The sequence below is a fragment of the Corvus moneduloides genome, chromosome 1, assembly GCF_009650955.1.
Source record: "Corvus moneduloides isolate bCorMon1 chromosome 1, bCorMon1.pri, whole genome shotgun sequence".
NCBI classification, from domain to species: Eukaryota; Metazoa; Chordata; class Aves; order Passeriformes; family Corvidae; genus Corvus; species Corvus moneduloides.
In genome coordinates this window covers 44,104,118-44,392,475 of record NC_045476.1, presented here as the reverse complement: position 1 = coordinate 44,392,475, position 288,358 = coordinate 44,104,118, and the positions used below count along the sequence as shown (strand labels likewise).

Below are 288,358 nucleotides of genomic sequence, written 5' to 3'. Positions count from 1 at the left end.
ATGGACCAGATGAGGACTTTTGCTCCAAATGGGAAAGGAGAAAACCTCAGTCCCTAGAGATGCTCCCAGAGATAGTCCTAACAATGAAGATGATGAAGACCCTTTGCTCCCAGGGAAGGAGAAGAGCCTCTGTTTTTGTTTCTGAATGTCTCAACCTTAAAATTGTACCCCAAAAAACTTCAAGAGTGGACCCTTGAAAGCAGTTGCGGGAAAAGCCGCAAGTCGGGGGAAGGGACTCACACGCAGGCAGAGACTCCTCTTCCTAAATGGACTGAACAATATTTGGAAGTGGGTGGCTGTCTCGTTGTGATAATATTTTCATAGCATGAGCAAGAAGAAACTTCTCTTTCTAAATGGACTAAACAAGGTTATTATGGAAGTGGTAAACAGACTGAACATCTTAAGGGTTGTCTTTTTTCATTGTCAGTGGGAGAAGGGAGGAAGGTGGGGGGAGGAGGAGAGTTCTGAAGGTGGTATAATTTTTTTTTTTTTCTCCCTCTTTTAGGTCTGTTAATAAACTTCTTTATATTCTTTCAAGTTTGGTGCCTGCTTTGCATTTCTCCTAATTCTTATCTCACAGCAGATAAACAGTAATGAGTATTTTAGACCAAACCACTACAGATCTCCAGAACAAACCCTGTGCTATAGTCCCACAAGTGTACATAAATTACCCTTTTAATCTGTATGTGCTTTACTTATACACCATCAAGCAAAACATCAATTTGGCCATTATTATAAGTATCCTATATATATTTATATATATATATATTATTACTAGCAGGCTGACAGAGAAGGCTATATAGCATATCTGAAGCAGCAGCCTGCCTTCCCTGAAGGTCCATCTCACCATGCACTGGCTTGCCTCCCCAAAAAAGCCTTTACAGTACGTCATGGTGCTGGTGATGAAGGCTGTTCTCACTGAAGCTGCAGAGCTTAAACAGCACACCTGATCTCCTGAAGGACACGTACCCAAGGCAATCTTGCAGGATGGGATTAGGGGGTGTGACAGGACATGCTGCCCCACCAGCCATGACAGTCTTGTGTGGACTCTGGGTAGGGTCAGCTCCATTGTCTTCCCAACCTGCTCCTGAAACCATGGGGAGGTCTAAGAGGATAAGGGATGCTTGCTCACATCTTAGCCACGACTGGCCCTAGACCCTTTCAGGCTCAGTCTAGCAGATTGAGCAAAGCCTGCAGGGGAGGTGCAGTGGCAGCAGCACGGCAGCAGTGCTCCTTGAGAGACAAGGAAGCAGCAGAGGCAAGAGCCAGGGTGCAGGAGGAGGGACTTGGGGCACAACACACTGTCATACCACACCATGGGGCTTGCCCACAAAGAGCCAGTTAGGAGCCTATGAGGAAGGTCATCTGCATAATCTACAGTCCCAGAGGTGTTTTTCCTGAGGAGACCTATCTTCAGTTTTAAATACCATTAGATTTGTAATAAAACAGATATTGCTAAAAGGACTTCTGCCACATCTATCTCCTTAAGCAGGGTCACACAGTCTATTATATCCTACTGTATTTTCCAGGATGCAAAATTAAGTTAATTAAAGAAAGATGAATGTTAGCCTCTTTACTCACATTTAAAATTGTCTCTTTGACAGAGCTCCCGCTATTGATACCCAATGTCAATAACAGAATTAGGACATGAATATAAAAACATCATCTTTGCAAATGCATGTCAGCTTTGCTTCTCTTCTTGTTTTCTTGTATTAATGACAAACATGCTGCAGATGCTGTTTCAGAGCTGAACACTCAAACGCTATTGTTATTTCCCCATGAAAGCAAGGGTATAGGCAATTTATGATTATTCATGTATTTTTATTAGATAAAGAGGACTGTTTATATTAAATTGGTTGATCTACATTTTTGTTTTTAATGTCACCATAATGCTACTATTCCTAAATGTTTTACAAGCTGTTTACAGAAAGCAAAGTACAAGCCCATAAAACCTAGCATTTAGCTTGGTGAAATTCAGAGGAAACTATCCATGCAATCTAGTTGTAGTGAACTGAAAACAAAAACTGAGGGCAAAGCAGTCAACATAAACGTATGTGAAAGATCTTAATAGATGTACTCATATTTACTTGATTCAAATTATTCAACCAAATATTATCAGTTTACTTACATTAAATATATTTAGAGGTTTACACTGGGTGTATATTGATCTCTGGTCTTCACAAAAACCAGAAAATACAGGAAAACAAGAGCACTATGCAGTGGGAGTATATGGATGTATATTATCTCTTCCTGGTATGAGAAGAAAAAAGGAATCTAGGAAGCGGGCCAAAATACACGTCCATCATAAATACTCTGCTAACATGCTTTCAATTATGCACTCCCAAAGGGATCAGAAGGTCCTAATTACAAGAATGAAAAACAAACCTGAGCAAAATACCAATGAGGGCGTCAGCTCAGCCTCTGTTTCTGAGAGATGCTGACCCTCATGCTCAGGGGAACAGCAGATACTCAGCACAGCTCACTGCTGGGCCTTCAATGAACAGGATTTCTTTTCCTGGTATTTTTCTGGGCTTCAGAAAATTTAACAGGTTTTGGATTCATCTTACTGGTTTACACAAGAATGCCCATGGAAATTCCCTGTCTCAGACTACCAGCAGTGCTGTATTTGGAAATAATGAGGGCATCTCCTACCCATTTGAGTGGCCAAGCAAGGCTTCATGGTGAATTGTTACTTCAAATAATAGTCTGCAGAGGTCCCAGGCAATAAAAATAAGGAAAAGGGGCCTTACAAGGACACTTTTTTTGCACCACCTGGTCTAAACCAAGCACAGATAAGATGCCCCAAACTGTTGCCCATTTTCTACAGCACCATCATTTCCAGGCTGCACTGGCAAAGGCAGCATGAGCACAAGGGTCAGAGTAGTCACCACCAAAATCACCAAGGGTCAACTGGAAGTCTCTCTAAGAGCCAAGTTGCTCCTACAATACTCAGCCACAAAATTAATAGGTTTGAAACTTAGTTCCCACCTCACCATGACCATATCTGACTAAAAAAATGGGTTTCAGCACAGTCATAAGGTCTGAAAGAAGTGCACACTGACATCTTATATTTTCAGTGACACTTAAGAGTAGATATTGGCATCCCCAAATTAATCTGTCCTAAGTCAATAATCATCAGCTGCAGTTATCCAGTTCCCCAGTTCTGTTTTATACTTATTTGTAAGCAACCCATGTCGCTGTTACAATTTCTAGTTCATTCCACTCTCTTCCCCCCTCCTCCCACTTTTTTATTTTAGATCTGCAGATGTTTTCACAGACAGGGAAAATTTTATTCTATTCTTCCTCTAGATGACCTTCCACAATTCTAGCTTATCAGATGGTGTGCACACTTACATACCAAAAGAAAACATGCAAATGTAGATCTTGTTTTAAATACTAATTAAACGCATTACAGTAACTCTGTAAATTTTGTGGTCTAACTTGCATGATTTCAAAGCAACTTTAAGCTGGTACCTGACTACTTCCACAAAACTACCAGCATAATGCATTCTTCACTTACTAACCACTGACTCACAGTGGGATTGCAAGTGGTAGGAAAGGACAATGGGAACATTTACTCCTTGTTGAACAAACTTTTCCATAAATTAAAATCTATTCTTGTTCATATAATAGAAACAAGTTTAATTAAAGGAAATGGATTGGAGGAAAGAATCTTTAAGTTAATAAGAGACTCCAGCCTAATGAAGGAAAATCCAGCCTGAAAGGTTAATTTGAAATTTCTTCAGTCAAGATGGATATCCACAAAGTTTGACCATGACTTTAGGGAGTCAGCTTGTGTTGGTCATTAACAAACACTATATTAGCAAGAAACACAATATCAGAATAAAAACTAAAATTAGAGATAAGATTTATTATTACCATTTAAAACTTGTCATGTTTTTGATTAGGGCACTGATCTTTGGGTAGAGATGTTGAGCAACAAGTCTCAGCAGCAAAAAATGCAGCCTAAAGATAGTGGTGGTGACAATGGAGTGGCATAAGGTGCAGTCCCTTGCAAGCAGTAAATTACCTCAGAAGCAGGATTCTTTATTCCTATCCAAAGAAAACCTTCTGACACAAAAACTCTCTAGACACCAAACTTTGATTGCAATTACCTATGACAATCAATATTGCTTAGATTTTGTCAGCTTATCACAAAAGGGAAGCTCAGTCTCACTCACTGTAGCAGCAGCAAGGCAGAAAATCACCAGTTTCCACATGCCCCTGGACCCTGCAGAAAGAGCAGAGGAGCAGGAGGAAAGGAACATGTCTCCAGGCAAGAGAAGGGAGAGCAAAAACCACTGCAGAAAACAGGGAAAATTATGAAATCCAGCTCTGACATGCCCAAAGCACAGCTGGTAAGATTTTGTAGTAAGTAGTAAGTAACAAAAATATATTTTCCTTACTGTCTTCTTGTATCAGAGTGTGCTGTCTGGGAATAATAGCAAAAGCTCATGCTTACTTGCTCATGCTTACTTGCTCATGCTTACATACTTTCTGTCTCCACTTTTCTATTGTCCAGTCGTTTAAGAACAGAAATAGTACAATTTCACAACCATTAAGCCAGTTACATCCCCACTGCATGAAAGAATAGGATTTGGTTCTAATTAATTAATTATTATAATAAATTATAAAATAGTTTGAATTATTGATTATCCAGATACAAATACTCCAGATGCAAAAAGTAGCTGACAACAGTGAAGACTTGCTTACACAGAAAGGAGTTATAAGTATATTTATATTATAATTTATTCTACTTATTATTTATTTTATTATTTCTTCTATTATATAGAATAATTACTTACAGACCACAGACCTTCATTTTGGAATAAAACTGAGAAGGCCATGCCTGAAGTTACCTAGAAGTCCAGTCAGAACTCTGAACTCGATCACTCTCTTCTTCTCAATTAGTTCTATAGTGAACACAAGGTTGTATAGTTAAACTGTAACTCAAGGAAGGCAGGAAAAAGTGGCAAAATTGTTCCTTAAGGAATTACCATGGCCTTTTTTTTGTTGTGTTTTTGTATTTAGGATAGCATTAATCTAACTATACATAACTCTCATAATAAGCATTTCATCAACTAATCCCATCACCCAACACTTTTTCTGTCCCCTTTCCAGAAGGCTGGGTTCCTCTTTTCTCTTATCTGACAAGCAGCTTTGTACACTCGATTAAATTTAGTGTCAATGGAGCCTGGTTCAAATTCCCCACGCTTAATTCAGTCACCTTCAAACAGTTACATGATGGTTCATTGCACCTAAAAATCAGTACAAAGTCTGCAGCAGGAAATTGTCATGACTCTTCAGTTTACAGATTTCCAGAAGCCCATTGCTCAATACGTTGGCGTTTGCTCCAGGGCCATTTAATTTACTCCCCAGTGGAATGCTTCTTCTGAGAACCAGCACTCCAGATCTGAGCTCCAGAGGTCACAGCTGAGAGAAGGTCATTCTGCCCCCTGACAGGGACCATGACAGGGTTTCTGCTGTGTGCACTCTTTCCTCAGACTGGGCACACATTTGGAAGTAGAAGCAGCCATCTTTCTTTTTCTGAGACACTACCCCTGGCAAAACAGGCTGAAGAAGTGCATTGCTATCCCCAGGGATAATGGTAGAGAAACCCCCAGAGGAGAGATTGTGTCCCAACTCAGGTTCCAGGTGGAACAAGAACAAGTAGGCATGCAACTAGCTATAAATAAATTTGGGATGAAAGTTAGAAGGTGGGTCTTTAGCCAGTAGAGCGTCTAACATTCTAGAGAGAGTAGGGGGCACACAAGACTCAATCTCTTTCTGATTGTGTGGCAGAACTGATAATGGGACAGGAGTTTCTTTCAAGAATTCAAAAAATCTTTTCTAATCTTCCATTGATTTGATGAAAATCAAGAAGTTATTTATCCTTTGGACAATTCTAAGTCCCTCATCCTAGGCTATAAGGTTTTACTTTGAAACAAGAGATTGTTATATAAAAAACACCACTCGTTATTTTAGAGGTGGGCAAAGAACAGCAAGGAGAAAAGAGCACTCCACCTTTCCAAGGATACCTTTTAAGTTGTGAATGCTGTAATTTGTAAAAGGTTCCAGTTCCAGAAATAAATTTCCTGCCTTATGCAAGCAAGTTCTTGCCAACTAACCCCCATAATACTGTCCTGGAGATTCATTTAATTTAGCTCTGGGTAGCCACCTGATCTTTTGCAAATGACAGTATGGCTCTTCATATTAATCTAATGACATCTAGTTTAAAAAAACATCCATGTCAGGAACGCCTGATGCATAAGCAAGTGAAATTTGGGTATGGTAGACAGTGTAGATTAGAATAGACTCAGACCAATCACAACATTGACCACAAATGCAGAGAAATATTCCTGACATTCATTAGAATCAAATAGCCTTTAATTTTAACAAAAGTCCTTGGTCATATTGAATATTAATGTCCATGGCTAGAACTGGCAAGCCAGAGACAGTCACCATTTCTCTTTGGGCTGCTTATATTGGATTCATTAGCAATTTATTATCAATTTAAAGGCAAAATTCAATTCCATCTGTGATCTGCAACACATGTAAGACTTGATGTACCCGATGAATTGCAGATAAGCAAGAACTAGATCTGCCATAATAGAGGTTAAAGGCCTCTGAAAGCTGCAACAATCTTATGATATTATGCAATTTAGATAATAATTATAATCATCAAAGGTAGAGTTTAAATAACTCCTCAGAGAAAACAGTCACATAAACTTGGAACCATGTTAAGTTTTTAAATCTCAAATACCACATTATAGGAGTCTTTTAGGGACTTCTAACCACTTCAGACATGACTCATTTAGAATTTTTGGGCTTCAATTTGATATTATCCAGCTCCTATTTCTTCCTAAACATGAACCACTTAAGTGGAAGCATTGGGCCGTGCTGGGATACCTGAACAATGTTAAACATTGTTTAGGGCCAGAGAAACCAGCAAGGCAATCAGACAAGAAAGGCAACCCATGATGCAAGTAGCAGGGGATCCGCCTGGCCCATTATAGGCAGAACTGTAGGTTAAGTCTTAGGCATTTCCCTGCTTTGCTTACACACAGAGGGGTTTAATAGCACAAAGGCAATCCATTCACCCTCCTCCTTTGCACAACAAACATTATGTGAAAGACTTGTGACAAATAGCTTTCCTAGCAGGCTGTCCCTGTAAGATTGCAGAAGATGGTGTGGCACCACACTGTCTAGAATTAGGTAGAGATAGTCCCTCTTACTAAATAATAGCAGACTCTGACTTATTATCTGATCCCATCTATTATTACATGCTTTGATGCCTAGAGTAGGCATCTGAAAATCATTTGAGGAGAGTAACAGTAGGGGATAGGAATAAATTAATCAGACATACCACTGTTAATCCACCTTCTTAGAAAATCCCCGTGTAAGCACTTATTTCTCACCATTATATTACAATTTAAAACAACTAAATACAATGGACAAGCTTTTCACACATAGTCAGAGACACAATACCACGTGCAATGTAACAGGGAAAAGGAAATGCAAAATACTAACTCAAGCTCATGATCCACAGTTAAATTTGTGTGCAATAAAAGGAAATGTCATGTGTGATCGTGGTTTCTCTATGTGTGTACATACACTGATTTCTGAACTTTGCAAAGCATTAGTGATTCCTTTAAACTAAACTGGGAACTAAAGCTGGAGTTGTATAAAGGTCACTGAAGTGTAAAGATGCTTACCACTCTAGAGCTTGACCCTATGCAAAAATAAGGAGTGAAAAGCCAAATTCAACTGAATTAATTACAAAAAACATTTAATGTACTATTTTTCTCTTTGGAAATTACTGTTACATTATCAGCCACTGAACAAATACTTTATGCAGAGTTTCGTGAAATTAATGTTAAAGAAACAACACAACGTACTTTACATACACTGGAAACAAGAAACATAAAAATTTGACAGCGAAGGAATCACAAAGTTACCAGTGGCAGGACCAGAAAGCAGGTGCTATCCCCTCCACAACTCCTGTCTCTCTTCCTCCCTCTTCCACTACCCCCACTGAACTTTTATTCATACATTAGTCTTTCAAATATCCTCACATAGAAGTCAGATATTAAGCAAGACATAAATAAGGGTTTCGTGTTTAAGCATCAGTTTCAAGAGAAAGTCTCAAGGTGATGCTTCACATCCTACTAGCAGTGTATTTCAAGTGGAAAGGAAATATTGCTCCAAATGGAGAGGATGGACTGTCATGGAAGATGGGAAGAAATTTGTGTTTAATACCACAGGTGTGAATACAACTAATAGAAAAGTTCAAAGCTGTGAGAGACCTTAGAAGTAAGGAGAGGGGGAAAAAAAAGAAAAAAAAGAAAACCTTAAATAAAACACAGTTATATTCTACCCTCTGAATGACAGAGGAGAAAAATAATTTTAGCAGCTGCAGTTTTGAATGCAATGGAAGTGAGCAGAAAGGAGTAGAATGCTGTCATTGAGAGGGTAGATGAGAGTTTATTTGTGTTAGACTGAATCAAACCCTGAAGTCTTTTTTCTTCCATTCCCAGAGAACCACATTCAGTCAAAAGTGTTCTTCAATCCAGCACTGTTATCTGAGTTATATCTCAGTTATATTACCAGTGATTGGCCACTCGTTAAACCTTTTCTGTGAGATGTAAGCAAAAAGATGCAAGGATAGTAATCATTTTAAATATAAATGAGGTACAAAAGCTAATGTAAGACTTGCAAATGATTAAAAGCTGAAAAGGAAAAACTAAAAATAATAAAAAAATAATGAACAGAAAAACTCGAGCCCATCTGGGAATTATTTAAAATTAGAACAAGTGATTATAAAAGCATCCAGAGAGTAAGTATATGCCACCACTTTCAAAAACAAAAACAAAGCAGTAATGGACCTATTGAAGGTGTGACAGACAGAGAAAAACTGTCAAGTAATAATGGATTTTCAGACTGTGTTATGTAAACAAAAAATGTTCTACTTTAATTTTTCTCTTTGAAGAGAAATGTGGCTTCTTTTTTTTTTTTTTTAAAGTAGAATCACCATACTTGCTTGATTCATAGTGTTCTAGTGTCCTCCAATGGATACTTTTGAAAATACTTGCTCTGTACAAGGGTATTAGAATTACAGTTGTGCCTCACTTAGTTGTTTTGGTATGGCATTTATTCCAAGATATTAAGAAGAGGAGACCATATAAGATCTTACAGACTCCTCATCTTTCTTCCTATATTTAAACAGACATTGGCACTGCTGGATATTTCGTCTTCAAAAGAGGAAAGAAGTGTGATCTTCTGTCAAGTTTTAGCAATGCCACCTGACAAGTCACTGAGTCCAATGACCTTAGTCATTCATTCTTCTCATGAACACACAAAAGGATCAAAGCAGTAGAATAATGAGAGTGTAGGCAGCCCTCAGCAGCTATGTATAGAACAAAGATCCCAAAGCAAGATATAGCAGTCTCTGGAGATGTATGGCACAGCTGACAGTGAATCTCTGGAGCCAGTTTCTCCAGCTGGTAATTCTGAATAAAACATCACTAAAGAAACATTCAATACTTTTCATAGCTAAGTGAGAAAAAAACTCGACTCAGCACTCATTTACATTGATTTAGTTGATGACATGCTGCTGTTATTTGGAGAAGTAGCAAAAATGGGGGTGGTTTCATTTCTTTTAGTTTTTCAAAAATCTAGATTATAAAACCAACTCCTCCAGTTTATAATCTGGAAGAATGATGTTCTAAACAGTTTCTCTGGGTACATGGTTTTCCTTCAGTCATTTAAGGCTTCTTTAGGTGGCAAAGTTAATGCATAGTCAGTTGGCACAGCAAGTTTCTCTCCCTGGCTCAGTTGACAGCTCCCACAAGTCATGGATTTCCTCTACTCCTGGTCAATGATCCTTATAATAGTCAGTGTCTTCTACCAGTGGCAGCTGTGTTAGCCCTGCCTGTCCCACTCCCTAATCCAGTCCTTGCATCAGACATCTTCTCCTGGCTACGTTCACCTTTTCCAAATACTTTCAAGCATCATCTTTCTTAGGGTAAGCTTAAAAGCCATGGATACATGGAATGAAATAAGTGTACCTTAGTCCCTACCTACGTGGAAAAAAAAGATTCTTTGTGCAACATGGATTATCCTACTTCTAACAAAAACAAAGGTACTGGGCACACCTAATATGCACTAGGAATATAGAGTCATAGAATACTTTGGGTTGAAAGGGACCTTTAGAAATTGCCTTGTCCAAATCCCCTGCCATGGGCAGAGACACCTTCTACTAGATCACATTGCTCAAAGCCCCATCCAACCAAAGCACTTCTAAGGATGTGGCATTCACAGCTTCTCTGGGCAACCTTTTTCAGTGTCTGTCTCTCTTATAAGCCCCCTTTAAGTATTGAAAGGCCACAATAAAATCTCCCTGGAGCCTTCTCCTCTCCAGGCTGAAGAGCCCTCACTCTCTCAGTCTGTCTGCACAGGAGGTGCTCCAGCCCTCTGATCATTTTTGTGGCCCTCAGCCCAAGAGGTCCACGTCCTTCTTATGCTGGGGACCCCAGAGCTGATGCAGTGCTCCAGGCGGGGTCTCAGAGAGCAGAGCAGTGGGGGATAACCTCACCTCCCTCACCCTGCTGGTCACACTGCTTTTGAGGCAGTCCATGACACAGTTGGCATTCTGGGATACAAACACACACAGTCACCACATATCCAACGAGTGTTTGTGAATCCGCCAATATTCCCAAGTCCTTCTCCTCACATCTGCTCCCAGTCCATTCACCCCTCTCTACTGTACTGGTATTGGGGATTGCCCCAGTCTACCTGCAGGACGTGGCTTTGTTGAATTTCTTGATGTTCATACTGGCTCGCTTCTCAAGTCTGTCAAGGTCCCTCCGGAAGGTGCCACTTCCCTCAGATATACCAAAATGTGTAAAAAAGCAATTGGCATGGAGTAGATGGTACACTATAAATTCACAACCTAGTTTATTTTGTGCCAGTCTACCTGTCAGACACAGCTTTCAAAATCCAAATTCAGCCAAAGCAAGTCAAATGTCATCATCCCACCCGCTCTTGTCTCCAGGGATTTGTGGTCCTCCAAACTGAAGATAACCCTTAATTTCCTTTAGACAACATCATTATATGCATCCTTATGTGGGTCCTAAGCAGAGAAAAAAGTGAGAAAAAGCTAAAGAACTTCAACTGTTGCATATTGCTGGCAGCAAGCATGTGACTGAGGATCTGTGCCAAACTTAGAGGAGTTAAGGGCTTTAACTTATACCCTGAGGTCCTGTGTTCTTTTACACTTCTCAGCTTCCTCCTACAACACAGAATCTCTTGTATTTTTCTCTCTCTCACACCATCTTTCCAGAAATTTTCTTGAAATATGATAAGAATATCCTTAACACTAACAACCTTAGTGTAGACTACAGCTCAGTAGTATGATCAGTGCCCAACAGTCTAGCAGACTTCTAATAGCTTAACATGAAAACACAGCTGCCATTGTAGAAAATCAAGGCTCAACTAAATACACAGAAATTTTAAAGAGCAGAAACCATTTAAAGTTGAAGACCACAGCAACACTCTTAACTCAGCACTTTGAGCAGTCATGGCTGTTTCATCACCATTTGATGGATTTCAAACACTAAGTGATACAAAATTCTGTATATCCTATTGACTGATACATTCAGTCACCATCTTTTGAGCCTTCTCCATAAATATCATGTTGCTATTATACATAAAAAGGAAGACTTATTATGCTTCTTTACTGTAAATTTAGTAACTGCAGATCTTTCGCTACTTCTCTGTGTGCTTTGAAGTTCTCTTTCACGCAAAGCTATGCAGCATCCTTTAATTCTTTCAAGTACAAAGCTTAGTAGTATACTTCAAAGACCCCTTATACAAAGAGATGTCTGACACATTCTCAAATTCCCTGAAACAAAGATTTGTACTCCTGTGTCCAGCTCCTTTAAATGAGAGTGTCCAATACTTTCACATTCCATTAAAAAACTGGGGGAAGGGTTATATGCTATAACATCTGCTACTCTGACAGAAAACTTTATAGTTTCAAGATTATTTAAACAGTTCTTTACTGCAGTTTGAATTCCCTCCTGTCTTTCACATCATTTTTTTTTTCTCTGAGAAAAATCAATTTCTGAATTCGTGGGATTTGAGTTTTTTGTTTATTATGGGGAGGGGATTTTGTTTGATGAGTTTTTTATGATCTGTTAGTAAACACAAAGTCAGATAGAAACACTGTTACAAATTTAGATGGTTTTGGAGGTATTGCCTAAAGAACCTAACTCCCAAAACTGTTGACTTTTCAAACTCTCTGGTGTTAGGATTTTCATAAGCCCACAGTCACATAAAAACTTTTACAGAAGAGAGCAAAATCCCATTTTGGGGGCACAGAGCCCTATTAAAGTGAGAGTAGGTTCCTACTGGAAAAGTATCTGCCCCAGTTCCCTCACTTGCTTTTACAGGTCTCTTCTTAGAGGTAGCAATTAGCAGCCCTCCAAACTTCCAACACTGTATCTTTTAAGTCCTATTTTAAAAACCTTCCTCCACAGAGGATAGAAGGAAGCCCCCACTATTCCCCCAGTTCTATTTTCAGGTGGTGCAGAGAAGGGGGTTATGCTCAGAGAATCTTTTCTCCTTTTCCCTTTTTGCAAAGCTGCAGGAACATAAGGGTTGGTCAGCACAGCCCAAACAAGAGCATCACTCAGGGCTCAGGGCTTGCTGCTCCCATTACTGCTCAACACTGAAATCCTGGTGGCTTGAAACCACTGGGAAAGCTCATACCTGACCTTACCAACTCATCCCATCCAAGTCAAACAACAGAGAACCATTCTGGTTTCATCATTTTCTCACAGAATTTTCCAACCAGCTTTAGGGGTGGCCTTGGCAAGAAGCCCTGGGCCCTGTGAGGTTAACAGAAGGCACCAGAAGTGACTGCCAGACCCAGTAAAGGACAGAGTACCAGATCGTAGGACTTCCAGACTGGCAGAAATGTTAATGTAGATCCATTCCTGCTGAATAGCCTGTGGATCTCAATTAAAGGGCAGAAAGGAAGGAGAGAAATGGCAGCACCAGAGGAAGAGACAACTAAAACCAATATACTGTGACCTGTGATAGTTCACTAAGTCCTCCAGAGTCAAAAGACAATCTTCCCTCTAACTCATAAGCTCGAATGTAGGCAGCTTTACTGAAAAAATATTTTTAAAACTTTGCCTAGTGATGCTCTGTTTAAATGAATGGGTTTAGTTTTTTATATTTAGAGGAAGCAACAGTTCTAGATCAATAGTTCCCAACCAGGACTGAATGTCTATGTACAGCTTCATCAGAGAATTTACAACAAAACAATTCTCCAAAATTTTCAACACACCATAACCTCAGCTAAGTTCTACCTCTGTATATATTTATCTAAAGAGCACACACACATGCATACATAGAAAAATATTTTTATTCACTACAGCTGGAAAAGAGAAACATATGTAGAGCCTTCACTCCAAATTTTCTGAAATTTTCTACGGCTGCGTTAAACATCCAAGACTTAGTCTGAAGTGAACGATTTCTATGTGCCAAGCAGGTAGAGTTCTTTGCAATTGCAGAAAATTGCCACCTTGAAAAAATCTATCAAAGATGTTCAGCACTATTCTAATCTTACTCCCACTCAGTGGCAAAAGGGTGTCACTGAAGTTGAAAAGAGCAAAATTAAGATAAATGCCACACTTTTTTGAATCAACTCTCTGATGATTTCTGTCAGTGACTAGAAAGCTGTGCCTTTGAAGATTTAAAAAAACACAACAAACCTCTAGAGACCTCTCCCGCTCACAGTACATTTTTCTGTATAGCTGCAGATTATTCAACATAATAGAATCATTCCCAGATGAGCTATCACTATCTTTTTCTTTCCTGTTGCCACTAGACCTGCAAGTACATTAAGAAAGACTTGGCATAAACTGATTACTTTAAAATTCATTCCATGACCCTGCATCAGCAATAGCTGATTGCTCCAGGTCGTGAAAGAATGGCAGATTTACAGGCTGTCTGTAGTAACTGCCTGTTTTACCCACATCAGTTTAGACAGATATATAGAATAAGTAGTTTAAATATGCTCAACGCAAAAAACATGACTCATCTTTGTAGAAGACTTAGTATCACAGAGAAGAGCTCATTGTGCAGTTTAAAAGATTATGTATCAAGAGTCTGGGATGTGCAAGGAGTACATTAAGACTGCAAAAGAGACGTCCCTCGAGAAGCTTTGCAATTGACTGGTGTAGAGATACAAAATGCTTTGGAAGGAAAGTTATCTTCTCTTTCAGTTACCAGAAAGGATGCAAATCTGTGCTTAAAGATTGGCACTTTGTACTTATGTAATGTAATGTCATGCAAACAAGCAGCTGCATTATGCTTGGATGGTGTGCAGAGAGAGAGCCAAAGGGCTCCACATGCACTGGTCTAACCATAAATGTTCATTCTTTAACACATATTCTGTACCTTAGCTAACTAGCATTACATCAAGGTCTTAGAAAAAATTAAGTATTTCTTATCCTTGAAACTGTACTTCTTTCCTTCAGAAAGCATTTTTTCTCATATCAGCTCACAGTGTAGTTGCAAAATAAAAAAAAAAGAGTACTTGGGCTTTCAGGACAAATACATACAAATTCTTGATAGGCAAATCTCAATGTTTTAATAAAAATTAGTTGTGTCAATAAGCAGGAACTTTGGTCAAGAATAAAATTCTTATCAGGAGCAAAATTGTAAAAGCACAACATAATATTTTTCTCTACATTTGTTCAGTGGACAAATTTTACCTCAGTAAAGGTAAGTATAAAAATTCCATTGCACAACCTACTCTAAATCACATTCAGGAGGGTATTAGAAGTGCAGCAGTGAGCTGGATCAGAACAAACTGCTGAAGATTTAGAACAAGCTTACTGTTTACAACCTGAGTCGCCAGGTGACACAAGTTATAAAATTATCCCTGTGATAAACCACCAGTACTACAGAGCACACAATATTAGAGAGGGGATATATGGACCACTTGTTATAAAAGTTGTAGACACAGAAATACTAAAAATTATTTTCTACTGGAAATCTGATGGAGAAGCATATAACAGAAGTATTCCATATGCTAAAGGAGAGCATTGCAGTCGTTTTGAGCCAGTGAGGGGAAGCTCACATGCAATCATCTCGTTCCCTGGAATGGCTCTGCCAAACAGTGAGCAATCAAACAACACAACGTATTGTTGCTCTGTAAAAATCTGTTCATCTGTTATATTTATCAAGCATTGGTTTTGTCACACCTGTTTCTTCCTCAGAAAAAATAGCTGCTTGTAACATTAGCTAAAGCCTCCTGTCCTAGTAAGAGTCAGGCTATCCCCAGAACTCAGCTTTTCAGTGTAGGGGGTAATTTGTTGAGGGCAGGATCTGGGAGCTGTGGCACAGCTTGCAGCCATAGGCCTGTCTGCAGTCACTTACTCCACTATGAACATGCTTGGCATGCTTTCTGTTTTGTATAATCAGCATAAAAAGTGTTTTATGGGTGGGCACAGCAAACTTCAAACCACGTATATTCTTCAAGATTGTGATTCTGCAAAATGATGAGCATTTCAATCCCAGCGCTATGAAGTATGTGTGTAATTTCAGGAATGAAAAGAGTACCACTGACTGTTAAGTGTGTGGAGAGACACCTGGAACAGCATCTCTACCTTACGTGCCTGTGAAATGCTTGGCGTATGGTAAGTAATCGGTGTGGGCAACAATCGATGCACACAAGAGTTTTTTGTGATTCTAATTATATCCAAGTGCATTCAGCATCTTCCAGGACTAAACCCTCAGAGGTAGCAAGTGGAAAAGACAGGAGAGGGGGAGATTTTGACAGAGTATCAAAGGAATACAAAGCTGGATTTCTGGAAACTGGAATCACAAAAAGACTAAAGCTGACTGAACAAGGGCTTACTGGAAGTGTTTGAAGAGCACAGTCATAATAGCTGTAATACAGCATTGTTAACTCCTAATTTTGGCATGTCTCTCAGCCTACACAATGTTTTTCTTGAAAACTCTTATTCCAAAAAAGACACAGGAGACTAGGTTTTGAAAAAAGATTTAGTCGAAGAAAACTCTCTAAGCAGGTTCTTGATAATGGCAGGAAGGAGGTAGGGGGACTTTGAAAACTTTCCCATTTTGTGAGCTCTCTGTTGGATCTGTGGGGCTTTTCTCATTTCTCTGCTAGTTCAAACCAAAGTGCTACGGTGGCTTCCACCTTGCAAATCGTCCTGGTGCAGTTCCAGCTGAGCTTTGAGTCAGACTGCTCAGAGGATTGCAGTCCTAAATGGCACTTCAAAGGGGCAGCTGAAACTCAACCACATGCTGGAAAAGTGCAAATACCTTCCCTCAGCTCAAAGAAAGGCTGCATATATTTGAAGTGGAAAAGTACAAGTTTAACGCAAAGCCACTTAAAAATTAGTAAAGAAAGTACGTTTTATTTATGTTTAAAAAGTCTTCTGCATTACTTTTCAGAATATCTTCTAAGTATATATAAACACTAGAAGGAGACAGAGGACACTACCTTGAAAGGTAGCTTTCCTAAGGTATTTCATTAAAACAGGATTTACTTCTGGGAGCAAAGCAAGATCTTGTTCCCAGACAAAGAGAAAAATTGCAGACTGAGAAGTTATTTTAAAACCTTTTCTCCCCACAATGCTCCACATGTATTGTATTAGTACTCCACACACTACATCTACTTTAATACATATTTCAGCCTGCAGGGAAGTTAAAGAATACTGCAGCTAGTGGATATTATCATTCCTACTTCTCACCAGTGATCATAAATATTCTAATCATGCATTGTCTCATCTAGCCTAGGAGATATCAGGGTAGCTCCTCAAATACATATCTGCTGCCTTACAGATATGGAAGCTATATTCTTCTCATTCTTCTACTGTACACTTTATGCAAGTCTGTTAGGGAATGTACATTTAAAACACTTCTAAATTTCTGGATTTCCCCCCTGTGTCCTCAGGCACATGAATGTGTGGATTAAGGCATCAGAAAAAAAAAAAGTTTTTGAAAAGGTCTTAAATGTTCCTACCCACAAGATCTAGAGACCACTGGTCACATCCGAAGAGACTCGGACAAATTATTTAAGATCCATATTTAGAGACCTAAATTTTAAAATGTTTTTCAAATGTTTTGCTTTGCTGTGGGATGTCCTAGACTGGGGATGGAGAGTAGGGGACACAAAGGTGTTGCTAGGTGAAATGAAAAAGGGGGCAAGTCCTAATGACACTTACTTATATTTCTTCAGTTTCTACAGTCAACATTCTGAAGAATAAAAGAAAGGCTGAATAGGAAATTGAGGGGGAAAAAAGTAGATTTTACACTTGAAGAGTGATCATATAAATTTACAATAATTCAGGTTTTCTAGACTGCAAAGAAGGTAACACCTAATTTTCAGAATGTGAAGAAGTGGAGTAAAACAGAAAATGAAAAAGATCCAACTTCAAGGGAACAAAGACATGATGCTGTATTTCCAAGATCAGTGGGAAACTAGAAAGTAGTACCATGGACACACAGCACCTGCTGGAAGGAATTTTCACTGAAGTCCTCTCAAACTCCCTAAAACTGCTGGAGTTCAAGATTTGCAGTAGGCACAGTGCAGTGGCAGGTATGCCAGGCCCTCTGGCTGCACTGCAGCCCTTCTTCAGCACGACTTGTCTCCTAGAGAACGGAGGCCTGAGGGAAAACTCCAGATTTGGTACAGTAAGAAAGCCTTGAATTCACGCTCCTCTCTGAGGATCACAAAAAGCCTTTATAAACATTAATTAAAAAAAAAAAAGTCTTTGCAAATCCTTCCAGAAGCAGAAGGATGGCTTTTAACAGCCATGAGTTCAGTGGCTGTTGCACACAGCTGCAGTTCTGTACAGCACACAGAAAGGAAGCGTAACTGAAGTGTAAAGAAGTTATTGACCCTGTAGTGGGGATTTCAGTAGAGATTTAGCTTCTTGAGATGGATTGTGTCTGCAAACTGAAGTATTAACACCTTTATTCTTCCAAAAAATGCAATACCAGCTATACTGATCCCAAGAGACCAGTGCCTTTCTCCATAAACCCCCTCTGCAGGTCATTAGCACACTACTATTTATCACAAAGCTGTTTCATTAATGACTTGTTCAAGAGGGTCTGCACAACTCTGCTCATTGAAAGATCCCTCAAGAATTATCACAGCTGAAGACTTGCAGCATGGAACTGAAGACCTTCTTTAATCTCAGCATCATTATGGGCTGCTTAAGTGATCAAAGTAAACAGAAAAGGGGTTTATGAAGTTCTTACATTTTTATGGGAGAGCTATATTGAAAAAGCTTTCTTTCTTTTAATTAGATTAATCTTCCAAGAAACAGAAGCACAAGGCACTTTCCTAGCCAAAATCTCCTCTCTCCTATTCACCATGCAATTCTGCCAATGCAAATTCCTGACTAGTGAAGTGGAGCCCTCTATCCGCTCAGCTGCACAATTTAATCACTTCCAGTTTCTGTAAGGGAATCCTGAGACAAGCTTCCTAACACCTCAAATCTATGGAATTAGGACTACCTTACATGTCTTGGACACACATTACTTTGTGTATTGCTGCAACTTAATACAAAGAGCATGTATTTTAATTGAAAGAAGGTGTGCATTTTACAAAGTTTTTTATTATTTCACTGGAACCCAGCAACGAAGTTGGCATACAATTTATTTTTAAAGTGTACAGCAGTTTACAATTTCTGGTACTTCACACTCATGTTCTACCCTTAGCGATTCAAAATTAGATAATTTATGACCCATAACTGCTAATTTAGAACCAGTTCCGGGCTATGTTGCTGCATTTACCATCCCTTTAACCAAATTAACTTACTCGATGTATTTGCTAATATTGCAGCAAATAAGAAAAAAAGAAGGCAAGAGTACAAATGTAGATTTTGCAGGATTAACATTCTAAAGCTTAGTTCCAATCCAAATGTTTGAACCGTATTTAATTTATTACAAGTGAATTTTGCTTATTCACATGCATGGCCAGAAAGATGTAGTAGCTCACACAAGAATCTTGGATTTCTAGAAGTGTTTCCTACTGCCACTCTTCCAGCTGAACCTGCAGCAGCAGCAGCTACCCTTGCAGCCATCAAGTGTGTCACATTTCTCAATTGTTTCAGACAGTAATGTCATGAGCTCTTTTTTTCTGTGCCTTAAATCTCAGCAAGGTGAGACATCCCTGTCAAACAAGTTGAGAAATTTAACATGCTTTAGAGGCAAATGTAAAAATGAAACTCTTTGTATAATTAAGACTGGATGCAATTAGTCATTTACCTTAACCTTTCCAACAAAAGATTTAAAATAACACTAAGTCTTTCAGGGTTATTTAAAAAGTTAAAACTTAGATATTTTTTCATCGATATGACCCAGGAGGAAAATAAAACTATTACAGAATACACATTGATCATCAACTTCAGAAGAATGAGATTTGTAGTTTTAGCGTATCATGCAGCAAAAACCTGCTGAGTACCTTAAAATAAACTGGTAAGCAGCAGCAATGGCTACTTTAAACTACCTTTTCCTCCTGCAAGACATACCAGACTGCTGTTTCCCTCAGGAACTAGCTGCAGGAAACAATAGCGGCCAGAGAACCCCAAAGCTCTTCAGGCTTCTGCTATGCCAGCACACAGTACCACAACTGAGACCACCAATGGGAGTAATAAAAAGGAAAATGCAGAAGTTCAGCACCACCACAGACTCTGAGGTGCTTCCTCCTTTCCCCACAAGCTTATGTGTACCTACAACACAGGACAGGTGCTACAGCTGTGCCAGTTTCACACTTAATCCCATCAACAGCACAGGTACCACAGTGAGAATAAAGGATTATACTTCCTGGGAAGGAGAGAAGGAGTAATAGGCTGACAATAATTCATCAGTAAAGAGAAGTCTGATAACAGAAGGAATTCATCTGAAAAGAGGCCATGAGTCATGATTTTATTACTGTGAAAGGAGTGAAATCCTGTTTTCAACCAGAAATATTCAGCACAAGACTGCATTTTCAGAAGATGAGGTCCTTGTACTGCTTTTTCACTCCCATCCCTGCCTCTAACTCAGCACCTTGCTGTGGCCAGCTGTGTCCTCTGAGAGCTGCCAGGTGAGCACCTCCCACAGGCACTTCCTCACACACCTCAGGCAGAGTCTCACAGATCACCTGAAACTGGCGCTTCAAACTGAGGGACAACATGTTTAATGAGCCAGCAGGCTCTGAAAACCTGACTTTAAGAAATGAGTGGCATGGGGGGCCTCTAGCCTCTCTTCCACTCCCTCCTGCAGGTGTACATCTCATTTTTCTTATTTTTCTAGTTCATCAGAACTGATGTTTTAAGTTTACATGCACTATCCAGCCCATATAAAACAGCATGGCCATGGGGAGCAAAACCAGGGACATGCTACCCAGCCAGTACATATCAGTACGGCACAGGAAGGACTTTCACGTCTTTTTTTTTTTTTTTTTTTTCCTCTTAATTAGTCCTACAGGTTGTAGCAGGAGGAGGAGTTGTGAAAACACATCTAAAAAAACAAAGAAAAGCAATAGCCAGGGTTTGCATCAGTTTAAGTAGGTTTGAGATCTTCATGATACCAGTGAGAAAGAGTACGGGGACGACTACAGAACAAATTATGCTCTTACGCATCTGCTACAGAGTTAACAGCAACCTTATCCACACACCCAGGGGCAGACATGAGGCCAAGGTAATCCCAAGAGTTACTTTTCCAGACCAGCTACGCCGGGGAATGAGCTCTCCAGGCTAGTGGTAATTCCTAACATGATACTTGAGCTCCTCCATGTGGCAAGCAGTAGCTCTAATCTTTCCCGTGTGTAACAAAGAACGTCTTTATTCTTCACAGCGTTTTTCCTCTCATTATTCTTTCTTACATAAAATTAAATAATACCAAAGATACAATATTACACTATGGGACAAGAGGATAATGAAAGGAGAACAAAGGCAGCACTACTCTTGTAATTTCTATTAGTCACGAACGGGTACTTTCATAACACGATGTAGTTAATTTGCATGCTCACCAAAAAACCTGTTCGAAGTTCAGATATAGATCAGCTGTTTTAAACACTCAGCTTCGGACAAAATCATACGTTAATTCAAATAGCCTCTTGGTTAAAGTAGTGCCCTTCCCGTGGTGAAATATCTAGCAAAATGGATTTTATTATATTGAAAATTCACAACTTCTTCTCTGTCAAGCTAGAAAAAACAAGACATAGTTCAGGCTTATTCCTTGAAAAATTGATAAAGAGGTTTTTATATTTAACGGCAGCCAAGGTAGAATCTATCTGCCTTTTTTAAGGAGTATCTGGAAATTAAAGATGGCATTTGTTTAAAAGAAAAAGGCTTATGATTCCAAGTACATCAGTACAAGAAAGCTACAAAGGACATTTATTTTTCCCAACCATTTAACATTTCAAGTTGTTTTGCGTGCTGCAGAATATTGTTCAGTCAGGTTTAATTCTGTGCTGAAGGCCAGTGTCCTCTCCTATTCCTGTGCCTACACAGCACTGCCATTTACTCACACATGACTTAGCTCACACGCTCATTTTTGCATTGACACTCTGCACAAGCACTGGTGAAACTGCTCACTTTTCAGTTCATCTGGGTTTTGTATACACAGTCACTACTCATGTCATAAATTAAGTTCTTTAATGTGTATTCTCAATAAATATTTCAGTTGATTATGGGTAGAGCTGAGACCTTGGTTTGAAGAAGTTTTTTTTTTAATGGAAAGCTTAGTTTCTGCATGGTTTTATTTGCTTGGTAGTGAATTGTTGGGGTTTTTTTTCCCCACACTATCATGAGAAAATCAGCAAGCAGAGGACACACATCTGAGCTGTTTCAGTGGCAACTAGGCCACAGGAAAGAAAGGAGAGGTGGCAGAAAAACTTTCCTGAAATAACTGCATGGAACGTAGAATCTTTCCCAGGGTTTCAGGGATATCCCATTTCCAGCGTGCCTCATTTGGCCCATTGGTTCCTCATTTGGCACACAGACTTTGTGAAAATCTTAGTGGACAGCAAGGAAGACGAAGAGAACTAAACTCACCTCATCCCCCTAAAAAGCAAGAACTTAGAAAACCTTGTCCCAAAAAAGCCAAAACAAAAAAACCAAAACAAAAAAAAAAAAAAAAATCAAACAAACCCACAAACAACAACAACAAAACAAAACAAAAAGAACCGCAGAAATAAATTCTCACTCTTTGTGTATTCAAAAAAGCATGCATTCACCCCAAAGGTTTTGGCTCTTTGAACTTCATGCTTTTTTCAGACAATTGTCCAATTATCCACAAATTTTCTCAAGTCTGAAACTGCACAAACTAGAAATAAGTTGCTTTGGCTCTCAGGAAAATGAAGAAAAGCTCACAGAGATTTCTGTTCTTAGTAACTTTAATCTTCACTTCTCTGCAACTCACGAGCAGTCGCACATTCCCCTAAAACCACATCTAAGGATAAATAATGGTTTCAAATCGGCTCTTCGGCTGCCCTTGCTTTATCAACTCTCACAGACAGAGGGAGCAAACTGCTAATCAGAAAGGACTCCTTTGGAGAAGAAACTCCTCTAAGAGGAATAGTCCGGGGAGGAAAAGGATGGCAACAGACCTGCTCATGACTGTTCTGTACAGGCTATTTTCTTTAGCCTAAGACCCACGCGGAAATTCAGAGGCAGAGTGTGTTTCCATGTTCAAGCACCATCAGTGAATTGCTTTTGTTTGAGGCATGGGAATGGTCTTGCCCCATTTTTGATAAAAATGTGAGGCAGGAAATGGGAAAAGCAGGGAGAGTTAAAATAACAACAAAAACAAAACAGAAAAAAGGAGCATTCATGTATCATTTAAGCATCATTTAAGCTAATTCCCACATACAGCCATGTGGCTAATTAACATAAATTCTGTGGCATTTGCTGTTTAAAAAAATATCCAATAATTAACTTTCCTTTTAAGTCCATTTAACACAAATTTTGAGTACGTTTATTTGTACTATGCATTAGAAATCCTATGTTTATGTTCTTGAAGTTCTCATTTTACACAGAACCGGAGCAATGAGAACTCCCACATGCCATCCCATTCCCAAGTGATACCCTGGAGGGACTCTTAGCTCACCAAGTCCTTCTCCTGCAGGAACAACAATGTCTGTGGTGGGCACCAGCTCACAAAGCATTAAGCTGAATCCTTGTGCCTGTTCAGAGAGACCACAAAGCACCTAATAAAAAGTAAAAAGCTTTTCTTGTCACTACAAACCCCACCAGAATTTGAGCTGATGTTGTTTTGTTGTCAGTGTGGTCATGGCATATTTCCCATATGAATCACTGTGCGCAGCCTCCCCTCCTATCACGCACGCACGCGGAGGCGCACACTGCATTCCTCACACTCTGGGCCAACCTTGCTCTGCAAGAGCCCTCAGCATCTCCTCCCTTACACTCCGCACCATCCTCTATTGTCCCCAGGCTCCCTTGTAAAGCTCAGTTTTTAAAAGCTAGTGTACTGCAGTAGTACTCACAGCTTGTGAAACCAGTTAACAAGCAGATAAAGAAGGCAACCGGGATCAAGCTTTCTGAAGGTGTGAGGGTGGGCTCACATGAGATCAAGTTTGTTCAAGAAAAGAAGGTGGGGGAAAAGGCTTCACTTTGGGGAAATCTGAAAATTATTCAATCAAGACCTAGGAGAAAGAAAAGAGGAAACACTGATTCGGAAAGGGAAAGTTTAGGAGTTTAGGGAACAGTATTTACAATGGTCACAGCGATCACAGACATTACATTCCACAGAATTCCCACAAACGAATTCTATCTATCGCCTGCAAAGATTGCACAATGCATTATCTGCCCTCTGTAGCTATTACAGCCCAATTCAAGGCCCCTCCTCTCCAGACTGCTTCCCAATATTTTAGGCTCATTAGCATTAAAGAGCACCCATCTCCTTATTGTACTGAGTGTAAAGCATCCACTGTAGGCTAACCACCTATCTCCAGGAGTAGTCATCCATAGCCTAACAGCTGACATCAGCCTTTAAACAAGAATGTGGAAGTTCACAGTTATTTTATTCTGTTGGCAGAGGAGGGAGGAGGAGAGAAAGTAATTAAGTGCATGAATGCCTAAGAGATCATTTCTCTTCCAATTTATCTGAAGAACACAGGAGGTTTTAATCTTGATTTGAGGAATTCCAATTCATCCAAGCTTCCAGATTAGCCCAACTATCATGTATTTCTCACCACAATTACATGATCACACACCAATATTTGGGTACTCTGGCTCCCTTTCCCCCCAGCCTCACCTCTTACTTTTTTATCCTTCAATACCATTGCCTTTCCCCAGGTCCATCTATGAAAGTCAAGGGATTTACACCCCTTGAAATACAGCAATAGATCATGCACTGAATTTAGCTTGTAAAACTATTCACTGTAACAATAGAGTGGAAATTAATGGCCAGATCCTCAGCTGCAACCATCAGCTTAGCTCCATTAAAATCCACCCTGTGGCCTGACCCCTGAGCACTGACCTAACTCTCTGCTGGCTGACACAGTTTTCATGGGCTTTGCAGAAAGCAGGAAATAGCTGGGGTGTGGGAAAGCCCCAGACATTCCTCCTCCTACCCAGTCCAAGCTCCTGCAGAGCCCTTGTGAGGGCTGCACGTCTGGCTGCCTGCCTGCCCTGAGGCCCCTGAACTTGGGGTGCTCCTCCCAGACAGACATCACCATGATGCAGCCAGCCTGGAAGATCTTGCTTTGGAAACTCTTTCCTGCCCACAGTTGTACAAGCAGCCTCAGTTTGGGAGAGTAGCTAAAGAAATAACTTTTAGGGAAAGAGGAGCTTCATTCTGATTCCACAAAAAAAATTTTTTTAGTATGTTTTCAACCAGACTTTAGGGTGAGGAGAAAAAGCATGAGGTAAGGCTCCCAGAAAAAGTCGAATTAAAGGAAAAAGGAACACCAATGCCTCAGTCCTGAAGCAGACAAATTGGAAAGTTTCCCTTTCCCTCTTGAAAAAGTCAGTTCTTGCTACCATGTATGTTTTTGTGGAAATACTGAAGTCTATGTACACTATATAATCCTGTAGAAATTTGTTTAAAAATAAAAAGTCTTTAACCTCCAGTACTTTTTATGTATTTTAAATGAGGAAATTATGCTATTTAAAATAACAATGGGATGCTTAGTGTATTACTGATGTCTTGGAACAAGACTAGTTCATTCCATGTTCTCACTGTACAAGCGTTGCATTTTACCTTTCCATCAGAAAGAATAGTACCCACTGTGCAATAATTTCCCTATTTCTATTACTTTTCTTGATGTTCTACCTCTGGCTTAATTTGGACCTTAATACTGAGAAGCAAGGAAGAAAAAAAATTTGTGAACATTCCAGTCTTCCTAATAAAAAAAGCACCAAAATCCTTGAATCAAAGTGTTACTTTATATGCCACCAATTTCCCAGAAGCCCTATTTCTCAATCAGAATTTGAATAATCTTTCCAATTTGTATTCCCCAAAACTCAAATTTAATGAGTTAGTAGGTATAGAAGGAGAAATAACAGCTGCAGCTTATCCCGCTGTGCTATTCAGTAATGACAATGTTATACCACATTAGCAATTGTGACATTAATAAAAAGAAGCCCATAGGATTAGCCAGAGACAGCTGACTTTAGTCAAATGTAGGTCATGCTTTGTTTGCTCAGAGCTGGGTAATAAATTTCCAGGTAAGTGCTCTCATGTGTCATACATATATGCCAGGAGCATAATTTCAGCTATACTAAATGATCCACATTCTTAAATTTCTGTAAGCCGTTTTTGAATTATTGTTAAGCGTTTAATTCCACAGCAGCATCTTACAGGCTACTTAGAGTTATTAACTCATATGACATTATGGCATGTTTTCTTTCTAGTGGCAGTTAATAGCATCTTGATCTGGTTTCCCTTTCACCTTAAAGTAACTGCAACTCTGAATTGTGAGTATTTAACAAAAGATACTTAGCAAGGAATCAAACTGACTACTGCAGAATGCAGCTCTAGCTAAAGGGGAAAACAGTATTTGGAATCAATCCAAGCAGCAGCAAGATATCTTCCACCACAGAAGGGAGGCTTTAAAAAAAAATTTAAAGGAAATAAAAGCATAGCCTTCAATTAATAGTACAAAAGACCCTATCTCGATCTCTGCTACTTTGGCAAGCCCTCAAAATTTGGACTGAAAGCAGACTTTTAAACATATTCATATTTAATCTCAGCACAAGATGTGCATATTGTACACCGAAACTTTAAAGGCCAAATCCTGTGTTCAGTAACACCCTGGCAGACTTCAGTGGGAAAGGGTGAGAGCAGTACAGCAGAAGCTGACCTTGAGGTTGTAATCTCACTTTCACTTTCGTTTTTTTATATATTTTGGTAATAACGAGAGGCACCAAACAAGATCAGGACCTTTTTGTACAAGGCATCATCCTGAGATGCAGAACAGAGAAGAGAATTCTAGTTAAGAGCTCAAATCATACCTTTTTGCAGCGGGGAGACTGATTCACAGGAAGGCTAAATGACAGATCCAGATTCGACCCAAGTCTCTCATCTAGGGGTTGCTATGGCTTCATTCAGCCACTCCTCTTGTCCCTAATTTTAGGGGCACCAAGCTGTCTCCTCACAGCCCTGGTGTCATAAGGACTGGCTCAGTTGTGTCTCAAGTGTTCTGGTACAAGTTCCATGTGAGGAGGTCCATGGCTGTACCTTAGTGCCCATATCAAGGCAGTGCCCTGTCACCTTATTTACAATTAATTAGTCCAATCGTTTCTGAGCAACAGTAGTTAATGTCTTGACTCTCTTCTATTTTTACCCATGTCTTTGCTAGAAATGTATTTACACATCAGCCAGTCTTTGGGGGTTTCTGAAGCATGTCAAGGGGAAGAGCTGACATAGCTATAATTCAGTTGATCCTCGTTTGGTTGTTTTAATGGCATAGAGTCTTGAAATAGAAAATAAAGACCAGGTAAGTAGTTTTTTCTTTAGTAATTTAGAAATCTTGAGATCAAAAGGATTTGTGTGTGTGTGTGTGTAGGGAACTAAAATGAGAAGGCTTTTCAATCTTTTGGTACAATCCATCAAGTACCAATTTCTTCAAAGCAATGATATTTTACTGATCTCTTTTTTGAAGGCTGCAGTTGCATCTTTATTACCCTTCATTGTTATCTGTGAAGCAAAATGCCATAGCTACATTTGAGGTGAAAGAAATTGCTTTTGTGAGAGGCAATGATTTCCAGCAGATCCTGAACACCTTTGTGCCTGACTTCAAGGAAGTAAAGGTGGTCAGCATTCTGTGACAAGTCTTGCCAAGACTGTGCATTACAATGTATTAAGAATATAGGATGTTTGAGGAGAAGGAAGGATGGAATTCGGAAGGAATTCAGAAGGAATTCGGAAGGAATTCGGAAGGAATTCGGAAGGAATTCGGAAGGAATTCGGAAGGAAGGAATTCGGAAGGAAGGAAGGAAGGAAGGAAGGAAGGAAGGAAGGAAGGAAGGAAGGAAGGAAGGAAGGAAGGAAGGAAGGAAGGAAGAGAAAGAAAGAAAGAAAGAAAGAAAGAAAGAAAGAAAGAAAGAAAGAAAGAAAGAAAGAAAGAAAGAAAGAAAGAAAGAAAGAAAGAAAGAAAGAAAGAAAGAAAGAAAGAAAGAAAGAAAGAAAGAAAGAAAGAAAGAAAGAAAGAAAAAGAAAGAAAGAAAAAGAAAGAGAGAGAGAAAGAAAGAAAGAAAAAGAAAGAGAGAGAGAAAGAAAGAAAGAAGAAAGAAAGAAAGAAAGAAAGAAAGAAAGAAAGAAAGAAAGAAAGAAGAAAGAAAGAAAGAAAGAAAGAAAGAAAGAAAGAAAGAAAGAAAGAAAGAAAGAAAGAAAGAAAGAAAGAAAGAAAGAAAGAAGAAAGAAAGAAAAAGAAAAAGAAAAAGAAAGAAAGAAAAAGAAAGAGAGAGAGAAAGGACAGGAGCAAATTTGTCTAAGGGTCAGAACCATGCAACTCCAATAAATATTGCATACATGTATCATCCCAGAGCAGCACTGGCCAGCCTGCTTTTTATTGATGATTTCTACCTGCTCTGCAGAAGGACAGAGAATCCAGCTGAACAGCACTCAGCCCTTCATACTTATTAGGCAGATGAAGCTCCCTCACATGCATAAAAATGCACACACCACACACAGAAACATCCTTTCTTACAGAAAATGGTCTTAGCAAAATGAAAACATGTAAAGAAAATATTTTGTCTGAAATTGTCTATATTTTTCCTCAAAATACAAATGAAACATTTTCAGTGGGATAAGAAGAAAAATAAACAGATCATGTTTGAATAAGTGGGGGGAGGTTGGGTTTTATTTTTCTTTTATTTTTCTTCTTCTTCCTTTTTTTTTTTTTTTTTTTTTGCAAAGAGGAAAACAAAGAAGACCTTTTGGTGGGAAAAATCAATCCCTTCACTGATGGGCTGGCTGTCTCCCTGTCTGCACAGGCTGATGGTCCTTTGTTCCCAGCTCTGTTCCCCAGCCTTCCAGCTGAGCTGGTGCCTCAGAGGATGCCTCCTGGCTCCCTCCCACTGAGCACAGCCCAGAAAGGCAGCTCACTGCCCACCCTTCTCACCCACATTGTGACTAACATCTAAAACCCCTCTTCCTACAGGATGCAATGCTAGCAGAAACAGGACTTTCCAAAAACTCAAATTCTCTTCCTTTCCCTGCCTTAAAAATATCAAAGCGAATATTTGGTTATTAATTCACGGCTTTTTTTTCCTCCCTCCTAGAGCCAATCAACAACACAGCACAAGAGCATGGTCAGGGTGGCAGGCAAGAGATGATTCTTCCTCACCAAATGATTTGCAGTGGCAATCTTTGTTTAGGATAAAAGCTTGAGGCTTGTAGGTGCAGCAAGGCCAAAGGAAGGAAGCTATTTCATGCAAGCAGAGCATGTAGCTCATCCGAGCTGCGGGGTAATAGGGACATTCAACATAGCTAATAGGATGTTCAACAAGGAGGAAGCTGGCTGTAGGGCCCTGTCCCTACCACAGCCCACAGCAGCTCCAAGTTGTCTTTCTCCCTAGCACAGCCTCAGTGGCACTGGACTCAGTGCAGTCTCCTCAGGGCTGTGCACTCATTTTTGTCTCTAATCTCTTATCCATCCTTCCAAGTCTGTCCCACACACACTGGCGTGGGAGGCCACAGGGCTGGGGCACACTGCTGCAGCTCAGGCCACCTCACAGGGCACCCAGGGCCATCCCACACAGTGTCCAGCATTACCATCAGCCAGAGGCATTCACCCCCTGCAAACCTCCTGCCACGTAATTACACCATTCCTTTCCAAGACCAAAATTATGTTTGTGCTAGCACAGTTGTATGGCTGAAAGCCCTCTCAGACATCTTGATGGAAACAATGGTCAGCAGAGCCAAATTCTCTGTAAGAACACCCAAAGGTACATTAAACAGCCCAGAAAAGGCACAGAGAGGCACTAAAAACATTTTTAAATAATCCGGCCTCCCTCTGCTGCTCTGTTGACAGGTACAAACAGGTTAGAGGCAGGAGGTGCAGTACAGCAGCTTGTCCTCTGTAGCTGTGGACAGTGTGTAACCCTTGCTTTGCTTGTCTCAAACCAAAAGCTGTCACAGAAGTTCATACAAATACCATCAGGATTTTTCTAAGGCATGCATTCATATCTCCACAGATAACAGTAGGATTTTGCTTTTATAAGAAAAGGAAAAAGAAGGGAGAAACTCCTGCTAAGTATTTCAACCTGGGCATTCAGGTGGCTTGGGAATCCCTCTTCAATTTGTGATACACACTTTGGCATTTATGTTCAAAGTCCTACAAATACCAAGAATAAAAAGAGCAGACAGAGGACAGCACCAGACAAAATCATCCCCCACCTCTAAACCAAATACCATCTGTAAAATAACTTTCTATACAAGTGAGAAGAAATACAACAACCATTTATTAGTTACAAGGATGAGATCTGTCTGTGTCAACTACATATTTGATCAATACCTAGCCATCAAAAGACATAAACTCTCCTCTCCTTTCCTCAAAATAATGAGAAATGGCTGAAGATACTACAAGTAAACTATTTTCAATCACGTTTCCAGATAATTAGATCACCCTGTTACTTTTAAAACCACTTCTGCATCACTGGAAGGACAGATATCTGAGGAGAAAATGGAAAACAGAGGATAAATAAAACTTCCAGATAATTACAGAGAAGATCCTTTAGGCTTTATCACCAGGACTTATTCATTTACAACCTGCAGGGCCATCCCTAAAAAAGTGAAAAAAAAAAAGTCCTTCACTAGAAAAACAAGTTCCAGGGAAGCACCTGAGAGCCAAACTCAGTCCTAAGAGCACAAGACTCAAAGAAAAGCCCACAAATTGCACATATTTGTTGAAAGTAACAAATTAAAGGCTGCAAATAAACCCAAACTAAGAAAAATTGGAAATCAGATATTGTACCCATTATCATCAAGTGGTATCGAATATGACTAATGTGCTTATGTTACTATTAAAAGCTTGTGATAGGCATTAAAAAAACTATGCAAAAAAATGCACTAAGCAATTCTTAGACAAGAACCATGGAACCAGTTTGGGGGTGAGAAAGGGTAACACTAAATTTCAGGGGAAAGAAACAAAAAAAATGTTCTCAGTCAGATACCAACAGACATTTTCTCAAAAACTAGAGGTTCAGAAGAAAAAGTAACTATTATCTCTACTGTCTGCCCAAATCTTGCTTGTGAAATAACCCTTATATTCACACCAACACACAAGTCTTGGGAGGTTGATGAAGGAAAGGAAAAACACAGCTACTATCCTGCAAAGCAGAGAAGAGGAAGGATGTCCTATTCCAAGAATATACAAGTCCCTTTATTATGAGGCAGAGAATATAATGAAAAAAAAGTCCCTCTTCACCTTTACAAGATGCACAGTCTCCACTTCGACTGCTGCTCTCCTGAGTCTGCTACATCACACCAACAGGCACACTTTCCATACATGTCCTTTACGGGATTCAGTTGCGGAAACAAGGGAAGAAACAAAACTCTGCTTTGAGGAGTGCGTACCTGCAGGCTTGCCAGTGGCAGGTGAGGCCCAGTACCGTGTTGGATTGGCATCATTCCCAGTCACCCATGTTTGAAGGTACTCAAATCAATTTTCACTCTGGAATCCTGCTGAGGACAAGCAGAGTACCAAGGCTCAGCAGAACCGGTCTCAGGGATAAAGCCAGTAGGAATTTTAAGAGGATGGGAGAACTGTCCTGTATAAGCCAGGCAAATTTGTGACACACTGATTTCTAGGGATTTGTCAGCATGCCTAACAAAAGCTGGTAATTTGTTGGCCGGTTGGAAAAGTGGAGTAGGAAGCTTTAAGCTATGGAAGTGTAAATGGTCACTGCAAACACACACAACAAAAAAAAAGACTGTCCCTTTTCCCTGGTTTTGTAGTAATTTGGGTAACCTTTCTAAAATTCCTAGGGACCTAAATACAATTATATGCCTTGGGGATGAATTTGGACACCAGTTACCAGATAATACCTGGTATGGCTTCCAGTTTAGCACAGACCTTGAATGTCAGATGTAGGAGAGGAAAGTCATTCTTCTGGGAGTACTGCAGCAATAATTTACAGTTCCCTACAAAAATTAGAAAGTATAATTCAGGGAGACCCCTCGATCATTAAAATCTTATGTACGGTGATTGTAGTTGGTTGAGTACAAAATTGTTGGGAAATGATGAGGGGGAAGAAGACTCACATTGCTCATCTCTGGCACACACAGATATTTTTTATACCTTCAGTATAAACCAGCAGAACTTCTGCTGTAAGATGGCTCTAAATATGTGCTGCTGTGCTGTTATCCTGCAATACCAGCTCCTCCAGCACAATGCCTGGAACCGTTTCTACACAAAGTGTCACCACAGCTGCTGCTGCATATTTGGCTTGAAGTTCCACCTCTAGGGAAACCCATGCCAAACTATTTATAATAATGGGCTGCAATTTATGTGAAATGACTTTGTACCCTTCCTACATGAGAAAGATTCAGCATACCAGTCTATTCATTAATGCCTCATTAGTTTAAAGGGTCCTTTATAAAGCAATAATACGGGTACTTTGCTTCTCTATGGTGTCTTTCCGCAAAGAATGTCAAAATGTTTTCCAAACCTAACCAAATATTTAACAGCCTCCAAAATCAGTGCAGAAGATGGGAAAAGATTATTATATACCTAGTATACTTTCACATCACTGATAAAAGGAGGCATTTATTTACTAGTCAAAAGCCTCTGAGTTCTAACCACGGCTCTCCATCCTGGCTTTTACCCTGCACTGCTCCTGGAAAGAAGAGAGAGAAAGGCATGGCACAGGCAGAGCTGTACACAAAGTCAGGAAGAAAAGCTCACTCTGTCAGGGGAATCAAGCTCACCAGTGTAAAAACAGTGTGGAATTCTCTACCTCGTATGTGGGTTGTGCCACTAGGGTTTCTTATTTGTGTACTTGATGGATGGCTTGAAAAATATCTCAGGAAAGTTTCAATAAAATCTCAAAAAAATACACAAGTTCAAGTCTATAAGGCACTTAAGCAAGAGATTAGCTTCCAGCATAGGAGTAATTGAAAACAATGCAACATAACCTGTTTTGCCAAGTCAGGGAGAAAAGCAATTTATAAAAAAGCTTTTAATGTCTGGTGGGGGACAGTAAAGGCTGACACATAGATACACAATTCTTCCACAAAGTTCACTGTTCACTGCATTATCTACCTGAAAGTGGCCAAATTTAGACTCTCTCTCTCAGCTATGAACTCTGTTCTCAGATAGAGGTCATCCCCAGCTCCACAGTTTTGAATGCTGATGCAGTTTGAGTGTTGCCAATTTTCCTGAAAGCTTAGAACAAATTGCTCTCTGTGCTGCCCATCTCTTTCAGTTTTTCCTCCAAGGAATACTGGAGGCTGGTAATAGAAACTTCTGGATGGAAACAAGCTGGGAGTATAGCAAACCTCCACTCTTCTCCCCAAAGGTAGCCCCATTACTTACACTGCTTATTTTTATTCATGCTAAAATAAAGTGGACCACTAAGTAACCTAGTTTCTGTGAGCCAGACAGCCCTGCTGAGCAAACTTACAGCTATCTAATTCAAATCATATATTTTCTCAAAGCCTGCCAGTGACCTCCTACAGAAGCTACAGAATATCTTGGTTCATCTTTGTCTCAAACTGACAATAACTCAAGCTGAGCAGATGATCATTTTTCTGTTCAGGAGACTTCCTATGACATTCCTTCAGCCACATATCTAAGATACTTCCTGCTCTTTCATTCAATATATCTTGATTTCTCTCTTTCTGAAGGTGACATTTACATCCTTAACATCTTTGGCACCTTCTGGGATGAGATAAGCAATCGTCTATGTTTATTTGCTGTAGTGTACCTAATTAGCTGGCAGACAAAACCCAAAGTAACCAAAACCAAAAAAGCAACCCTACCTCTACCGCAGCTGTCTCCTTCCTGTGTAATTTATCTCTTACACACGCCCAAAACTCACCCCACTTAGGGTGAATGATTGAAATGATTCATCCAGTGCTTAAGATGAAGGTATGAGGAGACCTGGGCCATCTGTAAAGATCACCAGGAATCTGCTGCAAGCCTCCATCTTGACAATACACATGTTCCTGACAGCTTAGATAATTGAACACTCTGCATACAGGCATCTTCCCTAGAGGGTATGCTACAGAAAGGAAAAATACAGCCCCAGACTGTAAACCCTGCCAAGTACAAAGCACTCCACTCATCCATTACTCCACCTTGTCCAATTCTCTACTGCCTCCTCACAGGCAGAGGAGAGAGAAAAATCCTAGGAGGAATATTAAATCCACAGCTTTACTCTGAATCATCATCCCAGGACTTCTTTCCCTAAATAGGTAGATATCTATGGGTTTTGCTAATTATGTTGTTCCCAGCCAACAAATATGTGGCACATTCCCTGTGACCGTCACTGACCACAGGACACTCTGTCGCTCAGCAGTTCCATGAAGGCAATGAGGAATTTGATCTTCTCTGTAATGAAGTCTCCAAATAATCCCAGCCCCCCAACAGCAGAACACAGTCGAAAGGACTGTGCTCACAATACAAAAATACTGTTCATTTTTCCACTTAGCAAACTGTACTGTTAGTAGCATTTTTGCAAAATCGTCCGTAAGTCATTCTCAGCTCCCAACTCACTAAAGTTTATAAAACACATGTTAAGTACCATTTATTTTGCTGGAAGCAATCCCATATTTTCAGCTAGGGATATTGCCAAATGCAGGTCGTCAGAAGTTTTGAGTAAAGCACTACGGTCAAAAGTAATAGGTCAGTATTTTCTTAAATATATTTTTTTCCTTGGACTCATTTTCAATCTGTAGTCCAGAACCACAAGGACTACAAAACTGGGTTTAAAGTTGAAGATTTGAACCTCAGTTACCACAACTAAAGCCTTAAGTTCAACACAAAACAGATGAGAGATGGCAAGGCTGAGTTAGATAGGCACATGCTTAAGTGATTTGTTTTGTTTCCTTCTTGAAGGGAAGGGGTTTGGAGGAGAGGAGGTCAGAACTTTAACCTCCAACCCTTTCACCTTTGAATCCTTACTCAAAAGCTTCCAAGAAGTAAAAAAGACTTTGCAGCATGTCTGGGCATTTAACAAATCCATGCTCTGGTTAATCAAATAGAGAAGCCCTAGGGCTGTACTAATTCCTAGACCCAATGAGGCCCCTCAGAATAGAAGGAAACTGTGAGCATAATAGGCAGTAGAGCTGCTTGAGTTCATTTACATGACATATCCCTGGCTCCTAAGCTATTCTAATGCTTCTGACTGAATACATGGAAGGAGGTTTCCCCACCCAAAACACTGATCTGGTCCACTCAGGGCACAGCTGACTACAGTGACCCCTACATTTGCTGCACTGCAAAGTACACTGTCTATTATGGAATGAGTGAGGATTCAGGAATTTACATATAAATATGAATTATATTTATTAAGCATGCTGATAGATGTACCAGGTCTGACACTGCCTGTACAAAAATCAGAGATTCAGTACAAAAACATACAGAGTAGAAAAAAGCTAAACTGCTAATTACAGAAGAATAGACACTTCACAAATGTTTTCTTGCAGTCAGATTTTCTTACTGCTCTCTCAATGGAATGATTTGCTATTATTTCATACCAAACTCAGTTGTAATTAGCCAGCCATCATGTTTTACATCAAGATCTCTTCGGTAGCTGGGTAGTTCCATGCAAGACATCCAGAATTTAGAAAGCAATTTAAGGATCAAATGATTCAGTGTAATGTTTCTGCAACCTGCAATTTAAAGGGCTAGAAGTCTTTCTGCAGCCACCAATGCTTTCAGAGTCACGAGTCTGCTTTTACTCTGTTATTTCACTTGGTAAGAGACTGTAGACATTTAAGGGGATGGCTGATCCTAAAACAGAAGCTCAATATTTAAAAACTGTTCAGCATACATAGAATTGTGGTTTGCAGAATAAAAAATGAGCGGGGAAGCTTTACTTGATTTTGACTATTGACAATTTCACATATATAAAAAAGAAATTTCTCCAGTTACTGCCAGGCAATCTGCACTGGAGAATGTAGTAATATTTTAAAAAAATTACACAACTAAGATTTACAGACTTTGCAAGAGAGATGAAGTTTCAAGTCTGAAATTTTCTGTAATTTTATTTATCTAAAAAAGATCCTTTCTTGCCTCATAATAAAGAAAAAAAAAATCACTAACTTATTTTCTTCTCTTCAGAAATGTAAGTAGCCAGGAACTCAGAAACTGAACTGAGAAACATAAGGCACCGATTGGACTCATTCTTGTAGGATGGTTCAGTTAAATATTACACTATGTACATAGATTATCTTCTTATCTTTTAGCAAATAGCTTGCTAGTCAGTCTTGACTCTCCCTAATCCCTCTCAGTCTCAGATTTGCTGTATATTTCCAGTTAATTTTCAGCCCATTGTTTATTGCCAATATCTAGGATTTGATAATCATTGCATATAAATATCTGGAAAAAGAACTGTAACACTGCAATAATTAGAAGTAACTTGCAGTTAATTTTTAAGGCAACGTTTTTGTCACACTTGATGAAGTTTCTTTCATAATCTGCAATATAATGAACCCTTGAACAAAAGCAAACCAGATCTATGCTTTAATTTGCTTAGAAGAAAATTAGGTTTAGTGGGGGAACAGCCTACTTGTAAAAACAGCTTAATTCAGATGTTCAGTTATTTAGCTAACAGAAGGAAAGGCTGAGTAGTTGAGAGTTTGGTAACAATAAGTGATGACATCATTAAGTTGTTCAACTCCCACCTTACAGCTACTGAAATTTATTGCAGGCTGTGGCTGCTTGATCAATACATGCATGAAAAGCAGCCTTTGGCTTTTCAACCTCTTCTGAGGTGTTTGAAACTTGCATGAAAAACCAACAGGATAGCTATGATTAATTTCTGTCTTGCAACCCAGGCAAGCAAAATTACATTGTCTGCAAGGTATCTCCTCTAAGTGAAGGGAGAGACCCTAACAGCACCAAACCTACATGGTGTTCTAGCATCACTTATTAAATAAACCCACTGCCACCACCACCACCAAAAAACTACAATTACATAATATGAGGGAAGATGAAAAAGCTTATAAAACCAAGTCTTTTTCATCTCAATATCAGTTTCCTCAGATTTCAGACATTCAAAACCTTCCTGAGGTCATATTTCCATGGTGACTTAGAAGATACTTAAGAGCTAAGGCACCCAAGTCATTAATTTCTCCATCATCATCTGATTATTTCTAATTTCCCACCTCTAACTTGAAGCTTTCTGGATGTTCTGATTTTTAGAGCAGAAGTTTCTTAATTAAATTTATTGCAATAAAACCAGATAAATCATGTCATTTGGATGACAGATTAATTCTCAAAATGGGCAAGGTTGTAGCACACTGTGGGTGGGACACACAGCCACACAGGGAACTGCCATATTTATCCCTTTACCTAGACACCTTCCAAAACCATTCATGAAGACCTAATTAGAAATAAATAAAAACCCAAAACCAAATAAATTCTGGAAATTGATCAAGATCCCTTGAGAATATTGTGATTGTACTAATCATTTGGAATATCTTCCAGTACATTAAATACTTTGGGGTTTTTTTTTAACATTTTATATATTTTCAACATGAGAATAAACATATCTTGACTTTAAAAAATATGACAAGTGTTTGGAATCCCAAAGAAATGATAAAGCAGAGACTCCATGTAAAGGGGAAAATAAATGAGCTAATTGCTGGCTTTAGCTCCACCCAGCAATTCCAGCAAGAAATATCAGAAAAAAGAATAAAATTTCTTGAACAATTATCTGTTTTCCTTCTTTCTAAATGAATAAAAGAATGAACCAGCTCAGAAAGGTTTTTTCCTAATCCCTATATAAATAGCAATTGTTTTTTTCTCCTTCTTCAGACAGTATCCACTGCTCACAGGGCTGAGATTTGCCTTCAGCCAGCAGCTGAACTGGTTCTGGGCCATTTCCCAGCAGTGCAGGTTGCTATGTCACACCCATCAATTATCACATTTCCTGGCTTGGGCTGCCGAGTGCTTCAGTAACACCATGATAGAGCACACACGTGCTTCTGTATGCAAATTGCAAACTTACACTTGCATCCTGAATGGCTTTTTTTGGATAAAGGGGGAAAAATTATTAGGGGAAAAGTAAATCATTCTGGATTGCTTTCATAACATGCAGCATCAAAGATACTTTCACAAAATGGCACCTATCACTACAGATTCTAGGTACCCTGAAATTCAAAGATCTGATATGCAGGAGACAAAATTCTAACATTGAAACACTATTTATCACACCTTTATTCTGTGATACAAACAGTATTTGGCAGGGTTGTTTCTTCTTTTAAATATGTCAAGACCCAACACCCCTGTTGTGCCCGTACTTGGTATCTTGCCAAGCCATAAGGGGCACCTGAGCCACTCTGGAATGGAAAGCTCCAAACACAGAGTTTTTGGGTGGTTACAGGCCCTCACTGTGTGATGAGAGCTGAAAATGCTACCTCAGTGGCTAGTAACATACAGCTGGAGTAAGGGATGGAGTGAGGCTGTATGCAAATAAATAAAACTCACAAGTAGCTTGAGGATTTCTCTTGGATTAAAACACACGTGTACGCACACGAAGACTAACACTGTCTCAACTGTGTCCTCTCACAACGCCTGGAGAACCTCAGCCCCTTCCTGGCATGGCAGTATGTCAAGCAGAAAAGGCCTTGGCTCTGTGAAAGCCCTGCTCAGCAATATCAAAAACATCCCTTATTTTTAACAATGTTTTCAGCACAAATCTGAGACATAGCCCCATAGTCACTGTGAAAAAAACTAAATCTATCCCAGCCACTTGCCTTACTGTCATTCCCAGACATGAGTTACTTTGATTTTATCCAGATCAGTTTGTGATGCTCTCACTGCCAAGTGGTCGTGCTTTTGTGTCACAGGGAAGAGACCAGTCTGCCAGCCTTCATCCCACCTTCAATCAGAAAAGGGAAGGGTGAAACCAAACTCAGTCACCCACCAAAGGGGTAAAAGAACTGGCTGTGAATGCCCTTGGGGGTTTTGGTTTTATTTTTGTTTTCCTTTCAAGGGAAAGCTGATACAGCTGTGCTTTTTTTTGCCCTCATATATGAAGCTTGTGCAAAAAGGAGAGTTGCTTTAGAGTCAAGCTTCTCACCTCACATGAGAAATGACAGGTGACAGGAATAGGGAAGGACTGAGCTGCTGTTTTAAGTTTGCAGGGCAAAGTTTTGGTAGTGGGGAGTTACTGGCTACAGAGATAGCTTCTGTGAGAAGCGTCTCACCACTTCCAGCGGAGCCAATGCCAGATGGCTCCAGGATGGATGTGCCTCTGACCAAGGCTGAGCCAATCAGAGATGGCAGTAGCACCTCTGTGATAACAGATTTAAGAAGGAAATAAAGTTACATTGCAAAGGTAATTGCAGCCAGAGAAGAGCAGAGTGAGAATATGTGCGGGGAACAGCTACACAGACACCAAGATCAGTGGAGAAGGAGGGGTGGGAGGTGCTCCAGGTGCCAGAACTGACATTCCCATGCAGCCTGTGGTACAGACCATGGTGATGCAGCTGTGTCCCTACAGCCCACTGAGGTCAGTGGGAGTGCAGAGATCCCCTGCAGCCTGAGGGGGAGACCCATGCCAGAGAAGGTGGATGCCTGAGGAGGCTGTGACCCTATGGGAAGCCTGTGCCAGAGCAGGCTCCTGGTGGGGACCCGCAGACCCATGGAGAGAAAAGCCCACGTTGGAACAGATTTCCTGGTAGGACTTGTGCCCCTGTCGGTGACCGAGCAGCCTGTCCTTGAAGGACTGCTGCTGGTGGAAGAGTGACTCATGTTTGCAGCTCTTTTGTGGAGAACTGCTGCCTGTGGGATGAACTCACACTGGAGATGTTAATGGAGAATTGTCTTCTGTGGGAGAGACCCCATGGTGCAGCAGGGGAAAGACTCCTCTCCCTGAGCAGTGGCAGGAACAACATGTGAAGAACTGACCATAACCCTCATTCCGCATCTCCCTGAGCTGCTGTGGGGGGAAGAGGTAGAGCCTAGTTAGATAGTTAGCTAGGTAGAGGGTGGGGGGAAGTAGTTTTTAAGGTTTGTTTTACTTCTCATTATCCTGCTCCAGTTTTGATGGTAATAAGTTCAATTAATTTCCCCAAATTCAGTCTAATTTGCCCATGATGGTAATCAGTGAATGATCTCTCCCTGCTCTTATCTCAGCTCATGAGCCTTTCATTATATTTTCTCTACCCTGTCCGCTTGAGGAGGGGAGTGATAGAGAGGCTTTGTGGGCATCTGGCATCCAGACAAGGTCCAGCCACCAGAGCTGCAGTAGATATTTGGAAGGGGAAGAGGTGTATTTTTTTAAGAAGGGGAAGTTAGGGTCTCCTTCCTGTTTTCCACATCTCACTGAGGCATAAAGAAAAAGGTAGAAGTCACACAAATGAAAAAATTTTGAGTATGTGTCTTTCCCAATGGGAAATAAGAGAAGTAAGCAAAACATGAGTAACAGAAGCCTGAGCTCTGACGCTTTGGTGAAATCACTTCTATTCTGGAGGGGACTATGTTCCCAAAGTATACTGCTGTTGGCCTTTTCCATAGTTTTGCTGATTTTGTAACCTTCTACTGAAGGCTTCAGCCAGCTATCTTGAGTAATACAATTTAAAACAGACAAGATCTATTCTCGTAAAACTTTACTAGAATGAAATTACACACTATTGAGCTCCTTTATCAGAAAACTTATTTTAAAATAAAGTATAGCTTTTCTTAGATTGAGTTAGGAAAAAAATGAGTTATTTTTAATATGCTGATCAATTTGTATGGAGACTATGAGTGTCTTCTCATGCTTCTGAGAAGACCTCCCCTGAATACAGGAATGTGGTGTAAAAATGGGTGAATACATTATCTTTCAAATGCTATACAGAATAATAATCTACAGAAACACTTATACATTATAATGATGTGCTATATAGAGTCCTTGGGTAGGTAGGAAGATACGGTGAGGAGCTATAGATAGGAACGTTATTTTCAGTGTAAGATCTTCATTTCATTTCATTCATCTTCTCTCTGATGTGATTTTGATCAACTCTCACAATCTTGATTTGTTGGAGGTTTTTATATCATATATCCTTACCAAAGTTGTATTTTATTTTTTTTTAATTAAGATGATATTTACTATTCAAGCAGTCTGTAAACTTCCCAGATCAAATTAATCAACTGAGCAGCTTCTGGAATTTTAAATATGGTCCCTATGGCAATAAATAGGTTTCACTGTTGATTTTGATTTACAAGAAATAAAGCAGATACTTATTTCATTCTACAAATTGATCATGACAGCCAAACTCATACTCAGTATGGTATTTTGGCACTGTCCTATGACTCTCCTGAATGAAAAACTTATCACGTATTATGTACCTTCTAAGATGTTAATGTCTTTGCTATATAGTGTTGCATTGAAATATAATGTTGTGCAGACCTGGGCACAAAACAGCTTGGATTAAATGTCTGGGAAATTAAATCTCTTTGGATGACTGTCAGGACTAGCCTGCCTCCATTATCCCAAGACACAAGCTGGAACATTACCATTTTTACACATAGTTAAATACCCAGACTCTGATTTCATTAATCATTAAGTTAGGGTTGCAAATGTACCAGGGAGAGGGCATTCCCTGTCTTCAAATGAAATCCTATTTCCTAAAATACTATAGATGTATTGCATAACATAAATTTCTGACATTTTAGCAATAATAACAGCACTTGAATCAAAGGTGTTTTCCCCTCAGTTCCCCTTTAGCCTGCATACATTTTTATTTCTGCAACTCCTACTCCTCTAACAGAATTACAGAAGCTTTCATAGATCAAATTATAACAAGAAAAAAAAAAGCTTTGTTTTTGAGCACTTCACCCCACTTCAGTCACAGGTAGCTCCCAAAATGCAGATCTTTATCCCCATCAAATGCCAAAGAAAAGGTCGTATTTCCTTATAAGCCACAGAGGAAATAAAAAAACCCCCAGTATCTGCAGAATAATAAGCGGGATCAGCTTCCAAAAGATGATGCCAGGGGATTAGAACCTCCTGCCTTGCAAAATGGATCCATTTTCATAATAATGGAGACCCCACCTGTCTGGAGCAAAGACCATGATCACACCACAACCCTTCTGTAAAGTGACTGAGCACAAGTGGTCTACTCAGCAATACTCGCTCTTCCTTCAGCACAAACCTGAGCGCTGAAATTTTCCAGCTGAGTCATTTTCAGGCTCATATTTATAACATACACTGTGATTCATTCCCAATTTGTCTCATCTTGGATTTCATGCCAGAACCAACTGGAAGAGATATGCCCTTCCACTCTTCCAGGATGAATTGCAAAGGGCTGGAAAGAATTTTGGTGTTCTATGTAAGCACCATGCTAATACACAGTGCTGATACTGTGCCACTGTGGTGACATTGTAATATTTTCCATGATTAGCACATGAAATAACTTGTACACTATTTCAGGCAAAATTTTAAATCACATGTTTATTTTCATTTGCATCCTTTATAGAATAAAAAAAAAAAGTGGAAGCAAGTTGTCTCCACAAAATTAGGTCATCACAAGTATAGGTCCTTTATAAGTAGAATCAGGTACTTCAGTGTTTAAATTCAAGGGAAAAATAGTTACAGATAACTGGTGTCATCTGTCAGGGTATTTTCTGAGATCTCATTCCTTGTAGCCAAACTAACATCCAGACTTGGGAAGTGAACTGTTAACTATACACCAGTTTTGGTCTAAGTTTATTATAGTAAAACCATTTCCTGTAAAGGAAAGTTGTATAAAACCCAACTCTGTACTTTGATTAAGGTAATTTCTTGTGATTTTCAGGAAACTAGATCCTGAAATTACACTAAGATGCCAATCATAACAAAAATAATTTCCTTTTAAAGACAGATTTAGATGATACACACTGTTATCCCGGTCTGTCCCTGCCATTATTAAGCAGAACATGACACTTTTGTCCAAACTGGATGAAGAAACAGATATCATTGATAATCCCTATATGCAGGCATGGAGTTACGGTTTAAGATGGGTCTGGATACTGAGACATACCATATTATTTTCCCACTGAGAGTCTCTCACTCTTCTTTCCTTGGCATTTAGCCTCCTTGTTCAAGAGGAATTACTGATACATAAAATTGACTAACATATTGCAAATAAATTCTACTTAAGCAATGTCACTATTTAGAAAAGCAAGGCAAACAGGATTTGGTCCTAGATGTGAGTACAATTTTCATCCTGGATTGTGCCTATCTTAACAGGGTAAGGCTTTTGTATGCAGTCACTAAAAAGACCTCAGACAGAGCAGTGGGGTATGAAAATGTCATTTTGCTATCACTGGATGAACACACTAATAGCATTCTCCCTTGCCCCTCTCTTTTTCCAGTTTACTGGATGTCCTCTCCCACTAAGTATAGATTTTTTCATCCAGTTATCTCCACCTCCTTTTGAACATTTCCTTCTGCATCACCTAGCTCAGCTAATTGTTTCATGACTTTCCTTCTAATCTAATTCTTTCTCATCTGTTATTCTTTTCTAAATCCTGGCACAATATAATCTTTTTCTCAGATTAATTTCCGTGCTGTTACTTGAGGCTATCCCCATCCTCCAGCATCACAGAACAGGCCCTGTTCAGGCAGCTTGGCAGTAGAACACTAGAATTCCAGGAGTTCATTCATGTTAACAGCAAAATTAAATAAAGGTGTTTAAAAAAGTAATTAATTCATTAATTTTGAAAAATAAATTTTAAAAAAAAGCAGGTTTCAGATAAAACTTCCCTCACCAAATGCCATTAAAAGCATTGCATTCTAACACCAGATATTTTTGTGACATAAACGTGACTGTCAGTCCCTTGGTTGATATGTAAAGTAATTATATCAAACCTGCCAGGGTAAATCATTTTTATTCATAGAGAGTAGTACTCAATCAAGTTTTCTGCTTAAAGATGATGCAGAAACATTTTGTAAAACATCTTGTAGCAGCCTACATTGAGCAAGTCAGTGATGGATCCCTGATTTTGAGCTAAATCATGCAGTCCCACTGAAGTCTCTCTTGGCCTGGACTGAGAGATGCTGGGTTTGTTGCAGATAAAAATATATCCCTTTAAAATAAACAAACATTTGAAGTAGTTGAATCTTACTAGTTTTAAAACGTCTGAGCTTTGTATAACCCCAGGGTCTCTCTGTTCTCATCTCCATAAACAATACAAGTCATTATTAAGAACATGAATAATGTGGTGTGCTATCATATTAGGATATAATTAAAAACGAGACAGCAAAGCCTCAAAGCTGTGCTGAACATAACACACATATTGCAGTCTTCTGCATTTGTTCTGAATTAAAATCCTACTTCTTACTTGAAACCTCTTGTCTGTGTTCCTCACACAGCATCTAGTGCCTATTTGAAAAACATTCACTTTTGGCAGAACAGCTGTACCATCAGCTCGGGATTGGGGGGTGGGGGGAGCCAAACAGCCTGCTTCCCCAAGCACCCTTCCTCTCTGGCTGTTGGAGAGGGCTTAGGGAGCCACGGGAGCAGGAAAACTTCACTCCTCACAGAGCATCCCATCATGTGGCCAGGCTGACAGCTCACCAAAACACCCAGCCCCAGCAGTCTCTCCCCTGGAGGCAGCATATCCACCCCCTCTTGTCCCGAGGTACCAGCTTCCAGACCACAGCAGTCCCATAGGGGCCTCTCCCACAGCAAAAGGACTGAATCTGCAGCTGTGACCATAGCCAGGACTTCCTCAGGACCATTAGGACTTGTATAAAACCAAATCAAGGCACCCACATATTCTTCAATCGAGCACTCCATTCTCAGAGACAGCTTTCTCTCACTAATCTATTTACCTAATCTCAAATATTATGTTAAAAGCCAAGAATATGTTGGCAGGTGACCTAATTTTACCCAGCTATCAGCTGACTCAGAGACAGGAGTAATGACAGGCAAGCACAGCCTGCTGTGGGAGCCAGTGCTTTGTGAGAGCTTCTCTTTCCCCCTTTCCCTGCTGCTGCAGCTGGCTAGGACCACAGAGAAAAGCAAACAGAGAGCTCTCAACCTCACTAAAGCCTCTGCAAGTGGCCAGTATGCTCTGCCTGCTGATTTTAACTCACAATTCCACACCTTGAAGAGTAACCAAGCTATCTGCTTTAAGCACTGTCCATAATGCCAACCTAAACCTCTTCAACTCCGCAACCTCTTCAGACTTGTCAGACTATGAAGAAATCACCAGAACTTCGTGGCCTGGAAAAATGGAGGCCCTCAAAGACAAGAAGGAGGTCTAAGAAGTCTTCAGAGAAGAACCTGATAGCTGCCTTTCTTCAGCCAGGAGTCAGAAGAGTTCAGAGGCTTTGGGAATGACCAATAAAACTATCAGTTGTAGTCATTCCAGAAATATGTCTGGAAAAGGTCTTCCCAGGCTTGCCCAGGATCATTTTTGAAGCCAGCTATGGACTCATACCAGACCTGAAACACTGGAAACCTGCTGGGCAAGGATGGCAGCTATAAACAGTGTAGGTGCTTTGGTGTCTAGCTTTGTTTTTGTGGTTTTGTCTGAAGAGGCTTGTGAGCTGGTGTAGTTCCAGCTGAAGTGGCTCAGCACACAAGCGTTTAACCAGTCTAAAGGCTAACCTAGCGAGATACAATGACCTATTGGTCCCTTGGGCAGGATTAAGAGCTGTTTAAAGTGAAATATTGTTGGGGGAGAGATATGAGTAATACTGGGAACCCCCAACAGAGGGACTTCTAATGCCTTTGCTTGTGTTCATGGAGTCTTCTCTTTTTTTGTCCAGGCAGTGAAGCTCTAGCTCTTGATTGCCCCAAATACAGCTAGAAGATCAGACTTCAGTCAGGAGCTTTGAGCAACTCCATGAGGAATATCGACAGTAACAAAGCCTCCCCCCACACACTGTGACCTCTGTCAATGAGACGGGGTTTGGTAGGGGGAAGTGGTTGGGTCGTTTTGGGGAGTGGGTTTTGTTCTTTTTCAGTCATCAAAGCTTTAGAATTCTCAGGAACAAAATACAAGGTAAAGTGATGAATTTGTTTTGTCTCCTGACACAGTGTTCTTAGCATGACCTGCAGCTCTGTCAGATTTCAGATCTGGCAAACTGTCAACCTGTGCCATGGCCATTTGGATTCTTGCCAACTCTGAAGAACCTGTAAGATCTAGCTAAGGAATTCTTAGTCCCTACCTTATGAAGCAGAGATGCCATGGCCACGGCACTATATTCTCACCCAAGGGTCCACTAGAGACAAGCCAATTGCCCATTGAAGCAGAGAGCAAGGCCTGCTTTTAGATATGGCTTTTCAGATGAGGGTAGAGCCAGGTTGTGACAGAGCAGTAAAAACTGACAAGATAAGCTCTTGACAAAGCTTTCTCCGAAGTCTAGAGTGCTGCCATGGAGACCATCCTTGAAAGCAGGCTCAGTGCATCTTTTGCAGAGCTTTCAAGTTTTACCACTGGCAAGAAAAGTGATCTTTAAATTTTGTCCTGTTGCCTGATCTTTTGCTCTATACCTTGCTCCTGCCTCAGCAGGGCAACAACTTACTATCTGTATTGGTTCAGCTAATTATTCTATTAATGATTCAGCTAATACAGTTTAATACAGGAAGTGTAGATGTCATATCATTAAACAATTACTTATGTATTCTAGACCTTTACCATAATCCATCTTGAGATGTGTTAATTTATTTCTCCCCTGGTGTTTATAAGGTATGACATCCTGCAAGCAACTAATTCTGGATCTCCGTTCTCTTGGAGATTTAATCAGCATTTGAGACTTACATCTGGTATTATGCCAGGATAACTAGAAAGCAAGAACAAGCAAGCTTTCCAGCATTTGGCAGTTCCTTTAAAACAAGCAGAATTTTAGAAGTTGATGTGAAACCTATAAAAACCTTTCAAAAACTAGCAGATTTTTCTCACATTAAAAAAAAATTAAAAAATAAACCTCTTGCTTATACAAGCTTGATTGAAATAGTGCTTAAAAGTTCTTTTAAAGATCTACATTATTATATTCTAGTTTTTTCTCAAATAAAAGGAAAGCTAAGTGAATCTAATTGCTCTTAGTAGCACAATGTAACTGTGGGTCAGTGTGTCCCAGACAGCTCAAAATACAGACCCAGAGAAAACATAACCAGAGATTCCCTTGGCTGAGAAAAAGAGCTTTTCATCTTACATCTCCAGGTAACCAAGGCCATGCAAGTGTTGTGGATGATGTGGTAGAGAGAGTGAGTTCTTTATTCATGTTTTCTTATCTCTTTTATTAGTCACCTTAATTAACACAAAGTTGAATAGCACCATAAACTGAAATCTATATATGACTCAATTCAATTATTTATGAGACAATTGCTAATTAAATAATGTAATTCATTTAGCAATAGTCACATGTATGGAGAGGTTGCTACCACTTTACAATGAAGGGTTCTTTTAAATTTGAGGGACAAAACAAATTAAAGTGAAAAACAAGAAGAAACATCAAGGAAGAGACATGACTTAGAGAGACACAAATGTTGCAAGTGAAGCCAAGCAACAGCGAGTGCAGATTTTGTATTATTCTCTGGTTGAGCTTCTACTAACAGGACTGGCCTTCACACTCCAGCCTTAAATCATTAGATCCTTTACCTGGCGGTAGAGAAGAATTCATTTGAGTATAAAAGCTCACAGAGCCATTCTGCTCCTTTGAACCTTCACACAAAAATTGTTAATTAACAGGCCTCCTACCTAGATCCTCCCATATCTGTACCTGCAGCTCCAAGTTTGATTTAGCTACATGACCTACCCAGTTATATGTCTTGGTTCACTTTGTCCCCCTTGGGAATAAAGCGAAATAGGGCAAAGGTAGCAAGAAAACCTCAAGGGGCCAACCACCACGCTGAAAGCATTTATATATACATATATATATATACATATATATATATATATATATGTATTGGGGGGGAGTGTGTCTGTATGTCATACAAAAAGAGACCAAAGGACTCAAGTATGGAAGATGTGAGGAAAGGCTGGAAGGCTACTAACATTTTTGAAACTTTAGGCATTAGAGAGGCCACAAGAGGAAGAGGGAGAATGGATGGTGAGTGCTGGGTTAGGGATAATGGCAGTGGCAGGGACATGGGTCTCTGGAGGCTAGGAGGAGGAGAAAATCATGGTGGTAGATCATGTGCAGGATTCAAAGTTGTCTTAATGGAGATAGTGGAGAGAGAGGGAGGGTACTGAACCATCAAAGAGGAAGCAAAACAGATCTGGAAACAGGCACAGGAGGAGAGAGAAGACAGTTAAAAGTTGTGATTGAGGTGGGGGCTGTGGTAAGAGTGAGTGGTTGGTTGAACAACAAAATTTTTTGAAAAATAGTAGAAGTGGAGCCCTAGGAGAGCCCTCTGCAACTGGGAGAGCATCACCCCACCTGCAAGGGAGCAGAGATGTAACTCAAAGCTTCCCAGTGCACTCTTCTGTTCTGTAGTGTAAGCTTTCCTATGAAATAGAAGGCATTTGATCTCCACATAAAAGCTTCACCTAAGTCTGATAGTTACAGTTCTGGATAATTATGCCTCAGACAGCTGGCCAAGAAAAAATAAGTGGATTTGGCATAAGCAGGAGAACAAAAGAGGGTCTGTAAGTGTGCTCTACTTGCTTATCCATTCCAGGCAATTTACTAAGGAACAGGACTTCACTGGATCTTTTCAAGATCCACCTTAAGGGAGTAAGCAATCAAAATATCAGAGGTACAATCAGGCTATCATAAAACTGCAACATAAAAATTGTAGACACAGATAAAAATCACATGAAGTGCTATTTTACTGTGCGTTGTAACTGGTCAGATGCACTAGGGCATGACAGTAGATGACAGTAATCAAGGCTCACTGAAAGCAATTACAGTTACAGGATAAGAAAATATGCAAAGCACATTTAAACCTGAACCAAATTCAGCATGAAGCAGAAAGCCTTCACCAGTTATCCTATGCAAAGAACAGAATAAATAAGTCAGCACCCAGGAGCACAGAAACTTTTCATTTTGTTTCCAAAAAAACCTCAGCAGAAGCCAACCGTTTTCCAAAACAGGAATTTAATGCTAATTACTGGTGTGAAAGTGAGACTACAAAGTAGGTGCTTTATTCCTATAAGCAATCTAATATGCCACCAGACTCTTTTTTCAAACGGGATTTACCTGGCTCAGTGTGAAACAACACATACATTTCATTACTCGCTGTGCTTTATTTGCATATCAACACAGCCATGAACCAGACTACAGTGTTGGCCCACCTCTTTCCAGCACCTGCCCAAACCTCTGCAGCCAACCCTTCTGCATCCTATCACTTGCTAAAACACCAAATGCACAAGCACACCAGTCAGAGGGGAGCTGACAGAGCGACATGTATTTGTTTTCTTTGTTACTTAGCACAACGCAAACACCCAACACACACAATTGTTGTGTTTGCAAGTCCTCTCTTCCCACCCAACTCTGGCTCAGATGTGTCTGTCCCAAACAGTCATCCCTAGATAATACATCAAACATAACCCTTTTTTCTTTAAGGGGCAGAAAACTGCTTTCCTGGCTCCAAGGCATTTCTTTGAAATAGGAACTGGAGCTGATCTATTCCTTCATAGTCACAAAAGTCTTTCCTGACCTTAAAATTCACCAAGGATTTATTTGGATGGGTATTTTAAGGCATAATACTAGCTTATAATAGCTATCTTGATCTAACAAACACCTTCTAAAGGCTTGGACAAAAGCAAAACCAAATTTTACTTTTTACTGAAATGGCTTGTTTGAAATTTTGATTTCTCTCTATGGTTTCAGAAGGTTATTATCCTCACTTTGTTTTAATTAGAGCTTCAGATCAGCACTATTTATGCTGAGCAAGCCAGGTCTGGTCCAGCTGGGCCACATTTAGCACACAGGTTGTTCCCATCGTAGGGGGGAAGGCAGCATTGCTCTGCTTGCTGGGCTGGCAGCAGGGATCAGGGACCTGCTACAGCCTGAGAAAGAGAAGGCAGTGGCAGCTCCTCACCTGCTCATGCTCTTCACTGCTCAGCCTCATCTGCAGCAGCAGCTGCAGCTTTGGGCTAGAGCCCTACTCTCTGTGTTCCTCAGATGATGGTTGCTGCAGCTGTAAACCCCAGAGGTGCAGAGCAGGGAGAATTAGCAGCAGTGGAATAGCAACCCCACAGCAGATCAGATGATAGGATGGATCTGTATGCTGTTCTGCCAAGAATGAGACAAAAATCAGCCATCCTACAAGGGAGGTATTGCAAATCCATCTGAAGGCCCTGCGGCACTTCTCCTTCCCTCCCTGGCTTGCAAACTTATAGGGACTGGAACACTTCATGCCTTCATCCTGTACTCCTGCATCAGCCCACGAGCATTCCCTGAAATCACCATCCTGCCTGCAGCAACAAAGTGCTGAGACCATCTGGGACACTTATAACCCCCGTTACACTAAACTTTAGGCTAAAAACTGTTTACAACTGTGTCTCTGCCCTCCAAAAATACTGAATACACCAAACAACTCCAGAATCCATCACTGGAAGTAGCAGCCTGACTGCTCTCCAGCAGCGTAAATCTTCTTCACCTTAATCCTGCCCTGCAAGTGTTCACGCCTGTGAAAATTGCGTGTTGTGTAGATTACACAAATTTGCCTGAGGGGTGGCCTGTCTCAAGTACAGCAAGACTATCTAAGTGTTAGTGCTAAATCTTCTGTAGCACACTTTGTTCTACCCTTTTTTTTTTTTTTTAAGTGACTTGAATCCTTTGACAATTTAAAAAGGACACAGAAAGCATAACCTTATGAGCATCTTCAGTCAGACTGCTGCAATTTAATAATATGTTAAATAATAATAATGTGGAGAAGCAGTCTCAGTTTTTCTAGGTTCCTTTTTATCATGTTCTGCAGTCTTCCCACTGCAGGTTGTGAGCTCTTTGGCTCTCACAGGGTAATCATGAACAGGTTGAGTTGGCATTTGGATAGGAAATCCACAGGGAGGCCATAGTAGTCATTTAGATTATTCAATTACGGAAAGAACACTTCTCTCTTTGTATCTGTAAGAATTTTTCCACATACCTTGAGAGACAACCCTGCTTCTCAGATAAAGATTATCAAGAAGCTGTAGGCCAATGTTTTCAGTTTTTTGGCTCCACTTTTTTTTCCTGTGGAAGTGTACAGCTCTCTATAATGAATAGAAACCTAAAGACATAAGGCTTGCTAAGTCAGCTTCATAGTTATTTTAGCATTCCATAAAAACAAAGGTATTTCTGGACTCAAAGTTTCCCCCAAAAAATCATCATTTCAAGCCACTTGTGTTTCTCAGCCTTCTTTTCAATTTTGGCTCCTTATTCAAATCCAGCTGCTGAAGACCATGTCTTAAAAACATAAGCTTCGAGAGCTGTCAATAAAATCCTGGGTTCTTTTCCCTCTTCCCACATGTGTTATGGGATAGGATAATATTGTTAAGTCCAATTAAACCACTGCCATTTATTTCCCAAAGTAGCTCCCCAGCATAGGCTGTCTTTCAACCATCAGGACTGCCCACCTTTTCTGAGAGTTCCGAATCCAAAGCAACAGAAGGAGGAAAAATGCAGTCTCAAATGGCTCCCCTGTTCAAGGTTTCTGTTCACATGATGGAAACCTGCAGAGACAGAAGGTAGGTAAAAATATTGGGCTGCTTCTACTCTCTTTGCCAGGGTTACCTGGCTACCAGAATGGGCCTTTGAACAAGTCATAACTCCGCCAATTGGTTTCCTCATTGCTTGAGAATGTAGCTCTAGTTTACACCAGCTTCCTATAGCAAGCCAGAAGGTAGAAATAAACTCTAATGCAAAGGTATATTGGTCATAGTCTTTTCTAAAGCCAAAACTCCTACACCAGTAACCAAGATAAAGGAATAAAGTAGCTGCCATCATGGAAGTCAAGAATCTTCCAGGTAGATTGCCTATTTTAGGGTTGCTTTATTCTAAAAGAGCAGAGCAAAATCAGACCCAGCAGAATAGAGAATGAGAACCTGTTCATTTCAAATATTGTTAATATGGAATATTCAGGAAAGAAATGATGCAAAATGCAAAGGAGTTATTTGCCTGGGCTCGGTACAATGCTGAATAAAAATAAAATTCTTACACTCATTCATCACTGAAATGAACAATCACTGTCAATTAGTACTTGCATTAAATATTTAGTGAAATTATTTTACAGTACTCTCAATCTTCAGTATTACTACTAATGTTATTTTGTTTAATGTATACATCATCTCATTCAAATTCTGCCACTTCTGTTTAAGTGCTTTTTTATGAGTTATTGATGCTCCATTGTTTTGCATGTACTTCATTCTTCACCATCAGTGACAAGATTTTTAATCTTTATACAGAAGAAACCAGGCTCAAGCAAGAATGACCTGTCAAGAATTCTTATGGCTTTGTGGTTAGCTCTCTCCTGAGTGCAATTTAATCGATGTGGTGCTGCCTGACAGCATACAAGATTCAGTAACATAATAAAATCTGGATGTTAACCATTTGAGACCATCAAAGAGAGAGGTATAGATGATTGGGGATTTGCAATAGCACAAAACCCAAGTCATCTGGGACATCCAGGTTTCTTCTTTAACAAGTGGTTTGAAGTGTGTTTTATTTAGATGGGGCAACTGCATGTTTGCATTTTATTGCTGCTTGATTTTTCGTATTAGTGTTATACAGACTATGGACACCAACGCCAAAGATGTCCAAGTGCAGTTCTGTCACTGGGCCTTATCTTTATGTGAAGATCAGTTTAAGCTACATTTTCTGGCGGTCTTTGACCTCACTATTGAGCAAACTTGGCACTTGCTGCAATGTACATTTACCTGGTATGAAGTGCACTAGTGCCACCAAACCATATATAACCTAGAAGACAGCACTTGGACACCATTCCAATACATATTTCAGGATAGACACTGTAGGAGGGAGACTCAGGAGGACTATTAATGTGGAGCCATGATATGAAGAGAGGTGGGCTACTGTAGTGATGAGGGATAGGTGACTAAGGTCTAGGTAAGAAACCTTCTGCAGTGCTTATGGACTAATCTTCCAGACTTTTATTCTGCTCCAGTGGATAAGCACTCATCCCAGGGTCTATCCCTGAAAGCTACATGTCTCCTCTCCCATCAGTCTGCTCCACCTGGCGACAGGTCTACGCTTTCCCTAATATGCTGCTGCTGACCTTGCTAAGTCAGCTGGAACACTTCAGATGTTTAAATCCATTTTAAATGAGTCCAGTAGCTCTCCTTTATCCACCACATTAGATTTAAATTGTCTGCTCTCACCTTTAGTGCCCCGCATAACTGCACGCTTTCTGTGTATAGAGGTTTGTTCTCTCCACTTACCAGTGACATCAGTCTTGATGTCCCACTTACCTACCTCTCCAGCAAGCTTTTCCATCTCATGATGCCTGATTTGTGAGATGCAATGCTGATTCTGGTTCACTGAATTTGAACTTTTCATTCAAATCCCTCCCTTTGAGTTCATTTTTGTGGTGCCTACAATTACTGGCTCACTGATCATAATTATTTTAAATAAACCATTTAGTTAAGCAATCGAGGTGTTTACAAGCCCCAACAGCTTAACAGCTTGATCTTACTGCTGTAATGTGTGAGGTAGTTCCTCACTCCATCTCCTCCTGCTGTTTATTACTCTCTTTTTAATCTAAAGTTAGATAGTAAATTCTTCAGGGAAGTGATTATATTTTTCTTTTGTTCAGTGCAATGCCTGCCATGTTTTAGGGCACAATGAAATGTAACACAGAATGTGCACAAACTGATACCTGTAATCCAACGTAGACTCAAACCCACTAATACAATTAAGAAAAAGTAAGTCTTAAAACCCAAATGTCACAGTGTGTTTCCAGTGACCAATAAAAACAGCAGAAATCCTTAATAGGATAACCATCCTAGGTGAAAGGCTTCATTTACAAGTCTCCTTAAAGAAGCAATGCCACACTTCAGGAAAATGGGAAAAACATTCAAGCAAATAGTTCTACAGAGGTGCTTAAAACTCAGTAGACTGAATGAATGAGAATGGCCTATTTCAGTCTATGTAAGCAGGCAAGAATGTCTGTCTAGAAACAGTTTTCCAGGACATAGCTGTCACATGCTTCAGATGAATGTTGTGCTTGCTTCTAGTACAGCTGAAGTCTATGACTTAATCTTATCTGTTTAAGATCCAAGATTCCAGTTTTAGATTTTTGGCAGCAAGCATATGCTCCCCCTGTGGCAACTGCATAATAACATAATAGAGTTTAAAAAATCCAGATCCTTTAAGGCTCAATTACCTCATGAAACTATTTTAAAATTCAGGGTGAACAAAACTGCAGTATTTCAGTTTACAAGCATCATTTTAGTTTACAGCTGTTTTAAAGGACCCATTCTAATGTTTTATGTCTTCCACCACCTGCAGAACTGAATGAAACTACTTATTCTATTTTGCAGAGGGCTATCAGAACCAGAAAAGCAGACCTGAGTGAGAAAGAATAAGGTATTTTAAAATAAAGATAAGATCCAGTATAGCTGACTTTATTACCACTCTGTAACACTGTAGATAGTTTAAAAATCTTGCAAGGCCAGAATAAAAACAACCTACAGGCAAGCAAGAATCTTTAAAATGGTCTATTACCTAAACTAGTATTTATATTAATACTTATAATCCTGATACAACCAAATCAGCTTTTTAATAATTTTAATTGCTGTTTTGAACACTGCAGGTTTACAAAAGGATGTGTCTCTTTAACCTGTGGAATTAATTCATCTGCATTCTAAATTCTTTGGGTAGGAACTCTCCTTTCAGTGATTATTAATACCAGCTGGAGGCTCCACTGTAATATAAAATAAAGAAAAAAAAATGGGATATATTATAAAGAATAAGCCAGACCTTGAAAGAGCACTAGCTGGGGCCAGGAAAGACATCCTCCTCCCCGAAATAGCAAAGGCTAAAGAGAAAAGCTATGAATCACAAAAACTAAAAAAGAAGTGAAGCAGGTAAAAGAACAAGGTGAGGGCTGCAGGAGGGGAATAGTGGAGAGTGAAGAGAGGAAAGATGATGGAGTTGAAAGGAATCAGTCTCTTTGGTTTGAGGTTAACCAAAGGGTTAACCAAAGGAATTATGCTACCACTGGAGGAAAGGGAGTTGAAGGTTTAAATAAACGTCCTGGTCCAGGACACCAAGCAGAAACCCCAGGCAGTGCCAGCTTTTCTGCAGAAGAGTTGAAGGATTCAGTGAGCTCTGCCCAGATGCAGGAGAGAATTAGGACTGGAAAGAGTGAGTCTCCCTCCTCACCTTTCTCTTTGTGAGCAGTTAAGGGATGCTAAAAGGTACTGCATGCTAGCTTTGCTCTGACAGCGCAGCAGGTACAGGTGTTGCCCTTCACACCAGAAAGTTCGTGCTGCTATACTAATGTTTATTAACTGCAGCTCATACCAGAGGGGCCAATTCTATTACAAAGTGGGCAGGCAAGTGTCCATGTCCTTTTGTCCTCTGCAAAGATGGCCCCAAGGTAGTACGTGTGGTTTCACACCAGTGTACCTATTTACTAGGAACCAATATGAGGCCATATACACACTTCATTCGGAACAGCTGTCTGGCTGCAAGGCTTTCAGCAGAGCTGGGAAAATGATGGGCAGGGGGGAGGGAAATTCTCTATGAATTATGGAGCTGGTCAAACGCCAGAAAAACTGGTCTGTCAAATAAATGATTTGAGGAAAACCAGCCACATTCACTGAACAGTGAAGAGTTTCTTCACATTAGAGCATATCCATCTACATTTTCAAGCTGATTCTGAACCAGACATAATTTCCATTCCTTCATGTCTCTTCATGGCAGGCACTGATAATCTTTTCATAAATAGTTTTAGACCAAGAATTATTATGTGAAGAAATGTATGAATAACTTTGAATTACAAGTAAGGTAAAGAGTTTCACAGTCTGTCCATGAACTATGTACTAGTGAGGAAAAGCAGCTATCTTCATTGAATAAATAATTTGTTCAAAATTATTTGCTTAGTCCAGACTTACAGACTTACTAATTTGGCCTGGATTCAAGCCAGTCATTAAGTGAAAAACTGTTTCCTGAAACTCATCCAACAAGAAAGGTCAATTTTCACAAACCTTATATGTATTTAGTCACTCTAGGTAAAACATGATTTTTTTGTAACTAGTTCATCAGCACCACAGGTCTGAGCAGTTATGTCTGCCTGCATCTGCAGACAATCCGGATCATTAACTTTGGGAAACGTGAGGCACACCATGAATGTCAATAGTGTGTGAACAAAGTGCTCTGGGGATCCTGTCAACAGCCCCTCGAGAGGAGCATGGATATGACAAGCACAGTGGCAGGTCCCAGCCAGTCGCTCTAGAGAGTGTAAGGACTGGAAGGCTTATCTACAAGCTTCCCTCCTTTCAGGTGCTCTTCTCCAGGGAAAAGCCTGCTGCTACAGCAGGGAACTGTGAAAGTAGCCTCTTGCTACTCCTGCTGCACAAAAGTGAAGAGGGTCCCCCTTGCCCCTCTTCATATACCATGGCAAGGCCATGGTATAGCTGTCCACAGCGTGGATGCTATTTTGTAAGCGAAGTTCACTTCTTTTGGCAGCTATGGCAGCTTAGGTAATTCTTGCTTCTTGTTGCTTTAGCAGCGTCTCGCTTGGGTTATGCAAAGGTCTGTCTAGCTGTATAGAGAATCATATCATGGACTAACCAGAAGCTAATATGACCTTGTAAATAAAAGTTATTTTTAACCAAGATGAGAGGGAATGGGGCAAAAGAGCTTCCAGTAACCAATAGCTCACTGCCTGGCTTCTGGAGTTAGCAAGAAATCAGTGTCTACATCCTTCCTCGGTGCCCACAGAAACATACTTGGGTGTGCTATGATAGAGCTATCCTCAAAAGCACAAAGACAGGGGTAGAGGCCCTTCAGTTTCTCATTATCCACCTCCTCAACTCACTCCTGAACCATTTATCTATGCTGGAGATACAGTTCATTGGCTGGGTTTTGTATAACCGTGTTTGACTGGATTTTCTTTTTATTTGTTTATTGTTCTCCATTCATTTATATGTTTGCTCAACAATTTAAGGAGGTTACTTAAAGTATGTTTTTATTTACGTATGAACTGTAAAGTATTCAGGACAACTATGCTGAAATAATTTGAGACAAAGTGATAAGAAGATCAAGCATGTGGTTGACAGCTGGGGAAAAGGAACAATGTTAGAGGTACATTTTAGCAAAAACAGTATTAATGTATCATATCTTTATTGTACACTGCAAACACTTAAACACTTGATTAAACCTACTTCTATTTAAACCAAGGAAGCTACACCCACGCAGAAAGCAAAAGGATGCACATGAACGTGGTGGATTAGGTCTAAGCTGATGTGTAGTAGCACATAACACTTTAATAGATTTACCCAAACAAGAGCTATGAGTGGAAAAATAATATTAACATCAGAATAACAAACACTGCACTAATTAACTCCAGTTTTAGATTATCCCTAGATATATCTCATAAAGAGACAGTGGGATTTCCCAAGTCTCAGAAACACAAAATGGCCTCTGCAGCATTTAAAAAGGAGATTACACTCTTCAGCTTTTTTGTTTGTTTTTTTTTAAAGGTTGTACAACTAGCAAAGAGACCTGCTAATAATTATGCAAATTATTTTACTCAGTATGAACTTCTTTGTTTAATATGTACCATGCTGTTACGCCTATGATAATGCTTAACATTAAGGTGTTGAAGCAATAGGGGAAAATCTTATTCTTAATGAATTTGAACACTGCCATTCATCATACTTTTTAAAAAGAAAAACAATTAAGGACAACTTTCCCTAGACCAGGTTGCTCAAACTGCCATCCAGCCTGGCCTTGAACTCTTCCAGGGATGGGGCATCCACAACTTCTCTGGGCACCCAGCTCCAGTGCCTCACCACCCTCACAGTACAGAATTTCTTCATACTATCCAATCTAAATCTACCTTATATGCATTTTCCCTAAATGAGCTACCATCCAGATGTCATCAAAAGAAGTTTGTGTGAAGCACTTGTTACCCTTACCACCAGCAGGAAGCCTACAGCTCAATTCCTCATCACCTGCTCCTCATATACCAATCACAAATGTGGCCCAGGAGGCTGAAGGGTAGGACAGCAGATGAAGGCAATAGTGTATAAAGCAGTTACAGGGTAAAAACAAAGAAACAGAAGAGAATAGAAAGATTTGCCAGTCTCAACTCCAGTATAACTTCACTATGCACCAGGTGTTCCTGCTAGTGCCAGAGAGCACAACCAATTAACATGATATTTCTAAGACCATTGCACTGTTTCTGCAAACCATCACTTGTAGGATGCAGGTATACAGACACCTTTTCTCCAAGACTCATCTCCCCTACAGGTGTGAGTCATTTCTGCACCAGGCAGTTTCATTCCAGGTGTAATAGTAGCATAGGACTATTCTCTGCCAGGTTTCTTTCCATAGCCTATAACTACGTTACCAGCTATTGACTTATGTCATCTCTGAGCTATGTCATAAATTCATAGGCAGGAAATAAAAACCACTCAACTGAAAGCAATCCTTTGTGTGACTCTATCTTTTTCCTGTAAGAAATATGTGCATTTTTAAAACAATCGGAATAAAGGTATCACAGTCCCTCAGCTTGGTATGTAGTTTTCAAGAGCATGGAAGAAGCATTATTACAAAACTTCTAGGTCTTTCCGGAAGAAATAGGAGACATCTGAAGGTAGGAAAGGTGAAAACCTCTGAACCAGCCAGTTGAAAACCCACAGTGAACCCTGAGGACTCAAAAAATACTCTGAACTCCTGGCTGGAATGAGCTCCAAATTTTCATAGATGTTTTATGTGAATCATTGTGTTGGAATAGCAGCCTCCTCAAATCGAAGTCATGGATACTGACTGAACACCAGCAAAGGTAAATTTTTGCAAACCCCGAGATAGGATTATGTCAATGAAACCCTGACCTCTTTCCAGCACTACTCTCAGTCATGTAAAACAGCCTTATAGTGAGGATTCACCCTAAATCACCTCAGCAATTTGGGGTTAACTTGAACAGATGCAAACCAGAGCTAAGTGAAAGACACTGCAAAAGAAGAAACAGATTTTTGCCTACAAACTTTGATTTAACTTTAAACCCAAATCCTTCCAAACAAGCCTAAGGCAGTGGCAGTAGTGATGCAACTTGCTACCCCCAAGCATTCAGAAATGGTGAGGCAAAAATCACTACTGGGGCTTGAAAAGCCTGACACTGAGGGGCGAGTACTTTTACTAAGGATTTTGAAACTACAGGATTCACTTTTTCAAAATTTTCTTCATGGTTTATATAAACCTAAGATTCTCCCCATGGTCTCAGAATATCTGGATATGATGATTTCAGGAGAGCACTCCACATCACTAAAAATATTAATACCACAGACTGCGGCTTGGCTCTGCAGTGCTACAGCAGAAATCTTCTTTTGGGGCTGCAGGGAACACAATTCAGGAACAGACCAGCATGGCAGGAATTCCTGTAGGCGGGAGAGGAAGAAGTGATGAGAATTGGAACTCCTCTTAACACCTCCTAGAAAAGCACACACATCATTTTATCATTGCCTGTGGGACAAAGGATGGTGATGCTGCTGCGTGTCCTCACTTTGTGCATTTTCCATCAATTTGTGGTTCTGGCTTGAAAAGATTCAATGTGTCAAACATGGATAAACTGAGTGCCCTGTAAAGTTTAGATGGCAACAATAACAATATTTCTTTTCTGACTTACAACTCAAACAGATATCACTAGACTAAGGCGACTAGAAGGCTGAGGCAGTTGAGATAAAGATGGGCTGGGTACAAGATAATAGGGGTAACTGAAATGGATATTAAGAGGATTACATGTCCAAATGCAGTGTTGATGTGCTGATTCACATTTGGTCATATTTTCTGTCCCAGTCCTCATGACTGATTCCTACTGTGGGTCAGCATCTACAACAAGAGTCCCTGGAAAGATGTTTGGCAACAGCCACTGTCTGATTTTTTTTCTGCTTTCAAAATAAAAGTTTCTGACAAAATCATTGGCCTGCTCTTCAGCTTCTATTAGCATTTTAAAATATACTTCCTCAATACAGCTTCCCTTGGCTATTGCAAGTTAAAATGATATGGCACTTGGTCAGTGTAAGAAACTCTCTCAAATCTAGATATTTCAGTCCATAAAACTCCAATGGAGTTGGCTCAGACACACTCATTCCTGTAGGAAATGCCACGTGCCTAAAGAGCAGTTTTCTCTCAAAGTTGAGAGAGATGGGAGGGAAAAAAATCAAGAAGTGGGTGCTGCACACTGTTTTCCCACTGACCTATGATGTATTTTAATTTTCTGCTTCTTTCCATATATTTTCTCCTTCCCTCCAGCCCTAGAGAGCATGACAAAGTAAGAGTCAGGGCACAGCTTTTGGGCAAGGGGATTTCTGGTGTAGATTAGAAGACCTAGACAAACTGCTGAGCACAGTGCCTTCCACAGGTCAGGTGAATGCCCTTACCACCTAAGAGAAGCCCACAGGAGAACAAACCTCTGTGTTATGTCCTAAAATAACCCAGAGTGGTGCTTTCCAGTGGGTTTTAGGACAAGGCAATCAGTCCTATTATTATTTTACTGCCATAAGGGAGCTCTCTTCAAATGCATGATGATAGAGCAGTAATCTACAACGCACATCCTTATCATCATTTGTGAGTCATATAAAATTCCTCCATTATCATACACCATAAAAAGATTAAGCCACATGCACATTTTAAAAGGTAATTATTACATTTAAAGAAATGAAACCACATTATGAATTGTATCAGTACATTATTGAGCACAAGAGGCAGCACCAAATTATTTTTTTCTACTAAAGTAGTAATAATTCCTACATTTTTAGTAAATAAAAGCTTAAAGCCAAACACAGCTGCTCAAAACAATTAAAGAAACCTGTGTCTGCACTGCAGAATCAAAGCAGTAGGAGAGGTGGCAGCTAGCCACAGAAAAGGGCAGATGAGATAGGGAAAGCAGTAACAAGGGAGGCATGAAATAGGAGATAGGCTAGGAGATAGCAAAGATTTACAAATGAGTTACTTGTTGCCATTCATTACCATCTATATCTGCATCAGGGAAAAATGAAGTTTAGAAGATTCATAGTTTCGAAAATGTCAGTATGTTATGATAATATCAAAACTGAACATCAAAATCTCTGGTTTGACTTACACACGCATTACTTACGGGATCTGGTTACATCTAAATAAACGTGCATTTGGAAACAGTCATTCATGTGGTTGGGTGCTTTCTCAAAGGCATATGCACAGTCTGTTATTAATCTTTGGAAATCAACTTTGTTCCTTACAAACCCAAATTTATGTACTACTTTTTATATTTCCAAGTTCTTATATAATAAAATGCATCCTTTCAATCAAAGCAATGCAAGCTGACATGTACTTTTCCTTTGCGAAGCAGATGTTTTAATTGTTAGATAAGCTCCTAATAGTTTGCTTTCTTTTAAAGGAAAGTGAAAGTATATGAATGACCTCCCCCTCCCCCACGGCTTTCAGAGCAGCTACTTTTCTTGAAGATTAGGAGTCTCTTGGACTCCAGCCCTAGCTTCTCTTGTATCTGCAAACTGCAGTCTGAATTAGTTTTCTCCTTTAACAAAAACTCCTGCTGTGTTGAGAATCTCTTAATTACTTTTCAAGCTTCTCCTGTTATTGTGAAACTCTGAAAATCTGATTACTGTGCTAATAAAGTGAGTGAATACTACTTCTTTTCTATTTCATCCAAAGACTTCAAAATGCAAAGATACACAAAGTCACATAGAAAGATTGCATTAATATAAACATATGACTGGTGTCAAATGAGAACCTTATGTCAGGAAAATGTAACTGTGGGAACTATTCAGTCCACATCTGATAATGAGAAGTACTAAGGAACAAAATTCGACATTTTAGGCATTCAGAATTCTTTATCAAGGTAGTTTATAAGACAGGATTTTTGTTCCCTCTGAGAGCTAAGAAAAAACTGCATTTAGAATCATAGAACCATTAAGGTTGGAAAAGACCTACAGGATCATCAAGTCCAACCTTTGACTGAACTCCACTCTGCCAACTAAACCTTAACACTAAGAGCCATGTCCAGTCATTCCTTGAACACTTTAGGGAATGGTGACTCCACCAACGCCCTGGACAGCTCATTCCAAAGCTTAACCATCCTTTCAGTGGAAAAATCAGGAAAAATCAGGAAAAATTCTTCCTGATATCCAAACCAAACCTCCCCCGGCACAGCTTGAGGTCATTTCGTCTTGTCCAGTCACTGGCAGCCTGGGAGAAGAGACCAATCTCCATCTCACTACACCCTCCTTTCAGGTAGTTGTAGAGAGTAATAAGGTCACCCTGAGCCTCCTTTTTTCCAGGCTAAACTCCAGCTCTCTCAGCTGCTCCCCATATGACTTGTGCTCCAGAGCCTTCACCAGCTCTGTTGCCTTTCTCTGGACCCACTCCAGCACTTCAATGTCTTTCTTGTAATGAGGGGCCCAAAACTGGACACAGGATTTGAGGTGTGCCCTCACCAGTGCCAAGTACAGGGGGACAATCACTGCCCTGGTCCTGCTGGCCACACCATTGCTGATACAGGCCAGGATGCCATTGGCCTTCTTGGGCACCTGGACACACGCTGGCTCATGCTCAGCTGCTGTTGACCAGCACCCCCAGGTCCTTTTCCACCAGGCAGATTTCCAGCCACTCTGCCCCAAGGCTATAGCACTGCAGGGTGTTGTGATGCAGCACTTTGCCTTGTTGAACCTTTCACAACTGGCCTCAGCCCATCAACCCAGACTGTCCAGATCCCTCTGCAGAGGCTTCCTACCCTCCAGCAGATCAACACTCCTGCCCAGCTTAGTGTCATCAGTAAACTTATTGAAGGTGCACTCAATCCCTTCATCCAAATCATCAATAAAGATAGTGCTGGCCTTAATCAATTTCCCACAACCTTTAGCAAAAAAACCCAGATAACCAAAGCCAACAACAGAGTGGAAAACCTCAAGTCCAAGAACCCCAAACCACTGTGAACCTTTACAGCTGATAGCGGTGCTTCAAAGGCTACCAGAAAAAAATATTCTGAATATAGAGTCAGAGTTGCTTCAGTGGAAACTGCTGTCTTTTTATTAGCAAATACAGATTTAAAAATCTGCCCAGCCAAAATTATATAGTACAAGGCCAAAAAGGAAAACAGAGCTCTACAGCAGGGAATTGCAAATCTGTTATGGTTTAGCAGATGGTCATTTCTTCTGTATTAGATGTCTTTATCCTGGCCTAAACTCTATCCCCTACAAATGGCAAAGAAATTCACAAATCTCCAAACCACAGCTGAGGTAGCCTGACTTGAACAGAGTAGGCCAGGATAGAAGTGTTTCCTCTTTTTTAAGATACTGATGTGTCTGGAGGAGAATTAAAGAAATCTCCTGCAGGAACAGCCCCAGATGACGAGACCCTTCATCACCTCTTTGGTTTTGTCTGTAATGGAGCTTCTTCTCCATTACTTTCTTTTTAAACTCTGTCTCCTCAAGTTGATTTGGGATGTACATTCCATCAACATTTCTTGCGTCCTTAGTAATTTATCCTTTGAGATGGGTAGCTGGACATACAAGAAGACTTATGCTAGCCAATATTGGAAATCATAGGGGAGACAATAGAGAGCCTCACCTTAAAAATACTTGTGCTTAATCATCATAAAAAGCATAACAGTGAAAGGGTGGTGTGCCAGACTTTGCAACTGATGATGCTGACATAAAACTAGAGAAATGTGGCTGAATTCTATGGGGTTTTTACTTTATTTTTAGAGAAAGTAAAGGGGTGGTGCTTCAATAAGGATAGGGTGCTGGCCTCTGTGCTATCTGTCAAAGCAGGCTGCTCCACACTTCCTGCAGAAATTTAGCTGGAGCTTAAGCCATTGCCTTGTTGGAGGCAGCTGATCAGCTGCATCCTGCCTCCAGGCTGAGCTCCTGCAGGCAGTCTTTTAGAAACCAGACGTCTGCCTTCAAAAACAGCACTCAATGTTTTTCAAAATAAAGGAACGGAGGCAAAGCATATCACTCTCTTCAAGCATCGGACATCTGCATATTTATGGTACTTGAACTCTCACACCCGTCCCATGAGTTTCATGCCAGCATTCAGCCACTGATCCTCTGGTCCTGAGAGATATCTAGGTGCATGGGCTGCTACATGCAAATTATTACTGCTTGGAAAAGCAGTGGCTTCCTGAGCCTCCCCATGGAGAGCTGGGCAGATTTTCACTGGCATTATACTGCCTTTGGCTTTGGCTTCTTGCACTTCTGTACTGACCAAGGAGCCTTCTTCCCTACCTGTGAGCCCCAGGTACGAGGAACCATTGTCACACAGTAACACATCACAGCCCTCTCTCCCACCACATGGCACCTGCAGGCACTTTTACATGAAGTCACTTGTGGTATGGCTCGGCAGTCCTTGGCACACAAACCAAGTCAGAAAGGGGCTCCCGGTTATTGTTGCTTAGTTCTGAAGACCAAGTGGAAAACACGTGTAAACACTAATGTTTTGTTAAATTTTATCTGTCTGCTAGAGCTAATGTGCCAGAAGCTGGGGGCGAGGGAGGGAGAGGAGGAAGAGTAGAACAAAGGCTGGCTGCTTGCTGGCTGTTTGTCCTCAGGAGACTTATTTCCTGACGTCAGCCAGCAGCGAGTTCCTGACGTCACCCACCAGCACGGGCAGAGCCGAGCATTCCTCTTTTGCTTCTTTTGCTGCTGTTCAGAGTGACAGTTCACTGCTGATTATGCTGCTGTAACAAATGGGAGGCTGGACACTTTTGTATTTTCTTCTCCTGTAAACTCAGAGTAAATTAGATTTGGTGCTCCGCCAAGAACAAAATACAGTCTACTATTGTAAAAATTGTTATGGGCCAGATCTTCAAATCTTTACTACTGGTAAAGAGTGTTTGTCCAAATGTTGAGTTAGATAAGATATCTGATTTGACCCAGTATCTTTTACGTCTCTGCCTTTAACTCTCTTCCTCCCAGAACACACAAGTGAATACAGTCTTCAGAACAGAAAAAAATGATCTGCTTAAATAAGCAGTTCAGGATTCCCAGCTGTAACTATACCTGGTCTGGCTGATCGAAGATCTTTGTTTTGGAACAGTGCAATTAAAGTTTATAATATACAAATAAGAGCTCTGATGATCCCAACATGATTTGCATGGGTGGAATGAAATAAATCCAATGTACCCAGGAGGAGAAGGAAGGTGTAAATAATGTAGTATCTAGGAGCCACAATAATAACTGCCTTACAGAAAGTTGGAAATTACTTCTGATTTCCTTGCTGCTTTTTCTAATGCTTGTAATTTTTTTTGTCTCCAAAGCCTCTCAGAGTCTGAATAAAAGAATACTTATGACATTTGTTAAAATTTTAAAGTGGATCTGTCCACAACTCTTACATGTTGGCTTTCTCTAAACTGTTCATTTCTAGCCAAAAGTCTTCTCTTATGCACTTCACAAGGGGGGCAGAGCAGACAGCTTAATCTAATCCCAAAAGTGCAAATGTCAGACTAATTTATTTTTTGATGACTCCCACAAATGATTTTAAATAATTCCAAAATAGCTTATAGATGCACATTATATGTCCAGACATTAAAATCCAACAAGAAGAATCCAGTAAACAAAAGTTTATTATAATTGATTTGCCTATCTCTGTCTCACAAAATTTTCCCAGCATTGTCTGGATGCAATGATGCCTGCTGTCATGAATATGAATTACATGGTTTAGTATCTCTTCTTTGCTGTGAAAAAAATGATTAAAATAGAATTTTAAATGGAATCATTTTATAAAAGGTTACAAGTTATTAGAGAAAATGTACTTTTACAGTAAAATTATTTTTAAATGACAGGATATGGGATGGAGAGGCATTCTAGAAGGGCCAGAGACCAGTGGAGGAATTCCATTGTTTTCATGTGAAAAACCTGGTGCTTTAGTAATAGTCTTTTTTGATAATGAGATTTGTCTTAATTAATAGTCTGTTTAACATGTGCATTCCATTATCAGGAATTATTGTGCTTCAGAGACCTCTCAGTGTAAGTGAAGACACAGTGGAGGATGGTGTAAAGATGTTTGATGTAGAGGAAGCCACACTGGTTCCACAGCTGTGAGGAACAGATTCATGTTATCATGGTGCTGTGAATGGCAACTTCTGCCAAGGAGTGCTTTAGCTTGGAGATTGAGTCTCTGCACCAATGGGATCACCCATGCCAGGCAAACACTACCCACCATAAGAAATGGACAAATGCATTTTTCACCAGGGCAGAAAATAATGTGGAATCACATGCAGAGTAATATAGATGACTAAATCTAAAAATGGCCAGGTTGAACTGGTAGAGTAAAAAGTTGTTTAACCTTTGTTTGTATATAAGGGATCGAAAATAAGAAATATTACCTTCTTTTTCATATCCTTTCTACTCTTACTGCTTCCACAACTCAGCTCACAAAATAGTCAGACTAGACACTCGTTTGCATCTATTTCTGCTGTCATAATAAATTCTCAAAAGGTTTGAGGTAAGATAGCAATAAAAAAGCTAAGGCTTAACCTGCATGAGGGAACAAATATGGGTAACTGATGCCCACTGGGAGCAAAGCTGAGTGCTTCACTCTAGCAGAGGAGATGCCAAAATCATTCTGCTATTTTCTTTACTGAGAGTACCATACCTATGATGACATGTACCTCACAGATCTACACTAGTGTAATTGATTATTATATTTGCTAGCCTTCCAGGTGTTGAGATGCATATTATTTTCCTAGGCCCAGATCCCTCCTTTAACAATGTTTAGGAATGTGTCCTTGGAGCCACTTTGTACTACTGTTCAAAGGTATGAACTGTCCCTGAAGTGATCATGCTAATTTCCTTCAGCAAGTGGATGTAGAAGAGTGCTCAGCCTACTGAAGGTAATGTCAATCCCATCTGAGTTTACTGAGTTTATGTGTTAAACCACTTTGTGACTGCAGAGTATTGCATATAAAAAGACTGAGAGTCTTCTGGGTGATCACCATCTGGGACTGCTGATCTGAGACAAGGGTGTGAAAGCATGCAGCCTGTGTGAATTGTCTGTATCCTCCCAGTTGCTGCTGCTCTGCGTCATTCTTTGAAGTATTCCCTAAGCAATGGCATACTACCCAGCCAAATCAAGCATGGTTAAGTCTTTCTAAAATATCACATTTCCAAAACCGGTCTATTTCAGGTTGAAATGCTGCGCTCTGCGTCATTCTTTGAAGTATTCCCTAAGCAATGGCATACTACCCAGCCAAATCAAGCATGGTTAAGTCTTTCTAAAATATCACATTTCCAAAACCGGTCTATTTCAGGTTGAAATAAGTTACGGCCATTGTTAGTATACATGATTCTTAAACCTAAAAACGTTTCTTTTACAGAGCAGAGAGAATCCCTCCTTGAAAGTGTGTTGAAGGAGTAGTGATAAATCAATTAGCAATAAGATACTTGGGGCTAGCTTGTTCAAACAATTCTCCTCTTGATCTATGCTTACTCAATCTCACTGAAATTTAGTTAAAGAATATTCCAAGACATTGATTCTTGAAATATGGTTGGCATTCATGTTTAAGTCAGACTGGCTTCATTCTGCATGTAAACTGACTTTAAGAAATCATTTTTTTTATGGTTGAAAGTTAAGGGAAACTCTCAGTATTTCAGTGACTCCCTCCATACTAAGACTGACTTAACAAAGCATTCCATTTTGTCACTTAAACAGCACCTTTGACCAAAGCATTTGTGCTAAACTGTAAAATGACAGCCTGGGTCAGGGCAGAACTACAGGTATTGTTCGGGGAGCAGTAGAAGAAAGGACCCAAAGAGACAAGTGTCCCTGTTAATGTCATTGCTCTAACACTGCTGACCTGACTGGTTTGCTGATCAGTACACTGAAGGAAGTAGAGTCTCCTAGAAGCTGAGGCCCTTCTTTTCTTGGGCAGAAAGTACTGAAAAGCTAAGGAGGTTACTTTAGTTTTGGCCCTCAGATCCACACAGCTCAGATCTAATGTATAGCTTATGCCTGGCCCATTACCCATATAATCCCCAAATTATAATTAGTTAAAGAAGATTCTCTTCTGACAGTACTATTCCTATTTTAACCAAACTCTCTCCCTTTCAGTACTTCTAATATTTTTGGGAGTTGCTGCTAATCTGGAAATATTTCCGATCTTCTGAAAGCAGTCATTAATGAGACTGCTGCTACTGTACATTGAATTCCACCCAGAGTTTTCCAGGTACGTTAAAAGTATGAAACAAGGCCACATAAGATGTTCAAACTAAAAGGAAGACCACCTAGTAAAAATGCTGTATTTCAAGAGGTTAGGGAGCACTGCATTACCAGATTAATATATGTCCCAATATAGAGACGGCTGCAATTTCAATGATTGCCTCAGATTTTTAGCAATTCTGATTTAGTGTAGATGGCATCTTAGCAGATTTCATGCAGGGAGCATAAATAGCTGCTTTTACTTAAAACTGCATAGACCGTACCCTCATGATAACAACATCTACAGTTATGCAGGAAATAATACTAGATATGTATCTTGACAGGCTTGTCTTTAAAGGTGGCTCAGATACTCAATATCTAGAAGGGAACAGCTCTCTGATTAACAGCCTCCAATTTTGTCATCAACCAACAGTCTGTGTGTTACAGCTTGTGAAGTGAGGGACTAAAACACATGCTCACACATCTGGAAGGAAAAAAATTCACAACAGATTGGATTGGGGGAGAGAAGATTATCCAGAGACAAAGTCAAGAAAAAGAACGTGTGTAAAGAGACACAAATAGAGTGGTTGGAAAAGGAAAGGGAGGAAGGAAGGGAGAAAATAGAAGCTGTTCAGGTATGAAAGGCTTAGGTGAAGAAAAAACAGGGAAAAAGTAGAAGGTAAGTGACAAAAAAGGCAAAAAGCAAACACAAAAGCAGAGAAAGGACAATGGGAGGCTTACTCAAACAGAATTAAATGTGAGATACTCACCACAGATTTTTCTCCCTAGTTCACCTCTTCACTTGCTGTAGGGGCCTTTTTTTTTTGCTTTGGTTTTGTGGATTTTTAAAGCTTAAAATACTCAGCTCCATCTTCATTATCTCAAGGTAGTTAATGAAAGGGGACTTCATTCCAGATGCCAAAACCTGTTTGCTACTAAATAAATTAATGAATAAGGCCATAAGCTGACAGATAAGTCAAATTTATAATACATTATCATCTGTTCCCTGAAGGGATAGAAGGGATAAAATAGTTTATTCACAGAAAGACACATTTTGCCTTGGATCACAACCCTTTAAGGCAACATTATGTGGAAAACAGGCGTTATACAGAGTTGTCCTAACAGTCACAGTGGCTGCAGAAGGCCAGCAATGAAAGTAATCCCTGTCTTCAGACAATGAAGTATGAAGCATCACAAGAAGGAATCGGGAAGTGAGATGGGCTGTGGTTTTTCACTTTCACACAGATCCTAAGGTGTATGTGAAGAGCCCTCTGAGGCAGACAGAAGGCCACTTGGTACTTTGTGTACATGGAAAATCTGAAAAAGACTGTAAGCAAAAGAAGAGGAAGGTTTTGCTGAGGCACATACCCTCCCAGGGTGCTTTTGGTACCATGACTCTTTGCACGAGTATGTGGCCTTAGAATATAAACTGTGACAGAAGTGAGGTTTGGAAAAAAAGCTTTCAAAAACTACTGTATTTATATGAAAAAACTGGTAATAAAAAGAAAATAGAAACAGAAAAACTTAGGTATCCACTATGGACAAAGATGACAGACTGACACATGGAACCTGCCAGGTACTCATGCAAAAGGGAAATACCTGGCAAACGAAACATTGTTGACTGACTACTGTTTTGAAGTAAATATTTCAATAATATTTTTTTTGCAGTAAAGTTGGTTGGTTGATTTCTTCTGCGTCTCTGAGATACAAGGGCTAGATGTGGATCTAAACTGAGACCCCTTGGGATAGCACATCAAGCCTTAAATCTTTGCTACAAGTAGTGGGTAATGTGAGTCCCAATTTTGATCCCACCTAAAAGAATGCTAGGTAGAGGTCTACAGCTTGCAATAAATAGTGACAAACTAAACTGAAGGTGTTGAAGTGTTGGCTGCTCTTCTCCCAGGAATCTTTACAGAGGTTACCAGGCTTCTCCCTCAGGTTGCTCCTAACAGCAGGGAGCTGAACAGCTCATGAATCAGCTCTAAACCACCACAGACTACAGCTTGGCTTGTTAAGGCAAACCAACACTGATTTTGGTGCATGCTGAACTGCAAGGTTCAGAAGCTGATTCACAAGCCATTTGGTCACCCCTGCTACAGGGTAAATGCCTATGGAAGACAGCAGAGATGGGGGCTTTTTTTTTTTGCTTCAGCCACTGCACTTTCACATTAGCTATGTGCCAATACATATATGGGAAGTTCACAGTAGAGAAGACCACAAAACAAACAGCTTAAAGGAAAGTTCCAGCTTAGCCTGAAACTTTGATAATAATCATTTGTAGTTTGCTTAGGATCTCTGTCTTCTCATATCGTTGTTAAAACTGTACATTATTGTTGCTACCAAGAATACAGCTGCAACCTGAGATCTCAGATGCCTATTTCCTTCTGTTCCTGGAGTGAAAAATGGTATTTAATTCACATTTACAGCTATGCTGTGGAAAATTAAAGCTCTTGCAGCATTCACTGATGCTTCCAAGAATTATATTAATATTTGGCATCTTGACCTGAAGGATTCATAAATCTATACAAATATCAGAGAGAGAGGGGGCTGAGTTCTTAACATCCATGTAACTAGGATATACTTTTGTGAAAGAGAAACTGAGGAAATGTTGCTCAGTTTGTGTAGTTACACAAATTTGCTTAGCTCTTCTTACTTTATATTCTACGTTTTACCGGAAAAGACCATTCTTACTCCACAACACTTATAACAAAATCTGATGCCTCATAAAACTACACCAGTTTAGATTTTCATTGTAAGTTTAAAACTTAGTTCATTTTTAGAAAAAGCCTTGCTATGACATTCATTAACTGTTGAATTAATCTAGATACAGTTTTGAGCAAACTTGTCTATAGATATGGTTTGGTGATCAAACTACATGAAGTAAATGAAACCAGATCATCCAAGCTTTGACGCTTCTAAGTCAGTTTTGGTTTGCATTTTGAGTTCCAGACCAAAGCCACAGTTGAGGGAAAGAACCGTTATGAATCAGAATAAAGAAAATGCTCCTGGGAGGTTCTACCTAAAGAAACCCACAGACTTTTCTGCAGTTCTCTATTTTGCCTATAAAATTAAAGAATGCTTGAATCCTTCCTTCAGAAATAAAGATATAGTCTCCTGTCAGAGAGCTTGCCCTTGTTAGAGTTTCAAAATACAGACACATTTTAAGGAGCACATTCCCTACAGTACCTTCAGGACTGTTTTATTAAAATACAAACACAGCATAATGTATGGCAACATTAAAAAAGGTTTTATAGTGGCAATTAGGATTTTATCCAAAGTCCATTAATGCCAATGGGATCTTTCCATTTATTTCCAAGGAGTTTGCAGTAGGTTTGCATGAAAAAAGAAGTACACTCGTTTCTAAGTATATCCTATTCCACCCAGGTGAGAGGAAACCTGTGTCTGTTTCACATGCCTCCCTTATCTTCTGGGCTCTTACCAATGTTTTTTTAATTACCAGTAACGGGCAGACCATTATATTTAAATTGCCATCCAATTTCTGGCCCATTGTTTCAGATCTGTGGGCTCTGCGAGCAGATGCCGAGGCAGCTGTGCAGCTCACAGCTTCCATGGCATTTCACCTCAAGAGAGATGCAGTACAGCAAGCCACTTAGCTGGCATCCCCTGCCACCGGCAACTTTGGTCCGGTAACACAGCGCAGTCTAAGCTGGCAGCATGCAGGAGGGAAAAGCTATTGTTGAAACTCCTCCAAAACCAAATTATATCCCCCATTGTCTCAAAGGAATAATAAATCCTGGCTGGCTGATTGTGGAATATAATAATAATCTAGCTGAATTAGTGGGCATTCCTGGGAGTGGCTGATTTCTGCTTTTTCCCAACAGCACTTTTTTTCAAGATAATAATTCTTCTCTGGAAAACAGGATTTATGTATATATAACTATGTGGAAAGTAAATTTAAGAAATTTAGAAATATTATACTCACTGTGTGAGCATAATCAAAATAAAACACTATTTAGCAAAAAATACATGGCTGTTGAAAGTGGTTTTACTGACAGAGTGTCAGGGTTCTGAGGGCATTTGCCAGCCCTAATCTCCTTGTCCAGACTCCCCTGGAGATTCCCCCACCCTGCCCAGGGCTCCATGTTAGACCTGCCAGGACTGTCAGCCTCATCCCAAAGGAGGTTCCCAACGTCCAGGGCAGAGCATCGTGCACTGTATTGCAAGGAATTTCAAACAAAAATATCTTCACTGAGACTGACCGTTCACTCATCATGTCAGGTCTGTTTGTCCCACTTGGTCTGAACTGGATGCTTGAAAACCTTACTACTTCATCAGCACACAGTTGCAGGATGTGTTTGAATCGGTAACTCACAATTTGTTATTTCAATGTATTTTTCCAGTTAGTGGTGGATTGTGGTGTTTTTCAGTTTAAGTAAGTCATACCTTTGATCTCATGAGTAAAAACCCAAAGTCTTGATGTCATCAAGTAATTTAACACCTATTTGCGATCCTGACAATCATGATTCACAAGCTAAGGATCCTGAAGTCTTGCCTGCAGAGGTTATCCTAGCAGAGCATAGGCAGAAGCACCTCTTCAAAATGTGTAGCGGTTAGACCTTTGACTGAGGATGCCAGGGACACAGACACAAGCCATCTGTGTTCCTGGAGGGACTCTCTATCTCACACTGCTATCTTGAAAACACGCAGTGGTGTGGGAAGGGGACAGGGGACTTCCTAATCTCTCTTGCTAATGCTGTTCCATTTTGAATAGGATCATTAAATATTAAAAGAGTGAAAGATCAAAAGATAGAGAATGACTTTTAGCCTGTTTGTTAGGCATCTCACGTTTTCAGTTCCAACCCAGTGAAGATGTAGGTATATTTTAGAGAGAAGAGATGCAATGAGAGAGAACAAATAAGCACCAAAATGCTGTAGTGGTTAGGACACACTTCTGAGAGTTATAAGCTGTGGGGCAGCTTCTTTTGCTTAATCTTCTTTTGAAAATCTTTCAGGCAGCAGACAGAATTAAATTTCTACTTCCTGCATTATCAGTGATGCCTCTGTCAGCAGAAGACTGGACAGGAAAAGGCCTTCTGCTAGATCCAGGATATCATGAACTCATCGGAGATACTGGCACTATGTTCTAACCAACTGAGCTAATCTACCTGGAGTTAAAGCCCCAGTCAGAGGTGTGTACCCATATTTGTGGAAGACTCTGTGCCGATGTCATCTCTCTCCCTGCCACTTCCTAATGACTAGGTTAAGTGGATAACTACTCAGCCAAATATTTGTGGACCTCCACTGTCTAAATACCTAGCTCTGCTGCTGTATCTCCCTTGAAATACATGGCCTTCCCTGAGAATTTTGTACTTCACTAGCCTCTACAGCATCAATAGTTAGAAATTGCAACAGATACCAAATTGCCTTTGTGGGCCTAGTCCTCAGCTATGCCATGAGCTTCAGAGCCAAAAATTTGCCAAACACAGGAAATGGAGACAAAGAAATGCTTCAAAGACAAACCGTGTGCTGGATTCTCTAATTACATTCCACTTTTCCAAATTAACTGTAAAATGCAAGAAGAATCCACTTTGCAGAGGTAGAAATGTCTATGTAAGGTGCAAAGCTGGTCCAAATAAGGGTCCACTTGGATTAAAGTACAGTCATTAGTACAGCTACAGAGGGTCTTAACTGAGTTATAAGGTTAAGCAAAATTCTTTCAAGCACCCATTATGATAAGATGAAGACGTCCAAGAGTCCACTTTTGTACAGCTCAGGGCTTTGAACTGTGGTAAGGATACTCAGGAAAAAAGTCTGCTTACTTTGGAAGTAGATATGTGTTCCTGTGTTGTGCTTTCCAGCTTTCTAAAATAAATGTTTGCCTCACCTGTGTCCTCCCACTGCCTCTCCACGACTTTGCAGCCTTGGGAACAGCTCTAGTGTGATTAAGAGAGTGTGTCCCTACCTGAAGTTGCTGCACTCACTGCTTGCTTCATTTTGTGCAGTTGAGGAAGATGGAGCACTTGCAGTTTGATTCCTGCTCCCTGAAGTTCTACAGATGTAGCTTAGGGAAGAGCAGAGAGAAGTTTGCCAGGTTCTGCCTAGATGTACAGGCAAGAGATTCCATTTATTCCCTGCAATAGTTACCACCAAGGATGAGACAAAAGACGTTTGATTTTTTTCTTCCTTTGTTTGTCCTTGGATTTAGCCACTGGCAGCTGCTGTATTGGCACTAGTTGTGTATAAGGTTCCATAAAGCAGAAGGAATAATTTAGGCTTATCAAACTGCAGACATTCCCCTTCGTCCCTTCCAACTACAGCCCAATCAGGCTCTTTGGCTAGGATCTTCAGGAAACAACTGCAAAATATGACAAGTCTGACTTACTACTGCAGGGGACTTCCTCTTCACTGGGGGAATCCCCGGCAGAGAACATGCGGGTATTTTCCACTGCGTTCGAGGCAGACAGTCTGCTTGAGACTGATTGTGGTCCACTGGGTTCCTCAAATATATTTGGTCACTCCTATTGAAGGGACTGAACAAGCCTGCATATGGAGTTTGGTTTGCTGTGGTCGATGCAGAGCCTGCTCCCTAGACATGCATTAATCATGCATTAAGCACAGAGAACATTAGCCCACATTCTTCTGGAACCTTAACTTTATTAAAAGGGAACATGAGAGCCCACGGCTTCTTTTTCTGTGTAAAGATGTAACTTTCTCAATAGAATCACACGAAATCCTCAAAATTTTACCCATCTTTAATCAGAAAACCAAGCTCTGATCCTGTGAATTAAGATGTTATGAAACCAACAGAAAATAATAGGAATGCGGAGGTGCTGAAGAGAGTGTGGAAATAACACCTAAAACACCCCAATTTTCTTTTCTAACCTATCTTCACTTTTCAACATTCTCTCCCACATATGGTGATGAATTAAGACAGGCAATGCAGGGAATTCTTCCAGTTACAGGTCAATGCATTACAATAGCTCTGAAAATAAAGATTTTTCCCTTCACTACGTACAATATGAAATTTTTAAAGCAGCGGCTTACTCTAGGATTCAGTTGTCAACAATTTCTGTCTAGAAACTATCAGAGAATTATCCTGTGCAATTATGTTATAGTTAGGCTCTAAACCAGCACATAGAAACAAACCTCTGTATCCGGACATTACACAGTTAATTTATTCCTATCTTAAACAAAAATACAAGCTTTCATTTAGGACACGGAAGCAAGTTATTACCTCCTTCTAACCCACTCCTAATACGTTTTATCTTTATTCTTTACAATCCTGGATAGCAAAGCAGCTGAGAGTCACCAGGATTTCTGATGCCACATGGTTATTGTCCCAGTTGTTTGTTCTGGTTCCAGCTGAATGACAGTGAGAGCTGTTCTGCTTCTGAGCAAAGGGGAGGAGGAGCTGCAAATTCTTAGATTTTTAGGCTAGAATGAAAGAGACCTTAAAAGCTGTTTGCCACACAACTTACAACTCCTTTTGTATTTAATGGCCTGAAAATATTAGAGTGAATAAATGCTAATGATTTGGGGGTTTGCAGTATTGTAGAGCAAATAAAGAAGTCGGGCTAGCAATAACTTGCCTCTGTGTTCACACAATCATTTTACATCAGAATGCCATGAAAATACTTCAAACAGATTTCTGTCAAGGCATTGTTTGAATAATAGGCTTACCTAGTGTTCAGGATTCAATCAATGTTTTCCTTGATATAGGATGTCATTTTGTAAGTGATGAGGACATACACAATTAACTGAAAACTCTAATTAAATTTCTGCTGCAGATATCTTCCTTGCTGTACCACTTTATTTTACATGCTGATAGAAGAGAAACAAAATGAAGAATCCTGATCTCTGAATCACTCAGATACTGCATTTTCAGACACAGCTGGCACTTCAGAGATCAGGGTACCTATGAATTTCAGTTTACATTTGCCAACATACAGAGAGGGATTCATCCAAGTGGCAACAAAAGCAAAGCAAGATTGTAGAAAAAAAATAAATTAGATGCAGTGTGAGAATAAACTATCTACAAATAGGAGAAAGAGAACTATAAGAGAGGGAAAAAATAGAGAACAGGCCAGATCCTCTGGATGGTCCTTACAGCTTTGTGCCATCGCAGTAGCATAAGGAAAAACAGCTATGGGAGAAGAATCCTGGAACAGCATAAAGCTACTGCAGAAACTCGTTACTCTGTCCCCACCTCAGCTCAGGATGGAGGATCAGACTGGGAAAGAGAGGGCCTGCTGCTGAGAGCTGCCTGCTCTCCAAACAGTCCCATGGGGCCCAACTCCCAGCAGGGAGAGATGGGGGGAACAACACAGGCTGTGACAGCTCCTGTGGAGCTGGAAAGTGGATTCAGGTAAAGAATGAATAAAGGCATCTTTGTCCCCATTCCTCCAAGCTTCTGTGGCTAATAGTTCAGATGGATGAAACAAACTGGCTCATTAGGACTTGGTTGGAACAGATTGATATAACAATCAGGCACACCACGGACAAATGAATATTGCCATCTCGCTTTTAAATATAAAATATTAAAGTTTTGAAAGAGAGAGATGCTCTCATAAGAGAGATAGTTATGTCTTCATTTATACCACGGTTGAGATGATTTCTCATCTTTCCTCTACCTCAGAAAACCAAACCCTTTCTACCAGTTATAACTTGACAATGGTGTTCATTCAATGACTTTAACAGTGATATAAAAATGACATGTCCTTTTAAATGGGAATGAACAGTAGTGGATAAATAGAAATGCAGAAAAAAACATCAAAGTGCATTTTCCAATTTCTTATTTTGACATGGAACAGTATTTCCCTGGTTTTTAACTAAACAGAAATGGACAAAACTCGCCATAATTGAGTACAGCTCTCAGTACAGCTAAAAAAGTAAAAAAACCCTGAAAAATCTAAATAGATTTATTACTTCTTTAAATTAAACACTTCTAAATGGAAACTTTGCTCAGGTTTCTCCAACTTCATAGATTTTGACTGACATATATGTCCTTATAAGACACTTTAAATCAAGAGCCCTTAACAGAAGTGTCCTTAACTGTAACAGTTTTAAAGCGTGACTGCCTGTGCCAGGTGAGATGAACTCCAGTGGGTCTCTGCAAGGAGGCTCCTAGCCTCTGTGAGAGTAAAGAATTCGAGTTGCTTTGGATATGTCTGGTGGTGTAAATAGTGTCAGCTTGTAGAAACCACATAAAACTAAGCATGGGGGGAAAGAAAAAAAGAGAAAAGAGTGTAACTTGTATGCCTTAGCACTCCAGCATGGGTGAAATCGAACACTGGAGTATTGCCACTCACTTCAAAAGGGCCAGGATTTCAACCTATATAATCCAAACTTAGAAAAGCCTTCCCAAGAATTTTGAGCAACATTATGCAACCTTTAACATCTGAGGGCCAAACACGTTATTTTAAAAGGTCAAAAGGATAAAAATGGGAGCAGCTGACTACCCTGCCCTACTCTCTTTATACTGCATAGGTAGGGCTCATTCAAAACCTCTGCTTTTAAAACAGGGCACACCTCAGTGTGTATGTTCTATTCATAAGGCAGTACAAACTGTCTGCCTGGTTTAGTTGTCCTTAATTTAAGCCTTAGCATTTAGGGCTCTGGGCCAGAGGTTACACACCAAAAGAAAAAAATCAGGGCCTGACTCGTGATGACTCAAGCCTCTCACTCGGTGCTGAAACATTTCAGCACTCCCTTGATTATTTTGGCACTGGGAATTTATGACCCAGATTCTGGGACACTCTATGGCCCCATCCTGCCCCTGTCTCAATTAGGCTATTCACTCAGCTTCTCTCTCTGTGCTTCCTGCAAACCCTAGCAGGAAAGATCTGTAATGAAGCACCATGAACTCTCACCACAGAGAAGTCCTGAGATGGGCTGAGGAGTTGACATAGATGCACGCACGCCTCCTTTAAGGCATCTTTATGCAGTCAGAGCAACACCAAGGAAATATGGTTAGAAGAATCATTTAGAATCGAATTTTATTACCTCCTGGATGGTTTTCAGGAGGTCTGTTTTTGAATGACTGAAAGGAGAAAGCATGATTTAAGCGATTTTAGAGAGGGGAACCATGATGCCAAGAATGTACAATACACCTTTCAGCACAATGAGAAACATTACTTGCAGGAGGTTTGCATTTTTTGAAGGACTTTCACACATCATATTCTATTAATTACCTTGTCATTAGTCCCTTGGAGAAGTCAATGTATGCTAGCAGATAGAAATCCACCTAGCTGATATTAGGAGCTTTTCTCCCATCATAAGCAGGAAAATATCTTGTAAATGCACATGGAACAGGAAGAACTAGCTGACTGTGGTATTTTTAGGTTTAGGTGAAAATGCCACTGGGATAATTTAGCAAAGAAATAGGAAGAGGAAATAAACCAAGTTATTTAAAAACAATTCCTCAACAAAGAAAAATATTAGTTTTATGTACAGGGAAACTGCAAAAAGCACTTATGTTACCGGGATATAATATAATAGCAGGTGTCAATAATGTTTCTAATCCTTATATATCTCAGTGATCCTTCAAGTTCTCAACTTCTGCATGTTTGATGGCACTGACTCCACCTACACCTCAACCATAAGTCAGAAAAAATACAATACTTCACAGCTTAAGCAGGGAGAAACTTTTCCTCCTACATGTGGAATGGTGAGAACACATTTGATTTTTTAAATTCCCTGTAGTTGTTAAAAGAGAGAAAACATTGTAACTTGCCATTACCCCTTTACCCTTGGCTGGTATATTTCACTGTTAGAGGAAGAAAGGTTTGAGGTGATAGAAGTTTACATAACACAGCTAAGCATATTATGTAAAGATTAAAGCAGCAGGGTCGGCACAGGGACAGAAGCATCTCACTCGGCCAGCCCAGCCGGGGTTACCTGACAGCCAGTTCTTCTGGAGGTTTGTTTTGTTCCAGGTTAATATTCCCACCAAACAACTAACATTTAAGTGCGGCTCTGCCTTGGCCTCTCCCATTCCTGACTGCGATGCTTTCCACAGAGGCAATGCCTGCCTGCGTGGGAGGTGAGGTTCATTTACCTGGCCACAGTCAGGCGACAGCGCCTATCTCCAGCTGGGATGCTGCACGTCACCCGGTGCCGCCAGTGCCCGGGGGCGGTTTGTGCCACCCAGCCGTGCTAATGCCACGCAGTGGTCGAAACTACCACGGTAACACAAAGTTCGGCCACCAAGTGCCAAGGGCCTGGGCCCTCCCTGCACGCCGGCGGAGGCACCGCGTGCCCTCGCACCGCCCCTCCCCAGGTACCGCGTCCCTCCCCGCCCGGGGCATCGGCCGCGTCCCCTCCGGCTGCTCCCTCCGACTCCGCGGAGACAAAGGCACTGAGGAGCTGCGGGCGGCGGGCCGGCAGGACCGGGGGGGGGGGGGGGGGGGGGGGGCGGCGCAGAGGAGGGGGCGACTGGCGAGGGGAACAAAGGAGCCGAAAAAGACGAGAAGAGCCAAGAAAGTTGATACCAGCCTCCGCGGTCCCCTGCCCTGTCCCGGCCCGCCCCTCCCGCCCCCCAGACTTTCGCGTGGGGGCCCGCGGCAACGGCAGGGAGAAAGGCCGGGCACCCTCACCTCCATCCCACCCGAATCCCCGGACGAGCGTCCCCACTCGCCCCATCCCCTCCCGCTTCCTCCTTCTTCCTCTGCCCCGCTGACCCCGCCCAGCCCCCCCCAGAGTGCTTCCCTTTAACGCGCGCTCCCGCCGCCGCCTCTCGCCCCTCCCCCCTGCCCGGCGGCGCGCAGCCTCCGCCAGCCCCCGCGGGCACGCGCCCGCCCGCGCCCCCCATCCCGTCACTTCCCCCCCCGCTCCGAGATCGCGCGCGCGCGCCCCCGCCCTTCCCGCCCCTCCCTCGGCGGCCGCGAGCGCCCGGCATAATTGGCTGGCGGGCGCGCGCGCGCGCGGCGCCGGGCGGACGGGTGGGGGCGCGCGCGCGCGCGGAGGCGGCGGTGGGGGTGCGCGCGCGCGCGCGGCAGCGGCTTCACTTCTCTCCGGGCAGCGGGGGCAGGAGCGGCGGCGGTGGGAGAAGCAGCAGCGGCCGCCGCTCGCTGCTGCTCGGGAGAGACGGGAAAGGGGAGAGGAAGGCGAGAGCGAGGAGCGCGGGGGAGCGGGCTCATGACTCAGTGAGTGGCTGCAGCCCCTTTCCAGCCCCGCGCCCGGCCGGAATCGGGGCGACCGCGACGGATTGTCCCGCAGCCTGTGCCCGGCACCAGCGAGAGAAACCTGCGCTCGCCTGCAGGTAGCAGCGGCTTTCTCCCCGTCTCTCCCGGGGTACACCTACCTCTGCCCCGGCTGAGCTCCCCGTCTGCTTCCCCTCCCCCCCGCAGGGCTCCTACCCCCGCGTCGCTCGCCATCCCTCCCCCACAGCAGCACCCTCTCCCCCACATTTGTCTGCGACCCTCGGTCTCTACCTTTATCCTTCATCTTCCCTCCCCTCTCCGCATCTCCCTGGTGCTGCCTGGTACCCCCTTCCCCCCCTTGTCATCCTCGGCCGTGTCCTTTCTTAGTAACCGTCCCGGCCGCCCCCCCCCGCCGCCCCCGGCCACCTCGGCATCTCTGCCGGCGCTCCCCGCTCCCCCAGGCTCCATCCAGCCTCCCTTGCTCCTCAGCACCCCCACACCCTTTCAGCAACTCTTCCGTGTCCATTTGTCCTGCTCGCCCTGCTGCGGGCGGGAGCAGCGACCACCCCCGCTCCCCACCGCCCCTCTGGTCCTGCTCCGCATGGTCCCCGTGGCACTCGCTACGCCCCTGGGTCGCTCGGGCGCCGGGGTACCCCCTGCCCCCCACCACGGTCGAGCCTCCCGGGATGCGCTATCCCCACATCCCCCGCCGCAGCGGTGGGCACCTCGGGCTGGAGCCCCTCGGGAAAGGGACTACACACCCCTCCCTCCCCCCCTCACCCCGGAGCGCCCCGAGGAGCCCCGCAGCCCATCCCTCTCCCTTCCCTCATGTGCCCCCGACGTCTTCCTCTCGCAGTCTCCTCCTCCTCCTCCTCCTCTTCTCCTCGGTTGTCTCCTACTTCTCACCCTGGCCGGGCCGCCGCCCGCCCAGCCATGGGAGAGTGGGATGTATGTGGTTCTGGGGATGCTCATGGCCCCCACCCGTTCCCCTACGGCGGGGGCTTCCCTACGGGAGAGTCGCGCGTGTGCCCACTCAGGGCCGTGGGAGTCCGGGCCTCCGTCCTGTCCCGTCCCATCCCTCCGGGTGACCCTCTCAGTGGCGGACCCTCCCCGGCCACAACCTGGATTCTTTCTGCCTCCGTCCTGCGGTGTTGTGGTCTTTTTGCCCTTTATGGTTTCTAATGAAGATGAAGTAAGGCGGCTGCTGCCGTTGCTGCTCGTAGTGGACTCTGCAGAAAGATTCAATTTATCTTGGCTTATAGGAAATTACGACCGCTTTAGAAAGACATCATCACTAGCTCTGCCGCCCTTGGGACCCATCTGCACGTTGCCAGGATCTTGCTGTCCCCGACTGGTGGAATTTTTTATTTTTATTTTTTTTGATGGGGTGTGATGTGTGATCATGACTGGTGGTTTGGGTATTTTTGTCTTTTTTGTTGTTGTTGTTGGTTTGTTTATTTTTGTTGTTGTTGTTTCGGGTTTGTTTTTATTTTGAGGAGGAAGGGGAAGGTGCCAGTGGATATATCTGACAAAAGCAAAATATTTTGGACACTTCACTTCGAATTGATAGTCGTAGTTACACTTGTGATCTGTCTCTGTACTGATGCATCTCACGTTAAGGGAGAGACTTTTACGTCCACTTTCAGTTCTTCCTCTGTCCCCTCTGCTCATTTTTCTCTGCACAACAGCAGGGAGGTTAGCAACCCTCGTCTGAATGTAGAATAGCCTGGCAGCCGGGAACCTGGACATCGTGTGTCTTCCCTCTTGCCCTGTGTGACAGTTGCAAACACCTTATGGCTCTTCAGATTCAAGGAGTATCTTGTATTTCTGTCTGTGTTAGTGGCAGCAAACTGTTTTCTTCACAGTGTCATCCCCTCAGTTGATTTTTTTCCCCCATTGTCTTATTTGTCCATATGTTTGTGTGTCTTTTAAGTTTGACCCCTTTTGAAGTGTCTAATTTCAGGCCCCTTAAAACACACTTCTACTGAAATATTGAGCATCCCTTGAACAAAACTTCCTGAAATTGCAGATATTGTGAGGAGAGGGAATAGAAAGAATTGCCTGGATGTCAGAAGGGGGAACAGGGAGAGAAGGAGAAAGGAAAAAAAACCAAAAACAACCTCCCCCCCTTCCCAGAAGCTAGCCAGACATCAAATGACAGATTTAAGCATTTTCCTCTTGTAAATGCTGGCATTACATGTTACAGTAATTATATGCTCTGGGCTACTGTTACAGTGTTTTTCTGCTGGATAGTATCTGAACTTATGAAGTGAATACAGTTGTTTTTTGGATAATAGTAATATTTATAACCAAGATTATTCATAGCAGATGTCCTATGCATATAAGCATTGTTAAATATGCTTTTTGCTTTCTGGTCTGCAATGTTAAAGCCTATGTACATTGTGAAAAGAGAATTTTTCTCTTCAAAATGAGATGTATTAAGCAAAGTTCAGAAGTAAAATCTAGGGCAAATAAAGACAAACAAAAGTGTTATAAAAAGAGATGAAGTTGTATTTTAACTTTATGTAGACTCAAGGAAAGTGGGTACTTATTACCAAAATTCCATTATAGTTGCATATTTTGACTTGTCAAAATGTAATACTTTTGTTGTTTATTACCTCTAAGTGTTCTGCAGCTTTTACCTTGAAATCTGACAACCAGGATTTAAATATCTGAACATCAGCCTATGTAAATTTACAAACTATGTTAAATATATTGTTGTAGCTGTACTATAGGAGAAATTGTTTGCTAGGAATGGACAATTTTTGTATTTTAATTTTAGGGCAGAAACTGTTACCTTAATGAGCAGGCTAGGTGTTGTGTATTTACTTATATTTATATATGAAAATATTATTTTCTGTTATAAAATAAAAAATGCAGCTTAAGCTAGTTAAGGGAAACCTTAGTCACATATCTACCACTTGGTATTGCTTGCTATGTCTTTTAATGTCTAAACATTTTGAAGGGATGCCATACTTCCAGAATTCTTTTTCAGTATAGCTCACACATTAGACAAAAAACACATAGTTCCTCCTAAAGTTAGTTAAATGTGTCAATGAGGCCCAAAGAGATTATTTCTTCTACTTCATAGTGTGTACTATTTGATAGAATTAGATCTTGGTAAAGGTTTTTCAGTATAGGACTAAATTTACTTCTATTCTGCAGCTAGAACACTTATGCCTTTTTAAAAAGCATCCTTTTCAACATAACCCTGTTGGCATTGATATTAATTTACTTTACCTTTGCTGTCTCTTTCCATAAATATGTACAGGGAGATGAACTTTGTTTAATCCACAGAACAAGCATGGTTGAATCTGAGCCTGAAATCTCATTATTCTCCCTTGAGCGAGTCTTAAAACATATAATAGTCAAGGTGAATAGTTTTGTTCTTAATTGTGATAATGTCTGTACATAGGTAGGAGGAAAAGCGAGTCGAAGTTCGCAGCAATTTGAATCTCTTTGTGTAAGAAAGAGCAGATTCTTGATTCAGACAGACTTGATCAGAAAACCACCCAGATATATGGGGATTGCGTGGGTGTAAGCAAGTAACGTTTGGGCCTGTGTGCTTTTTATTAAAAATCTCTAGAGAAGGATATATATATAACATAGGTATATAAGCTACAGATTCAGAGTTAAAGGGAAGACCTGGCTTTCAGCTTGGTTTTGTTTTGCTTTGGTTTTGTTGGTTTGGGTTTTTTGTTTGTTTTTGGGTTTTTGTTTTTTTTTTTTTTGAATCATTCAGTGACACTACATATGCTAATTCAGTAAGAGTTTTTCATGGACATCTGCCCTTCATTAGAATAGTTTGAGAGTTTGAGAAGTCATGACAGCTGTAACAGTGGGCTTGTAATTCCTCATCTGTCGGCATACTGTTATACTATTTAAAATGAAGTAAGAAATTAAAATAGCTAACTAGTATCAGAAGTGTGTGAATAAAGCGCTTGACTAACTTGACTTCTGAAATATACTGAGATTTCTTGCTGCTCATGTTCTCTAACAGCTTTGCTGCCTCATGTTGCTTGGATGATATTTGTCAGGAAAAAACTTCCTTATATACTCTACCAACGTGCTTACCGTTTTAGTAAATACAAACAGTCCTGTGTTAGAGCTTTTTAGTTCTGTGTTTCCATCAAGCATGCCAAGATGTGGATTTTGTAATGTGGAAACCCACACTGTAGACTTGAAATGAACCCACAGATTTATTTCATATGGGATAACAGAGAGTCCTAAGATAGTAATAACTCTCAGTTTTCAACAAGCTGTGGTAGATTTGAACTGGTGGCATAGTTGATGGGACAGCTAACTCATGGTATTGCTGCGTGGTTGAGAAACATAATTCCCAGTGAATGGCTTTACCCTTGCAGGATTACATTTCCCACATAACTTCAGTAACTTCTGGGTTTCATATATATATATATATATATATATATGAGGGGTTTGGTGGAGCAAGTTGGTTTGTTTGTTTATTTCGGTTTTTTGTTTATAGGTTGGTTGGGTTTTTCTGGGGGGTGAGTTGGGGGTGGTGTAGGGTTTAAAATTGCCAGCTCTTGAATCATTGTTAAGATGCTTCTGGCAAAAATCTTCAGTATGAGGATTACTGAACTGCTGTGACACAAGCATTATTTTATTAAGACAAAGACATATATCCCATGTGTCTTTTCCTTAAAGCATGTAAGTAATACAATTGGGCAGATTGTTCTTGAAAAGCTAACTTTAGTTGTTTGTCTTCATTCAGTGCAGCATCTGCCATGTCTACAGAGGGGCAGAGAGTGGATGATAGTCCAAGCACTAGTGGAGGCAGTTCTGATGGAGATCAGCGTGAAGGTGTTCAGCAGGAACAAGAAAGGGAGCAAGTTCAACCCAAGAAAAAAGAGGGAAAAATATCAAGCAAAACAGCTGCTAAATTGTCAACTAGTGCTAAAAGGTACGTGTTCTTCCTGGTTGTTTATTTTCCTTTCTCTTCTTTCAGCTGAGCATCAGATGTGTGTATTGACTCAGTATATTAATTTTCTGATTGTTTTATTATAACACTACTGTATCATTGTAATAGCCTTTTGAAACTGGTCACAATAATGACACCTGTCTACTTTTTCCTTTCTTTGTTAGTTTGCCTCTTTCACATGGTTTCAATAGTTGCTTGCATGATAAAAGCTGACATTTTTTTATTGCTAATAAAACTCAGACAGTTTTGTAGCCTTATAAAATATATCTCTGTATGTGTATGTATGACTGATGTTGAAACTTGTCAGTGTAACTTACAGTTAATTAGCCATAAACATTTCAGACAGTTCAGTAACTCAGCATGTTAGGACTACTGTAATACCTATTGCTGTGAAGTACTGCCTTTTCTTTTCCCAGATGGTCAGGTCAGAAATACTTGAGTGAACAACAAATGCATGTTGGTTTCATTACTTTAAACTGTGATCTGTTTTAATACCCATTTCTTTTCCTTCCCTTTTCTGTTTGAGATGAAAGTTTGGTTTGTAGAATAGCTATTTAAATTATTCTATGCTATCATGTCCATCTCCAGATAACGATTGTCTTGCTTGGACCAGACAGAAGGAATTTACAGCTTAGTGTTGCTTTGCTAGTACATGTAGGGCTGTTAGTCTGGGCAAATGGGATTAGAGCAATTGAAGTTAAAAAGCACTCATAAAATAATCTGACAAGAGACCAACTCTGCAGACTGTCCTGATGCAGAATTCCCAGATCTCGTTTCTTTACTAATCCAAGGCTATGTAAACTACAAGACAAAAGACTGGAGTTGTACCACTGTGGTGCTGTGGTAAAGGAGAAGCATTGAGCCCCTACTGCCATAATTTATAACGTATGCATGTAGTCAGAGTCTGTAAATAACAATATATAAACGTGTGTGTACATCTCTTCAGGATTCAAGTCTGTTTTGTCTTAATGTGTCCCTTACCAATTACATCCTTTCCTGAACTAAAGTATCTTTTGTGTTTCCAGTGAGGTACTGTCATGCTTTTCTTCTGCTATAGATACCTTCCTTATAGCTAGCTTTTCTTCAGTTCTAATTCCCTGGAGAAATACTTTCTGGATACCCATTTCCTACTATGACACTATTAGGAGATTACCTGATCATACCACTTACAGAATGGCCAGCAAAACTTGCTGGTGTTTCCTTTCATGAGAAGAAGGGAAAAAAAATCCACCCAGCTTTCACTACAAACCATGATGTTATTCATGTAGTTAATCCTCACAGCCGTTATGGTTTCTGGTCTTCTCTTTTGTCTGCTTCTTGCTATTATTATTTTTTAAATATTAGGAATACTGGATTATTCATGACTTTTAAGGTCATAAAAAACAGTTTCCAGCATCTTTAGAAAACAGTCTGTGTATTCTGAACTTTGTACAATGCCTAGTGTAATGATGCTACAATTCTGACAAGGGCCTGTGGACACTATCCTATTAAAAAATTAATAATGATATGTCAGAAATTGGTCTGTTAATCGTAGCTTTGTATCTTCAAAGCTTAGAGCTTTTATCAACAAGCATTTTACAGCGATAAAATTACTTAAACCTTTTAAAGTTTAATCATATCTGCTTATGGTTCTGCTGAAACTAATTATGCCATCAGTTGCTGACATCAGTACATTTGCCAGTTAGACTCTAAAGCTAGTTTCACATGTGTAGTAATATTGATTATACATTTTAGAAATATACATTTGATTATACAATTTAAAAGCTGACATGACTTACAGTAGTTCTGTAGATATGTGTACAGTATTTTTGAAAAGAAACGTATTTTAGGAGTGCTGGTTGTCATAACACTTTCTGGAAGGACTACAGAAACAGTTTTTCTAGTAATGGGTTTTTTTATTAGTATCATTGTTTTGGGGGGGTTTTTTTGGGGGGGGGCAGGTTTGGTTTTTTGTTTGTGAGTATTCTATAGTTCATCATTGTGTTAAAATTGGGATTGTACCTTCTCTAATCTGGCCAGGTTTTCATATTAAAGGTTTTGTTTCTTTGCTTTTTTATTAAATCAGTAGTGTCTCAGGAAAGGTAAATCAGAAATTAAAGTAGAGTCTAAAAAGGAGAGGAGTGGCATAAAGGAAAGAAAAATGTCTTAGAGTCCTCAATAAGTGATAAGTATTACAGAAACTGTCCATATAAAATATATTCATAGTAATATTTTAGTTCAATAGAAATGAGAAATAGTGCAGGATTAATAAGGCTTTACTCTGGTACCTTCATTATAGTGAAAGGAATCAATTCTGCTAAAACCAGTAGAACGCTCAAACAGCAGAGTGTAGTGCAGTTGTGGCTGTGGTCAGGATTCCTTAATTCCTGTTAAAAGCATCAAACACCAGCAAGTTCACTGGAGCTAAACTCACAGACTACAGACTTGATTCTAGCCTGAGTTTGGAAATCAGATTTTCTCACTTGGAAATCTTTTTCATTCATATGGAATTGCAGTCACAGTATTTTTGGATTGCATTTATGATACCTACTGGATATGAATGAAGGCTCATGCATTTCTATTTGGAAAACTCCTGGTTTGCTTTTTATTAGTATATTTATGTAGTCAGTTAGATTTAAAGAATATTCAGTAGCATGAGGTTTTATATAAATCAAGATTTGGCAGAGTGCAGACTTTTGCTTGTGTAATAGTAAACTGCTCCTGTGTCTTATGTATGACTGTTCATGCAGCTTAACTGCTTTCCAAAGTGATCTGATTACAGAGGCTATATGAAACCACTTAAAGTTCTATTTGAGTAAGACTTTTGGTATTAAGATATGGAGTTTCTTCTGTTAGCATTGCTGTGGATGGCATCAAGAAGGCAGAATGCCATCACATGCTGTCCTTCTCTGTTAATACTTTAGGGCTAGCTGCTATACAGGTGTAATAGCTTACAGCATATGTCGTGCAGTGTACCAGTCCTTCAATTTTCCTCACCCAGAGGGCATCACCTTAAATAGCAACCTTTCTTACCCAACATGTCAAGATTGAGAAACTCACTGCATATCACAATTACAGTTCAGACATGGAATTGAATTGCTGTCCTTGAAAACAGCAGGCATCTTGTTACCTCTTAAGTAGCAAATCTTAGCATGACCTTTGGATTGAGAGAAGTGTAACCATTCTTGGCTGACATAGTAGCTCAACAAATAAATGTATTGTTTTGCTTGGCTCCCGAAGTTGCTGGTTGAAAAATCTGTCAACCTTAATGTCCAATCCTGACATTTTTTAATAAATATCTGTGCCTACAATGAATTGTGAACTGTACAACTTTAGCTGTAATCTTTTTATTGTTCAAAGAAGTTGCAGCCTTAAGGAGGAGCAAATAAGTGATAGATTAAATTGGTTCAAAATTCAACAAAGTAAAACTGAACATTTTTCCCTTCCCCCTCTCTCCCCCCCCTACCTTTTTTTTTTTTCCTGAGAGGTTTATCACAGCACTATTTTTAAGGAATCTGGAAATGATATTTAGCATGTTGAATATGACGGCAAAATATGGAGTGCTTTTTCTTAAAAGAAATATCCTTGTCTTTTATCCATCTTTTAGTGAGTAGACGAGAATATTCTTTTCCTCCAGTATGAATCTAACTATCTTTAGATCAATTTCCTGCTCAGTCACAATTTATTTAGCATTGAAATACATACCAGTGACTGCGTTTTTAAGTATTTTCTAAGTAGTATGTTCTTCAGTATAGGCTATTGATTCATCTGGCTTTTATGGGTAGAGAGACATGTAGTTTAGAAAAGTGGATGTGGTAAAAATAGCTTATTGTCATATAGTCCTTTATTTTATTTCTTTTCCTATTGATAATGTTGGGAAATCCTCTAAGTTGTTCACGTCTCTCTTAGCTTTAGAGAACTTTTAACTGTTTCATGAAGGAAACAACACTCAGTGCCTTTAGGCTTGGTACAGTAGTAAATATGTACCTGTGAGAATTAATAATATTTGAAATCCACGATGTACTTTCATGTTTCTGAATTTACGAGTAGATTAACCTTTGCACTGTTACTGGAAGGCAACTATGTTTGTTCTTTTCTCTTGGTAAAATGGAGTGATTTCTTTTTAATATAGATGTGTATGTGTGTGTATATATGAGAGAGAAGAGTCAAATGACTTCTCTAAGACCAAACAAAAATTATTAGATCTGACATTGCAAATTAAATGTCTTATGTGTGCAGCCCAGGGCTTTGATTACTAGCAAGGGCCTCACCCCCTGCCATCACCCCATCTCCCAATATGTAGTAAACCGTAATGTCATTACTTTAAATATATACTGGATATATATAATGATTTGAATTTCAAGGGCTTTTCCTCTTTGACATAGCTAAACATGACTGTTATTGAGGCAGAAAATCCTAAGAAACAGATGCCAGAAAGGACCCTGAAAAAAGTGTTTTGTTGCCAGAGGCCGCATATTCTTGCGGTGAATCCTCTGTGGTCAGCGAAGGAAATGAGGCACATCCTCTCCTGTGGCAGATTCTGAGGGCAACTCCATGGGGATATGAAACAAGTGCCAGAGCACGTGCAGACAAAGGGCAGCTTGCACAGTGGAGGTCTCTATCAGTGCAAGGCTCTCTGGGATGCTGTCCGATGATTTAATTGTAACTTTGAATGCTGTGACATGTGAACAATCTATTGCATGTCAGCTGTTCTACAGAAACTGTTTATGAATGAGCTCTCAGCATGAATGCAAGGTAAATTAAGGTTTCAACAAAAGAAATGTAAGGTGTATAAATTAATTTTAGTTTGGGACACCACAGAGTAGGAGAATAAACATGGACAGCTTGCTGAGGAGCAATTGATGGACAGTATTGCATTAATATGTTTATCTTGTTTGTATAAAAATAATAATGAATGAAATGTCTCTTTATCTTAGATGTTTGCAAGAACAATGATGTCTTTTGAACATCAATAGACAGTGCCATCTGATCAATTTTTATGTTTTGAAGCAGAAAGGCAGTTTGTCCTTGTCTGCTCAATCACAGAATAGATTGATAAAGGGCCATTTTAGTGCTCTTGGCATTACAAGTTTTGGGTTGAGCTAGAACAGATGGAGAAAATGAGAGACCCTTTTGTTTTCAAAATGTAAGGAACGTGGGTTAGGATTTAGGAGGAAGAGTGTAAAGTTTTTGATCTAGGACTGAAGTTGTTGAAGTTGTCAATCCATTCTTGACGTGCCTCATACTTACTCTAATGCCATGAAATATTAGCTGCTTTTACTACTATATGTAAAGCAAAGGAATGATGTCTGACTCTATAATAAAGTGCAGTGCCATCATTCTGTAACTTCACAAAAGGCTGAAAAAGCAAAACAGCTCATAAATCACAAAATTGAAGTTTCCATGCAATCTAGGTTTTCTGTAGTTTGAATTTGTGATAGTATAAATTTCAAAATCATGGCAGAAGTTTTTAATATACTGAAGAAATATTTTAAGCATTCCCACAGTTATAATATCTCCCTTCTAAAAGTTGTGATTTGTTGGGATTGTTTAAATGGGCTGTTTAAAAATATTTTTGTTGTGCTTAAACTTCACTAATTTAAAAATGGGGTGACTTTCAGTGTTACTACGATGATTTTGTGCTTGATTAAGCAGACTGTGCCTATATTTTTATAAGAAAGGTATGATACTTATTGGAGGAATTCTATGTGCTGGCGATACAAACATCTCAATTAGTAGAAAAAGCAAGTAAAGATCAAATTGCTCCCCCTCCACAGAAGTAACTGTGTGTGTTTGTGTGTATGTAGGGTACACACCAGCTCTGTATGTAGGCTATATACACCCAGCTGTGGCAGAGATCAGGTATTCAAGGACTTGACTTGGAAGCATCAGCCTGGGAGTGTCCAGAAATCCTTAACAACAAAATTGCTCTCCCTGGAGTTAAAACTCTGGCAGGATGCCTGTAATGTCTCTGTGGGTGACCTAGAGGATATGGCAGAGTGTACTCTAAAGTTTTCAGATGACACCAAGTTGGGTGGGAGCAGTTGGTACATGCAGGTGCATTTTATATTATATATGCCACCTGAATGGTTATTTTGATGAGCCATTTGCTTTGCCTGTATTTATATGCATAGAAGCTAGAAGGAAATCTAAGCATCTGGAAGAGTATTTTTATCTTTTCAATGATCTCATCAGGTCTTAATAAATGATTATTACCTCTGCCTACAAATCTTGCCCACATATGTCCTAATTATTTCAGAATGTGAATGATAAAGGCTTGAGTTTCTGGTTCAGGCCAGTTCTTCTACTGCTGTTGGTTCATTTATTCATTATAGCTGTAAAATCAATTCATAATGGCATAAGGGGAATTTTGATAGTGGCTATGAGACTCCTTAACATGTAAGATTGTGTTTGGATTGTAACATTATATAAAGAATTAAACCGCTCATTTTTATGTTATATATGCCAATATACCTGAATGCTTGTTTTGGTAAGCCATTTTCTTAACCTATATTTATATGCAAAATCGATAGCAATCATTTTTAACAAGATATGTGTAGGTCAGGCCTGAACCTTTGGCTTGTGGCTTGAGCACCTATCTCAGGGTTTTGAGTAGTATTATTGTGTTATTATTTCTTTTTTAGTTTAGGGAATAATAGGAGTAGCAGTCTGCTCTGTGCATGAAATCTTGTGAAGGAGGAGGCACAAAAAGAATGCTGAGGATATATTGAATTGTTTTTCTTTTCCTTCCTCCTTCTAAATGTTCATGTTTTTGAGCTGAAGTAGCCTATAAAAAAAAGCCTTGGACATAGTTTATAGGGAGGGTGGCATTCGCAGTCCTGCTTATGGCATCATACTCTGGCAAGTCTTCGGGAACTGTAAACTCCTACAAGTTCCTTTGGGAACTCTGTATCCTATTCTGCATACTTAATTTCTTCAGAGGTCAAGATACTGGCTCTCATGCAGATGCTGGTGTAAGGGAAAAGAACCCCCATTGCCAGCTGTGGCAGAGATCAGGTATTGAAGGACTTGGCTGGGAAGCTTCAGCCTGGGAATATCCAGAAATCCTTAACAACGAAGTTGCTGTCCCTGGGGGAAGCGCTCTGGCAGGATGCCTGTAATGTCTTTATTGGTGACCTGGAGGATATGGCAGAGTGCACTGAGAAGTTTTCAGATGACAAGCAGTTTGTACACGCAGGGCCAAGGCTACGGCTCAGAGGGATCTGGCCAGGCTGCAGGGGAGGGTTGACAGAGAACTCATGAAATTCACAAGGGACAAATGAACGCCATGTACATGGAGAGGACTTACCCCTTGTACGGATACATACTGGGGACCATCTCTTCTCAGAAGGACGTGGGGGCCTTGGCAGACAGCAAGCTCAGTGTGAGGCAGCAACAAAGGCTGGGCTGCCTCCTGGGAGGTATTAACAGAAGCATAGTCCATAGACAGATGAAAGAGATTTACCTGTCTTTACTCAGCTCTCATTAGACTGTATCTGGGATAACATTTACAGTTTTGTCCCCTCAGTGAAAAGAAGGCAGATACCAGAGCAAGTCCAGCAGCAGGTCCCTAGGCTGACCAGGGAGCTGGAGCACTTCCCTTTGGGGGAACCTGATTATCAGCCCGCCAATATGTTGGAGGTTGTGAGGCCCTGGGTGGGCTTATTCTGGGCAACTTTCCTTTGAGCTGGGGGGTTTTGCCCTGCCAGTACAATATACATTAAGAAGATAAATATTTGGGAGGGTAAGAACTATAAGACATATAGTTGGAGGGAAAATAGAGGAGGAGGGTATATGAGACATTTAGTAATTGTGTAAGTGAGCAAAGGAGCTGAGAATCCTGACCTATGGAAAATGTGTGATTTTCTAGGTGGCTGCTCAAGGCATTTCTTCCATATTGGAGGTTCATTTCTCAGAAAAGGTTTGATTTTTACTTCTACATGTTCTTGCACAGTTTCATGAAACGTTATAGCATCGGGTTTCAATCAGAAGTTCTAAGAATTATATTTTGTTACTATTGATTGCTGTAGAAATGTTCATAAAGTTGAAAGAAACAGATTAAAAAAGAAGTCCTAATAATATCTTTTTTTTTTTTCTCTTAAGAATTCAGAAAGAACTTGCAGAAATTACATTAGACCCTCCTCCAAACTGTAGGTAAGTTCACCTGGATTTTATTCGTTTGGAATATGGAAATGAAATGTATGGAGCTGTGGAAATTGCATAGGGGACTGGGGTAAATTTTAGCTATTCCTTTGTGCTGATTATTTAGTAATTTTGGAGTGAGAGCTGATAGATAATATGTTGCCTACATATAAGGAATTGATATGACACTTTCTGGTAACCAAAGTAGTGTCATAAATGGATGAACTCTATGATGCATTAATCAATACAGGACAAATATCAAATCACCCTTCATTTGAGATATTAAATCAATAGTATTTTGTTTGGTTCTGTAAAATGTAATCTTACTGGCAGTTGCTTGGTGTATTTGATTCCTTTCTCTTCCAAGTTGTTAACACCCTGTGAATATAATGAACAAAGGAAAGTGTTATAGACACAAACAGTAATTTTCTGACTGTTTGTGGCAATCAATTGCCATATTCAGTGGACACTTCCTGAATTAGAGTGTATCCTCATATAGACTTTCTGATAATGGTTATGTGCTTGTTTGATTTGGTTTAGGTTTTTTGTTTTGTTGTGGAGGTTTTTTTTTGGTTTGGTTTTTGGGGTTTTTTTTGAAGGGTTTTTTTGTCAGATATGTTTACTTCTGGTGTGTTTAAAATTGGCTTTGAAATGAATGATGAGGTAGACCTTGAAGCCCTCACTGTCTAGTGGCTGGGGCTGTATACAGTTTTCAGATTGCTGTCTTGGGCTTCTTATCTGTCAGCTTGATGTACAGTCAGTGTTGGAGATGGGCCAGGGCTGCACATTGCTGTTTAAAGGAGTCCCTGCCACTGCACCTCTCGTGGTGAGAGGTTGGGCTCGGTGCAGAATAGCTTCCACCTAGTCCTGCCAACCCATTTCAACTGATGTGGTTAGTCGGTTTCATTCTGTTAATGCACTAAGAAGAAAGATTGATAGAAATGGCTGATTGCATGCAGCTTGTGTAATGAATCCCAGTATGTTTCAGTATCGAATTAACTAAGCAACTGGTAGTAAAAATGACAGTCAGCTTTATTGTTTTGGTCTCTTGACAAAAGTGTGTGTAAGAAAATATTCCAACAAGATTTGATGTGGTTGTGCTGGATCTCAAGATGTAAGTCAAGTGCCTATGTACCAAAGTGCTGCTTAGTGAAGTAGCCTCACAATAATAGCATTTGAAGAGTATTTCAGTCAATTAGGACAAACAGTTTTTTGCTAGATAAAACATTTTAATAGCTAAGCTGTTCTGTCATGCTTACGACTGTGTGTGTCTTCAGTCACATCAAAGCTGTTTTATGTGGCAGATTTTACTTCGGTGTTGATGACTGATGCCTATTAGTGGATTGATATGCTGAGATGAATATGAAACTTCAGTCTGTTGTAGAAGAATGCTTAAATCTTTGAACTGAGAGTAAAAGGCTTACAGGTTTTTACAGTGGTGTCATTTTTTCTAGTTTTCTGAGGCCTTCTCTTTATGACAAAGCAGTTGTTTCAGTATACAAGATACTATTATATTTGATTTTTTTTTTTTTTGCCAGCAGGTGTAAAGTAAGCATTGGCTGTCTTGGTAGAAAGCCCTTTGGTGACTTGCAATTTAAAAAAAAAAAAAACAAGTGAACTGGAGGTTTCCTGGGTTTGTTGAATTACTTACACTAATGATAAAATAGCAGTAAAGTACACTCCATGATGCTGTTTTGCAAAATCACAAAATTACATCTAACTTCATGTGTCTGCTGCTTTAACACAGTTCTTAAGATGCAGAATTACTTCATGTTGTGATCTTGATAGACAACCATTAGTAACTTTACTATTAGCAAATATGTTTTTATAGTCAATACAGAATCACTTCATTTAGTTTTATGCTTCGTTGACATAGTCTAAGCAGTGTTTTCATCTTTCATTTTTCTGAAGTTCATTTTTGAACTTCATCTGTTTTCTGTTATGTTAAACATTACAAAATAAATACATCAGCCAGGCATGATTCTTCAGAATAATGAGGAAAGCTGAGCTATTGTACGGTATATCTTACCCTAAAGGATCGATACATCCTTTCCTGGTTTTAGTGAAATTTAGGTCATCATTAAAAGACATGTTAGCTTTTTCTAGTAAAAAGCCCAACCATATTTCACAAAGATAATTTCATTCCAGATGTAGGCTACTTGAAATGGTTGTGATTCCATCTTGCCTTCACAGTGTGTACTCTTTCATATAAAAGATAAATCGTGACTGGGCAATAGGGATGTGATAATTCTGAAAACTAAATGTCATAGAAGGTGTGAAGAAAGTATTATTCAAGAATACAGCTATCTTAAGCAGCTACTTAGGAAGTTCTGGTAGGAAGGCTATTGAGCTGAATTGGAACTTAGGTGGAATATTGCAAGAGGATTTGCAAGACTTTTCATTAACTACAGCCAGCCAAAGCTTCAGGTTTCTCCTGTTCATGAAAAAAGCCCCAAATGGAACAGGATGTGTAGCACAGTAGCATCCTGCAATCGCATGGTAGGCTACAAGCTCCAAGGCAGCTGCAGCTTCCACTGCTGCAGCAGCTGTGATCTTAACGTTTCCCTTGCCTCAACCCTGTGAAGGGAATAGACTGTATAATCTTTGTGTTTGTCTGGAAGACAAAAAAAGTCTTGCTCACAAATGTGCCTTGGCAGATTATCACTGCTGGGACTTGCAGCGTCTTTCCAAAACTCTGGAAAGCTGTGGGTTTCAGAGTTCTTACAAAATCTGTCACTTTGGCTTTAAAAGAAGATTTAATACTATAAGAAATTAGAGTTGCCTGCCTCCCTAGGTGTTCCTTTTCTGTAGTTTGGGTACTGGGCGATGGAGAGAGTCCTTTTGGCTCCACAAACTTAAGCTCCTTCCTCAGGACTGAAAATGTATAATGTTCTACGTGTAAAAAAGTCAAGCTGAGGAGGGGGGGTGTGGGAGTTGAACAGTGTAATCATTGCTATTTTTGGAGGAAGGCGTGTCATAAAAAAGCCTGTTGTACTTCACATTTAACAGAAAGAGCTGGATGGTTCTCAGTATGTGTTGTCCCATCTCTCCCCCCATTTTACTTTTGTATTGAGCTGAATTTACTGTCAAGGACAGTCCTGAATGCGAAGCAGGTACATTTATGTTTAAATCTGCGGCATTGTGAAATTTCAGTTTGTCAGGAGATACATGCCTAAATTGTAGACATTTGCCACTCCAGTCTTTTTTTTCCCCTCACTGAAATATCAAAGCTTGATTGCTAGAAATGGCTCTCATATTATGCTCCTGAGTAGCGCAGAGTATAGCTTTTCTCACAGGTGATAGGATCCTCCTATTTAAGTGTCATTTTCCTATATTGGCTTGCTGAAAGAGGGGAATATTTGGAAATTATTGTAGCTAAAATAATGCCTTTCCAAACTTTTCCATATTTTTGGCTGCATTGTGTATAAGACAAAAGATTTCATAGAATACAACTTCTTGTATACTATTTCCCTTCTCACTGGCAAGAGAACAACATCTCTGTGGCAGCTTATACCAATTGCTTACATGGGAAAATAATATTTTGGAATTATTTAATGTATTTTTAGCTTCTTTCAATGTGAGCTTAGCAGCTGGAAACAAGGAGAGCCAGCATGAAGTGAATAGCAGCTCTCTGTGGACACCACTTGGAGCAACTGCTCAAAATTTTCCTGTTAAGTTGCTGATATTACCTATCTTCTCCTTCATGTTTTCTTCTGGTGTTCTCTAGGGTACTTTTCACCATTATTCTCTTTTCTGTGTATTTTTTTAATTTATATTTTTCTCTGTATTATTTATTATGTTTTTTACATTTCATTTCTTTTACCCTCTAGCAAAATAGGTAATGCTTTTGAGGCTCAGAAATACACTGTAAAGGACTGTGCAGCTTAGTGGACAGAATGACTCTCATTTCAGAACAATCAGTTTAAAACCCTGCGTGTAGTCTTATCTCTTCCATTTGTTTGGAATCATTGTTAACTCCTTGCTTTTTATACTGTCTGCAAAATTGATAAGCAACCAACAGGTGATTCTAGCATTTTGCTTGTGATAAGTATTTTGCTTGTGAAAACTAATCACACTGATAATACTTAAAACAGTTCTTTTTGGGACAATGTTGAGAAGAGCCAAGTGTATTGGCAAAATTTTCATTGTGGCTCAGGGAAAGAGATCAGTGTGCCTCATGGATATCTCTTGTGTTATTAATGACTGTATGGAGTCCAGCATTTCTGTTAAATAATACTGCTTTGACTCTGTTTTTCCTGAAGTGTTGAGGATGGGATCTTCACCACTCCATGGGATTATGTGAATCCCAGCAATTTCAATTACTATTCTCCGGGCCACCTGTTTAAAACTCCTACCTAGTGCTACTTTAAAGCTAAAGAGATGGCACAAGTTTCAGGAACAGAAAACAAATGGGAGCACAGTATCAGGGAAAGACTGGGAGGGAGAAGATGGTCAGCCTTGCTCTAAAATGCAGAGGGAGAGAAGTGGAGGGACCTGGAGCAGCAGGTACAGCAAGTATCTACCCTGCAATTGTGCTCAGTGATTTTGATTGTTTGACTTAGGGAGGCATCAGTCTGTTGCCACAGGCACATGGTTGTGATGAATGCGATGCTAATGTGTGAGCAGGATGAAAAACTGGGGTAAGAAATGCTTTCTCTGAACATTTTTCTTCATGAACATTTCCAGCCTGTGAATTCAGGCTCCCTTCCCATTGTGTAACTCGTGGAGTTTACCTTCTGCCTGTATAGACTTATTTTGATCTGCTGCTTGTCCTCTATAACCTTCTTGAGAACACGTGGCACAGAACATTGTATATACCTTTGAATTTACAAAGGTCTCTTTAGAATTTACAGCAAATAGCAAAACTCAGTCAAAAAGATAAGCATAGAAGTGGTTGATACTAGGGTGCAGAATCCTGTTGGTTTTAAATCCATGGTGTATCAACAATTGAGGATAAGGGTGGTTGAAAAATTTGAGTACTGCAACTGCTTTACTTTTTACTTTTGAGTCACTTTCTGCTTCAAAAACAGCAAGAAGCATGTCCCAGAGATATGCAAGTTAACAATCAAACTGGGATTATATTTTATAATAGCAACCATACTGTATTTTATCACTTGAATTAGATTGCCAGTGTTTTTAACTGGAGGGGTTTTTAGATTTTATTACCTTGGTATCTTGAAGTACCTTAGATGAAAAGTGTCAGGTTACTTTTTAATATGCAAACTTTTCATTCCTTTAGTTATTTTCTATTAAGACAGAGCAGAACCAAAATTTGGGCTTTAAGCTCTGAAATATGTAAATATATTAAAACATTTCTTAAAAAATACCTGCTTATTTTCACTGTAAATGTGACCTTTCAATGTCATATTGTTTACAAAGCATCTGTTTTTCAAAAATAATACAGATGTTTCTTTTCATGGATCTTCCATGTGTCAAGGTGCAGTGTACTTGGAAGGTCCTCTGAAATTTTTTTTAGTGATCTGATATCTTTGAAAATCTAGGTTTGTTATGAATAATTATTAGAGAGCACTGAACTTTTTTTTTTTTCATTGAATAAACTGAGTTTTCAATATCTGCTTGATTGCGTTATTGTTTGTGGTTGTGCGGTGATTTTAGGATTGATTACATGCAACCCTCAAAAGCCTCAGGATGTATGGTGGCCATTGGTGGCTTGAAATGTTAGCAACTTTCATGAAGGCAGGAGAGGAAATAAAAAAAGAAAGGCTGCAAAGGGAACCTGCCACTGGCTGCCTGCCAGGTCTGGCAACTTCACTCAGTGATGACGATGTAAGGAACTGTCTGACAACACCCATTAATACCTCCCAGCTTAACAATACCTCCACATGATTTCTGCCAGTTCTCTCAGGTTCTGAATGATGACTTCTCTCCCAGGAGGAGGAGAAAAGAGAAACTAGTGTTAGAGAAAAATGAGAGTACTTCAGCAAGCACTGTGTGAGTGCGGGTTTGGAAGGTCAGGGAAATGTCAGAGCACATCCTATGGCACAGCTGAAGCAGGGAGATGATTTTGGGGCATAAGGAGAGGTCATGATGATTGCAAGTTCCTTGAACCAGGAAAGGGCAGAAGAGTGCTCAAAAAGCAGCCTGTGATAGATGTGGGAGGGTTCCTTGATATTTGCAATGTGCTTAGCGTGGAAGATAACTAAATCTCTCCAGCTTAAATTCTAAGTTTGGGAAGGTGGTGTGAAGACCTGTAACAAGGGTAAAATGAAACACTGATGCTTTTAGTGTGGGGAATTCTGAACAGAGAAATTCTCTCCCAGCAGTTTAATATTGAGTTGCAGCTGGTCTTTGTAAGTCAGTCTCCTACACTGTACAAGAGCAATCCCCAATGCTTTCACCTCCAGAATTTTTCAGGCTGACTTTCATACACATTTCTTTTGCCTTCTCCTAAATAGCTAAAGAAAGATGTTGGTTTAGGAGGAGAGATTTTTTGCTTGTTTTGCTTTTTGTTTTTCTTATGAGCCAGAATTTGATTTACGTTATAAAACTGATGTTTTATATGCATATTTTTGTAATCTCTTCAATAAAGTCCTCATAAAACACACACACAAAAAAAAAAACCCCTCGCCCCACAACCCCTAAAATAAGTGTGTTAAATAAACAATCACTGCTTGCCAGCAAGGGAAGCAAAACCGCCTTGACTGAGACTTTACATCATTGCTAGGAGACTTTGCAAAGAAATACCTGAATGTGTGGTTTTTATATGTAGTTAGCTATTTCTGTGGGGTTTTTCTCCTTTTTTTTTTCCCCTAAATGTATACTAATGTCTAGTATGAAAGCTATGTAAGGATCAATTTCTTTACAGAAAGTTGATAGAGGAGAATTATTTGAAAGTGTGACCGTAGTAGGTACTATTGCACTGAACAAGCAGACGCTGCCATTTCATGATAATCATGTAAAAAACACACTTTTATTAGCAGCTCATTACCCTTTAGTAATTTACTCATTATTGAATAAATGAGGGAATGGAAGATATTTTGTCTGTTGGTTGGGACTGACAGCATAATGAAGTATTTGTTTTCTTAAATAAATGGCACAATCTCCTAAGTGCCTAATACTGTTGTCTTCAGTAAACCACATTTGAGCAGAATTTGAATTCTGTTCCTCTCTGTAATACTTAGATCTTTTTAAAGAAAACTTTAAAAGAGCATCTCACAAAGTCATGTTATTTCCTGAATGCTAATGTGTACTTCTTACTCCTTAAAAAAAAAAAAAAAAAATAGTGTTTTCCCCTCTCCTTGGAAATCTACTTAAAAAAAAAAAAAATCAGTCTTTCTCAGTTACAGTACCACAACTGTGCAGCTTTTTAACAGCTATTAACTTTCAGTGCACTTTATTTATTTCTTTTTTTTTTTTGGTGGGGGGTATTGTTTGTTTGTGTTGACTTTTTGTTGTTGCTGGTTCTGTTTTGGGGTTTTTGGCATAATCATGACAGTCTAAGGCAATACTGTAATTTTTCTTTTGCTCTTGATATATATGGAATGTGTACAGATTAACAATTAGTAGACTGAATTTAATGAAATTGTTTTCCAAAATCTCCTGGTAGAAAAGCTGCAGTTCAGGACTAAAAAGTCATGAACTAGTAATAGAGCATGCTTTGCAGCACTTTGGAAACAAACTATGAAATTGATCTGGGTGCTGTTTTCTTGGTGTGCAATAAAACTTATTTATGCTGTAGTTACACATTTGCAGCTTTGTTACAAGCTTTTTGGGGTATCTAATTGGCTGCAGCTTTGAATCATATCATAAACATGCCGAATGTTACTAATTACAATTAAGATATCTGCTTGAAATAATCTTTGTTTTCATTTTCTCTGACAGTTTTTTTTCCACTTATTTACATGCCTTTAATTTTTCATTTTAACAGTTCTTGCAACAGTTTAAGTTATTTTTGTTTCAAGGCTGTGGAATTGGATTAAACAAGGTTTTTAAATACTTCCATGTTGCTTGGAAAGAAGCCAGTTACTGTGTATTGGCTTAATAGAAACCATGCTTAGCAGTGCCTCACATATGGCAGCTCGTGTTTGTGTGGTAAGGCATTATGTATTTTAAATATTACCTTTTATGCGATAGTCAAATGTATGCCAGAATCTGAAGTTTCCTCTGATTAATGTTAACATTCTGGGTTTTTTTAGAGAGAAATATGTAGTCAAATATGTAATTTACTGTCTGTTGGCACAAAAGCCATATTTATGTGGCCTTTATTAATTTGAGATGCATACTGTGTCTAGAGAGGGCTATAGGTGAGTGATAATATGTTTTCATGACACTTGTAGCCTTTTAATGTTGTAAATATTGTGGAGGCCAAGATGGTGATTCTGTAAGACTGAAATACAAGGGTTTGTGTTCAATTTAGTAGATTGAGTTATATTTGAAGAATAAGCTGTACACAGTTACAGCAATTACTTTTGGAGTAACGACACAGCTGACAACTTAAACCTTAAATTTCTAAAGGTTTTTTCTGGTTTGGGTGTTACTGTTGTATTGGGTTTTAAAATTGTTTATATCTTACTGTAACTTTTATGGAATTTGGAGCTTCCTATAGCCTCCTATAGAATTTTAAAGCTTTTAAAGTAATTTATTCTGGATTATCTTGCTGTAGGCAGTCTTTTTGTATAAAATTCAGCAGTGACTTCATAGTGAAATGTCTTTATCAGAAAATAAGGTTGTTATTCAGTGGAGAAGTAGTGAATAATTTCATTCTTTCAAAATGATTGCCTCATTTTCAGTACACATTGGGTTTTGGGGGAGGAGGGCTTTTTACTTCTGCAAGATTAGCTGATGTTTGATTTAACTTTCGTTTGGGAGGTATTGGCGGTAAACATCACTGAAGATGCACATCATAAATCTAATAGAGATTTTTATCCTTTCTATTATAACTTTAAAATTGTCAGAGGAGGTTCTGTTCTTTCTATGACAGCAGTGCAGTATCTTCTGCATATATCATAATTCTGTGGGTAATGTATAAAATCTATGGTAACAAACTGGATTTTGCACTTTAAGGCGTTTTAATTTCAAAGTGGCTTTTATTTTTAAGTGTGTTATTACACTGGTTTATGATTAGTCTATTTACACATAAGAAGGCAGTATTTAGGATTTCATACTTCTGAGCTAAATAGATAAATATTTTTTAAAGATAATGAAGGTATGCTTGGGATAACTATATGATGTCAACTGTATGGTCATTTTACCATAAATGTGATCCAGAGAATTTTAAAATTCTCTACGGTCTCATTATTTGCTATCTTAGATAGCATAAACAGGATACATATATGTATTGCCCACAAAATTAGGCATGTTATAACCCTTCCAGAGAAGATGGCTGGAATGTAACGCATTTAATTTTCAGAGAAGTTTAGGACTGAAAAATTAGATGTCTACCTAGTGTGCAATTTCAGATTTGTTGATATAAATAATTGATTGCTAAGCTCATAGCTGTGGCATTTAGGGTTTCAAACCAGGGATTAAAAAAAACCCAACTTCTAAATTTGGGGCTTGCAGCCAGGGTGGATTAATAGGAATATTGGTTTCAGAATCACTATGGTAAACACAGTGACAGATTTTGCAGCAGCATGAAGTAACCATGGATGGGATTCATTAAATGTTCTAGGTTAAGCTGTTGGCTGGAGTTAACTGGGCTTGAGCGGTCCACAGTAATTTTGAGTGAGTCACTAGTGTGAAAACGGATCTTCCCATTATTTCAGACTTTATTGGATAGCTTGAAAAGCAGGGCATTTATGACTGAACCTTTCTTGGAAGAGTGTCTGGCTTTTGATTACAGGAGAAAAATTAGCCTTGCTCCATGTTACATTGGAGTATGTTCATTTCTCTGCAGCAGGCATCATGGGACACACTTGGGCTTGCTCATTCAAAATACTTCGTGGCAGTGCACTTCTTGGCACTGCACCTCTCAGAGAACTCAAATTGCTGGCTGGATCAGAAGCACAACTGTGGCTTCTTGTGTCTCCTGCATACAATCTGCCACATTGCCTGCCAAAAACGATCCCTGGAGTCACTTTGTGCCACGGGTACAAAGAGCAAGTTCTTTGTCTCCCTTTCCTGAGGTACTTGTGTGAGATCTGCTATAGTTTGGCTCAGAGAAAGTAGTTGGCTCTAGTTGGGGGTAAAAACCCAACACCAAGGTGCCCTTCCACATAATTGGCTGTTGGTTTATTTGTGTTCTGTTACACATAAAATAAGACCTGTCAGTCTATAAAATATTTCTAAAAGAGGGCTTGCTTCACTGCCATGTCTTATTCACAGCAATGTCCTGTTGGTAGCAGCAAGAACAGTAAAACACTTTGACACACAGTGTGCACATTACAAAAATGAAGTGTCATATCAAAAATGGCTGTAAACATTTTCGCAGTCACTTGTCATTACATGTTTGAAGGTGGGAAATTTTTAGAGAAGATGACTCAATTTTCTTCCTTCCCTGCATGTCCAGGCAGCCTAGAAGGGAAGAAGTATTTACTTTGTATAGGATTTCAAGGAGCTGTTGTGGACACAACTACTACAGTTCTAGTTGTCTGAGTACATTTCTTGACAGTCTATCAACACGGTGATTAAGCATCAATGCAAGAGGACTGTTTTGAATTTTGATCCAGCATTAAACAAGTTAATTTTGGGGTTTTTTTGTTGTTACTTTGTTTGTTTGTTTGTTTGTAAACTGTAGTCTTGGAAGAATAAGGTCAGGTGATCACAAGTATCATTGATATGGGATACTGTCTAGCTGATAGGCATCACATAATCAACTTGAAAATCTCATTTGTGTCTGGAATTACTGTAGTGTAAATCAGATTTAAATTCATGATTCGAGTATAATGGCCTTCTGCATCACAAAACTCCCTGAGTGATATTTAATTAATAATGTATATTAACTGTGAGTCTTTCGGCATACATGTGGGGGTTACATTTTCAGGTAGCTACAAATGCAGCCTCAAAAGCCCACAATGTGGCGGCTGTAGGGCGACGCATTCTGAAGATGTTCTACAACAACCTGCTTGCTCCTTACTGAATACAAGCAGCTGAGGGATGACAGCTATCTCAGTTTCAGAATCTTTATGATTTATATGATAATGATAATTTTATTCTGCTCTCAGTACAGAGCACTTTACAGACTGATATCAAGGTTAATTGTCACTTTGAGAAGAAGTGAAGCACAGTCTGCCAACCTGATGCTGTGCTCAGCTAAGAAAGATAATTGTTATTCAAGTAGTATTTAAATGAGCCCAAACGCCGATAAATACACAACCAAAATACTTTATTTTTTTTTCCCTCTCATGTTTATTCGTTGTGCTAAAGCATGAGGTCATCGCTGTGTATAAATACCACTAATGGACACTGTAGTAAAAACATGCTGAGTATTTACAGAACTTACCAGGACTGGGTTCCTCCTCCCCCAGTGCTGAAGGGAAATACTTTAAACTAGAGTTCCCCTTGTCAACACATCCTAATTCTTTTATGTTGCTGGTTACTTGTAGCAGTTGTAGTGTTACCTTGTATGTGACTCCTTTTGCACTCTGACCTGACCTTATCGGCACACCTGAGGGGTTTGCAGTCTGTACCAGGACTTCCGAGTTCCTAGGGTTGTTCGGTGCGCCATGTATCTCATGGTGGTTTTAAAGATAACTTTAATTTTTTACCTCTGGGCTTGGGGAATTGTAAGCAGCTCAGCACCCAAAGAAAGAGTGCAGAAACATGCAAATATTGCTATAAATTAGAAGGTTGGATTTGTTTGTATTCCTGGTAGCTGCATGGCTTTTTAAGGGAGATGGTCAGCTGTGTGCAACAATGCAGTTCTATATCCCAGAAAACAATGGGCCTGTCCCAAAATCTGGGACTGACTTTGTTCAATTTACATAACCCCTTTCATCCTAGAGTCTTCAAGATTAAGATTTTACTGTGGATTTCAAAGATTTTAATTGCATAGAATGCATGCCCTTCATTCCACCTGCTACCCCCCGATAGGATTTGTTTTTACCTCCTGTGCTATTTGAAAATTACTGGTTGAAAGTGTCTCATAGCCTTGAGAACTTTTAGTTAATTTTGGTACAGCAGTAAACATCTTTATACTCACATTGCTGTTCTTTCCTGCACTGTCAAACTGACTTTTTCCTGATTCACATGAAAACATCCAATCTATGTTTAGTGATTTGTTTGTTGCTAATATTCCAGTGAAGTGGGTGGGTTCCATTTGTTTGGGTTTTTAAAAATTATTTAGGATGTTAATTTGATGCAATTTCTGGACTAAATTAGTAACTGATGTAACTCTACTAGACAGACTATATTATAAATATGCCAAAAATTTGTACAAAGCGCAGCAAAATGATAGAATTGTTACTTTTAAGACTTGAAGAAGTAAAAATAAACTTGCATTAGTGGTTTATGTCAAGGGAATGATTTTTTCCATGACAATTCATAAATTCCTGGCTAAGGTGTTTGGATATTATTTCTTTGTAGAAGGGCAGTTTAGTACTTAACTGGCAAGAGACCACTTGTTTGTTAAGTCTGTTATTTCATATGCATTATAGTCCTGTGGCTAAGAAACATATAAGTGCTTAAATGCCTTGTTTTCGGTCCTAAACACTTCCATACGTTCCTGTAACATTTTTAGATTCTGTATGGCTTAGTAGCTTTCCACATGACTAATGCAGATTTTAACAAGCAAAATGGAAAAGGGCCAACTCGTAATTGTTAGTGCAGTGGCATAATCATACATGGTTTGTTTGTTATAGCTCAGCGATAGAAGAAATGTTTCAAAGAGAAAACACGCGGAGATGATTAGTAAGTAGCACAGCGATGTGAGACTGTCCAACTACAGAAGCCGTCTAGCTGGGTTATTAATTTACTTCAGGATATGCTTTCATTTTTCTTATCATAAGGGGCACTGATAATGTCAGATTTTAGTAGCCATTTACACTGAGTTACTAAGAAAAAAATAGAGGAAAGGCGTTTTTTTCTGGAATAAATGGATGTGTTGTAGAAGTGTGGTGAATGCTACGTTGTACAAACTGCCAAACTGATTAGAGCTTGCTTAATGCAAATATGAAAAGGGGAAAAAATGTCTGGCAGAAAGACAATTGATTTTGAACAATAAAATGTTTAATCAGATGATTATCAAAGATATAGATAAGTAACTTCAGCATTTATATTGTAGCAGTTACAAAGGCTACAAAATAGGCATTCTTTCTGGCAGTGTATCGATTGACACAAAATGGAATTGGAAATAGCAGTGCAGTGTGATAAGTAATGGGGAGAAGACTCAATTGCATAGTAGTTGCTGTTACTGCTTTTCAATCTTTGCTGAATTTGTTGGAAGCAAGTTTTAAAACAAAAAATTAAACAAAAAAACCAAAAAAAATGCTTGTCTATTAAATAGAAAAAGGAAAACATGCTGCTTATATGTGTTGTAGTATCCATTTCTCAAGAGTAAATGCCATTCAGCCCTAAAATTTCTGCTGAATTTACAGATTAATTTTGCCTATTTTACTCACCCTTTAGCAAAACAGTTGGCTTGCAAGCGTTATGCTCTTCCAGCTTCTGCTACATGTTCTTTCATACCCCTGATACAGTGACTTGAATCATCAGCTCTTTCTAAATATGCAGGCTACAAAAGTTGATGAATTGGTTGAATTAGTTTTAAACTGATTTTAATTAAGATGTGTCCAGATAGATTTTTTTTTTTTTTAAATTCTTTAGTTTCCGTCTTATTTAGGGTTATATTAAGTCTATTGAGTTTAAACTGAATCAATGTAAACCTTGTTTCTAAGTGTTCTTTCAACTTTTTGACTGTTTTAGCTAAAAGTAGTCTTAAATTATGTGTTTTTCTTCAACAGTGAAGGTTTATATGTAGGCAAGCCTTCAGCTGGTGTCCATTTTGCTTCTTTATTCCTTAGTTCTTCCTGAAGGAAAAAATCCCAGAAAGTCCAAAACCTAAGTAGTGTGTTGGGGAAATGTCAACTAATTGTAGCTAACTTCTTTACCTCTTCAAATTTTTTGGTTTCAATGATTTTGTTGGACAGGAAACTTACCTTAACCCAAAAGATATTTTTGGAGGCAAGATAAACATATGTTGTACAGCATCATTTCTGATGGCATCTGCTGCACAGCTTCTGTAAAATGAAATTCTGTAGAGAGGAGAAAATTCAGGGAGATCTTACACAAGTGAAGTATAAGTACTGAGAAGGTGTAAGGTGAAGGCTTTTTTCAGATGTGCCCAATGACAGGGCAAGAAGCAACAAGCACAAAGTGAAACACAGGAGGCTCTGTCTGAACATCAGAAAACACTTTTATCACTGTGAGGTTGACCAAGCACTGGCACAGCTTTCCCAGGGAGGTTGTGGAATCTCTGTCCTCAGAGTTACTCAAACACAGACACAGTCCGGGGCAACTGACTGGAGGTGGGCCTACTTGAGCTGGGGGTTTGGGGAAGATGTCCTCCAGAGAACCTTGCCAACCTCTGCTGGTTCTGGAATTCTGTGATAATTAAAATGTATTTTGTTTGTTATTTTGAGGTTGGGTTTGTTTTTTTTCTTGTTGAAAAGCATAAATAGTCCAGCATTTTTTTGAGTCGGTCATTAAAAGAACCTAAGTTTCAGTTTCTATCCTTCTTGTGCTCTGAAACAATGAAGGTGAGATGCAGTTTAAAAACAGACAGTGTATGGTTGTTGGCTCACATCCTGTGAGTTTGCCTGTATGTAATATATAAACATGTTCATTGCAAATTTTGCTTTTGTTATACCTTAATAAACCAGGTACAGTGTTTCTTCTTAGAGCAGAATATGGCTTATGTTTGCAGGTAACTGATTGAAACTGGAGCTTGAACTTAGAGAAGCCATGGAGGGGATGTGCACAACTTTTGCCCTTTTTGAAATGACTTAATTTTTGGCCTGACATTTAAATTCACTAATTAAATCTTTGATTGAAAATTTTACAGAACCACTTCATTTGAGCAGCATGCAACTATTTTTATCACCTGGATTGCACTGTTTTATATTTAGACTTTGAATACATGAAATTGGCTGACTGTTGTCTTTTCATAACAGCGAAGTTTAATACTGTTAAGTGCTTCCACTTGCTTGTTTTACTGAAGTGTATATACAGTCTTGAAGAACTCTTTTTTTTTATACTGAACAATTTAATTGGGGTTTTTTTACACACTTGGAAGCTACTGGACTCCTTTGGATTTATCGCCTTTCCTTTTGAATAAAAACCGAGCCAGCCAGCACCTTAAGACTTTCTAAATAGATGCAGCTGAAATCCCCCCAAAACATATAACCTGTTTCACATACTCAGACACATCCAATGCCAAGTACAGGAAGAGATCGATCAACACTTAACCTGAGAGCCATCCTGCAGAATTCCCAACCCTCTGTTGTTAGCAGTGGTGTGACTCCTGGTCTGCATGAAGGAGGATCCCTGTCTGCACTAGCGCTCTTTCCCTGGCATGCCAGAATGGTAGTAAATAGTTTAAATAACCCCCGCACTTACTACTCAAAATATTCTTTTATATCAGAGCAGTAAACATTCTGGTCCTTTCATTTTCTTCTAAAAGCAGTAACTAAATAGATCAACAGAAAGGGAGTAAATTATACACTTAAACTTTAATTGCCTTGCAGTGGTATTCAGTTTTCAAAAAAAGGCCTTGCTGATGACACACTGAGCACTGTGTAGGTTACATAAAGAACTAGCATTGAACGCACAAATAAAAAGTCTGGACCTGTATTGGCTCATTGCAGTCATGTCACAGGCCACTGTACTGAGTTTCAGAAGATGATTCTTAAGAGGCCGGAGTGGCTTTCCTGAGATGGAAAATAGAAGCATCTTTCACCAAAGAAGAAATTATCTGGGGGATGTATAGCTAAAAGGTTGGGAGACATTAGTTCAGCATATAGACCACATTAAAAAAATATTTATGTGGTGATTTTTTTCTTGACAAATAATCTGAAAGTCTGTCAAATAAGTGCATGTGGGTTAATATCATATACATGTCATTTGGTGTTGAAATTTCTTTAAAAGTTTACAAAGTTTAAGAATAAAGTTTAAAAAATTATGAACTTGGGTTTTTTTAAACAATGTTTCTTCTGTTTAGAATTTTTGTTTTTAAAAAAACCCAAACCAAAACCTAACCTGAGATCTCAAAGAGACTCTTTGAAGGTCTATGCATTAAGCTTGAGTATATTGATCAATCTGGAATACAGTTTTTGCATAGTTTTGGTGGGTTTTGGTTTTTCTTCCTTCAATTTGATCAAATGTATATGTAAAAAAAACCCAGTTGTTTCTTGCTGTCTGTTAATTTTATAAACCATTTTAATTTCATTTGTGGACAGTTTGGTCCCTTCCATACTGTGAAGCCTTGGTTCTCTTAAGTTGAAGCCGTAAGAGTTAATGCTTCTGACTTTCACTTGAGTGGCTTGCTGCAGTAATTTTATTATTAAAGTAAAATTTTATTATTTAATTGCAGTTTAGTGAGAGCAGGCAGAGAAACTTCAACATTGTTTTAGGTAAGGGTAGCAGTAGGAGAGAGATGTCCTGTTGCTGAGGATCCAAGTACAGTTTAAAAGAGATACTTTCTTTCCTAAACAGCCACATGATTCCTCATGTAAGAAATAAATAGTCCTGAAAAAGCTTTTGAAAATAGCTTTTAAATTGCTATCCAATTTGAAGTAACCGATCCAGAGGATAAATTTAACAAGAGCACCTCTGCTGCCAGTTTGTTCTTGTATAAACACTCATGTTGTAAGTAGTCATATGTTTAAGCAAAAAACTTTATTTATACCTTGTGGTTGGTGAACCTGTTAGTCATTAAAAATGCCAGTAATAGAGCATGTGACGCAGCAGCGGCCTTTTCATACCGCAGAAACTAAAAGAGACTATATTAACCAAGTAATCTGGATAAATGTTGAAATTAGGGAGAAAACTGAGTGTATTCATGGGGACTTCACTGGGTTATAAGTGGCAAGAATTTGTATCTAGATCAACCACTGAATTGTAGTTGCATTTAGTCTGTAGATTGTTTGCAGCAGAATTTGGGAAAAGTACTCCTTGTAATGGTAGTTACCTAAAATAGCAATAGCATTGAGACAAACAAAAAATATTTTGGGTACCTGAAGCTGAGAGCATCTTTCTTGCTCTGATAGCTTCCGTTCTTTCTTCCTAAGTACTATGAAAACTAGCTATTTAATATTTTTGGTAACAAGATGTCCATCCCTTGTGGTGGTTCATGGTTTGTCCTAGACCCTTCAGTTACCTCCCTTTGCTTATCTGTTTGTGTTCTTCCCCTGCTTGTTACAAAGGGGCATGAGCCCTCTGGCCGTGTCACTCAGGTTTATATGGACAAAGTTATCAACTCCAGAACGCATTTTTGAACTGTAGTTATTAATATTACTAACTTATTAGAACCATCTGGAAAGGCTTTGTACATCATCCTCTGGTATTCTCCTGAACAAATTCTGAGTGTGCCTTAGGAGAAGGGAGGCAAAGAAATAAGAGATTCCTGTCCAACAGTTGTATACTTTGAAGGGTAAGGGAGTATGGACACAGGCTGTTCTGAGCCAGCTGGCCTTAGTGCCAGCAGACAGTCCTGGCATGTTTAATTTACTATTATAGGTACAGTCTTTGTCTTGTACACCATCCCAAACAGAAACTCTGCGAATCTAGGCACCTTTCCATGCTGGGCATATATATGAGGGGTTATATATCATTTGTCAGATTACTTCCAGGTTTCCCCACTTACTGCTGGGTGCTATTGAAAGAGTGACTTTCATAGCTGTGTTTGAGCTGTCTTGACTCAGAGCAAGGGCCACCAGGTTATGCTAGGAAATACCTCCGTGGGCCATGGTTTTGCATAATTGTCTAGACAGGATGTTTTGGGAATGTAACCCACTCTTCTGAATGCAGTGTTGTGTTAGTATTTTGGAATTTCTGCACAGCAATAATATAGTTATTCACGTCTCCTAAAACATGAACTTAATAACATTTAATGTTAAAAGGTGATAGAAATTCCGTGAAAATCATGTGTAAATTAAAAGGGACTTCGTGTGCTGAAAAGGAACAAGGCAACTGCATGCCTTGCTTGTACCAAGAGAGCAGAAGTTTGGTGTGTGAGTCCAGCTGGTTGCCAAGGTATAGCACCTGTACCCCATTTAATTTTCTGGGGCTCTTGGCATTGATGCTGGTCACTGTTGCTGGCCTTCCAGCGTGGAAACACTACTCCAAGGCTGTCGCTTTAGCTATGCCTCTGCAAGATTTTCTGATTATGTCAAAAGGTGATATGGGGGAGGGGAAGAAAAAAAAGATAAAGGAAGTATTGGAGGGTTTTGTGGGCCAGAAATACAAGACTTCACTTTGTAGTGGCAATAAATGATGCTTTTTCAAGTTTAACTTCTCAGATATAAAATGTCTAAGAACTTCCAACTAGAGTGGTTGTTAACCTGGTCAAAAGTTACCAAAATGTACACACTAATTCTTTAAATGGCTACCTGGTAACTTTTTATATGGGAGCGTAATTTATGGTGTCAGTTTTAACAAATAATTCGGTAGTTCTCTCTCTTTGATTGTATAGCAGGATTTGTGAATAATAGAAGTCTGAGGACTAAGTGTGACTGATGAGAATGGATGGCACATTACTATCAATCTTGTCACTTCTTACCACAGGTTAAAATTGAATTTGAGCTATTGACCATCACTCAGCATATTTGTCCTCTCACTGTGTGTGGACCAAAAACATGCTCAGAAGGCAGTTATTAAACTTTGTGTGCCTGAAATAACCAGTGCTAGCTACATAGCCCGTGTCAGTATTCCTGATTTTATTTATTTATTTATTTACTACATGGAGAGTGTAGAAATGGAGAGTGTGAGAATCTCTTGTTAATTACTTAATTTCATATTGCCTAATTTTCTTGTAGTTCAGCTTTAAAAGAAAATTACATTTGTACTTACCATTGCAAAATCAAGCTGTGGTGAGAAAAGGCTTATTTGACTCTGATAATTTTGATGAATGCTTTGTAGTAAGAAGCCATGGTCAATAAATTAAGGTATTCTAGTAAAATTTGTTCTTCTCTGTGTCTATGCTTGACATAAGGACAACTGTCTTTGGCTGATTCTGCCTAACTGCCTGTTTTGATTTTTTTTCTTTATCTCTTTTTTGCCTCAGTTGTAGTTCATGCCTCAACATCTTAGAGTCTTTTTCACTCTTTAGTCATCTTCAGTCCTAAGAGGAATTCGGATTGATTGTACTTGATTCCTGACATACCTTTCTGTATGTCCAGTAATCAAAATGTTGTATGTTTCTGTATTTAAATGTGTCTAAGGAGAGGAACAGACCATTTCTATGCACCGTATTTCTTACTTGTTCTTCCTTGCAGATTTCTGTTTTTCTTTATCACTTTTGTTTCCGGGTTCACCAAGCCCTTGAGTATGGTTGGAACGTGGTAAATATTATCTCTGCCATGCCAACCTTTCCGCTAACCTAAAACAGATCAGTCAGTGATAATAGAATGTAATTGCAAATCGAACAAACTTTCTTTTCTTTGAGAAAGATTATATTATTACTACTTTTAGCATTTGATCATAGTCTGTAGAAGAATCCTAACATTCTTTTAGGGTTTTTTCCACATGAAATAAAAGAGAGATGCTGCACGAGCACATGGAGTGGCAAGTGTGGCTTCTTCCACATCTCAAAAGGTTGCACATGGATTGATTATCGCCCTTGCTCCCTTCCCCCATGACTCCTGTACCAGTATGAACTCTATTCAGTCCAGAAGTTATTCCTCTCAAAATACATTTGAGCTCTTCCCTACACCAGTTTCTTCACTGTGATCTTATCAGTTGCCCAGGGAATAGTGCTAGGAACACTCCAGAGCATGCAGATTGGCATTTTTAGCCTAACTCATAAAACCTGCCCCTTGATCTCTCCCAGCCCTTCCTCCACTGTCAATACTCTTAGGAGCCGTGGGCACCTGTTCCCCTCAAACGCTCTCTGTGATACCACACAGATGTCAAGTCAAGTCTGCTGCTTTGGTGCTTGTAAGTCTGGACATCATGTGGTCTTCCCTGGTATAATTAAGCTACCTGTGTGCTTGATATTAAACTGCTGTCCACTTTCCTTCCCACTGTATGACATTTTCTTCTCCTGATCATCTCCCAAGCATCGATAATAGGGAATAATACAATGGCTGTCAATTGCTCTGTGCTGTCCCTCATGTTGATGTATGCCTCTACTTTTGTGTGTTTATTTTTGGGATGGTTTGGTTTTCTTTGTTGTTTTCTTTTCTTTGTTAGGTTTGTGGGGGGGGGTTTTTTGTTTGTTTTGTGGTTGGTGTTATGGTTGGTGGGGTTTTTTTGTTTTTTTTCATTTGGCCAAACTCTTTTCAAAGGAGAGTAATCTTTAGGCCTGGCATCTATAAGCTGCCTGCAACAAGAGCATGCATGCTGCAGTTGTTACACATCATACATTAATCAAGAAACCTTCAGTTGCCGAGTTGGCCTCAAATGATTGTATAAGGCCATAGCATGCTCCAGAAATTATTCCTGTTCATAGCTTTAAACTTGTGCCTGTGTATGTTCCAGCAGAGGCCAGAAAGTTAGTGCACAGCCAGTATATACCTTTTTGTAGTCTGAATGAATAGATGGCTTGATTACCTCCCTTCACCGTTAGGGATGCAGAATAGTAGGGCATATTGCAAAACCCCTGTTAAAGCCAAAACAAGCTTGATTTTAGGGTCTGTGGAGCTGAACTCCACCTTTTGATGGGGAACAGTGTGGGAAGGTATTTTGGTAGACAATTGAAGGTCCATTAAAAGAATTCAGAACACTAGTACAGATGGATAGATAATATTGTTGATTGCTACATGAAACTTTTTCAACTGAAATGAAATGCCAAGCATGTGCTGTTTGCATCAGTGGATAAGGAGCTGTGCCCTGTTTAATGCCCCCCTCCACACCTGTCTATGCTCATTCAGTTTTGTCTACAACCCCGATTGACAATTTATATCCTCTCCAGACTGAGTATCAATAAAACATGAACATATTATACATTTAAATTATACATTATACATTTAAAATAAATTCATTTCTGATACAACTGTCTGGAGGCTGGAAGCCTTTCATCAGGTATAGACTGCAGTACTATATTATTTTACTTGATGTATTGTTTCAGTCACAAAACAGCATTTGTAATATTTGCAGACATCCTAATATAATATCGGGTTTCTAGAAATAGCTAAATAGCAAATAAGATTATGTTTTTGTATGGCAGTCATATGTACTCTGTACCATTCTCTGGAAGGATAATGGAGTACTACTATGTGGCTTAAACTGGCTTAGCTTCTGAACTCTAATTTAAACCTTCATAACAGTAAGCTTGCATGCTGTAATATATGCTCATTTCTGTAATGCTAAGCTCATTTATTGGAAGCTACAGCTTCCAATAAATATCCCAGTTTGTGAAAGCACCTCCTATAATTACTTCTTCTTTTCTTTATGATGAGCAGATATATAGCTTTTATGTTATTTTAATATAATTTTTTAATCAGATTTTTTCAATGGCAAAAAATTATACAATCACCATGTTGCTTCCGAAGTCTTCAGAGAGGAAGCTCAGTGGCTAATTTCAACCACTTTGACAGGAAAGTAGGAGTCTAAAAGATGCTAAATTCCTACAATAAGCCTACACACCATATGGCCCAGAGCCCACTTGTAATCCTTGCAGCCATTCCTTTCGTGTGCCAGTGGCCAGGGGGCAACATGTTCCCTTTCATCACATATTCAACAGATCATCTGGAAAACAAGAGAGCCAATTTCTTCCAACAGTTTCTCCAGTGAATAAGCTCACAAGCAACACAAAGGGTCAAAACACACTTCTCGACTTCCTTTGGATAGGCAGAAGTTCCTATTTAGGGACGCATTTAATATTAGGAAGGAACTGAGTTTTGGAAGTACCTCCAATATTAAGGGATCTGCTGTTTTGGAAAGAACTAGAGCAGACAATTTTCATGGTACTTTCTGTCTTGCTATGTGCCTCAGGCTGCCAAATACCAGGTGCTGTGGGAGGACAGTGAGCTGACTGGCATTCTTTCGGTGGTATGGAGTTTGTCTTTGAACTTCAGCCTTCAGAGATCTGATAGAGCTGTATATGCAGGCAATAATTTTAAGAAAAGGTGTGCTTTTGTGAGGGGCTGTAGTCTCAGGGCTGGTTTCTGGTAAAGCAGTTGACTGTCAGTGAAGTGCCTGATTCAGGCAAGATTCAAGATTTCTTTGGTCAACAAGGATGGGAGGATATTAATTCCTGCAGAACAGTGATCTCTCTGTAAGTTCTTCGGCTATCTTTTTGACAAGACAGTGCAGTATCTTTCTGGATCAACAGATAAATTACATACCTTTTACTATGCTGTAGCCAAGGAGATAAAAGTGCCCTCTGTCACAATTTCCATACTTTCCTAAAAGCTTGAGTGGAATTAATAGCATACTTCCCCTGTGTCTGAGCGTATGTGCAAACCTGCAGTTGTTGGTAGCTTAGCTGTCAGGTATGTTGAATTAATATTCACCTTCCAAGTCATACAGCTGTGTGACGTTAGCATAGACCACATTTAAAAGTAGAACAGAGAATCAAAATGAAACTGTATTATATCATAGTGGCTGGTGCATTCTGGAGAAGGAAGAAGAGAGAGCAAGGTGCTTATTATTATTAAGGAAATTGGAATTTCAGATTATGCTTGCTATTTAAGTTTCTCTCTTGTGAGTGGGACAATTTTACTGGTGTTAAACTTAGGAGTCTTCTCAATTCCAGATTTCTTTACCTACTTTTGGTCTGTGTAGAGTGTGTATTTTTATTGTCTTGCTCAGATGCTGTGGTTTTAGGTGAGTGTTCTTGTGACGTGCAGCTTGTCACATGCAGTTTGCCTGTGTATGCCTGTCAATCCTGTCTGCTGCTTCTTCCTTCTCAGTACTGTCCCCTACCCTCAGTGGCCGAATTTCAGCCAAGGCTGACAGAAGGAAAGAGATTTCAGAGACACTGAATTCATAGGAAGTTTCTGAAAAATCAGGTGACTAATAAAGAAGATTCTTTTGCCCTGTGGGAATATTAATATGCAAATACAACTCATATTAGGCATTAGAGAATCCCCATGGGAACTCAGCCCTGAGGCACAAACCCATAATAAACTGTTGCTTACTGGCACTGTCCTTTTGCTTCCTGTTTTTACCAGTTGATTTCCAGTTTGGGGGTTTTGGGGGTTGTGAGGGCAGGGGAGAAAGAGAAAATTAGGATTCTCTGTAACACTAAAAACCTGGTTCACTTCTGTTTCTTTTAAAATTGTAGCAAGTTTTGAAAACGTTACTATTCTTCAAAGAACGAACTTTGGCTAAATCTGCCCTTTCTTTTAAAATACAGTGTGTAAAGCATTGGATGTCCTTGATTGAACATAAGTTGCAGTCTTTGAAAAATCTTATGCTTTAGCCTTTCTCTGACACTTGTAACTGGAAATACCTGTTTCATCTCAGTTCTTGAACTAGAGTTTATCTATCAGTTAAGCAGCATTTTGGGTTTTTTCTCTTTAGTTATTAAGTGAAAGAAGGGGAAAAAATACTGCAATTAAAGTTCTGCTAAATATTAGGAAACAGACATGGGACACAAAAACCTTGTAAAAGAAAAGGTAGTGGAAAAAGAAACATTATGCTGCTGAACTCTGTTTTTGTGATTTGTAGTTATGGGAAGCGCCTGTTTATTTATAAACATGTGGATATGTTTCAGACTGGTTTGCAGATACTATGATCCCTGGATCAAAACTGAGAGCTTGTTCCTAGACAAGCTATTGCTTTAAATTTTGGGGAACCTGGATTGACCAAATATGAATACTACTGTGTTGCAGTGGGGATCCTGCAACACGCATATATCAAACCAGGAGTCCCGTGGAAAGGAAATATATATGGACAGACAGATTCTTGATAGCTGTTTCAGAGATGTTTATTTCTCCAGCCGCATGGCCGGAGCTCTGCCCAGGAACTGTTCCAGTCACGGGACCAAGGGTCCTTCTGCCCGCGCAGGGAACACAAACCAACCAACGGGAACGAGGCTGAGCAGGGGCAGGGAAGCCCCGTGTCTGTGCCCTCAGGGCCCCTCTCCCAGGGCTACACGGCAGGGGAGGGACCCCAACACCTCACCCGTTTTATTTTAATAAAAGGAGAATGAAAACAACTGGATAAACATAACAAGAACAGTTTCAGAACAAAACAAGCCACCCTCCTGAGTCTTTAAATGTCCAATCAGATTCTGTGGAACATCTTAGGGCTGACAGAAGGGAGACAGGACTCTCTGAGCATGCTTTGTGGGGAAACTGAGGCAGGAGAGGGTTTAACTTCTTCCCTCCCCCTTTTCATCCCCCACTCGGCATTGGAAAGGGATTTTTGGGGAAACAGTTGGCAAAAGCATGGTTTTGTGAGGGAAACCATGGATGAAAAAACGGATTGGGAATACACTGGGGGTAATAGGACATAGGGTAAAAGGGAAAGGTGGGATTAGGAAAGGGAGACTGTAGGGGGGACTTACAATAGAGATACTGTCTAACATGACTACGATTTTTTGCATATATACTGCCTTTTACAGGAACACCATCAGGCCCAGTGACCTGCGATGCTTGTAACCCTTTTCTCCCTAGTACAATATTAAATTCCACCACCTCTCCATCTCCCAAGCTTGGGATGCATTTTTCAGGGTTATTCTTTTTAATAGCAGTTCTATGCACGAATATGTCTTGCTGGTTGTCACACCTTGTTATAAAACCATAATTTCGCTTAACATTATACCATTTTACTATCCCTAAGATCTTAGTTTCTATGATCTTTTCCTTTTTCCGAGTGGCTGCTGTTTTCTGTCTCGCTGCGTCTTTGCTCTCTCCTTCGGTCGCTCCCGTGTTGGAATTGTCGGGGCTGCTGGTGCCTGCGCGCTCTTCCCGGGGTCGCGTTCGGGGCTGCGCGGGCCGGGCCGGGCCGCGCCGCTCAGTTCTCCGTGCGTCGCCTCCTCTGGTCGCAGCTTCGCTGCCAATGCCGGGCGCTGCACCCACGTCTCGGCCGGGCACCCGAGCGATGACCCCCCCGCGCCCTGCTCCAGTGCGTGTTTCGGTTCGGCGCGGCTCCGTTCCACCGCCGCTGCCGCCAGCCGCCGCCCGCGCGCCTCCCCTCTCAGTCGGGCGTTCACGGGGCTCGCTCCACCACGCGCTGCACAGGACCGGGCGGGCACCGCCGGGTCCCGCCGCTCCTCGCTCCGCCACCGACACTGCGGCTCGCGTGGCTCTGCCCGCGCGCGGGAACTGCCTCGCTGCTGCTCGCAGAGTGCTCGGTGCACGTGGCCTGGGCCGCACGGTCCCTGCGCCAGGCTTCCCTTCGCCAGGACACAGCTGACATTGCTCAGCAGTCTCGGTAACTAAATAATATTCACGAAAATATTCTTCCATCGGCATATATTTTGACTCAAATATTAACTGTGTCCAAACGGTTTTCCAAAAGCCCTTGGTAAGAATTAAATCCCAAGAAACATAGAAAAAGTTCTTAAACAACCATGCCAGGAAGTGTTTCAGTTCTTTTTGAGCTTGAATCAAGCTAAAATTTACAAATCGTTGTTCAAGAATCATTTTAAGTTTAAGATAAATGTCCATATGCGGCTCGGAGAGCCAAGAGTCTTCCCACGGTTCCTCCATAGTTTAGATATGGAATAGCAAAGCAAAACCAAGAAGAGGAATCCAAAGTTTCCAGGGTTTACTCACACAAATCAGTCGCTTAGGGATCGGGGATCGTTCTGCTCACAAATCTCCACCATTTGTTGCAGTGGGGATCCTGCAACACGCATATATCAAACCAGGAGTCCCGTGGAAAGGAAATCTATATGGACAGACAGATTCTTGGTAGATGTTTCAGAGATGTTTATTTCTCCAGCCGCATGGCCGGAGCTCTGCCCAGGAACTGTTCCAGTCACGGGACTAAGGGTCCTTCTGCCCGCGCAGGGAACACAAACCAACCAACGGGAACGAGGCTGAGCAGGGGCAGGGAAACCCCGTGTCTGTGCCCTCAGGGCCCCTCTCCCAGGGCTACACGGCGGGGGAGGGACCCCAACACTACTGCATATACATTAGATAACAGTTTAAAGAATTTCTACTTCTAGAGGGGTAGAAAGATACTATGTAGAACTTCTTCAAAACTATATATACTTGGTCTTCACATTTGTGATGTAATAGTCTGTGTCTGTCCGTCCCCTGCCCCCCAAACAAAAAAAAAAAAAAACCATAAAAATAAACCCCACCAAACAACAATTTAAGCAGTCTGTTTCTTGGCTAGAAGATGTAGATCTGGCCTACATTTATGATTCTCAGGTGTAGGTGTCCTGCAAGCCACTGATTCTTTCATTCTGGAATGAACATTAGATTGATAGGGGATGTCAATAAAAGAGATAGCAGTATGTAACTGATGTTACAGTGCTGAACCAAATCAGGAACAGTCAAATAGATTTCATTACATGTATTTATCTGGGACTCTGGCACTGGGTACCTAGGAAATCGTCTTTAGGTAGAATTGGGATCACCCTCCAACTTTTGTTGGATCCTAAGCCACTACAGGAATTGCTTTTCCACCAGTCCTAGGAGAGGAGTTCATCTCAATCTATCTTTTATGCTACCTATAGTTACTGATCCCTTAGAGCTGCGATTTGTGTTTCATTGGTCACCTTTCTTTTGCCTTTATTTTCCCCCAGGCCCCTGCATGTGTGCTGTGTGTCATTCTGAAACAACACGGGGTGTCCTTCTGTCCTCTGCACTGTTTCACGTGCTTTGCAAAGGGACTGTGCTGGGTTAGATGTTACACCTTCATCTGTTGAGGGGCTGATTAGCATTAGAGCTAATGATAGATACTTTTGCTGATAGTGCTGACATCCAAAGACCAAATGCAGCTCAATGTAAATAGAGATGACTTTTCTTCTTAATATAATGTAAACAGAAAAGAAGCAGCTCCCTTTGAAACGCAAATGATTTCAGCATTAGGGTGTATTAGTGTAATGACAGCATTGAAGTAATGTCTGCTGACTTCTGAGTAGGTCGAGTAGTTCGTAGTGTTTGGAAGACCTGTGTTTTTTGTGCATGAATATAGCTCAAACTGAGATAACAAATTCTATAAAATGAGTTTACTCTAATACAAAAAGACTGACTTAGAAATGTGTTTGCATTGTTCAGAATGACGTAAAGTGTTCTTAAGCTGCACTTCATTGCTCTAAAATATTCTTTTTTTTGGTTATTCCCCAAACCCCTAAAATAAATAAAGGTATCCTGTATTAAATAGCTATATTTTAGCAGGAATTAGCATAAAAATGCTTGAGACTGAAAGTTTATAATTCCGTTTATCCTTTTTATGCTTATCTGTTTTAAGTAGCTTCAGTGCTCTGTGAAGACAAAGACACTGGTGTACATGCCACTGATAATAGACAGTGTGACCGTATCATGTATGCTTCCTTAATAATGTCTGACATTATCAGATTGATTAACTCAGCAGGGGGCTTTAATCAGATTTAACTACTGTTGGCAGCTGTACACTGGCAGAATAGTAATACATCAGGGAGTAATATTGAACTTCTTTTATAAGCTGTATTAATCTTGAAACTAAAAAATGTACCATAAAAATTATCATTATTTCTAGTACTAACGCAAAGAGAAGTGAAACTTACACATTGCTCACAAAGTCTCAGATCTCTTTTGGATTGTGCTTTGCCAAATTTTCTGTTTTCACCAGTGACAAATACCGATGATCTTCAGATTCTCCTTTGGTGGTTTATGGGAGTGTATCTTAAATACAGATATTTCTTTTAGGATTCAAAGAACGATAAATCATTTGGGACTCAATGACTTAAGCAGAAAAAGTAATTAAAATATTTTGTAGCTGCAGTTTTAAGCATTTGTGTATGTGACAAAGTAATGATAGTTGGGTTTCCTGCTTTGTCCTTTTCAAGTCAAATGCCATGCTGTGACACATTGCTTTAGCTTTATTTCATGCAGAATCCTCGCAGTATTAATAAATAAAATGCAGGCTTCAAAGGTGTTAATGTAACATTCATTCATCGATCAATAGGTCAGAAGGGACAAATGTGATCATCAAGTGTGACCTTCTGCCTATCGCATGACATTAAGATTTTCCGAGTTCTTTTTCGTTTGAACTAAAGCACGTCTTCTTGAAAAGACTTTTGATTGAAACAAATTAATGAAGGGGACAAGCGTAGTCCTTGACTATTTGTCTCAGTTATCCCTCAGGTGAATTGAAGTCTGGGTTCGTTTTTGGGGTTTTTTAAGTGTAGATAAACATTGATTCTGCTGTTGCTACATTGTGTTTTTCATTAAGTGTCCTTTGTGTTTCGCTGTAACTTCCTATTTGAAAGCAAAATAATTCTAGTTCCTGGAGTGCTCTTGTTCTACAGTAAGCTTTTTAGGTTTTGACTACTGTTGTGTAAGGTACCTATGTTCAGCTGGTTTTTTGTGGCACATTATTGAGTCTTCCTTCCCAAATAAAATTTTGTTGTTATTCTGAGTATACTGTCCGCATTTTTGTGTCTTGCGTGTAAGACTTTGTGTTTCTTTATATTCCAAAGCTGCTATTTGCTTGTATTGATCTTATCAAGAAGTTCGGGTTGTTTTACCTAGGCAGTTCAGGATTTTCCATTTCTCCCATCTCTGTTGAAGCTGTAATTGTTATCAATGATGATTTAGTTTACTTCAGGTTATGAATATAAATGTGAAGCCGCAGAGCACCAAGACTTGATTTTACAGGTTGCTGCTAGACTGTTTCAACTCCTCCTTTTCCAACTTAGCCTAAAGCCCTGCCATTTCATTTTCTGCATTTCTTATATTGCAAGCGGATTGGAAGAGTATGACCTTCTCTCTTCTTACTCTCCTCATGACATCTTCCAGATTACGGGTCTTAGATGACTGACATCCCATAGCTGATACAGTAGACTGAGCTGTGTTTGAACAACCATTTCTTCATCAGAAATTTTTTTTCAGATTTTGTGGAAAATTCTTTATAAACAGTCTTTCACATTGCTTAATTCATAATTGGAAGAGTAAGTTAGTCTCTAATTTGTGGAGTCTTTAGTGCCCTGTCTGGTATTTTTTGTTTCTGTCTCAGACTCTGGTAAGAGGTGCTGCACAAGTGAGCTTTGCAGAGGAGGAAATGATGCAGTTGACTGCAGCTTGGAAAAATCCTCATCTGTGTTTCAATGGTCTGACATATCTTCAGGTTCATAGAGGTTCATGTCCACCTCTTCAAGGCGAGGTTGGATGGGGTTCCGAGCAACCTGGTCCAGTGGGAGGTGTCCCTGCCCATGGCAAGGGGGTTGGAACTAGGTGATCTTTGAGGTCCCTTCCAATCAGAGCATTCTATGATTCTGTGATCATTGCTTAAACAGAATAAAATTGTTGGTTGGAAGTTAGGTGAGGAAATTATTAAAAGTGATCATAAATAATAAAATCATAATGAAATATATGAATTACTTTATAGAAATCTAATTTGTTTTTTTCCCAGAATACCAAACTTCTCACTCCAAATGGTAGTGGTGATTACTGAGCTGATATTACAACTGCTGCAACGTTCCTGCTGCTTTGCTGAGCTTATAATGGAAGCATCTCAGGCAGTGACAACTGTGTGCACTTCATTATGTATGTGACAGAGAATTTCATTTATATAGTGTAAGCAAGCAAAGATATTATTTTGAATGTATTTGTAATTATACAGGAAAGTGCTGTTGGAGACCTGTAAAATAGATGAGCATTGATCACTATAGCAGAGGTGGAAGAGAGTCAACAATAACATACATTCAAACAAATCAAAGTAGCATTTGAGCCATTCAAAAATATTGTCATTTCAGTAAGATGCAGTAAAAGCCATCAAAAGTGTTGATAGTTCTCCAGTATTTCTGCATATTTGAGGGGGAGGGAGGTGGGAAAGATAGTAAGTTGATGAATATGTCAGGTACAAAGAGGAAGTGCTTCTGAGAACAGGCAAATGTTTAAGCAGAATGTTACTAACATTGCTGTAGACGCTGGCATCTGGCAGTCATGTAATTTATGACAGTGTATATTTAAGTAGCAATTGCCCAGAAAGGCAGCAGATTATAAAAATATACGTAATTTTTTTTTTATTCTTGTTGTGCTTCTGTTATTGTGATTTTTTTCATTTCACAGCTGTCCTTTGTAAGTGTAGTACCTCTGGGGCTGCCTTGCAGATCATTGAGGTGTTTTGAAACTGCTTTTGAATGACATCGTTTTACAGATTACTTTCCTTGCGTGTGACAGAAAGTGTTCTGTGCCACTGTTACGATAGATAAAATTGCTACCAGTCTGGTGTTCTGGGAGCCCTATGGGGTATACTTGTATGTATTTATTTGAAAATGTGTTATTTACAATTCTTATTTGTTATTTCATGTCTTAAGGCCTAATTAAACTGGTTGGTGGATCAAACCAAGTCTCCAGATTTACAAAAACAAAAGCAAAACAAAAAATACCTCACAAAAATAACAGTAGTGATTCAAACAAATTTTTTACACACATATTTCACACAGTCTTATGCAATGCTATACCTAAGTATGTATTTCCATTTTTTTCCTTGTTCATGATAGCCTTGAATAGCCCTGACTGTTTACGGTCTCCTCAGCTAGTATCTGTGCGGTATTTTTGTCACATCAGAGTTATTCAGTTTAGCACAGGAAGCTACATTGGGGAGATTCAGATAGTCCAGTGTATTTTAATGGGGATTCGGTTGTTATCGGTAAGGCAGAAGAAAGAACATATTCTCTGAAAGGACTTTACTTCATAAAGTGATGTATGGGACACAAAGATTGATTCCTCAGGTCCTCTGCTTGCTGGTAGATGTTTTGCTCCATGTCCCCATGAATATCACCTGCTCTGGAGAAAAAAAATAAACTACTTTACCAGCAAGGATAAATAAGAAAAAAAACAAGTCAGTGTTAGAACAGTGAATTCAGTTGTTGCAAGAAAGAACGTAAAGTATGCTAATAACTAGCCCACTCCTTAAAATTACTGAAAGATAATGCATTACCTGTGCCAAAAAGAAATTTTAGGGAACTGCACAGTTAAAGATTTTCCTTCCTTACTGCTTAGATTTTTGCAAAAGGGTTTATGCCTTCTGTATCAGTCTTTGAACACCAAGTATCTTATGAATTTGAAGCTCCACTTGCCTCTTGCAGCTGGAAGGAACACGCTGTCCAAAGTATTTTGGAGCTTGTGAGGCTGAGTGCTAGGATTAGATCGTTTGCTTCTTTTGCAGCCTCCCTGCTTTTGCTTTAGAAAGGAATTTTTAAAGTCTTTCACACAGTTCCCCAGGGTTATCTGGGTTATCCTGAGTTATCTTTTTCCAATGAGTCATTGCTACTACTCATGATAAGCTTTTCTGTTTGGTTTTTTTTCCACTGGTAGAGTGAGATTCACTTACTTATTGCTTGTTTGGTTCGGGCATATGGCTGAAGAAAAGAATCACAAGTTTTAAAAACGGGTAATTTTCATTCTGCTGCTGCGTGCAGCCAGATAGAATTTTCTTTAGGCTTGGGAATACAGCCTTACTGGTTTACAGTTGGTTATTAAGTTCATAATTGGAAAATTGCATTTTTACCCTAGAAAGAGAGGAAGCTACTTTTGCTGCAAAACATAATTATTTTTCATAAAAACTATTATTGAGTTAGATGACAAAGTGGTTATAAACCATTTTCCACTTGTCACTGCTGTTCAGAAGAGTGGGTTTTTACAGCCATGTTGTCATGGGCCATCAAATTTTGTTCTAGGCAATTGAGTTGGGACTCAAAGATAGGACAAAAAGATCCTGGAAATGTAATCCCAAATAAAAGATCATACACTTTCTAGTAGGATGGTGTGCTCAATTTATTTAGTGTCTTAAAAATAGCAGAACTTTATATCTGATGACAAAGCTTGTAATTGTCAGAGAAGGCAACAATAATCTCTTGTGTAAGATCCAGGGGGAAAAAAAAATAACTGAATATGAAAGGACAAAGGATGAGAGCAAACAGCTCTCATCAATAGATATCTTATAGTGAACTCAGCATGCTGGAGATGTGTAGAATAGATCACCACTCCTTTAAAAAGAGTAGCATTTTCACTCCAATATTGAAGCAAATACAATTAGAGATACACCGACAATCTGCTTCTTGTGGGAGGAGTCTTGCTTGAAAAGAAAAGGTTTTCCTTTTGCTATGAACTATAACTCTAAAATAATTTGAATGTAGTAATTTGGGTCAGATCATTGTATCAGGATTGTTAATTTAAATATTCTTTTTAAAACACTTTAATCCACGTTAAAGTTGTGAAACAAAGAAGCGATCATTACTGTGTCAAACATTGTTCCTCAACTTTGGGCACTGAACAAAAGTGAAAATGTTTCTGCTTTCAGAGTGGGAGGGCATTACTTTTAGTTTAGTAGTGTGGCAATCTTGAAGCTAAAATGCTAATTTTGATTTGGAATAAAGAAGCTGTTAATTGTTTTGTAGAATACTATTGAAAATCCATTAATGTACAGGAGAGCAAAATCGATTGTGCATCTGTTCACATTTTTACTTATCCTTGGGAAGAATGTCACCACAGATTAGAAGAGTTCTGTCCTGGGATCTAAAAAAAACCTGTATTCTTCAAGCTTTATTAAAAAAAAGGACGGAGAAAATGGCTTGCAATGTCAGTGAAGGCATGCTATTTCCATTAGCTTTGCAAGAAGGACATTGGAGTTATGTTGTATTATCATAAAAAGGGCTAAATTGTTGCCCTCCTGGGAAAATGTATCAAGAATTTGGTGGCATTTTACCTCAACTAAATAATTAATTCCTCCCTTCAGTGGCTAGGACGTTTACTTGGGTAGCTGACTCTCAAAGAGGGTGAGCTGATCTGCTCTTAGAGCTGTACAGAGCTTTTTGGCTGAAAGATTGCAACTGTGGCACTAAATAAACAGCTAATAGGAGAGGGATGGGGTTGAGAGGATGGTTGCAAATGCTTAGGGAGAGAGTGAGGACTTCTCTTTGTGTGTAACCAACTTGGGCTTTCTGAGAGTTCTTATAAAACTGAAAACTGCATCCATCCAGCAAGCTGCCACCATTATGATGGAGCTAGGCAAGGATTCAGGGAGAGATAGGCATGGGTGACTGGTTGTCATATCGATGTCAGTTGTTCCAAATCTACACCAGTAAAGTGCTTGAAGAGAATGAAAACTATAGCAGGACTAAAAACTGCAGTAGGACTTAATACTACCAAGCAGGACTTAGAGCTCAGCAGGACTAACACTGCAGGTAGCATGTCTAATATATACATCACTTCTCTTATTTTTGTGTATTCCTATTTAAGTCAAATCCCTGCTGGCTTACTTGCAGCTCTGTGAAGTTCCAGGTCAGAGTTCTAGAATTCTTGAGTGGGATCCTATTTTAATGAACCATTTATGTTAAATGAGCATATTCAGTCACGGACAATTCTAAGCAGCATACTGTATGTAACATAGTTATTATGTAATTTCGTATTGCAGCTATTTTACTTTCACAAGTACAGTGCTCAGGTTTTATATGCTGTTATTTTAAATACTGAAGAAAATAAACAAAGATTTAAGTAATCATCTGAAAATGTTAATTTTTTTTTTATACACTGAAAGACACGCTAATAAAACCAAAAAGTAACCTCTACAGATGCTTGAACAGTGTTTCAAATAGTTATAGCATCTACATAGTATATTTTAGCCTAATTCAAGTACTTTTTCAATTAAACATTTTAAATACCAAAATTGTACTGTTTGAGGCTTTGAATGTTAAGAGTTGCTTATCAATCACATCATTACCCTTTATGGTTTTTTTGCTCAAACCATTGGCAGTATTCAGGGTTGCCAGGATGCCTTTTAGGAAAAATTAATGTTTCTTCAATACCATTTTATGTACAAATCTTATAAATAAACATGTCAACAATAGAGAAAACATTTTCAGTAATTTAAAGTTTCTCTCTATTTAATTATTTTCCCAGAAAATTGTTCTGCTTTGACTTTCTAGGCTACTGTGGGAATCCTAAGGATTGTTATTCTGCTCAGTACTGAGGGTTGCCAGGCCTCTCTGGGTCAGCATGCAACTTTCACTAACAGATTCATAGGAGAGCAGGGTGCATCCCCTGCTGCATTTTGCGTCTCTGTTCAGCTAAAAACTGCAAGACAGTGTCAGGATAAATCTTTGTGATGGATACTCTTATTAAGCTTTGGAGGAGGGTGAAGTTGCCTTAGTTTAGCTTAAAAACTTTGATCCCGTTTCAGACGGATTATCAGTAGCCAAAAGGATGTCAGTTACCTTGTACAAATCAACTTTTCAAGTTTGTCCTTGGGGAGAAGTAACAAAAGCAAGTATTGATTGCTCAGTTAGGCTAGTCAGGGGACTCTGCTACAAAAATAGATCTTGGAAGAAACAGGAGGCAGACAAAGCATGGACAAAAGAAAGGAACAGATAGGAATGTTTTCCTTGCAGATGAGTGCTTGTAATTGCACAGCAAATCTCCACAAAAACTGACAGCAAGAAGAGAGGGGAAATGAAAAAACAATGTGTTATATAGACTGAACCTTAAAATTATTCAATTAGTAAATAGTGTGAAACTGGCAGGGAAGTGGTGGACTGGGTGTTTCACTGATATGTGTAGAGCTGTGCATATCCTGTCCTGCTTAAAATACAGGCAGAGGGCTCCATGTGGTGCCCAGAATATCAATTTGTGTAACTTTTTTGTGTGCATATCTTGAGAGATGAGCCATAAATGCAGCATCCACAAGGATGAAGCTCTGGAAAAATGTGCTAAGGGCTGCTGAAGCATCTGTGAAACATCACCTGAGGTTGTCTTTCCTTGAAGGATTTTCAGGTAGAACTCATGTCTACAGGAGACATGCCAGAGAGGATGAATCAGTGCCAAAGGCCAGAGCACACAGTCCCAGCTGCAAGCAAAGAAGTTCTAACAGGCTGATGGAAGTACATTCTCTATGCTTTTCTCAGAGTATCCTTAGCATCCCAACATTTTTCTCTGCTCATGACTACAGTATCAGAGGAATGTGAAGCCATGCCAGGGTCCTTAAGGTAGCATTCAACCTCCAGTAAAAGCTCATGCAGCTTCATCTCTAGGCAGGTTTTTACAGGCTGTGGTTGAGCCGGTGGCTTATATTGTTCTCAAATTGCTCACTTCAAGAAGCTTCATTATCTTGTACATTTATTCCAGATATAGAAATCGCGCCTTGGCCACCAGTCCATACAAGATTTTATCCAATTTTCATCATATGAAATGTCTTGGGAGTATAATAATTAGCATAGGCATTATAGTAGAAGGCAACAAACTGCTGCGTCACTTGGCAAAACTGTTTGTCTACTGATGTAGCAGTGCCTTCATATGGAACAAGCTCCTCCTTATTGCATCAACTTCTTTTCTTACATATGCTAAGCACACTAAAATCAGTTGTTTCAAAAGTGAAATGCTAAGTTTAATCTTTGTGCAAGTCATACTGCTGATGATTCAACTGGATTTCAAGATAACAGTAATGGTATCCTAGTTAATGTGTTAAATGTACCATTTTTTAAAGCTATGTTCTTGCAATCAATAATTGCAGTTATTCTATTGAGTATACCATTATTTTTCTTGCTTCTTGTTAACCTTAGTCTCAGGTAGAGGTTTAAGCACTGTTGTAAAGTAGAATTTGTTTTATGACTGTCTTGAATTAAGTATATCACAAAAATCAAACAAGGTAATAGGGAACAAACCAATGTAAAAAAATTGCATTGCCAATTTTGCAAAGGATTGTTCAAACTCTCAAGATAGTGAGTATCTGAATAGTTATATGGTGTCAAAGGCCACATTTATGCACTTAGTTTCAAAATGTGATGCAGCAATTCCATGTTTTGTATTGCAGTTTTTATGCCTGAACTCAACCTATGTGTATGTATATTCTCTAAATGATTGTATTGAAAACTGACTGCCTGGACAAACAGAGGTTGCAGAATTAGTGCTTTCGAGAGAAGCAATCTAACCAAAGGACCAAAGCCCCTGTTGCCATACTTAGATAATTGGATTCTGTCATACTTTCAGAGACAATATTAAAAACATTACTGTGTATTTATAGTAGCACTTAGATTTCATTCGGTGAGAACTGATGCAGACAAGCGGAAATGTCATTTTGAATTATCCAGTATTGCTGCATGTTACTACAATGTAACAAAAATGGAAAAATGTATATAGGATGTACTGGAGTACTGCACAGGGGAAAGACAAGGACCTGTTGAAGCGGGTCCAGAGGCAGACTACAAAGATGATCAGAGGGTTGAAACACCTCTCCCATGTGGAAACACTGAGAGACTTGGGGTGTTTAGCCTGGAGAAGAGAAAGCTCTATGGAGATTTTATTGTGGCCTTTCAGTAAGTACAGGGGGCTTAAAGGGGTAATAGTCTTAAACTAAGAGTGCCTATTCAGACTACGTGTAAGGAAGAAATTGTTATGATGGGCATGGTGAAACACTGGAGCAGGTTGCCCTTAGAGGTGTTAGATGCCACATCCCTGGATGGTTGGACAGGGTTGAACAGCAACCTGGTGCAGTGGAAGGTGTCCCTGTCCATGGCAGGGGAGTAGGAACTGGATGATCTTTCAGGTCCCTTCCAACCCAAACCATTCCATGATTCAGTGATATAATAGTTAGAGAAAGAATTTTCGTAACTGGCATAATGTAGTTCTCCTGTCTTACTTGAAAGAAGATTCCATGCACAAGACCATTCTGAGTGCAATGACTTTTGTCACCCCTTCTCACCAAGCCTACAGCTTTCACAGCACCAGACTAAAACACGGAAGTAGTGGATATAAACAAAGGGCAGCAAGCAGAGGAATAACACAGACTAGGAGAGCCTCCAGATGCGGACCTAGCTTGGTGGTGTAGTTTTCGGTGCTCTCTCATTCCCATGTGAAACTATCTAGTTCTGTGGAAAGGCTATTTGCACAATCATTTCTCTCCTGAATTTGTTGCAATTTTTTGGATTATTGCACCTTTCAAGATTATTAAGCAGGCCTTTCTAACTTTGCCTGTACTTCAGAAGTGAAATTGGAGTTGGATTGGATTAGAAATATAAAAGAGATGGCTCACCTGATAAATCATGTGTTCCCTTAGTTTCAATATGACACTATTTGCTACTGCAGGCTGCTGGCTTTTTGCTTAACTAATCCATGAAGATTTTACTGTTTCTAATACCAATCACAAATGTCAGGCAACGCACCAAATTTTAACTGTCTGGAATCACTCCTCAAGTAGTAAGCAAAAATAACAAACAAAAAATGACTTCACATGAAGTGTAGTATGTTTACATAATTTCTCAATATAAGCAATTCCTGTATAGGTATTTCTGCTGTAGTGATGTATATGCATCATTCTGCAGTAGTGTGCTGCCTAAATGGGGGTTTGTATCCGTTCTTCAATCCCCAAAGTAACACATTTATTAAAAATAACTTTTTCTTTAAACCTTCAGTTACTCTTCACAAATTCTCACTGAAGTTTCTTGATTCCATCATTTTCCAATCCAGACATTTATTTTTCTTCTTATTAACTTTTTTTTTTTTTTTAAGCAAAACTGTTGCCCCTGACAGAATAGATATGGCTTGTTTTGGCTGGCTGCAAATTCTGCTCACCTTGTTAGAGGAAAAGGACTTAATATTGACTGTAAAGCTGCTCTCCTACCCAGTGGTCCCTGTGGTAGAAATGTATCTATAGTGATTTTGACCTCTGATTTTAGCTGCCTGGTACAAAAAGAAGGCCAGGACAGGGGCTTGACACCTCTTGTAGGTCAGATTAGATTCCAGACATGTTTTTTGGGATGGAGAGATGTAGAATAAAAAAGGAACTGTTCCTGTGTGCTGCTACTCTGCTACCCTGAGCAGGTGCACTGCAGAGCCTGTACACTGGCAATGCCATCACTTCTGGGTGGTATTAAAGTCATCCATTGGAGTAGAGAGCCAAGAATGGTAAGCTCCCTTTCAGTGGTCCATTCTTAGGGTTGATAATTGTGTGCACGTGTATATGTGTGCACATATATACGCTGTATCTCAGCAGCTCATTTCCTGATGCATTTATTGCACATAGATAAAAAGGCACTAGCTGTACTTGCTATGCTAGTTAACTCTAGCTATTAGGTGTAGTTTGTAGCAAAACTGGCTTTGCTAATTCACCTCCATATTAATCTGCTCTGTTGCAAGCTGCAGGCCTTTTTTTTTTTTTTTTTAGCTTTGTATTACCAAATTGTAGCTGGCAGCTTTATTACATCAAACAACCCAACTTCTCATCATTTGTCAGGTATTTGTTCAGTTACTGTCTCTGCACAATCATCTCTGAAGATGCTATTTTAGCAGTAGGTACCCTTTGTCAAATAAAAATACAATGACGTGAAGTGGTGTAATTTAAAGATGATGTATTTTTGCCAGACCTCCGATCAGTCATTCAGTTGCTTCCTCCTGTTTTTCATGAAGGTATTAGGGTAGCAAAAGCAGGGAACCTCTCTGTATATGTGTCTTGTGGTGCTAGTGAAACAGACGTTTAAACATCTAGTACTTGCTAAATCTCTAATGTGTAAATTCAACTGATTTAAGGGTATGGATTTACAGGGTAAATAGTTTAAAAAATAAGACAGGTAGAGTGGAAGTATTTTATGTTCTCTTCTTTTTATCTTTGCTTACGTGGGTTTAACTTCAGAATAGAGCTTGTGGATGCTCCCTATAATTTAAAGTGTGTTTGACAAAATTCACATTTAAAATACTGTCATTTTAATTTACTGTTCTATTTATGATAAGGAAGGAAATCTGTCCTACTTGCGCGGTAGCACGACAGACAGTCTTTCTGGATCTGAGTTGGATATCCTCTGAATTCTGGCAATAAATCTGCTATAATTCCTCTGCTTTTCTCAGAGAATTCTAAACAGGTATTGATTTTTTTTAAGAAATGTGTATGCAACCAATCAAAAGACTAGAACATTTACTGAGATTTTGACTTTAGTTCCTCTGAAATATTTGCACCTGTACATTACCTTTTCATAAATCTGTTTGGGGACTTTTAAGATGCTGTTTTACACAGTTTGGTGGACTGCTGCAAGCTGATGGTAGGTGTTTCCTGGCTGGTTCGGTCGGAGCTGCCTTCCCCGCTGGCAGCTCCTGGGCACCAGCAGTGCTGCAGGGCTTGGTCCCTTTCCTGGCTCAGGACCAGTGATGGGGAAGAGGTGCCCTGCTGCTGGGCAGCAGTCTGCTCCCAGCTAGTTCCTTAAAACCAGCTCTGCTTCCTGAAAATTAATTAAAATAGCTCTGAGGGAAGAGATGAGAGGCTTATTACAGACTGCATTAGATTTCCTTTTCTATCTTAAGGGTGGAGGTAGGAATCTGGCTGCGAGAAACCCTTCTACTGGGGCTTAATCTTTGACTTTTGCATTTAGTTACAACTAACATTGAAAGCCAAGAGGTTGAAGGGGAAAAAGCCTTGAAAAGGACGCTGCATCCCTCAGGCCCGTGGAATTGTGCACATCTCGCCTGACCCGCATCTGGGGAGATGACGGCAGCTTCCTGCTGCCTCTGGACTCTGACAAATGAGTTCTGGCAGCTTGTAGTGCAACAGCTTAAGGTGTTGCCATCCCCAGATGCTTCTGATCTATTTGTTCACTATGATGCTCTGCTGTAAAATGCAGGAGTCAGTATGTAGAAGTACGCCCTGTTTTCCTCTGGCATTGATAGGTGGTCAGACAGCTATGGATGACTTTGTCTCAGGCTCTTCATAGTAAATATACCTAAGCTCATTTGTTAAAGATAGGCAGCTGTATCTTCACTAGGAATTTACCTCTGATACTCTTGTTAGAGGTGGGTATTTACTTGATAACATGCATTTACAAAAAATGACACGTGTAATTTTCTGGCCTTTAGCCATTTGGTATTATTAGGCCCAAGTCCAGACTTCGTATTTGCAGAAAAATGAATACAAGTTAGGAAATGTATGTGCCTTTGCTAGAATACAGACTTTTTCCAAGAACAGAAAAGTAAGGAGAATATCTGTATCCCTCAGAGATGGCAAAAGCATTCTGGTTCACAACAAACACGGCAGAAAGTTACTAATCAAAATAGGAAAAAAAGAAGTGGATAAATTGCATGGTTTCAGTAATTTCATTTGCTCTGAAAGTTTTGCTGTCATACCAGGGCCTTGATGTTCAGGCATACACGTTCTCAACCTCATTGCTCCTGGTTGGCTGCATCATTGCACTGTTCCTTCATCTGTAATGATAAATAAGCAAAGACATTTTGAAAACTACTAGCACAAGGCTAAAATGGTTCAGGCAGTCTACTACTGCTTTATGGACAACTGCCTTCCTCATTTTGTCCTGATGGGAAAGTGCATCGTTTCTCTGCTATGTTCAGTTCTCGATCCCGTGCTACACTTGGTGCCCACAGCCAGGCCATGTCATCAGACCATCTGCTGTCATAAAATGTTATTAGTTTGGGGTCTTTTTAAACTTAAGTGATGTCCTGGGGTGATGTTATGAAGCCGCTTTATTCCTTAACTGTCTGCTCAATGCCCAAGGACGCTGTGCCTTTAAGACGGACCCGGGGCCATGGGACCAAGTGTGGGGCAGTTTAACGGCTGTGCCCAAAGGCTCGGGGGCTCTGGGGCTCGGGAGGGAGTGTGCCAGGAGCGCTGTGCTGCTTTTTGGGTTCCTTTTGTGTTCCAGATAGCTGGAAAAGGTTCTGTTGGGTTTTTTTCTTGTTCTTTTTTCCCTTTCTTTCCCCTTGCCTCACTGCCTCCCTTCTCTCTTCACCGGTCTGGGGAATCTGCGGGTTGGCCTCAGTGGGCCCACGGGGTGGCCCCGGCTGGTCCAAGCCCACGTGTCTGTTCCTTCTATGGGCATTTGTTGTATTTTGAGGGGTTTTTTTCCTGTGTTACCCTGGTTTTGTTTGTGTGTTAATAAACAGTTTGTTTTTTCAACTTTCACTTGCTGTGACCCACTTGTCTTATTGGTGGAGGAAAAGGGAAGGCCCTTTTCCCTTCGGAGGAGACACTCATTCTGGAGTGTTTCCTCCTGAAGTTTTGTCTCCAAAACCGAGACATAAATTTCATCACCTTGATTTTATTGATGACTTCAGTGGGAATCTGACATGTCTGTCTTGCCACTTCACCCCCAGGAACTGGATCTCTCGGGCAGGTCCCTTGACTTTGTTCTTTTTGATGGCAAAGCCAGCTTCCAGGAGAATCTGGATGATCTTCTCTCCTTTCCCAAATACCTCCAATGCTGTGGTCCCCCACACAATGATGTCATCAATGTACTGCAGATGTTCTGGAGCCTCACCCTTTTCCAGTGGAGTCTGGATCAGTCCATGGCAGATGGTGGGACTGTGCTTCCACCCCTGGGGCAGTCGGTTCCAGGTGTACTGCACACCCCTCCAGGTGAAAGCAAACTGAGGCCTGCGCTCTGCTGCTGGAGGGATAGAGAAAAATGCATTTGCGGTGTCAGTGGTGGCGTACCACTTTGCTGCTTTGGACTCCAGCTCGTATTGGAGCTCCAACATGTCTGGCACTGCAGGCTTATTCTCCTGCTCCTCTGGCTGTCTCTTCTGCCCTACAGTATCTAGCAGGATGCGGTAAGCGTTAGCCAGGACCCAGCACATGGCAATGAGCTTTTTCTTTTCATCCACGTTGTTATTGCAGTTTTCCTTCAGATACTTCCCCACCTCAGCTGGATTCTGAATTTGTTCGGGGGGAAGTTCCAGGCTACTAGTTCAGAAAACTGCTTCAGGGTCTGGCCCATGTCCTCCCATACCCCACACCACTTAGGATTTTCTACAACTGGGGCAGGTGTCTGGGCAACCCCTCTGGAAATCTCAGCCCTTATTTTAGACAAGCTGGAGACTACACAGAGAAACCCTGCTAGATAACATGTTAAGAAGATGGTATCTTTAACATCCAGGGGAAACTGGACACTTTCAAAAGGTGACGTGCCAGATCTGAAGGGGAAGAAGGAGATGAAGGGCTGGGAATTATCATCCTCTGCTTTTCCCCTAGCAAACTGGCTATAATTGCTAATACATTCCAAAAGGAAACTACCAAGGCCAGAATGTAAAAACAACATGACATACACATTCTCTATGGTTTCCATTACTTCAGTCAAACTTCGAGAAATCGCTAGCACCAGGCATATCAAAATGGCAGTCCTGATTCTTATTCCTGACTTATAAAAAGTGTAAGCCAGGGACCTGACTGCCCATAGCTGTGGACATGTACTTATGGCTAGGTTCCACAGAAAAATTAATAAGTCAAACAGCATGGTCTTACTGCTGTACCTCAATACAAAAGTGATTCAAACCAAAATGGTTTGGTTTTATTTTTCCACTTTCACATGCCCATTAAGTTGGGCGCCAAATTTATGTCTCGGTTTTGGAGACAAAACTTCAGGAGGAAACACTCCAGAATGAGTGTCTCCTCCGAAGGGAAAAGGGCCTACCCTTTTCCTCCACCAATAAGACAAGTGGGTCACAGCAAGTAAAAGTGGAAAAAAACAACCTGTTTATTAACACACAAACAAAACAGGGTAGAACAGGAAAAAAAACCTCAAAATACAACAAATGCCATAGAAGGAACAGACACACAGGCTCAGACCAGCCAGGGCCATCCCACAGGCCCACTGGGGCCAACCCACAGGCTTCCCAGACCAGCGAGGAGAGAAGGGAGGCAGTGAGGCAAGGGGAAGGGGAAAAGAACAAGAAAAGAAACCAACAGAACCTTTTCCAGCTATCTGGAACACAAGAAACCCAAAAAGCAGCACAGCGCTTGCGGCGCACTCCCTCCCGAGCCCCAGAGCCCCCCGAGCCATTGGGCCCAGCTGTTAAACTGCCCCACACTCGGGTCCTGTGGTCCCCCGGGTCCGTCTTGAAGGCACAGCGTCCTTGGGCATTGAGTGGATGGTCAAGGAATAAAGCGGCTTCATAACATCACCCCAGGACAATTGATTGTTTTAGTACATAAGATACTCCTGCTAATAATTTTTCCCTAGTATACATTCTGTTCTGCATATGTAAGTGCAGTTTTGTAGAAGAGAGAAGCTGTTGCGCAGAGTTGACAAGAAGAATGTACCTAAGTATTTCAAGGCCTAACCTGAACAAAGGCATTTTTAAGTTAGAGCATTGTATTTAACTTCCTAGTGTTTTCCCCTCAACACGAACAGGACAAAAGGATAAGTGGAAGTGATTAATGTTTCATCTGCAGCCTGTTTTGTTTTTCTGTCAGATAATTGCCAAGAAGGTTCCTGTTGATCACCTTTGCAAGCAATGGCACATTAAGGTCTACTGAATTAGCCAATTAAGCAATTTATATTTATGTAAAGAATGCAACTGGATATATAAAATATAATCAACTTGTGTTGTGTACTGCTTGTCTCCTTGTTTTCTTAATAATTAGGGAACATTCATGCTTTCAGTGCAGAGTGAATAAATAAATGAATAAGGTAAATAGTGAAGCCATTATGCAATTACTCATGCTTTGGCTGTATTCTCAGTTTTTTGCAAGACTATTCACCCACTGGCTGCTGTATACACCAAAATATTAACCCTATATAGTCTTCTTTTTGTGTCAGTCTCCAAGTTTAAAACTTTCCTTCATGTTTTTCATGTTCATCAGATGGAGAAATATATGGGGTTTACTGTGTATTTTGAGAAGTTTCCAAGATTTCAATTTGTCTTGGATATAGCTCACATGAAAAAAAAAAATCACGAAAGTGCTACTCATTTTCAACAGATCCACATCAGAGATCATGACCCAGGAAAAGTGAAATTATTTGTTTATATTAATACATGGGGTTTTAGGGCCATTTGAAGTGGGTTTCATAATCAGAACTGTGGTCAGAATTGAAGAAGCCTGTTACCCTCTGTCTTCTGGAATTAAATTAATTCAGAGTCAGGCTGTCATACTAACTTGTGAAATTAGCTGCTGACTCATTTATGGAGGGTTTCACAGAATACCTATTTAAGCTAGGGAAGTCCTTTCTGACAGTTGCTGTAGCTGCTGAAACTTCGCATGGACTTGAGGAGAAACTGAAAAAGTGCCCAGCAGATAAATTCTTGCTACATCCATGATGCATGAAGAAACCACGTTTGCCTTAGCTGCAGGAGGTCCTTCGGTTGCAGAATGGAAAGCACTGGAAAATGGACTTTCCATAGTGACCCTGCTCTGATTTCTTCTGTGCATGTCCCTTTAGGTCACTGTCAGGAAGAAGATCGTGACCTAGGCTGGCTCAGGTATGCTCATAGATAGAAATGAGAGTACATTCAATATTGCTCTGCTCACATTGACCACCAGTGGAAGTTTGGTGGATTAATTGGTGAAATAGAATATTACTGACCATAGTAGCCTCTACAACTTGAGAGCTGTGTTCGATCTTTGCATGTCATCAGTAGATGGCTTTTTCCTGAAATACTAACTTTGGTGAATGAAATCAAACCCATATTTCTGGGATTTTTCTGATTAGTATTTAGGGGACAAACTTTTATGAATTTATCCTCTGAGGTTTCTGATGGGGCAAACCTGTATTGTGTTGCCTTGCACGGCCGCAAGTAATCAGTCCTTCAGCATGAAACGAATTGTTAACTTAGACAATGTAGTTAAAATAGAAGTTGTAGAAAATATTTACTTAATTGAGGCCTAAGCCTTCACGTTTGTTGGCCTGAGTGGGAGTGGAACAAAATCATGACAGTGCTCCCGAAGTATGCTGTATAAATCCCAGTATACAACAAATGCTAAAATTAACCAGGAGGCATTTTGTGCATATGAATGCAGAGGCATGTCTAGGCTGTCTTGTGCAGCACTTCACATTTGAGGTTTCCTTCTCTCCACCGTATTTCTGGAGACGGGCAAGCTCCTTTCTTAACCACCTGCAAACAGGCAGGGCAGCTGAGGCGGGTTTGCATCATCCCAGTGGAATGACCCAGTGCTGTGCAGAGCTCGTCATGACTGCCTGTGTGAATGGGTCTTCTGTGGTTACCAACAGTGCCAGCTTCCAGAAGTTTGTAGAAAGAGGGATATCTTCTTAGGTTTGCTTTTCATTCTTTTTTGAGAAGCAAGCTCAGTTTTACTGCAAAAAAAAAAAAGAAAAAAAAAAAAATCTGTAAGCAAGTTAGTATAGGGAAAAAAAAGGCAAAAGAGAGAGTAAGTAAAACACAGAAAGTGTCTCATACCTTAAGCTTACTTTGACCATTCGAATTTATTTTCTCTTATAATTTATTGCCATAAAAACTGTAAAGTTTTAATGTACCATCTTGGATTAGCTACACAGAGCATAGTCCACAAAATCTCAAAGAGCCTCATGGCAATGCTAATGTCAGGTTGATAGCAGTAATAAAATTTAACATCAAGCACACTCACGAGGATTAGTTTAAAATCTGCTGTCATGGAATATCAGAGTACAATGAGGTGCTTGATAGCCTGCATGAGCTACTGCAAACAGTTTCCCTTAACCACAAAAGATAACCACTGAGGAAGTTCAATTCTACCACCTCAGTACCAGTAACCACTATTATTCGGCCTGTTCTAGAAAGACTAACTTTATTTTGGTGATAAATCATCCTGAGTTATTCCACAGTTCACAAAGCATATCCCATGATTTTATATGAATTCATTGTTTGGCTTCATTTTTGTGCTATCTTGCCTGGTTTCCAGCATCTATTTTAGCTCGTTCTGTTTTTAACTAAGCACAGGATTTGGCAAGGTTTATGGAATCTGTTGCAAAAATGAAAAGTAGATGATTTTGCGATTTTTAAAAGTTAAATTCTTCTTTTGCTGTGTTGCCTTTTTTGGTTTTTGGCCTTCCTTTTTCCCCCCTGCCCCCCACCTTCTCAAAATAAAAGCTTTACTGAAATGTGAGCAATAATCAGAAGAGACAGAATGCTTTGAGAGTTTGGAATTTTCATCCTTCATCCTGTTATCTGCTTCCCAGTTATATTACATTACATTAACACCAGAATAACACCTTCTGCAAGTACAGTAGGTTTTTATCTCCTCTGCTCTGTAAAGTAACATTTCTTTTTCATATTAGGTATCTTTCCGTCTTACATTTACTCCAGGTGGAATATTGTATTTAACAAACACCAAGAATAGGTACTTCCAAAACCAGAAAAAGCCATGTTTTCCTTTCCCACGTTTATTCTGTATTGTGTTTGTGGCTACCTTAATTACTCCATTTTCTCCTTACTGGCATTTATAGCTAGCAGATACTTACTCTAGTAAAGTATGTGTCACCTTGCTTGCAAAGATGAACCTTTTCCAAGGATATTCCATATATTTCCTGTATTTGTCAGTCTTTTTTTTCTCATCAGTTTACTCCCTGTGGTGGTCTTTTTTTGTGTGTGGTAGCATATTTTCTACCTCCATTGCCAAAATCTCTTTCTTAGTGGATCTTGCTCTCAAAAAATGTTTTCCTGAGGATTTATATAGTCCCTACTGAAGTAGGAACACTTATAAAGGAGGAAAGTGGTTGCTTGTCTGATAGTCTTGAGGGTTCCAGGTGCTCCACTACAGAGCTCTGCTGGCAGGTGGCTCGTCAGGTGGGCAAAGTGAAGAGTCAAAAATTCAAAGAATATGCACAGGGCTGTGGTGGGTTTTTGTTGCTGTGATGGCCACTCTACTTTGTTGGAGAATAAATGCCTATCATTAGTCTTAAGCAAAGAAATAGTTTTATTTAAAACATTAATATAATGGCAAGGTAGTTAGCCAGTATGATTATGTTATGTTGCAAAACAGTAAAAGAGGGAATCAAGAAGGTCAGTTTGGTTCCAACAGACACACAATTATTTGGTGACACTTGAAATTACTGACACATGGAAACTGTAGTGAATAATGCATAGAAAATATTTTTGCAGTCTCTAATTTATTGCAACTTCTGTACTATAAGTATGTTCACAGTGACAAATGCAAAGGGAATATTGCATTAAATACAGATGAGTTTTCTGAGGCTCATTGATATGAGAAAAGCTTTATAGGTCCTGCTATTATTTCCCTTTTTTCATATATGAGAAGAGAGATTAAGTACCATTTTAAAAGGCACACATACCTGAAAAAGGCTATAATTATGTCTGATTTCATAAGAAAATATTTTTACAAATCCTGCATTTCATATTTTTTGTTCATGCTAATTAGTTCAGTGGAGAAATATTAAATACTAATTTTGCCATGTCTGCCAAGGTACCTGAAGGGTTATTTTAAAAGATATTCATGAGACTGGATACAATGTGTGTGGTCCTTTAATGCTAATTAATTCACTCAGGAGACAGTCTTAATAAGCAGATGTGAAACCAGAATTTTAGACAAAAGCATTCGGTTTGGTTGTGAAGTTTATCTGCTTTCTATTGTAAGTTCACTTGGGAGATAATTTCAATCAAACTGTTTTGTGTACCTATCAAAAAGTGTTTTGTTGGTATGCCTTGAACCGTAAGTGAAATTTTATCATGAAAAATTGCACATACACTTCATAAATATTCTCAAGATTAAAGCTAATTTTGTTAGGCCTGCTGGTATGATCACAGTTCATTTACTTTGATTGCACTTATATTTTTTTGCTTTGTACCCAACTATTTCACCATTATGTCAGCTAGATAATATTGATTTCTCACTGCAACAGTACTTAAAAGCTTTTGTGAAAATTAAATGAGGTTTTTTACACAGCTGCCAATTTCATTTGGACTTTTTAAAGTGTCTAGGGGAGTAATAGAGACAACTTTTATTTTACTGAAAATATTAATTTGATTTTGTAAAAGTTTAGCAGTTCAACAAAAGAGAAGCCTGGAGAATATTACATTAAATATTAATAGGTTTTTCTATCAGGGAACTGGGGGGTTTGTTTTGTTTTTAAGAAATACCACATCCTTTTAGACTCCTAAATCATTCTTATGGAGGCTGTTATTTTGTCTGCTGTTGAAGTGTAATGTCACCGTATCTGTTCTCATTGGCTTTGTGTTGGCTCTATTATGTTACATGATTTCAGTACTGATTTCTTTTGTACATCTGATTTAACTCTAAAGAAAAATGTGGGTATACAAACCAAAAAGAACTGTCTGAAAACAGGCCTATTAAATAACAATAGTGTTAGTTATCTATTTACTGAAAAATATTTACAGTCATTTTCAAGGCTTTATAAAAGGCGAAAGAAAGCTCAGTCGTACTCGCTGCAGTTTCTATGCCCCCGGATTGTAATGCAGTAAAATCTGTGATTCATGCTGCAGATAGCTGCCAGTTTCTGCTACCTAAGACAAAGCAGGAAATTATCCATGTTGTTCATTGTAGCAGTGTTAAATCAGCTGTATGGATCCAAGTCTTAGTCTGAAACAAGGTCATACATGCGTTGCCTCTTAGAGCATTGCAACTGTCACGTGCTCACTGTATTTGCCCAAATATGTGGTTAACTCTCCTGCCCCTGACAGAAACAACAAACACATGGGAACAGAAATGATTAATCCACATAGTATTCTTTGGCTATGGGATTAAAGTGTCTTGATTAACATTTTTGCCCTCGTTTTTTAATGCTTTATTTGAAAACAAACCCAGATTTCTGAGTCAGGCAAAATATGCCTTGATGAAGAAGATAGAATCTTGCAGTGTTAATTTCAGAGCTGCCGGCTCTGGAGCCCGTACTGGCTTCTGTTCCACCATGATAGTTGTTTGCCAGCAGGCAGCATCAAATCCCTTAAAGTACCTTCCGGCTGCTTCCATACTGCAGTTTAAGTAGTTTTGGAACATCAGCAGGTTTTCTCATGGAGTGATGTTTTTTTCTAATTCTGAATACCTTTTTGAGGTACATTTGTAAGTAAAAGTATTCTTTTGTATAAATTCTTCATAATGTTAGGAAAGCTGTACCCTGAGGAGCAATTATCTGCTGTGTTTTAAAACTAACAAGACATTTTTAATCTGGTTTGATTTGCAAGTTTGTTCCAGATTCTGGCCACTGTAAACGTGTTCACTTCCTGTCCTATGTTTTGTGCTGCGTTTGCTGGACAAAACATGTTTTATTCTGGTAGAAGCAGATTCCTTTGAAGCCAGGGTCAGGTCCACTGAGAGCTTTAGACGGAAGGACATTTGGCGTAAGATTTGGCAAATGAAACCCAGTAGCATCTAATGGTAGATAGAGAATTCGGGATGAGTATATAGAAAGGTGGTCTGGAAAAGTAGTTTTCATGTTTGTGACTCTGAAGATCATCTAGTCAAACTTTTCTGCTCTGAGAACGATTAGCTAGAGCAGGTTGTGTCCAGTTAGTTGAATATCTCCAAAGATGGAGGTTTTACAGTGTCTCTGTGCAAGCTGTTGCAGTGTTACACCACCCCCATGGTAATAGAAAAGTGTTTTCTTGTGTTCAGGTGGGGATCAAGGTGAGGTTGACCTGCTTGTGGTTCCCTGGATCCCCCTTGGCCTTCTTGAAGCTTGGAGATAAGAGTTCACCTTGCTTTCTTCTAGTCATCAGGAACCTCTCACAGTTGCTGTGACTTTTTAAAGACAATTTTGAGGGTGGACTTGAGAGGACATCAGCCAGCTCTCTCAGCATACTTTACTGCATGCTGTCTGGTCCCGTGTACCTGTGTGTGTCCATCTTAAGTGTTCCTTAACCCCATCAGTCTCCACTGAGAAAGTCTTCATTGCTCCACACTTCCCAATGTCTTGGGGTGACTTTGTGATGTGTATCCCCTATCGCTGCCCCACGCCCAGAAAATAATTTTGTGCCTTTCTGTGCCTTTAAACTGAGCCTGAGAGGGGGAAGAGACAAAACTGAGGGAACTTTCTAAGCAGTTTGTTTTCATGTTTTCAATGACACAGAGATAGCGACGGCTCTGTGTTCATCTGCGGCAGCAGAGCGAGAGTGGGGAAAGCACCCTGCTTGCTTTTGGCCAGTTTTTCAGCTCCTTTTTTCTTTCTCCAGAGAGAGACGGAGAGTTGAACTTTTGTTTTCCTGGGACTTTGGGTTTTTTTCCCTTTTTTTTCCTCTGCTGGACTGTTTCAACGTCAGAATACATCAAGAGGAATTTCCACTGAGGCCTTGGCCCTGGAGGTGGGCCCACCACCCTGTCCCAGCTCCAAGGAGGGGGAGAGAGAGATCTATGGAAGGACTCGGAAATTTTCCCAGGTTTCTCTCATCAGAGCAAGAGGTTTTATTATTTAGCATCATTATCCTTTTCCTGTGTGTTTGTTAAATAAATCGTTTTTACCTCTTTCACTTTCCGTCGAGGAAAATTTATTTTTTCCCAAACCTGGTGGGGGGAGGGGTGGTTGTAACCTGCCTTCTCTCAGAGGATTTATTTCTAAATTTGGCCAAACTGGAACACCCCCTGGTTGCGGGAGCTTCAGATTCCTGAAGGCAGGTATTACGTGCCTTACTGAAGCAAAAGACATTAAGTACCTCAGCCTTTCCCATATCCTTTGTGACCAGGGACTGTGTCCATTCAGCAGCAGGTGCACATTTATGTTTGTCTTCCCTTTGCTGCTCATGTAGAATCCCTTCTCACCTTCCACGTGCCTGCACAAAACTCAGCTCTGGGTTGCTTTGGCTTTTCTGACTCCATTCCTGCAAGCCCCGTATTTCTCCTGGGTCATCTCAACCCTGCTTCCACTTCCTGCATACTTCCTTTCTGTGCTTCAGTTTTGGCAGGAGCTACGTGTTTATCCATGCAGGCCTCCTGCTGCCTTTGCTTGTGTGAATTGCAATAGTCCAGGCTGGAGGTAACAAATGAAAAGATCATTGAAACCACTTCCTTATGCAAAGGTGTAAGTCTGAGTGGGAATTGTAATGAAAAAGTAAGTCAAGATTGAAAGAAGAAGGGATTTTGAGATACCGCTGCAGGCAGTATAGTAGAATATGTTATGAAAATCTTTTAAAGTATTTCAAAATAATAGACTACAGATACAGTAATAGTCTATTGTGAACATAACCCTCTAGAATGTTATAGAGTGTTACATGCAAGATTTAGAAGCAGTTTAAAATTTTGCTATCAGTTACAACATGAGTTTCAAATTCTTAAGTGAAAACAGCTTGTCTTTTTTTCAATTGAAAAAGCTTCATAATAAAAGCAACTAGTGTTGGTGTTGGTGAATGAGTAAGATTTAATGAACTCATACTCATGTAAGCACAGGCTGTCACCTAATCAATTGCAGCATACCTGCCTATCATGCAAAAGAAAATGGAAAGATATAAATGATTAGTGATGATTGCCAGCAGTGGCTGGAATACCATATCTGAAAAAAAAAAGAAGAGTAGGACAGATTAGCCAGGCAATGGGCATGGAACAGCCAATTTGATTTTTTTTTTTTTTTTTTTTTAAATAGGTTGAGATCTGTTTTACGACATCTGTATGGCAATCCTCAATGGATGCCATAGTGTTAACATTCTTTACCACTGTGTCAGGTAAGTGTAAGCATGGACCACCACCCTAGACAGGTGGCAATTCAGAATTTTACAAGTGAATGATGGAGGGAAGTAATATTGGCCAGTTGAAGATAAGAGGTGATGAGTAATGGTCAAGTGGAAATAGGGCATGAAGTGAAGACAAATAGTTTGTATTTAATAAGGTGGAGGAGCCAGTGTTAATGGGGGGAACTTATGATAAAGAGGATTACATGCTAAGTCAGAGAACTTAGGAAACTGATCCTTGCAGGTGCACTCTAAGCAGTTTTGAATGTGGTAAACTCTTTTGCTAAAGAAATGAAAAGGAAAAAGGTCAGAGAAATAGAAGGTGCAATGAAGAAATTTGATATGATCAGATCCTAAATAGGAATATCCTTCATGAATGGTGGGAAAATGTAAGTCATGGGCCAGTGACAAAGAAAGCATTCAGATATGATTCAAATACAAAGAACTAGAATACCCAAATAAAAATACATTGCCTTAACTATCACTTTGCATAATGAGGAGGTGAGTGTAGTGGTTGGAGAGGAAAAGGAAGGATGCAGGGCTAATTGCTAGGTATGAGCTGGCAGGTATTTAAAGAGATGGGGTTATATTTTGATCTGATCTAGAGAAACCAGCATATCTAAAATAATGGCAGGTGTCTGAGTGATCTTTGAGAAGCGGTAGTTGAGTTTGTTTAGTGGTGGCTTTATCTGGCAAAAATTTGCAAAGAATGAAGGGAATTAATTAGAAGAAGAGCTGTAGAATGTGTCCTCTCCATCTGAAGGGGAGCTTCAGTTCTCAAGTCCAGATGGAAGAGCTACATGCTTGAACAATTGATTAGAGAGGTAGGAAAACAGAAGATGTGACAGTTTGTGTCATGTGTCACCTACAGTATTGGACAGTGATCTCATTTTACATCAGTTCAAAATACCAAAATGGAAAAGGATATGAAAGTATTAATATTTCAACAGCCAATCAATCATTTTTGACACCGGTGGAGGCTAGAGGTGATGAAAGGCAGAATGCAGATCCATACTATAAAAGGGGCAGGAAAATTCCTTACAAGTTAGGCTCATCATTTGTCAGTTTATCATTGTGAAAGAGAGTATTCTGAGACAAGTGGATGTGCAAAGGTAAGTTTCTTTCTATACAACCTAATAAGAAATGTGTGACATTTATTTTTAAGAGAAACAAAGATTAGAAGAGGAAGTGGGAGATTGGGGTGGGCAGATGAAGGGAAGTGTGAAAGGGTAGATAAACTATTCATACCTGTCTGACAGTCTTCCCCATCCCTGTTATCTCAACAACCTTGCTTTTCATCATAAATTGGTCTGATAGAGAAACTGGTAAGGCACCAGGAAGATGTAAGTGTGCAATTGTCCATGTGTATAAAATAAATGAGAAGGCTGAAGAAGAAATAGGTTGTATTTGGGAGTACATTTTACATAAAAAGAACAGGACCGTGAAGTATTTCATTAGTAATTGTCAGGAAAATCAGCAGCTAAAAGAATTATGCTTTTTTTTTTTTTTTTTTTAATGGGTTTCTTTAGCTTCCTCCTCTTCCTTTCCCCAGCTACAATAAAAAGTGATGCATAGGGAGAATATCACATATATCAGTGAAGCATACATTACAGTGATGCTCATGGTTTGCAGCCTGAGACTTGAACATACTTCTCTTACCAAAAGGTTAAGAGACCACAACATTTATTTTGACATATTTTCTGTGCCATGTTTAGTCTTACTTTTTTCACAAAAAATATAAGAAATTCAAGTTACACTAAGGACATAACTCACAGAGCTACCCCGTAAGGGCAGAGCCAACACTGCTGAAACCAGAGGCTGGCGGAACTCGGGGTGCTGGAGGAGGGCATCTCCATTTTTATCCACAGCTCTCTGATGACCTAAGGTAGAATCATTCCTTCTTTAGCTTGCCTAGGAAAGAGAAGCAGGCAATGTGCTTTTGCTCCCAGATTCTGCACTGGCCTTCTGCTAGGCTGGCTGTATGGCTGAAATGAGATGCAGCTCCTTGCAGGGAGGCACATGCCGTAAGTGAGCCGTGGTTTCCAGCGGGAGCTGCGGTGCTCTGCGAGGCAGAGGAGCAGCTGGGCTCCCTCGTGTCCCTCTGCTGCAGCCAGCGAAACCTCTCGAGCAGCTGTGACTGGGACAAGGCAGCAGTTGCTCAGATAGGTCAGCCCAGACCCACTGCTTTCTGTATGACATAAGATGTCTTTCATGCAAGTAATTCTACTTTAGGTAGTGAATTTATATTGCCACCAACTGTAGGGTTGATTTTCAATGATGAGAAATATTCCGGTGTGTTTGAAACTTGACGTTTCTTCCTAAATATTTAGGCATGGCTATTAATTTTTAATAATAAAGTTTGCATTCTTTGGGCTTACTGTAGATAAACTACTCAGAAGTTGTGACATAGGGTAGTGAGCTTCACTATGTCGGCAGACAAAATTGACAGTGTTCTGAGTCATCAGATCCTCAGCTGATGGTATCACTGGCTCAAGCACTCAGAAAACATATTGTTTAGGAGTTTGTTGTTCTAACAGAACAAGAAATGGTTACTATTTTTGTTCTGATTCAAAACCTTGTCATCTGTAGTAACCAACAAAAGTTTAAAACTGAAATATGCTCCTGATTTTTTGCTTCACCTATATTGCCTCTATAAGGATTTGTTGCATCTAGGTTGTGCATGAGAGTTTGGCTGCTGATGTACTAGTATTTTTTTTTTGGAGAAAATAGTTGATGTATTTTGCATTAAGAAACAAAGAAAAATCCATCAATATGGTCTTCTTCAGATAGATACACTCTTCAGAAGGAAAGCACGAAAATGATGGCACATTTATCTTATTTTTCTTCCTTGTTGCAAAACATAATTCACCAGCATGTACAGCCCTTAAAACTAAGGACAATTTATATCTGTTAATGAGTGGATAAGGATCTGGAAATTTTTAGAAAGAATTAAAATTATCTAAATCATCTGAGGTTTCTTTTGAGCATACAGTGTTTTTGACAGGATGGGGAGAGGAGGGTGCTACTAGGTGACAGAGCTCTGTAAGTGATAGAATTTCCAGAAGCAGGAGATTTAATGAAGAAAATCTTCAGGTTAATCCCTGCTACCCAGCATTACCACATCCTAAAAAAAAACCTCTCCAGAATGTAAGAGATTTCTAGTATTTTCTCTAAATTACTCCTTTTTCTTTGAAACACCAAGACTGTGCTTTGGACATTTTCTGTTAGGTGCAGGTTAAGCATTTAATGTTGCCAAATAACTCTAAATTAAGTGTTTGAAGTTTTATGTAAAACCTACTTCAGTGAATTAAAATGAAAATCTCTCTCTCTGTTCAGAATCCAAGGCAAGAGAACTGCAGGATTTTCAGGTCCTTCGTTGTTTTTATTACTTCCTGGCAATAACTTGGACTAATGGTAGAGAAAAGCCATAGAAAACATAACGGAAGGGAAGGACAGTGAGTTGAATGAGTGTGCTGCTTAAACTGAATCCTCTCCAGCTTTTATGATCAGGCCCTTGGCCACCTTCGTTGTTATATGGATCCCTTGGGTTTATTTCCCTATGGAATGAGTGTGTGCAGGTTAAATTCAAGGTACATGGTGAGTTATTCTGCTGCTGCTTCTTCACAAAACAGTGAAGGATGTCCAGCATCATCCTTTAGATAAAGGTTGTCCCTTCACATTCTGTAAGCGTAATTAATGCACAGCCAAATATTTATTTTCTTCAGAATTTTAATACTCTTAGCTAAGTAAGATAAACATTTTAAAAAGTACTCTGAGGATAATTAGGTGGGAAAGTATCTTTTCTTTTTGGGAGTATTAGATTTATCTAATGGTATTTCAAAGCAGGACATCTCACAGAGGTCAGCTTCCTTGGCTGTCTGAATTTGAGAGGACTTTGTGCTGCCAGCTGTGTCACCATTAGTATAATACAGAATTCAAAATATTTTTTAACCTAATCCAAGGACACTGGACAGCATAAGGACAGCTGTGTAGGATTTGTTGGTCTTCATTTTAGACAAAAAAAAAAAATAGATACATCCATCATCATAGTCTCTGTTGGGGCTCTCTGAAGTTTGTAGAAAGGGTTGATTGATTGTTTATTTTTTTGTCACTCAGTCCTTTTCAGCAGTTAGACTAATATACCTTGTGACAGCTCTGCTGCTCACGGCCCTTCTTTCTTTCTGAAGAAACACCATTTTTTCCTAAAGCAGCAGCATTTGGTAGGATTTCATGCTGATGTTTTTCTTTGTGTTTTCAGTGGCATATGTATTTGCAACTCTTCAATGATTAGAATATCCATTTTTTAATTTAGAATTAATTAATTGTTTTCAGTTTTTGAGGCTAGAATTGCAACAGGTGACAATCTGTGCTTCATTACTGCCACTCCATAATTGAACAGCATTGGCTTTGCACCAGAGCTGGCCTTTTTCAGTGAGCACTTTGTTCTTTTGACAATTCCTGTCGTTTACTATTTTAGGAAGAATAGTGAATTGCAGCAATAGTTTTGAACTCATGTTTCCTGGCAACTGGGTTAAAACCCGTGCACACTAGAACTGTAGCTATTTCTCTTCCTTAGTCTTCATTTGTGGATTGAGAAAGATAAACAAATAAGGAACACAAACTGATCTATCCCTGTATGTGCTGTTAATCATTGGCAAAAGCAAGGCCTTAAAAGATCAAGAAAATAGGAGTAAATAGATTTGAATTATCTCAATTCTTCTAGAAGCACCTGATTGGAGACAATAAAAAATGGAAATTTTGTTTGAGGTACATTTGTTTGTTTGTTTTCAAAATTAGTTGGTTTTCTTAAAGACTGTATATACAAATATTTAGATTATATTTTTACAAGAAGACCATATGGTTCCTTATTAAATCATACCGACTTACATTAGTTTCAGCTTCTAAATAAGTGAATGTAATATTGCTGGTATAGGAATACAGTCTTTGCTGATTAAAATAGTCATGCTGTCTGCTAAATAGATGGTGGAAGTGCTGTGTGAATGATAAATACTTTACCTGAGACCATCTGGATTCTTGCCAGGAATGCAAGACTGTTATCAAGAGCTTTCTTCCAATTATTTGGAATAAAAATTAATCTAGGATTAAACTGTCTCTCTTAGCAGCACCTAACTGATATCAGGAGAAGTGGCTTGGCCATTCACACTATTAGATTCTGTAAAATTGCTGCCGTGACACTAAGCCTCTTTGTATGGTTCTTACTCTTTAGCAGCTGTTAAACTAGGTGTTTCAAAGGTCGTCATTTTAATTTCTGGTTTTTTGAGAGCTCAGTTACTGATAACTTACTTGTGACTTAATGAGCAAATCCATCTTCCTTTTGGTTGATGGAATATGCATGTAAGGAACCTTTGTGGTCTGCCCAGTCCCTAGTGAATGTGTTGAGACAGTTTTTTCTGGCAATAATTCAGGCTCAGGTTCCGTTTCCACAATGTGCCACAAAAAAGATATCTTTTTTTTTTTTTTTTTTTTTTAAACTTAATCTTGTTAGCCTTGGTCTGTTGAGTTTTAAAATGTTATGTGTATTTTTATATTTTACTACTGCCGTTGCAGGGGAGGGGACACTGTTCGAGCAGTTACAACTGAGCTGTAAGTCTTTACCAAGAAGGTAAAAAAAGACCTCTGGGACTGAAGGGATGAAGTAGGGATTGGTGGTAGAATGAGAAATTCTCTAGATGTTAAAAAACCTGTGATATTTGTCCTAGTGACCACGAAAGTACCATAAATTTAGTGCAGTATATTTAATTTGGTTACTGGTTTTGTGGGTTCACATATAATTAAGACTGCTAATGTCATTGTACCAGGAATAAACATTTTCTGTTATTATTTGTGGCAGAAGTTGCATGAAAGGGGTTTCAAATTGCTGTAAACAAATCTGATCCTAACTGCTTGCTGTTGACAAGAAGTATTCCCAGTCTACAGGATAGTGTTATGCTCAGGCCCAGTTGAGGGTCCCATTTTACAAGTTTGAAATGCTTTCCCAAGTATGAATAAATTAGTTCTCACAGTATCTGGAAAAGTAAACAAATATTATCTCATTTAAACTGTGGGAAAAGCAATTTAGGCAGATGAAATTATTTGTCACATAAAGAAAAGCTGTATCAGAGCCAGAAATGGAAGCCAGATTTCCTTATGGCACAGCATGACCTGCTTTATTTAAACTTCTCTCCTATGGTTGACATATGTCATCACATGCTGTTGTCCATCCGTAGTTCCACTTTGGATATTATGGACATTGAAATAAGTTATTGGGATACATTGTCTTTCTGGAGGTCACCCTTCAATCCATACACCATGGTACTTGAGCTGAAGCAGTGAAACCACAAAGTACAGAAGTGAATTATAGACTACTGGATGAGCCACAGAAGTAGGACACAACACACTCCTTGCCACCATCTTATTTACTTTTCAGAACAGTTGTTCTCATAAACAGTTTGTGACACTTGTGTACACAGAATAAAAGAGTTCTTTTCAAAGAGTGAATGTATTAAAAATTCATTTGTTCAGAATTTATATTTACCTATTTTAATGTATTTGTACAGCGAGGAACCCTTTGTACCTTTTTAATTGTTATTTTCTCTAGATGTTTAAGTCAATTACAACTGAGCAGTTACACTCTGGTAGCTTTTCTTACGTTTAGAAGGGAAGAATTACGAACTCAAAGTAAAGCAAGCAGCTTGATCCCTCAAAATTAAACTCCCTTTTCTTATGATGACAGAAGAATGTTCTGATGTCAAGGCTGCTCACTTTAAAAATAGCTGTTTAAAAATAAACCTTTAAATGATTTTTCTTCTTAAAGCTTTTTTTGGTTATTGTTTCTGAATAGATGAGCATTTATTTTTGGATGCTGATGCTTAACATTTAAAACCTTACTACAAAGCTCTCACTACTGCTCCATAAAACCCAGGAGCTGTAAAAATGGAGTTCTTTGCTGATGTGCTATTCAATTCTGTTAGACACTGTCTCATCTCCTGTCATCAGAATTCGGAAGGAAGGTGCTTTCAGTGGGACAGGGTGTCAGATATTATAACATGGCTATATAGTATTTCAAGCCAAATATATAAAAGTGAAATTGATACATAAAAATAACTGTTTCTCTTACTTTATTCTGAGTCATGGTTTTCCACATGGCTGTGACTGTTGCTTAATTTCCTTTGAAACAACAAAAGTGGTCAGACTATTTCATTGAGATTTATAATCATGTAACAGACTATTGGAACTTGTAGAATCAGGACTATCTACTGATAGTTCACTATCAGTGCACACATTTCTTTTTTTCTTCTCTGATTTCAGAGTAGGGTCAATTCCAAGTTACATACTTCTAAAAACTGAATAAATAATACTGTCATGCTGTGTGTAAATATAGTGTTACCTTTTCTCTTCAGACATATAAATTCAATTATTCTTGCCATCAGAAGTTGCACCACCTGCAACTTGACTCCGAACTCATTTTGCATTGGAACCGCTGCACTTAGAATTGATCTCTCACATTTTTGTTATAGAAATTATAGCTCTTTTACAGCATGATGCTGATGGGATTCCCCAAATTTAAATTTTCCTGAGTGGTTTCCAAACCTACTAGGGCCACCAGGGTAGTTAGAGATGCCGGTGATTCTAAGTTATTCTCTGGTTCTCACATGAATCATACTACCAGGTGTGCCTGTGCACATTTTTTCCCAGAACAGTTATTATTTGTTAGTTATGAAGAAACAATAAGATGTTAAGTTAATTGCAAATTATCTATTTTACAAATACATTGATTAGTGGGAAAAAGAAGACATAAAACATTTGGAACACAAAGCCTAAAAAGGCACATTCCCTAAATACTAATCTACAACCACCTATAATGTTTGCACGTAGTGAATCTGTTTCTGTGATGAAATCTGCATCTACTCAGTTGTAACTTGTTCTTGCTTTTTATCATCCGTTTCCCTGTGGGTGTTTTTAAAACTAAACTAAGCTCTGTATTTCCTGAACAGATTATATTTTCACCTTCTGAAATGCTTCTGAATGTAATAATGGCTGGATTATCTGCTTCTCTTAACTTCTGATTTATACAACTACACCGAATTTCTAAAGCAGATTCTATCTCATATTTATATATTAATGTCTAGGCGCATATTTTAGAAATACCACTATATCGCAGCAAACACATTGATTACATACTTGGGCCTGCCTATTATGGTTTCATTTTGCATGTTTATAACCAGCTAAGCCAGGGTTGTTTCTTCTGGGCTAACCCTAGTGCAAAACAGGACTCACTCCCAACATTTGTCAGCACAGTCCCAAGGGGTGTTAAAATTTACAGGTGCAAACAGCCTGCTCCTCTTCCCCAACCTTACCACATAATAGCTGCAGTTTGTGAATGTTGAAGAAGATGTGGTTGAGGTTCAGATTATTAATTAAACTCTTTAGAGTATAAATGGAAATTACCTAGTCATTGTCACCAAAGCTTTTTAAGTATACTTCTGTAATTATAATTCATTACCTGTGCTGATCAAGCAGTATGTTGTGCAGGTTCTCACTGTTAATTATTGGTATCGGAGCATTGAATCAGTAATATAGTCTGGGATTTCATATGCTCTTGTGACAGATTTTCACTCTTGGCTTCTACTTGCGCTTCCATATGAGAAAGTTGATATATCAATAATCTACTCTGGTAACCTTTGCAGAAGAAACTTTGGTGTGGCCTCACTGTTAGACACAAGTGTTCATGTTAGAGAAAATACACTATGCCCAGAGTTGTTGGAATATCTTTTGTATTCAAGAATTTGAATAATTGAAATTAATTTTGCATAAATTTGTTAGTCTTTTTTATTACTTTATATTTTCAAATGCATTTGTTCCTCTCTCTTTCCTTAATTATTGAGGAAGAATTTGATTCAGTGCTACCTTTTCTTTAATATGCAAGACTAAGTGCAAGCTTAGTACAGTACAGCAGAGAATGCTATTGCAGATTTTTATAAACTATTTCGTTGAACTATTCAATGAAATTTCCTAAATATAGCAGGCAGTATTTTTACTGTACCATACTGTAGTTTTAGACAATGAAATTTAAGTATGTGGCAAAAATATTTAGCACAGAGTATTTTTAGAAGGATAACAAAAAACCTCCCTCTGGCATGTTTCTTTGCTAAATGCAATTAACTATGCTGTGTCTAGCTTTAGAAGGCTGGTGTGATTTTGTAGAAAGAAGCTATTGGGAAGGTTTCTTTAATTAGCTGTAGTTGTTGCACCCCTAAACACTATGCATATATTTTAATTGATTTCTTTAAAATGGAGGAGTAATCCATTGGAACAGCATATTTAATGAATATACATTTCAGTTACTTAAAGAGATTTGGTAGCATATTCTAGAATCATTTCAGTTTCAAGCTTAATATACTCATCTAGGGATAATCCTAAATTTAGCAACTGTAAGTAGATTTAATATGTTGTATATAGGCAACAAAACAATAAACATGTTTTACTGTAATAATTAGGATAAACCAGCAAATGGATCTCCATAGAACTTGTGTTATTTTTCATAGCACAACTAAGGCATGCTCTGCTTTACAAAAAACATCCCAAACATTTTATTTATAAAAAATTGAGGCAATGAATGCTAGCAATTGTGTTCATTTCCAAAACGCTGAAGAAAAAAAAAAAATCATGTTAAACCTATACTGCTTTGCTTTAAAATGAATTCTGATCTTTTAAATTTGCATGTTTGCAAGTCAAAGCCATGCTGTTGGGGTGCTCAACAAGTATGCCTGATACACATCTGGGTGACTGGGGTCTCCCAGTGTGTATTTAAGACTGGGGTACTTAGGACTGATGGCTTTTATTGCTCTTTTGTTGGTTTTAATCAAATGATCCTCAGTGTTTCATCTTAGTCACAAAGTGTCAACCGGCATTTTATGTCTGGGTAATAAAAAACAGTGTTGAAATTCAAATTTCACACCAATTTTTAATTGTAACACATCCTCAGGGCTTCAACAAACATGGTATCCGAGGGTTAATAGAAACGATTTTCTAGGAATGCTGTGCAGAAACACGCCTCTATAAATAGCCTTTGTGAGTTACAGTACATACATTACCAGCTCTGGAAAGTGTTAAGAAGCTATGAACTTAATTCTCTTGTTTGTTTTTTGTTAAAGTATTTGTAAAATAGGCTATGGGCGCATCGATCTTACAGTCTTGCTTGTGATGGTGCATTGTGTAGAATAATTGACTTTCTGTCCCATTTATAAAGTACTCAGTCATTATTTGAGTGAATAATGTAATACCGATGTTTAAAGGGCTTTCACAGGAGGAAAAAGCGGTGTGGCTCAGTTTACTGCATTGCCTGTCAGCATTTTATTTGTCTACAGAAGCATATGCCACACCATTTCAGTTTTACTAAGGAAGCACTGTGTGTTCTTCAGCTATGAGGAAAGCTATAATAGGAAGTAGGTCAGTGTTTGAATGCGAGTCTCTCTCGTTGGTCCTGGATCTTTGCTCATATTTGGAGTCTGGGAACAGTTTTTCTCCTGAAGATGTTGCTTTGTTTAAAAGAAAAGAGAAAACAAACATGTCCTTCACCATGTCTGGTAAGTTTTTGTGGAGTAAAAGTGAAAAATTTAAGGTTTTGCACTTAAGGTCTGATCAGCTAAGGAATGTAAATGAACTGGGAATCTTAGCATCTTTACTAAACTGCACATATATATTCAACAGACCTTAAGGTCTGTTAGGCTGACTCTAAGGTGTGTATGTATACGAAAATATAAGTCCTCTACATTGTTGCATCCTCTAAAAATTCTGAGTAAAGGGAGAACAGTGAAATTACCAAAAAAGGAGGTGTATAAATTCTGTCTTGCAAAATACCTGTGTCACACTGGTATTTTCATGCTTTTCTTTAAGTTGCAAACATTCTTGGCTAGAATTGAGATGATGATCCAGTAATCTGAGTCTCAAAGTGTGGTTCTGAAAAGACTTTCATAATAACTTAGAAACTTCTAGGATGAAGTATGAAATGCTGTTTATTTTTGTTCCCTAAATTGCTGCATTCATACTTGACTTCTCTAATTGCAAAACCTTGTGGAAACTAGATTTCAGACAGGGCCTGTTGCCCAACTCTAAGAAAAACAGGCAAACTACAGTTTCCATGGTTTCAGACACTGCCGCTCATCCTCTCAAGGCTGTTCTGCTCTTGGTAGGAGAAATTGAGAATGTGTGAAAGGCTAAAAGTAAGGTTATTTGTTTCAGGGTTATTTTTTCATTTTATTTAGTGCTTACTGTAACAGCTAGAGTTTTTTCAGATTGTCAAAGCTGAAGAAGTATTTTATCTAGCAGAAGAAAGATTTCTCAATGATTTTATGGGCTGTCTTTCTTGAAAAAGGCAGTCTTATGATATTTTTTTTTCCTGAAAAAAGAATAGATATTTCAGTGTTCATATTAGGAGTGCTTCTCTTGGTTTCAGAGATGGGACATCAACAGACAGTTGTTCTTTATTTATCTGTAAATGCAGTTATTCAAAAGTGAAATGGCTTGGAATCGTTAGCCATAGGCTTCTGTTTCTGAAAGAGCAGTGGCTAGTTTTGGTGGGTTATCTCAATTCTTTGAAGGGAATTGTTTTTCCCAGAGAAAAGAGGAGAAGAGGAGAGGACAAAGTAATCTCTTCTTTTGCCTATCCTTCTTTGCCTTTCTCCAGCAGAAAAACAGCCAAATGGTTTTCAGAATGTTTAGTCACCTCTGGATGAATGGATGAATGTATTTCTCTGAGGAATAACATTGCTTGCAAACTAACCTCTTGCTCTTCTCTTTTTTTAAATTTTTTTTTTCTATTTTTTTTTCTTTTTTTTCCTGTAATTATTTTTATGGCTGCCTGTTAAGAGTCTGGGAGGGAGAGGATTTCTGATTTTCAAAACTTTTCTGTAGTACAAGACCCACTTGTCCTTTGCTTCAGCTCCCATGTGTAACATGAGATCAAAGGCGGTCAAACAGGACCAGCTGGCACCTGGGTCCTCCTGATGGTTGGAGAAGCAGTGAACTCCAGGTATTGGTAGCCCTGGTTCTTCCCAGACACTGTTGCACATGTAGGTGAGTTGCAGGGCTCTACAGGCAGCTGGAGGTGGTAGGTCAGCTCGAGAGGAGCTGATGCTCATCATCTAGGAGGAGCTTTGGTGGCTCAGCTATCTGCATCAGATTTGTTTGGTTAATATAATTGAAAACTCATATGCTGCTTTACGTTGTATCCTTGATGTTTTAGAGAAGATAATAGTAAGGTCAACCAGAATAGAATAAACATTACTTTTTCCCCCCAAATCCTTGAGGGGCTAGAGAGGGATGAGAGACACTGCTCAGAAGAGACATTCCTAAACACTAGACTGTAAGACAAACTGAAAGCAGCACATTCTAGTACAATATCTTACTCTCAAACCACTGGCTCTGATTAATTAATAGTGAAACGAATGTAATATTTGGTGCATCACTTAATTCCATGTTCTGGTGTGTTACTTGCCTTCCATAAGAAGAGAAGCTCTTTAGGTTTTCAAGGCAGGACACCAGCGCTCATCAGGAAAGGGATTCCTCCCTGCAGACTCTTTAGTGCTAACACACTAAATGCAAAAGTAATGACGCTGAGAAATACATACTGGGGACTTTATCCCAATTAGTTTGCGTGTAATTTTACTACCTAAAATCTAATAACTTTGGGGGGAAAAAAACCCCAAACCAACATGTTTTTTTTAAATCGCTGTCTCCTTTCTATTAAATGTTAGATAGGATTTTGTTATGAAAAAACTGCACTACTGGCACATAAATTATGGAAAAATTAACTCTTACAAGAAAAATCATGAGTGGCCCACAAGTTGGAGAAAATTGCCTTTGCTGTAGCAGAACTTTAGTGTTACTGGAATACTCTGATCCCATTCCCTATTATTTATGCAAATTCAAATGAATTCCTTTATATATCTTATTGTACTATTTCCCTGTCGGCTTGTCACCAAATGTCATCTCCCCAGAACCTCTATTTGACTGCCATTTCCCAGCACTATCCCACGAGCTGTTAGAAGGAGTGAACAGCTGCTTTCCCCACTGCCAAGTACCACTGCTTGGATAGTTAGCAAAAGATGCTGATTTATGGAGTGATCGGTTTCCTCTGTCCCACAGGCTGGATGAGTCACTCTGGAAGGAGCCCTGTGCTCATTGTCTCTGCATCTGAGCTCATACTTCCCCTGCCTTCGTGTTTCCCACTGCTAGTACAATGAGCTGTTCCCCAGGGAACTCCTTTGCAGGGGGCAACGGTACCCTTTCCAGCACAGCCTAAAAGCCTAAAATAAGTATTTTGTCCTATGCTGAATCATCTGTTCCAATGGCTTCTCTGCTTTCAGCGCCACTCACCTCTTCAGAGTTCCCCAACCACCATTCATTCCCCATCCGCTGCTGACCCTTTGAAGGATCTTTGTGGTTTACAGATGCAAATAAAGTCTTCTGGGGCGTATCAGCGCTATTCCAAGAAGAAAATAAACCCACTTTGGAGACTTTTGGGGGTGCTTGGAGTACAAGTGACTGAAAAGAAAGCAAATTAAGGAAAGACTGTGGTACAGGGGAGGGAGACCCAAACTTACAAGGATGAAGGTGGCAAATCTGGCTATTTTAATTAATTTCAGGAAGCAGTTGCAACTCTGAATTAATAACTGAGCAGTTTTTTGGGTTTGCTTTTGACTTACTTATTGTTGTTTTGTGAATGAGTCTGTGTAGAAAGTGGTGGGGGAGGGAGCATGCCTGAATTGGAAAGTGTGTCAGTGCTCTGACTCAACTCGTAAAATGCTTCCATTCCCTTTGCTTAAAAGTAATAGTCATCGTCTTTGTTCTTCTCTCACCAGTCTCGGTTTGTCCTGACACACGGATATTCACAGGTTAGGGACTTTCCTGAGTGCAGCTCAGTGTGGCAGCTGTTCCCGTGAAAAACAACGTGAAGCTGAACAGCAAAAGAAGTGACAGTGATGCAGTGTGATAACATTTTCTCTTGCTCTTTCTCTACCACAAGCACTTTCACTTGGTTTTTTAAGATACTAATGCCCTTCCTCTGAACATTCTGGTTCTCAAATGATATTTTGTCTGTGTAAGAAGTATGTGTCACTGACCTGCTTATTTACCCTGTAGAGTGAATAAAATTCATAGATACTTTTGTTCCCAGCATCGGGATTAACATTAACCGTTATTCGTTCACCTTCCCCGAATTCACCAAGAAGTGCTGTTTAGTGCTTTCATCCATAGCAGTGCAGTTCTTCAGTGGGTGAATGTCACCAAAAGCAGCAGTCCTGCTCTGGTTATTTAACTCCTGAAAGACTACTGCCTCATTTTCTGCACCATCACGGAAAAAGCAGTAAATAAGAATGGAAGGCTGGAAATTTGTATTATGGAATAACAAGGAGGTAATCAGGTCATCGCACCAATCTACAGCCATGGAATGAGACAAATACTTACACAGGACAGCTGGTGAAAGTGAGCTCCCTGGATTATCTCCAGATGTTGGACTGAGCAGAAGTTTAGTCATAATTTGATTTGAGAACTCGCTGTATGGGAAGGTATGAGAAACACAGTCCTTCCTCTGGGAATTGCCAAGCAACCAGCCTTGTCCTAGACCTGAACTTTGAGTGAATATTCATGATGCCTTGGGGACCTGCCCTTGAGTTTGGGCTTGAAGTGCTTGGGAAATGTTATCTGTAGTGTCTTTATGTCTTTGGCCATTATATATCAGCACATATTTTTAGGTATGTTAGATAAATGCTGCTAATGCTATATGTTCTGAAAACATCCATTGCTTCCCCTACAGAAAAAGCTGTGTTATTTTCTATAGGGCTTTCCAAAAAGAAACACTTAAAAACAGTAGAAATTTGGTATTTTAGCAACTCTTTGTTAGTAAGAAGCAGTGGTTTCATATTTAGTACTGTTTAAAATATGTTGAAAGCCAATTTAGTGGCCAATGAGAAACACAAGTAATTTATTACTGCTTTTCTTCTGCTAATTAGCTGAGATACATTGTGATCTGATTTGTGATGAGATTATAATTTTCCAGTATTTTGACTGTCTCATTAGTTTAATACTTAAGTAATAGCTTGCTTCAGATAATGTATTTAAGTGTTTTGTCAGTGCAAATATATGAAGAAAATAGTTTTTCTTTGTATTTGTTAGATGCTGTGATGATATATTGAACATTAGCACTATAAGGAGCAATGTATAAACAGTCTGTGGTGGATTGAACCTGGCTGGATGCCAGATCCCCACCAAGCTGCTCTATCACTTACTTCCTCAACTGGACAAGGGAAAGAATATAACGAAGAACAGGGAGAGATCACTCACCAATTACCATCACGGGCAAAACAGACTCAACTTGGGGAAATTAATTGAGTTTATTACCAATCAGATCAGAGTAGGGCAATGAGAAACTAAACTACATGTTAAAAACACCATCCACCATCCCTCTGTTCTTCCTGAGCTCAGCTTCACTCCTGGTTTTCTCTGCCTCCTTCCCGCAGTGGTGCAGAGGAACAGGGAATGGGAGCTGCATTCATTTCATCACACGTTGTCTGTGCCACTCCTTCCTCCTCAGTGGGAGAACTCTTCACAGTGTTCCCCTGCTTCAGCGTGGAGCCCTTCTTAAGTCTGGTATCCCAGAGGTACTACCACCTTCCTGATGGGCTCAGCCTTGGCCAGCAGCAGATCTGTCCTGGAGCCGGCTGGCATTGGCACTATCAGATGTGGGGAAGCATCTTGCAGCTTCTCACAGAACCCTCCCTTTAGGCCCCACTACCAAAACTGTACCACTCAAACCTAATACACAATCAAATCAAGTCCTTTCAGTCCAATGAAAATGTGAATATATATTTTGAAGCCCTTTCTAAGTTCTTCACAATTCTATAGTTACTAAATTGGATGGATTTTACTCCATTCTTGTCCAACAAGGCTCGTTCTGTTGTCTGAAATAACATACTTTAGAGATTGTGAGGTTTTGTTGCACCTGTAATAAGCAAACAAGTTTGAAGTCACTTAGCTCAGTGGTCTATTATTTTTTTCAGACAGAGAGTGTTTGGGGTTGGACAGGGCTAGATGCATCCATAATACAGATGGGGAAATTGCCTGGAGCACGTGGGCTGTGTTGTACTCCCCTCAGTCTCCCCATCAAATCTGTCCTTGTTTGGAGGACAACTCTTGATGTTTAATTCTGAAGCAAAGCATTAATTTGTGAACAGATAGCCTTTGTCATCCTGCACAAAACAGCGCTTTCTTAATAGAATTCCTTACTGCAAAACATTAAATTATTGCTATTGATTAGTTATAAATTGAACAAATGAGACTATTGCTGTTATCAAATAAATATTTACAGTATTATTACAAGAATATTGAATGACTGTCAGTTTTTCTCTCCACAGAGCAATCCGCTTATAATGTAAATGGCAAATAGCCTGGGAATTTCCGTTTTGATTAGCTAATAATAATTAGCTGAAATAATACTCCCTTCTCTCTCTCTCTCTCTCTCTCCCCTCCCCTGAAAATAACCCCACAGTCATGTTGTGGTGTGATGAAGAGGAACATTATGGCTATCTCATCATAGTGAATCTCATCTGGAGAAAGCCAAAACAGAGTTTGTAGTAACCCTCCAGTCCTTAGAAATAAGCAAACCCCACCTAATGTAGTAATAAGGTTGTACTCCTACAAAAACTCAGGCACCTTGCTTAACTTTGCACACTCTACTTAGTCCTCTTGAGTTTTCACAGTGTGTACAACTTTTCAAAACTGGAGCCTAATACCAACTTGTAATGTAAAGAGTCTGACTTACACCATTTGCAACAGTGTTTATCAACCTCTATTTTGGAACTATTCTAGCTTTTTATGCTCCTTTTAACATCACTGTAAATAAAGTATGAACAAATGGCAGAAGGACATAATGAAATTGAGTAGCAGGAGCTCAAAGTATTACAGAATAAATGGTTTAAAATGGGAAACACAATCTTGCTAGAATTTGACTTTTGTTGTTCCCCATTTTGATCTCTGATCCCTCAAGTTAAAAAGCAATCAGTCCTTTTTAATTGTATTATTACTGTCATTATTTTTGTTAGAACATAATTAAAATAGTGTTTCCAGAATTTTTTACTCTTTGGTTAATAATTGTATTAGGACTTGCTATATGGAGGAAAAAGATGTTCTCAACCAGGGTAGGAGGGAAGAGAGAGGATCAGGGAGAATTTATTTCTAAAGGAAATATTTCTTTCCCATTAGTGTGAAGCTTTTCAGATACATTCAGGTGAAAATATCATGGAAAGGTAAATTGGCTATTTTTTAGTCTAGTGTTATTAATGATCTTTTTGCACTCTAAAGTCTTTTAAAAATTGTTTAGTCATCATTCTTTTTGTTCAGCGAGGCATACGATTTTGTATAGTTGTACTGCTTTGAAGACATTTTGGAGTATAACTGTAATAACCAGAAGATCCTTTCAATATTAATAGGTAGCTGAAAGCAGCACTTTGACCGGCTTTCTAAATTAAATAAACTGAAATGGTGGCTTATATTCATTCAGACAGTCTAAGTCTAGCCAAATACAACTTTACATCTAGTATATCCTCTTTTCTGTGATAAGACTCGGAATGAAAGACGACAATCTGCTCACATTCCTTGTAATCATATCCTTGTAAGTATTTTCTTTATCTTCTGTTTAACACAAGTAGGCCTGATTATTTCTCCTGCATAGAGGAGTTTGTAGATCCTGTGTGTTTTGCATACATGGCCAATTTGAAGGCTGTCTTAAGTTTCTTCAAGGTGTTAACCTTACTCTTCTATAGAGTTGTTCTAGAATACGCAGCTGGGTCTTCTCTTCCACGGCCTGGGTGCAACCAAGACATAACTGGGAATTGTACATATCAGAATGTGGAGAATTAAAATACATTGCAAATACAGTCCTTGCTTCCTACATGAATCTTGATTTAGAAACCATATTCAAAAAGAGAGGGAAATAAGATTCACGTCTAAGATTAACAGGTTTGAAAAAAAGACTTTGTATTCATTTAAAATTAGTAAATGCACAAATGAGTTTCAGTCATTTGAAATTGCTCCACTTTAGCAAACTTTTAATGTTAATGCCATGGGAGTGCTCTGCAAGGTCACAGATGGCGAGACCAGTCAGCCTACAGCTGAAACTCCTGAAGCCTGAGAGGTGTTTCTGCTTCCATGGGAAGAGAGAATTTAAAATAAGTTGTTGTCCTCCCTCTTTCCCCTGTACTCCTCCCCTTTCTTCTTTCTTTCCTCCCTCTTCAGACAATTCCTTGCACAATTTTGGCAAATATAGCATCTGAAATTACTTCGATAACAAGTAAAATCTTGCCCCGTTGTCCTTGTGTGAGGTATGTCATAAATTCCTGAAGAAATGTGGAAACTAGGTCAGAATAAGAAGCCAACCTAAGTTCTTTCTCTTTTCCCCCTCTTTTTAATTTTACTCAAATTCAATATCTTACTCTTGTCTATAAGCAACGTTAACAAAAATTATGGATGTGATTATAGCCTGCCCTTGACATCATTTGTAGGTGAAGTAATGTAGTGCAGCTCTCCATTGATACAGAAATAAAGGAGAGAGGCGTAATGCCAATCCATATTTATTTAACTGTGCATCCATCTTTATTAGATTAAAACTTTGGCCGAGGAGAGCTAATATTGTTACTATGAGATATGCAGAATTCTGTAAGGCCTGACACAGCACTGTCTTAACATTTTTATATAAAAATAATGATACAAGATCAATCTTTCAGGCTTTCTAACTGAATTAGAAATTGGCAAACAAAGGGATGTCAATACACCTGTAAACCAGGCACGTTTTCTATTGGGATCCTGGAGGTGTAAGTTCTTGACTCCGCACTGCATAACATATTAATCAGTAAGCTGATAGGAGTAAAATTACTTGCACAGTGTATGACTCACACAGATGATTGGGGGAGTGGTAATGACCAACAAGGGTTATTCTTACAGAACAACATAGATAACTGATAAACTGGATGTTAGCAAGTGGAATATTTACATACTTAACATCATTTTTGAGGGAACAAGCAAAGGACGTCTTCTGAACTTGAACTCCCAATTCAATCATTTAGAAAGGCTAACATCCTTGTTTTAAGTTATAATGTGGAAAGGCTAACATCTTCCTTTTGAGTTATTGTGTGATCAGTTTGTACCTTTGATTCATAGTTGAGGTAGTTTTGGTTGGCTTTTTTTATAGCTTTGGGTTATTGTCAGGAGTGAGTTAAGTTGATGGGGAAACATAGTTGAAGAATTGTTAAATCTGTGTGAAATGTGATTTTTACAGTTAAACATTAATATACACCTTTGGGTAGGCTGCTTGCTATCTATCTCTAGTCAAGGAAGCAATTAGGCTTGTGCGATTTGGGAGACAAAGGCTCAGTTCCACATTCATTTATAATAGGGCCTGTTACTTAGTCTTGGTGTGTTTTAATTCCTATGTGTAAAATAGAAATAGAATGTTTTCCTATCTTGCAGCGTGGTTGTAAAGATACATTTCCTGAAATTTTTCATATGCAGTGATGCTAGAACAGTGAAAGCCGTATAGATTTTCTTCCAATAATATTTCATGTGAAAAAACATTTTCAGACGCTTCCCTGTCTGGTTTTTAAAGCCTAGATAGCAATAAGATCCTGACAGATTTATGGTTGTGGCTTCTGTTTTTTAATTTGTCATCTTTAAGAAGTGAGTTGGCAAGCAAGCAAAACAGCAACTGAAATATTCTACAAAAAAAGTTCTACAAGAATATAGCAGACTTTAGTGGTCACTAGTACATGCAGATATGGGGAAAAATTCTGCTACAACTGAAATATGCACTCAATATAATTAAATTTCAATAATTTAGTAGATTGGTGTAAAGCATAATATAGAAAAAAGGATTTGGGACTCTTGAAGGTATTGGGGCTGAAAAATCAAATGCAATGGTAGAAACTTAAAATGACCGAGAAAGCTTTTTTCCCCTCATTTCCTCACTTTTCGTCTCATGCGTCTGTTTTGCTGTGATCATGCGTGCAGCACACATCTTAAAAGGAACATTCGTATTACGGAACCGAATCACAAAAGTGGCTTGCATATGTCAGAGCCTCATTAGTCCAGGCAGCTCCTCACTGTAAAAAGCTGGGTTCCCTGGTACTTAACAACCATATCTGAGTCTTTGTAGACTTTGTCGAGAGAGCAGCAGTGCAGCTGTACTCTGTGTTGTGTGCCCACTGAACTGTCATCTTAAACCAAACTTCTTACCTGGACCAACTTTCTGTTGTGCTCTTAGTGCACAGAAAATCTATGAATATCTACGTTTGTAGTGAAACTATTGTGAAGTCATTGTAGCATTTTCATTAAAGGCTTTTTGGCTTGGCTGTTTAACCCTTTTGTAGGCCAGTGAGGAAATTGTAAAACATTTTAACTAGGTTTCTGACACATCTGTTTGGTGGATTGATACAATGTGGAACAACTCTGAAGCACTGAAACCACTTTTGTTTCCGATAGCATTTTAAAAGTTACAGGAAAAGGTAAGAAATTAAACTACAATTAAGAGCTGCTAATCATCTAGCATTTGCTGATGCAATATGTTTTAAATACATGACTCAAGAACAAATGTGTGCTCGCCAGATTCGAAGCACGCTCATTACTAACACAGTGGTAAACACTGTAGATTTGTCTTTCTCAGTGCATGAGGCTTGACTTACAAAGGCCTGAAGCTACTCCAGGAAAGACAAGAAACCCAGTGCTCTTTTCCCTCAAGATTCATCAAAGGATGAGTCATCTGTTAAAAAACAGAGTAATCATCAGGCTATTCTACTTTTCTGATGACTATTACTATTAGAACAAAGCCTTTGAGCCAATTTTTTTTTTTTAATTAAAAAAAAAAAAAGAAAAGAGAGAAGAAAGAAGACATTACTTGGATCTCATTCATGGGATTCAGGCTGATTTATGCTTTCAAGTTGTGCCACTGTCATAGTTTAAGTCATAAGGTGGAAAATACTGTGCCACCACCATGCATAGTTCAATGGCAAAACCTCTTGGTTTTGGGAAGCAGTAAAGACTGTGTGGAAGCAGCTCCCTTGCTGATGAGGTGCTGTATCCTATCCAAGACACTGGTGTAAGCTCCAAGGCAAGGAAGCACTTTCCTTTCTCTCCCTATAGCTTTCTCTCTTTAAATCTGTAGCCTTGCAAGTATGCATATACTTTATTTCAGATGGCAGGTTTAATGAAGTGATCAACAGTGAACTACTCATTTTTACTCAGACAACATCCAAGAAAAAGCATGTGAGAAGTGGGGATGAAGGTTCTCCACCAACACACTGTCCATGCAAAAGGAACATCCCTGACTGACCGCATGAGGTTAGAGAAAACGCCTGCAAAACCATTCTCTTCAAAAAAGCTTCATCTCACAGAAGAGACAGTGTTCGCAGCAGGGCCCCCCACACTCAGTGATCTTATCTGCAAGAAATCCTCCTGCCTGCCTAACAGGCAAAGGACAGAATTTGTAAGGACACTCTTGGCATAGTATTTATTTTACAGGAGAGAAATGCCAGGTGATATTTTGTGAAGTTCACAGGGGTTTTTTGACACAAGGTACTTTATGAATGTATACTGAAACTAAATAATACCATCAAGTTTTGAAATAAAAGTTCCATTGTTATGAATGAAGGTATTTCACACAACTGTCTCAGAGTATACCTTAGAAAATCTTTTATGATTGCAGGTGACTTTTTAAATCTATAAATACACTGAAAGCCAAGATAAGTGTTTCTTTCCTATAAATGCTTAGAAGGTCTTCAGCATTGTGCTTAATCCATTTACATTTAAATTTGAAGCATAGATTTCAAACATAGAAGTAGATGAATGTAACAAGGTGAATTTACTCCTGAAAATGGTATTTATTTCGGTCCCATAAAAAACTGTTGTTTAATCCTTTATTCCTGTTATTGGTATCTGGTATTTTAGACACTGAGATTACTCTCAGTTTTACAAAAATAAACGTTTTAGAAAATGATACCAGAACATTTTCCAGTCTGGTTCCTGAGTGACAGCTGTGGGCTGCTTCCTTGTTAAGTTGTAATTTCTCCCTTCCTCAACAAGCTTGTCTCTTTTTACTTTCGCATTATAATCTTTTGGATGCAAGGGGAGAAATTTTACTTGTTGTGCAGATCCTTTGCTCTGCTCTTCTAGAAAGGATGGCAAAATTACCACTGCCAAAGAATGATAAATTCAAGTACCATGTCCCTGAGTGCTCCCTTTAATCAAATGAACCAATTCTTCCTTCATTTTAAAAAAATTCTCTTTCTTATGTTTCACACAGTGGATTCTACTACCTTTTAGTAAGTTCTTTGCTATGGGAATGTAAAATTTGACATGTTATTCAGAGTAAAAACTGTCTGCTTTTGAGGGAAGAGACAAGATTTTTTTAAAGTGGCAAACATAAGATAATTTTCCCTTAATGGCATCACATACAAATTTCTAACTGAAATTGCTGGTTACATCAACAGTTAGCAAGGACCTGAATGGGATTTCTTTCTTTTATGTACAGTACAGGTTTTAATCAGACCCTGTATCTATACTGTAAGCTAAAAATACAGTGATATAAAACTTTGCACAGGGGTAGGGCAGCATTATAGCGGCCCAAAGCCTGGATTTCTCCCTGAAGAGTAACTTTCATTAAAGCTTAATTATGAACTTGAAATTAAATTCATGTCCAAAATACTTTCTTATTATTCAGGCTACACTGTGGTTATCTTGGCAGCACAGTTTGTTTCAGCCCTTGAAAGGCTGTATGTGGAAGGATTCCAACTCTTCAAGTTCCAAAGCAGTCCTGGTTTTACCCTAATCTAGTGGTCATACAAAATAGTTGATCAAGTTGTATAGTTTACCAGATTAGTCAGTGGATGTTAACTGAGGCTGGAAGGAGGGTGAAAAGTCCATAATAGCATTGTAATGTCTCTTTCCTTGTACTGAGAGCAATCAACAGTCATCACCACTCTCTAACTTGGGCAGCATTAGTCCATGAGCTGCCAGGGAGATTAAGGTCAGGACTGGAATTCAAACACTCTCTCCTGAGAAAATGTTTTTTGTTTGCACTTGCTTTATTTCTTTCTTGCACTCCGCTTCACAAACAAGATGCTTTCAAAATATTTGACTTGAGAAATATTTTGCTAAACCATTGTAAATCTTAAAATAGCTTTTACCAAACAAAGTTCTTTATGGAATTAGAGAATATCCTGCGTTGGAAAGGACCCACAAGGATCTAACTTAGTCTAACTCCTGGCCCTCCACCAGACAGTCCCAAGAGTCACACCATGTGCCTGAGAATGTTGTCCAAATGCTTCTTGAACTCTGTCAGGCTTGGTGCTGTTACCATTTCCCTGGGGAGCCTGTTCCAGTGCCCAGCCACCCTCTGGGTGAAGAATCATTTCCTAATATCCAACCTAAACCTCCCCTGAGGTTTAGGCTTCAGGCCATTCCCTTAGGTCCTGTGACTGGTCACCAGAGAAAAAAGATCAGTGCCTGCCCCTCGCCTTCCCCTCACAAGGAAGTTGTAACTGCAGTGAGGTCTCCTCTCAGTTTCCTCTTCTCCAGGCTGAACAGACCAACTGACTTCAGCTGCTCTTCATATGTCTTCCCCTCAAGATCCTTCACCATCTTCATAGCCCTATTAGATCTTCTATTCTGATCCTGGTAACAGAAAGGAAGAAAAGAGAAAGAATAGGTCCCTCTTTGCAGGACTGGCTTGTGCACTTAGTTTTGAGAGATAAATGTTAAAAGTTTTGAAGCACTCTCCCATTTTTATAAAAAATCCATCTTGTGCAGAAAAACAAAACGTAACATTGCTCTCACTCCAGGCTGGCTACTGTAAATGTACACTTCATAATTAACACAACTGTACATCTGAGGTAAAAACAGAATTTGCTGTTTAACTGATCCTTAGGCGTTATTGTTCATCGACACCTTGTCTACCCTCCACCCCATTCCCTCAGCTGCACAGGGACTTTCTCTAAGTGTTTTCCTTTCTAAGACACAGGCAAATACTAAATGGCTTTGAATTGTAAAGCTATAGCATTTTAAGTTTGAATGTAAGTTAGGACAACTAAAGAAATTCGAGTTAGTTGCTATATAAATTATTATGAAATATTGACATTTTTCTTATTATTTGTATGTCATTAATCATGCACAAAAGGATAAGGTGGCATCTTTCATCACCAGTTTCCTCTTCTTGCTTACAGGTGGCTCTTGGCAACATGATTTCCTATAATTTCATGCAATTTCTGCTGAGTTACAGGTGCTCAGATATTCTGATGATGCCAAGCAGGCAAGTGATGCAGTGGAGGAGAGGCTGTGGGATATCGCTTTAAATACATATCTATTAAGGGTTTGAAAGTGCACCTCAGCTGTTTGTACTTCTCGCTCCCATCCTAGCCACAGAGGGGCCTGTGTCCTAAGCACAAGGATGGGAAGAAGAGAATTTTGATTAAGATTATAAAGAAAACAAAAGGTTTTTATTGCCCCTCTAGTCAGTGGGGGTCGTGATATAACCGTGCCCAGGACAGAGAGAGGGGTGTTAAACACATCCCTTCTGCAGGCAGTCATGCAAGCGCACTGGTGTTGGCCACCAGAGGCCTGTGCAAACTGCTGGTGACTTACTCTAAAACTGCAGGCAGTGTAGGAATCTAAACTGTGAAGGCCTGACAGACACAACCATTAGCACCAACTCTTCATCAAAGCTGGGGTCTGCTTTACTTCGAAGACCCTAGTCAACCTAGTGTCTGAATGTCCTGTGCAAATGTTTCTCATTGGTTTAGTACTATCTTATGGATCTCTTAACCACACCTCATTGTTTGCAGCAGACAGGCTTATCTCTCAGTTGAACCCTGAGAACATAAATCAAGTGTTGGCATTTCATTTCCCCTACCACCCACTACAAAAAAAAAAATCTAACACGTGCTTACATGGCTCCTCATACAAGAGGCATTAATTTAGCCCACGGTGTAAGCAGTGTTCCTGATATTTCCCACTCAACAATTTGAAAGCCTGTAAAAGCAGCCACCAAGATGATGAAGAAAGGGAATAGCACTGAGCTGAGAAAACCAAGTTGACAAGTTACAGAAATAATGCTGCCTGAGGTTGAGCCATTAATGAGCAGAAAACAAACCTCATCTAGAAGACCGCCTGTCACTTTGAGTGTTATGCTATGAATATTTAAATGAAAATATAGTAAAAGACATACCCTTTTTTTGTTCTCAAAATCAGGAATATTGTGCTATAGATAACCTGTTGGGAAAGATGGCATGGTTTTAGAGAAGGTGATGTGCTGCTGATTTGAAGGACCAAGCCCAGGTGGTACAGAACTTTGTGGACAGCGAGGACCACAATGTTGCAGTGCAGGAACCCTGAGACAATGAGAAGAACAGGGGTCTGACTAACTTAATTTTGGTTGTTCTCCATAAAGTAGGAGAAGAAAGAAGTGCTGTTGCTGGCTGCTCTATAGAAGCTTTTCTTGCCCCAATTTTTCCCCCCTTACATGGCTGGCTAGAAATTAATTAAATTGACTAACATTAGGTGACTGTATCTATCTCTCACAAAATAAAAAAAATTAAAACATAAAACAAAGACATCTCTGACACTGCACTGAACAATTCTGGCAGCTGAAGCTGTGTTTAATCTATAAAAAGGTTAGTAATATTTAATACTTCAATTTGTATGCTGGAAGGTTTTCTTTTGTTCCTAACAATTCTATATTTAAGATTACCAGAGCTTCAGGCAGAACTGTTTGGGTAGTAAAGTGATAAACTGACACCAGAATAAGGAGCAGAAAAAAACCCATTACGCTAACAGCAGCCAACAGCAGTTAATGGTTTTCAGCTGTTGCAGATCTAATTGATCCTGTTGCTATAACAGAAAGCAGTTCTCTGTGATTCATATGCTTTCTTACTGGAACGTATTCTACTCCCTTGCTGTTTTTAAGCCTCACTAACTCTGTTTTTTCCCTTTTCTTAAAATGCCATCACTAACAACGCGTTCCATTTAAAGCTAATATTAGTCAAATAAAAATTCTGTTTAGTTTGCTGAGCCTTCAATTTTCTCTCTTCATTAAAAAGAAAGGCCAAACTACTTAATTTCAGTTGTGCATTTCTTAATATGTATTAGTCCCTTTCTTTGAAGTGTCACACCTCATTCTCATTATTCTTGATTTATACCTACCTTGAAATCCATATCTGCCATGAATGTATCAGATGGGACTAAAATGACGTAAACATTTGCCATCAGTTGCAGTGTGATGCCAAAACCCCTTCTCAGTTCTGCATGTGGAGTTTCCATTGATTTCAAAAGGATCCAGTGTGTTTTCTGCAGGACATAGTTTGAGTAGTACAACTGATACAGCTGCCTCTAACATTTGGATTCTACAAACAAGTGTTTTTCTTTTTTTTTCCTTAACAGCATTTGGAAACTTCTGATGTATTATTTAAATTTTACAGAAACATTAATTTTAAGATCTGAAGCATTTTACTGGAATTTTCATAGCAGTTATTATATTAGGAGTGTTTTCTTGGTGTGATTTTAATTTTTGTCAAAAAGAAACTGGAAAAAATAGGAATTGTGTGAAAATCAGTAGAAACTTGGATTCATAGCTGTTACTCTAACTCATCAGAAGAGAGTTTGTTTTCTTATAGATATGAGTGCACATCAGGGGGGAATTTTCAGTAGAAGTCTTGGGAATCTCAGTGGAAAGGCACACTCGATATTTTGATACTGTTTAGATGACTTCTTCACTTTGAGAGCTGCCTGTATCCCTAAGCTGGCAAACTGCTCTAAAAAATGACTTTGCCTACCAGTTTTATGTGAAAAGAATCTTGGCTCTCTGCCTTTGCTGTAGTTGCATTGCTCCCTGTATTATTTAGGTTAAATACCATGTACTAAGAAACTTGAATCATCTTTCTTCAGGGGAAAAACAAAAGAGTTTTGTAACTGTTTAAGTGTTGGAAAGTCTAATTATACCTCCTGTTCATTCCCTTTTGTTCTTGTAAAGGCATCCATTGCTGCAACGGAAGATAAAGTAACATTTCCAGACAGGAAAGAAATGGGGATTTTTTTTTTTTTCCTTTCTTCCTTTCTTGTTTCTGTTGCTGCATTGTTCTGGTTTGTTTTTTTAAAGGTTGACACAGAGCCCCCTGAGAATTTTTAACATATGAGAGTAGATAACCTTGTTCTTTTGTTCACTCATCACTGCCCTGTTCTGATTGCCTGGGGCTGTTTTCTGAATATTCCATTTCATATCCATTTAACACTTTCTCCATTCTTCTTTCTGCCTTCATTCATCAGTTCAGCATAATGTTACATCCAGTGCATCAGCAGAAAGCATAACATGACCTTCAGACAGTCTCATCAGTGCCTCATTGAAGAAACAGTCTCTAAGAACAAATGACGGCTGTATAAATGGCAGTAAAATTCTCAGGTTCAAATTTAGCATTGCCTTTAATTCTTTTGCTTATCAGAGACCTGACACTTAAAAGATTCTGCTGTTTTTACCTATGATGAGAAGCTGTTGGTATGCTGCCCTCTCTGGTGTCCAACGCATTTCTCACAGAATGTTGTCCTTGGGGATGTATGGTAACAGAGCTCAGAGTAAATCTTGGGCTATAAAAAGACAAGAAACTCCAGTACACCTAACTCAAAATCAGAAAAAGGTTTTCCACATACTTAATAGCCATCTCCTTTTTTAACCAAAAAAGCCAGTAGCATCTTACCATCCTGGTTAAAGAGGACTTGATGAAAAGCTTATAAAGGAGCATCTTGGCATACCTGATGAATAAATATAGCCTTAGAAATGAATTCACATGAAACACAAACGATTTCTGAAGTCAACCCTAACTGTAGTTAAAGCGCAGGTTTAAGAAACACTTTTTTCTCAGAACAGAATATTTAATTTTTCCTTTCAAATACTTTCTCAAAGGGGTGTGAAATCAACAATTACAGTGTGAGACAAGGCAGAGAGAAGAGTAGGTAGGAAAAGTGATGCAAATGTGTGAATGAACATGCCCTATTTTCATGAACAATGCACAAGCATTACAGTCACGTTTTATACATGAGCTTGGGAAATTTTAACTTTAAGCATTAAAACTTTATTGGTAGTGTTAAAGTCTTTGTTTCTGAGAGGGAAAACTGAAGTGCTTACAAGAAATTAAAAGAATCAAATAGACTAATTCATCTTCTTTAGGTTTTAGAAAGAGGTTGGAAAATGATAACAAAATCAAGATTTCAGGAGACATAAAACTTTAACCAAAAAAAGTAAAACTTACTCTGCAAATGACACAACAGCAAATTAAGTGTATACTAGAAACCAAAGCCATCTGGCAAATTAAGTGAAAATTAATGATTAAAGAAAATCTCACTGTGTTTGTAGTGTATTTCCATCCATCTGTGCCCAATTATAAAGGAGTTGTCAAAGAAAGCAAGCCACTGGTAGTTAATGCCAAACTAATCCAGAAAGCCTGAAAACGTCCATCAATGTTTTTCTTACAGTTTCTAATCTCTGCAGGTTTCTGATAAGAGCAGCATTAAACTATGGTGTCATGAATCTTGGCTCTCACGTTTGAAACTAACAGAGATGTACTACCTCTGATCATTTTAGATTAAGGAAATACTATCTTTCAAAAGCACACTACAGATAGAATTTATAAAAGGAAAGAACTCTGTTCAGATCCACTGCTGTCATCCGCAGCCAGCAGAGCAATTGCAGTTAACAATACCTGGAGTCCGGGAGCGTCAGCTGTGACCCGAGCAGATCTGCTCGAGTGCTGCGTTGTGCTGCCGGAGCAGGCGGTGCTGGAGAGGTGACACGCCTTGCACGGCGCTGTGTCCTCTTGGCTTCACAGGGTTTTGGCCCCCAGGCACAGGAGCTGAGGCTGTGAATTTGCAAATTTCCTGACACCTCGCCTTGTACAAGCGCTGCAATTTCACACCCTCAGCTCACAGCCACCTGCATGGACTTGCTCGGTGCCTGAGATCCACAGAGCAGCCGTACATTGTTCTCTCTGCAGAGAAGAGGCTGATCTCTGTGTCAAGGGGAATGAGCCCGTGATTCCTTTCCTCATTTTGTGCCCTAAAGTGCTGACTGTGGCATGATTCTAACCTGACTACATTTGCTCCACAACAGAGCACTTGGTGACATGGTGATGGGTAGAACTAGTGTAAAACCTTCCTCGGGTAGGTTATGCTTTTGTCATTCCCTAGAACAAATGAAAAGAAAGATACATCCAAAAGGCAATTTCACAGAGCAGGTACCTAAATTACTTGTTCTCTTGATGTCCTTAACCACTAATTGCAAAGTAAACTAGTCTCTATACATTAATCTGTATGAAACTCCTCCATATTTAGACTTAACAGCATTTTAGACCCAACAGTAGGTACACACCAGAAGAAATTGTGAAGAACAAGTAATTTGCTTTGTGTTCTTTCCCTTTTTTTTTTTTTTTTTTTTTGTTGTTATAGAAGTGAATGACAGAAAGACAGTAGGTAGTAATATTAACCACTCTTTTTGTGTGGATTCTTTAGTACGTGGTAGTAAGGCATAAGCTTGCAATTGGGTAAGCTTTTTGGGGTTTGTTTGTTTGTGGGTTTTTTGTTTCTTTGTTTGTTTTTGATTCTGTTAGTTTAGTAAAAGGTTATTTTTCTACCCTGGCTTCTTGCCCACCAAATATTAAGGAGAGCAGTTTGGAACTGTGATGAGGGGAAAAAAAAAGGCAAAAAGCTTTGGGAAAGGTGTCACTGTTCTCCAGCACTGCACTGTTCACCATCAGCCTCCTAATACTGTCTCTGAAGTCTGGACATTTTATTCATTCTCAAAGTCTTTGTACAAGTCCTTGTTCCTGGGGTTCTTCTGGCATGGTCTATATTAGAACTCACACAGACTTGAGAAGTTCACATATATGAAACATTTACAGTTGTAAAACTTAAAACTCAGTGACATCTGTTTTCTGGAGTGGACCCATATGAAGTTGTTGTACCCAACCCCTTTAAATAAAGCACTTGATTTAACCCATTACACTCTTCTCATTGCAGCCACCATAAATCAATGCTATCAGCTAGCTGGTAATCATAACATTTACAGACCTCTCAACATCCCTTACATCTAATACATTAAAATTGTCTGCTCAAATGTAGACCATAGTTGACATGTAATTGGTTTTGGCTGCAGTTCAGGCTTACACAGTCCTTGTAGCTCCTTGGTTGTGTTGGTAGAAGTATTTGTGCAGCCATGCAGTGAACCAGATCAGGGACCTAAGCCAAGTTACAGGGTAAAAAAAAAAAACGTATTAAGGTTATTTTTGAGCTAGATTGATTCCCTGTACTAGCAAATTGGAAGCAGGAACAAAAAAAGCAGGGAAAAAATGAGAACTAGTGCCAGCATACCATGAAATGGAGGCATGTCAGGCCATGTTTTCAGTGTAAACTTCCAGTGCACTGTAAAAGATTGCTCCATCTAAATGCCAACATTAAACAGTAATTCAGGAAACCTCTTTGTTATTGTCCAAGTAGAAATTACTGTCTTTACAAATTGATCTAGAATTCAAAACTCATTTTTTAAGCTTGGATTGTCTAATTCTTTGGTAAACATTATTATTGGGTTGGGAGGGGTGGTAAATTGACTGCTATGTTGCCTAAATGACTGATAATGCTATTTTAATATTGCAAATTAGATTCTGCTTCAAATGAAAAACCCAGACATAGCTACAAGGGGCTAGATTATGCTTCAGTTTATACCTGTGTATTCCAATTTATGTCAGTAATGCTGATTAAAAAGTAATTTAGGGCTAAATTTTGTCTGAAATGTTTCAGTTTACTCCTTATATACACAGCGTTCATTGTTGCATGTCTTTTAATATAATTGGCACTGTCTGTAGCTTCATATATGTATTTTATTTTCAAGTCCTATAGGAGTTTATATTGCACATCTCATCTATTATTTCTAGATGTGCAGCAATAAAAGAGGAAATTCTGGTGTGGTAGTTTAGAAGTTCTGATACATGATTTCCTTTCCACTTTTTCTCTTCTGTAGACACCCATTTTGAATGCTGTAGCTATGTGCACCATATGGACACACAAAAATTACCTGGCATATGTCACCTGTAACATCATCTACATTAATTGAATTTTGGTTTTGCATAACCCCATCTCAAAAAATTAGAAAGTACTAATATTAAACTTGATACTTTAAGAGGTATTTTGCCTGTGTCCTGTCTGAAGGTTCAGCAAGCAGATGTGGCTTGGTGTTGGAATGAAGTATTCACTTCATTCCACTTGAGGTTTTAATAATCAACCTCAAGTAAGCTCTGCTCAGCCAAATGCTGCTCAGCTAAACATGGCTAAGAACTTGCAGCTCTAACATTACTTAAGGTTGAGGCTACTTTAGATTGGAGGCCCTGGAGTCAGGGGGGCGTCTTCTGTGAAGTATTTTTTTTCTTTTTCCTATTGAGAATTAGTGTTAAAACTCTTAAGAAAACTTTGTAAGATAGGGAAAATACTTGTGTGATGACTTAAATATTCCTTGAAGACAAGTTTTTGTAAATTGAAGGAATTATTAAATGTCAGGTTTGTCATGGTAATTTCTCTTTAGTCCACTCTCAGTTTCCAGCTTGATGTTCCTAGCGTCAGAAACAGCTGCCATCTTTCTGACATAACTCTCCCCTAAATGATGTTATCAAGAGCACTGCGTGCAGGAAATTCATCCCTTCTCAAAGCTGTTCCCTTTCCAAAACTTTATGGTGGGAGGGACTACCAAACATTATTCTGTGATGAAATCACCATCCTTTTAAGACCCATTTTGAAAATTGAGAAATCTGAAAAAATTCTTGGTTTTCATTAAAATTATCAGAGATATGAAAAAGCTAATGTTCTATGAATAAATTTGACAACTGCAAACATCAGAAGACAATTAACATGGATTGTATGCATCACCCCACTAGTTGATTCAGCTAGAAATGTAAGTACGTGTGTGTATTTTAGATCTATTTGTATACCTGAAGAGTTTTGTCTTGCATTTCTTTTTCTTTTTAGAGGGAGTGTAAGGTAAAAGATTAGTGCTTCCTGAAAAATAAATAAGAAATCATTAAAGCAGTCGTGGTAAAATCAAGCCATAGGCAAACTTGTATCTTGTGCAGCAACATGATATTCTCGGTGTGTGCCTGTTTAATATCTTTCAAGCCACCCTTGGGCAGGACCCCACTGTAAACAAGCTGTCGAGTTTGACTTGGAACATCCTTTTAAAAATAACACTAATAAATAAACATTCTGTCTTCACACATTTTGCTGCCAGGGATTCTCCATTTCTAAACTTAAAAGTGTAATGATTGTTAAAGGTTTGATGTAATAACTGCAGTCTTCTTTATTTTTATAAGTGTGAATACTTCATTTTCCATTTGTTTAATGTTTTAAAATTAAAACTTCTGTTTTATTTTATAATTATATACTGTCATTCTGATAAAAACGTCCATTGAAATCAGCTCTGTCAAATTCTCTGTCTGGCAGTGTCATGTAAATCAATAATAGTAATACTAGGCAATAATAGAAGAGGAATTTGAGTTTCAGGTTATTAATAGCTGAATAACAAGCTGCACAAAGGAAATGGTTTGCAGTGTGCAGCAAGATCCATGCGTTAAACAAAAAGCAGGTGAGATACATGGCCTTGAGTCTGTACTATGATGCTTCATCTGTGAACTGTTTATCTAAATATATCCTTCAGCTCTTCTTCTCTTTGCTGCTTTCATCTCCCTGTGGTTGCTCACTCTTCCCTCCAAGGTTTTGTTGGCTGCAGCATTTGCTGCCGGAGGGCTCTGCGGGAGGTTTGGGATCTCCCTGGATTCTGAGCAGTGTTGCATGGAAGATCCTGTGAAGCTAAGCCTGCAGTAAAAAAGTCAAAACTAAAGGGCTTTGGGAGCACTCTTGTCCCCTGAAAAGTCAACTGTATTATCCCACGTGCTGTTTTCATGGGTGGCCAAATGTTGCCTCTGCTCACAGGTACTTCCATGCAAACTGAGGTCTGCCCGGGCTCTTTCCATTTCTGTGAGCTCCAGACACAGAAGAAGCAGAAATTCTGAGTGTGGCATTTCACCACATCTGACTCTGAATTGAAAACATATTTTCTGAATAGCAAGCCCAAAGAATGCATTCAATCATATGAATTTGTGAACAACCTGAGACACTGTTGCCACAGCATTTGAGAGGAACCACATTTGCTAGACTTGAGAACTGACAACACTGCACATTACTTGACACTTGATTTGTTATTGATTTAATCTTGCTTGCTACAACTCCTGGCCTGTTTTTTTTTTAACTTTTGTTTTGGTTTTGGTGTTTTTTTTAAGTTCTACTACTATTTAGCTTTATTATATGGTTTCTGTTTGGAGAAGATGTGTGCATGTATAGACAATGTTGACAAGTCTTGAAGTTTTATTGGGACTGTCATCCTTCTTGTGTGCGTGCGCGTGTGCAGTGCTTTAGGAGGTGTGCATGCATGTTAAAAAACTCAGCCTTTGCTTGAGAAGAATAAGATGTCTAATTCTTATGGTTTTGGAGAAAACCAAAAGAATGTGTGTCTAAAAGTTAGTAATTAAGTTAAATAAATGGATACATGTTATTACTTTATCATTTTTATTTGAGTACTAGGAGTTGGCAATGCTGATTTAACATTTTTTGTGTGTTTAAGACTTCTACACAGAATAAAAGTGCATTTTAAAAGCCATGGGACAACTAGATAGGTTTCTCTCTCAGGAGCATAGATGACACTACTGTCAAAATCAATGAAAACTGCAGAAGAATTCAGTGAGTTCTGTGTTGCTGTCACTTCACATAAGTATTACTGGCCCCATAACGCTGTTAATTCTTTCTGGGTCACAAAAGACCACAGTAGTATGTAAGGTACTCTGCGTATGAATGGCACAATGACTGCAGAGTAGTTTCATTGAAAGACCTTTCCATTGTACTGCTGGAAGTTGAAACGAATTTCTTAAGCAGTAGCTGAAGGTTCTTTAATGAACATTGTTTCTAAGCTTTTACTGTTTAAATTTGAAGGACACATAAATACTCTTTTAGAATTATTTTTCTCTGCTCTGTTTCTCTGCGTGTGGGATGCAAATGTCATCTCGGTGTTGAATATTACCATGTTTTTGAAGGAAGTTCAGTACATGGGATATGCATTGTGCATACGTTTTGTGCTTGACAGTGGAATTTTTGTGACAGACTGCAGAACCGTCAGATAAATTTCATTTACAATGCCTGTTTACCTGCCTCATCTTCATTCTTGTCTCTATTCATTTGGATTTGGACTCATTGTTACATGGAAGTATCACCCTGCAAAATAGAAATTTATTTTCCTCTGCACCATACACATTTAGAAAAACAAAATCTAAAATGCTTTTGTCTTATTTTGCTTTATTCAGTGACCTAAGAGAAAATATTTTCTGAGCCACTAAAAGCTTAATCAGTAGAGCTAGAAATTCTTTTTTCTGATATTGCAAGATGTTCCTTTCAATTCACAGTAGGTTGTGAGTTACTGGATGTTAAAACTGTAGTACCATGACTTATAGGGAATACATTTTAATAATTTTCATAGATTATTGAAATATATTCCTTATCATTTTATTCTCCCTTTAAGGCCTATAAAGTTGAACTCATGATAATAAAATCAAGATGAACTCACGATAGTAAAATCAAGTGGCATTACATGCAGATATATAAGAAATATTATCAATAAAAAATAAATCTCCAAAACAGATCTAAAATAGATTGTCTGCAAAAAATGTGTTATAAATATGATAAATGGTGGTACAAAACAGAATATTATGAGCACTCTCTTGGGATGATGTACATTAAAATAAGGCAATATCACTGGGCTCATATATGGTAAAAGCTGTAAAATTCATTGGGTGAGTGTAACAATTTAGAGCCATGAGGATGTGTTACAATCACGTGTGTATCTAACTTTTTTTATACAACTGACAAACTTAATTTTAATTAAAGGTCTGTTCAATCCTTAGCCTTCACCACAACTTCATCAAGCACATTAAGCATTTCTTTTACTTTGGTTGTGGTGAAAGTCTCAGATGTTGCAACAATTTCATATTGTTTGGATATAAAAATTGACTTGCAGTATTAAATGAGTTTGTGTCTTGGGGGTTTTTGTTAGGTTTTGTTGGTTTCAGGGTTTAAGAAAAAACAAGATGTTTCTTTGGTTCAGTTATCTAATCTTTTTACAGTCTTCATTGCTTCATGGTGCTCCATTGGAATTTAACATTAACAATAGTAGGGTGGCAGTGATGTCATATGAATTTTCTGCGGATCACGTTTGACTCGTAGGCAATTTCTCGAAGTCTTTGATTTTCACATTCTGAAGTGCCATTTCCACCTTCTTACCTCCGGCTTCTGCATTTTACAAGAAATCTGACTTCACTACTTAGGATATTAAAAGTACGTATTAATAAACCATGCACCTTTGAAAAGAGTTATGGAATATATTCCCTGAGGGCCAGCGATAACCTTGTGGTTCACGGTCCGCAGATAATTTCAATCCTTCAAGCTCAGTATGTGCTTTTATTCACAGAATCAGGTACCCAGGCTTCTGAATAGCTTCATGCAGAGCTGCCTAAACAGGTGGTTACACCTCCATATTTCTCCTTCATGGCTTAATTTATGTATGTTCCCTGGTTCACTAGAAGGAATGGGTAACTTCATATTAACTTTATGGCTGCTTCACTCTAAAGATTCATGGACCATTTTTATGGGTTTGGTGGGGTTTTTTGGTTTTTTTTAAATAGGAAGGAACAGAATTCATATATGTCCATCCAGGTGCAAGATGTTAGAAGAAGTTAAAAGGCAGTAAAAGAAAGTAAGAGAGAGTGAATGGCTAGGTTTTGAAGAGGGTTATTTCAGATGGAGGCTGAACATGGAAAATCCTCAAGAGCATGAAAGTTACAAATGCTGATCAAAACTAAGCTCAAGCAGAAAGAGAGAATTAGAATTGAGAGACTTCACAAATGGGGAAAAGTCTCACAGAAAAACTGAGTTTCTTCCTAAAGCACTTGATGGCTCTTACTTACTGAGAGTGAGTAGAAAGAGGGGAAACTGATTGCTGAGCTCAAGCCAAAGAGGCAGACATAAGAGTAGAAAAAGGAACCCTAGCACTCTGGTGTAAAGGGAAAGAACAAGTTGACACGATAGGCTGCAGAAAAGGCAAGCAGCAGAAAGGCAAGCAGAATGAAAACTTTAATTTGGAGACACAGAGTTTTGCAAGATTGAAGAGATAGTGCTGCATTAGATAAGGTAAATTGAATGGTGAAAAGAGTGGAGGTGGAGAAAAAGGCATATAGTGGAGTCTGTGTAAAGAAGATGGGGAAAATCAAAGCCTGCCTGTTTCCTGAGGTGTAAAGGCATGGAAAAGAAAATTAAAATAAAATAAAATAAAATAAAATAAAATAAAATAAAAACCAAAACAAACAAAAAAACCCCAACCATAAACCAGCATTTTCTTTTTTTTTACTTGAAGTGATGCTGAGACATTATCAAAGTTTGTTTTTGTTGCTTTGATGAAGTGCAGGGTTAATCTGTACATGGCATTGTTTCTTATAGTGGTAAGAACAGTGCACCCAGGTAGTTCTGGTTCACCGAAGGAGAATGGGAAATCTGGGTCATGGACTTGCTGACTTAATGATGAATATTTTTACTAGTACTGTTTTATTCAAAACAGTTTCCCACTGTACTTGTTCAGTCTATGTATGCTTTAATATTAAGGAGTATTAAATAGCTTATTCAAGTAAATTTCTTATTTAGGAACCAAAGTACTCAAATCATCACTATTAATTAATTAATTTGGTTTGTTTATGTGTTTTGCTCATTTGCAATGGTTTAAATGGACATCCTTAGTTTAGCAAGCACACTAATACACAGGTAAAGTGAAAAAGAAGTGAAAAATGCTTCAGTAAGAAAACAAAATTTACTTTATGATTTAACACTAATCAACCATTGCTAATGTGCTATAAAATAGTACTTAAGGTAGATACTGATTTCCATTATTAAACTTAATGGCCTTTGTTGCCTCATCTGCCTTATTCCAATATATTAAGCATGCAGACCCCATAATTTAATTATCACCTGTTAATATTGGTTCTAAATTCATTTTTGTGCTTTTGGGCTGAAGCTGCAGTGATGAGCCAATTAAAAACCATTATCTGGCTGCTCAAAGCATCACATTTGTAGTTATGCTCAGTAGTACATGATTCTACAGGGACTTTCAAGATGGAACATGCTGCCCTAATGCCTTTAGGGATTAGCCAAACAAAAGAAAAAATGTAAAGGAAATTTTAAATATTTTCTCTCCTGCAGGATTTTAATTTTCAGATCTCTCGCTTTGCTGTACATCACAGCTTTCCTTGCAGCTAATTTGCATAGCTGTAAAAGTGTAGTGTGTAGTTGAATTACAAGAGAGACTCCTGAGACCCTGGGTTTTCTTTAAATCCCAGAGGAGGAATTTGGTTCAAGAATGTACATAAGGTACTAATTGCAAGGATCGTGTTAGATAGCTACTATTTGAATGAGACTGTTGAACTAATAAAATACAGCACATCATAACCTCAGAGATTTGATAATGAAAAAAGGAGCATTTAATTTATGTAGATGTTCGTAAAGCAACTCGAAAGAACAATAGCCACACATTGTATCAGCTCCATTACATTGTTTATTAATACGAATTACTCCTTTCCTCTTGTGTTACCAGCTTGTTGCTGACATGGAATTTCAAGTGCAGGTGTTTCAAGTTGGCCCAAATTTGTGCTTTTATAGTGGCTGACTGAGAAATGGCTGATGTAGATGATGCACCGTGGAATTTTACAGAAGGGTAGATACATTTCACTTACAAACATGTTTTTTGTGTGTGTGTGTCAGTCTGTAGCACTGCATTATAAACTTCTGAGCTCTTTGAGTAGTATGGATATATAGTAGTCTAGTGGAGAATACAGAAACGACACTGTTTGATCTACTGTAGCTGTATTCATACAATTGCAGAACACTGAGTGGAAAGGGACCTCAAGGATCATCTGGTCCAGGCTTTCTTGGCAAAAGCACAGTCTAGACAAGATGTCCCAGCACTTTGTCCACCTGAACCTTAAAATTGTCCAGTGTTGGGGAATTCACCCCTTACTCCCTGGAGAGATTATTGCAACGGCTGATGATTCTCATTGTGAAAAATTTTCCTCTTGTAATTGGAGTCTCCCCTTGTCTTTTCAAAGTGACTCCTTGTAAAAAGGAAGTCTCCATCTTCTTTGTAGCCACCCTTTAAATACTGGAACATGGTGATAAGGTCTCCCCAAAGCCTTCTTTTCTCAAAAAGTACAGTTCTCTCAGTCTTTCATCATATGGCAGCCTGCCCAGTCCTTTGCTCAGTTGTGGCCTTTCACTGGACCTTTTCCAGCCTGTCCACATCGCTTTTGTATAGCAGGGACCAAAACTGAACACAGAATTTCAGGTGTGGCCTGACAAGTGCTGAGTGGAGTGGGATGTTTGTTTCTGGTGGTGACGCTCCTGCAGATGCAGCCCAGCATCCTGCTGGTTCTCTGTTGCAGCAGCCCACTGTTCACTCAGATTGAGCTTGTCCACCAGCACCCCCAGGCCCTTTCCACAGAGCTGCTTCTTGGCCTGGTAGATCCCTGTGTTTTCTGGTTTGTTTTGTGGTTTTATATTGTGCTGCATAAACACAAGAGCAGGACTTAAAATTTCAGGAGGATGCAGAGAATCTTCCTTTGTAGAGAAGTCCTCTCTTCTGGAGCACAGCTGAACTAGGAGCTCTTTTGGGATCTTGCTTGCCTGTGGTATAATGAGAGACTGTCCTTTTGCTTCAATTTGTTTGGAGCACCCCTGTTTTAGGGACTTCAGCTTGACTCTTCTTGGACCAATTCCTCAAGTGGATGAAACATCATTCCTTGGACCACTGCAGAGGTCCCTGGCATCTCTATGGAAACATCCTGCTATTAGCTACTTAAAACTAACAGAAAGTGAAATTAATGCTGAACATACTTAGCCACGTTTTAGTTGAGCTTGGTGCTTTTTGAGGGGACAGAAAGCTGCCAAAGAAAAAGCTAGCCACAGATGAAGTCGACGAGAATTCCCCAGCTGATAGATAGTGCATGCTTGGGTGCTGGTTTGTTTTGGTTTGGTTGCTTTCTGCTTATAATTTTTTCACTATTTTATTATGGGCATGTGTTCTTTTGTCAGTGAGAGCTATTAGGAACAGGACAGGAACCCTGCTGTGCCTTAAAATTAAAATGGGAAAAAAAGCTCAGGCTGGAGAAGAAAAAAAATAAGCACAGATAAGAAATAAATGTAAATTAAGTTGGCGGGGCTAAGTAGTTTTGGCCACAAATGGCAAAATAAATACAGCTTATCATTCTTAGAAATTCTTCTGCTTCTTTGAGTTGGCCTGGATAATTGTAAGCTGTATATTGTATTTTTCTCATTAAATGAGATGTTCACTCTTTTTCTGCCTCCCTCTGTGGTCAGTAGTCTGTTTTTCAAGTCTCAGGAAAAGCAACAGCTCAGCAGAGCTGTTGCTGAGCTTTTCTCACCACATCTGCCCCCACCCTTCTGCCTAGGGAAGGTCCGCAGGACAAACTTGACAAAATCAAGTTAATTTGTCCCATATTCAATATCTAGCCAATCTGTGCACACACATTTGGGTACTCCTGCCCAAAATTATTTGGAGGAAAACTGAACAAAAGCTGGAAGGTATGAGCTGGGTGGGTTGAGGACTAGTGAAGAGATACTGACAGTATTGGATTGAAGCAGAGGGCAGTTGTAGAGGACATCTGCATCTGACAGGACATTAGATTATAGTGGCAACAATTTTGGAGGATATAAGACATATCAGGAAGAGGCAAGTTTTCTTTATATTCATTGTTCACAGAATATTTGGGGTTTGGGTAGTTTTAAATGTAAAGGGATCCTTTAGTGTTGATTGTAACCTGTAAAACAACTTTGGGATTACTCAGTTTCGTAAAAGAAACTCTGGCTTGCCTGAAGAGACAGAGTAATTTTTCCTGTAAGTAAGCTGAATACTATTAGTATTTTCATCAATCACTGTGTCAAGTGAATGTATTTCATGTTTGTATTAGTAAGTTGCCAAGACAGTGTGGCGAAAGTGTAATGATTCTAGGATATCACTTGACCCTTGCAATTGCTAAGTAATTTGGAGTTTAGAGTGAATCTCTACTACTGTGAGTTCACAGTTTAATTCTTTATAGGCAAGCATGTATTTAACATGATCCTGTAGTTTCCTTAGTTAAGCAAATCTAACAAAGTCAATCATATTTTGTTCAATGTAACAATTTGATCTCATTATGTATGAGTAAAACTAATGCTTCAGAATCACAGTTCTCTATACCCCTGTGTGTATTAGGAAACTTCATCATATACACAGATTTTTAAGTATATAAAAATAATTGTATTTGTCACTGGATTGTATAGCTGATATGATTTGCCTTCTTTTTTAAGAGACACATGCCTTTAGCTCAGATAGTCATTGAAGGCTTCATCTATGAAGACATTGCATATTATTTAGCTATATTTTTAACGTTTGCTTAATAATTTAGTATTTTGCAATGTTTTACTATGTTCTGATGAATGGAAGCATCAGTCTGCCAGTAAGAGAGTCACAGGCTGTGTATATGCAGTTCTGTTCTGGGTAAAGCTCCAAATGTTCCTGCCTTCAAAGAGTGTTCTGAAGCTCTGTGATGTGACTTTACATTCTGGAGGTACTGACTGGCTTTGCCTGAATAGCTTCACTTCACATTTATAACAGGAATCAAAGTGTTTTGTGCTGGATGAAAAATGCTGTATCTTCTTCTAACAAAGAGGAATTACTCTTTGAGTAGAGATTAATTTTGCTGAAAATTTACATTTGAATTAATATTAAGAACTCTAGCTGTTGTGTCATTATTTACTTTATTCTGGCAGGCCTTAATAATGAGATAACAAGCTCTTTCCATAGAGTTAAAATCAGAGTGTTTCCAATATGCTGTTTTAGAAGGAATTATATTGTTGTTACACTAAATTATTGAGTGCTTATCTTCTCCTGTTGTGTTCATGTAAGTGTTGTACAGACAGCACAACAATTTGAACAACTCTTTTTCTAGAGTAATGTGTCTTGAGAAATTACTCAGGCTGCCATGAATCTTCTTCCACACGAGGAGGTGGTTCCCTAATGGTATCTGAATTTGAACATTGACTAACATGCCTTTTAACCATTGTGATGGTAACTCTTCACATCTTTAAATAGTTGGAATGTCAGTCAGTATTATGGAAATGCTCATTTAGAGATCTTACTATTACAGGAGGTCATGAGGCTTCTTTCTCCCTCCCATATTATTGCTCCTAACTCAACAACTTTCTCCATTCAAGAATTGTGTGAAACTATTTCTATCTTGAGATACCATATTTTATCTGGAGCAACTTTTATATGGCAAGAACACAGAAAACCACAGAAAACTATGCTAGTGAGACAAAACCAAGTAGTACTGGAAATGCAAATTCATCAGACTTTAATTATATATGGATTGCTTAGCTTGGATTATGAGAGACGGTAAGTGCCCTTGCTGTAACTGCTTAAGCAAGAGTAAATGGATGATAATGATTTAATATGGAATCATTGATTATCATATATCATACTGAGAGACTTTTTTTTTCTCTCACTTTTGGTTTATTTCGTGGCCTTATCTAGTAGACAACTAACTAAATAGAGAATAAATATCCAGAGGTCATTGTCTTCGCTATTAGCATCCTCCGTTGTACAGGTTAAGATGACTTCTTTTTTATGGTCTTATTTTTTCCTGAGATGGGCTGGCTGCTTCAAACAGGATATCAGATTTAAAAGCCAAACATGCCCGCTGGATGCAGAGCACTTCCAACTTGTTCTCCTTAGACACAGATAGCTTGTGACATCAAATGTGATCTTGAACTGCATCACCATAATTCTGCTGTGGGTACTGAAAATATGACTGGGCAATTGTGCCTCATTAAGGTTTTACAGTTGGCTGTTTTGAAGTATAAATATAGTTCAGAATGAAAAATTCTGTTTAAAATAAATTCAATCTCTGTATGGGCTGTGCTACTTGTATCCGCAGTCGGCTCTATACAGACATGACAGTCTTTCAGCTAAGCCCATAGAAACTCTGTATTTTAAGTAACTTTAGAGGTCATGGTGTGCAACATCATACAGTCTTTTTCATAGACTAGTTAGGTTTCACCCATTTCCACCCATGTTTTTTTAACCCAGTCTCTCTTTTCAGAATGTTGTTGTAGGGCCACATTCCTGTAATGATGATTACAAACCTCCTCTGAGTTTCCATCCTTAATTTATTCATAACCGGTTTCTATCCATTTGTTCTAACACAAACATTCTCTCATAGATTTAGCAAATCTTTTGTCCCCAGTGCTTTTGCTGCAAGCAATCATCTTTCTTCCTGGGCTGCATTTTTCAGCATGAAAAAAACAAGCCCCTTCAGTGTCCTCCTATAAGATAGGTTTATGTTTGATCTCTGTAACAGTCCTGTCAGCACCTATTCAAATTTGAAGTCTTTATTTTGAACATGGGTAACTGAAATGATACAAAATACTTCAGATGAGGTCTCAGTACAGGCTATACAATGGTATGAATACTCCCTGTTCTTTATGAAAATATCTTGCCTTGCCCTTTTCATGGTCAGATTCAATTAAGTGGCTCATAGTCATCCTGTGACTGACTAAAATAGGCTGCTGTTTCCAACTAATGAGCTCCCAGTATATACCAGGAATTCTTGCTATTAGTCCTGTGTGCCTTTTGGACTGTTACTTTCAACCCAGTTCTGTTTCTGGGGTCTTCAAGATCATGCATTTCTTCCCACAGGACATTCAAATCCTCCTTCTCTAGGAAGACTCTGCCTACTGACTTTGTATCCTCAAGAAAATGTATTAGTGCATCTTTATTTTTATCCTAAGGTCATTACCTAGAACATTAAATAAAGCAAGTCCCAAACTATAAGCCCAGTATTTTTGGATGAGATTAGTCACCTTCATGAGGTAATGGTAGTAAGTGGCTTCTAAATGGTGATTTTTTTCTTTAATAGATATAACATGCATCACTGTGAATCAGTTTTTCATGTTACCTCAGAGCTCAGTGTTTTATACCCAAATACTCACTACTTGAAACTTAAAAGCCAGTGTTTCAGAAATTGCAAGGTCATGTCTGATACAAAGGCCGTCTTCTCTAAGGGCCCAGCAATCTGTCCAGATTTTCACCAAACACCACGCAGGTTAGATAAATGGGCCTCTGTGGATGCAGCATTTGGCAGATTAGATGCCTGTTATCTGTTCTCTCCACCCGCTAACATATTGCTAATTAGGTTTGAGAGTGAGGTGAAATGATTCATCTTAGCAGAACAGTGAGTGTCTTTAGTAAATCCTTACTCTACTTCAATTCCAATCCACTAGAGAGAGAAAAGAAAATAGAAAGTGAGAAATGCGTCTGGGGTTGCACATGTATTTTTTATGTTTGTTTCTTCCCTGCCCTTATCTCTAAAAGTCCTTAGATTATCATTAAGTCAGTGAATATGAGACATTCATGTCAATTAGTGGTAAATGCAGAATAAATTCAGATAACCATACAGTGAAAATGTGAACAAAGAAGTACTTGGGATAATTCTTTTGTATGTTTGTGTAAATAAAGTGGTGAGACGGGTAGTTTGTCTTTATGCAGTACAGAAGACAACTGCACAATGGGTAGAAAACACAAGTGCACAGAAGACGATAAAACTGACATTCATGATCTCCCAAGCACTTGATTTTTTAACTTAATTAGGATTCTTTGAACGCTGGGTGGTTCTTTTTTTTGCTTACTTTTGCCTATATATGATACTGTTACTGAGTTTTCTGTAGTGGTATCTCCTGAAGCAGTTCCTTTTGCCTTATTTCTCCGCAGCCAGAGTGGTGATGAGTATGTCTTATGTAATGTTCTGCAGTATTCCAGGCTCTTTTTCCCCTGAAATAATCTGGCAGGTGATATTCCTATACATGTCCTGAAGTTTAAGTTAAGAATTGTTCCTCAAACCATACTATATGTATGTATTTCAAGGCTGGTGTTTATAAATGCCTATAGTTTTTGTTGTAAGGGATACCATCCTGCTGTAGGATATTGCCGAGCAACATAAGCAAAGTAAGTAATTACAGTATTCACCTGAGATATGAATGGTTGGATTATACAGATATTACATTTATATTCATCTAGGAGAACAGTGAGATTGATATATTGCTCCTCACGTGCATAATACAGTATGTGCCGTAGCACTTAAAAATGCTCTGTAATTGCTTTAGTCCTTTGTTGATGTGTAAATGGCATATTTGTATGCATCTGTGTAAGTGCCTCATAGAATTTAACAAGTTGAAGAAACATGCGACTAAATTAGTAACATTAATCTTTTCCTGGAAAAAATCTGTCTGTTCTGTGAATGTACAACCTCTGATGTTTATTGATGCAAGAGGAGAAGTTGTTAGATAAGTGCCCCTTGGTCTGTAGCTTCACTGGGTAAGTATTGTCTGAATATTAATCTGCCAGGTTGTGCTTGTCTCACATTGAGAAAAACGGCAACATTCTTGCTGTCAGCACTGGGTTTGAGCTGCTTGGATCCAGCTGATGGTTTTCTCTCTATTCATCTATGTGCAAGGAGCAAAAAATGTGTCCTGCTCTAATCTGCTCTCATAAAGAGAAGGGGAAAGAGACCTGTGAGCTTCTTCCTATTTGAGCAACTACTGCAAAGAGTGGGGAAGGAGAAGGTGATTCTCTCCATCTTGGGCAGCTTTGTGTCCTTGTGAAAGAAAGATGCTGCAGAGGTTGAAAGTGGTTCCTCCTAAAATTGGATTTTGCTGTGGGAATTTCAGTCCTGGAGTAATAGACCACTAGGCATCACAAGACCAAGCAATGTATATATCCCCATGAAGCTACTTAGATTAATTTGAGGAGAATGACACTAGCAGCTGCCACCTTTTAAAGATACTTCTGAAGGTGTGGAAGGGGATTGGAAGTGCTTTCTTGGATCTGTGGATCACAAAGGTAAAAGTTGCAGCAAGGGGAGTCAGGGTTAATTAGGGCACTCTGAAAAACAGCGATTGCTTATGGCTCTGTTAATCATCCAAGAGCTGCTGTGACACTCTTGATATCTAAGGCAGGGAGAGTGGCCAAGGATGTCTTTGCATCTGATAGAGCAATAGTCTGCTCTTCTTGGAAAAAGCAGACTTCCTTAAGGAGTTAATCTGCAAAGGAAATCATGGAAAAGCCAACTTAATAGTTGAAACTTATCTCGAGCTATAGGTTGAGACCCTGTTGGGTTTTTTGAATTTAATCTCCTGGCTCAGGTAAGACCCCTTGCTTGTGTTCTAGTTGGATTCTCTAAAGCATTGAGCTTTGGAATTGGCATCCAGAAAGCTGTAGTCTTGGACTTTTTTGTAGGTTTGTGTAAATGTAACTGCATGGAATGCAGCTTCTTTGTAAATGGACCATATTTGGTCATTTACATGAAAATAGTCCTAAACTTGAACTTTAAGATGAAACTTGTAGTGTTTATACCCTGATATGCAGGGAATGCAACCACTCAAAAATGTTTGATGCAGAAGTTAATACAGTGGGAAATCTCATTGGGAATCTGTAATTTCACATCCAAACAAAAAATGTTAGTTGGAGAAGAGTTTGGGAAGGAAGAGAGGGAGAAGCTTAAATGCAAGTTTTCAGATTCTTTCATTTTCTTTTTATTTCCTTTCATTTTTTAAAAAAAATTTCAAACATTTTCAAAATTGCCCCCACGAATTTGTAAGAAAAACAAAAAAATGAAGGAGTATATGTATAAAAGAGTAAAAAGAACTGGTATTATTTTCATCCCTTAAGAGGGAGAAATGCATCCAGATGCAGGAAGGGCTCGTGCAGCTTCCTTTATGGCCTGAGTAGGCTTGAATCTGCGCTTTCCTGTTCCTGTGAAGATGTCTGGGGAAATCCTGTGCTGTGGCATATTCCGGGGAGGTGCACTCTTGCTGTGTCCTTGGGGAACTGCTTGAATTTGTATAAATAATCACTCCTTGACTGAAGCAGGAAATGGAGCTTGGGCATTTCAGGGCTGTGCTTGTGTAAATTGGCTTGGGGGGCAGAAGAACAGTTCTTTTTCTCTCCCTCTCTCCTCTATCAGACATCAGGAACATTATTACCTCACAGGAATTTCTATTTCCACACAGGGAGCTCAAGAAGAAGATTCTTTGGTGTCATATTATAACTGAATACAGATCTAGTTTAATCTTCCATTTCAAATTTAAGACAATTCATAGAACCTCTCTCCAAATATTTATCACAGCACTCTGTTGATAAAGAAAGTAGAAATTCTCAAATAATAAATACAAAACATGTAAAAGATTTTATTAGCCTTTTAGCACATTATGTTAATCTCCTGATAGCTAATATTATGAGCAAGTCTGTGTCTGGAGAGAGTAATAGCAAAGATCTTAGGAATGGAAATAATATCTTTTTAACTTCCCAAAGAGGATTCAAAGAGCTAGTTGATTGTTATGAGAACTACTGTTCTTAGTGAGCATATTAAATTGGTAGAGCATTAATCTGGTTATTTGTAAGATGCTGTCCCTTAAAAATGTATTTTACAATACAGAAAGCTGAATTAAATATATAAGATAAAGCCATGAAAATGAACAGCATTTTTGCAAATTAAATATTCTACGGCATCTGGTAGTAAAATTTAGTATCGATAGATACATCATGTTCCACAGTGAATGAGTAAAGTGTTAGAATAACATTTAAATTATAAAATTCAGCACAGCTCACTTTATCAGCTTTATTGTACAGATATTAAGAAATGGTTCTAAATTATTTTTCAAACATTTCAAATAATATGTTTTATCTTGTTGGGCTAAAAAAGGAAGAAATACTGCAGAAAGAAGTCTTGGTTAACAAGAAGTCTCCAAAGCCTGAGTCCTGTAAAGCTACAGACATTTAAATATTTCTAAAAGCTTCAGATTATGAGTTGATCTGCTATCAGCATCCTTTCTGTACAGTTATGTCACCTTTTCTTTTTTTTCTTTCCCGAACAAAACCTAATTTTAATGCACCTTCTCCTGTCTGCCTCTCAGTGTCCACAAGCTGGTGGTTAATGGACTAGAAACTTTGTCATTCCTTTAATAACAGAAAGATTTTCAAAGTCAGCAGTGGAGGGGGAGAAAATGGAAGTGCAAGTCCTAGGGGTTAATTGCTGCTTTGTTCCTCTTCTACAATTTTTCTCCAGCGCCAGGCTTAGCTTTGTCTAATATTTTCATAGGCAGAGTAAAAATTTTTTTCAAGACATCTGTGTTTCAATAGATAGAGATGCCTAAAACTTAAGTTGGATATAAATGTAATCCTGGCGTAACAATACTGATTTCGCTTGACTTAATCAGAGACTTAGCTGAGCTTTGTGGTTTCACAGAAGGCTGTTTGTTAACCACATTGTGTGGGTTCCAGTGCTGCAGCTTGTTGGCAGCTCGCTTCATCTGTTCCTGGAGCAGGGGGGCTTAAAGCAGCACTTGAAGGACAACATGCTAAAAAATTAGCATTCAGCAGTTTTGCAGAGAGACAGCACGAGCGTAGCAAGGTCAGGTGCATAAGCGAAGCGGGATTTCCAGTTGCCATTTCATGAATTAAAACATCAGATTTACTCATGGTCGGTTTTGTTTATGTGATGTGGTGCAACTAAAAACATCAACACTTTCACATGTGATTAGTATTAAATACTGTTGATGACATGTTTCATCATGATAGATGCCCCCAAATTCAAAGTTTAGCCTGGAACCATCGTTTAATCCCCTGAAATTCACACGGCTTTAAGGGATTTTCTGACAGTTCCAAGCCTCAACCCTAATTTCTTGCTTCTGTTATTTGAACCAAGCCCTTATGAGTATTTTACAGTATTTTTCTGGTGTTTTGTGGTTGTTATTTAAGCTTTACTGAAATACTTAACTGTATTTTTTGCTGCATGTGTTTTAAGTAATGCATCAGTTGTGAGACGTATCTGTCATACAACGTGTCCAACTCATAGAGATTTGAGTCCTAATTTAGCAAAAATTGCCCATGTAACATTCCAGAGGTCAGAGCTACTTCTAATTTTGACTTTAACCCAATATCAATCAAATTACCACTCTCCAGCTGGGAATGAAATTAGAATTAATTAATCATGTTGGGTCCTGCTTCGTGGGCATTTTCCTTAGTCTCCAACTGTGCCCTCTGAAAGAAAGTGCTAGGATACTGGGGTAGGCAAATGTGGAAAATAAATCAACGTAGTAGGAGCTAGTAATGGGCTTATACTCAGAATCATCAGGGTTACAAGCCAGTACATTAGCTACCTTCATTTGAGGCTGTCTTGCAAATACTTTTGTTCACCTGGAGTATGTGATTTATCTGTGTTGGCTGGTGCTGCACAACTCACTGTTGCACATGTTCTCCCACTGGGATCGTATTTACCCAGGGATTTCTTTAGCAGCACAGCATGGATAAGGAGACTACAGAAACTGGGGCTGAAGAGGGTGAGGAATGCTCCCTCTGAAGGTGTAACCAAGGCTTGATTTTTCCCAAATCTGTAGAGGAGGAGGTATCTGGTTCAGATAGGAACTTTCTTATCGAAATACTCTGTGTGGTCCACATGAAGGGTGTAAAAGAGAGTGCAGTGTGTGTATGTAGCTGCTGTAAAGAGCTTGGAACTATTGTAGGATTTAATTTAGATTTGGGAATATTTTACTTGAAATAGCTTTGTATTTAATACTTATTATATGCTTCACTTCCGCATTTTATCTGCATTTCATTAACGGGAGTGGTTTGTTTACAAGTACATGCCAGGCTAAAAGAAGGATGTGAGAGATTTTGTCCATGTGCAGGAGAAGTGACGGATCCTGACCGTGTGTCAGAAGGGTTTGGCTGTGTTGGACCACAGCGTCTTTTCAGAAAGCACCAGTTCTCCTCTCAGGGTTTGCAATGGGCTGGGTGCCATAAAACACTGCTAATGACCTATACATCAATATAGCAAAGATTTTTACATGTGTAAAATAGAAGTGCACATACTTAATGTGGTCGTTTTTTAAGAACTGAAAAATGCTTACAGTATAATGTAAAAGTTGCATGATAGGAGAGAAGACTGAAAATCCCCAAAAGTACTTGAAAATCTGAAGTATTGCAACTTGTCTCTGCATTTTTCAAGAAATCCTGCTCTTTTCTTCAAGATTCCCCATAGCATAGCCCACACAATTTATTTTGTGAAGTATCAGCTGATTTGAAGCAACCAGTAAGATGCATTTTTAGATCATTATATAATGTAAAAATGAATTCTTGCCACATCTGCCAAGAATCGAGAGCTTTGCAGCCGCCTGTTGAAGGAGTAGGTAGGTACTCAGTGGGAAAGGTCAGAAGAGGTGGTGGACTCCCCAAAAGCAGACAAGGATTATGTGAGGGTGTGCATTTTCTAGGCAGCTGGACAGTAATAAATAAAGAAAAAGCAAAGCCAACAATAAAGATGGAATTATATTTGTAGAACACAGAGTGGTTTGGGTCGGAAGGGGCCTTAAAGTCGACTGTTTCCCCATGCCATGAACAGAGATGCCTTCCACTAGACCAGGTGGAAAGCCCCAGCCAGCCTGGCCCGAAACACTTCCAGAGATGAAGTATCCACAACTTCTCTGGGCAGCCTGTTGCAGTGCCCCACCCTGCTCACAGGAAAGAATTTCCTCCTAATATCTAATCTAAATCTGCCTTCTAGTTTAAAGCCATCACCCCTTGTCTTACCACCCCCTGCCCTTGTGAAAAGTCCTTCACAGCTCTCTTGTCGCCCCTTTAGGTACTGGAAGGTGCTCTGAGGTCTCCCCAGAGCCTTCGCTTCTCCAGTCTGAACAACCCCAGCTCTCTCAGTCTGAGAGAGGAGAGGTGCTCCAGGCCCTCCCTCTGGACTCGCTCCCTATGGAGGTCACAGTGCTCTCTTGAAGCATATGAGAAATCTCAGTTTATATCTTTTGTTTGATGGTCAGTGTAAACCATTGTAGACATGAGGAGATATATTCAAAAGTGTAGCTGCAATTATAACTGCAGCTTGTGGCTCCTGAGGGCATCCTGCTCAGAGTTAACTAAAAATAATAAAAAGTTTATTAAAAACTATTAAAGTTTATAGTGAAAGATCAGTTACCAAGACATGTTTGCACAGGCAGGATAGAGTGATGCAAAGTTTTTCACATAACTGAAGTCTTTTATTACAGAAGTTTTACCAAAGCTATGGATAACAAGTGTTCATATACTCCAAGGATATCCACCCACCTCTCTCTCTCTCTCTGGTAGTATTTATGCATGTAGAAAGAACAAAGTAAAGAGAGAATCATTCCCAAAGAGATACTAAATTTTAGGAGAAATTCATGAAGAGATGCAACATGCAATTCTTGTTTTGATGCAGCATGTACCAGGGGGCTTACAGGTGCTGTTGTATATTAGCTGAAGAAATTGTTTAGCTGTGTGTAACGCTTTCTAAGGACTTGTATAACATTCATTTCAAAGGAGTTGTAATTATAGCTATGTCTTTTGAGAGAATATATTTTCCTCAAAGACAAGCTCTTACTCAGGTGGTAAATGTAATAAAAATGTGGTAAATGTAATAAAATCACAGCATTACTGCTCAGGTCATACTCTTATGTATGTGTTAAGCAATTCTTTTCTGTTATAATTTTTCATATTTCGTCTTGAAAGATTTTCCCTGTGATTTGTAGCTTTACAAATGAGTCTCCAAGGATAAGGAAGGCTGAGTTTTCATGCCATTTACAGGCCAAGAAACTTGAGTTCCAAATTTTCAGTTTCATCTTGTGACTGTTTTTATTTGTGAGGCTTTCCATTTCTTGTATTGAGACTGTGCAAAGGAGACTGCAGAAGTCATTTGAAGGTTAGAATAAAAGAGCTGAATAAATCAAACCAAGAGATCTTAGTAATATCTAGAAAGTAGAAAGCCCTCTTATCACAGTTATCCCTTAAAAAAACACCTCTGTAAGAAAACATCTCTCTGAATGAGAGCTTCACTTTCTTAAAAATAAAAACCCGACAAAAACAAAGACACCTCAAGACCAGAACAGTGCACACAAAACCAAAATATTTCTTTCAGTAGGTATACCCTTCTCTACATTTTGTCACATCTCAGATGAAATCATCCCTTTTATCCCCAGTTTGAAACTTTCATTGCTGCCAGCCTGAGTAAGCCTGAGAAGTGCAGAGCCAATTCCCTTGCATTTGCTATGCCATTTAAATACTGCAGTATTTAAAAAATAAAATTTTCTTCTCATTGCTGTCTTTCTTTGGCTTTGGTAAGTGTGGGAAATTAATGTAGACTTTGGAAGAGTTCCATCAACTCTGAAACAGCCAGTGAGGAAAGAGTCCAGGAAGGCTCAAAATTCCAGCAGCAGTACCTAATCTAGCCCGTTACTTAGGATTTATTTTGTTGTTTTCACTTTTCTGTTACTTACGCTGTCTTTGGCTGCTTAAGTGTGTTTGAAGCTCTGATGCTCACTTTCAGTAGCTCTATACTCCAAAGAATTCACACTGGCTGCCCTGACAGAGGAGTTTAAGCAAACTGAAATGAGTTGAAAGGTGGGGTAGAGTGGGACACAACCTGAGAGCACAGGAGCAGGCAAGGAGAGATATGGGACAGATTTGTCTTTTCTTAAGCTGGTAGGTTACATGACCCTAGAGAAGTCAAAGGACCGTGTATGGCTTTGGTTGCCCTCTGCATAATGGTAGGGCATGTCTCAGAAAGCATGGGATCCTTGGATAAAAAATTTTAGACAGCATAGCTTTATGAAGAATGTCAGAGACACAGATCTTTGTTGTCCTTGCTGTTCCAGCTGTGGTCTTAGTGATTAGTCTAGCTCTTGGATTTTATTTGTATGCCAACTCTCTTCTATTTTTAATTCTTATTATATAGTTAAAGATTGTTAAATGCTTTCTTTTCCCCATCCCACTTTAGCCTTCACCACAGTGCAGGATATTATATTTCATACATCTCTTATCTGTTTTGCTTGAAGGAAAATTAGACACTATTTTGGTTTAGGCAGTGACTATTTTGACACTTCTGTCTAGCAGTTATTTCTCAAATGACAGAGTAACACTTTCTGTGTACGCACACAACATATTATAAAGGAAAACATGAAAGACTATGGTTATTTCATTACCACTGGATTTTTTCGTTATAGGTGTTACTTGCTCCCCTACTGTTAAATTGACCCACTGAAAAATTGATAAAAAGATGGTGTGAAATTGCACTACTGTACATTCAGTTTGAGTTTGCTCTGTGCCTTTTATGAACACTAAACAAAGCTACTTTAGTATACAAAAATAATATGATTCTTGAATGGTTTTGAAGCAAAGAATACCTATAAAATTTACCTCAAAGGCTTAAATAAAAAAACTATACACAATCTCAGAAAAGTTCGTTTCCATTTTCAAATTGAGTGTGGTTAAAGATAGAAGATTTGTATACCATGAGAGTTCCAAACTTTTTTAAAATAGTCTCCCTTTTTTATATGTGGAGGATTGCACTTTTTTCCCCCCTTGAAATCTGGAACACTTTGTTTTAATCAAGAGATCAATTACTGTGCTGAAAATGCAGCTTGACATATTAGCCAGCTTGAAGAGAATGGAAACTTAAACTATCTTCTCTCCCACCATCAGCCAGATGTTCAGACCTTCACCTTTTGATCCCCTGGGCCAGGGTTCAGGAATTCTGAGCTCTCTGCCAAAGCTACAATGCAGTGTGCTGACTCTGTAGTAGTAATTTATATGTACTGTCAGTATGGCTATGGCTGTCTTTAGACCCTTCTGTTGATACCCTCACATTTATATTTAAAAATTTTATTAGGAATTAATCTCTTCAGGATGCTACCTCTTATTTACATTGAAAGATACTTCTCCAAAAGTCTCATTTATGTAACATTATATCAAAGCATAATAGTACTAAAATACCAGAAAGAAAATTGCCTCAAGTTTTTTTCTTTACTGTGTAATACCTCTCTTCATCCCTTTGCATATTTCAGTGCACACTCGCTGCAAGGGATTCTTGCTCCACAAATTTAAAGACAACAGAGCAAAACAACTAGTGGCATTCCTTGGGCCATTCCCTTTTCTTCTCTGTCACCCAAGTGGGAGAGAGCAGTTCAAGTATGTACAGTTCTGTGAAGGTGCCTGAGATTTGGATCTCTCTGCCAGCCCCAGGCAGGGGGTGCCTTGAGCAGGATGCATAAATTATCTCTATAGATGTTCAGCATATGCTGGAGGACTTGCTTATTTATATAAAGGCATATGTTGAGTGCCTTGCTGAAGGAGTATCTACCATAAGAAAAGTGATCCAGGATCCCAGTGTCAGTGTGCTCCGTGCCCACTTTGCTCCTTCTGAGACATGGTTACATCGAAGAACAGAATTACTTTTATAAAACGGACAAAATTAGAATGGTGGAGGATTTAATTAACTGAGATAACTCTGAACAGTGCAGCTTCATCTCTTCAGAGCAAAATGTAATATGTGAGTTATTAGACTCTGTGGTTCCAGGGTAGCCCGTGTAGATTTTATGTCGAGTCTGACTTACACTAGCAGTGTTCTTAGTATGTTTCTAGTTTTTTGGGTAAGAAACTAAAACTTGCAGGTCATTACAACATACATGTAAAACAGGAGACAGAAAGAGTCTTACTGGAGAAATATGACACAGCTCAACCACATTACACCAGTTAATGCCACTGCAGCTTTTGATTTATCCTTAACTTCCCTGTTATCTGTGTCCACTGACATCTTTCATCTCATTGACATTGCAGTTAGTTTTGGGTTTAATGTGTATGAGTTGCATGGTTCAGAATAAAGGTCTTCTGCAGCCCTGCTGGCTCTGCCCAGAGTAGTTTTCTGGAATATCTGGTCCCAGGTGTGCATGTAATGCCAAGCTGGAGAGATGTTTGCTTAGCAGTTGTATAAAATTGAAAGCTTGGGAATAATTAAAAGGTGAAGAGGAAAGGATGGTGTTACAAGTTATATTAACCTCTTACCGTGTTTCTTGCAAAAGGATTTGTGCATAGTCAAGAGGTACCATTTGCCATGTGTTAACGTTACTGCACTTTTCTTTGATACCTGTCAAAATTCTTTATTTTTACAGTTTTTGTCTTTATTTTCCTTAGGAGACCAGATGTCTTTGAAAGTGTGAGAAACACTGTTAAGTGTGTCATGAAGGGACTGAAGGGAAAACCTAAAGCAGTTCTGTTTCATCGAAATGCTTTCACATATTATTTCTATAAAAGCCTTTGAATCAGTGCTGTTTCAAGTACTGAAATTGAATCCTAGAAATATAACTCTCATGGGTTCAATATTTTTGTAAACATAAATATATAATAGGAGAAATAGGATTAAATTTGTTTCTCTAAGTAGAAAAATGCAGTGTTGAAGAGGTTGGTGAAGCCACTGAAACCAAGTATATTTTGTGGTATGTGATATAAAATTAAAATATTCCTGAAAGAAAATGTTTATCAGTTGTAAAACAGTATTATTTATATTTACAGATTTTTTGTCTTGCTGCTCAAATGTTTCACCTTCTAAGTTTAAATTGTTTTAACTTTCTTTGCGAGAATTCTGAAACTATAATGAAGTTTATTATTTTCAGAGTAAATATCTGCAGAGCATATAAAACCGAAACATTCAGTGTTCTCTTAGTTTATAAAACCTTCTTGGCTGGTGCTTGAATTGAGAATCATATTCTTTATTACTACACAGCGGAACAATTTTAATTGCTCCCTTGAACATTACAACACTTCCAACCATGAAAAAATAGCATAATAGCCATGAGAGTAAGTCTGTACTATTTCAGTCACCTTTCCCATTTGACAGTGAAGATCATATGTTTAAAGAGAGAAGCTGCAGTCATGTAAAAATAATTTTTGAAAGCCACTGCTGACACAGTAGAGAATGGAAGTAAAGGAATTCTTATGAAGAATAAGATCTACTTTGTCCTGCAGAAAGAGAAAAATCCTAAGCAAAATATCTAAATGAGGAAATCATCCAACAAACTTTTAAAATATCCTTTAAGTATCATAGAGTGCATCAGTTGCACCAAATACCAGGATATATTCAATATAAAAGGCAGAGTGTTATCAAGAAAATAATCTAAATGACAATTAAACAGTGCTTTGTGTTCTGGTTAAGAATGTTACAGGACAAAAGTACGCAACAAAATTGGGAAAGGCTGGATTCAAACTGCCTTGTACTGAACAGGAAAGAATCAGATGAGCTTCAGTGAGCCTTAAATCAGCCTGCTAGGAAAACCATTTGAAACTATGGACAAACTATTTAGGCAAAAGTCAGTCCATTTTTTTCCTTTACTAAAGCACTCGAATCCATTTAGTCTTGCGCTTGTAAGAAAAAAATCCACAGAAATTTCATAAAGGTGTTGTGGGATTTTTTTCTTTTTAAAAGTGAAATGTATTTTTCAGGTCCTGAAATGAGTATGGAAATTCATCCCTCTTTCAGTAAAAAAGTCTCATTTAAATTTTTGATTATCTGGTGCCTTCAGTTACAGATAAGGTACTTTTAAACATCAGCATTTCTGACACACAAATCAGCATGCATAGCTTTAGGGTAAGGTACATGCACTGCACATCTCACTTTGAATATATATATAATTATAAGGGTTGTTCAAGCAGCTTGATACAGTTTTGTGCCCTTCTGGGAAGAAATGGAACCGTTGTTGGGGCATAGCTTTGAGTTCCACTTACTCCTCTGGCTGGCCTGTGATGTCACAGAGTGGTGGCTGCTCCAGTGCCCTCCACGGGCTTGGTCAAAATGGCACTTTGCATCTGAAGTCTCTTGTGCAGTGCTCTCCCTCCTGCTAATCTGTGTGGAAGAGCAGCAGTAAAATTGCATGAGGTGCATAAGATGATGAGTTTACAAGACTCATTAATGGCACTGAAATTCTAATGATTGTGTTCTCAGTACAGGCATATGGAACACTAATCTTTAGATACAAATCAGAAGAGTATTTTTCTAGAAGGACCTTTCTGTAGTATGATATCCTCAACAACTTTATCTGAAGTGACAAACAGACAGGCCTTTCAAACAGTGTGCCTAAATAGAACTCTTAATCATATTGCATTTCCTTCCTCACCTGCTGTGTGACATTGCTTACAGATTTTCTGTGTAATTACTGACCTTTGACTAGCAGTGGAAAAAATACCTCACTGCTCTATCTGGCCGTTCTTCCTCTCTCTCATTTTGAGTACTTGTTTACCAGTTCTCAGGGCAACTTCATCTTATGCACCATTGTCACAACTGAGCGATTTAGATCATTAAAGGTATTAGTAAAAGTGGTTCTAATATGATGTTGTAGAAATGCTGCTTAGCAAGGTTTGATGGCAAGGTTCACTCTATTGCATGGATGAAACATACAAAGGAAAAGTGAGTTAGAATTGAGGTGGAGTTATTTGCGCGGAGACCAGAGATGCAAAAGGATAAGGGAGACCCTCTCAACAAGCCACAGAGTTCAGAATATGCCCCCTGATTCTCTAAACTGCTGGAGTTTGGGTGCACTGACTTCCAGTCTTAGTCCCAGACTTGGACAACAGTTTATATCTAATGGAATTAACTACATGTTTTCCGTTAATCCAGCATGCTGTTAGTCACTTACTGAGGATGTCTTGGAAAAAAAGATCCCACTGCCTTGGTTAAGGAAGGATCTGTTAGTCTCAGACCTTGAGAGCAGTCTCAGCTCAAGGGGAGAGTCATCTGGCATGCAGTCTAGTTGCAATGTATGGGAGAACTCCAATTAGACTTATCCAAAGATCTGTGGTATTTTGAACTATGTGATCTTTATTTGTTCCTCGGCAAACGAATTGTGGAAAAGCCACGCGCCGTTCATGTGTTGATCGCACAACGGGTGTTCCAAGTTTGTATGTATGCTCACTGTCTCACTCTGCTTCTCTGTGGGTGTCCTACAGGAGTTCTTGGCCTGGCTGTGGCTCAGACATTTACCTCCTTTGGAGCCTGTACCAAAGGACTGCTGGTTTGGTTAAGGGGGTCACAACCACTCTGAAATAATTCCCTGGCTCAATGACCAGTCTGAAGTTAGGTTCTTTTTGCTCATCTAGCAAGTGTAAACACTGTATACAGTAGTTTCACTGCATTAATGATAGGTCTTAAAATCCCCTGAGTTTGCATCAAGTTACCTAAAAATATCGGGCCCTAGGTTTCATATCTCTTCCTGTTTTATCAAACTTTACAACTGTTTGTAGAATACATTCTCAGTCAGAACACAGAATCCAGGTTGTTACTTTTAGAAGATGTAGTTACCAATTTTAGAGCCAAACTTCATTTTCTTTTTGTGAGCCTGTTCTATTGATCCATTTCTCTCCAGAGGAAAATAGGGTCAATACCTTAAATTATAACTATGAAATGAAAGGATACAGGAGAATATTATGCTGCTGCTGTCTGGTTTTCACTTTCTTAGATTCATAGGACAGAGGACACTGAGAGCCAGAGTAACCTCCTGTTTATCACAGCCCCTCATTTCTACCCCTAACCACGGGATTGATCTCACGCTTGGTCCTCCAGAAAGAGATCTTTTTATGACTGAAAGACATCAAAAAAATCTGCCACTTCCTCTGCCAACTGATTCCAATGAATTATCAGTTTCACTACTAAAAATTCTTTGTTTATTTCTGATTTTAATTAGTCTGGCTTTAGCTGTCATGGACATACTGCACTTTGATTTGCTAAATAAGCTTTCTTTAGAGTCCGATATTCAGCGGTTTATCTCTTTCACAACTTTCCAGGCCTTGACTCTCTGTTTCTTTTCCTTGCAGCTCTCCAGATTTTCCAGTATCTCTTGTAAATGCACTGCAGTATGCTGGGAATGCTTATTTATTCCTGTCAGGTTTTCATGAGCTTTGGGTTCCTCTCTTCCTGTCACTAAGCCTTATGGACAAGCCCTGTTGACTGCAAATTCCTCTATAAACATTTTACTTTTCACCAGTCCTTGAGGCACTCTGTGGTTTTATCAGAAATCACCTTTCAGCTTGGTAATGAATGTTATTGAATAGTGTTGATTATAGAACTGATTTGTGGAGGAGAGTATTGGAAACACCTATTTAAATCATGAATATATATTCCTCAATCATGGCCATTATGTGAATGAAAAACCTTTGGTGGAAATTTTGGGATGTTGTTAAATTAGCAGCTGAACTAGAAGTTTGCGCAGATGTAGGACCCATACCTTTAGCCAATTTGTTTGAATGTTCTGTTTCAGTGCATGTTCACATCACTTCCATCCTGAGCTTGTCTACTCATGATCTAGAAACTTTCTAGTGCCTTTTGGGGGAGTAAATCTCTTTTTTTCGTAAAGGTTTAGGAATTCTTTACTTATTCTGGTTTTACATACTGCTGTCCTAAAAGTTCTCCGCAGATTTGTGGAAATTCTTTAAGTATGAAACTGTATCCAAGAGTGATTTGATTATATACATTTTAGAATGGTTTTTACAGGTATTAACTACTTAAACCAACAATAAGGCAGAGTATTTCAACAGGATGTTAGAGTTTGAAACAAGTTTCTTCTACATACAGAGCATTTTCATCACCATTTCTGTGGTGCAGTCCTTAAGCCATGTGAATCCTACATAATAAATCACAGACGGAGAAGTAAACTGATGATGTGAAAATACTAATGGCACATGGATGTGATTGTTGCCAGTAGATGATATGAAAGATTCTAAAATTATCTTAATTGATAAGTATAGCAAGTATTATTCCTGTGTTCCAGATTGCAGACAATTGTGTGGTGTATATTGCAACTTCTTCGATGAAAAAAGCAGCTTATAACGAAACATTAATGCTTGTGACATTTTGCCATGCTGGGGGGAAGAGGGTGTCATTTGAAAGCAGCCTGCCTATCGCAAATACTGGGGTTGGGGTTTTTTTTTTTCAATATTGACTTTGACATTCTTGCAATAAATTAAGATTCAGTGCCAGGATTATGAGCTTCTTCCTTCTTATGGTTTCTGCTATATGATACCCATTTATCAAACTTAAGTGGCCAAATCAATAGAGTGTTTCCGTAGCAGGTAGTAATTGCTTTAGACTTATTACCTATACTAACAGACTTTGAGTTCTTACCATCATTCTTCACTGAGTATCCCAAGTTGCTTTTTACAGAAAGGGCTGGGATACCGCTATTTTTCCCTTAATACATGTTAAGAGTGTAAGATTGCTGTGGAAGAACCGATAAACGGCTGGGTTATTTAAACTGACTCTCCACAATGTACAGACCCACGCAGTAGCCGCATTCTCCAGCTGTTTATGCTCAGTCAATGCTGGGAGGTCCCTTGCAGTCCATTTTATGTTTTTGTTCATTAGAAAAAACATTGTCTGAGATAATACTTTCATTGTGCTTACCTTTTACAAGCACTCTGCATTTTCAGATTAACTGAAAGGTTTATTGGTGCTGGTATTAAAAAAATTTAGCTTTTATGGCCAGTGAAATGTGTTTTTCTCTCCTGAGATAATGACTTGTACACCTGGCACTTTTATGGCATCAAATGGATTTTATTTTTAAACAGCTTTAATTAAGCTCATGGTATCACATGACACAAGGAAGCAATGGGTTTTTTTCCTTATCTCACAAATCAAGGTATTAAAATGGATTAATTAATAGATAACTATGGCCTTGAGATCTTATTAGAGGACTAAATATTTCATAGTTTAAGAACTGGATTATAGGATGCTATAAACTGCAGATACTATATCATCTTTAAATACACTGAGCTCACATGATGCTTTTACAGACATTTGGCTAATATTTTTTTTACAGCTATATACAGAAATTGCCCTTTCCATATTCAGATGTATGCCTCATATACTTGGTTTAGATTGGTGCTACTGCAGAAGAGAGAAAGATCCATCCTGCCAGGGTAGGCAGATCATCTAAAATCCAGAAAGCTGGATGGCTGCTTTATTGATGTTTTCCTTATGCTTGTCATTACGTCCTTGCTGTCACTTTGCAGAGGGAGAAATCCCAGGGTGACCTTGTCCAAACTGCACTGTACAGCAACAGGAAAAAAAATACTGGGGAGTGGTTTGTTTTGCTTTTTTGTAAGGAAGTCTTACCCTACTGAAGAGAAGTAGTATTATTCATTCTCAGCTTTCTATCCAGATTTATTTAAGATTATCTGTCCCAAGGGATAGAGGGAAATAGAAGTGAAGAAAAAAAAAAAAAAATCACATATGGTTATGTAATATTCATATGGACAGGTGGAACATAATGATTTGAGCCCAAGCTGTTGCTAGAAAATGTGCATAGTCCTTAACCCTGAGAGAATCAGTAAAGCCTTAGAGTCCAATCAAGTAATAAACAAAAGATTTAAATAATATAGCAATGACAGTAAATATTATGGAGGAATGTTTTCATTTTCATAGCTCTTGAAACTTTAATGCCTCTTTCATTTGAGCTTCAACTTTTTTCATAAGGACCAGAAAGACCAACCATTAACTTCAAAACTAACCATAAACCCTGGAAGATGAAGCAATTCATCTTACTTGTGTGCATAGCATCTGCCATCATGGATTTCCAAGTCAATCTGTAGATATTATCACACAGCAAAAGGCTGAGTGAAAATAATTCAGATTTGTAAACCTGGTGAGCCCTTTTCTATCACAGTATTATTTCAAACATTTAAGGTCACTTATTCTGGTTATCTAGTCCTGCATATTTAGAAAGAAAATGAACAGCCGTACTGGGAGGACAGTGCTTTGCATTGAAAGATGAATGAAAAAAGGTAGAAGAAGAGAATCAGATTAATCATGTTTCCCTTCTTTTGTGTGCATGTACTTTTTTAAGCTTGTAAAACAGTAGACTTCCTTGATCTCCTAAAAGCAGTTCTGCAAGTTAATTCTTGTTAAAAAATAAATGTGGCATTTGTCTGCCATTTTTTGTGTTGTCTTTTTTCCTTACATTGGATGTTCCTATGTCATTTATAAAAATTCAGTTATTATAACTTACAAAAGTTATTTATAGAACTTAAGCTTTAAAAGCTTACCCATGCAGCCTGAACATTTGCCAGGTTTACACTACCGCTCTGTCTGGGTGGCCAAAAGAAAAAGACAACTGAAGATAGCCTAATAAAACATTTGGAAAGGCAGGAAAGGGGCGAGGCAAGGGTATTGTTTGTAAATGTATAAAAACCCATACTCTAAAATTCAGAATGGCCAACTTTTACTTAATTAGGAAATTGTGTAGTCAGTTTATAAACAATTCTTATATTTACTACACCCTTCCCGTGGAAATTCTCATTTCATCTGAACTGTTTCTGTGGGATGTAGCAGAGAAGATAATAACACTTCAAAGCATTCTCCTCATCTTCATGTTGCTTAGTTCAAAGACACATTGGGGATGGTTGCCACCTACTTGTTAAAATGTGAGGTGATAATAGTTGTGCTCCTGGTCTCTCACACCTGTGCTGATGCTGCAGTGCCAATGAATAAAGTGTGGTAAAAAGATTGTAGTCTTGCTGCAAAACTCAATTGTGAACTCATTCAGAGAGTAAAACTCGTGAGAAAAACTATTGTTTTGACTTAGTCATTTTTCCAACCGCAGTGGTGTCATAACAGCTGTCTTCTTTTGCTGGTTAACAGTTGTTTTCATTAAGCAGGCTGAGAAATACTTTCATAGTTTCATGGACTCATAAAAATACGTTTTGGGGTAGCTGTTTATTCCTAATCAAATTCCACCGTGTGGTCAAGCGAAACCACAAAAAGTCCAGTTCTTCAAGTTTTGAGAAAAAGGTCCATGCCTATGATCCTGAATTTCACTTATATATTGGGAAAAGGAAATCATAGGTATATCAGAAGTGATAGTTTCAGTTAAAGTAGCAGTGTAATGTTTCATCTGTTTGCCAGGACCTGTTGCCTCTTTACCAAAGGGAAGAAATTGCCATAATGCGAGCCTTAGGAGCACAGGAGTAACTATTGTTTATGAGGAATACAATATGGTCAGGAAAAACTATTTCCTTTGATATGTATATCACTGTGTCCATTGTATCCATGTATCTATGGATGATGTGTGTAGTGGATCAGATCTTTCAAAGTCAGAGCAATCCTGCAACTTCATGTGTTGCCTTCATCAGTTTAATAGACGTGTAAAGCAGTGCTTAAAATGCATTTGATGTAGTTTCTGTAATCCTTTCTTCCTTGAAATTCCATTAGCCTATAAGTGCACTGGATTCTTTGTATTCATTTACACTGAGATTTACTCGGATTGGTATGATTCACTACTTGCTTGTTTAGAAAAATACTGTGTTACCTTTTTTGACTGGGACCATGTTTTCATTAAATACAATGACTGTATTACCTAAAGGAACCTCGGTCTTTGATTTGGATCTCTTGCCATTGCTCTGTGAAAAGTAATAAGCAGCTCTTGTGGATTTGCTGAGATCAGTGTGTTTAGCTCTAGTTACTGGACAGATGAGGTACTAAACCTATTTGACTACCCTGTGATAAGTTGGTGTTAGCAAGAGGATATACATCATATAAATATTTGGAGTTAGAATTGTGAAGATGTCAGTCAACCCTACTTAGTCGAATGCTTGAGAAAAAATCATTTTCAGCAGCACAGATTTTGGAAGCTGAGGGGAACTAGGATTCCCAGGGACTACAGACACCCATCTCTGTAGCTTTGCATGCTTGCCTACAGTGAGAAGGTAAAATACATAACCAGGTAGCAATTATGACTTCCATAACAGCTGTGTTCATTAAGAAGTATTGGAAAAAGAAGAAACAATCCAATAAAAAAGAAATTATCAAGGAGACTGGGAGACATAGGCACTAAATCTTAAACACAGTTATTTACTTCCATGTCTATGCATGCCCAGGTTTTTATTTTGTGGAGTTGTCTTGTTCCTTGTTGTGGCTACACAATTTCTTAAGCAATGAACTCTGTTGTTCAGATACTGTAATCCCTTCTCTGAAGTAAGATGTCATGTTTTAAAAATCTGTAGTCCTGCTGTTCTTTAGCCTTGCTAATTTTTTACACAGTATTTTAGCAGCAAAGGTTCGTAGTGTTCAGTGAGGTTCGGCTGTGTCATTTTTCACATCTTTTTCATTTCTGCATGAGTCATTTTTGAAAACAGAATATTGTTACTGAAATTACCTTGGCCATCAATGCCTGAATATCTTAAAGAATCTGCACCAAAGAGCCCTATTGCTTCAATAACCTGAAAACTTTGCTCTACAAGCTCTGCTTCAATTGCAACTACTACTAAAAGCTTCAGGAAGCTACTGGCTTCATCAGTAGGATATGAGGTATCTACATTTCACAAAACAGAGTTTTATGTTTCTGGCACACTGGTATTTTGAAGCAATTTCATTTAATAAAGCTTCTTTTTGCAGGAAAATCTGTAGTACAACTGTTTAATTTCACAAGGATCACGATGTAGAGAAGTTTCTAAGTATCAGGAGAGGAAAGATGATGGATTTTCAGAAGCAAGCAGGAAATATGTAGAGAATGACTGAAATAAATAATTTTTAAAGAGAATAAATAAATTGATACTGAGCTCTGCATTTCTGATCCATTTAACTAAATGCATTTACCCAGAAGTGCTAAATGCAATTTAAAAGAAACATGTACCTAGAGCTCTGTGTTTTGTTCTGTGAAACTCTGGTTTCTCACACCAGATGTACTTCAGTTGTTACAGTGAGATATTGCAGAAAAAAATTTAAATTTCTTAGATGTATTTTTTTACTATGTTTGATTGTATTCCCATCATTACAGAGAAAGTTAAAGACCATTTCCCAAGATACTTAATAAAATGAAATCTGCAAAATTATTGCCCAGTTAAGTGCAAACAAAATAAAAGTTAATGCGGCTTCAGTTTGAGCTGTCAGTAATTTTGACTATTTCAATCTTTATGCTGATTTAGTATTTTCAAGAGTATAGCTGCCATTTGAGGAAACAGAATATGTTTTAGCCTCATGTCCCATGGGTTATATATTCAGCCCTGCTAGTTATCTTCGGAGTTCTTTGACCGTGTCTGATGGAGATGCACTCCAACCCAAGGTACCCTACCCATGCCTGCTTCGGTACTGAATGATGCACTAAGAAAGGCTTTTTAAGCCCCACTCCAGTGAAAAGCAAGCTTATCCTAATTTTTTTGGGCAAACATAAGGTTATATAATATTGTAATGACTGTGTTAATTAGTCTCCAAGTGCCAGATTTGGCCGTATTCAAATCAATACTTGGTATGACTTTGCAAATGCTACTTTAATTGTTAAAAGACACTTAACAAGATACCAGTGAGATGAAAGAGTTAGCACCTGTCTAGAGACAGATTTTCATTTTACAGTATCTGTGTTGTCCAGACCTTGATATCATGAGCTAATAAACCATATACTTGCAAAAACAGGGCTTCATGTAACCTAATGTTTTGTTTGGAAAATTTACCTTCAGTGGTCTGTTTCATTTTTGAGATTACAACACATTTTTATCACTTCTGATCACTAAAGAAATTAAGGTAGTTTTCCTCATGCTTGCTGTATGGGTGGATGTAAAACTTATGAGCAATACGCACATATATGGAAGACACCATGATCAATTTAATTACAGTTGTTATCTTTTCACTTATATAAATTAAGAATCAGAAAAAGAGAAAAATGCAAACACTTAGTAACAAAGTCTAGTACAGAGTCATCAGAAGGAAACAGTGTTGCTAGTTCAGACTAACCACAACCAATTTGTTAACTTGGCATTACAAGAAATTAGGCACATTTGCAGTAATACAGAAGTCATATGGGTTTTATTTTTATAACCAAAAAGAAAATTTAAATACCTACCTCTAAAACAGTTGCATGGTTGTGCCACAAATGAAAATAACCACAATAAGTTTAAATTACTTCTTTTTTAGCTGATCTTAAAGGATTTAGGAGAAAAAATGCAGGATATCATAGAAGATACAAGTAAATAATTTCATCTTTTAAGGAGAGGTAATCATCTGGCAGCAGATATTTCCTTTGGTCTGATGTCCATGGTACTACATAAAAACATTATCTTCATGTAAGAAGAAGTGGGGTTTTCTGTGGTAGACTAGTTGAAGGAAGAAACTGCAGCTGATTCATTTAATAAAGTGACACTATATAACTTAAATATTGTGAACTGGTTTGTTTCATGCAAAATTAATTTCATTCCTGAAAAGATTGTTTACTCTGGCCAGAAGTGGTAAAAGAGATGCAGATCAAGTGGTTGATGGCAAGGAGTAGCCTTCAGTCAAACCTAAGCAATGGACCTCTTGCTGCAAAAGTTTGTTGAGTGCTTGAAATTTCTCATATCTTAGCTGATGATGAGTCTATTTTATTTTTTTTAATCTGCCTGGTTTTTTCCATGTAGTTTTCTGTTGTTTGTTTGTTTATTCCTAGATTATTTTAAAATATTTTGGGGACAAATAAAGGATATAAGCTAGGAAAAAATGCTTAACAAATAGACTGAAACAGGATTAAAATGAGATGCAAATAAGACACTTTTCAGGCACAGTTTTTAATTACTTGGTTTCCAGTAATTATCACTCTATATTAATATAATAATGAGAAGCAGTAGAACTATACATAAAAGCTTATATGAAAATCTTCCATAAAAGTTACATAAAACATATAAAGTTTATTACAAATCAGTGTTTTGGGCTTAGGAATGTTAATTAAATTTTACACAATTTTCAGTTGCAAGAAACCTAGAACCTTACTGTCAAAATTTCAATTTTACAGAGAAATAAACTATCTTTTTTATTTATCTCAGCCGTTTCATTTGCTGTTCACTGAATCCAGATATGTTTGAGCCTCATATGATCCAAGTTACACAAGTTCCTAGCCAGATTCTTTCAGAGGAATAGCTATCCTCCCTGGTTTTCCCTTCACCTTCCTCCCCTCTCCCATACCTGTATCCTGGCCCCATTCAGTGACTACAGACCCCTACTCAGTAACCTCACACAAGCTAGAGCTCCACCTTCTGCCTTCACAGCTGGTCTCCACTGTGATACAAACTTCTCAGGACCGTTCTCTGTGCTTGCCTGGTGGTTATAACTCAGTTCAGGACACATAACTAATGTTGCACTTGTAGTGACAGCATTACCATTGTTTTTGGAGGATTTATGTGAATAACAAGTTTGGGTTGATTACACTGAGTGTTATCTGTTCTCCAGGAAAAATGGAAATGATTGATAATCATTTGTTTTCATTGGGATAAATACATAAAGAAATATCTAATGGTGGAAATCTTCAGTCTAGTATTTAGATTAACACAGGCTCAATCTGGTTTCTACTATCTGCACTAATTTTTGTAACCTTGTGTTGTCACGAACAGAAGTTCTTTAGCCCAAGGCAGTGTTTAATTTAAAGCAACACAAGCAAAGTAAACTAACTAAAGCACTGTATATTCTTCTAAACTGTGAAAAAAACCAAGAAACAAGTTATTGTGGTCATCCATGGAGGAAAGACAGCGTAACAACATTCTCATGTAACTAGCTGGAAGGATTTGGGGAGATTTCTAAAGATAATCAGTTTAATTCTAAATATTATGATAAAATCCTTGTTGCCTTTGCAAATCCTAAGAAATGGGCTTTATTCAGGTGACCTACTTGAAACTGGTGGGAACAGACTATCGGATGAGTCTTTGCACTGTTTTTGCTGTCACAGGGGGAATTAAGTAGTATGTACTTGACTTTATTGCAGTTAGGATGTTACATAAATTTGCTATCAAATTAGCAATTTGCATTATAATTACATTGGATATAGTACAATTACTCTTGAATTCACAAATAAGTCATATAGATAAGTAGACTTAAGTGTGTGGAGTGTTACAGCCATACAATATGTCTGTACAAAATAATGAAATCAATTAAATGCTGTACAGGTCATCAGAAACTGATAGATAAAGATTCCAAACTGTGATAGCTAAGAGGAAGGTCTTAGTTGGATAGTTGGTTGATTTACAAGAAGTATAAAAACAAACTGTTGATAATTTTTAGGAAGAATACATATAATACTGCCCTACTCTAACGTATTTGTTATTACATGGGATAAAGACCCTTATATCCAAAACTGATCTACTCTGAGACTTATTCTTCTCCCTCTTGATAAAACTATCAGAGGCTTTTAAAAATAGTACTTTAATTATGTGCAGGAGGGCTCAGTTTTGGTTTGGTTTGGTTTTTTTTTCACGTAACACGTCATCCATGGAGTTAATAGTTTAAATGGATTGGGAATCTGTCTGTGACTTGTCCAGGGTAAATCTCACTGAAATAATCTCATGTCTTACAATATGGAGACAGGGAAACAAACCTGAATGCAGGGTGTTATATTTGCTAGATCTAAAAAAAAAGATAATGAGGGCCTTTTCCATATTTTTGTAACAAAACAGATTTTTCATTATTTATTCCTTCATTCAACTAGAATGGGTTTGTTGTTTCAGTTTAATGCCTAATTTGATATTATTTATTGTATCACTAGAGATCACAAGAATCCCTACTTCAGTTTCCAAAGGATCAAATAAAACATTTTAGTAGCATTTTTGATTTTTTAATAACTGTAATGAAATAACACTTTGCTCCAGTTTTAGCTTAATATTATTTGTAAATATAGAACTCAGTTCACTAACATACCTTGTCTAACTCTCGTTTCATTTGCCTAGAGCCAGGAATATCATTACCAGATGTGTGCAAATAAAATAGTGTTTTCTACTTTTGAAGATAGTTAATAATAATTTATCAACAAATTAACTTGTAGACAGCATGAAAAGAGGTCTAATTTCATTTGTTGAAATAGGGAGGGTAAAAATAGTTTATGAATAGCCTGAAAATTGGCAGTGTTAAATAAAAATGAAGAACTTTTTATAGGGACAGTCTGATTAGTTTTGCTACTTTGTGTTGGTTTCTGTGTACCAGGGAAATTGTAATCCATTTTTTAACTATCTGTTTCAGATTAGTACACCTCTTACAAATTTTTCTTAGTGTTATGTATGATATCAAAGTTTTATTTGATTCCAAATCCCTAAAAAAACCCCATAAAATGCTACTACTGGAAATACTTTAATCGGGATACTTTAGGCCATCTTTTAGCATTGTGATTTTCAAGGAGAATGCTCCACTTTTAATCCAGAGCTAGGTAAAATAAGAATCTGGTTTATTACTTGCAGTCGTAGAGGAAGGAGAATTATTAACATTGGAATTAAGAAACAAGATCTGTGTGTAGTTGAAGTTATCTGTGTCCTTGAAGACATTTTAGCAAGACATTATGATTCACCATTTCAATCGTATGTCTTAAGTAATTTGGAATTTTTTTTTAAAAGTCCACAGCTGATTTAATAACGAGCAGAAGCTTCACTGAGTTCATTGCTGAATGTTATTAAAACCTTTATTATTTTTTCTTTTGTGTATTTTACTGGTGTTAACTAACAAAAATCTCAAGCTATATAATGAATATTCACAGATCCCATCAAGAGAATCTTTTGAATGGGGAGAAAGAGCTACTTTACGTCACTTTCTCTTTTTAGACTTTATTTTCCATTGTTTGTAAATGATCCTGCAACATTAGAAGCGGTTCTGATTGTCTATATATCTGAAGCTGCTTTTTTATTCTAAACAGAAGTAGGATTGAAGGATAGGATAACATACCAAGTGGTAAGTCAGTCCCACAGCCTAGAGGAAACTCAGTAGGATGGAAGGAAGGGACCTAATTATCATCTATAAATACTTTCAGAGTAACTGTGTAGATGAAGGAAGGAATTATTCCCAGTCTGGGAAGATATCAAGATAAAGAATAACGGCCCAAAGCTATTCGAAACAGTTGTTAACAATGGTGCAGTTGTCGACTGATGCAGATGGTAAATCCCCACTCAAGTCAGACTGAGGAGTTCTTCGTCAGTGCAGTCATTGGAACCAGTCATTCCCAGTTTGCTGATTCTGTTGTTTGCAGAGAGGTCTTAGCTCACTAATTTCAGAGTGAGGTTTTGCCTGGTTTAAATAAATCCAGCTGCATGGGTAGCTGATGTCACTCTCGCACACCGCTTGTGGCCTGCTGCCTTCCTCCTGTGTTAGTCCTGATGGGCTCTGGTTTTCAGTCAGTCTTCCCATATCCACTTGTACCTACTAAGCCTGGTCCAGTTGACTGCAGGCTGTATCTGGCACCAGCAGAGCCTCCATCAGCAGGGTGGGAATGATCCTTGTCTTACTCAGGAAAATGAGAAAATCAGGTCAGAGTGAAGCAGATTGAACTTCAACTCCGATCTACAGGCCATTCAGTTTTCTTACAGAGTATTGCCATTTTTATGAGTAGAAGACCTACCGGGGAGAACTCCAGAGGGGACACTGTGCCCAGCCCATGTGCCAGGACCAAGCTTAAAAGCAGCAGCCACAGGCGTGCGCTGTGAGGCTCAGCAGAGTTTGGATAAGTGAGTGACTGCATGTTGATTAAGGCAAGTTAGAGCACATCACCAGCAGTGTTAACCCAAAGCAGTGACTCACATCCACTTCTCTCTTGACTCTCAGCAGCTGTTGTCTTACTGACGTGTGCTGTGGTGTCCTGGATGGCTGGGGCAGGAAGGAGTGGGGTACTGGTGAAAGGGAAAAGCTATTGCATAAGGATGTACAAAGTGCATGGAGAGCTGATCTGTTGCTCACCTGACTGGTCATTGTGGTGATAAAATCAAGCAAAATAGAAGAAACTCATTCTCAAAAGAAAAGGCACTGTCTGGCACTACTAGTTCTTGCTGAGAGAGAAATTTGCCACCTGTTGAATTTTCCAAGACCTTTTGAAGTGCCCCGGTCCTGACGTCTTCCCTCATCTTCTAGTATCAGCTGATTTTACTCAGCCAGGTAGGAAGATCACAGCTTTAACAGTTTGAGGTGTATGTTATTTTGTAGGGAAACATAAAGTAACTGCATGCAGGGAGGAGAAAACCTGGGCAAAAATGTGTGAAGTTTGCAGATGGATTACCAGAACACCAAAAAAAATGAGTGGGATGATGTGCACTAAAGAGCTATAGTTATGTGTGTTGATTTATAATATTTTTTTGCTACATAAATACATTTTAATCAGTCAAATGGCATATGGTGAATAAAGGTAAGAGACAGAGTTTCTCCTGCCATCTGCTGCTCCAGAGATCATTGCCAGAATATTACAGTTCCCTTTCTGCAGCTCTCCTACAGCTTCAAATCTCAGGCTTTCAATTTCTTAGAATTATGTTCTGATTTATAAGTCTGTAGGTTGTTTTTTATTTTAAAAATGGGTTTGGAGATATATAGGATGATAGGGTGAAAAAGCTACAAGTTCTTTTGGTTTATCTTCTTACATTATTGAATCCTTCAATGCACTCAGCTATTTCCTGTTCTATGAATTTCACCTCTTAAACATCCATAGTTCTGTATTCCAAAATGTAGAAATGCTAGTAGGAACAAAACCACTGTCATCTTCTCAATTACTCTTCTCAGAAACAAAATGAGTAAACCAAAGTACTAAATTTAACCAAAATTTCCAAGATGTTGCTTTCATTTTAAAAGTCAGATGCTCATTATGGAAGTGTGCTTTTTGGTAGAATTAATTTAAGAAATTATTTGTAAATCTTTTTGGCCTCTATGCAGTTCACTTTAAGGCTATTAGATGAAGAAAAGAAAAAGTAAGACTGTTGTTTTCAAAGGATATTCATGTATTTGCATTCTGCTAGTCAGGACAGATGATTCCAAACACTTTAAATTACTTGAATTGTAAAGAAAATATCTTAAACTTGTAATCCCAGACGCACTCCTGCAATGTCCTGAACTTCACTTGAGCTCTAATTGTTGTATTGCTCTTCATCAACCTGTGTGCTGTTCACAGGAGAAACATTTAATTTTGGTAAGGCATTTGGAGAACTGCAGAGTATTTTTGTTCGTTTGATAAACCCCCTATATTATGGAAGCATGTATATTTCCATTAGGGCAAAGATATATTTTGGTGACAAACAGAGTTTTGAAGCTAATTGTTTCATTGGCTCTAATTAGCCTGTTCTTCTACTTGCTCTTATTCTAAGGGGATGAGACTTAAATGGCAGCTTTTTTAGGACTGACGTAATTCTTTCTTAATTTTTGAAGTCAAAAGAATAGTGCTTGCATGGAAGAATTACCTGACTGACTATCTATAATGTCAGTGAGGAAAAAGGTTTTTTCCATATTTTTATCCCTCAAAGTGATGGATGATTTTCTGAGAAAGAAATAAGATCACCATAGTGAGAAGGGGTGTGAAAAAAGCATTTCTTGTAATATTTATTCCAAGGGGGACACATCCTGGCTTTTTACCAAAGTAAGCTTCCCTAAAACGAAGAAAATGTGTCAGTAGCTTCCCTAGAAAATGCACTGTCAAATGTTTTCCTGTTGCCGTGGAAAACTTGTTATGTGAGCTTGAGACAGTAAGACCCCAAAAAGGGGATGTGGCAGCAGGGTTTACACCTGTTCTGTGCCAGCACCCCAATGGTGTGACACTGCACCTGCAGCTCAGCCCAAACCCAAACCCATGGCCACGTGTGAAGCAGAGCTTGCTGGGTGCCAGATGACTGTCATCTAACAATGTGTAAAATTGAAACACAGCTTTTTTCCATTTTAGTAATATTTATACTTTGGGCCACATAACAGTACCTCAGGAGAAAATTTAGTTGGCTTTAATATTACTGCTAACACAAAATGCCATGAAAACACATCATTTTTCCAGATTGAGGTAGGTAGAGCACAGAGTAAAATATGAGGGCTTTGTTTCATCTCTCTTTCCTCTTTTCTCTCTCTCTCCCCCACTAGCCTCTTCTCTCCCTCCCCTCTACTGCCCAATATTTTTTTTTCTTTTTTCTCCCCTTAATTTCAGGGGGGTTTGAATAGCCCTGTAAGGAGGAGAAATATGCTTCGAGGAAAGAGGCACGTGGGTCTCCAGAGAACAATGGGAACATAAAATCTGTCTCAGAGGCATAATTAGGTTTGCAATTAATTAATATTTGCAAACCACTTTGAGAATCTGGGTGCAAATTAGTATTATTTTCATGATGTCACTGCTGAGACAGATGAAGAGGAAGTAGAAACAAAAGGATAATCAGTAGATTCGTGAAGAGCTTACACTGCCGCATTAGGATCATTAACAATTGCTTCTTCTTGTGTACCATTATTATCCAATATTAGTTTTCCCACTCTGGTGAAGTAAAAAGTACAAGAGCTCAAAAATTACGAAATCTTATCAGCTGATGAGACAGAAAATACAATAAAAAATGAGAGGTGGAGAAACAAATATTTTCTTTTCAATGATTCTAAATATCAGGTGGGGAAAGGGAAGAGTCGTTTGTACGAGCAGTGTGTAATTTCATAATTTATTATTATTATTATTATTTTGTTTACACCTGGTAAAATCTTAAGTGGTGTCCCCACACAATTTCCTAATTTTGTGAAGCAATTTTATTTTAATACATGTGGGCATGAAGGCTTTAGATAGTCCCCAGCTGATTCTCACTGTCTGATAATGATATATTGGACAAAATAGCATTGCTATTTGTGTGGGAGTTAATGCTTTTGAAAACAGCTAATACACTTAACTACAGTGTATTAACAGTGGGCGTTCTGCTTATTTTTATTGCAAACTTTAGCACTGTGCAATTTTCCTGCAACATGTTAGCAATAATCCACTCCATGCTGGTACTTGAATATTTATTGAGCATTACAGTTAAGAACTTACGGGAAAAAATGGATATTAAGAAAACCCGCATTACATTCTGGTATGGCATGGTGTCCATAGAAGAAAACAGTGATGAGGAAGTTCGGGGCAATTGTTTTTAATATTATCAAAGGCTATTCCAGAAGAAGTATTACATAAGTATGGCATGTTTTTTGCGCTACCTTTCATAGAATGATAGAATATGCTGAGTAGGAATGGACCCATGAGCATCATCAAATCCAGCTCCTGGCCCTGCACAGAATCACACCATGTGTCTGAGAGTGTTGTCCGTGTGCTTCTTGGACTCTGTCAGGCTTGGTGCTGTGACCATGTCCCTGGGAAGCCTGTTCCAGTGCCCAACCACCCTCTGGGTTGGGTGAAAAGACTTTTCCTAATATTCAATCCAAACCTCCTCTGACACAGCATCAGGCCATTTCCTCAGGTCCTGTCACTGGTCACCAGAGAGATCAGTGCCTGCCCTTCCACTTCTGTTTGTGAGGAAGTTGTAACTGCAGTGAGGTCTCCCCTCAGTCTCCTCCAGGCTGAAGAGACCAAGTGACCACATGAATTCACTTCCCTGTACTGTGCCTCCCTGGATTCCCATGGACTGCTCGGCGATATGGAGGATGAAGGATCATGGCACATACATGCCTGTCCCATCCCAAGTCCTATGAGGGTGATGACAATACATGGAGAGGGAGAGATCTTCATGGACTACTGATATTGTAGGTGTCCTTATGTAGTTAGGTATTTCTGGCTGCACATGCTAGTGGGGTTGGTGGTGGGATGAAGCTGTTTGCCAGCATCTTCAAGCAAAGATTTAATAATGGCCACAGCAATATCTAAAGTGTCTGCTTTAAGTAATTGTTTGGAAAAATGTGGTTTAGAGAAACAAATACTCTTACAAGTTCAAGGAATGGGTGAATCCTTACAGCTGAGAAAAGCTTCTCACATAGCTTCTGAGTACAGAATTACATGTCTTGGCTGTGATATCAGAAGTGTGCACAGACAGTAGCGGGAAGCAGTGTCACAAGGGGTGTCCTCCACAAAAAGCCTTCCAATTTGTGTAACAGCCATTCATCCCAGCCTATGAAAAATGTTCTACAAGAATGCCATGCTGCAGATGGGCAGGTCTGCATAAAACCACACGAGTGTCGTGAGACAATAGGGAAGCAATGCTCAGAGTCAAATGCTAAACAGAAGAACTAAACATGGGGAAGGTTAAGAAGGGTTCATTTCATTTGAATAGTACCACAGAGCCCAGATATGTGGGGCAGCAGTCTGGCCAGTAAGACCCCATGTCACTCTCTGGAGGTTCAGGGGTAATCCATCCAACTCCTACAGTAGATCCACCTAGATGAAGGGTGTAGAATAAGTAAGTTATATTTTAACTGCACATTTGGTAGCACAGGTCTGTAAAGGAGAGCATCCTACAGCCATCTGCTCTAATTTGAGCTTTTGAAGCAATTAAATTCCCTAGGAAAGCCATGCTAATTTATCTGTAAACTTGACTGATTATCAGTGGTTTTGTTTATGCAGTTATTCCAATCATCAGGCACTCTTTCTATTATCCTTGTTGAGTTGTAAAGCAGGACATAACTCTTCTGCAAGTTTCTTAGAAACTGATTTTTTTCTCTTTTGGTATGTTGGAATTGACTATGCAGCATCTTCAAGTATTATTACTGGGCAGGGCTTTGGTTTCATCTTAACACAGTTAATGCTTAGAAGGAGTGCCAAAAGTGTGACTGTTCACCTAGGCTGCTTTATTTATCCTCCTGTGTCATGTAAAGAAATTTGGAGCCTTCATATAAAACGTCTTTTGGAAGGTGATTAAGTAACCATGCAACTTTTTTTTGATTGATTTTTTTTTTTTGTTACTGGCTTACACCTGTCACTCATTTTTTATGTGATAGAAAAAACTCTTCTACTAATAACACATGGGGGTTTTGTCTCACAGATCTTTACTTCATGCTTCACTTAGTTTCATTCAAATGAAGACGCCTCCACAAGTAAGAACCTGATAAATCTCAGTGCCCCTCTACTTTCCAGGGTTCCTTGAAAGATCTATAGCAGCTGTTTGCAGTCAAACATCTGCATTGTTCTTCATTAAATTTTGTGTAATGATTTATGTGCATCAGTAGTGCATATTTTTTAATCAAATATAAATTTGATATGTGACAGAAGTTATAAATATCAGAGGACAGAAAAAACTAAAAGCTTTTTTACCAATCTAGGCACTCCTAAAGAAAACTTCACAAAATATGATCCTTGGTGAGGTATCTGCACAAAGATGGAGAGAAATCCTTATCGAACACAGTGTTGCATTTCTTCCTGGTGTATTCTGTGGGTTCCTTCACTGTGTTAAATGACTTTTGGAAAAAACAATGTTTTCACTTGAAAGTGTAGCAAGTCCTTTAGTCCCTGGTTCCCACACGAGCATATGTGGATTGATTTATGTGACCCAAACTCCAGCATCTCAGTGTATTCCACATTGAAATAAGGGACCAAGTCCGCAGTGCCATGAGCCCATCCCTTAAGTCATCTCATTGTACAATTGCTGTTTAAAATACTGCTTGAACATGTTTGACATATTTAAAGATACGTTTCATCTCATCTGCCTTCAAAGAGCACTTAAGTAACACAATACATATAATCAAACATTTTTTTCTGGATGATTGATTATCACATGGTTCAAGTGCAAGTTTCTTTTAATCACATCTTTTTCCTGGTCCAAATTAGGGCTTATCTTTGAAAGGTATGGAAATGTATAGTGTTTATATGGTAATCATGCTTTGCTGTCACTGTTTCAAGTCACCTTCCAGACAAAAGAAATATTAGCTGCTGAACGATCTGCTGGCTCCGTAATTAACAGAGGATTGATCACTCTTCCCCCATCCCCTACATTAACAGGCTGCAGAGCCCAGCCTGCTTATGTCTCTCACACACGTAGAGCCACAATTTCTGTCCTCCCACCAGATGCTGTCCAATTTTCTGTGCAACTGATATAACCCTGTAACACAGGGCAAAAGCAAGCCAGCTTCTCTTTTGACACCTACCGTGTCTTCTCTAAAGAGCAAGCAAATGGCTGGCAACCAGTTTGTGTGGCAGACCTGGTCCCCAAATTCTGACTGTCTTGAAAATATAAGAAGGACTACCTTAAGAGATTGCAGAAGAAAAAAAGATGTGTAGTGTGGTCCCAACTCTACCTTCATCAAAACTGAGGTGAAAACCTTTGTGTGAGGGATGATGGCTAGAAAATAAAATACAGAAGTGCTATTAGCTACTATTGTTAGGGATGGAGAGATCATCTGTATCTTCTTGATAATTGTCACAGATCAAGCTCTGTGGTTTTTCTTTATGGCTCTTAGAAGAAATATAATTTCATCTTTTGTAAAAGTGTTATATTGGTGAAGTGAAAGTGGAAAATTATGCAAAAATGGTTAGTAATGATTCAATCACAATTCATATTATTCACACTCATGCCATAATTGATGCTGATAAGAAAGCGGAAGCCTTTTGTTCAGTCCCTCAATGCTTAGAACAATGCAATTATGCATTTTATTTTAAACTTTGTACATTACCTATTTTCTGAAATTGCAAACTACCCATTTCTAAACATAAGCATTCCATGTTGTAATCCTTTCATTTTATTTCAGTGTGAACAGTGTCATTCACAGGCTCCAAGCCTATAACTAAAGATTTTAAATTTTAACAATAAATATGTTCTATGTTTAATACTTACAAAAATATTCAATTATACATGGTTATTTATTAAGTGGAGAACTAATTGAATGTCACTGCTAAGCAGTGTGTCCCTGGAATTTAAATAGAAGTGTGAAGAATCCCAAGAGACTGTTATATAGCAAGGGAATAGGAGTATGAGAGTAATGAGAAATACAATTTAAAAAGCAATAGACTTCAAACTTTAGTCCAAAAAGCAACAGACTACTGTAATTTACCTTTTGCTGTAACTAAGTAAATTGGTTTCATTGCAGCACTGGCACAATTTAGGCAGAAAGGGGCCAGTGACCCCTTTTTCTCTCCCAGCCCTGGGTTTTCCCCAGCATAATAGGGTTGGAACATTCTGCTGGGAAGTGGGAAGTGTAGGTTTGAGCTATGTCAAGCTAGAGAAGGAATGAAAGCAGGAATTAATTCCACATTGTCTGTATTCTGACCCTCCAGCAGTATTTAAGGAGTGGGTACCTATTGTGTTTTGGTTGCAAAAGGAGGAAGTGTGGCACCTGAACAAGTCAGGGTGGATTTGAGGTGCTGAAACCCTAGCTGACATAAGCACTGCCTTACAGGCCATGAAAAAAAAAAAGATACCTAAGCTGCAAAAGCAGAAGAATTTGAGGCACACCCTTCCCTTGGTGTTTTTCTTGGCTAGTTTCAACAGCTCCTGGCTTAACCTTACACTCTGCTCTGGACTCCTTTCTGAGGCATCCTGTTCTCCCACAGGCAGGGACCTCAGGCACCTACCCCGGTCCTGAGAGGCTTAGTGTGGACTTCAGGCACTTAGGATGAGAAGTAACAACCCTCAGTATTGCTGGACCCATATCCCTTCAAAAGTATAATGCTGAACACATGCTCATCTCCTGCTGCTGCAGAAGACATCCTCAGTCATCCAGTAATTAACTGGCCTCAAGTTATATGTGGCACTGTTCTGTTGTAAGAAGAAAAGCAGGCAAGAGAGATGCTATCCTATCCATTTTAATGGAAACGGTGTTTGGTTAGATGGTAATGTAGACTTTGTAGATGTGTAGTGTGGCGTGAAAAATGTGAACAAAGTTGCAGTAGCAACCTTACACAGGGTGTGATGTGTAGATTGCAGACCATGAGCTCTGATTGATAAGAAACAATTTCAGAGAATCCTGTTTCACAAAGAGACTTCATGGGAAAGAAAAAGGAGGAAGAATAATAACGCATTGCTGTATGGTCTTGATTCTCCCGTGTAGACTTTAACACTGAGCACTGAAAATGCAGTAATTGTGTGAAATGCTTCAACATCAGGAAAACCAGAAGTAGTAGTAATTGAAATAGCACATGATTTTACTGCCTGGTTTTATTATTTTTGTTACAGTGAAAATTATGACTGGTTATCATTGATTGGTTTTGTGTTATTTACATTATAAAATGTTATCACTTTAATTAAATCCATACATGTATTTAAAACAGTTGTCATCATGTAGTTCATTTATTCTGATACAGAGGTTCCTTATGTTCGTGTATTTTTTTCTTTTAGCAAAGGAAATAATTACACTGTTGCAGTTATCATTAAAGTCTTATGAAGCCTTTTACAAGTAGAAATGTCTTGGGACCAAAATAATGTACATGTGAGTAAATTCTTTGCAATTGTCAGGTTTATACCAGGCCAGACTCCCAGGCTTACATAAGATTCCACAAAACCTTTTCAAAAATATTACGCTCACATCCCAAGGTTTTAATGCCGATGGATGCTCTCTGAAGTACAGAAGATGTAGCCAAGTGTTCCAGCACTACTCATCTCCATACTTCACATGGTCCTATTCTTCCCTCAAAGTCATGATCAGCCAGGCAGAGCACACTGAAGCACAACCAAGATCAGCCTTTGGGCTACCCCCCCTTTTTCCAGTAGGTGCACTGAAATAACCCTCAGTCATTCCCTTCATGTGAGTGTTCCAGCTCAAAATGCTCTTTTGCATCTGGCTCTGTACCTGCAGTGTTTGGGAAATGTAATTGTTCTGGCACTCAGTGTTCTAGTTTTTGCATATACCTCTTTTTATATCCCTGTTACTGCTGAGAAAACCAAACATATTTGTCTCTTGCAGCTTAACCATGTACTTGAGAACCAAATAAATATACAGGCTGAGTCTCCTTAGATTCCTATCTTCGAGTTATTGTTGTGTTCTTTGAGTTTGTGGTTTGATACACTGATAGTTAAATGGAAAGATTGCTGACATTACTGGTAATTTACAGCTTGTGTGTTTGATCTGTCAAATGTACTTTCAAAGATTAAACATGGTCTGTTAGTGGTACAATTACCTCAAACTTTTTAGGCTGCAGGTTCAAGAAAGTGGAGGTGCTATTTTCCTTTGAACTCCTGTCTTTCCCTCGCAGCCTCTGATACTGTGAGGTGTTACCTTCGGCCCTTGTTAAGGTGCTACTCTGAATTCAGATAGCTGGAGGCATTTTAGAAGGTAATCTTACAGCTATGCTTTCTGTCTTTTATGAAAAGTAATAATTATCGTATTTCTTGTGTCTCAATCATTTCTCAGGCTGCATAATGTGAATGGGAACTCCACGGGCAAAATTAAAAAAAGATTTCATTAGCAGACTATGATCTTTAGACATCTATTTTTGCAGAGAGCTAAATTGGTGGTGTGGTGTTTTGTTCATGTGGACTAGGGCTTCCTTTGAAAATATACTGCATGCATAATTCTTAGCTTTTGAACAAAAAGGTTTTTCATAACACTAAAAATTTATCAGCAAACAGTATTGTAAGTACTAAAAGGTGTCATGCTCTGGCTTCTTTAATATTTACAGTGGTAGCATTTAAAAAAATTAAAACAATATATTTACAAACATTTTTATTTTTACATTAGGAGAATGAATTACAGCTCTCAGGTATGTTTACAAACACTATTACCTGAAACAAAACTGTTTTAAAAGCCCTGTTTATTGATAGTTTAAATAGCAATACTGTTCTTTGTAGCAGGGCTTGGTTAATTTTTTTACAACTAAAAAAGTTAACCAGGTAAATTAATTTAATAAAAATGAGAAAAACGTAGGTAGTATATTAACTCAACCACGTTCACCTCAGCCCTAGCCTGGTACTCATGAAGCAGAGAGGGGGCGGGGAGAAGGGTGGGGGTGAGGGAGGGCAATGTCTTTTATTCTGTTTTTTTTTTTTAATATCCTGTAATTTTCTATGTTTTAGACCATAGTGTAGTCTTACAGTTAGCCTTAATTCCAGGCAAGTCGCTTGTGGTCTGCCAGGTTACCAGCCCAATTTATAGAAATGACTGCCAGAGAAGAGCCATTCAAGGGCTCCTAAAACCTTCCAGCTGCTGCCGAGCAGAGGTTAGAGATAGAAAGAAGGGAAGAGGAGGCAGCAAGGCTGAGCTGGCTCGGCAGCCCGGGAATGCCAGGGTGGGGAGCCCAACTCCCGCACGCCACCAGCACCATCTGACCCAGTGCTGTGCCGGGAGGGAGGCACCAGCACCAGATGACAGCAGCCATGCAGCCACAGTTGCCAGATCGCCACTGGACGACCATCAGTAGAAGGGGAACCCACAGGGGACGTGAGAGGTGTGGAAGGTTTGCTGTCTGTCTGTACCAGCTCCTGTAGCTTGCCCTGGTTCCCTGAGCCACAGGACAAGTTTCTGTGTGAGGTGTAGGAAGAGCACAGATCTTGTGGAGGGAGGCAGCTTGTTCCCTTCCAATTACTGAATGGCACAAAATGTTATCTCTTTCATTCTTGGAAGTGGTCATTCATTAAAGTGTTGTGCTGGTAGCATCTGTTAGGCCTTTATGCAAAGACTTCTTGCCTTCATTTTTCACTTGAGCTAATATTTTTTAAGAACTCTTAAAATAATAAAAATAAAATTAGTTTAGGGTCAGTACTTATACCAAGAGCCTCAGCTCACTCAAGAGCACCGATTTATTATGAGATGGGGAAGGATAGGGATGGAAAACATTGTTCAGACTTTTACATTTAATCAGACCAAGTGCTTTTAATTAGCTGGAGAAGAAGATTGTGAATATTTCTATTTAAGTGTTCCTGCTCAGAGAAATACTTTCATCGTTAGAAAATGATCAGCTCACTTAGCATAAATGAAGAACTCCTTATTGGTGTCTTTTAACATACTATGTCTTTTAAAATTGCATATTTAATGTAATAGCAAGGAAGATGAGGCATCTGATAGCTTCTAGATTTTTTTCCTCTTACTTATTTTTTTTTAAAGCTTGGGTAGAAATTGAAGTATAATTACAGAACTTTCCTAAGATCTGGATCTATTTAATCAATTTAGGCGTGACTACACAGAAGATTCATTTCAGTTGCTGGTGCTTTTAAATCACATAAAGACATTGTTCTTACTCTGTTGTTTTTAAGCTGCTCATGAAAGAGTATTAGAAATGTAATCAAGACAAGGATGAAGTATCAATGTGGTATTTGCATCATTAAAAAGTAAAGTTAAAGATATTACTGAGTTAGACTTTGACATTCAGTAAAATGATACTTTACTTTCTACAACGCTTCTGTTGCAAAATATTTTATAAATCTGCAAGGAATATACAGCCAATGTCACTAGGGACCCTTTTTTTAAGTTCTCACCAGAATCAGAGAAGTGAAATTTTTTACTAGGAATAAACATTTATTATCAAAATTGAATTTTAGGAAGTAAGCCTTTTCAGAACTAAGTATGAGATTATCCAAATGATGTTTGTATTAAGATCAGTACTCAGTCAGACACCCACAGACGGAGAAAATGTTACAAGTTTCGTAATTATAATACTGGGGATCCCTTGTAGGAATATTTAGATTGTTACTTCTAGAATGCTTCCCTGGACAAATTATTTTTTATGGACCAAAACCACTTTTTTTTTCCTCATTAACTCAGATGTATGATCCCTTTTACATCGTTACTTTGAGTCAAATAAAACTGTTCCTAACATTCTTTGTGGACTTACTATGTTGAGTTACCGTGTATTTTCTGCTAAATAAAAATGCATATTACAAAAGGGACGTAAGCCAAGCACATGCAATGCTCTGGTGATAACTGGCCATGGCCAGAGTCTGCCTCATGGTAAATGCCATTTACCTTTGTTTTCTCCAGGACAAATTGTCTTGAATATCTCTGTATTTCCTATGTGTGTACAGGCAGTATCTGTGGGAGGTAACTCAGTAGCCTTCTGTCTGTGCGAAGATGCTCTCCCCCACCAAAAATAGAAAAGGATCCTCTGGCCAGTGGGGATAAGGCTGAGGAAGTGGTTTCATGATGGATTTAAGCCTATTTAAGTCCCTGGGGTCACTGAAAGAGTTTGTCCCTCACTCTCCTTTATCCGTCTGCCATTCATTGCTGCCTCTCTCTGTATCAGCACACGGCTTGTCAGTTCAGGGAGCTGCTTTAGCTAAAAAAAAACCCCCTTTTTTTCTGTAGTCAGATTAATTTTCAGTCCAGCTGCGCAGCTGCCCGAGCACTGATGCCAGCACAAACAAGAGAGCTGGAGCACACAATCATGGACAACAGGGAGGGCAGGACTACTGCTCTCAGTAGTGGTAAATAAGGTGAAGTTATTCAGGAAACTGCAGCCTGTATGTGAAACAAAGTCTCAGTATAATTACAGATTTATTTCTTTCAAATCCTTGTACTTATGAGTAATCCTAAATTAGCAGAACTGGGTGAAATTTGCCATTCATTCCTTTTTTTTTCATTTTAACTCAAAATTTTTTTTCCAATAAATCAGGTTACTTTGCTGGAAATGTGTGTATATACTGGTATCTTTTTTCTCTTAATTAATTTAAAAGAGGTCTTTTTGCTTTTTTTTTTTTTTCTCATAGGGAAGGATTTCAGTTACTCATTCTTAAATATTTTTGTAAGTGATTGTTCTCCCTCTCCTCCCCCTCTCATAGAGGAGCTTTATATCTTCATGTTACAGCTGGAAATGAGACATAATGAAATTAATTGACTCTTCTGCCCTGTTTGATGACCCAGGAGCCTCTGACAGTTGGGATCTGAACCCAGATCTCTCAGATTTCAATACAGACTGGTATGAGTACAGCCAGAGACCCTAAAGCCACAACACGTCCTTTGAACCGATTACCCCCAGCTTTTTCCAGAAACTGTCATGGAAAGCTTTTGCAGCAAGCTGGCCATGGGTCTCCCTATTGCTTTAATTACAAAAGAAATAGGTGTTCCTCCATTCAGTGTCGACCCTATAAGTTTGTTAGGCAGTGCAGCTCCTGGGATCAAAACATGTTTCCTTTCAGTTTCCCTCACTTGAGAGAATTATGGTCTGTATTAGAAAAATTAATTAACAATTTGAGAGGAAATTTCAAATTTAGGTGTTGCCCACACTGAGGTGAACAAAATTAACTCATTTAACATCAGATTTGCCATTAATTATATAATTAGCCTCCTGGCATTTGAAAAGAATTTAATATGAATAAACATTTTAAGTCCAGAAAACTGCATGACCTTTTTTGGGGTAAAGTGGGACCTTCTGCCTTTGTCTTTCTTCCCCCTCTTCTGGGTTGCATGTGAGCTGCAAGGTGCAATTTACTAGAGGCAAGGACTATCTAAGAATATTGCAATTACAAAAGATTAAGGGAAAAATGGAACAACTGGAAAGATTAAGAGACTCTCAGGCAGGACTTGTGTCTGTTTAGCCTAGTACAAGCAAATAAATAATTCAGTTCTTTAGTGCAGTATTTTCTCCCATTTCTTTCTTTCTCTCTCTTTTTTCTTCCTCTGGTTTCTCTGAGGATAGAACAGACTTACAGGCCTTTAGCTGAGTAGTGTCCGTGCCGTGTATTCTGGGCAAAGACCCTCTCCTATGGGCAAAATTATTTCTAAGTATGTTTGGATCACGTTGACAATCATCACATGCATGTGTGGCCTGTACAAAAACCTCTTGGGGTTGCCTTGAATATCATTAACAGAGACAAAGTGAACTACGTAGCACAGGTACACTTTGCTTCTTTAACTGATAGATGCCTATATTACACAAAATTTATGTATATAAACCCCCTCATTTCATAGTCATTTATGTGACTAGAGCAGATGTGCATGGTTGCCCATGTAATACTGGTTTTATGTATTCAAACTGAGTGTTGACAACAGAGCTAATGCTGTCCTGAATTACACCCCTTTAAATCCATTTGAAGCCATGGACTGTAAGACTCAATACTGGAATTTATTTCACTTTTAGAATATAGGACTAGTTTGACATGTAGCATCAGGGTATTTTGCTTTTTAAACATGAATTGCTCTGGTCTGTAACAAAGCCTTTTAACTTGCTAGGATATCATAGAATGTTGTTATTTTATTTTAAACTACTGTACAGTTGAACTCTGAGAAAGATGGGTATTTCTCTGAAGTGTTACAAAGCTTTGGCAGAATTCATCCCTGACCAGGATCGTTCTGGCAAGGCTCTGCAAGGCCTGCTTCACTTACAGGGCTGGAGCAAACTCAAAAAGGGTTTCCTGCGTTGGGTGCCACCACTTCCGGAGTCTGACTTTAAAGCTCAGAATAACATATATTCATCTGGGTTAGTAATTAAGCACTTACTAAAGAGGTTTCTTGAGTCATGACCTAAGAGTCTATTTTGGGAAGTGCTGGGCAACTACACCTTGGCCTCAAAGGTATTTGTGAGGTCTTCACATAAAAATGCCTAATATAGTTACTCAAAACTCTCGGGTATTTGTGAGGTCTTCACATAAAAATGCCTAATATAGTTACTCAAAACCCCCGGCTTCTTAAATAAGAGATTGGTTTGGTAGTTTGAGCCTGAACTTGCTTGTCAGTGACAGCTCGTATATTTGTCAACATTCTTCAGACATATATGTTGGAAATCTGAAAAATTTCCCTTTTGCTAGTTGCAGTTAGTTTGATGATAGCCAGGGATTCTGCAGCATAAAAACACATCTCCTGTCTAACCTTGAGGTGTGTTCCCTTTATTTGGGAGGGAATTTTCCTCACCAGGACTCGCTGTTACCAATGGGGACATAGCAGAGTGTCGTACAACTGTTCCAGTTCAACTAGCTTGGACTCACTTAACAGTATTAAGTTTTTTGCCCATGATTTCTCCAGGAGAATACATCAACATCTTATGTTGCTGTAATGCTGAAACTCATTGAATTACATGATGCTTGGGTCTATTTCTGGAATTTTTTGACACACTGAATTTCTATATTCAAAATAAGTAGGATATTTACACTGTTGAGCTAAAACACTTAGCAGAAGATGTTTTAGTCTGAAGTCAGTTGAAGGTACTGATGATTTTTTCTGTCTTTTGGTTGGCTTATATTAAAATGCTAAAAGCCTGAAATGAATATTTGTTTTCCTACTGCTTTTTCCTGGTGCACTCCAGAAGTTCTTCTCCCCTTGCAGCTTCTCTTTCTAAAGACATGTAAATTTGCACAACCTGTTCTTTTTCATACTGTCCTCTCCATATTGTGACAGCCCCTTCTAGCACGGGAAATGGTTGAGCTATACCCCCTCTACTGGCGAGTGTTTTTGTGCGTTCAACCAAACAAAATACAAAACTAGGTTTGGAAGGAGCTTATTTTTTATTAGAATCAGTGCAACGTTCTTTCCAGCCTTGTTAAAGCAGGATTGGGACGAAAAGTAAATGCTTTTATTCTCTAAGAGGAGAATCTGAATCCCAGAATATGTTCCAAATACCCTACAGTTTACTGGGAGCCTCTACTACCAACTTGGGTAGTTCAGTGGGAATAATATTCAGTCTATTGTTGGCATAATAGGCTTTGTAAGAAGGATTTGCCTGCTTTATTTTTTACCATCATAGCCATAATTTCATATATTTCCTGTAAAGAACTTGTGCATATCAGTAGTCTTTCCCCTTTTCCACACCTTTTTTTTTTCCCCAGGAACCATGCAGAAAGGCCTGGGTAGAGCTAACTGCTGCAGTAACCTCTGAAACATAAGGTCTGACAAGCTTCCTTCGCATGGGTAGAATTTGACTCCACACTTACATAGAATGAGGAGATGAGTTGAATTTAAGTGATAGAACAGTACATAACTAAAGGTTTCTCATATCCCATATTTCGGGATTTTTGTGCTTCTTATTGTTAGACACACGATAGAGAATATCTGAGCAGATGAATCAGTTTGTTTCAGCATGGGAAAAGAATTTTAAGGTCTTTCTAGAACTTGGATTTCAGGGGATGAGTTTCTAAATAATGTGAGGGAAATTAAGAGTTTGATGACTTGTGACACAGCAATTATTAATAGCATGAAACTGGAAAGATTTAGAGTGTATTTCAGTGTCAAGCTCTCAGTTGTTTTCTTTGATGCACGTCATCAGTTTGAAGGTAAAATCCCAGATCTTAGTTAAACATAAGTGGTATATATATGACATAATTCCATAGGAGGATAGCAGTTTCAAAGTAAAACACATTTGTAAATCAAGGACTTGGCAGCGTTCCTTTCACAAAGTTAGGACTATCACACATGTATACAAAAATCATGAAACTGCAAAGTCATCATTAATCAGCTTTAACAACTATGTTTCCTGGTTAGATATGGCTTTGTGGATATGTGACAAATTGTATTTCAGATGCAAGATTTTTGTGCTTTAAAGGTCAAATGTTTCAAATATATTGCATTCCTAATCAACGTTGCATTTCATTTGCCAGCTGGAAATTTACTTTGACTTTGTGTGTTAGAGAAGGGAAATGGCTGTGAGGTTTTTTTTTGGCACAGTACCATAGTTAGGAACAAGTAAAGTAAAGAAGAAGAATGAACTGAGTTATTTCTTGCTCCACAAAATTACTAAGGACAAGAAGATTGTATTTGTCAGCTCCTTGGTGTATGTGATAAATGGTAAACACATTAAGTCAGCAAATACACACTTTCAGCAAATAGGTAATTCTAGCTGCTGATTCCTAGGTCATGCATTTGCTTGTCAGCAAGCAGAAACCATTGAAGAGGTAATTTGAAATCTTAAATAAAAACCAGGTGCATCTTCTCTGACAGCCTTTTATTTTGCTTAAAAGGGTAGCTGTCACAGCATGTGCTCAGTGGCCAGTCCTGCTCACTCCAGAGGTTGCAGTAATGTAATAGAGCCAATTGGCCATGCTAATATTTATTTAAAGGAAAACATCAGGATACAGAAAACCAAGTTAATCTGAAAAGGAGTTTCAGGTTAGGTATGTTCTGAAGAGGTAATGCATATGGAAGATAGAAAATAGTTGTACTGATTTTAGAAACAATACGTGGGAGAAGCTCTCTTCCTAGCCACATATCCATAGCCACAGGTCTGACAGGTTTGCTTCAGGATTAGAGTGTGTGTGTGTGTGTGTGTGTGTGAGAGAGAGAGAGAGACCCAGTCCCAATATGGGAGAGAGACTCCACAGTTTTAAACTTTAGAATGAAAATTTTAGAAGAGTTTTCTACAAGATACATATTTTTAAAGAATTTAACATAATTTAAGAAAGAGTAAATACTGTCTGCAGTCTAGACCAAGAATGTAAGCCATATGTAGACCTTGCCAGCATTCATACTTAGCTGATTGAATGAATATGATACTGTAAAATCATTTAGCCTGATGAATAAACTCTTTATTTCCTATTCATGTAGTAAGTTACTCCCGAGGAAGGTAGATGTGGATATACACTAACAGATCGAATTCAGTCCCTCCTGTATGTTTAGACATGTTGTTCTCTTCAGATGTCTCCATGCCAATACATCACTATATTGCAGCTTTTTGGTGGTGACATCTGCACACCAAGTGACTGGGAAGCTGAACGAAACTTCCAGGCAGCAAACAAGGCGCCATCTCCCCATAAATTTTTAGCATGACATTGCTGACAATTTTTTAGAAGTCCTGCCTTGCTATACCCCAGCTCTGCCGTGTTCAGAGCTGTGACCCTCGTAGTATTCAGTGGAACTGTCTTCAGCTGTGTCAGGCAGTTAGCCCAGGGTAAGCATGACACCACTGTGACATTCCGGTGGCTTAAATGAGGCTTTTTCCTCTTGACTTTCAGAAACTCTGTAGCAGTCGCCCTTATGGTAGGTGTATTTGGTTCTGTGAGAGCCAGGATACATGGTGCCAAGTATCTCCTGAGCTGAGTAGATCGGTACACAACCCATTTCTTGCCAATTTATGAGGTCAGAAAAATCTTTTGCTTTCTACAGATTGACAAAATGCAGACCCAAGGTGTTTGCTGAGATATAAATAAGCGAGTTGACTGACTTTGATCAGATTTGTCTTTTTCCTTGTAATGAAACATTTTCATTTTCTAACCTTGAATAATGTTTGGAAATGCAGAGCTTTTACTGCCTCTTTTCATTCCCTTCCATTCTGTTGCCTCCTCTGAAGAGAGGAAGCTTTTTATGCAGTTTTCTCTAAGGGGAAAACATCTTTTGCATTGAACCTGGGAGAATTTTTATTTTATTCTTTTTTTTTCTCTGGTAGTGTGTGTTTCTTTACATTGGATCATATTCTGACTATGCTGATCTTGGGACAGAGCTTTGTGTAATTATCTTTATTCAGCTATTTACATTTTTACTCTGTTGTGAGCTTCTACAATCCACTTCCATGATATAAAAAAATTCTTTCTCTAGCCTTTTGTTTTCCTAATGATCTTCCTCAGCCAAGTTTAGTCCTCAGTAAGCCAGTACAGCTCTGAATCGTATCATGACAATGTTTGTCCCATTACTTTAATTTATGAGAGGTTTTTTTACATATGCATGTGTTAGGAGAGGGGGGGTGTTTTTTCATTCTGCTACAAGCAGCTCTAGTTGGTACTGAAAAACTCTTGAAAGAGTGTATTACCTGATAAGAGCACACTGGGGAACATAAAGAAAAGTAGGTGTTTGTTCTAGTGAAAATGAAATCATGGAAACGTGTGTCCTCATAGAGTATGATGCGTTATGATTGTCCAGTGTATTTTTTAATATGATATAACATGGTAGACTCATAGAACCACAGAACAGCTCAGGCTGAAAGGGACCTTTAAAGATCATCTAGTCCAAACAGGTGCATGGGCCAGGCCATCTTTTATCACATGAGGTTTCTCAGTGCCTCATCCAACTGGACCTTGAACACTTCAGTGATGGGGCATTGGCAACTTCTCTGGACAACCTATTCCAGGGTCTCAGCACCCTCTTAAAAAGCATTCTTCCTTATATCCAATCTCTATCTACCCTCTTTCAGTTTAAGGAGCCTGTCGAGGTCCTCTGGATGGCATCCCTTCCCTCAAACATACCAACTACATCCCTCAGCTTGGTGCCATCCACAGACCTGCTGAGGGTGCACTCAATTTCACTGTCTGTGTCATTGATGAAGATATCAAATAGTATTGGTCCCAGTACAGACCCTCGAGGGACAGGTACTGCCCAATTTAAGGAAGAAGAAACAGAGCATATAAAAGCCTTTTTAAAATAGAAAGAATGAAATTAAATACAATTTCGTACTGCCATCTGTTCTGAGGCAAATATGCTGGTTTTTTGGTTGTTTTTTTTTTTGGTGGTGGTGGTATTTTGCCTTACTTTCTCACTCTGGTTGCATTCATCTGGTTACAGAAAACAAGTGTGATCCCTGATAATGGATGTATTGTTCTAAGCTCTTTTATTAAGAGAATGTATTTTGTGCATCGGTTTTCATATCTCTTAATGCAGGGACAGAAAATCACAGACCGGCAAAATCCTCATATGAAGGATGCTATATTAGTCATCAAGGGAAAATTGCCAATTAAAGTATGTTACAAATGGTTCCACTCTAAATAGTGTTTATTCTACCCATTGACAGAGATTTTGCTTGCCTGTCTTAAAGTAAATAGATTCCTTTTAAACAGTGAATCTGCATATGTGCTGAAGTATTCTACTCATTAGAGGTACCACAGTTGGTTTTCTCATTTTCCTCTCCCTGCAGGATGTATTGCAGTGAGGCTGAACCTACTTCTGTAGTTAAAAAGAGTCAATTGCAACAGACAGCCACCAGCACACTAAGGTGTTGTGTGAGGAGGTTGGGTCTCTTCACCTCCAGCTCTAAAACCTGTTTCCCACTGTCGTGTGGTACAGCAGGTACAGATGTTCAACATGAGACATCCTGGTTTTGAACTTCTGCTGAACAGATGAAAACCTGATTATAACATTTCTATGAGCTGATAACAAGTCCTGTATTCTGTGCCTGCTGTGAGTACTTACCACATGCTCTATAATGACAAAAAGCAAAAATACCCCGTGACAATCCAAAACTAAATTCTTAAGGCTCTTCTGAGATACACCATCCTTGGGTAATTGAGAACTAAATAGGCCTTCCTTATTAGTGCCTTCTGGTAGTGTACTGGCTGAAAAATAATGCTATAAAAGAAATTTATTTCAATCCCTAGAATATAACTCTTCACTTCGCTGTCAAAAACAGTAAGCTTCTTCTTGGAAGCGTGGGTAGTGAGCATCTTATGTCCTTAAGTAGCTTCACGTGCACAAAATATTATTGTTCACCTTCATATGTACTAGGTCCTAATATTTGGTAAGACCTGAAGATAATTAATGACTCCTCTTTATAGTACTGGGAATATTTTCATTGGCATCACCCCGTAGAAAGTATTTACAGCAACGCCTTATTAAGTTTTAACTATTGTAGAGCAGTGACTGCCAGCTGTGCTATGTGTGATTGCAGAGAAATAACTTCATAAAACTATTCCTTCACCCCTCAAGTCCAGGTATTTTTCCTTGTGTGGGAAGCCCACAGCAAAGGACTAGGCGTTGCTCCGAACCATTCTCTTTTGTCTTCCGTGTGTCTGTATAAGAAATGTTACTGAATGAATGAAGAGTGTCTTTAGCGTGGGTTGTCAAAGGATTTGAAAATATATTTGGCAAGGGAACAGCTGCCCGCCCCCACTCCTCAGTCAGGAGTTTCTGGTTCTGGGTCAGTCTCTGGTGGGGAGGACCAGAGTGAAGTATTTTAATGAAGCGATGTACTGTCTTCAAAATGCCAGAAAAATAATTGGGGATATATATTTGAATATGCATTTTTTGGGCATCTGTGCTGGCTAGCATAGCATGACCTCCCCTGAAAAAATAATTTCCGATGTACATGTAAATATATTTTCTGAGATTTGGAGGTAATTTTAAACCACAGAGCAAGAATATTGTGGTGAGTTTCACTGCAACTTCCCAAACATGGAGTAAAAGGTACAGAGCCACTTCTGCTCGTGATGTGATTACAGGGGTACTAAGTTAGTGTCAGCTGAAGCCCCAAACCACTTGGATTTTATTTGATTCATTAGTAGTGTGTTAAACTGAGAAATGTATTCTGGTATTGAAATGTACTCTAGGTAGCTATAACAAGTATGCCAAGGCCATATGTAATGAAAAACTATAATGTTTTATAGCTGACAAATGAAAAATACTTGAGGCTATTATAGGAAAACATACGAAAAGGGAGGAAAAAAAGGATGTGATTTTTTTTGAGATAAGTCAATGCAAAACTTTTAAGTAACATTGTTGGTGAATCCTAATTTGCCTAAGTTGAAAAACATCAATTTAAATTGTATTTGATGCACTTGCCTCATTAAATCTCTCCTGTCATTTTTTTAAAATACGTGAAAGTTCAGACATAAAGTTTTTCATGCATTAAGATGTAGGGACATTTTAGATAAGCTCTCCAAAGCTTGCAAAGTAAAATAACCCTGATATTTGCTGATTTTCCTCAATGTGTGAAGTAAAATGTATTTATTTGGTTTATGAAGCCAAAGTAAGGAATGAAATAAGACAGCAGTTTCAACACAAGAGCAATGGTTCTTGCTAATACTGCTTCATTTGCAAAAAATAAAATTATTTTTAAACCACTTTTACTACCCACTGTTTATGCTAGTTTGTTTATCACAAAAAGCTCTAGACAATGGCAGAGAGATTTTGAAGGACATGCTGTGTGTAATTTCTATTTGTAAATATTATGATTCTGTATTTAAACACAGTATTTACTGTCACATCCGGGGAGGCAGCTGACTGCTCTCATTTGGAAGCAACTCTTATTCGCACAGTCATGTTTTTGGGGAAGATAAATATACTTCACCTGCCAGTTTGCCAGGACCTTAGTTTCCTGATTTTCAACAGAAAGGGTATTTCTTTGCTGTAGATTTTTTTCAGAGTGACTGAGGGGAAGGGGTGGGTTTCTGTGAGGTGGTGTGATTCTTAGACATTTTGCCTATTTGTGTAGTTTCTGCTGCTGTAGCACAGCAATCTGGAACATGGAATTGGCATGCTCTTAGAAGTTCAGAAAAAGCAGGGAAAAAAATCTCACTGCAATAAAACCCAGAAAGTTAACCTTGAAACCAGACTGATTATCTTTCCTTCAGTTTACTAATTCATTTTCTCCTGTCTAGTGCTACTCTGTTTGACCTTTTACCTCTGCAGAGAAAGTATTCATGTAAAAGTGTTTCATTTTTCTATATTGCGGTAAGATTTGAGTCCTGAACCCAACAATAATCCCTATCAGTGATAAAATTACTTGAAAATAAGTGTAAAAATGCAAATAAAAATAGAAATATTCTTTAAATAGGGAGTATTAGTTTATTAAATGTACACCAAAAATGTAATACATCTAGATTTGTCAAACAAGTTAATAGACTTCCCAAGTTACTGAGTTCTCTTATTTCACACAGGAACAGACATTTCAGTTCTGAATGTCAGAGAATTGTATTTAAATCATTCTGCACAAACACAGACTCCCTCTAAAGTGTTGGGAATGGAAGTAAACCAACAAGTTTGGTTCATATTTTTGTGTGATTCTGAAATATTGCTGTAACAAAAAAGCCTTGATCAAAGCTGGGTGGTTTCAGGTACCAAACCACCAAACACTGCTTTTTGATTTTGAAGGTTTGGGGTGGGGTTTTTTTGATCATCTGAGCTTACAATTTTAGAATATTTTTCCTAACATGATAAACTGAATTATTACTTTGAAGTAGGTCAACATAAATTTCAATGTACAATTATACACGCAAGACTTTTTTTTCCACAAGACTCGCTAAAAATAGGTGATTTTAAAATTGCAGGCACAACATCATGCACATTTTGTGTCCTTATAAGCAGTTCAAAAATGTTCTCTTTCATGCATTGTGTTGAAGTCAGTGAGAGTTTTATCCCTGGTATCACTGAAACCATGAGCAACACTTGACTACACAGAACTGAACCTTCATTTCCCAGGAAAGTTGTGTGTCACTCTCAGCTTCTCTGTTTTGGGGTGGATACACCTAGTTTGGTAAATTAACATGTGAATCAATTCAGTATCATTAGGAAAAGCCGAGTAATGTATTCCATAAGGGGAAGAGTGCTTCATACATCATTGTGTACATCATATGTTTTGAGGTTATTCAAGTTCCGTTGTGGACCCTGTGGTATCTTCTACACAAGAGTGTGTCTTGGTATGAATTAAAATCTACAGGAAGTTCCTGTATTCTGACCTTTTTCCAGCCTCATTTGCCACATTTCACAGGGGTGTTTGTTTGTGTACCCGAGTGCCTTTGGGTGGGTGAGAGGGGTACTTTCCAGAGCACTGCTCCAGTCCTCCATATGCTATACATTTAATTTTAAATACAGCGTTTATGTATTTTGAGGGACTGCACTAACTTGATATTGTTGCCTGAGGGAGAAAGAAATGCTTTCATGCAAAGATTGTCACGGGCGGTGGAGTGATAGCTGAAAGTAGCTGGCCTTATTAAGCAAAGTTCCCGGATGTGTTTACACGTCTGTGTAGCTGTAAAATAGCCTTTCTTCAGTCCTGAATTTTTTTCCCTTTCTCCCAGTTCTGTGTTTCAAGCTAATATATATATTGTTACATGTGAGCTTCTGTTTAGAAAAAGATTGGGAATAAGGACTAAATCCCATTTGCATTACTTACATGGGTAGCTCCGTTGCTTTCAGTGTGTCTACTTGAACAAGTGAAATAAAAACAGATTTAATTCCAAATCCTTTTACTAACCGGCAGGGAAGAATACTCATTGACCATAATAATAACAACTTAACAGAGTGCTAGTTGTCATCTATAAATGATACACATTTTTTAGTCATTAAGTCACATTAAGCAGTACTAAGTTTTGCCCTCAGCATAAGCAGTCTCTTGCAATTGCATCCGTCTCTTCAGTATGCGGAGAACATGAAAGGAAGATTGTGTTTTACCCTATTATCTAAAAAATTGCAAAGCTATGAGAAACAGATTACTATTAATAAACAAAATTCTCTTCAAAAGGCTATGCATACAGTTGTGAGGAAACAGCTGCTCTCCCTTCCAGAATGCACAATTGGCAAGTACATTAATTTTAAAAAAGATTATTTTGAACGCATCAAAACCAGTAAAAGTGCAGAAACTGTGACAAGAATACATATGCACATTGTTGTGATTCAGTATGATCTGACAGAGGAACACTTTTTCCTCTTAGTATGTAAAGTGGTAAATTTTAAGTCTTTCTCAGGCAGCTGGGTTCCTACAAAATTATCACAAGCAGTACAGGTGAACCATTGCTGACTTTGATCATATCCAAGTTATTTAAACAGTAATATGGCTTGAATTTTCTCCACCACACCTTCCCATTGCATTAGAAAATAGAGAGCAGGGCATTTTTCTTTTAAAGCTCTGACTCCAAGTATGGTGTTTGTGAGGAGTACCCGACTGATCGTTGCAGCAATTAGTACAGATACATCCCTAATTAATGGGTGAATAACCCGTTAAGACAGACAGCTGTCTGCCATGTGTTCCATGGCATTCTCAGGGCCTCAACCAAGACCTGGCACATGTAGCCAGAGTATTTCCTCCTCCATCCATTGCCAGCAAGGCTGGAATCAGCAGTGATATTCTTACGACTTGGGATGTTTGTCCACTGAGAGATGGATTTGTAAAAAACCTATTCATTAGATGCAGACCACCAAAGAGTCTCCAAATACAAACAACTTGGACAGGAGCCATCTAGGCTAGGGCTGAACCAGAGACCACAGGATGAACACTTCTGTAGCTCATAGCCATTTGCTCCAGCTGTTTGCTTGGAATACACAAGATTTAAGCCAGCGTGATTAGGATAATAAAGATAGCAGTAGTGCATGATAAAGATAAGTAATATAACTCTAGTGTTCATAGGTTAAGCCACATGTTATTTTTGCACTATGAATTTCTGCAGGAGTAGTGTAGTGTTCTGGGGTTCTCCTCGTGGTGGTAGCTCTGACTCAAAGACCAGCTGTTTGTCACTTAGTGCAGACAACCAGTAATATTACGAGTAAATAAACAATGATGAGGGAAGGTATCACCGGCAGCTGAGCCAAGGAGATGAGCTGGAACTGAAAATGGGAAGGAAAACAGCACAAATGTAATTTTTATCATGCAGAAAACATCTGTGTGAGTAAGGATTCCAAGTTGTTGTTGCCAAGGAAATTATAATGGCAATTTCAACTGTTGTTGGTATTTCATCTTGATGTAGGGAACATACGCAGTGGTTATAAAAAAACCTGTGTTATATATGTGATGTTTAATTCTTCTATGACAGAGTCATTGATTATGACTTGCAGATTAGAATGCTAGATCCCTCTTACTAATTAGAAGTGTTGATTCTTCATTAGATAAGGTGTCATTTCTCATGTAGATCGTGCGTGAGGCCATGAAAGCAGTGAAAGTGTCACCTGAAACCTTGAGAGGAATTTTAGAGAGCTCTGAGTTCCTCAGTTCCAGCTCTAAGGTGAAGACTGCTTTCACCAGCAGGTACCTGCACACTGGCTGTTTGCCTTCCCATCCTGAGAACAGAGGCAGAGAACTTCTCCTTCCAGCCATACCCTTTCGTTGTGACCTTTAGATGACAAACATGCGTCCTTTTTTCTTAAACCAATTTTGCCATCATTCTTCCCAGGACCACTTTCCAATCCTGCTTTCAAATACAGGCAGCAATGAAACAAAGCCATTTATAGGGAATGGTTTTCTAATCAAAAGTTTTGATCCATTGAGCACCATGGAGGTGTGTGTACTGGGAAGAATGTAGCCTCAGTTGTCCCAGATAAGCTCCCCTTTAGTGAAAAACACATTGGAACAATGCTGTTCTTGTAGTGAAGTCTGTGGCATAACCATTTTTGGGACTGTTGCAGCAAGTTCACTTGGTAACTCCAGGTCTGATTTTGAGAGGATTCCAACCACCTCAGAACAGAAGACTTGTTCCTATGTAAGCTCCTTCCTAACCTTAGCCCTAAAGACTCTCCCAAAAGATCCTAGGAGAAAACGATCCTGATAGAAAAACAAGAAATTCCTTTATATTTTATTTTCTGTTTACGCTGTCATGTATCCAGATAAGTCCCCTCACCCCAGTGACATTAAAAAGTCTTAACAATATTCTGTTGACTCAGAAGAAGACACATTCCTGGGTCCCAGTCTGAATCTGGCACGTCCCCACTCATTTTGGCTAGTCAGTCTAGTGGTGTAAAGTGTTCATACCTCGCGCACTGCTAAGAAAACTGCCTGTAAATGGTGGTTTCTTCTGACAGGTCAGAGTGTGGCCTGCAGTGGGGGCAATCAGTCTCAACCAAGGGTTGAGACATTTTAAGATTTCTTTCACCTTGGACCTATGGCAGGTCTCCATATTTGAAGTAAGAGAGTAATTTCAAATGGAAGGAAAAGGTTGTGAAAACGTGTCCATTTGCTGGTAATTTCCAAGTGTGTTTTCTTCTGTTACCAGAGATCTGGAGAAATAAGACAGCCTCTTAGCTAAATTGCCTAAATAAAAGGAATCTGCTTTTGAAGTATATGGATTTCAGAATCAAATTTCCTTTTTCTGTGCCTGTTGGCTTTATAGGCTTGTTTACTCAGGAGGAAATGACTTGTTTTATAATGTGTTTAACATCATGTTAGTTAATCTGTGCCATAATAAAGAGTTGTTTCCTTGTGTAAGCAAGCATTTCATGTGTAAACATGTGTGAATCTCCCACTGAATTGAGGGGGGGTCTGTATCTAAGTATGTTCCTCTGTTTACAAAATGGACACAAGCAGACTTGTTGGTTATACAGCTGTATTGTATGTTTGAGATAGACTGTAAATATTCACTTCTTTAAATTTGCTTCTCATTGCTTCCCCTCATTAATATTTTGGAACAGGTTTACAAGCAGCCTATGTGTAAAAAGTAAAGTCTCTATAAAGTGTCACAAAAGGAAATCTGAGAATCGGGCCCCTTCAGAATAAAAAGTTGCAAAATTATCTTGTCACATAAGGTTTCAAAATTTCTAGGATCTTATTTAGACAACTGCCTATAGACAGGGCTCTTAAAGATTAGAGTCCTGAACAAATCTAACTTCTTTATAGAGGCCATTGGATAAATCATTCGCAAGTTGGGGAAAGATTCAATGGCGAGTGGACCAGCTAGAAGACCAGCTTTCTGAGGAACAGGGAATATGAAGGCGTTGAACAATGCTACTGCCTTGCTTGTAGCATTCATAATAATCAGAAAATCTGGATGATGTACGTATATTAGAAATAAGCCTGTATAAATCATTATCAGTTACTGAAGTGTCTGACTACTGCAGAGTATTTTTACGCTAATATTTTTAAAAGTAAGATAGTGTAAAGATCTTTTTTGGATAAGGCTTCAAAAAATTTCTGACATGAAATCAGCAGTCCATTATCTCAAAGTGAAGGACATGTTAGTTGAAGTTCAGTTGATCCATTCATCACTAACACATTGTCTGTGACTTTTTTTGTCATTTTTCATCATTTCTGATAAAAAAGTGAGAATTTGCCGTCATTTTTTTATAAGTGATCAAATCAACATATCAAATGCATTTCAAATCCAAAGCTTTCAGTGTGTTCCACCCATTCACGAGAAGTCTTTCTAGTGTGTTTGAGCTGCTATGCTTTAGTCCTGTCTGGCTCTCTCTCCTGTATTGCCTCTAAGGTTTCCACAGAAACTAAAAAGTCAATGCTGTTTTAAAGACTGCTTTCTTCCCTACTACACCTCTTAAATCTTCCAGCTGCTCTGGGGTTTTTGTGTTATCTGTCTGCACTTAGTCACCTCATCCTTTTAAATTAGATTTTAAATTTAAGAAATACAGTGCCTGGTGGTGCCACCCCACTGTTGCATGTCATGGATTCTGATTAACTTAGAGAAGAGGTAATGGTAGATTACAGCTGTTGTCAACAAAGGGGAATGTTGTGAAATTAAAAAGTAGTTATGTTTTGAAAAATAAATTACAATCCTGGGAAAGAAAAAACTCAAGGAAAAGCAAATTAGGAGTAACACGGAAATAATATAACTTGGCAACTTGCAAGGTTGGAGGTCATGTTAGAAGGTCCCAGGACAGCCTATTCATTCTTCTGTAGTGTTTTTCGTTCCTAGTTACTTGTGGTTTTCTCTTTTACTAAAACAGGGCTACAAATCATGCTTGATATAATTTCTCATAGAGGCAAATCAGGCTGAAAAATATTTTATCTTTTTTAAACTATACAGTCAATTTCTGGTGGTTTAAAAAAACTGGAACTTCAGTTACTGGTATTACTTTAAAACAAAAAGAAACAAAAGATGTGGGAAAAGCAAATTGAGCCCATAGATGTGTAATAGGAGGCGAATGATTGTTTCCTACTCTGAGCAAGGCAAGCCTTCTGTGAAGGGTTTTATGTAATTTTCTTCAGCTGAACAAAGCGGAGAATACTTAACAAAATTGCCATTTTTAAAATCTCATTGTGAATACTCAGCATGCTGTGATCATACACTGTGTAATGGTGTTTGCAGTGAATAAATTGCTGTAGATAGTATAATATAAATAACTATTTTGTGCATTAAGAAGCAGTTCTCTTCATGATGGTTTCTATCTCAGGAATGCTCTGAGGACAGGACTTTGGAGAATAAAAGCATCAAAGTACTCTTTGAATAATACCAGTCTGCTAATGTACTAGGATACTTTTAATAATTTTTAGCATATTATTTAGAAGTGAATAACAAAATCAACTAAGTGATACTTACTTTGGTCTTAATCTACTTGTTATTAATACTGTGGCCCAAACTTGCTGATTTTAAACACAACACAGTTTCACAGCTTCAGCCAATAATTTTTAATGGCTCCCATGATAGGAGGGCAGATAAAATGTATCACAAGAAAAACGGATTTGCCTCATACAGACTTTGGGCACATTGACTTGGTGTGCTGCAGGTTTCTTGCAAGAAAGAAAGAGGCAGGAAGCCCCAAAGTTAAACTGCATCTCACTTTGGGTGATAAATGAACCGCTAGAAATACCTTGCTAAGACTACAGAAGACTGACAATTAAAAAATGCTGTACCATACTGAATTCCAGTGGTCTCAATAAGAAGCAATATCAAGCAATACCCTGTAATACATTGTAGCTCTTTTGGCAGCTCGTTGGGATCAGTTTTCCTATATGTTCTTCCAATCAGGCATACCACAAACATATTGATTCCACAATGTACATGAAAATGGTAACTGGCTTCAATAAAAAGCACATAAAAAGAGCAGGATATAACCACTTTGAAAGAATTGCAGCATGAGTTAGAAAAATGTCTTAATATCCTCCTTCCCTTACTGCTTGCCTAAAAGTACTTAGGAAAAAAAAATGTTTTTTAATGAAAGATGGTCTCAATCAGAAAACTGAAAGAACTGGAAGAAAGTCTGATTCAAATTTTTCAGCTGAATTCTCTCAGTGCAATGGAAACTAAGTGGTGTAAGTGATTTGTCTGATGTGTCGCTCTCTGCCAAAGCCTTTCTGAGTGACAAGTGGCCCAGTGACTTCAACCTCAGTTTCCATTATGAATAATTAAGTCTAATGAAAAATACCAAGTCAAAAAGCATGCTTATCTCATCAAAAAGTACTGATATTCCAACATATTGAAGACATAAATTCAAGTGTTAGGTCATGGTAGGACAAGATTTTTTCACTAACTATTGAGTCTATTTAAAGTAAAATGAACAACTCTTTTAAAATGTAAATATATATTGTTAATTTACTCAGAGTACAGAGTTAATTTACTTAGATTACTTAGAGTAGATCTCTTGGGCCTTGAATTTAATGCTGAAAATGTCTAGGTTTGGTCTAGATTATGACTAGTAAGAACCATGAGCATCTTCCAGTATTTTAATAATGACACTTCTTTGCACCATCTAGATGAAGGAATTGAGATTATGATCGTTCTAATAAATAAATTAATTGATTAAATGAAAAGGAAGATTTTAGGGGTTTTCAGCAGATTTTCAGGGGGAAAAAAAAGACATTAAAAATGCTATGCATTCTAAAAATGGGGGCTTTATTTCTTGAGGTAAATTTAAGTCATCAATGTTATAACCCAAGTAAGGACTTATCTCTAATTCTGAAAGGGTTTATTTCTTTAATTGTTCTTTCATTTTACTTCCTGGAGACTACCCTGCTAATTTTATTCATGGCAGAGGTATTATTAACCATACAACAGTGGCCATTGCCACAGGCAGTCTCAGTGCTCTCTGCTATCTCTTTGTTTTTTGTTTTGCAGAAGTGTGTTCTTTTGGCTGCTGTGGCAACTGTTTATTACATACATTTACCAAAGTACCTCCTGATATCACTGTAGCATCTGGGTAGGCAGCTGTGATTCCCTTTCCCTTCCCTACGCTGCTGTTGCTGCAGCTCCCGCTCTGCTTGCTCTTCATTTTCCAGGGAAGGAAGGAAACAAAATTACTGTACTGTAACAAACGCCCTCTGTACCATTTTTCACCCCCTCCTCATTTCTGGAAGGAGATGAGAAAATAGCAGGATGTGTTGATGGCTTTTAGTGAGAGAAAAAGAAGCAGGGTGTTAGGAGGAGTGGGATCTGCACATACCTGAAGTGAGGAAGGATCCACCATGATGAAGAAGCAATGAATTGTCATCATACAGAGAGAGGGTGGGGAGAAACCACCCTCAGGCAGAAACTCGAAAATACATGTACTACAAAGAACAGTAGTCAGTTACAAGGGAGTGGTAAAGCTCGAGAGGTGGTGGATCAGGTGGGCTTCCAGGTTGGAGAGGAGAGAGTTTTGGGACAAGAGCAGAAGAAATTCAGCAGATAACCTGTACTGCTGGCACTGTCTGTATCCTAATATTGTCTGTATCCATTCCAAAGTTACAGAAACATGGCAGTGGCTCACAGGACTGTGATGCCACTGCTTCTCAATGGCACTGTTTTTGCATTTTGTTGAGTAGGGCTGGGTGAGGTGTGTGCAGGTGGGTCTGAGTCACCTGGTGATGCATCAGCATGGCTGCTGCTGATTTGCTTCTTCCCAGACTGAGATTATCCAGCAACCACTTCCCCAGCACAGCCCCACTGCTCGTCTCATGGCTGTCCCCAAGCACAGGGTCAGCCTCGAGCTGTGGTGCAGACCAAGCAACACTTTTGCTTAGAACCAGTTTTAGTACTGGCACTGTGTTCAAAACAGAGAGCAGAGGGTATACTGGGTTTATTTAAATGAGGCTTCATATCTGCTTCTCAAGAGATGTATCTCATCGCAAGCTGAATCTGCAGTCTTCTGGTTTGTCACATCCATCTCCCCTCACCAGCGGTGCTCTTAAATTATTTTGCCAATCTTCCAATACTCTTGTATCCTCTTTGCCCTCTAGGCAAGTGGCTTCCCAGAAGCATTCGCAGAAGGCAGCTAGAGGCAGGACCTGCTCCTGCATATCTGTTAGATGTGCAAGAAATGAGATTGCAAGAAACTGTGTTGTAATACTTACAGAAGGAGATCATTCGGTAGCAAGCTTCTCTCCTCAGAGAGAAAATTCCTAAACATTGAAGCTAAGGCTCTGCACAAGAAAAGAAAAGGAAGATAAAGAGCCTTGCATGTATCCTTCTTCTTTCTGCTGTCATAAGTTACCAAAGACAGTTGAGAGGGACTGCATCCTCCACAGACTGCACGTAGGGCAGGGGAAGCCTGGTTTTGATGTGTGTTTCTGTGTGCTAAGGCAGTTCAGATTAGATAATGCAATAATAGGAGTGAGTTGCCATAGACAATGCCATGGAAAGTGAGTTCATGGATGTTAGTATGATATCCTGGTTCTGCTTTATTCTTCCCTGTTATAAAGGATGAGGATAAAAATGAACGTAAACTCACACACTCCGTGGGAATTTTTCCATTTCTTTCTAAGTCCTGAGGAACAGGAAGGCCTCCAACCAACGTGCTTTCCTATTTTATTTGGCCTGATCACTTCCCTGTCATGCACTGTTCATGTATCAGATCTAGAGAACAGTTTAAGTTAAAATCCTACATATTTTGTGCTACAGGCTGGCCTTTCCCTTGTGTTAAAGAGTATCCACGTTACTGGTGGATACCAGCAAGATTTGGAGACCAAGAATGGAAGGGAAGACACTGAAATAGTCCTCATTTTCCACCTTACCAGAAGCACACTATGAGTTTATGCTACCTGCAGTCATAGACACTGGGAAAGGATGTGACCCCTCATCAAGAAACATAAGTTAGATTAAAAATAATAAAATTATTTTGACTAATCTGTTTGATATGACTACTAGCCAAGGTAGATATTCTTTTTTTTTTTTTTACTTTCTGTATTTTCACTTTTTTTAGTTATTCTCTGGAAATTAAGTACATTTGTATACAAATGACAGCTAAAAATCAACTGTACTTTAATAATTTCTCCAGATAGGTTTTCATCTGGTATATCTCATGGGTGCTGTTGTTTTCATACAACTCTCCTATTACATTATTTTGCATTTAATATTTTAGGATATTGTAAATGCAAGGAAAGCGTGGTGTTCATAATGCATTGCACTGGACAAGCAGTTTTTAGCAGCACTACTTTAAAGTGGCTGGCTGCCTAAAACACTTTGAGGGAATAGAAAATACTCCATGTGGTAAGCATATTTAAAGCAAAATTAATTCAGTTTTAGTAGCATTTAAAGTGTTTTGCTGATAACTGTAACTGATGTCCATACATTTCACCTGCAAGTATGTATGTGGAAAGCCATGGCAGAACTGAAATACCGGAGAGGCAAAGGAGAGTGAAATAAAAAGAAGACCGTTTTACATGTTTTCACTCTTTTGTCCTGAATTTCATACACTCATATTGATGTCATTCTGGAAGAAAACTGGCTCCGTATCCCCCATTCCAGCTCTTCCACCGAGCAAAGCCTCTGCAGTGGGTAAAATACAGTATTCTGTGGAGTGTCTCATCAGCTGTAGGGGAATAATGGCAGCAGAGAGCTGGCTCTTGACAAGCCAGTGATAACTTCAAGTCTGCAGGGGCTCAGCTGCACCTCCTTGGTCCTATGTTACATATTCCACCTGGGAGGTAAAACTGGAAACATGGGGAACACTAGTTCCAGAGCCACACTACAACCTCTCTGCTGGTTTCTTGATTGCCCCACCCTGCAGAGTCACTGGGCTGTCACACTGGGAGGCTGCACTGCTGGTCTGACAGCAGACCTGTTCCCCTAACCAACTTACAGTTCATCCACTTCCACCTGGAGCTGCCCAGCCACCGTTTTCTCTCCCTTGGAGACAACTGCTGTAGCAGTAGGTTCGTCACACACTCTGTGTGTGTGCCCTGTCCCTGGGTCAGCTGAGTTCAAGACAGATTTAGTCTGCCCTTTGCTGAGAGGGTGCACATCTGAATCCGTCCTTCCAAAGATTACAGAAGTTGAGGCACTGAGCTGTTTGGTGCACTTTCTTTGAGATCTGTGGTTTGGTTGCCAAACTTCAATAGAGCTGGAGTATAAATCATAGTGAATGTAAAACATTTGGGCTTCAGTGTGTCGGGCAGATATCCATGTAGAGAGAAGGGTAATTAAATCCTCTTGCGTTTTAAACCTTATAGAATACGGCTCTGGCTGAGCTCTTGCACATATGGGAATTTTCTCTGGTGAAGCCTGTTCTGGTTGCCAGTAATGTGGATAAATAAAAGACTTAACAATTAAGAAAGAAGGACAACAAAAATAATACACCTGTCAAACTTTTTGTATTATTAATGCACAAGTGAAAAACTGTGATGCTTGTGCATGCTGTTGCCCTTAATACCAGCTGTTGTCTGTGTACATGGGCTGGTATTTCACATGGCTGAACAGCCCTGCTGCCAGCAAGCACTCAAACAGGCAGCGTCAATAACAGCAGTCTTCCCACACTCCATACAATTTAAGCTATTCTTCAAATTAATAATAATACTTAATAAAGCTTCATCTCTCATTTGCAAAGAAAACCTTCAATTAATGTTAATCAGCATCCTCAGAATGTGATCAGGCTGGGCTTGTAGCTGGACGTGCCGAAACAGTTCAACTGGCAGATGGAGTGTTTTCCAACTATTCTAATTAATGACTGCTCATTTCAAACGTTAAAGCAATTAAATAAATAGGCAAAACAAATAAAAATAATATACAGTATAAAATGCCACTGTCAAAGAGAGTTCTGATCAAAAAAGTGAGCCTCACTCAAGTCCAGAAAGGGCCCAACCATCCCTTCCTGGCTAAATAAGTTCTGAAAGAGCTAGGGCTAGCTTTTGTTACTTATTTCCAACCATTTCTCTGGGAATGACATTTATAGCACTTCCATTTTAACCTGCTGGCATCAACCGAGGTATTGCTTCTTTAAGTGTTAGAACATTTTCCTGCAGAAAATGAGAGGGGATTCCTTTCACATATTACGGGCTTTTTTTGGTGCAAGATTTAGACTTGCCTTGCTTCTTGCCTTTTCTATTTGAAATAATTGCCTACATTTTTTTTTAGGGTTATTATTTTCTATGAGTGTTATATACCCTACTACTGATGTAGGACTGCATTTGTTTGGGCTTATAAAGAGTTCAATTAGCTCCTTAATGCCTAGTTCAGTGACAATTAAACCTTCCCTGTTGACTCGGGATTGGTCTTTCTCAAGGCAGTGGAGGTGATTTTAATTATTCATTCTCTGGTTTGTTTCTTACAGCAGTCTCAGCTGTGCTTTATTATTCAAAGGTTAATGCAAACTGAGAATGAGGTACATTAAATTTGTTTGGCAGCTAGCAACCTGATGTATATCGACACTGTGAAATATGGATGGCAACACTTCTGCTATTGTGATGCTTAAAAAGCCAGATTTTATCTTTAAAACAATTGCTAGTTTTGTTACTATGGCTGCTAGAAAATGAACATTCCATAATGTTACAGTCTCTGTAACCCATTACTGTTGAGAAAGCAAGGTAGTTTAGAAAGCCAAGAAGCATTAACAGCTATTATAGAAAATGGATGTAGGTACCATGACTAATGAAGTACTCTGCACAGGACTAAGCCATGCAGCTGTATGCAGGGAATCATGCAGTCAGAAGTTTTAATGAAGGGAGCCCAAGGAATTGCAGGTGGAAGAGGGTTTTATTAACTTTCAGTGAACAAAACGAATAGTTGAGCAGTGAACATGACATGATGTCGTATAATAATTGTATGCCTTGGGTACATTGTGAGGCATGGAGCATAGCCAAGAGCTTTCAGCTGTTCTACACATGGAGTTATTCCACAAACCCCTGTATGCTGCAGAAACCTTATTGCAAACATAATGAGAATTGTTTCACAAGAAATGCCTTAAGACAATGCCACATCACTTACTTGAGATATCTACCAGCACTGCCTTCCTCTAAAAAATATAATTCAGATATCTGGAAGTCACCATTCCAATTGATCCTAATTAAAATTCAGGTCCTGTATCAGTGACTGGTATCAGCAGACTGTGAACAGAAAAGAAGTCTTCATATGCCTTGAGAGGCCATCCTGAGTAAAATATGTATTTGTATGGACAGGCATTATCTTGTATGAAAGGAGGCTGTGTTGGCTTTAGAAGAGTCATGCCCAAGGACTTCTATTAGTTAGTATTTAATTTCATTTTTTTCAGGAATTCACCATACAGGTGAGAGATTTTTCCTGTTTCATACAGGATTATGTTTTGTACATTTTAAGTATTATTTCAGCACTATGTTTTTAACCAAGGACTTTGAATTAACATAATCCAACAGTTTAACCCACTTTCTGTTTATATTATTTTTAAGACAGGGCAATGATTGCAGGATAAAGCAGCCTTCTGTGCTAGTGATTGGAGACCTTAGGTTAGGAACAAGTGCAGCTGCGAGGTTGTTTGTACCCTGCTCAGTCTTTAGTACAGTCTGTGCTGTGTAATGTGTGTAATTACACTGCTACTGACTGAGGAGGTAGGTGGATGAGGAGGTAGGTGAAAATAGGATGGCTTGTGAAGCAAGACAGTGACAAGACACCTCAGCAAAGTCTCTATATCCTTGTACTGTGAACACTTCACATCTGCCCACTAGAATATTTGAGATAAGACAGTTGGGAATTTTTCTGTGCTTATTTGAATAATTTATGATGTGATTTTAATACTTCTTCCTGGCTGAATATATCATTTCTCTGACAGAGCTTAGGACATCAGATGCATGTTCTATGGGGGACTGACTTAATGAATGTGAAACACAATTTTAGTTTCTGGTGTTACAGCAAAACCAGCAGTACTGCTGGTAGAGTATAACTGGTGCAGTATATCCTTGACTGTATGTGGTTATTATGTTATATTTTTGTTTTCTATTTTAGTGCTGGACCCAAAGGAGACAACATTTATGAATGGAGGTCAACTATACTGGGGCCTCCAGGGTCTGTATATGAAGGTGGAGTTTTCTTCCTTGACATAACCTTTTCACCGGACTACCCTTTTAAACCACCCAAGGTTAGTAGAAGGATATTCAAAGTCTGATAGGAGTCTTCTCCTTCTGATATTTTTTAATGTCTATGTTGGTATATCATTTTAGGGTGAAACATGAAACTTGCAAAGCAGTAATGAATTTTTAAACTTGAATCTTTTGATAGAAAGAATTTAACTGGCTAAAATTTGCTTGCATGCTGCCAGTATAGCTGAATGGATATGGATTTATTTATTATAGGTTGCATAATTTCCAGTAGCTATTTTTTTAATTTGGATTTGTTTCTAATATGAAAGCGCTTAAATATAAGTTACACCCTTTATAAGTAGCTGAAGATACTTAATCTTTCCTGTTGATCCATATAATTCACCAGACATGTATGGCTGTCTGGACAAAAATACGCACCTATTTCACTACCCCATATAAATTGCTCCTGCAGGTGCAAGATACAACTATTGTTATGAAGTTACAAGTAATTGCTTTACAACCATTTTCTGGAAGAATGTGGAGATATGGCACTAAAGTCAAGCAAATGGAGTGACAGAGATTTACAGAATTCCTTAAAGATTCTTTTTATAATGCTGTTTATAATGATACCAACTGGAAACAGAGAACTGTGTCAATTACTTGAAGGTGACAGATCATTACCATGATCAACTTGAAATATCAAACATTAAAAATCTAGTCATTAAAAAGACTGGAAAAACAGAAATGGGGTGGAATGTGGCAGTACAGAGCATCATCTATAACCAATAGTAATAATTGCTGAGGAGGATATCAAAATGGGGATTTATTGGATAATCACAGGATTGTTACAAACCACCTGCCTAATGCATTTATAAAAAAGGCAAACATCCTCCTAAAATGCATCTTCTGGCCTGCAGAGAGAAGGAATTACCAATGTCAGATACAAGATACTTGGAACACCTTATCTGGAAAACTGAGTGCAAATCTTAAGATACATGTTCATTAATAGGAACAGAAACCAGGAAGAATTTATCCCGCAGAACTCTTAATAGAATCAAATAAATTGATGGGGCTGTCTTCCATGAAAAAATGTAAAAAGAGCTGAATTCTTCACCTTGCCCCTCTGGAGAGTGTGTCTGCAAGAGCCCCATGAAAGGAGTTATGACATCAAAAATATTTACCTTCTTTCTGGCGCGTTTATGAAAGGATGAGTGTGCCATGTTGGTCAGTGCAATAGGATATTGCATTAAAAGAGAGAGAAGTCGATGTGAATGCAAAGCACTTGGCATTCTGTAAATTGGCAGCCAGTAACCTAAAGATGGGTCAGTAGAGCAGTATTAGAGATTGTCTAACTTTGCTTCCCACTTGTAGTGTTCCAGTTCAGAGAAGCCTTGAGGTCACTGAGAAGCCTTAGAGGGGTTGTACACCTTAGTGACTGCACAGTTGAAGATTTAGGCAACTGTTGTTACACAGTGAAGAAAGAATTTGAAACTTTATAACTCCTCCTCACTTAATTAAAGCTGTGGGCACACTGAGCTGGGGTCAGCCCTGTTCTGTTCTTCCCTCTGTCCTGCTCTTCCTGCCTCCCCCCAGCCCAGCCCACTGGCTGTACCAGGTCTGTTTTAACAGGCCTTATTTATTTACTTCTTTCCTGGGCTTAGTCTGTTTGCAGTAGCTGCCATGCAACGGTTGCATTCAGTCCCCCCCAAAAAATTAAAATTATATTATTTAGGGGATAGGATGGCTGTATGGTCTATAAAATAGAACTGAAGTTCTCTCAGACAACTAAAACTTAAGAACTAGGTCTGAAAGAGAGGTTACAAGGATGTCTTTTGTCATTCTCTCTGTTGAATCTGTTGAGTCTTGAGGCAGTGTATGCAGTAGACAGCCTTTTAAAGCAGAAGTTGAAAGTCCAGTTTGCTATTTCACCACAAGGTAAAGTCTTTTCCAATCTGCACTCAGTTGTGCTTGGCAACTGTTATTTTGAGACATGAGTAATGCAGCTGTGCATTGCTTATTAATGAAATGTCAAGCGAAGAGGTGGTTCTTGTCCTGCTTTGTAATAGATTTTATTGTCTGCCTTTATCTTGATGCCAGTTGTCATTGCAAGAAATGTGTGCATATAAATAATTTGAAAATGTACTGCTTGATAAAGGATAAGAGAATTGATGATGCCATATTGTATTACTAAAAGGCCAGTATTTATGATGAGGGAAATGGTCATCTGTAGGAAAGTAATGAGTGCCTGTGCACAGGGGACTAATGTCAGATATAACTGTGTCATAAGCATGTGTTGTACGCATGGATTCCTATTCTATTCACTTCAGCCACAGTTCTAAATGACCCCTCTTTTCAGTCCAGCTGTATGACCTCTCAAACTGTTGCTATTTCATTATACCTGTTTTCCAAACCCTATGAAACTCATTCGTAGGTAAAATAGTTAGGGAAATCCATTGAATAAAGCAGCATGGGAAGACCACTGCTTATCATAAGGTAGCTGCTGCCAGTCAGCATTGCCGGGAAAGGGTAGTTCAATATGTTCTCCTCAAGCTGATTTCTAGCAAAAGAAAGGTACTGAGTACGTGGAACATAACACATGGCCTCACATTATGGTGCTATTTGTGTCACTGGGTGTTGGCATCTCTTCTACTTCACCGCAGGATTTGGGATATTTTGTGCTATTCTCAGAATCAGGGGTTCTACGGTTATGGGCAGAGATCACCTTAGATTTTTTTTGTGATTATATTCTAGTTTTTCTAACTCCTTATGGCTCTATCATTTTAAAAAAACCTAGGGATAAAGTACAAGACTGTGAAATGTACTGAGAAAGATATAAAATGTATCCTGAGTGTTGGCAAGATTACCTCCCTGTAAGAACATAGCAGAAGAGGTCTAATTCACATTTTTCACTATGATTGAATTTATAAATTCCTCCTGAGATTTCTGTGGGCCATTTTCATCCCTGATTCACTATGAAGTAAGGAAACATTTAAATGAGTACTGTCAAAATTGATCTTCCAAAAATGTGACCACAAAAAACCTGGGAAGAAACGGAAACTGTATTTCCCAGATACAATTACTTGACCCAGCCTGAGGTTCCACAGGCAAATTCCCATGTCACATAACATAGTTACTGTTAAGGGGCCTAATCCACAGGGGGCCTAATCCACAGTGTGTTAAAATCTGCAGAAAGATCCCTTTTCCTTATCTATTCGCAGATGTTGTGCACTCATGCATGTGGATCTTGAGGAGGGTAAAATAATTTTTTAAATAAGAAAAATACACTCAAAATGGATTTTGGATGCGCATGTTTTGTTTTTACTACTGTCATGAAAATATATTTGTGGTGTAACCACTGTTTGATTTGTAGTACACAAAGTCCTTTGTATTTTCTGAGGGATCCAGATTGCTTCTATAAAGACTGTTGATGCCTATTCTGATCACTGGGCACCCTGTTGCATGTTGGAAAACATTAATTAAAATAAACAACAGAGACTACATTTGCACAAGAAGTTAAGAAGTTCTACCTATATTTTGGTTTTTCTTTTTAACAAAGGTACAAAGTAATTTTCATGTGCTCTTCTAGATAGTCAGTCTGCTTTTCTACTTCGCCTTTATCACATAAAAGAAAGTGAATCACTCTTTCATTCGGGTTTTGTTTAACAAAGAAAAAGTACCCATCCAAACTTTCACTTTTAGGTATTTTATCTGTTTTCACACCTTTGTAGCCTCCAACAATCTTAAGATTTTTAAGTTTTATCTCTATTTTCCACATTATTTCTACTGTGTGGTCCAGTTCACATTTCAAGTTTTGTATAGCAACACATCACTGTCATCAGGTTTCCCTTCCAGTCTGCACCAACAAGTCTTTTCCCTATGGATCCATAGTTTTCTTTTTGTCTGTCCTAACCTGTCAGTGTCTTTCCAAAGTTAAACTATAAGCATAGCATCAAATTCAGTTACTCTTCACCATCACAGAATATACCATGTGGTAAGTCAGAGTATAATTTGCTCTCACACTATTAATTTCTTCCCCTTTGAAGTCAGTCTGTTTCAGTATTTCAGCTTTGTCGCATGCCTTGAAACGGGACTCCGAATTTTTTGAGCCAGAGGTCATTGACCTTTTCAGCTCTGCTTTCCTTATAAATCAATGGCATTTGGCTTCACTCACAATTGCAGCACACTCATGCAGAGGAGGGAGTTGTTCTTCCCCTAAAACATTTATCTCTGTGGGACTAATTCAGCTTGAGTAGGAGTGATGGAGGGCCAGCCCAGCCTAACTCTGATTTAGCTCTACAACCAGAAAACAAGATTTTTAGAAGAGCTCATCTGAGAACTGACAAATTAGCTTTGGCTTTCTGGGAGGCTCTAATCAATTAAAAATATTTCCTTGCCTCCACTGTGAGGAAGCTGCTGTAGCACTGCAGAAATGAGCTGAGCACCTCGTTGGCTGAGTCAGCAAGACAGCGGGCAGGCTGCATGATCGCCATTCTCCTCTCGGGCGCATCCTCAGTGTCACGTTGGTTTTAGGAGATGCCAGATGAGAGGAAGGTATGGAAGACACAACGTGAGGCATAGTTGTGATCATGAGCTCACTTTCTGCTAAAGGCCAGATGCTGCTGAGGCTTCAGTCTTGGTCACAAGATGAGGTTTCACTTCAGCCCAAAAGTACAGCACCTCCCCTGTAGTGTAGGGGGCTGAAAAATAGACAAAGCTGTCCCCTGTCCAGAGCAGAAATTAATACAAATGCTTAGATGACCTGCCATGGAAGTAATCTTGCATTTTTTTCAGTGGTTTAATGACCCCCTCAACCTTTTTTAGAAATACCTTTGAGATTTCTTTTTCCTGCTATCTTCTTTTCATCCTTAATGGGTTCAGACAGTTCACCCCTTGGCTTTAACAGAGGAAAGCTTCTTTGGGGTATTGAATGGGATCTAGCTATGCATAGATGTCTCTTGTGGGAGTGAGGGTGTGTGTATCTGTGGGTGTACATGTATGATTATATACGTATATGTTCACATGTATTTGAGTAGGGGAGTTATCACATCTTTTAGTCAGCCTGGTCTGACAGAAAGAATTTCAGCTCAGTTTCTGTCCTCAGTCCACATAAGAAAACAGTGGATTCCCCAAGTATGCAAGGTTTTGATTTGAGATCCTTTAAAATTTAGCCATCACTACAAATTTAACACCTCAACTTTGTGTACACTACACAGCTGAAGGAAAGGCAATAATTTCATTATCCTGCATACTGTCCCTCTGGAGCAGGAAGCCTTGACAAATCAGGAGGCCATACCAGTCTTTTGTACAGGTGTTTGTAGAAAAATGAATGCTCTTCAAGAGAACTTGTCCCCCAGGAATTGTCAGTGCAGTTGTGTCTGCATTTTCATCAAGAATAATCTTTATTAATAGCTTCAACTCTCATATTTGACTACTTTCAGTCTATTACAGTGTCAATTCAATTTAGCTGTGGCTGATACAATATGGGTATATCTATCATTATCCTAGTACTCTGCTAGCTTTATTTTTGAATTTGAGTGATTTATAAAATCTCTTAATCCCAACTCTACAATTAATCTTGCTAGGGACTTTAATCTCAGCTGACTGAAAAATGGTTCGTAGGACTTGAAAGCTGCAATATGCTAAATCACCTCTAAATCAAAATTAAAATAACAGAAAACTCTATTTCCACCATGTAAATCTCCCATGCCTATCAACTGTCTGAAAAACCATTCTCAGCACTTGAAAGCCTTAAATGGTTTAAATCAGCTACTGGACTGCAAGGGAGGGCCTTTCCTTTTTAAATATAGTGCACAGCGTCTATAGAATCTGATGTTAATGGCAATATTAAACATCTCTTCAGGTTTTTTTATATTTAATTGTGATATAGCACTAATCTCAATGCACTAAATATCCATGTGTGGAATTCTCCTGTGGTAGGCACTTTCAACCTATTTTGTAAGTTCAGCCTCATGTCTGAGGGGCAATTCTTTTTGTTCCTGGCTTCTACTCTACATATTCATACTTGTTTTCTATGTGATTGGCTGTTAAGGACACTTTTATCTGCAGTGTAATAGAAAAACAGTGCTTACAAGAGTAGATGCAAAAAAATAAGCATTCCTTGGCATTTCTAACCTGAATTGTTAAAATGAACATTAGAAGGCAGACATGCGCTTTAAATTGCATATATCACAATTACCACACGATTTACCCTTGAAGCTCTAAAACTCCTGAAGTACAGCCCATTTGATCAACCCCGTTTTACCATCTCTGCAACCCTGATGCAGGCAGGGCGTCAGTCTACCTCCTCTTGCTCCCCTTCCCAGATATTGCCATCGTAAGGGTAGCCTTCAAATGCAATGGTCTCCTGTCAGCCCTACCCCTTACATTCATTTGCCTCATCATACTTCTCTCGTAGCCTCTGTCACATCCTATTAGCTCTCAGTGCTGTGCTGTGCTGCTCACAGCTTTTTTTAGCTGCCTGAAAAAATCCTCCTGCCCTCCCCATCCTCCTCCTGATGGTGTGGCGCTGCCTCACCCGCCACATTCCCACAGCACTGCCTCCCACAGCCCCTTTGCTGTGCCTCCGTGCTCCCTTGTTCTTCTCACCCAGCCTTTCTATTTGCATCTTCTTGCTGAGAACAGCCCGGGAATCCTTCATCCATGACAATAAATGGAGTTGGCAGGTTTTCCCAGTACATGAAGTCTTTGGGTGTTTGCAGGCAGAAATCAGATGCAGGGGAATCTTTGAGAGGGAGAAATGGACAACCTACCACCAGCAGACCATTGTCAGAGCCAGCAGGATCAGCTCAAATTCTGCTCTTCTCGGAGCAGCTCTTCCCAGGCATGTGAGCTGCTGAGTGCAGTTCCCATGCTTGCACCACCTGCAGTGAAACAGATTTTTCCATAGTTCACATCCCTGGGATGCCCCACCCCTGGAAGTGTTGAAGGCCAGGTTGGATGGGGCTTTGAAAAATCTGGTCTAGTGGAAGGTGTCCCTGCCCATGGCAGGAGGGTTGGAACTGGATGATCTTTAAGGTCCCTTCCAACCCAAACCATTCTGTGAGTCTGTGATGTCTTCAGGCAACACTGAACCAGCATGCAGTGGTACAGGGCTCTGGATAGGTCAAACCCTGGTGGCTGCTTAAGAAACTGTAATGTCTCTCAAAATGTCAGAATGAGAGTTTTAAAGGAGAGGACACAGATATGAGCAGAAATATGTTAGACTGAGGAGAGACTCAATAACTACATTTTATTGTGAATAAATGCAAAATATGTATTTGATAAGGCAACGCCATGTAAATCTCTGAGATTTCCTTTAAATTCATTAATCTGATAATTCTTCTAGTAATTGGCAAATTGAATTGCCCATGATTCTTCTAATGAATAGCCTCCTTATTCACTCTGTTTATAATACACTAATTTATATCAGTAGCTTCTATTGATTTATTTAGTCTTGATGTAAACAGCTCTATCCAACTAAACTCCTCCTGTACTCCTTCACCAAGACTTAGGTGGTTTATAATTTCTTCCAATTTCCTATGAATACCAAGTACATGAAGCTCTTTAAGAGGGTCTGTAGAGGTATCTTATGGGGAATATCTTCTGCCTCACAGCCGTGGTTTTCGTACTGCTTGTCAAATATATTTTCAAAAGACAACTTGTCTTGTCTGTTGGGTACTTCAGAAGCTACATAATTCTTCTGTATCAAGCATGTTTTACTACTGCATAAAATTCATGTGATCTAAAAGGACATAATATGTCAATGTTGTTTCCTATCCTCTTTTACACACACAGATAAATATACACAGATGTGAGAGGAAGAATTTTATACACATCATTACTATAAAATGAGAGCAGATGCACTGATCAGGACAAAAAACCACTAGTTTTGGAGTCAGTCTGCATAGGACTTCTCATGTAGGGAGTACCTGAATACCCAAAGGCTGTTGGAATTGGGTGAGGAAGAAAAGGCCCATGTTTCTTAGAATAAAGTCTAGGAATAAAGTCTCGTGCCTGGAGCACAATGCAGAAGCACTCTGGTGAACTGAAAGAAGTGTACACATAGGACAGTACAGCCTGCATGCTTTAAACTTCAAAAGGGAGGATTTATTTGTAAAAATTAAATGGCCAGTAAATCTTAAAAAAACTCACTCTCTATAAAAGAACTTTTTTGCTGACTTTCCATATGGAACTACTAATTGTAAGAAGGACTATGCTGATTACATGAAAATCATTTTATAAAAACAACTTTGTCAGAGAAAGCTTTTGATGCTTGACATATTACCATCTTGTTTCTATTCTGAACATCCCTAATCCAAACAGTAATCCATTTCCCTTGTCCTCTCCTTCTCTTCCTTTGTTTTCAGAAAACTTTGTACCATTTAGGATTATTTTTTTTTTACCCTTTTCGATACATCAAAGATTATCAAGGTCCCTTTTTACTTTTCCTGCTGTTAAATCTGTGTGCAAAATGAGTGCATTTATGTAATATAGATGCTTAGTGCTGCTGTGCTTATTCAATATTTTTTCCTCTGCAACAGTGTTCAATGAGACAGTAGTTACTCAGCTTCATAATTACCATGAATATAATGAATAGTTACTCACATTGCATATTGTTTCATTTTCAGTAATATTAAAGGTTAACTCATGTGGATGCTGTTATATCCATTTAAATTGTTGGCACTTTTGGCTGCTGCTGTCTCACATGGTGCATTTTGCCAAAGAAGCACAGCACAGTTTGCATATCAGACTTTTCTCTAGGTCAAGCAAAAGTAATCACAGTTTATTATTTCCTGCTAATGCAGATACCATATATTTTCCTTCAATAAAATAAATTATATCTGGTTTTTACCAACTAAAATTAAATGTAAGCTAGTGTTTTGAGAACTGGATGAAGCTCATTTCTTCGTACAAACTTAAAATGTATTCTTTAATAGAGAGCATCATATGGTCGGTCATTTATTAGGCACTTTTTGTGATAAACCATTAAGTATCTCGACAATTGTTCATGTGCATGCTACAAGTCCGTACTAACAAACTGGAAATGGTCCACCCTGTCTTAGAAAGGCAGCCTCAGCTCATAGATAAATGAAGTGCACTCTGTAAGAAATTAAAGGGTGCTAATTAATATAAAGGTTATTGCATGAACATTGTATCATTCAGAGCTGTATATATTTTTCATTTAGATTGGTTTTGAGTATTTTTCTCATATGACTAAAGAGTGTAGGCCCAATCTTGTTGTTTTCTCTGTCTGAGCAGACAAATGTATTTCTCATAAAGTCTGACAAACTGAGATGGGAACAACTTACTCTCTCCTGAGCTCTATGAACATCATCATAAATGGCATCATATTTTTTTAATATATATATAACCTTTTCTGTATGCAGTACAACTTCTTCCACTTCAGGTAGTGCCACTGCAGTTTTATTAAAGCAGAACTCCTGGGGAATATTTGAGGAAGACAGAAATTTCATTTCAGGCAGGCATGCAGGATTCCATCCTTGTAAGAAATGAAAGGTCTTAAAAGGAACTTTCCAAAATCGCAGGAATGAGAGCCCTGGGATCTCAGCTCTGCTTCCAGTGTTAGCTGAGCAAAAGGAGGTTGTTTTTGTTTATTCTCCTGTTGTCTCTGGGAATCTTTCCTCTCTGTTTACACAGTCACCAGGCTCCAGTGACTGAGAAACAGGAGGTGAGGGTTTGAACCCAAACAGGCAAACCCTGAGGGCACACTGTAACCCCTTGCGTGTAATTTGTAAAACTGGGGAATCATTCTTCCTCCTGATATGTTTTTGAAGAAGGTTGAAACTGAATTCAGAGGAGTGTGAAAGTGTTTGAGATGTTTGTGGGACCAGCCCTACCAGAGCCGTGGTGCCTTTACATGCCTCTCCGTGAGTCCCACAGCAAAGGTTAAGCAATTCATGGATACCCGTAACCATAGTGACTGTTTGGTTTAGACTTTGATGCAAAAGAGAGATAGTAAGTTATTTTAAGACTACATCATGCTGTAAAACTGATGTTTAAGATCAATCTGAGATACAGAAATTATTTATCTTGCCTTCAACCAGTTGCCTCCAATCACTCAACTGAAATCCATCTTCGTTTCCTCTTTCCAGGTTTTATATTTATATTTTAAAACAGTCTTTTTTCAGTCCTAAAACTTACTCAGTGAACAGCCAGCCAGAGCTTTACATGTTTGGCATTCAGCAGTAGATAAACAGATTAGTTTATTATTGTTTATTGTTTACTTCCAAAACTGATTGACTATGAATTCCTTATCATTACCTTTTGGAAGCTTGTTTGTAGTACTCACAGTTTTCAGAAGGTAGTCCCATTTTTCCCTATTTCCCACAGTTCGCATTTTCCTGACCTGTACTTCTATTCAACATAAATTAGGTACGTTCTTTAAATTCCAGAATGAAAGAAAATAAATCCATAGAGAACACTTATTGTTAAGAAAACTCATAAATTCCTTCTCTACCATTCAATTGTCTGAAGATAACTTTGCCTGTACACCCACACACTCCCTTGAGCCCCTGCATGGGATTGTTTAGGTGTTTCCATTAGGGGATAAATGGAATTAGAGTGCACCATTTAGAGGAAATGTTTAAGTGACATCGAAGGTAAAAATATGACCATAATAAAGAAAATGCAGTTCCCCTGGAATGGTATTATCACATGGTTTCTCTCTACACGTGTAATAGGAGGACCCTGCATAACCTTATAATGTAGGTATGATAAGCACAGCATCTACAAAGTTACATGTCAGCATTTCCCACATTATCAGCAATTTGAGGCAATACGTGGATGAGGAATGCAGTGTGTCATCCTGTTTGTACTCTGCTGCCTTGGGGTAAGAACTCTGTTACCTGCCTCCTTCAGGCCACAGTTTCCAGCATATTAAGGCTGGCATTAATACAGATGCTTTTGCAATTCTAAACACCGTGATTCTTTTCATTAATTAACTGAATTGATTTTTCAATATTAAAGTTAATTAATAAAATATAATATATTGTCATTATAAAATAATTAGTATGTTGATTGTTTAAATATTTAAAATGCCTCTGCCTTAGGCAGGCATTTTAAAGTACACTGGCATGTTTGGCGAGTCGGTGACATTGTCAGTGGTAAGCAGCAAGCCTTATCTTGCCTTTCTCAATGTCACAGGTTTAATATGTGCTGATAGTGAAAAAATGCTACATTTCAGGTCTAAGCATTTTCTAAAAACAGCCTTCCAACTGCACACAGGTGTAGTCCCCACGTACATTTATCCACCAGGTAGCCTGAGATGCCAGTAGAGTGTTGAACAGTTCATGAAAGACATGAACTACCTCCATTCATCTCTGGCTCTGAATCCTGCCAAATTCCCAGGGTCCTTGCTTCAGTGCTTCAGAAGCAGCTGAGGCAGTGGAACATGTGGCAGTGGCTGTCCTCTCTGCTGGCAGCAAAACAGTTACACGTTGAAATACACGCTCAGATTCATGACCTTCTCTGAAGCAGGTTACAAGCTCAGACTGACCTGTCAGGGGATGGATGTGTGAGCACTCCCAGCTTACATTAGCACTGTCCAAGTGGAGTGAAGAGCAATAGCTTCCTCCCTGAGTCAGGGTGCGCTTTGCCTGCTGTTGTCTCCTGCCTGCCCAGCCCCTCTGTTGGCAGGACTGTTGCTGGTGAGGTAGATGTCTGAAGTTCTGCATCTTGATTTTAGATGTTATGAACAGCTCATTGAAACTAGCTGGTTGGACTTGTCATTTGGGTAGAACTGATGGACAAATTAGTCCTTGATTAACTCCCTGAGGTGTTTTTTTCACATTGTCCCTTCTTATCCAGTAGCCCCAGTATCCATTCTGAGCTATGAAGTGAACTTTCATAGCTGAGCTTCTTTTAAAATAAAAAGCCTGTGTCTTCAACTTGAAGAAGAAGGACATTACTCTGGGCTAAAATAATCTCCTTGGTTTGTTACCTATAGGATCACACGGAAGACGATATAAAATGGATACAGAAATCATCAAAATAAACTACCAAAAAACACCAAAAAGTTTTGTAAACAGTCCTACTGATAAAAATGTAACTTAAAATTTGGAAATAAAAGCCTTTTATCTGAGCAGCCTTTCTCAAAAATATTTCACTTTAATTTTTTCAGGAGTCACTGCTGTGATGCCTCCGCATTTTTTTTACAGCTTAATCTATTGTGTCAAATGATGAACAGATGAAGACAGTAGAATAATCTATCTTGTTCTGACTCCCTTCAAAGTGTGAAAGAGCTGTGGACCTGAGTTATGAACGTTGTCCAGATCAGGGGCTGGAACAGCTTTTTTTGGCCCTATACAAAATAATGAGATTGATGAGACCAAGGCAAGAGGAAGCTCAGAAAATGTGTCCCATTCTCAGCCTGCACAAACCAGTTTCACTGCTGGCCACAGATGCAGGAGGCAGAGTTTATTTCCTTTATTTTGTCTTGCCCAGTCTTTAACCAGCAGGAGCAGAGTACTACTGTCATTTCAGCCTGGAAAGTAGAATGTTTGTTCCTATGATTTCTCATTGCTTAATGATTGTGTAATTATTGGCTTGAACGCTGCTGTACTTAGACACACTGTCCTTTCCAGGTAACGTTCCGGACAAGGATCTACCACTGTAACATTAACAGCCAAGGCGTCATCTGCCTGGACATTTTAAAAGACAACTGGAGTCCAGCATTAACCATTTCTAAAGTTCTCCTCTCCATCTGCTCCCTCCTCACAGACTGTAACCCGGGTAAGACGAATTAACTTTTGTATCTTCGTTCATTCATAGTTCACATTTGGTCAGCTCGCTAAGATGTGCTCTGGTTTACTGGTACCTACTGAAAAAAATACAAAAACGTAAATTTTAAATGCCATTCATATAAATAGTATAAAAAGAAAGCAGAATTTCAGGAGCTCAAGTGCAGTTTTAGTACTGGAGAATAATTTTTTTTTAATTCAGAAAGTTTGATCAGTAGAAAATACCTTAGTATGCGCTAATTTGGATATTACAACCAGGATATTACTACCAAGAAATATTAATGAGTTAATAAATATTGAAAAGGAAAGCTTTCATTTAAATATGCTGATAATGTGGTCTCTGAAAAGAATATTAATAGCACTGGCAATGATAGATGCCTAACGCAGACTCTACAAATAATGAAAATTGGTTTAAATGAGGTTTATTCAATATCTTAGGCAGTCAGCATGAGTATTCAAAGCAAGCTGTCATTCTTATTAACTAGCATAGCACTTAACCTCTCCCCTCAGCTCTTTTAGATTTGTTTTATGCCATTGACCACTAGATCTGTAATTTCCACTTTCTCTTACCCTATTTACCAATGCATAATTCTGACTGTAGCCTTGGAAAATCATAGTATGTAGAAATTACTAACGAATTGTTGAATAAAAATTATGTGATCTGTTTTTATGTCATGAGGGTTGTTGCTGGTTTGTTTTTTATTCTACACTTCAATATTATTTTTAATTTGCCTAAAGGGCTAAAAATTGCTTTGAAAAGGGCAGAATGTGAGATTCTGGCATAATCAGGAGCTGAATCGAAAGCTGTAATAAAATATTGAAATATTTCAAAACTCAGAGTAAGGTGAGAGTGGGCAAAAATGTGATTGACTGCTTTTGTTTTCATGTGGGTTTGTTGCTGTATAGAACACTGAAACCTGTGGTATTCCTTTCAGCTAAGAGCTGGAGTGATAGAGTGTTACCATTTTAGGCACATTTATTTCAGGTGGATTGAATGCTCTCTGCTAGCATCTATGAAAGATTGATTTCTGTTAGTGTTTGGCCAAAAATATGAAGAAATGTTTGTACGTAGTCAGGCAGATAGATGACAGAAGTGTAAAAAAAACAAATTAATGTTTGCTTGTGTGTCTTAGAGACCAAGTAAAGAGCTAGAGACTCTGCAAAGCTGTGTAGAGATTGAGAAATGGGTAGTAAATACGTGCTCTCTTGTGGTCACCTCTCTTCGGAGGGATACAGTCATCTTGAAAGCCAGACGCTTTCCAGCACTGATTTGAAATTTAGAAATTCACTTCTTCCGCCCTCTCAATCTTAAATCTTCACAGATGCTGTCAGACAACAGTTTTAGCATATCAAGTGTGTAAGAGGAATACTGAGAACAGTTCTCCATACTGTATTATCATGTACAACAAGTTAACATAATAAAAATGGAAAGTTTTTCCATTTCGCCTCTTGCAGTTAGCCGCCATAAGTATTGTATTGGCCCTCGTAAATAAAACAATTTTATGCTGTTTCATTTGCAAATCTTCTCTTTAATTATGAAGTAGTTTTGGATTTTGTCACTGCTTCATGGTAACATTTTCCTTTTTTTGATGAATTAATGCAATTTCTTAATTTGTATCCTGCTCTCACAAGGCACTGATGGCAGGTATTTTTGAACTGCTGAGTCGTTTTCACCTTCCTTGGAAATTGCCTGTTTTGTGCTAGATACTCTTTTTATTTAAAAGTGAACTTTGAATGTTAGTGACGTACAACAGGTTTGCAGAAATACACAAATCCTTACTTTTCATCATATTGGCTTATATGTTGCAGTTGTGCTGCCTGTCCCATTATTTTTTGAGACATTTTATCATTAAAAAATTATTGGTTACTTGCCATCAAATGGATGGATGGATGGATGGATAGATAGATAGAAAGATATGTCACTGTTACATATATCATTGAAATATATTGCATATATGTACACATAAGTAGCTGCAGAAACATGCATATATGTATTTTCCTCTCTGTCAGCTGGGAGTAATTTTCTAATCCCTCAGTCCTCTCTTCATCTAACTAGTCTGCCCCTTTCTAAAGGCAGGAACACAACAGGGGTCTCGATTTGATAAGCAACTTTGAACTCTTTTTTTCACCATTCATCAGCCAGAAGCAGATCAGGTCAAACGGAAACGCAACATTGAGTCTCCCACAAACATAAACACATAGGATGGGCGAGTCTTCCACCCTGGTCTCTGAAGGGAAGAATCAAGTATCAGTTACCCCCTACTCTTACATTTATGCAAATCTTCATTAGAACAACAAATAGGAGTAAGAATGGCAGCTAATTAACCCTCAGTCATACACAGTGATTAAACGGCGCTGAAGCACAGCTGCAGCTTCATTGGCAAGCGCTGCTATTCTTCTCCAGCAGGCTGAGCAAATGAAAAGAGGTATTTGCTCCTGCCGCTCCTGTCATTCACACAGTAATCTACAAAAGCCTCTTTCCTCCCTGGTTATACATCACCGCCTTTTGTTCCCTATCACTCCAGGCAGGAGCAAGTTTGTCCTTTTTAAACAACTAATGCAATCCTTTACTCATAAGCTCTCTCAGACCCTTCAGTCCTGGTTATTATTGATTGTCTCTGTTTTGCTTGGCAGTATCAGCCAGTAAACTGTGTTAATGAAATGCCTGAATTTTGTAACAGCTGGCTGACTTTTTCATGGGGGGAAGGGATGTCATAGGGTTTGTGTATGACTGAACATATGTGCATTATCTGGAGGTGCAAGAGAGCCAAATGTGTCAGAGGGATGGGCCACACTAGCATCCAGTCCAGGCATTAGTATTTTTCTTTTAAGTGGCACTCAAGGCCACAGCACATGTCCCTTTCTCCAAAGCATGGCTCCAGTCCTGTAAATACTTCGGCATGTGCATGAGCAACCCCACAAAACCTGACAGATACATTCACCTGTGTGAAACAGAGCATGTGAGAGAGTGAGTGAGGGAGTGAGTGAGTTTATAGGCTCTATGCTTGAGTGCTGAAAATGCCTGCTTCCAGCAGTGTTAGCTGCTAGGGCTGGCCTATGTGGGCAGTTAGTTATTTCAGAGTAACTCCATGTGTGGACACTTCCCGCTTTGAAAATGTATTAAGTTATGAAAACCTGTCTTGCTTAGAGTAGAAGTCAACTATATTTTAAATGTTCAAGCAGAGCCTGGGGAGTGTAAATTCCCACACTGTCTTAATCGAAAGAGCTTTCAAGTGCAGATGGCCCCTGAGATTTTGTATTTTCCTGAGTTTGAAGTGCTAACCAAATTATTTTTTATACTTACAGAGCTGATGATGCTGATCTGGGTTAGAATGTTTATTTTTCTTACTTGGTCATTGCCATCCTGGCCCTGCCAAAGGTTCTTGAGCCCCAGGAAAAGTGTCATTTGCAAATACTTCAGAGAAAATAAATTATAACGCTGCAACATTTTTATTTGCATGGCTTCTTTCTTCACATTCAAAATCTGAACTTGGCTGGCCTGATTATCCCAAGGTCTGAACAGTCTTTACATCGAACCATGTCTGCTTAACAACACACAGCTAAGCCTTGATTAGAGCATGAGAACAAAGCCTACCTCTCCCTCACACCAGCCTCTTCCCTTCTGGTGTCATCCTCTGGCTCTGGCTCCTTACCATTTTTCCCACATGCAAGTTCTACAGTCAGTGGGGATTTTATCCCTCAGTTGACATTCTGAACCCAAATGCTTTGCTGCTGCTCCTGGCCCTCTTCCCTGCATGGCAGCCATACCCTTCTGTGAGTTCCTGCGATGGGGATGTGCCAGGGGGTGCACTTAGAGGATGAGAGTGGCAGACTGAGATGTGGGCAACAATACTGCTTTCCCACAAACATTAGGCTGAACACTTGGATGGCAGCTGTAGTCAGAGTAACTGCTGAAGGGCTCTACAGTGCCTCACTTGCTTTGCTCTTTAGAAACCTCTGCCTGATTCGTAACCTGAACTGATTCACAGGAATTTTATACCCACTCATTTTTAAGCAAGCCTTGTCCTATAGCATAAGTGACCATTTTCCTGGTTTTCACTCCCAGTGTACTAGTAAAGAACCATCCTCTTCCCTCACTGTCTTTATTTGCTGCACACTACCAGACCTGAGTGTATGAGCCTCCTTCTGTAAGAGAGGCTTTCTGTTCCCCTGCTCATCCTCAGTGCACTCATCCTTCCTGAATGCACCTGACTCTTGGAGTTCATTGGGGCATGAGGCACAGCTAGACAGACTAACCTGCTCATCATCACCGTCATCCGGGTGGAAATATTTACTGCTCCCTGTTGGATGTGCCTATCTCACTTGGCAGCCCCAGTGTCTGTCTTAGCCCTGTCATTTTCACTGTCTGCTTTTTAAACCAATTGAGTAAAATGGCGGAGAAAGGAAAAGAGGAAAAGGAAAAGAGAAAAAAAAGAAAGGAAGGGCAAAAAGGAAGAAAAAGCTTTTGCTAGAAAAGGGCATTAACCTCTGGCAAAGGAAATGCACAAACAACTCCGGCAGTACCCACTTCACTGGGGTCAGCACTAGTCAAGTTGGTTGCTCTGCTCTCAGATATTTCAGTCACGTTATATTAGCAGTGTAAAGCTGCTTGTCTCATTACTGTTTAAACTCAACCAGAAAGTGTGGGGCGGTTTGTTTAGTGTTACGTGTAAAGTTTGCTGTGAACGTAGTTTGGGGCTGAACATGCATGTCCTCATAGTAAGTGTACTTACAACAAGAGTAAATGAGTTGGACAAGTAGCACTGCGTTACTTTGATGCAAGACCCATCAATTTGTATCGTCGTTGCAGTTGCTCAGCACATCTGAAAAGTGGACTGTTTAGGTTAAAAAACTCTGCAACATACATTGTAACTTTCAAATATATTGTACCCCGGTTAGAAGTGGATGTGCTGTTTTTTACAAGTACTGCCATGAATCATGAATTTACTAGAGGGTTTCATACTTTGTTAACCCACATGAAGTAATGTGGCTGTGCATTTTAATGACTTACATTTATCTAAGCATAGATAAGCAAAGTCAAAGATCCTAAGGTTATGGGAAGCTTTAAGTGTCTCACTAAGGGACACGAGACATGCTTTTAAGCTTTCTTCGTATGAGTCATCCTTACATTTTGCCTTTATCTTCCCCAGAAACGTCTTTGTTTTTATCACACAGTAGGTATAACAGGCAATTTTGGATAACATCCTATTGCTCTTTTTCTGTTGCAATTACAAGTTATCCATGTGGTTTGGCATGATTTAGGTCTGCCTAAATTTTCTGCCAAAAGATATTAACACCTGTACATACACCTGCATGAAGGTGCTGGTATTTAAGAAACTTTAGAGATGGGATTCAGTTATTACATTATTCTTTTTTTTTTCTTTTCTCTTCTCTTTTTTCCTTTTTTTTTCTTATCATTTTCCTAAGGGTGTGCAAGGTTCTGTACTCTTGTTGCTGAGGGTATAGCAGTTCTGTCATTTTTGGCAGAAAAGGATTCAATAGTGTAATTTAATGCATATCTTTGATCCTCAATGGGATCTAAAACAGCACTTTCGAGAGTGACTTTTCAACATAAGCTTAAAAGCCCTAAAAGCCTGAACGGTATTTACCCTGCTACAAAGCTGCTGGAATTGCTGCTGTTTCCAGAACCTTTGCAAAACAGGAGTAGGTGGGAGATTTAAGTCAGACAACATGCAAGGGAAGGAACTGAATTAGCGATTTCTCAGCCCATTTCCCTTTCAGACAGCAGTATACCTTCTTGGAGGGAAATTGGTGTCCTGCTGCGATGCCACTGCCCTGTCCCTTGGCAGATTTGCCATCAGCAGCCATCCCCAAAGCCAGCTGTTGGAATTTCTCTGGCCAGGGTTCATACCTCCAATTGCAACATGGATAGATCTGCTGTCTAGAAAGTTTTGAGCACCTCCACATTTTTAATTTGTGTTGGCATTTGGGAAACTTAAGCTTCATCCAAATGTTTGTTTATAGCAATTCCACAATCTCTACAAATTTGCATAAGGTATTGACAGGTATTGACAGAAATACGTGGAATACCCTATGTACAATACAATACCCATAGAACTGTCTTCTGCACACCCCACACAAAGGGAAGTAGGTTCACTTAAACCCTCTGAGGAAAATGCATCTCCCACCAGGAGCTGGAGTGAGGCTGCCAGACTTTGATTCCCACTGACACGCTGTGTGCTCCTGATACTGCTTCGGGCTGATCATCTCTGGCACAGGGACACCAAGAGCCAGAATTGCCACAGCCACTTACAAACCGAGTGTGTGCCAATGCATCAGGTTCCACAGGAATAACTCTGCTTCTTCAGCCAGCAAACCCCCAGCCATACCAACATGCATTTTAATACACTAGTAGAGGTCCACTACATCAATAAAAAAATATCTATTTTCAGAATTACTGAGATACTTGAAAACGCTAGCCTGTCCAAAAAAAAAGTTTAAAAATAAATCCAAGGCATCTTAATAAAGGAAAATGTAACATAGCTGTAATAATAAAATCTGTTCCATGCTGGAGCATTTGGCTCTGAGTGGGAATTTGGCTGTGGTCACAGCTCTGCTATTTGGCTTCCATGTTTGAGCTTTAAAATAGCTCCCCAGCCCTGGGTAATGAAGAACAGGTCCGTGCTCCTCACCACTCAGCAGCCTGGATGTACCTTCTCTCTGTTATTCCATATATCCCGATGTATCAGGAAGCATGTACTGTACCGTGTTCCTCCTCATCTGGTGCTTCCCCATAGCAGAGGCTGCTTTCTGTCAGTGCTGGTTCACATCAGATGTTCCTCCTGCAATTTTTTAGACTTCCCAATTATCATTCCTTCTTTTCCCCTCACCCCCAGCTGTGAAATGAATTTAGAAACTCTGGATGACAGCAAGTTCAAGGGATGAGCCACTTCTCATTTTCCTCATTCTTGTAATTTTTTTCCTTAAAGCCATGATCTGCACGTTTTGCTGCTATCAAAAACTGCTTCAGAATCCAATCTGATTTTTTTCTTTCTCATTGAAAGAAAAGCTTTGTTCAGTTTATCAAAAAGGACTCCTAGGCTTTCCTGCGCCCAAGTATATGCTGTTGTGGTTTCTAGTGAAAATTTATTTCCTTCTTGAACATTTTTGTCAAGACTTACAGAAAACAGGAAAATTTTAAGTACTCATTATAAATACTCATTAAAATTATACATATTCTTTAATAAACCATTTTTGAGTAGATTTGTCAAATGTGATGAATATTCTGGAAAACTACTGAAATACTTTTAAGTTGGTAAAACAATATTAATTTGTCCAATTTTATGAGGCTGGCTAAGCCCTGCTGCTTTGATTCTTTCCTGGCACCCACAGGCTACCAGGTGCAATGTCACAACACAGTACTATCAGACATACAACAAAACAATCTCATTTTCCCATATATCCTTTTTGTAAGCAGCAGTGGGTCATGTAAACAATGAAATTGCTCTGTTGTCTGAGATTATTTATAATCTTTAGCTTGGAGCTGTTTTTTCCCTTTTCTTCGGAGTTTGTATACTGTACTCTGTCAGGAAGTGGGCAGTTTCAGCACAATGGAAAATGCTTTCTTTGTATCTGAAGCAGGAAAATACTCTGTGCCATGTCACTCAAGCATGGTAACAAGTAACACACAGTAAATGAAAGTTAAAGCACCGAGGAATCAATTCAGGGAGTAATGTTTTTTGGTTTGTTCTAAGTTGCAACATAACCTTTCTGCTCGTTTTTACATCTCTGCCGTGAGTTGTCTGCAAATGAAATGAGCTCACTCCAGAGGCTCTGGCTTAGCAAAGACAAAGTGTAGCTGCCTCAATGCTGCTGGGCTGGGAGTAGAGCAAATGGGTGTTCTGCATAAAGGCCATCCTAGTAAGTTGTCCTAAGGGAGCATGAAAGGAAAATGCAGCATAAAACTGATGGGTTTTGTTCTGCTCTCAGTGAGTGCAGAAAGATTTTGTCAAAGGTGGGGTTGTCTTGGGAAAAACATGAGCAAAGCGATCCCATCAGTTGCAACAAAGTTCTTTTTTCAAGAAAGTACTTGTTTATCTAGAAGTACTGTATGTTCCCCTCCCTGTTCTGCAGAACCTGCTACATATGCAAATATACGTATTTGCACTGATCATATCACAGAATCTAGAGCTGATATTTACAAATTCGTGCTAGTTTATCAATGCTTTCTCTTCTGATTCCCTTTAAAAGATTCCATGCTGTACCAGTTCTGCTGTAGTGTGTATACAACACTAACTTCTATTCTATAGTTTGAATCACTTACAGTTTCTCATATTCTGATCTGAACACGCAGTACCAATATGTTAAAGGCATTTAGGCACCTAAAGCTGCTGGCTGACAGCTGGCAGGGTTTTCAGTACTTCCCGTGGGATTTAAACATCTGAAGTCTCACTAGGAACCTCTCAGCACTGCCAGGAAGAGACTTGCTATACATCTGGTCTTTAAATATTTGCAGACTTGTACACCTATATGTCTTAAACTCTGTGGACATGATCTATAAACATGAGATTAAACAGATGTAAATGCAAGAAGTGCAGCAGCACATTATGAAAATTGCATATAGATAAGCATTGAAATAGAATTAATTTCCTTTGCCATGAAAAGCTGATGAAACTGTTACAAGATTTGTTCTTATCAGTTGACTAAGTCCCCTCAACATGAACTCATGACTGTGGGGATTATTATAACAGCAGGAAAAACATTTGTGAACTGTCATCCCTTTAGTAGTTCTCAGGAAAATATGTCTTGGAATATCTCCTAATTATGTGTGCAGGGGGAGTAGGCTTGGATCAGGATTACTATTGATGTTGGCCTAAATCATTGCTCTTTTCAGTTGCACTTTGACAACACCTTATGGGTAGAAGACCATTATTTGTGAGTATAGAGACTTTTAGTGTGTTTAGATTTAGGCTATTCAAAGCTCACAAGACATCATTAAAAAGATTAACACAACTATAGAAGTAAGATTGTTTAGAAATACTTAGTTTTAAACCCCCCATTATGGTTTCAGAAGTCTACAATCTGTTTAAATAATTTTTTTTTCTGAAAAGTGTCTGGAAATATTTACATAAAATTGGTGGGTTTATGTAATTTAGAAAGCAAGTGGTAGAGATTACTTTTATAAAATAAAATCTGGATTTTGTGATCTCCAAGGCATGATACAGTCATTAGCTATAGCTCCAGATGCCAGTCACACACGCGCTTACCCTGTTCTTTTTTTTTCTGATGTATCTCTGCAAAGAATAATTTCTAGAAGGAGTACAGTCATTCTCTAGCAGAAAACCAGTGCTACTCATTGAGTCAGGTACATTGCCTGCAACTGCTCATCCTTCAGTGGGTCAGAGAAAAGTGTAAAAATCCCTCAAAGCACTTCTTTACTCACACAGTAATACGCAGAAGAGGAAATTCCCTCCTAGCCACAGCTGATAATCAGATTATGTGCTGAAGCATGAGCAGTACAGCCTTTGCAGTGGTAGCTCAGGTGGTGCATGGCTATTAAGTTTTCTAATTCATTTTTGAGGTTCCTAAATCACCTTCTAGTATTCCTACACTGTGTTTTTTTGTGTGTGCTTACCAATTTGGTGTATGAAGCATCTCCCTTTTAACTTTTGCTAAATGTGTTGGGGTTTTGTTTGTGTTCCTTTCTTACTATGGAAAAGATAAGACCACTTTTTTTTTTTTTTTTTTAATCTTCTTTACCAAATTACCTTTCACATTTTATTTTGTGGTTTTATTCCATCTCAAAGGAATCACCTTAGATTTCAACCATTCCTTAGATGGAAAGGTTTTACCATGCTGTTAATGATTTCTTGTCCTTTTCAATAGTGTTTCTACTCCTAATTTGTTTTTGCTTAAGGAGATGTGAGAAAAATTGAACTTCAGACATAATAATACCCAACCATCAGTTTATTAAATGGCATCTGATTAAATCAGAGATTGACTAAAATCCAAATCAGTAAAGAGGCTTTGTACATCTGTGACAAGAAATAAATGTAAAGGGATGTAACTGGCACTCATAAGAAAAAGGAGTCTTGTCACAACACTTAACTGTTCCTCATTTTTATTATTCCTCAGAAAGTGTTTCTAGAACATATAAAATACAGTCATTACAGAATGGAAGTAAAGCTGAAAAAAATATACACTTGACTTTTGGGGTTGGTTTTTTTTGCATGAAACTTATAAAAGCTCTATGATAAATATACATACCGGGCTTTTAGAAGTTTGTTGATTTCTGCTCCAGAAACACAGAGTTTCTTTAAGCTTAGGCTCAACCATCATTAAATTAAAAGTACTTGAGAAAATGCATGAGTGATGGATGCTACAGATACAAAAGGTTACAATTCATTTTCTTTCCAATAAATGTGTAATTTAAAATACTACCAGTGGAGCTTTCCTATGCCCATAACCTCAGAGAGAAGACAGGTAATTTTAGTGCATACGCATAATAAATCTTTGTGTGAACTGAGACCAAAATAAGTCATCAACATTAAATGTTTAACAATGTAAAGTATTTAAATAAAGCTCTTAGTTATTTCTCATATATAATATATAGATTTCTAGCTTAATTTGAATGAGTTCCAAGATAGAAAGTAAACGGCCTTTTAAAATATGCTCTAATATTTTACAGTCATTAAATGTATTTGCTTTGTTTCATGCAGGTTTTGTCTGCCAATACAGACATGTCTTTAATTGCATTAGAATCTTATATATATATATATATATATATATATATATAAGTAATTATTTTTTCCTTGCAATGAAATAGATGCATCACTTCCAGGCTTAACCCATTCTACTGGATATATTTTTCTCACTAATAGGACTGTATATATTTGAAGGAAAAATAAATAAAACTAGAAAATAAAAAAAAAATAGACATTACATGAATTTTCTAATCTCAGAATAATTCAATCTAATATTCATTATTCCCAGTTAGTACAAATAGCTCAAATCTCAGATGGAGTAAACTGGCATCAATCCTGCTGAGCTTTGTACTCCAGATTTTTCATTTAGACTTTGTTCCATTTTACTAAGTGGGGGTTTGTTTTGTGTGTTTGTTGTTTTTCTTTTTCCCTGTGTACCTTTTTTAACATGAAGGCAAGAACAGATTTTCAAATTTCTTGCCATACGTTTCTAACTGCCTAAGAACCACCCTCAGGACCCTAATTAGCACAATTATTTTTAAGACTGATTCTTCCTGTTCTTAAAATACAATTATTTTTGTTTCACCATAGAAATCCCACTGCTCCACATTCTTTAAGCTCCTGAAAAGAAGCCTGCTACATTTGGCCAAGAGATTCCCAATAAGAATGTAGAGTCAGTCCTGAAAAGTGAAATTTATAACCCTGGATATGTGAGCTATTAAATCATTTAGTCTCTCACTTTCTTGAGTAAGATTTCAGAAATTAGTATTCCTGAGTCACTCAGATTCTACCTTCAGAGATGATTTACACCTCTGCAAGACATGTCTCTCCTATTTTGCATGGCTAATTTTCTACATTATTCAGCAGGGGAGGAGGAAACAGTTGTTTGTTTTTTACAGTTTTGCAGATCTATCAAAGGCAACAAATAAAACAAATTATATGCAGTGTGTGTTTCAGAATCCCTATTTTCACAGCAAATTAAGTTCAGGTGCATTACATGGAGTCATAGACAGCTACTTAAATACCAAAATATATGGTGCAGTTGTCCCAAATTTAAGAATGGGCTGTACTGTAAGATTTCACATTCATGTGGGATACAGAAATAGAGCTTTGATTAGGAAATTGTAGAATTTTCTATCTGTACAAGGCTTTAAAAAAGGCCCTTCTATGTGTGGAGTGGAGCATTGCAACTCCAAGATGAATTAGATTTCAGAAAATTCTCAAGGGCTGGAATCCTCATTGCTTAGGTTTTTATAGTATTGATTAGGTAAAGTGGCTGTATAAAGTGGCATGAAAGTAGAACTTACTGTAAGACATAATATTATATTAGCAAAAGGAATTCCTTCATGACCTTCCGTGTCTTTTCATCTCTACCTTGTATAGCTTGTTTCTACAGCTCAGTCTTGGGACTCTTTATGCCAATGCCTGAAATCATTTTGCAAACTGATTATCATTTAGTCAGGCATGCCAGTGGAGTCAATGTGACCCCTCAGGCAGGAAAGATAAGATTTCCAAATAAAGTTATTTTAACTGTTACTAAATATGAAATTATTGCTGTAAAATATCACAAATTCAATCTTTTTTCAGCATTGCCATGTAACTTCATTGCAACTAATCCAGGAGCAAAACTTGCCTACATGATGAGTACTAATTATTTGTTTAACCTGTTTTTTTCTTTCAGTCCTGTTAGAGCCTGGTCATAATTAGGCATAATTATATTCATGTTCTGAAGTTTATCTAGAAGTGGATAGTACAGTTGGTTGCTAAAATGGGGTTGTTTTCTCACTCACCTGCTGATTCCTCAGTCACTGCCTGTATAGGGAATGGAGAGGCCTGACTGTTTTTTGTGTTACTGAGTAACAGTAAGAGGTGTGTTCATGCAAGGCACACCTAAGTTCCTATTCCTGTTCCAATGGATGTTCAACTTGCCAAGGGATTTCAGGCCCTGGGCTATGAAAGAGTTTTATTTAGTAGGCCTTTAGAAGGGATAAAATTCTTCACTAACCCCACCTTTTGTAAATAAAGGCCTCTTGTATTCTTTTGACATTTTTATGGGATTCTTAATAGCAATTTTGGATTTAAATTTGACAAATTAATAATGAGATTTGGATTAAATTTGACAAATTAGTAATGAGATTTAATAGGACAAGAAGGGGAAAATCAGATTAAACCAAAAGAAGCAGCATTCATAACATATGTAAGCTTTTCTATTTTCTAAAGATGAATTGCAATAAAGGTAAAAAGGGATAGATTCATGAGCAGGATTCAGATGACTCCTACATCTGACCTGAAAGGGGTATGTTTAAGTTGAAGATTTTTGATATTTCTCACACTTAAACACTCTTCTAAGAGTGACGATGGCTTTAGGACTCATTTTTCTCTCAATATCTAAAAGACCAGACCATGCAGTAACACCTCCTCCCCTCCCTGTCCTCTGGGAATCCTCAGGGTAAGTGGGTCCCATAGGACCTCCTGGTTTTCTTGCAGAGCAATCTACCTTTGGTACACGTGATTTTAGGATGTCTAAGGCCGCACAAAGCATGGTCACACAGAAGAGCCTTACCCACCGTTGCTTAGGTGTTAAACTCTTTGTTCAGGATGTGTAAGACCCATAGGTCAATCCTTTGCCTGGAGGAGGTGATTAGGTGGAAATAAGGAGGGACAAATCCAGAAGAAAATTGGTTCCATTATCTTTAGATGGAAGAAATGCCAAACACATGAGCATTCCTACAGAATAGCTATCCCTCCCTTAGCAAGTCTTCAGACACACAAAAAAAAAATCACATCCATGGTGCTTTTCTGAAAATACAGTTATGACCCTATGAATAAAAGCCAGCTTAGTTATGGGTCTCAGCATTTTGTTTGTTTGACAGCATGTTGAGGTCTGAGGGCTGTGGTTTTCTTATTATCCACTCACAGCCGTCTTCCACAAGGTAAATGCATATTGCTGTAACTTCTTCAAATTTTATCAAACCACATGCCATGTAATGTCTTTCAAATTAAGTTCTACAGTTACTAACACCTTTTTATTAATTTTTTTCTAATAACAACGACTGCTTCTCAATTGAGTTTGTTACTATGAACAGATACATTGCTAATGTGTCTGTGCTTTTAATATTGAGACGCATCCAAGCATCAAAGTGAAGTGTGTTATTTCGGAATTTTAATTGTTCCAGCATACTGGCACTTCTAATACGTGCATGTTCTTCCTTAATTAAAGACAACTCTTCAAGATCAGTACACTGTGCCTCGCTGATCTGCGATTGCCTCAGCTAACTCCCAGTCAGCCAGTGAAGTTTATAGAAATCCTGCTAAAAACTGAAGACTGAAAAAAAAAAATCTTTCTCTTTAAACAAGAATGATTCCCCTTGGCAAGATACAGAGATGAATCACTGCCAACACTTTCCTTTAAGAGCTGCGTTAATAAAATTGGGCCAGATAATACTCCTTATTTCTGAAACATCTTTTTCTTAGGCAGCCTCATATTTCACACAGGTCTGTGGTAGGTAGCCTGACAGCAATCAAACACAAGTCTAGAGAGAGGAATGAATTTCTCCCTCCATGCTTACAAAATGGATATTTTAGTAAATGGATGTTTCCTAAACTAGATTTGCAGAGCTCTTTTATTTTTGAAGATAGGTATCATTTTTTTCTCCAGAGAACAATTTGGACATCAAGTAATCAAGTCCAAACTGCGTATGCCTTAATGTTTGTGTAACTGCAATTACTGTGCAAACTTAACAGTCAAATGTGTTTCTGACAGTTCTACAGAGCTCAAAATTTAGAGTCAAGTCATGGATAGCAGTCTTTTTGTGATATACATCTGTACAGCCACATTTATGAAAGTATCTAGATACCTTGCAGTTTTTAGCCTGGGTGATGGAAAAGCTTTAGTCCAGCTTCACAGATGGGAAGCTAAGGCACCACTGTAAGACCACTTGACTTTCTTCCTATATACATTAAAATGTTTCTATTGAATGTTGAGGAGGGACCAGACATACCTGCAAAACTAGTTCCTGAAATGAGAAGCTGACTTGATTATGTCATATTGTATGGTTTCTACTGTGAACTATAATTTCTAAAATTAATATAGCTTCACTGACTTTTTTCCTAGTAGACATTTCATCTTTCTAGAATTTGCTCCTTTCTCCTCTAGTGACAACCATTTTTCTTTACTGAAGCAATTAATTTTATTTGCTCTCCTTTTTTACTACAGTATTTATTGATCACTTTACCATTCTTCTGTATGGCTTTCAAAGAGCCTCGCAGATGGTTAAATACATTCTGTGTGGATAGTTGAAACTGTGATTTTGTGAAAGTCAGGAATAAATTGTAGTTCAGCTTGTAGGCTGTGTAAAGCAATTCAGAGCCCTGCTACCACCCTTTGTTCTGCCTTGAATCACGCTGTTGTTCCAGTTCGTGCGCGTGTGTTGATCAGGCTCCCGACCGCGAGCTTGTTTTATTGCCGCACAAACAGGGATTAGTGCTGCCGCACTCCTTTTCACTCGTGCCCTGGGTTTGAGCACTCTTTTCAAAGGTGAAAGGTTAGTAGAGTAATTCAGTGTGCTACTTCACCTGTCTCTGCTTCCAAAGAATTACTCAGTCTGTGCATTATTATTAATGATAAAAAAAGAGAGCAACACTGCTGCTCTATGATCACTATGATGCATTTCACATATCTCATTTTCTATATCAAGACTCGCAGTATCCTTTACATGGTCTTCTAGGAGTTCACTGAGTTTGAAACAGGTGATATGTGGCTAACTATGAAAACTTCCCGAGGCAAAGTGACACTATAAATAAAATTACTCACAAACAATTCATCTTCTCTTAATCCCTTCCTCTTGGAGTACTAAATTGTTCCATGACATATGTGGTATAGCATGTCTCACACTGCCTTTGCAGTTTGCACTGGCTGGTCTTTTTATAACGCCAACCTGGATACCACTGAAAACAACATAAGAAAGTATAATTATATATTAAATAATTTTTAAATTAAGTTTAAGGGTGGTTTTGGTGTGAATCAAGCTGTCAGCATTTGCTATTGAGAAAACTGGTGTTTCAGTAAAGTGTTAGTTTCTGCTGTTGCCCCAATCCTAATTTTTTTGTTTGTTTGTTTACCTTTTGGGACATAAAGGTTGGTAAAATATTAAAAGCTACAAAAATTGGATTCAAAAATCTTGGCTTTCACTGCAAGCTAGTATGGAAATATATTCTGTCCTGCACTGCTATTTGCAATGAAACCACCAAACAAACTGTAGTCACTGGAGATATAAATTTTTGTTCTGGGGAGGTTTGATTTTGGGGTAACCAGTCCTGCCTGTACTGCTGTATAAAGATGACTCCAAGGCAGGTATCCTGTAGATGACATACAGAGCACATTGACTTTTCCATAAAAAAAAAGCTCAAGCACTCCACATTTTTTAATTGAAAAACAAACACAGTATATCTGGAAAGAGAGGCTGTCCTAAAAGAAACAAACAAAAAAAAGTAGTGTTACCTAAACCAAAAACTCTTCTAAATGTGTAACTGAAGTTAAAATAACTAGAAAAGTACTTATTTGTTTCTTATCGCACATCCTGTCCAAAGAACAGGAAACATTTAATTTTTGCTGACTGATGTTTTAGTACAGGTAGTTCTGTAGAGCCTCTCAATGGGATGCTCTCACAGCTATGAGCAGGGAGTTGTTTAGTTCAGGAGAAGGACTGACCTTTCAACTTACATCTAACCTTTGGAAATTCTTCCACTTTAATTCTGCTCTTTAGCTGGAGCCCAACTCTTTACAACCTGATACAGAGCTGAATCTAAACCTCGACCAAGAAAAAAGTCCATTCTAAATATTTCGCTGAAGAAGATTTTTATAGGGCTGTGGGTTTTTTAGGTTTTAAGGTACTCCAGAAGTCTTTCTGAGAACCTTCTTGTGGTGGTGTAATAACTGGCTCCATCAGCTGTTCTCTATTAAAACTGCAAAATACTGCAATGGAAATATAATTCTGCTTTATATATGCTCATATAAAATATATAAAATGCATACAAACACCCCTAATGTACGTTTTAAGTCTAAATGTGTGTCTCTTTAACCATGTTGGCATTACCAATTGGAATTTCATTGCATATTGTGTGGTTGATGGGGAAGGCACATTGAAATCAAGCTGTTAAACACACCATCTCCATTTTTTATTTCACTAGAGTGTGTTTGCTGTATTTTTAAAAGAGCATTGCAAAGCCCAGGAGATGAATTCTGCTCTGAAATTGCTATTTGCTGACATAGAAATAGCTGTAAAAATACAAGCCGAGAAAAATACAGTGTAGCAATATATTTTCATTTATTTGGGAGGAAAGTAGTTTTAAAGAAGAATTATAGTCTGTCTTCTGAATGATAAAGCAGTTTAACTGGCATTAAACACAGCTGAAATTTTGTAATGACCAAACCTCAGCTCATCCAAATCCCCAATAGCATTAACTCCTTAGAATTGAACTGTAAATTTGATTAGCCTTACAACAGACATGAGACACAAATGTTCTTCCTTATACAGTCATATTAAGTGGCTGCAAAAGAAGATGACAAGGTATTGTAGAGCAGTGCATCCAACCTTTTTAAGCTAGGGACAAGCTCCAGCTCACCCAGCTTTCAAAACCACATACATACAGGGCAATTTCATGAATTCTGATATAACATGAGGATTACATATGGTGAGGTGAGGAGGGATTTAGCAGCTGCAGTCTTCCAATAAATCATCCTAAAGATTTTTTTCATAGTCCAGTTCTTTTGATTGACATTTTCCTTGTAAACTACATTGCTGAACCATAGCTCCTGTCCTTGCCTGTATAATATGGTGCCTTTTTTATATTTTTTCGTCGCTCGTGCACTGTCCTCTAACATGAGATTTGATGCTGTAATTCCTGGTGTGTTAATATTTTGCATGGCATTAATCAGAGTATGGGATAAAAAATTTCCTTTACATAAATTAAAGGTTATAGCGACATCCTAGGGCAGGTTTTTAGAAGTTCAGAGTCTGAGATTGGAAGGAACAGTAAACTACAAGGCCTTAAAGATTTCCAGGTCCACAGAGTTGCAGAAGCTCCTCTGGTGAGCTGAGGGTGTGTGCCAGGACAGGACTTCCCGTGCTCCCTACATGTGGCTATCACAGGCAGTGCCACCTGCAAACCTGCTCCCGGGGTCCAGTACTGCTGAGTGCCACACAGGATCACCGGTCACCTTGCCTCATCCTGGCTGGCACAGCCACCAGCACCCCAAAGGCTGGGAAGCCCATTCCAGCCCACAGGACAGGGAAGGAGTTGTGCACAGAGGGTGCCATCCCAACTCTCAAGCCAGCCACTATGGTTCTGGTGATCCAAGAGTACATTTCTCCTGCCAGGACAAAAGTTGCATAGATATGCTGTTTTTATTAATTTATTGTGGGTTTATTTTCATTTCTTTCACTAGGTTCGATAACACATTTCTGGCATAGCTTTATATTCTTATCCCCTGGTTATTGTTGTCATTTGGACACAGTCCCGTTTAGTCAATTTGTGAAATGCAGCCTGATTCATTGATGAATCATGCTACTTCTTTAAGGAAAAAAAAAAAAAGGGGAGAGCACTACAGTAGTTTACTAATTACAGAAACAATAAAACCACAGGTATATACAAATGGAAAATAAGAAACAGTTTTCTGGTAGTGAGAAATGGAAACAAGGGGAAAATGTTATGAATTTTGAGATCTGGTTTTTCTTCTCATCTCTTAATTAGATAGTTTATGCAGTGGTTGTTTTATAAATACATATTTGGCCTTACTAATGGAAATTTCACAATACCCCTTAAACAGTGCAGCCCAGCTGAGCACCAGGTGGTGTTCAGCCATGTGCTACATAGCTTAGGGGGGTAAATGGGGACCATTATTTCTTCCTCATACTTGGTATTTTGTAGGATTTCTTCCTCATACTTGATATTTGGTAGGACTTGGCTACTATAAAAAAGGCTTGTGCATGTTGGGAGTTAAATCTTTTAATTGTTTTAATTAAGATGCTTCAATTTATCTTGTAATCTCAGTGTTATGGCCCGTCACGGCGAATTACACAGCAGTAGTGACTCATGACTCATGAAGTGTTGAGATGTGTCTCCTAGGGCCTGCTGGCTGGCTGGAGCTGCCCACACAGATGCAGGGAGAGCCCGATGGCATTTCTGGAGCTCGCACACTGTCCTTACATCCCATGGCACAAATGTGGCGTGCTGCTTCAAACTGGCCAGTGTGCCCCTGGTTGGGTGGCTCTGGTCTGAAGTTTAAATGGCCCTCATTGCCAGCTGTCCTGGCTTCTCAAACAAAGCAGTTGTGCCTCCTGAAGGCTTCACAGCAACTGCTAAAATAAGCCAGTTCTTCAAACACCTACTGAAGTGTCCTTTTTGAAGTCCTCATAAATATCTACGTATAACACACCTCCAGACCCTCTGACAGAGATGTGAAATAGCTGAGCCTTGCTGTCAGTAACTATTTTTCTATTCCTTCAGTTTGCAGTCTCAAATGAGCAAGTGGCTTTCTCAAACTGTGGGTTTGGTTTTTTATTCAATATTGTTATAACCAATAAAACATACAGCCAAATTGAAAAAAATCAATGTAATTTCTCTAATTACTGATAGTACCTTTTAGTAGCCTTTGCTTGGCAGCTGGCTGTGGGTGCAGCTGGTCCTGCTCATGCTACAGCAAGCAAGGACCTCTCTTTGCTTCCACAGTCCTGCTTCATACAGGCAGACACCTGCAGAGGGAGGCACTGGCTTGGGGGAAGCACCTGAGATGACTGATAGTTGATTCTTAGATCACTCAGCAGGAATTTACACACCTACAACAAAAGCTTTGTAGACCTCAGACATCTTACAGGCCATCACCTCCACTCTTTCAACTGCCAAACAAAACACTGCAGAGACAAAGGCTTGAACATGTGGATAAATAAACAGCCCAGTTCTCTGCATTACTGGGCTTCAACAGATTTCCTCACCTTCTTACCAAGAACTCTTCTCACTCATTGTCTCACCCCAAAGGAAAGGAGACACCCTCCCATTCTAGGAGGAGGTGAGGGGAAGAGCCTGTACCTTCCAAAGCCTTGTAAAGATGTATGCTGTTGAAGTATTTTCTTGCTTCTGAAAGGAGATATAGATGGAACCCCACGCTAGGAAACCAAATTTTCTAATTATCATGCAGGATTGGGGATGATGATGTGATCCTCAGTATCCTTGTAGTTTATCAAGGAAGTTAATTTACAGCTCTCAGTGTGAAAGACATGCTTTCACAGAAACATTCATCCTGCACTTTCAGATTTGAACTAGATAAACCTTTACTACAGCACATCACTGTTCACTGACTCATGCAAGGTTTTATAAAGATCTCAGAGGCATCACTTTAAATACACACTAAACCTCAGTAAGAACTTGCCGCATTCCAGATGGTAATGCCGTGATATTCTTGCAACCCTTCCCAGCCAGATGCCTCAGAGGCTGAACCCCACCTTCCCAAACAAGCATGAAAACCAGGATATGCTTCAAATTTTGCTTCAAAGATTCCTTTCAAGTTCAACCCTTAGTCTCCATTTCTCCAGGAGTCTGTGGGAGTGTTTCTTTGCACAGGGGCATTGTGTCCGAGGAGGGTGTGGGAATTTGCAGCAGTGCTCTCGGGCTCATCCCCAAGCTACCATTACACTATGACAAGGTTTCCCTGTTGGTATGTAGGGAAATCTTTCGTGAAGAGAAATGTTGCCCTTTCCCATTGCCCAGGTTCCCCATTTACCCTGCAGTGCTTCTCAAATCTCATTCCAGCCACGAATAACTTCTTGCTACTTAAGTGCCTGTAGATTGTTAGCCTCCTATTTGCACAGGACAAAATCCCTCAGGTAATCCCCTACACAGTTTTTCTCCTTGGCTGAGGAGTTAAAGGGGATATACTTTCTAGTCTACAACTTCTAAAATCTATCTTAGACCAGATATGCTTCTTTTACACTCATGCATGTAAAAATAATCAAGTCCAGGCCTCAGTGACCTCCTCTGGATATATCAAGATATTAAAGGTAAGCACATGCAGTAAGTGTTTGCAGGACTGAGACTACAGGGATGTAGTACACTACAGTCACAGTGGTAACTTGTGTTACTAATTTAGAAGGTGCAAACTTAACATTCAAATCACAGGCTCTTCCTGAAAATGCAGGTTTTGCATGGAAAGCAAAAGAATTTATTTCATGAGATATTACTCACTATTATTCGCTGAGGTTGGCAGTCAGCCACTCGATGTTTTGGCTAAGCCAATGTACTTCCCCTATCATAAACTCTTATCATCAAAAACCAAACAAAAAAGCCCAGATTTAATCTGCTTGACAGAAGGCCTGACATCTTGTCCTGAGAATTCCAGTGGTTAATAGTGCAAGCACCACCCTCAGATTACAACTGTACCGGCAAAGCTGATGTTCATATTGTTCAATGGCACCATCTTCAGACAAATAAAAGATGATCATTACCTGGCTTTCACAAGAAGTCGTATTCATCTGTCCTAAGTCGGGGAAAAGTGTGGGATCCGTGCCTCTGGACTTGTATGGTACAATCTCAGAAAGTTGCAGCAGAAATACCAAGAGTATGGGTTTCCCTCAAAAGAGGGAAAAACTCTTTACATTTTGTCTGCTTAAAGTGAGAATAGGAAAATGTTGTCTGAAAGAGAAAAATGTTGATGAAATACAGTCACTTATGGGAATGTCTTGTCTTGGATTGTTTTTCTCAGGGGACTGATTGGTTTGGATTAATTATTTGTGAAGTAATTCATAGATCCAGGTCATATCATGCAGCATTCTGGCCATATGAATGCTCAGAAAGATCCCATAAATTAAATAACAATTCCCAAAATTTGGAATTAACTTCTGTTGCATTCAAAATAGTACTTACTGCCCTAATTCCTTATATTTCTTTATGCTTTGAAACTAAAAGTATTAAAAAAAAAAAAAACCAACATTGAACCTGATAATAGAATTAGATCTCATCCTCTTCTTAGGTGAGAATATATATACTTGTGGGAGTCTAATACCATAAATAAATTACATCACCTGAAGGTGAATTTTAGCTCAAAATAAAATTATTGGACCATTTTTTTGTGATGTAGAACTTTGGAAAATTGTTTCAGTTATATCTTTGCCAGGCATGTATAGCTAACTACTATCCATTTCCCCCTGCTCTTCTTCCATCCATGCTTTGAAAGCAAGGCTCTTATATGTAGGCACCTTGTTGCATTTAGACCTAAGAGAACTGAAGGAATGTGGATCTGAAAATAGCTTTTTTCATCCTCCCAAGGCTGACGCGTGTTTCACGGTTTGTGTTTCCTTTTCAGCTGACCCCCTGGTTGGAAGCATTGCCACTCAGTACATGACTAACAGAGCAGAGCACGACAGAATGGCCAGACAGTGGACCAAGAGATACGCCACATAGGAACCTCCTCTAGGATTTGCTGGACCTGTGCAAGCACATTCACTAAGTGCATCAATAGCCCTTCCCTTCATTCTTATTTTTTATTAAATTTTGAACCATTTTGTGACAAAAGGTTGTCCTTACTTCTTTTTGTTTGTTTGTTTTATTTTTATTTTTATTTGTTCTGGGTTTTTTTTGTTCTGTTAACTTGAAAGTTGTTTCCCTCAAATGTAGACAGGGAATTTTGGTTATCAGTGCAAAGAATGTTGGATCTGTAATAGTATAGAGCTTTATCACAAAGCTTTGTATTAATGTGTGGGGTTGGTTTTTTTTTCTTTCATGTGGTTTTGGGGAAAACAAACAAATTCAGAACTATATCTCGTTTCTACTTAAATGTAGTGTTTAGGGTTATTTTTTTGTACTGAAGTCTTTAATGGTGGGTGCATGCTACTGGGAACAAGTTTTGTATAAAAGCTTAAAATCAAGAATCACTGTGCATTACTAAGACTGTGTTTATCACTAGCCTTCTGTTTCCCACACAAAAGGCTATTGCATTGAACAAATTAATATGTATTTTGATTTACTTAAAAAACAAAAAAAAGTGCTTGTAAATTTCTTAGGGACCTGCCACTTTTGACTGTGGATCAGTTGATGTACACTTGTATTATTAAAGCACTCAATAAAACACTGTGGCTGATAAATGCACTTCTTGCAAGACGGTGCTTTTGCATTTGTGCAGCATAGGCTGCTTAGTCCTCACATAATATAACTGCAGGTTAAAAAACTATTTTTAGACCTGAACTATTCACTTCTCATCAATGCATTCCTTAACTTAGAATTCTTCATTGTGTCTGTCTTCAAATACAAACATCTTCCAAATTTCAAGGCCTTTCTTTCACCTGTCTGTGCGCAGCCTTGCTATTCAGAAGCCTCTTGCTGCATCTTTTACACTGTGGCTTCACTATATCCATCTTGTTACATTTAAAATAGTTGGCTATAAAAATAGCCTTGCAGTGAAAGCAGAATATTGATGTTGATTTTATACAGCAGGCCTCATTTTGCCTTTCTCCAGGCTCTTTGACTGTAAAAGTAACTGTTATTTAAAAAAATAAATGAAGGTTTTCAATGGGAAAATTGAGCCCATTGCACCAATCGTTCCCAGCACATTCAATGGTAAGGGTATTTCTATTCAGATTTGACCTTCAGGCTAATTTTAGATATGCAGCCATGGAGGGAAAACTTCTACTTGGCTAAGGAAATGTGTGGGTGTTGTGATTTAGAAAATACATAGTGTGATGCTGATAGCTGAATGTTCTTTGTGTTGCAAGGCATATTGGAAAATCCCTGTCTCATATAATTAAACGTTACAGATGCTATATACAGTGCTTGCCTGCCCTCTCCCCTCTCTCCTTGCCTCTTATGTTTAAAGAAGATCTTATCTTAAAGAAGATACATTACAACAGGGTCACTATAAACATACAAGGAGACCCAATCCCATCACACTCCACCCTAATTCAATCCTCATGAAATCTAAAGCAGTCAAGGTGACACCACAGGGCCTCCACACCCACCACTGCATTGCTGTGTTTCCAGGCTCTTTTGTTTTTCTCTCAGCCATTTGCTAATAAGCTGAGCAGACATTCAGCTTCAATCTGCTGGTGAGTTGCCCTCCTCCTCAAGAAAAGCTGAACGTTGATGTAGTTGTAGATGGTCTATAACTACCACCCCAAGAATCACGGGGATCTCCAAGAAATAATCATATTCTCTTGATCAAAGCAAATAGAGAGTCTTCTGGTGTCTGTAGAAGCCAAGTGTTTACAAGCCCAGCCATACAACATTTAGAGGCCAATGGATCCTAAATACAGACATGAAAGAACAATGACATTTCAAAAACAAAATACAAACCCCAGACTTCTCTGAGCCAGAAGTTCTTACAGTTCAAAAGCTGTGCAGTTTGAAATTTCAAGTGAGTTGCCCTCTCTGTGAAGCTGTACAGTCACATTATCCTGGATAATATAAAACTACTGCCTTAAGAACCATGAAGATCTCAAAAAAAATAATCAGCCAGGATCAACCCACACTGATTAAAGCAGATGCATCTGCAGGAGCCAAATCTTTGCAAGTCTGGCCATAAAACATTCTCCTCTATTTGCAAATCTGCTCTATTTGCCTCCCAAGTAATTACTTTTCTTCATCTGCTAAACCTGGGAAATATGAAGCATTATTTAAAACCTGCTGTTATTGCTGAGGAGAAATGAGCCATCCCCAACACAATTCTGTCTGCCAATAGAGGCCCAGTAAAAATAATGCATTGGCATAACCTCTTTTTCTCCTTTTTTTCCCCCTGGATCTAGGAAATAAGGCATGTTATTTTGTCTCACCTTTGCTCTTCAGATCCTCTCTAAATTTAGCTGATTTGTGCTTCTTCTTTTATGATAAATAACCTTTCTAATTTCTACTAGTTGGTGAAGTCTGTGTGCTGTTTCCAGACAGCTGGGTATGAAGATCTTCAAATTACTTGCACATACTAAAACATTCAAGAGCATACAGTTGGCCTAAAACCACATACAAAGGCCGTCAGTTCAGCAAATCTCAGTATTTTCTCAGGGACACACAAATGCTAAAACTGGGGCTTGTTCTTTACAGACATCTTACAGCTGTTCTGAATTCAATTGCAATATCAAGTAAACAATATTTAATTTCTAGTAACCCCAGCTAAATGTCACTGTTCCATTCCCTTTGAGCTCAACTCGGAGCACAAATCAGGGAGCTCTCCAAACTGCATTCCCCAT

General features: G+C 39.0%; 1 protein-coding gene across 3 annotated transcripts; it reads left to right on the top strand.

Annotated features, from left to right (window-relative positions):
* The first annotated feature begins 79,118 nt into the window (after positions 1-79,118).
* LOC116443740 (ubiquitin-conjugating enzyme E2 E2) lies at positions 79,119-286,271 on the top strand. Of its 3 annotated transcripts, none has more exons than XM_032108224.1 (6): positions 79,119-79,140; positions 84,738-84,926; positions 93,027-93,077; positions 250,638-250,770; positions 263,314-263,461; positions 285,490-286,271. In XM_032108224.1, the coding sequence occupies exons 2-6, from the start codon at positions 84,751-84,753 to the stop codon at positions 285,585-285,587; spliced, it is 606 nt and encodes a 201-aa protein (XP_031964115.1). In that variant the 5' UTR covers positions 79,119-79,140; positions 84,738-84,750; the 3' UTR covers positions 285,588-286,271. The 3 variants fall into 3 exon arrangements, with proteins under 3 accessions (XP_031964115.1, XP_031964125.1, XP_031964106.1); XM_032108234.1 differs by lacking the exon at positions 79,119-79,140 and adding an exon at positions 79,833-80,121 and having other exon boundaries at positions 84,743-84,926; XM_032108215.1 differs by lacking the exon at positions 79,119-79,140 and adding an exon at positions 79,833-80,121.
* The last annotated feature ends 2,087 nt before the right edge of the window (positions 286,272-288,358 follow it).

Coding starts and splice junctions, on each gene's coding strand:
- LOC116443740 (XM_032108224.1), top strand. CDS start 84,751: ATGTCTACAGAGGGGCAGAGAGTGGATGATAGTCCAAGCACTAGTGGA. Junction 84,927..93,026: donor TTGTCAACTAGTGCTAAAAG/GTACGTGTTCTT, acceptor TTTTCTCTTAAG/AATTCAGAAAGAACTTGCAG. Junction 250,771..263,313: donor ACCCTTTTAAACCACCCAAG/GTTAGTAGAAGG, acceptor TGTCCTTTCCAG/GTAACGTTCCGGACAAGGAT.